Below are 288358 nucleotides of genomic sequence, written 5' to 3'. Positions count from 1 at the left end.
TTCAGGTCGTGCGTTGTTGATGCGCAGAAGCACGAGGACATCTCCACAAAGAAGCACTAGTAACGATCACATTGCCAAAGGCACACAAGGTTGCTGGTGCGGTTTCCCCCGTGGCCCATCACGTAGTCTTAGTGTACAATATAAACGGGGCATATGAAAACATGCTAGGTAACGCTTACTGACTTACTCGTAGAAAATACTCCGGTTGGGTAGGCCACGATGCTCATTTTACAGAAACTAAACCTCAACAGGAAGCACTTACAAATATAAACGTAGCAGGTGCCCCAGTTGAAGCTCAGCTTCTGGAAAGGACAAGCCTCCCTAACTCTTGGGCTTGGCAAAGATAAAGCAAGGCTGTGCGCTCAGAGATTCCATAGCAGCAAAAGATCTAGAATCCTTCCTGGAGGTGAATTGATGATGTACTGGAGCGTAATCTGTATCTGACTATGACGCGCGGGTTCTATCTTCCTCTCCTGCAGACACAGAGTAGAAGGTTCTCCCTTTATGAATCACCTGTAAGCTCCGCCCACTGAGCCACGCCCCGTCCACCCTCGTAGTAGGCAAAGGAATTCCCGCCTTTTACCAGGATGATGGACAGCTTTCCAAAACGACACCACTGCGTTTACCGCCGATTCAGGTCGTGCGTTGTTGATGTGCAGAAGCACGAGGACATCTCCACAAAGAAGCACTAGTAACAATCACATTGCCAAAGGCACACAAGGTTGCTGGAAACGTTTCCCCCGAGGCCCATCACGTAGTCTTAGTGTACAATATAAACGGGGCATATGAAAACATGCTAGGTAACGCTTACTGACTTACTCGTAGAAAATTCTCCGGTTGGGTAGGCCATGATGCTCATTTTACAGAAACTAAACCTCAACAGGAAACTCTTACAAATATAAACGTAGCAGGTGCCCCAGTTGAAGCTCAGCTTCTGGAAAGGACAAGCCTCCCTAACTCTTGGGCGTGGGAAAGATAAAGCAAGGCTGTGCGCTCATAGATTCCATAGCAGAAAAACATCTAGAATCCTTCCTGGAGGTGAATTGATGATGTACTGGAGCGTAATCTGTATCTGACTGTGACGCGCGGGTTCTATCTTCCTCTCCTGGAGACACAGAGTAGAAGGTTCTCCCTTTATGAATCACCTGTAAGCTCCGCCCACTGAGCCACGCCCCGTCCACCCTCGTAGTAGGCAAAGGAATTCCCGCCTTTTACCAGGATGATGGACAGCTTTCCAAAACGACACCACTGCGTTTACCGCTGATTCAGGTCGTGCGTTGTTGATGCGCAGAAGCACGAGGACATCTCCACAAAGAAGCACTAGTAACAATCACATTGCCAAAGGCACACAAGGTTGCTGGAAACGTTTCCCCCGAGGCCCATCACGTAGTATTAGTGTACAATATAAACGGGGCATATAAAACTTGCAGGTAACGCTTACTGACTTACTCGTCGAAAATACTCCGGTTGGGTAGGCCACGATGCTCATTTTACAGAAACTAAACCTCAACAGGAAGCACTTACAAATATAAACGTAGCAGGTGCCCCAGTTGAAGGTCAGCTTCTGGAAAGGACAAGCCACCCGAACTCTTGGGCTTGGCAAAGATAAAGCAAGGCTGTGCGCTCAGAGATTCCAAAGCAGCAAAAGATCTAGAATCCTTCCTGGAGGTGAATTGATGATGTACTGGAGCGTAATCTGTATCTGACTGTGACGCGCGGGTTCTATCTTCCTCTCCTGCAGACACAGAGTAGAAGGTTCTCCCTTTATGAATCACCTGTAAGCTCCGCCCGCTGAGCCACGTCCCGTCCACCCTCGTAGTAGGCAAAGGAATTCCCGCCTTTTACCAGGATGATGGACAGCTTTCCAAAACGACACCACTGCGTTTACCGCTGATTCAGGTTGTGCGTTGTTGATGCGCAGAAGCACGAGGACATCTCCACAAAGAAGCACTAGTAACAATCACATTGCCAAAGGCACACAAGGTTGCTGGATAAGTTTCCCCGTGGCCCATCACGTAGTCTTAGTGTACAATATAAACGGGGCATTTGAAAACATGCTAGGTAACGCTTACTGACTTACTCGTAGAAAATTCTCCGGTTGGGTAGGCCATGATGCTCATTTTACAGAAACTAAACCTCAACAGGAAGCACTTACAAATATAAACGTAGCAGGTGCCCCAGTTGAAGCTCAGCTTCTGGAAAGGACAAGCCTCCCTAACTCTTGGGCGTGGGAAAGATAAAGCAAGGCTGTGCGCTCATAGATTCCATAGCAGAAAAAGATCTAGAATCCTTCCTGGAGGTGAATTGATGATGTACTGGAGCGTAATCTGTATCTGACTGTGACGCGCGGGTTCTATCTTCCTCTCCTGGAGACACAGAGTAGAAGGTTCTCCCTTTATGGATCACCTGTAAGCTCCGCCCGCTGAGCCACGCCCCGTCCACCCTCGTAGTAGGCAAAGGAATTCCCGCCTTTTACCAGGATGATGGACAGCTTTCCAAAACGACACCACTGCGTTTACCGCCGATTCAGGTCGTGCGTTGTTGATGCGCAGAAGCACGAGGACATCTCCACAAAGACGCACTAGTAACAATCACATTGCCAAAGGCACACAAGGTTGCTGGATAAGTTTCCCCTGTGGTCCATCACGTAGTCTTAGTGTACAATATAAACGGGGCATATGAAAACATGCTAGGTAACGATTACTGACTTACTCGTAGAAAATTCTCCGGTTGGGTAGGCCATGATGCTCATTTTACAGAAACTAAACCTCAACAGGAAGCACTTACAAATATAAACGTAGCAGGTGCCCCAGTTGAAGCTCAGCTTCTGGAAAGGACAAGCCTCCCTAACTCTTGGGCGTGGGAAAGATAAAGCAAGGCTGTGCGCTCATAGATTCCATAGCAGAAAAAGATCTAGAATCCTTCCTGGAGGTGAATTGATGATGTACTGGAGCGTAATCTGTATCTGACTGTGACGCGCGGGTTCTATCTTCCTCTCCTGCAGACACAGAGTAGAAGGTTCTCCCTTTATGAATCACCTGTAAGCTCCGCCCACTGAGCCACGCCCCGTCCACCCTCGTAGTAGGCAAAGGAATTCCCGCCTTTTACCAGGATGATGGACAGCTTTCCAAAATGACACCACTGCGTTTACCGCCGATTCAGGTCGTGCGTTGTTGATGCGCAGAAGCACGAGGACATCTCCACAAAGAAGCACTAGTAACAATCACATTGCCAAAGGCACACAAGGTTGCTGGAAACGTTTCCCCCGAGGCCCATCACGTAGTCTTAGTGTACAATATAAACGGGGCATATGAAAACATGCTAGGTAACGCTTACTGACTTACTCGTAGAAAATTCTCCGGTTGGGTAGGCCATGATGCTCATTTTACAGAAACTAAACCTCAACAGGAAGCACTTACAAATATAAACGTAGCAGGTGCCCCAGTTGAAGCTCAGCTTCTGGAAAGGACAAGCCTCCCTAACTCTTGGGCGTGGGAAAGATAAAGCAAGGCTGTGCGCTCATAGATTCCATAGCAGAAAAAGATCTAGAATCCTTCCTGGAGGTGAATTGATGATGTACTGGAGCGTAATCTGTATCTGACTGTGACGCGCGGGTTCTATCTTCCTCTCCTGGAGACACAGAGTAGAAGGTTCTCCCTTTATGAATCACCTGTAAGCTCCGCCCGCTGAGCCACGCCCCGTCCACCCTCGTAGTAGGCAAAGGAATTCCCGCCTTTTACCAGGATGATGGACAGCTTTCCAAAACGACAACACTGCGTTTACCGCTGATTCAGGTCGTGCGTTGTTGATGCGCAGAAGCACGAGGACATCTCCACAAAGAAGCACTAGTAACAATCACATTGCCAAAGGCACACAAGGTTGCTGGAAACGTTTCCCCCGAGGCCCATCACGTAGTCTTAGTGTACAATATAAACGGGGCATATAAAACATGCAGGTAACGCTTACTGACTTACTCGTAGAAAATACTCCGGTTGGGTAGGCCACGATGCTCATTTTACAGAAACTAAACCTCAACAGGAAGCACTTACAAATATAAACGTAGCAGGTGCCCCAGTTGAAGCTCAGCTTCTGGAAAGGACAAGCCTCCCTAACTCTTGGGCTTGGCAAAGATAAAGCAAGGCTGTGCGCTCAGAGATTCCATAGCAGCAAAAGATCTAGAATCCTTCCTGGAGGTGAATTGATGATGTACTGGAACGTAATCTGTATCTGACTGTGACGCGCGGGTTCTATCTTCCTCTCCTGCAGACACAGAGTAGAAGGTTCTCCCTTTATGAATCACCTGTAAGCTCCGCCCGCTGAGCCACGCCCCGTCCACCCTCGTAGTAGGCAAAGGAATTCCCGCCTTTTACCAGGATGATGGACAGCTTTCCAAAACGACACCACTGCGTTTACCGCTGATTCAGGTTGTGCGTTGTTGATGCGCAGAAGCACGAGGACATCTCCACAAAGAAGCACTAGTAACAATCACATTGCCAAAGGCACACAAGGTTGCTGGATAAGTTTCCCCCGTGGCCCATCACGTAGTCTTAGTGTACAATATAAACGGGGCATTTGAAAACATGCTAGGTAACGCTTACTGACTTACTCGTAGAAAATTCTCCGGTTGGGTAGGCCATGATGCTCATTTTACAGAAACTAAACCTCAACAGGAAGCACTTACAAATATAAACGTAGCAGGTGCCCCAGTTGAAGCTCAGCTTCTGGAAAGGACAAGCCTCCCTAACTCTTGGGCGTGGGAAAGATAAAGCAAGGCTGTGCGCTCATAGATTCCATAGCAGAAAAAGATCTAGAATCCTTCCTGGAGGTGAATTGATCATGTACTGGAGCGTAATCTGTATCTGACTGTGACGCGCGGGTTCTATCTTCCTCTCCTGGAGACACAGAGTAGAAGGTTCTCCCTTTATGGATCACCTGTAAGCTCCGCCCACTGAGCCACGCCCCGTCCACCCTCGTAGTAGGCAAAGGAATTCCCGCCTTTTACCAGGATGATGGACAGCTTTCCAAAATGACACCACTGCGTTTACCGCCGATTCAGGTCGTGCGTTGTTGATGCGCAGAAGCACGAGGACATCTCCACAAAGAAGCACTAGTAACGATCACATTGCCAAAGGCACACAAGGTTGCTGGTGAGGTTTCCCCCGTGGCACATCACGTAGTCTTAGTGTACAATATAAACGGGGCATATGAAAACATGCTAGGTAACGCTTACTGACTTACTCGTAGAAAATACTCCGGTTGGGTAGGCCACGATGCTCATTTTACAGAAACTAAACCTCAACAGGAAGCACTTACAAATATAAACGTAGCAGGTGCCCCAGTTGAAGCTCATCTTTTGGAAAGGACAAGCCACCCGAACTCTTGGGCTTGGCAAAGATAAAGCAAGGCTGTGCGCTCAGAGATTCCATAGCAGCAAAAGATCTAGAATCCTTCCTGGAGGTGAATTGATGATGTACTGGAGCGTAATCTGTATCTGACTGTGACGCGCGGGTTCTATCTTCCTCTCCTGCAGACACAGAGTAGAAGGTTCTTCTTTATGAATCACCTGTAAGCTCCGCCCACTGAGCCACGCCCCGTCCACCCTCGTAGTAGGCAAAGGAATTCCCGCCTTTTACCAGGATGATGGACAGCTTTCCAAAACGACACCACTGCGTTTACCGCCGATTCAGGTCGTGCGTTGTTGATGCGCAGAAGCACGAGGACATCTCCACAAAGAAGCACTAGTAACAATCACATTGCCAAAGGCACACAAGGTTGCTGGAAACGTTTCCCGTCACCAGGCCCATCACGTAGTCTTAGTGTACAATATAAACGGGGCATATGAAAACATGCTAGGTAACGCTTACTGACTTACTCGTAGAAAATTCTCCGGTTGGGTAGGCCATGATGCTCATTTTACAGAAACTAAACCTCAACAGGAAGCACTTACAAATATAAACGTAGCAGGTGCCCCAGTTGAAGCTCAGCTTCTGGAAAGGACAAGCCTCCCTAACTCTTGGGCGTGGGAAAGATAAAGCAAGGCTGTGCGCTCATAGATTCCATAGCAGAAAAAGATCTAGAATCCTTCCTGGAGGTGAATTGATGATGTACTGGAGCGTAATCTGTATCTGACTGTGACGCGCGGGTTCTATCTTCCTCTCCTGGAGACACAGAGTAGAAGGTTCTCCCTTTATGAATCACCTGTAAGCTCCGCCCGCTGAGCCACGCCCCGTCCACCCTCGTAGTAGGCAAAGGAATTCCCGCCTTTTACCAGGATGATGGACAGCTTTCCAAAACGACAACACTGCGTTTACCGCTGATTCAGGTCGTGCGTTGTTGATGCGCAGAAGCACGAGGACATCTCCACAAAGAAGCACTAGTAACAATCACATTGCCAAAGGCACACAAGGTTGCTGGAAACGTTTCCCCCGAGGCCCATCACGTAGTCTTAGTGTACAATATAAACGGGGCATATAAAACATGCAGGTAACGCTTACTGACTTACTCGTAGAAAATACTCCGGTTGGGTAGGCCACGATGCTCATTTTACAGAAACTAAACCTCAACAGGAAGCACTTACAAATATAAACGTAGCAGGTGCCCCAGTTGAAGCTCAGCTTCTGGAAAGGACAAGCCTCCCTAACTCTTGGGCTTGGCAAAGATAAAGCAAGGCTGTGCGCTCAGAGATTCCATAGCAGCAAAAGATCTAGAATCCTTCCTGGAGGTGAATTGATGATGTACTGGAACGTAATCTGTATCTGACTGTGACGCGCGGGTTCTATCTTCCTCTCCTGCAGACACAGAGTAGAAGGTTCTCCCTTTATGAATCACCTGTAAGCTCCGCCCGCTGAGCCACGCCCCGTCCACCCTCGTAGTAGGCAAAGGAATTCCCGCCTTTTACCAGGATGATGGACAGCTTTCCAAAACGACACCACTGCGTTTACCGCTGATTCAGGTTGTGCGTTGTTGATGCGCAGAAGCACGAGGACATCTCCACAAAGAAGCACTAGTAACAATCACATTGCCAAAGGCACACAAGGTTGCTGGATAAGTTTCCCCCGTGGCCCATCACGTAGTCTTAGTGTACAATATAAACGGGGCATTTGAAAACATGCTAGGTAACGCTTACTGACTTACTCGTAGAAAATTCTCCGGTTGGGTAGGCCATGATGCTCATTTTACAGAAACTAAACCTCAACAGGAAGCACTTACAAATATAAACGTAGCAGGTGCCCCAGTTGAAGCTCAGCTTCTGGAAAGGACAAGCCTCCCTAACTCTTGGGCGTGGGAAAGATAAAGCAAGGCTGTGCGCTCATAGATTCCATAGCAGAAAAAGATCTAGAATCCTTCCTGGAGGTGAATTGATCATGTACTGGAGCGTAATCTGTATCTGACTGTGACGCGCGGGTTCTATCTTCCTCTCCTGGAGACACAGAGTAGAAGGTTCTCCCTTTATGGATCACCTGTAAGCTCCGCCCACTGAGCCACGCCCCGTCCACCCTCGTAGTAGGCAAAGGAATTCCCGCCTTTTACCAGGATGATGGACAGCTTTCCAAAATGACACCACTGCGTTTACCGCCGATTCAGGTCGTGCGTTGTTGATGCGCAGAAGCACGAGGACATCTCCACAAAGAAGCACTAGTAACGATCACATTGCCAAAGGCACACAAGGTTGCTGGTGAGGTTTCCCCCGTGGCACATCACGTAGTCTTAGTGTACAATATAAACGGGGCATATGAAAACATGCTAGGTAACGCTTACTGACTTACTCGTAGAAAATACTCCGGTTGGGTAGGCCACGATGCTCATTTTACAGAAACTAAACCTCAACAGGAAGCACTTACAAATATAAACGTAGCAGGTGCCCCAGTTGAAGCTCATCTTTTGGAAAGGACAAGCCACCCGAACTCTTGGGCTTGGCAAAGATAAAGCAAGGCTGTGCGCTCAGAGATTCCATAGCAGCAAAAGATCTAGAATCCTTCCTGGAGGTGAATTGATGATGTACTGGAGCGTAATCTGTATCTGACTGTGACGCGCGGGTTCTATCTTCCTCTCCTGCAGACACAGAGTAGAAGGTTCTTCTTTATGAATCACCTGTAAGCTCCGCCCACTGAGCCACGCCCCGTCCACCCTCGTAGTAGGCAAAGGAATTCCCGCCTTTTACCAGGATGATGGACAGCTTTCCAAAACGACACCACTGCGTTTACCGCCGATTCAGGTCGTGCGTTGTTGATGCGCAGAAGCACGAGGACATCTCCACAAAGAAGCACTAGTAACAATCACATTGCCAAAGGCACACAAGGTTGCTGGAAACGTTTCCCGTCACCAGGCCCATCACGTAGTCTTAGTGTACAATATAAACGGGGCATATGAAAACATGCTAGGTAACGCTTACTGACTTACTCGTAGAAAATTCTCCGGTTGGGTAGGCCATGATGCTCATTTTACAGAAACTAAACCTCAACAGGAAGCACTTACAAATATAAACGTAGCAGGTGCCCCAGTTGAAGCTCAGCTTCTGGAAAGGACAAGCCTCCCTAACTCTTGGGCGTGGGAAAGATAAAGCAAGGCTGTGCGCTCATAGATTCCATAGCAGAAAAAGATCTAGAATCCTTCCTGGAGGTGAATTGATGATGTACTGGAGCGTAATCTGTATCTGACTGTGACGCGCGGGTTCTATCTTCCTCTCCTGGAGACACAGAGTAGAAGGTTCTCCCTTTATGAATCACCTGTAAGCTCCGCCCGCTGAGCCACGCCCCGTCCACCCTCGTAGTAGGCAAAGGAATTCCCGCCTTTTACCAGGATGATGGACAGCTTTCCAAAACGACAACACTGCGTTTACCGCTGATTCAGGTCGTGCGTTGTTGATGCGCAGAAGCACGAGGACATCTCCACAAAGAAGCACTAGTAACAATCACATTGCCAAAGGCACACAAGGTTGCTGGAAACGTTTCCCCCGAGGCCCATCACGTAGTCTTAGTGTACAATATAAACGGGGCATATAAAACATGCAGGTAATGCTTACTGACTTACTCGTAGAAAATACTCCGGTTGGGTAGGCCACGATGCTCATTTTACAGAAACTAAACCTCAACAGGAAGCACTTACAAATATAAACGTAGCAGGTGCCCCAGTTGAAGCTCAGCTTCTGGAAAGGACAAGCCACCCGAACTCTTGGGCTTGGCAAAGATAAAGCAAGGCTGTGCGCTCAGAGATTCCAAAGCAGCAAAAGATCTAGAATCCTTCCTGGAGGTGAATTGATGATGTACTGGAGCGTAATCTGTATCTGACTGTGACGCGCGGGTTCTATCTTCCTCTCCTGCAGACACAGAGTAGAAGGTTCTCCCTTTATGAATCACCTGTAAGCTCCGCCCGCTGAGCCACGCCCCGTCCACCCTCGTAGTAGGCAAAGGAATTCCCGCCTTTTACCAGGATGATGGACAGCTTTCCAAAACGACACCACTGCGTTTACCGCTGATTCAGGTTGTGCGTTGTTGATGCGCAGAAGCACGAGGACATCTCCACAAAGAAGCACTAGTAACAATCACATTGCCAAAGGCACACAAGGTTGCTGGATAAGTTTCCCCCGTGGCCCATCACGTAGTCTTAGTGTACAATATAAACGGGGCATTTGAAAACATGCTAGGTAACGCTTACTGACTTACTCGTAGAAAATTCTCCGGTTGGGTAGGCCATGATGCTCATTTTACAGAAACTAAACCTCAACAGGAAGCACTTACAAATATAAACGTAGCAGGTGCCCCAGTTGAAGCTCAGCTTCTGGAAAGGACAAGCCTCCCTAACTCTTGGGCGTGGGAAAGATAAAGCAAGGCTGTGCGCTCATAGATTCCATAGCAGAAAAAGATCTAGAATCCTTCCTGGAGGTGAATTGATGATGTACTGGAGCGTAATCTGTATCTGACTGTGACGCGCGGGTTCTATCTTCCTCTCCTGGAGACACAGATTAGAAGGTTCTCCCTTTATGAATCACCTGTAAGCTCCGCCCGCTGAGCCACGCCCCGTCCACCCTCGTAGTAGGCAAAGGAATTCCCGCCTTTTACCAGGATGATGGACAGCTTTCCAAAACGACAACACTGCGTTTACCGCTGATTCAGGTCGTGCGTTGTTGATGCGCAGAAGCACGAGGACATCTCCACAAAGAAGCACTAGTAACAATCACATTGCCAAAGGCACACAAGGTTGCTGGAAACGTTTCCCCCGAGGCCCATCACGTAGTCTTAGTGTACAATATAAATGGGGCATATAAAACATGCAGGTAACGCTTACTGACTTACTCGTAGAAAATACTCCGGTTGGGTAGGCCACGATGCTCATTTTACAGAAACTAAACCTCAACAGGAAGCACTTACAAATATAAACGTAGCAGGTGCCCCAGTTGAAGCTCAGCTTCTGGAAAGGACAAGCCTCCCTAACTCTTGGGCTTGGCAAAGATAAAGCAAAGCTGTGCGCTCAGAGATTCCATAGCAGCAAAAGACCTAGAATCCTTCCTGGAGGTGAATTGATGATGTACTGGAGCGTAATCTGTATCTGACTGTGACGCGCGGGTTCTATCTTCCTCTCCTGCAGACACAGAGTAGAAGGTTCTCCCTTTATGAATCACCTGTAAGCTCCGCCCGCTGAGCCACGCCCCGTCCACCCTCGTAGTAGGCAAAGGAATTCCCGCCTTTTACCAGGATGATGGACAACTTTCCAAAACGACACCACTGCGTTTACCGCTGATTCAGGTTGTGCGTTGTTGATGCGCAGAAGCACGAGGACATCTCCACAAAGAAGCACTAGTAACAATCACATTGCCAAAGGCACACAAGGTTGCTGGATAAGTTTCCCCCGTGGCCCATCACGTAGTCTTAGTGTACAATATAAACGGGGCATTTGAAAACATGCTAGGTAACGCTTACTGACTTACTCGTAGAAAATTCTCCGGTTGGGTAGGCCATGATGCTCATTTTACAGAAACTAAACCTCAACAGGAAGCACTTACAAATATAAACGTAGCAGGTGCCCCAGTTGAAGCTCAGCTTCTGGAAAGGACAAGCCTCCCTAACTCTTGGGCATGGGAAAGATAAAGCAAGGCTGTGCGCTCATAGATTCCATAGCAGAAAAAGATCTAGAATCCTTCCTGGAGGTGAATTGATGATGTACTGGAGCATAATCTGTATCTGACTGTGACGCGCGGGTTCTATCTTCCTCTCCTGGAGACACAGAGTAGAAGGTTCTCCCTTTATGGATCACCTGTAAGCTCCGCCCACTGAGCCACGCTCCGTCCACCCTCGTAGTAGGCAAAGGAATTCCCGCCTTTTACCAGGATGATGGACAGCTTTCCAAAACGACACCACTGCGTTTACCGCCGATTCAGGTCGTGCGTTGTTGATGCGCAGAAGCACGAGGACATCTCCACAAAGAAGCACTAGTAACGATCACATTGCCAAAGGCACACAAGGTTGCTGGTGCGGTTTCCCCCGTGGCCCATCACGTAGTCTTAGTGTACAATATAAACGGGGCATATGAAAACATGCTAGGTAACGCTTACTGACTTACTCGTAGAAAATACTCCGGTTGGGTAGGCCACGATGCTCATTTTACAGAAACTAAACCTCAACAGGAAGCACTTACAAATATAAACGTAGCAGGTGCCCCAGTTGAAGCTCATCTTCTGGAAAGGACAAGCCACCCGAACTCTTGGGCTTGGCAAAGATAAAGCAAGGCTGTGCGCTCAGAGATTCCATAGCAGCAAAAGATCTAGAATCCTTCCTGGAGGTGAATTGATGATGTACTGGAGCGTAATCTGTATCTGACTGTGACGCGCGGGTTCTATCTTCCTCTCCTGCAGACACAGAGTAGAAGGTTCTCCCTTTATGAATCACCTGTAAGCTCCGCCCGCTGAGCCACGCCCCGTCCACCCTCGTAGTAGGCAAAGGAATTCCCGCCTTTTACCAGGATGATGGACAGCTTTCCAAAACGACACCACTGCGTTTACCGCTGATTCAGGTTGTGCGTTGTTGATGCGCAGAAGCACGAGGACATCTCCACAAAGAAGCACTAGTAACAATCACATTGCCAAAGGCACACAAGGTTGCTGGATAAGTTTCCCCCGTGGCCCATCACGTAGTCTTAGTGTACCATATAAACGGGGCATTTGAAAACATGCTAGGTAACGCTTACTGACTTACTCGTAGAAAATTCTCCGGTTGGGTAGGCCATGATGCTCATTTTACAGAAACTAAACCTCAACAGGAAGCACTTACAAATATAAACGTAGCAGGTGCCCCAGTTGAAGCTCAGCTTCTGGAAAGGACAAGCCTCCCTAACTCTTGGGCGTGGGAAAGATAAAGCAAGGCTGTGCGCTCATAGATTCCATAGCAGAAAAAGATCTAGAATCCTTCCTGGAGGTGAATTGATGATGTACTGGAGCATAATCTGTATCTGACTGTGACGCGCGGGTTCTATCTTCCTCTCCTGGAGACACAGAGTAGAAGGTTCTCCCTTTATGGATCACCTGTAAGCTCCGCCCACTGAGCCACGCCCCGTCCACCCTCGTAGTAGGCAAAGGAATTCCCGCCTTTTACCAGGATGATGGACAGCTTTCCAAAACGACACCACTGCGTTTACCGCCGATTCAGGTCGTGCGTTGTTGATGCGCAGAAGCACGAGGACATCTCCACAAAGAAGCACTAGTAACGATCACATTGCCAAAGGCACACAAGGTTGCTGGTGTGGTTTCCCCCGTGGCCCATCACGTAGTCTTAGTGTACAATATAAACGGGGCATATGAAAACATGCTAGGTAACGCTTACTGACTTACTCGTAGAAAATACTCCGGTTGGGTAGGCCACGATGCTCATTTTACAGAAACTAAACCTCAACAGGAAGCACTTACAAATATAAACGTAGCAGGTGCCCCAGTTGAAGCTCATCTTCTGGAAAGGACAAGCCACTCGAACTCTTGGGCTTGGCAAAGATAAAGCAAGGCTGTGCGCTCAGAGATTCCATAGCAGCAAAAGATCTAGAATCCTTCCTGGAGGTGAATTGATGATGTACTGGAGCGTAATCTGTATCTGACTGTGACGCGCGGGTTCTATCTTCCTCTCCTGCAGACACAGAGTAGAAGGTTCTTCTTTATGAATCACCTGTAAGCTCCGCCCACTGAGCCACGCCCCGTCCACCCTCATAGTAGGCAAAGGAATTCCCGCCTTTTACCAGGATGATGGACAGCTTTCCAAAACGACACCACTGCGTTTACCGCCGATTCAGGTCGTGCGTTGTTGATGCGCAGAAGCACGAGGACATCTCCACAAAGAAGCACTAGTAACAATCACATTGCCAAAGGCACACAAGGTTGCTGGAAACGTTTCCCGTCACCAGGCCCATCACGTAGTCTTAGTGTACAATATAAACGGGGCATATGAAAACATGCTAGGTAACGCTTACTGACTTACTCGTAGAAAATTCTCCGGTTGGGTAGGCCATGATGCTCATTTTACAGAAACTAAACCTCAACAGGAAGCACTTACAAATATAAACGTAGCAGGTGCCCCATTTGAAGCTCAGCTTCTGGAAAGGACAAGCCTCCCTAACTCTTGGGCGTGGGAAAGATAAAGCAAGGCTGTGCGCTCATAGATTCCATAGCAGAAAAAGATCTAGAATCCTTCCTGGAGGTGAATTGATGATGTACTGGAGCGTAATCTGTATCTGACTGTGACGCGCGGGTTCTATCTTCCTCTCCTGGAGACACAGAGTAGAAGGTTCTCCCTTTATGAATCACCTGTAAGCTCCGCCCGCTGAGCCACGCCCCGTCCACCCTCGTAGTAGGCAAAGGAATTCCCGCCTTTTACCAGGATGATGGACAGCTTTCCAAAACGACAACACTGCGTTTACCGCTGATTCAGGTCGTGCGTTGTTGATGCGCAGAAGCACGAGGACATCTCCACAAAGAAGCACTAGTAACAATCACATTGCCAAAGGCACACAAGGTTGCTGGAAACGTTTCCCCCGAGGCCCATCACGTAGTCTTAGTGTACAATATAAACGGGGCATATAAAACATGCAGGTAACGCTTACTGACTTACTCGTAGAAAATACTCCGGTTGGGTAGGCCACGATGCTCATTTTACAGAAACTAAACCTCAACAGGAAGCACTTACAAATATAAACGTAGCAGGTGCCCCAGTTGAAGCTCAGCTTCTGGAAAGGACAAGCCTCCCTAACTCTTGGGCGTGGGAAAGATAAAGCAAGGCTGTGCGCTCATAGATTCCATAGCAGAAAAAGATCTAGAATCCTTCCTGGAGGTGAATTGATGATGTACTGGAGCGTAATCTGTATCTGACTGTGACGCGCGGGTTCTATCTTCCTCTCCTAGAGACACAGAGTAGAAGGTTCTCCCTTTATGGATCACCTGTAAGCTCCGCCCGCTGAGCCACGCCCCGTCCACCCTCGTAGTAGGCAAAGGAATTCCCGCCTTTTACCAGGATGATGGACAGCTTTCCAAAACGACACCACTGCGTTTACCGCCGATTCAGGTCGTGCGTTGTTGATGCGCAGAAGCACGAGGACATCTCCACAAAGACGCACTAGTAACAATCACATTGCCAAAGGCACACAAGGTTGCTGGATAAGTTTCCCCAGTGGCCCATCACGTAGTCTTAGTGTACAATATAAACGGGGCATATGAAAACATGCTAGGTAACGCTTACTGACTTACTCGTAGAAAATTCTCCGGTTGGGTAGGCCATGATGCTCATTTTACAGAAACTAAAGCTCAACAGGAAGCACTTACAAATATAAACGTAGCAGGTGCCCCAGTTGAAGCTCAGCTTCTGGAAAGGACAAGCCTCCCTAACTCTTGGGCGTGGGAAAGATAAAGCAAGGCTGTGCGCTCATAGATTCCATAGCAGAAAAAGATCTAGAATCCTTCCTGGAGGTGAATTGATGATGTACTGGAGCGTAATCTGTATCTGACTGTGACGCGCGGGTTCTATCTTCCTCTCCTGGAGACACAGAGTAGAAGGTTCTCCCTTTATGAATCACCTGTAAGCTCCGCCCGCTGAGCCACGCCCTGTCCACCCTCGTAGTAGGCAAAGGAATTCCCGCCTTTTACCAGGATGATGGACAGCTTTCCAAAACGACAACACTGCGTTTACCGCTGATTCAGGTCGTGCGTTGTTGATGCGCAGAAGCACGAGGACATCTCCACAAAGAAGCACTAGTAACAATCACATTGCCAAAGGCACACAAGGTTGCTGGAAACGTTTCCCCCGAGGCCCATCACGTAGTCTTAGTGTACAATATAAACGGGGCATATAAAACATGCAGGTAACGCTTACTGACTTACTCGTAGAAAATACTCCGGTTGGGTAGGCCACGATGCTCATTTTACAGAAACTAAACCTCAACAGGAAGCACTTACAAATATAAACGTAGCAGGTGCCCCAGTTGAAGCTCAGCTTCTGGAAAGGACAAGCCTCCCTAACTCTTGGGCTTGGCAAAGATAAAGCAAGGCTGTGCGCTCAGAGATTCCATAGCAGCAAAAGATCTAGAATCCTTCCTGGAGGTGAATTGATGATGTACTGGAGCGTAATCTGTATCTGACTGTGACGCGCGGGTTCTATCTTCCTCTCCTGCAGACACAGAGTAGAAGGTTCTCCCTTTATGAATCACCTGTAAGCTCCGCCCGCTGAGCCACGCCCCGTCCACCCTCGTAGTAGGCAAAGGAATTCCCGCCTTTTACCAGGATGATGGACAGCTTTCCAAAACGACACCACTGCGTTTACCGCTGATTCAGGTTGTGCGTTGTTGATGCGCATAAGCACGAGGACATCTCCACAAAGAAGCACTAGTAACAATCACATTGCCAAAGGCACACAAGGTTGCTGGATAAGTTTCCCCCGTGGCCCATCACGTAGTCTTAGTGTACAATATAAACGGGGCATTTGAAAACATGCTAGGTAACGCTTACTGACATACTCGTAGAAAATTCTCCGGTTGGGTAGGCCATGATGCTCATTTTACAGAAACTAAACCTCAACAGGAAGCACTTACAAATATAAACGTAGCAGGTGCCCCAGTTGAAGCTCAGCTTCTGGAAAGGACAAGCCTCCCTAACTCTTGGGCGTGGGAAAGATAAAGCAAGGCTGTGCGCTCATAGATTCCATAGCAGAAAAAGATCTAGAATCCTTCCTGGAGGTGAATTGATGATGTACTGGAGCGTAATCTGTATCTGACTGTGACGCGCGGGTTCTATCTTCCTCTCCTGGAGACACAGAGTAGAAGGTTCTCCCTTTATGGATCACCTGTAAGCTCCGCCCGCTGAGCCACGCCCCGTCCACCCTCGTGGTAGGCAAAGGAATTCCCGCCTTTTACCAGGATGATGGACAGCTTTCCAAAACGACACCACTGCGTTTACCGCCGATTCAGATCGTGCGTTGTTGATGCGCAGAAGCACGAGGACATCTCCACAAAGACGCACTAGTAACAATCACATAGCCAAAGGCACACAAGGTTGCTGGATACGTTTCCCCTGTGGCCCATCACGTAGTCTTAGTGTACAATATAAACGGGCATATGAAAACATGCTAGGTAACGCTTACTGACTTACTCGTAGAAAATTCTCCGGTTGGGTAGGCCATGATGCTCATTTTACAGAAACTAAACCTCAACAGGAAGCACTTACAAATATAAACGTAGCAGGTGCCCCAGTTGAAGCTCAGCTTCTGGAAAGGACAAGCCTCCCTAACTCTTGGGCGTGGGAAAGATAAAGCAAGGCTTGCGCTCATAGATTCCATAGCAGAAAAAGATCTAGAATCCTTCCTGGAGGTGAATTGATGATGTACTGGAGCGTAATCTGTATCTGACTGTGACGCGCGGGTTCTATCTTCCTCTCCTGGAGACACAGAGTAGAAGGTTCTCCCTTTATGAATCACCTGTAAGCTCCGCCCGCTGAGCCACGCCCCGTCCACCCTCGTAGTAGGCAAAGGAATTCCCGCCTTTTACCAGGATGATGGACAGCTTTCCAAAACGACACCACTGCGTTTACCGCTGATTCAGGTCGTGCGTTGTTGATGTGCAGAAGCACGATGACATCTCCACAAAGAAGCACTAGTAACAATCACATTGCCAAAGGCACACAAGGTTGCTGGAAACGTTTCCCCCGAGGCCCATCACGTAGTCTTAGTGTACAATATAAACGGGGCATATAAAACATGCAGGTAACGCTTACTGACTTACTCGTAGAAAATACTCCGGTTGGGTAGGCCACGATGCTCATTTTACAGAAACTAAACCTCAACAGGAAGCACTTACAAATATAAACGTAGCAGGTGCCCCAGTTGAAGCTCAGCTTCTGGAAAGGACAAGCCTCCCTAACTCTTGGGCTTGGCAAAGATAAAGCAAGGCTGTGCGCTCAGAGATTCCATAGCAGCAAAAGATCTAGAATCCTTCCTGGAGGTGAATTGATGATGTACTGGAGCGTAATCTGTATCTGACTGTGACGCGCGGGTTCTATCTTCCTCTCCTGCAGACACAGAGTAGAAGGTTCTCCCTTTATGAATCACCTGTAAGCTCCGCCCGCTGAGCCACGCCCCGTCCACCCTCGTAGTAGGCAAAGGAATTCCCGCCTTTTACCAGGATGATGGACAGCTTTCCAAAACGACACCACTGCGTTTACCGCTGATTCAGGTTGTGCGTTGTTGATGCGCAGAAGCACGAGGACATCTCCACAAAGAAGCACTAGTAACAATCACATTGCCAAAGGCACACAAGGTTGCTGGATAAGTTTCCCCCGTGGCCCATCACGTAGTCTTAGTGTACAATATAAACGGGGCATTTGAAAACATGCTAGGTAACGCTTACTGACTTACTCGTAGAAAATTCTCCGGTTGGGTAGGCCATGATGCTCATTTTACAGAAACTAAACGCGTAATCTGTATCTGACTGTGACGCGCGGGTTCTATCTTCCTCTCCTGGAGACACAGAGTAGAAGGTTCTCCCTTTATGAATCACCTGTAAGCTCCGCCCGCTGAGCCACGCCCCGTCCACCCTCGTAGTAGGCAAAGGAATTCCCGCCTTTTACCAGGATGATGGACAGCTTTCCAAAACGACACCACTGCGTTTACCGCTGATTCAGGTCGTGCGTTGTTGATGCGCAGAAGCACGAGGACATCTCCACAAAGAAGCACTAGTAACAATCACATTGCCAAAGGCACACAAGGTTGCTGGAAACGTTTCCCCCGAGGCCCATCACGTGGTCTTAGTGTACAATATAAACGGAGCATATAAAACATGCAGGTAACGCTTACTGACTTACTCGTAGAAAATACTCCGGTTGGGTAGGCCACGATGCTCATTTTACAGAAACTAAACCTCAACAGGAAGCACTTACAAATATAAACGTAGCAGGTGCCCCAGTTGAAGCTCAGCTTCTGGAAAGGACAAGCCTCCCTAACTCTTGGGCTTGGCAAAGATAAAGCAAGGCTGTGCGCTCAGAGATTCCATAGCAGCAAAAGATCTAGAATCCTTCCTGGAGGTGAATTGATGATGTACTGGAGCGTAATCTGTATCTGACTGACGCGCGGGTTCTATCTTCCTTTCCTGCAGACACAGAGTAGATGGTTCTCCCTTTATGAATCACCTGTAAGCTCCGCCCGCTGAGCCACGCCCCGTCCACCCTCGTAGTAGGCAAAGGAATTCCCGCCTTTTACCAGGATGATGGACAGCTTTCCAAAACGACACCACTGCGTTTACCGCTGATTCAGGTTGTGCGTTGTTGATGCGCAGAAGCACGAGGACATCTCCACAAAGAAGCACTAGTAACAATCACATTGCCAAAGGCACACAAGGTTGCTGGATAAGTTTCCCCGTGGCCCATCACGTAGTCTTAGTGTACAATATAAACCGGGCATTTGAAAACATGCTAGGTAACGCTTACTGACTTACTCGTAGAAAATTCTCCGGTTGGGTAGGCCATGATGCTCATTTTACAGAAACTAAACCTCAACAGGAAGCACTTACAAATATAAACGTAGCAGGTGCCCCAGTTGAAGGTCAGCTTCTGGAAAGGACAAGCCTCCCTAACTCTTGGGCGTGGGAAAGATAAAGCAAGGCTGTGCGCTCATAGATTCCATAGCAGAAAAAGATCTAGAATCCTTCCTGGAGGTGAATTGATGATGTACTGGAGCGTAATCTGTATCTGACTGTGACGTGCGGGTTCTATCTTCCTCTCCTGGAGACACAGAGTAGAAGGTTCTCCCTTTATGAATCACCTGTAAGCTCCGCCCGCTGAGCCACGCCCCGTCCACCCTCGTAGTAGGCAAAGGAATTCCCGCCTTTTACCAGGATGATGGACAGCTTTCCAAAACGACACCACTGCGTTTACCGCCGATTCAGGTCGTGCGTTGTTGATGCGCAGAAGCACGAGGACATCTCCACAAAGAAGCACTAGTAACGATCACATTGCCAAAGGCACACAAGGTTGCTGGTGAGGGTTCCCCCGTGGCCCATCACGTAGTCTTAGTGTACAATATAAACGGGGCATATGAAAACATGCTAGGTAACGCTTACTGACTTACTCGTAGAAAATACTCCGGTTGGGTAGGCCACAATGCTCATTTTACAGAAACTAAACCTCAACAGGAAGCACTTACAAATATAAACGTAGCAGGTGCCCCAGTTGAAGCTCAGCTTCTGGAAAGGACAAGCCACCCGAACTCTTGGGCTTGGCAAAGATAAAGCAAGGCTGTGCGCTCAGAGATTCCATAGCAGCAAAAGATCTAGAATCCTTCCTGGAGGTGAATTGATGATGTACTGGAGCGTAATCTGTATCTGACTGTGACGCGCAGGTTCTATCTTCCTCTCCTGCAGACACAGAGTAGAAGGTTCTCCCTTTATGAATCACCTGTAAGCTCCGCCCACTGAGCCACGCCCCGTCCACCCTCGTAGTAGGCAAAGGAATTCCCGCCTTTTACCAGGATGATGGACAGCTTTCCAAAACGACACCACTGCGTTTACCGCCGATTCAGGTCGTGCGTTGTTGATGCGCAGAAGCACGAGGACATCTCCACAAAGAAGCACTAGTAACAATCACATTGCCAAAGGCACACAAGGTTGCTGGAAACGTTTCCCCCGAGGCCCATCACGTAGTCTTAGTGTACAATATAAACGGGGTATATGAAAACATGCTAGGTAACGCTTACTGACTTACTCGTAGAAAATTCTCCGGTTGGGTAGGCCATGATGCTCATTTTACAGAAACTAAACCTCAACAGGAAGCACTTACAAATATAAACGTAGCAGGTGCCCCAGTTGAAGCTCAGCTTCTGGAAAGGACAAGCCTCCCTAACTCTTGGGCGTGGGAAAGATAAAGCAAGGCTGTGCGCTCATAGATTCCATAGCAGAAAAAGATCTAGAATCCTTCCTGGAGGTGAATTGATGATGTACTGGAGCGTAATCTGTATCTGACTGTGACGCGCGGGTTCTATCTTCCTCTCCTGGAGACACAGAGTAGAAGGTTCTCCCTTTATGAATCACCTGTAAGCTCCGCCCGCTGAGCCACGCCCCGTCCACCCTCGTAGTAGGCAAAGGAATTCCCGCCTTTTACCAGGATGATGGACAGCTTTCCAAAACGACACCACTGCGTTTACCGCTGATTCAGGTCGTGCGTTGTTGATGCGCAGAACCACGAGGACATCTCCACAAAGAAGCACTAGTAACAATCACATTGCCAAAGGCACACAAGGTTGCTGGAAACGTTTCCCCCGAGGCCCATCACGTAGTCTTAGTGTACAATATAAACGGGGCATATAAAACATGCAGGTAACGCTTACTGACTTACTCGTAGAAAATACTCCGGTTGGGTAGGCCACGATGCTCATTTTACAGAAACTAAACCTCAACAGGAAGCACTTACAAATATAAACGTAGCAGGTGCCCCAGTTGAAGCTCAGCTTCTGGAAAGGACAAGCCTCCCTAACTCTTGGGCTTGGCAAAGATAAAGCAAGGCTGTGCGCTCAGAGATTCCATAGCAGCAAAAGATCTAGAATCCTTCCTGGAGGTGAATTTGATGATGTACTGGAGCGTAATCTGTATCTGACTGTGACGCGCGGGTTCTATCTTCCTCTCCTGCAGACACAGAGTAGAAGGTTCTCCCTTTATGAATCACCTGTAAGCTCCGCCCGCTGAGCCACGCCCCGTCCACCCTCGTAGTAGGCAAAGGAATTCCCGCCTTTTACCAGGATGATGGACAGCTTTCCAAAACGACACCACTGCGTTTACCGCTGATTCAGGTTGTGCGTTGTTGATGCGCATAAGCACGAGGACATCTCCACAAAGAAGCACTAGTAACAATCACATTGCCAAAGGCACACAAGGTTGCTGGATAAGTTTCCCCCATGGCCCATCACGTAGTCTTAGTGTACAATATAAACGGGGCATTTGAAAACATGCTAGGTAACGCTTACTGACTTACTCGTAGAAAATTCTCCGGTTGGGTAGGCCATGATGCTCATTTTACAGAAACTAAACGCGTAATCTGTATCTGACTGTGACGCGCGGGTTCTATCTTCCTCTCCTGGAGACACAGAGTAGAAGGTTCTCCCTTTATGAATCACCTGTAAGCTCCGCCCGCTGAGCCACGCCCCGTCCACCCTCGTAGTAGGCAAAGGAATTCCCGCCTTTTACCAGGATGATGGACAGCTTTCCAAAACGACACCACTGCGTTTACCGCTGATTCAGGTCGTGCGTTGTTGATGCGCAGAAGCACGAGGACATCTCCACAAAGAAGCACTAGTAACAATCACATTGCCAAAGGCACACAAGGTTGCTGGAAACGTTTCCCCCGAGGCCCATCACGTAGTCTTAGTGTACAATATAAACGGGGCATATAAAACATGCAGGTAACGCTTACTGACTTACTCGTAGAAAATACTCCGGTTGGGTAGGCCACGATGCTCATTTTACAGAAACTAAACCTCAACAGGAAGCACTTACAAATATAAACGTAGCAGGTGCCCCAGTTGAAGCTCAGCTTCTGGAAAGGACAAGCCTCCCTAACTCTTGGGCTTGGCAAAGATAAAGCAAGGCTGTGCGCTCAGAGATTCCATAGCAGCAAAAGATCTAGAATCCTTCCTGGAGGTGAATTGATGATGTACTGGAGCGTAATCTGTATCTGACTGTGACGCGCGGGTTCTATCTTCCTCTGCTGCAGACACAGAGTAGAAAGTTCTCCCTTTATGAATCACCTGTAAGCTCCGCCCGCTGAGCCACGCCCCGTCCACCCTCGTAGTAGGCAAAGGAATTCCCGCCTTTTACCAGGATGATGGACAGCTTTCCAAAACGACACCACTGCGTTTACCGCTGATTCAGGTTGTGCGTTGTTGATGCGCAGAAGCACGAGGACATCTCCACAAAGAAGCACTAGTAACAATCACATTGCCAAAGGCACACAAGGTTGCTGGATAAGTTTCCCCCGTGGCCCATCACGTAGTCTTAGTGTACAATATAAACGGGGCATTTGAAAACATGCTAGGTAACGCTTACTGACTTACTCGTAGAAAATTCTCCGGTTGGGTAGGCCATGATGCTCATTTTACAGAAACTAAACCTCAACAGGAAGCACTTACAAATATAAACGTAGCAGGTGCCCCAGTTGAAGCTCAGCTTCTGGAAAGGACAAGCCTCCCTAACTCTTGGGCGTGGGAAAGATAAAGCAAGGCTGTGCGCTCATAGATTCCATAGCAGAAAAAGATCTAGAATCCTTCCTGGAGGTGAATTGATGATGTACTGGAGCGTAATCTGTATCTGACTGTGACGCGCGGGTTCTATCTTCCTCTCCTGGAGACACAGAGTAGAAGGTTCTCCCTTTATGAATCACCTGTAAGCTCCGCCCGCTGAGCCACGCCCCGTTCACCCTCGTAGTAGGCAAAGGAATTCCCGCCTTTTACCAGGATGATGGACAGCTTTCCAAAACGACACCACTGCGTTTACCGCCGATTCAGGTCGTGCGTTGTTGATGCGTAGAAGCACGAGGACATCTCCACAAAGAAGCACTAGTAACGATCACATTGCCAACGGCACACAAGGTTGCTGGTGAGGTTTCCCCCGTGGCCCATCACGTAGTCTTAGTGTACAATATAAACGGGGCATATGAAAACATGCTAGGTAACGCTTACTGACTTACTCGTAGAAAATACTCCGGTTGGGTAGGCCACGATGCTCATTTTACAGAAACTAAACCTCAACAGGAAGCACTTACAAATATAAACGTAGCAGGTGCCCCAGTTGAAGCTCAGCTTCTGGAAAGGACAAGCCACCCGAACTCTTGGGCTTGGCAAAGATAAAGCAAGGCTGTGCGCTCATAGATTCCATAGCAGCAAAAGATCTAGAATCCTTCCTGGAGGTGAATTGATGATGTACTGGAGCGTAATCTGTATCTGACTGTGACGCGCAGGTTCTATCTTCCTCTCCTGCAGACACAGAGTAGAAGGTTCTCCCTTTATGAATCACCTGTAAGCTCCGCCCACTGAGCCACGCCCCGTCCACCCTCGTAGTAGGCAAAGGAATTCCCGCCTTTTACCAGGATGATGGACAGCTTTCCAAAACGACACCACTGCGTTTACCGCTGATTCAGGTCGTGCGTTGTTGATGCGCAGAAGCACGAGGACATCTCCACAAAGAAGCACTAGTAACAATCACATTGCCAAAGGCACACAAGGTTGCTGGAAACGTTTCCCCCGAGGCCCATCACGTAGTCTTAGTGTACAATATAAACGGGGCATATGAAAACATGCTAGGTAACGCTTACTGACTTACTCGTAGAAAATTCTCCGGTTGGGTAGGCCATGATGCTCATTTTACAGAAACTAAACCTCAACAGGAAGCACTTACAAATATAAACGTAGCAGGTACCCCAGTTGAAGCTCAGCTTCTGGAAAGGACAAGCCTCCCTAACTCTTGGGCGTGGGAAAGATAAAGCAAGGCTGTGCGCTCATAGATTCCATAGCAGAAAAAGATCTAGAATCCTTCCTGGAGGTGAATTGATGATGTACTGGAGCGTAATCTGTATCTGACTGTGACGCGCGGGTTCTATCTACCTCTCCTGGAGACACAGAGTAGAAGGTTCTCCCTTTATGAATCACCTGTAAGCTCCGCCCGCTGAGCCACGCCCCGTCCACCCTTGTAGTAGGCAAAGGAATTCCCGCCTTTTACCAGGATGATGGACAGCTTTCCAAAACGACACCACTGCGTTTACCGCTGATTCAGGTCGTGCGTTGTTGATGCGCAGAAGCACGAGGACATCTCCACAAAGAAGCACTAGTAACAATCACATTGCCAAAGGCACACAAGGTTGCTGGAAACGTTTCCCCCGAGGCCCATCACGTAGTCTTAGTGTACAATATAAATGGGGCATATAAAACATGCAGGTAACGCTTACTGACTTACTCGTAGAAAATACTCCGGTTGGGTAGGCCACGATGCTCATTTTACAGAAACTAAACCTCAACAGGAAGCACTTACAAATATAAACGTAGCAGGTGCCCCAGTTGAAGCTCAGCTTCTGGAAAGGACAAGCCTCCCTAACTCTTGGGCTTGGCAAAGATAAAGCAAGGCTGTGCGCTCAGAGATTCCATAGCAGCAAAAGATCTAGAATCCTTCCTGGAGGTGAATTGATGATGTACTGGAGCGTAATCTGTATCTGACTGTGACGCGCGGGTTCTATCTTCCTCTCCTGCAGACACAGAGTAGAAGGTTCTCCCTTTATGAATCACCTGTAAGCTCCGCCCGCTGAGCCACGCCCCGTCCACCCTCGTAGTAGGCAAAGGAATTCCCGCCTTTTACCAGGATGATGGACAGCTTTCCAAAACGACAACACTGCGTTTACCGCTGATTCAGGTTGTGCGTTGTTGATGCGCAGAAGCACGAGGACATCTCCACAAAGAAGCACTAGTACCAATCACATTGCCAAAGGCACACAAGGTTGCTGGATAAGTTTCCCCCGTGGCCCATCACGTAGTCTTAGTGTACAATATAAACGGGGCATTTGAAAACATGCTAGGTAACGCTTACTGACTTACTCGTAGAAAATTCTCCGGTTGGGTAGGCCATGATGCTCATTTAACAGAAACTAAACCTCAACAGGAAGCACTTACAAATATAAACGTAGCAGGTGCCCCAGTTGAAGCTCAGCTTCTGGAAAGGACAAGCCTCCCTAACTCTTGGGCGTGGGAAAGATAAAGCAAGGCTGTGCGCTCATAGATTCCATAGCAGAAAAAGATCTAGAATCCTTCCTGGAGGTGAATTGATGATGTACTGGAGCGTAATCTGTATCTGACTGTGACGCGCGGGTTCTATCTTCCTCTCCTGGAGACACAGAGTAGAAGGTTCTCCCTTTATGGATCACCTGTAAGCTCCGCCCGCTGAGCCACGCCCCGTCCACCCTCGTAGTAGGCAAAGGAATTCCCGCCTTTTACCAGGATGATGGACAGTTTTCCAAAACGACACCACTGCGTTTACCGCTGATTCAGGTTGTGCGTTGTTGATGCGCAGAAGCACGAGGACATCTCCACAAAGAAGCACTAGTAACAATCACATTGCCAAAGGCACACAAGGTTGCTGGATAAGTTTCCCCCGTGGCCCATCACGTAGTCTTAGTGTACAATATAAACGGGGCATTTGAAAACATGCTAGGTAACGCTTACTGACTTACTCGTAGAAAATTCTCCGGTTGGGTAGGCCATGATGCTCATTTTACAGAAACTAAACGCGTAATCTGTATCTGACTGTGACGCGCGGGTTCTATCTTCCTCTCCTGGAGACACAGAGTAGAAGGTTCTCCCTTTATGAATCACCTGTAAGCTCCGCCCGCTGAGCCACGCCCCGTCCACCCTCGTAGTAGGCAAAGGAATTCCCGCCTTTTACCAGGATGATGGACAGCTTTCCAAAATGACACCACTGCGTTTACCGCTGATTCAGGTCGTGCGTTGTTGATGCGCAGAAGCACGAGGACATCTCCACAAAGAAGCACTAGTAACAATCACATTGCCAAAGGCACACAAGGTTGCTGGAAACGTTTCCCCCGAGGCCCATCACGTAGTCTTAGTGTACAATATAAACGGGGCATATAAAACATGCAGGTAACGCTTACTGACTTACTCGTAGAAAATACTCCGGTTGGGTAGGCCACGATGCTCATTTTACAGAAACTAAACCTCAACAGGAAGCACTTACAAATATAAACGTAGCAGGTGCCCCAGTTGAAGCTCAGCTTCTGGAAAGGACAAGCCTCCCTAACTCTTGGGCTTGGCAAAGATAAAGCAAGGCTGTGCGCTCAGAGATTCCATAGCAGCAAAAGATCTAGAATCCTTCCTGGAGGTGAATTGATGATGTACTGGAGCGTAATCTGTATCTGACTGTGACGCGCGGGTTCTATCTTCCTCTCCTGCAGACACAGAGTAGAAGGTTCTCCCTTTATGAATCACCTGTAAGCTCCGCCCGCTGAGCCACGCCCCGTCCACCCTCGTAGTAGGCAAAGGAATTCCCGCCTTTTACCAGGATGATGGACAGCTTTCCAAAACGACACCACTGCGTTTACCGCTGATTCAGGTTGTGCGTTGTTGATGCGCAGAAGCACGAGGACATCTCCACAAAGAAGCACTAGTAACAATCACATTGCCAAAGGCACACAAGGTTGCTGGATAAGTTTCCCCCGTGGCCCATCACGTAGTCTTAGTGTACAATATAAACGGGGCATTTGAAAACATGCTAGGTAACGCTTACTGACTTACTCGTAGAAAATTCTCCGGTTGGGTAGGCCATGATGCTCATTTTACAGAAACTAAACCTCAACAGGAAGCACTTACAAATATAAACGTAGCAGGTGCCCCAGTTGAAGCTCAGCTTCTGGAAAGGACAAGCCACCCGAACTCTTGGGCTTGGCAAAGATAAAGCAAGGCTGTGCGCTCATAGATTCCATAGCAGCAAAAGATCTAGAATCCTTCCTGGAGGTGAATTGATGATGTACTGGAGCGTAATCTGTATCTGACTGTGACGCGCGGGTTCTATCTTCCTCTCCTGCAGACACAGAGTAGAAGGTTCTCCCTTTATGAATCACCTGTAAGCTCCGCCCGCTGAGCCACGCCCCGTCCACCCTCGTAGTAGGCAAAGGAATTCCCGCCTTTTACCAGGATGATGGACAGCTTTCCAAAACGACACCACTGCGTTTACCGCTGATTCAGGTTGTGCGTTGTTGATGCGCAGAAGCACGAGGACATCTCCACAAAGACGCACTAGTAACAATCACATTGCCAAAGGCACACAAGGTTGCTGGATACGTTTCCCCCGTGGCCCATCACGTAGTCTTAGTGTACAATATAAACGGGGCATATGAAAACATGCTAGGTAACGCTTACTGACTTACTCGTAGAAAATTCTCCGGTTGGGTAGGCCATGATGCTCATTTTACAGAAACTAAACCTCAACAGGAAGCACTTACAAATATAAACGTAGCAGGTGCCCCAGTTGAAGCTCAGCTTCTGGAAAGGACAAGCCTCCCTAACTCTTGGGCGTGGGAAAGATAAAGCAAGGCTGTGCGCTCATAGATTCCATAGCAGAAAAAGATCTACAATCCTTCCTGGAGGTGAATTGATGATGTACTGGAGCGTAATCTGTATCTGACTGTGACGCACGGGTTCTATCTTCCTATCCTGCAGACACAGAGTAGAAGGTTCTCCCTTTATGAATCACCTGTAAGCTCCGCCCGCTGAGCCACGCCCCGTCCACCCTCGTAGTAGGCAAAGGAATTCCCGCCTTTTACCAGGATGATGGACAGCTTTCCAAAACGACACCACTGCGTTTACCGCTGATTCAGGTTGTGCGTTGTTGATGCGCAGAAGCACGAGGACATCTCCACAAAGAAGCACTAGTAACAATCACATTGCCAAAGGCACACAAGGTTGCTGGATAAGTTTCCCCCGTGGCCCATCACGTAGTCTTAGTGTACAATATAAACGGGGCATTTGAAAACATGCTAGGTAACGCTTACTGACTTACTCGTAGAAAATTCTCCGGTTGGGTAGGCCATGATGCTCATTTTACAGAAACTAAACCTCAACAGGAAGCACTTACAAATATAAACGTAGCAGGTGCCCCAGTTGAAGCTCAGCTTCTGGAAAGGACAAGCCTCCCTAACTCTTGGGCGTGGGAAAGATAAAGCAAGGCTGTGCGCTCATAGATTCCATAGCAGAAAAAGATCTAGAATCCTTCCTGGAGGTGAATTGAAGATGTACTGGAGCGTAATCTGTATCTGACTGTGACGCGCGGGTTCTATCTTCCTCTCCTGGAGACACAGAGTAGAAGGTTCTCCCTTTATGAATCACCTGTAAGCTCCACCCGCTGAGCCACGCCCCGTCCACCCTCGTAGTAGGCAAAGGAATTCCCGCCTTTTACCAGGATGATGGACAGCTTTCCAAAACGACACCACTGCGTTTACCGCTGATTCAGGTCGTGCGTTGTTGATGCGCAGAAGCACGAGGACATCTCCACAAAGAAGCACTAGTAACAATCACATTGCCAAAGGCACACAAGGTTGCTGGAAACGTTTCCCCTGAGGCCCATCACGTAGTCTTAGTGTACAATATAAACGGAGCATATGAAAACATGCTAGGTAACGCTTACTGACTTACTGGTAGAAAATACTCGGGTTGGGTAAGCCACGATGCTCATTTTACAGAAACTAAACCTCAACAGGAAGCACTTTGCTTCTGGAAAGGACAAGCCACCCGAACTCTTGGGATTGGCAAAGATAAAGCAAGGCTGTGCGCTCAGAGATTCCAAAGCAGAAAAAAATCTAGAATCCTTCCTGGAGGTGAATTGATGATGTACTGGAGCGTAATCTGTATCTGACTGTGACGCGCGGGTTCTATCTTCCTCTCCTGGAGACACAGAGTAGAAGGTTCTCCCTTTATGAATCACCTGTAAGCTCCGCCCGCTGAGCCACGCCCCGTCCACCCTCGTAGTAGGCAAAGGAATTCCCGCCTTTTACCAGGATGATGGACAGCTTTCCAAAAACGACACCACTGCGTTTACCGCTGATTCAGGTCGTGCGTTGTTGATGCGCAGAAGCACGATGACATCTCCACAAAGAAGCACTAGTAACAATCACATTGCCAAAGGCACACAAGGTTGCTGGAAACGTTTCCCCCGAGGCCCATCACGTAGTCTTAGTGTACAATATAAACGGGGCATATGAAAACATGCTAGGTAACGCTTACTGACTTACTCGTAGAAAATTCTCCGGTTGGGTAGGCCATGATGCTCATTTTACAGAAACTAAACCTCAACAGGAAGCACTTACAAATATAAACGTAGCAGGTGCCCCAGTTGAAGCTCAGCTTCTGGAAAGGACAAGCCTCCCTAACTCTTGGGCGTGGGAAAGATAAAGCAAGGCTGTGCGCTCATAGATTCCATAGCAGAAAAAGATCTAGAATCCTTCCTGGAGGTGAATTGATGATGTACTGGAGCGTAATTTGTATCTGACTGTGACGCGCGGGTTCTATCTTCCTCTCCTGGAGACACAGAGTAGAAGGTTCTCCCTTTATGGATCACCTGTAAGCTCCGCCCGCTGAGCCACGCCCCGTCCACCCTCGTAGTAGGCAAAGGAATTCCCGCCTTTTACCAGGATGATGGACAGCTTTCCAAAACGACACCACTGCGTTTACCGCCGATTCAGATCGTGCGTTGTTGATGCGCAGAAGCACGAGGACATCTCCACAAAGTCGCACTAGTAACAATCACATTGCCAAAGGCACACAAGGTTGCTGGATACGTTTCCCCCGTGGCCCATCACGTAGTCTTAGTGTACAATATAAACGGGGCATATGAAAACATGCTAGGTAACGCTTACTGACTTACTCGTAGAAAATTCTCCGGTTGGGTAGGCCATGATGCTCATTTTACAGAAACTAAACCTCAACAGGAAGCACTTACAAATATAAACGTAGCAGGTGCCCCAGTTGAAGCTCAGCTTCTGGAAAGGACAAGCCTCCCTAACTCTTGGGCGTGGGAAAGATAAAGCAAGGCTGTGCGCTCATAGATTCCATAGCAGAAAAAGATCTAGAATCCTTCCTGGAGGTGAATTGATGATGTACTGGAGCGTAATCTGTATCTGACTGTGACGCGCGGATTCTACCTTCCTCTCCTGGAGACACAGAGAAGAAGGTTCTCCCTTTATGAATCACCTGTAAGCTCCGCCCGCTGAGCCACGCCCCGTCCACCCTCGTAGTAGGCAAAGGAATTCCCGCCTTTTACCAGGATGATGGACAGCTTTCCAAAACGACACCACTGCGTTTACCGCTGATTCAGGTCGTGCGTTGTTGATGCGCAGAAGCACAAGGACATCTCCACAAAGAAGCACTAGTAACAATCACATTGCCAAAGGCACACAAGGTTGCTGGAAACGTTTCCCCCGAGGCCCATCACGTAGTCTTAGTGTACAATATAAACGGGGCATATAAAACATGCAGGTAACGCTTACTGACTTACTCGTAGAAAATACTCCGGTTGGGTAGGCCACGATGCTCATTTTACAGAAACTAAACCTCAACAGGAAGCACTTACAAATATAAACGTAGCAGGTGCCCCAGTTGAAGGTCAGCTTCTGGAAAGGACAAGCCACCCGAACTCTTGGGCTTGGCAAAGATAAAGCAAGGCTGTGCGCTCAGAGATTCCAAAGCAGCAAAAGATCTAGAATCCTTCCTGGAGGTGAATTGATGATGTACTGGAGCGTAATCTGTATCTGACTGTGACGCGTGGGTTCTATCTTCCTCTCCTGCAGACACAGAGTAGAAGGTTCTCCCTTTATGAATCACCTGTAAGCTCCGCCCGCTGAGCCACGCCCCGTCCACCCTCGTAGTAGGCAAAGGAATTCCCGCCTTTTACCAGGATGATGGACAGCTTTCCAAAACGACACCACTGCGTTTACCGCTGATTCAGGTTGTGCGTTGTTGATGCGCAGAAGCACGAGGACATCTCCACAAAGAAGCACTAGTAACAATCACATTGCCAAAGGCACACAAGGTTGCTGGATACGTTTCCCCCGTGGCCCATCACGTAGTCTTAGTGTACAATATAAACGGGGCATATGAAAACATGCTAGGTAACGCTTACTGACTTACTCGTAGAAAATTCTCCGGTTGGGTAGGCCATGATGCTCATTTTACAGAAACTAAACCTCAACAGGAAGCACTTACAAATATAAACGTAGCAGGTGCCCCAGTTGAAGCTCAGCTTCTGGAAAGGACAAGCCTCCCTAACTCTTGGGCGTGGGAAAGATAAAGCAAGGCTGTGCGCTCATAGATTCCATAGCAGAAAAAGATCTAGAATCCTTCCTGGAGGTGAATTGATGATGTACTGGAGCGTAATCTGTATCTGACTGTGACGCGCGGGTTCTATCTTCCTCTCCTGGAGGCACAGAGTAGAAGGTTCTCCCTTTATGAATCACCTGTAAGCTCCGCCCGCTGAGCCACGCCCCGTCCACCCTCGTAGTAGGCAAAGGAATTCCCGCCTTTTACCAGGATGATGGACAGCTTTCCAAAACGACACCACTGCGTTTACCGCTGATTCAGGTCGTGCGTTGTTGATGCGCAGAAGCACGAGGACATCTCCACAAAGAAGCACTAGTAACAATCACATTGCCAAAGGCACACAAGGTTGCTGGAAACGTTTCCCCCGAGGCCCATCACGTAGTCTTAGTGTACAATATAAACGGGGCATATAAAACATGCAGGTAACGCTTACTGACTTACTCGTAGAAAATACTCCGGTTGGGTAGGCCACGATGCTCATTTTACAGAAACTAAACCTCAACAGGAAGCACTTACAAATATAAACGTAGCAGGTGCCCCAGTTGAAGGTCAGCTTCTGGAAAGGACAAGCCACCCGAACTCTTGGGCTTGGCAAAGATAAAGCAACGCTGTGCGCTCAGAGATTCCAAAGCAGCAAAAGATCTAGAATCCTTCCTGGAGGTGAATTGATGATGTACTGGAGCGTAATCTGTATCTGACTGTGACGCGTGGGTTCTATCTTCCTCTCCTGCAGACACAGAGTAGAAGGTTCTCCCTTTATGAATCACCTGTAAGCTCCGCCCGCTGAGCCACGCCCCGTCCACCCTCGTAGTAGGCAAAGGAATTCCCGCCTTTTACCAGGATGATGGACAGCTTTCCAAAACGACACCACTGCGTTTACCGCTGATTCAGGTTGTGCGTTGTTGATGCGCAGAAGCACGAGGACATCTCCACAAAGAAGCACTAGTAACAATCACATTGCCAAAGGCACACAAGGTTGCTGGATAAGTTTCCCCCGTGGCCCATCACGTAGTCTTAGTGTACAATATAAACGGGGCATTTGAAAACATGCTAGGTAACGCTTACTGACTTACTCGTAGAAAATTCTCCGGTTGGGTAGGCCATGATGCTCATTTTACAGAAACTAAACCTCAACAGGAAGCACTTACAAATATAAACGTAGCAGGTGCCCCAGTTGAAGCTCAGCTTCTGGAAAGGACAAGCCTCCCTAACTCTTGGGCGTGGGAAAGATAAAGCAAGGCTGTGCGCTCATAGATTCCATAGCAGAAAAAGATCTAGAATCCTTCCTGGAGGTGAATTGATGATGTACTGGAGCGTAATCTGTATCTGACTGTGACGCGCGGGTTCTATCTTCCTCTCCTGGAGACACAGAGTAGAACGTTCTCCCTTTATGAATCACCTGTAAGCTCCGCCCACTGAGCCACGCACCGTCCACCCTCGTAGTAGGCAAAGGAATTCCCGCCTTTTACCAGGATGATGGACAGCTTTCCAAAACGACACCACTGCGTTTACCGCCGATTCAGGTCGTGCGTTGTTGATGCGCAGAAGCACGAGGACATCTCCACAAAGACGCACTAGTAACAATCACTTTGCCAAAGGCACACAAGGTTGCTGGATACGTTTCCCCCGTGGCCCATTGTGAGAAGGTAGCCTCTTTCTAGCCTTGTTACCCCCACTTTTGGCCTGTTTGTGAGTGTATGTCAGGGTGTTTGTCACTGTTTTCACTGTCTCACTGGGATCCTGATAGCCAGGCCTCAGTGCTCATAGTGAAAACACTATGTTTTCAGTATGTTTGTTATGTGTCACTGGGATCCTGCTTGTCAGGACCCCAGTGCTCATAGGTTTGTGGCCTATATGTATGTGTCACTGGGACCCTGTCACACAGGGCCCCAGTGCTCATAGGCGTGCATGTATATGTTCCCTGTGTGGTGCCTAACTGTCTCACTGAGGCTCTGCTAACCAGAACCTCAGTGGTTATGCTCTCTCATTACTTTCAAATTGTCACTAACAGGCTAGTGACCAATTTTACCAATTTACATTGGCTTACTGGAACACCCTTATAATTCCCTAGTATATGGTACTGAGGTACCCAGGGTATTGGGGTTCCAGGAGATCCCTATGGGCTGCAGCATTTCTTTTGCCACCCATAGGGAGCTCTGACAATTCTTACACAAGCCTGCCACTGCAGCCTGAGTGAAATAACGTCCACGTTATTTCACAGCCATTTTACACTGCACTTAAGTAACTTATAAGTCACCTATATGTCTAACCTTTACCTGGTAAAGGTTAGGTGCAAAGTTACTTAGTGTGTGGGCACCCTGGCACTAGCCAAGGTGCCCCCACATTGTTCAGAGCCAATTCACTGAACTTTGTGAGTGCGGGGACACCATTACACGCGTGCACTACATATAGGTCACTACCTATATGTAGCTTCACCATGGTAACTCCAAATATGGCCATGTAACATGTCTATGATCATGGAATTGCCCCCTCTATGCCATCCTGGCATTGTTGGTACAATTCCATAATCCCAGTGGTCTGTAGCACAGACCCTGGTACTGCCAGACTGCCCTTCCTGGGGTTTCTCTGCAGCTGCTGCTGCTGCCAACCCCTCAGACAGGCAGCTGCCCTCCTGGGGTCCAGCCAGGCCTGGCCCAGGATGGCAGAACAAAGAACTTCCTCTGAGAGAGGGTGTGACACCCTCTCCCTTTGGAAAATGGTGTGAAGGCAGGGGAGGAGTAGCCTCCCCCAGCCTCTGGAAATGCTTTGTTGGGCACAGATGTGCCCAATTCTGCATAAGCCAGTCTACACCGGTTCAGGGACCCCTTAGCCCCTGCTCTGGCGCGAAACTGGACAAAGGAAAGGGGAGTGACCACTCCCCTGACCTGCACCTCCCCTGGGAGGTGTCCAGAGCTCCTCCAGTGTGCTCCAGACCTCTGCCATCTTGGAAACAGAGGTGCTGCTGGCACACTGGACTGCTCTGAGTGGCCAGTGCCACCAGGTGACGTCAGAGACTCCTTGTGATAGGCTCCTTCAGGTGTTAGTAGCCTTTTCTCTCTCCTAGGTAGCCAAACCCTCTTTTCTGGCTATTTAGGGTCTCTGTCTCTGGGGAAACTTTAGATAACGAATGCATGAGCTCAGCCGAGTTCCTCTGCATCTCCCTCTTCACCTTCTGATAAGGAATCGACCGCTGACCGCGCTGGAAGCCTGCAAACCTGCAACATAGTAGCAAAGACGACTACTGCAACTCTGTAACGCTGATCCTGCCGCCTTCTCGACTGTTTTCCTGCTTGTGCATGCTGTGGGGGTAGTCTGCCTCCTCTCTGCACCAGAAGCTCCGAAGAAATCTCCCGTGGGTCGACGGAATCTTCCCCCTGCAACCGCAGGCACCAAAAAGCTGCATTGCTGGGAACCGCGACTTTGCAAGCTACTCCGGCCCCTGTGCACTTCCGGCGGAAATCCTTCGTACACAGCCAAGCCTGGGTCCACGGCACTCTAACCTGCATTGCACGACTTTCTAAGTTGGTCTCCGGCGACGTGGGACTCCTTTGTGCAACTTCGGCGAGCACTGTTTCACGCATCCTCGTAGTGCCTGTTTCTGGCACTTCTCCGGATGCTACCTGCTTCAGTGAGGGCTCTTTGTCTTGCTCGACGTCCCCTCTCTCTGCAGGTCCAATTTGCGACCTCCTGGTCCCTCCTGGGCCCCAGCAGCGTCCAAAAACGCCAAACGCACGATTTGCGTGTAGCAAGGCTTGTTGGCGTCCATCCGGCGGGAAAACACTTCTGCACGACTCTCCAAGGCGTGGGGGATCCATCCTCCAAAGGGGAAGTCTCTAGCCCTTGTCGTTCCTGCAGTATTCACAGTTCTTCAGCCTAGTAAGAGCTTCTTTGCACCAACCGCTGGCATTTCTTGGGCATCTGCCGATCTCCGAGCTGCTTGTGACTTTTGGACTTGGTCCCCTTGTTCCACAGGTACCCTCAGACAGGAATCCATCGTTGTTGCATTGCTGATTTGTGTTTTCCTTGCATTCTCCCTCTAACACGACTATTTTGTCCTTAGGGGAACTTTAGTGCACTTTGCACTCACTTTTCAGGGTCTTGGGGAGGGTTATTTTTCTAACTCTCACTATTTTCTAATAGTCCCAGCGACCCTCTACAAGGTCACATAGGTTTGGGGTCCATTCGTGGTTCGCATTCCACTTCTGGAGTATATGGTTTGTGTTGCCCCTATCCCTATGTTTCCCCATTGCATCCTATTGTAACTATACATTGTTTGCACTGTTTTCTAAGACTATACTGCATATTTTTGCTATTGTGTATATATATCTTGTGTATATTTCCTATCCTCTCACTGAGGGTACACTCTAAGATACTTTGGCATATTGTCATAAAAATAAAGTACCTTTATTTTTAGTATAACTGTGTATTGTGTTTTCTTATGATATTGTGTATATGACACTAAGTGGTACTGTAGTAGCTTCACACGTCTCCTAGTTCAGCCTGAGCTGCTTTGCTAAGCTACCATTATCTATCAGCCTAAGCTGCTAGACACCCTATACACTAATAAGGGATAACTGGGCCTGGTGCAAGGTGCAAGTACCCCTTGGTACTCACTACAAGCCAGTCCAGCCTCCTACATTGGTTGTGCAGCGGTGGGATAAGTGCTTGAGACTACTTACCACTCTTGTCATTGTACTTTTCATAAGAGAAAAATATACAAAACAAGGTCAGTGTATATACACATAGCCAAAAAGTTTTGCATTTCCTCTTTTCACTCTTTTCTAAGTGCTGAAAAGTACTCCTAAACTTTCAAAAAGTTCTTAAAAGTTTAAAAAAGTTTTTTCTGTCTTTCCAAAAAGTTCTGAAAACTTTTTTCTCTTTTTCTATCACTTTAACTCTCTCTAAAAAATGTCTGGCACAGGCAAAAATGTTGAACTGTCCAAACTTGCATATGATCACCTTAGCTGGAAAGGAGCAAGGAGTCTCTGCATAGAGAGAGGTTTGAGTGTAGGGAAGAATCCTTCCTTAGAACTGTTAATTAATATGCTTAGAGTACAGGATAAGGCCATAAGTGCCCAATCTGTAGAAAAAGTAGCTAATGGTTCTCAATCTGATCCAGGGACTCCCCCAGGAAAAGGTTCAGGAAAGAAACTTCTCAGCCTGCCCATTACTAGACAGTCTAGCATAGTTGGTACAGAGGTTGAATCACATCATACTGATGATGTGCTCTCACATTATGCTGGTAGCCAAGCTGTTAGGGTGCCCTTGGTAAGGGACAGGTCTCCTTCTGTTCATTCCCATCATACCTCTGTATCTAGAAATGTCCCTCCCACCCACCCTGATGACAGATTGTTAGAAAGGGAGCTCAATAGATTGAGAGTGGAACAAACCAGACTGAAGCTCAAGAAGCAACAGCTGGATTTGGATAGACAGTCTTTAGAAATAGAGAGGGAAAGACAGAAGTTGGGTTTAGATACCCATGGTGGCAGCAGCAGTATTCCCCATAGTCATCCTGCAAAAGAGCATGATTCCAGGAATCTGCACAAGATAGTTCCCCCTTATAAGGAGGGGGATGACATTAACAAGTGGTTTGCTGCACTTGAGAGGGCCTGTGTTGTACAGGATGTCCCTCAAAGGCAGTGGGCTGCTATCCTATGGCTATCATTTAGTGGAAAAGGTAGGGATAGGCTCCTTACTGTGAAAGAAAATGATGCCAATAATTTTACAGTTCTTAAGAATGCACTCCTGGATGGTTATGGCTTAACCACTGAACAGTACAGGATAAAGTTCAGAGAGACCAAAAAGGAGTCTTCACAAGACTGGGTTGATTTCATTGACCATTCAGTGAAGGCCTTGGAGGGGTGGTTACATGGCAGTAAAGTTACTGATTATGAAAGCCTGTATAACACAATCCTGAGAGAGCATATACTTAATAATTGTGTGTCTGATTTGTTGCACCAGTACCTGGTAGACTCTGATCTGACCTCTCCCCAAGAATTGGGAAAGAAGGCAGACAAATGGGTCAGAACAAGGGTGAACAGAAAAGTTCATACAGGGGGTGACAAAGATGGCAATAAGAAGAAAGATGGTGAAAAATCTCAAGATAAGCATGGGGATAAGGGTAAAACCAAAGATCCCACTTCAAATCTTAAACACTCTTCAGAGGGTGGGGATAAAACAAATTCTTCCTCTTCTTCCCAACCTGCACACATTAAAAAGCCTTGGTGCTTTGTGTGTAAAAACAGAGGCCATAGGCCAGGGGATAAGTCCTGTCCAGGTAAACCCCCTGAGCCTACCACCACTAATACATCAAGCTCTAGTGCCCCTAGCAGTAGTGGTACTAGTGGTGGGACTGCTGGCAACAGTCAAGCAAAGGGTGTAGTTGGGTTCACTTATGGGTCCATAGTGGAAACTGATGTAATCAGTCCCAAGACAGTTTCTGTCACACCTAGTGGCACTGGCCTTGCCACACTGGCTGCTTGTCCCCTTACAATGGATAAGTACAGGCAGACAGTTTCAATAAATGGTGTTGAGGCCTTGGCCTACAGGGACACAGGTGCCAGTTTCACTTTGGTGACTGAAAACCTAGTGCCTCCTGAACAACACATCATTGGACAACAGTATAAGATTATTGATGTCCATAACTCCACTAAGTTTCTTCCCTTAGCTATAATTCAGTTTAGTTGGGGTGGAGTTACTGGCCCTAAGCAGGTGGTGGTATCACCTAGCTTACCTGTAGACTGTCTCTTAGGTAATGACCTAGAGGCCTCAGGTTGGGCTGATGTAGAGTTTTATGCCCATGCAGCCATGCTGGGCATCCCTGAGGAATTGTTCCCTCTCATTTCTACTGAAATGAAAAAGCAAAGGAGAGAAGGCCTGAAAACTCAGGATCCCTCTCCATCAACAGGTAAAAAGGGTATCACAGTATCCCCTAACCACCCTACCATTCAGGATACCATTCCTGTGGTGGGAGAAACCTCTCCTGGGGTGGCACCTGTTCCAAGGGAATCATCAGCTGGCATAGCTGGACTCCCTGAGGTAGAAGTACCTCTCTGTGGGATAACTAACATTGGTGACAAAAAGAGCACCATTTTAGTTAACATGGAGCATCCCTCCAACCCTCCCAGAGAAACTTTAGTGCAGAAACCCTGTACTGCCTCACAACACTTAGGACAGCATCCCTGCCCTAGTGTGGAGCTCATAGGACAGCATCCCTGCCCTGCTCCAACTCAAGAGAAACAGCATCCCTGTTCCCTCTTCCAGCCAAATGGACAAAGTTTTTGCCCAGCTATGGCTTTACTGAGACAGCATCCCTGTCTGGCATTTCCATCATTACAAATAGGTTCAGTGGATAATTCCCACTGCTCTAAACTAAAACTTACTGATAGAAACTCTGAAAATACATCTTCACATTGTTGGTTAGCTAAAAAACTTCAAACAGGGTGGTTTACATCCCCACAGGGAAGTAACCATATAGTGGATGATAAAGGGAGTAACCAGTCTATTGCAGAGCTACTCTCTACTTATCACCACTTAGACAATAAAGTCTCAACTGGCCAAGGTTAGCCTTATTGTCCTTCGTTTGGGGGGGGGTTGTGTGAGAAGGTAGCCTCTTTCTAGCCTTGTTACCCCCACTTTTGGCCTGTTTGTGAGTGTATGTCAGGGTGTTTGTCACTGTTTTCACTGTCTCACTGGGATCCTGATAGCCAGGCCTCAGTGCTCATAGTGAAAACACTATGTTTTCAGTATGTTTGTTATGTGTCACTGGGATCCTGCTTGTCAGGACCCCAGTGCTCATAGGTTTGTGGCCTATATGTATGTGTCACTGGGACCCTGTCACACAGGGCCCCAGTGCTCATAGGCGTGCATGTATATGTTCCCTGTGTGGTGCCTAACTGTCTCACTGAGGCTCTGCTAACCAGAACCTCAGTGGTTATGCTCTCTCATTACTTTCAAATTGTCACTAACAGGCTAGTGACCAATTTTACCAATTTACATTGGCTTACTGGAACACCCTTATAATTCCCTAGTATATGGTACTGAGGTACCCAGGGTATTGGGGTTCCAGGAGATCCCTATGGGCTGCAGCATTTCTTTTGCCACCCATAGGGAGCTCTGACAATTCTTACACAGGCCTGCCACTGCAGCCTGAGTGAAATAACGTCCACGTTATTTCACAGCCATTTTACACTGCACTTAAGTAACTTATAAGTCACCTATATGTCTAACCTTTACCTGGTAAAGGTTAGGTGCAAAGTTACTTAGTGTGTGGGCACCCTGGCACTAGCCAAGGTGCCCCCACATTGTTCAGAGCCAATTCACTGAACTTTGTGAGTGCGGGGACACCATTACACGCGTGCACTACATATAGGTCACTACCTATATGTAGCTTCACCATGGTAACTCCAAATATGGCCATGTAACATGTCTATGATCATGGAATTGCCCCCTCTATGCCATCCTGGCATTGTTGGTACAATTCCATAATCCCAGTGGTCTGTAGCACAGACCCTGGTACTGCCAGACTGCCCTTCCTGGGGTTTCTCTGCAGCTGCTGCTGCTGCCAACCCCTCAGACAGGCAGCTGCCCTCCTGGGGTCCAGCCAGGCCTGGCCCAGGATGGCAGAACAAAGAACGTCCTCTGAGAGAGGGTGTGACACCCTCTCCCTTTGGAAAATGGTGTGAAGGCAGGGGAGGAGTAGCCTCCCCCAGCCTCTGGAAATGCTTTGTTGGGCACAGATGTGCCCAATTCTGCATAAGCCAGTCTACACCGGTTCAGGGACCCCTTAGCCCCTGCTCTGGCGCGAAACTGGACAAAGGAAAGGGGAGTGACCACTCCCCTGACCTGCACCTCCCCTGGGAGGTGTCCAGAGCTCCTCCAGTGTGCTCCAGACCTCTGCCATCTTGGAAACAGAGGTGCTGCTGGCACACTGGACTGCTCTGAGTGGCCAGTGCCACCAGGTGACGTCAGAGACTCCTTGTGATAGGCTCCTTCAGGTGTTAGTAGCCTTTTCTCTCTCCTAGGTAGCCAAACCCTCTTTTCTGGCTATTTAGGGTCTCTGTCTCTGGGGAAACTTTAGATAACGAATGCATGAGCTCAGCCGAGTTCCTCTGCATCTCCCTCTTCACCTTCTGATAAGGAATCGACCGCTGACCGCGCTGGAAGCCTGCAAACCTGCAACATAGTAGCAAAGACGACTACTGCAACTCTGTAACGCTGATCCTGCCGCCTTCTCGACTGTTTTCCTGCTTGTGCATGCTGTGGGGGTAGTCTGCCTCCTCTCTGCACCAGAAGCTCCGAAGAAATCTCCCGTGGGTCGACGGAATCTTCCCCCTGCAACCGCAGGCACCAAAAAGCTGCATTGCTGGCAACCGCGACTTTGCAAGCTACTCCGGCCCCTGTGCACTTCCGGCGGAAATCCTTCGTACACAGCCAAGCCTGGGTCCACGGCACTCTAACCTGCATTGCACGATTTTCCAAGTTGGTCTCCGGCGACGTGGGACTCCTTTGTGCAACTTCGGCGAGCACCGTTTCACGCATCCTCGTAGTGCCTGTTTCTGGCACTTCTCCGGGTGCTACCTGCTTCAGTGAGGGCTCTTTGTCTTGCTCGACGTCCCCTCTCTCTGCAGGTTCAATTTGCGACCTCCTGGGCCCTCCTGGGCCCCAGCAGCGTCCAAAAACGCCAAACGCACGATTTGCGTGTAGCAAGGCTTGTTGGCATCCATCCGGCGGGAAAACACTTCTGCACGACTCTCCAAGGCGTGGGGGATCCATCCTCCAAAGGGGAAGTCTCTAGCCCTTGTCGTTCCTGCAGTATTCACAGTTCTTCAGCCTAGTAAGAGCTTCTTTGCACCAACCGCTGGCATTTATTGGGCATCTGCCCATCTCCGAGCTGCTTGTGACTTTTGGACTTGGTCCCCTTGTTCCACAGGTACCCTCAGACAGGAATCCATCGTTGTTGCATTGCTGATTTGTGTTTTCCTTGCATTCTCCCTCTAACACGACTATTTTGTCCTTAGGGGAACTTTAGTGCACTTTGCACTCACTTTTCAGGGTCTTGGGGAGGGTTATTTTTCTAACTCTCACTATTTTCTAATAGTCCCAGCGACCCTCTACAAGGTCACATAGGTTTGGGGTCCATTCGTGGTTCGCATTCCACTTCTGGAGTATATGGTTTGTGTTGCCCCTATCCCTATGTTTCCCCATTGCATCCTATTGTAACTATACATTGTTTGCACTGTTTTCTAAGACTATACTGCATATTTTTGCTATTGTGTATATATATCTTGTGTATATTTCCTATCCTCTCACTGAGGGTACACTCTAAGATACTTTGGCATATTGTCATAAAAATAAAGTACCTTTATTTTTAGTATAACTGTGTATTGTGTTTTCTTATGATATTGTGTATATGACACTAAGTGGTACTGTAGTAGCTTCACACGTCTCCTAGTTCAGCCTGAGCTGCTTTGCTAAGCTACCATTATCTATCAGCCTAAGCTGCTAGACACCCTATACACTAATAAGGGATAACTGGGCCTGGTGCAAGGTGCAAGTACCCCTTGGTACTCACTACAAGCCAGTCCAGCCTCCTACACCCATCACGTAGTCTTAGTGTACAATATAAACGGGGCATATGAAAACATGCTAGGTAACGCTTACTGACTTACTCGTAGAAAATTCTCCGGTTGGGTAGGCCATGATGCTCATTTTACAGAAACTAAACCTCAACAGGAAGCACTTACAAATATAAACGTAGCAGGTGCCCCAGTTGAAGCTCAGCTTCTGGAAAGGACAAGCCTCCCTAACTCTTGGGCGTGGGAAAGATAAAGCAAGGCTGTGCGCTCATAGATTCCATAGCAGAAAAAGATCTAGAATCCTTCCTGGAGGTGAATTGATGATGTACTGGAGCGTAATCTGTATCTGACTGTGACGCGCGGGTTCTATCTTCCTCTCCTGGAGACACAGAGTAGAAGGTTCTCCCTTTATGAATCACCTGTAAGCTCCGCCCGCTGAGCCACGCCCCGTCCACCCTCGTAGTAGGCAATGGAATTCCCGCCTTTTACCAGGATGATGGAGAGCTTTCCAAAACGACACCACTGCGTTTACCGCTGATTCAGGTCGTGCGTTGTTGATGCGCAGAAGCACGAGGACATCTCCACAAAGAAGCACTAGTAACAATCACATTGCCAAAGGCACACAAGGTTGCTGGAAACGTTTCCCCTGAGGCCCATCACGTAGTCTTAGTGTACAATATAAACGGTGCATATGAAAACATGCTAGGTAACGCTTACTGACTTACTCGTAGAAAATACTCGGGTTGGGTAGGCCACGATGCTCATTTTATAGAAACTAAACCTCAACAGGAAGCACTTACAAATATAAACGTAGCAGGTGCCCCAGTTGAAGCTCAGCTTCTGGAAAGGACAAGCCACCCGAACTCTTGGGCTTGGCAAAGATAAAGCAAGGCTGTGCGCTCATAGATTCCAAAGCAGAAAAAAATCTAGAATCCTTCCTGGATGTGAATTGATGATGTACTGGAGCGTAATCTGTATCTGACTGTGACGCGCGGGTTCTATCTTCCTCTCCTGGAGACACAGAGTAGAAGGTTCTCCCTTTATGAATCACCTGTAAGCTGCGCCCGCTGAGCCACGCCCCGTCCACCCTCGTAGTAGGCAAAGGAATTCCCGCCTTTTACCAGGATGATGGACAGCTTTCCAACACGACACCACTGCGTTTACCGCTGATTCAGGTCGTGCGTTGTTGATGCGCAGAAGCACGATGACATCTCCACAAAGAAGCACTAGTAACAATCACATTGCCAAAGGCACACAAGGTTGCTGGAAACGTTTCCCCCGAGGCCCATCACCTAGTCTTAGTGTACAATATAAACGGGGCATATGAAAACATGCTAGGTAACGCTTACTGACTTACTCGTAGAAAATTCTCCGGTTGGGTAGGCCATGATGCTCATTTTACAGAAACTAAACCTCAACAGGAAGCACTTACAAATATAAACGTAGCAGGTGCCCCAGTTGAAGCTCAGCTTCTGGAAAGGACAAGCCTCCCTAACTCTTGGGCGTGGGAAAGATAAAGCAAGGCTGTGCGCTCATAGATTCCATAGCAGAAAAAGATCTAGAATCCTTCCTGGAGGTGAATTGATGATGTACTGGAGCGTAATCTGTATCTGACTGTGACGCGCGGGTTCTATCTTCCTCTCCTGGAGACACAGAGTAGAAGGTTCTCCCTTTATGAATCACCTGTAAGCTCCGCCCGCTGAGCCATGCCCCGTCCACCCTCGTAGTAGGCAAAGGAATTCCCGCCTTTTACCAGGATGATGGACAGCTTTCCAAAACGACACCACTGCGTTTACCGCTGATTCAGGTCGTGCGTTGTTGATGCTCAGAAGCACGAGGACATCTCCACAAAGAAGCACTAGTAACAATCACATTGCCAAAGGCACACAAGGTTGCTGGAAACGTTTCCCCCGAGGCCCATCACGTAGTCTTAGTGTACAATATAAACGGGGCATATAAAACATGCAGGTAACGCTTACTGACTTACTTGTAGAAAATACTCCGGTTGGGTAGGCCACGATGCTCATTTTACAGAAACTAAACCTCAACAGGAAGCACTTACAAATATAAACGTAGCAGGTGCCCCAGTTGAAGCTCAGCTTCTGGAAAGGACAAGCCTCCCTAACTCTTGGGCTTGGCAAAGATAAAGCAAGGCTGTGCGCTCAGAGATTCCATAGCAGAAAAAGATCTAGAATCCTTCCTGGAGGTGAATTGATGATGTACTGGAGCGTAATCTGTATCTGACTGTGACTCGCGGGTTCTATCTTCCTCTCCTGGAGACACAGAGTAGAAGGTTCTCCCTTTATGAATCACCTGTAAGCTCCGCCCGCTGAGCCACGCCCCGTCCACCCTCGTAGTAGGCAAAGGAATTCCCGCCTTTTACCAGGATGATGGACAGTTTTCCAAAACGACACCACTGCGTTTACCGCTGATTCAGGTCGTGCGTTGTTGATGCGCAGAAGCACGAGGACATCTCCACAAAGAAGCACTAGTAACAATCACATTGCCAAAGGCACACAAGGTTGCTGGAAACGTTTCCCCCGAGGCCCATCACTTAGTCTTAGTGTACAATATAAACGGGGCATATAAAACATGCAGGTAACGCTTACTGACTTACTCGTAGAAAATACTCCGGTTGGGTAGGCCACGATGCTCATTTTACAGAAACTAAACCTCAACAGGAAGCACTTACAAATATAAACGTAGCAGGTGCCCCAGTTGAAGCTCAGCTTCTGGAAAGGACAAGCCTCCCTAACTCTTGGGCTTGGCAAAGATAAAGCAAGGCTGTGCGCTCAGAGATTCCATAGCAGCAAAAGATCTAGAATCCTTCCTGGAGGTGAATTGATGATGTACTGGAGCGTAATCTGTATCTGACTGTGACGCGCGGGTTCTATCTTCCTCTCCTGCAGACACAGAGTAGAAGGTTTTCCCTTTATGAATCACCTGTAAGCTCCGCCCGCTGAGCCACGCCCCGTCCACCCTCGTAGTAGGCAAAGGAATTCCCGCCTTTTACCAGGATGATGGACAGCTTTCCAAAACGACACCACTGCGTTTACCGCCGATTTAGGTGGTGCGTTGTTGATGCGCAGAAGCACGAGGACATCTCCACAAAGAAGCACTAGTAACAATCACATTGCCAAAGGCACACAAGGTTGCTGGATAAGTTTCCCCCGTGGCCCATCACGTAGTCTTAGTGTACAATATAAACGGGGCATTTGAAAACATGCTAGGTAACGCTTACTGACTTACTCGTAGAAAATTCTCCGGTTGGGTAGGCCATGATGCTCATTTTACAGAAACTAAACGCGTAATCTGTATCTGACTGTGACGCGCGGGTACTATCTTCCTCTCCTGGAGACACAGAGTAGAAGGTTCTCCCTTTATGAATCCCCTGTAAGCTCCGCCCGCTGAGCCACGCCCCGTCCACCCTCGTAGTAGGCAAAGGAATTCCCGCCTTTTACCAGGATGATGGACAGCTTTCCAAAACGACACCACTGCGTTTACCGCTGATTCAGGTCGTGCGTTGTTGATGCGCAGAAGCACGAGGACATCTCCACAAAGAAGCACTAGTAACAATCACATTGCCAAAGGCACACAAGGTTGTTGGAAACGTTTCCCCCGAGGCCCATCACGTAGTCTTAGTGTACAATATAAACGGGGCATATAAAACATGCAGGTAACGCTTACTGACTTACTCGTAGAAAATACTCCGGTTGGGTAGGCCACGATGCTCATTTGACAGAAACTAAACCTCAACAGGAAGCACTTACAAATATAAACGTAGCAGGTGCCCCAGTTGAAGCTCAGCTTCTGGAAAGGACAAGCCTCCCTAACTCTTGGGCTTGGCAAAGATAAAGCAAGGCTGTGCGCTCAGAGATTCCATAGCAGCAAAAGATCTAGAATCCTTCCTGGAGGTGAATTGATGATGTACTGGAGCGTAATCTGTATCTGACTGTGACGCGCGGGTTCTATCTTCCTCTCCTGCAGACACAGAGTAGAAGGTTCTCCCTTTATGAATCACCTGTAAGCTCCGCCCGCTGAGCCACGCCCCGTCCACCCTCGTAGTAGGCAAAGGAATTCCCGCCTTTTACCAGGATGATGGACAGCTTTCAAAAACGACACCACTGCGTTTACCGCTGATTCAGGTTGTGCGTTGTTGATGCGCAGAAGCATGAGGACATCTCCACAAAGAAGCACTAGTAACAATCACATTGCCAAAGGCACACAAGGTTGCTGGATAAGTTTCCCCCGTGGCCCATCACGTAGTCTTAGTGTACAATATAAACGGGGCATTTGAAAACATGCTAGGTAACGCTTACTGACTTACTCGTAGAAAATTCTCCGGTTGGGTAGGCCATGATGCTCATTTTACAGAAACTAAACCTCAACAGGAAGCACTTACAAATATAAACGTAGCAGGTGCCCCAGTTGAAGCTCAGCTTCTGGAAAGGACAAGCCTCCCTAACTCTTGGGCGTGGGAAAGGTAAAGCAAGGCTGTGCGCTCATAGATTCCATAGCAGAAAAAGATCTAGAATCCTTCCTGGAGGTGAATTGATGATGTACTGGAGCGTAATCTGTATCTGACTGTGACGCGCGGGTTCTATCTTCCTCTCCTGGAGACACAGAGTAGAAGGTTCTCCCTTTATGAATCACCTGTAAGCTCCGCCCGCTGAGCCACGCCCCGTCCACCTTCGTAGTAGGCAAAGGAATTCCCGCCTTTTACCAGGATGATGGACAGCTTTCCAAAACGACACCACTGCGTTTACCGCCGATTCAGGTCGTGCGTTGTTGATGCGCAGAAGCACGAGGACATCTCCACAAAGAAGCACTAGTAACGATCACATTGCCAAAGGCACACAAGGTTGCTGGTGAGGTTTCCCCCGTGGCCCATCACGTAGTCTTAGTGTACAATATAAACGGGGCATATGAAAACATGCTAGGTAACGCTTACTGACTTACTCGTAGAAAATACTCCGGTTGGGTAGGCCACGATGCTCATTTTACAGAAACTAAACCTCAACAGGAAGCACTTACAAATATAAACGTAGCAGGTGCCCCAGTTGAAGCTCAGCTTCTGGAAAGGACAAGCCACCCGAACTCTTGGGCTTGGCAAAGATAAAGCAAGGCTGTGCGCTCAGAGATTCCAAAGCAGCAAAAGATCTAGAATCCTTCCTGGAGGTGAATTGATGATGTACTGGAGCGTAATCTGTATCTGACTGTGACGCGCGGGTTCTATCTTCCTCTCCTGGAGACACAGAGTAGAAGGTTCTCCCTTTATGAATCACCTGTAAGCTCCGCCCACTGAGCCACGCCCCGTCCACCCTCGTAGTAGGCAAAGGAATTCCCGCCTTTTACCAGGATGATGGACAGCTTTCCAAAACGACACCACTGCGTTTACCGCTGATTCAGGTCGTGCGTTGTTGATGCGCAGAAGCACGATGACATCTCCTCAAAGAAGCACTAGTAACAATCACATTGCCAAAGGCACACAAGGTTGCTGGAAACGTTTCCCCCGAGGCCCATCACGTAGTCTTAGTGTACAATATAAACGGGGCATATGAAAACATGCTAGGTAACGCTTACTGACTTACTCGTAGAAAATTCTCCGGTTGGGTAGGCCATGATGCTCATTTTACAGAAACTAAACCTCAACAGGAAGCACTTACAAATATAAACGTAGCAGGTGCCCCAGTTGAAGCTCAGCTTCTGGAAAGGACAAAACTCCCTAACTCTTGGGCGTGGGAAAGATAAAGCAAGGCTGTGCGCTCATAGATTCCATAGCAGAAAAAGATCTAGAATCCTTCCTGGAGGTGAATTGATGATGTACTGGAGCGTAATCTGTATCTGACTGTGACGCGCGGGTTCTATCTTCCTCTCCTGGAGACACAGAGTAGAAGGTTCTCCCTTTATGAATCACCTGTAAGGTCCGCCCGCTGAGCCACGCCCCGTCCACCCTCGTAGTAGGCAAAGGAATTCCCGCCTTTTACCAGGATGATGGACAGCTTTCCAAAACGACACCACTGCGTTTACCGCTGATTCAGGTCGTGCGTTGTTGATGCGCAGAAGCACGAGGATATCTCCACAAAGAAGCACTAGTAACAATCACATTGCCAAAGGCACACAAGGTTGCTGGTGAGGTTTCCCCCGAGGCCCATCACGTAGACTTAGGCCCTCATTCTGACCTTGGCGGTCGGCGGAGAGGCGGCGGTCGGACCGCGAACAGACCGGCGGTATTAAAAATGGCATTCTGACCGCGGCGGTCACCGCCGCGACCGACCGCCACTTCCCCACTCCGACAGCCACGGCGGTCATGACCGACGGGCTGGAGTCTGCGCACTCCGGTCCGGCGGTCGACCCAAGACCGCCAACGCTATCATGACCCTGCTTACCGCCGCGGTTTCTTGCGTTCGGGAACCGCCATGCGAACCATGGCGGTAGGCACTATCGGGGCCAGGGAATTCCTTCCCTGGCACTGATAGGGGTCTCCCCCACCCCCCACTGCCCCCCCGAGTCCTCCCCCCACACCCTCCACCCCCCTGCCACCCCCCAGAGGTGGTACGAACCCCCTCCCCACCCCCACCCCGACATGCACATACATGCACCCCGACATGCACACACCCCCAACATGCACATATACACACCCCCTACACACACACATACACAACGGGGACACATACCCGCACACATACATGCCGACATGCGCACCCGCCGAACTACACACATTGCCCATAGGCACAGCAGCACTCCCCGCCCGCATGCACGCACTCACACACTCCCTCTACACACTCCCACGCACACCCCCATGCACGCTCACATCACACAACACCCCCCCACCCCCTCCCCTCACGGACGATCAACTTACCTTGTGCGTTGGTCCTCCGGGAGGCGACGGGAGCCATAGGGACGTGACCGCCAACAGAAGACCGCCAACAGAAGACCGCCACACAGAAATGTGGGTCGTAATTCTGGGGGCGGTGTTCTGCTGGCGTGGCGGTTGACCAGTCTCCACTTTCCCGCCGACCGCCAGTGTGGCTGCTGGCGGTATTCCGGCGGAACGCTCCTAGCGGTCGGAATACGCGCAGCGGCATACCGCCGCGGTCGGCGGTCTTTACCGCGGCGGTAACTCGGCGGTCTTGCGAAAAGACCGCCAAGGTCAGAATGAGGGCCTTAGTGTACAATATAAACGGGGCATATAAAACATGCAGGTAACGCTTACTGACTTACTCGTAGAAAATACTCCGGTTGGGTAGGCCACGATGCTCATTTTACAGAAACTAAACCTCAACAGGAAGCACTTACAAATATAAACGTAGCAGGTGCCCCAGTTGAAGCTCAGCTTCTGGAAAGGACAAGCCTCCCTAACTCTTGGGCTTGGCAAAGATAAAGCAAGGCTGTGCGCTCAGAGATTCCATAGCAGCAAAAGATCTAGAATCCTTCCTGGAGGTGAATTGATGATGTACTGGAGCGTAATCTGTATCTGACTGTGACGCGCGGGTTCTATCTTCCTCTCCTGCAGACACAGAGTAGAAGGTTCTCCCTTTATGAATCACCTGTAAGCTCCGCCCGCTGAGCCACGCCCCGTCCACCCTCGTAGTAGGCAAAGGAATTCCCGCCTTTTACCAGGATGATGGACAGCTTTCCAAAACGACACCACTGCGTTTACCGCTGATTCAGGTTGTGCGTTGTTGATGCGCAGAAGCACGAGGACATCTCCACAAAGAAGCACTAGTAACAATCACATTGCCAAAGGCACACAAGGTTGCTGGATAAGTTTCCCCCGTGGCCCATCACGTAGTCTTAGTGTACAATATAAACGGGGCATTTGAAAACATGCTAGGTAACGCTTACTGACTTACTCGTAGAAAATTCTCCGGTTGGGTAGGCCATGATGCTCATTTTACAGAAACTAAACCTCAACAGGAAGCACTTACAAATATAAACGTAGCAGGTGCCCCAGTTGAAGCTCAGCTTCTGGAAAGGACAAGCCTCCCTAACTCTTGGGCGTGGGTCCCTAACTCTTGGGCGTGGGAAAGATAAAGCAAGGCTGTGCGCTCATAGATTCCATAGCAGAAAAAGATCTAGAATCCTTCCTGGAGGTGAATTGATGATGTACTGGAGCGTAATCTGTATCTGACTGTGACGCGCGGGTTCTATCTTCCTCTCCTGGAGACACAGAGTAGAAGGTTCTCCCTTTATGGATCACCTGTAAGCTCCGCCCGCTGAGCCACGCCCCGTCCACCCTCGTAGTAGGCAAAGGAATTCCCGCCTTTTACCAGGATGATGGACAGCTTTCCAAAACGACACCACTGCGTTTACCGCTGATTCAGGTCGTGCGTTGTTGATGCGCAGAAGAACGATGACATCTCCACAAAGAAGCACTAGTAACAATCACATTGCCAAAGGCACACAAGGTTGCTGGAAACGTTTCCCCCGAGGCCCATCACGTAGTCTTAGTGTACAATATAAACGGGGCATATGAAAACATGCTAGGTAACGCTTACTGACTTACTCGTAGAAAATTCTCCGGTTGGGTAGGCCATGATGCTAATTTTACAGAAACTAAACCTCAACAGGAAGCACTTACAAATATAAACGTAGCAGGTGCCCCAGTTGAAGCTCAGCTTCTGGAAAGGACAAGCCTCCCTAACTCTTGGGCATGGGAAAGATAAAGCAAGGCTGTGCGCTCATAGATTCCATAGCAGAAAAAGATCTAGAATCCTTCCTGGAGGTGAATTGATGATGTACTGGAGCGTAATCTGTATTTGACTGTGACGCGCGGGTTCTATCTTCCTCTCCTGGAGACACAGAGTAGAAGGTTCTCCCTTTATGAATCACCTGTAAGCTCCGCCCGCTGAGCCACGCCCCGTCCACCCTCGTAGTAGGCAAAGGAATTCCCGCCTTTTACCAGGATGATGGACAGCTTTCCAAAACGACACCACTGCGTTTACCGCTGATTCAGGTCGTGCGTTGTTGATGCGCAGAAGCACGAGGACATCTCCACAAAGAAGCACTAGTAACAATCACATTGCCAAAGGCACACAAGGTTGCTGGAAACGTTTCCCCCGAGGCCCATCACGTAGTCTTAGTGTACAATATAAACGGTGCATATGAAAACATGCTAGGTAACGCTTACTGACTTACTCGTAGAAAATACTCGGGTTGGGTAGGCCACGATGCTCATTTTACAGAAACTAAACCTCAACAGGAAGCACTTACAAATATAAACGTAGCAGGTGCCCCAGTTGAAGCTCAGCTTCTGGAAAGGACAAGCCACCCGAACTCTTGGGCTTGGCAAAGATAAAGCAAGGCTGTGCGCTCAGAGATTCCAAAGCAGAAAAAAATCTAGAATCCTTCCTGGAGGTGAATTGATGATGTACTGGAGCGTAATCTGTATCAGACTGTGACGCGCGGGTTCTATCTTCCTCTCCTGGAGACACAGAGTAGAAGGTTCTCCCTTTATGAATCACCTGTAAGCTCCGCCCGCTGAGCCACGCCCCGTCCACCCTCATAGTAGGCAAAGGAATTCCCGCCTTTTACCAGGATGATGGACAGCTTTCCAAAACGACACCACTGCGTTTACCGCCGATTTAGGTGGTGCGTTGTTGATGCGCAGAAGCACGAGGACATCTCCACAAAGAAGCACTAGTAACAATCACATTGCCAAAGGCACACAAGGTTGCTGGATAAGTTTCCCCCGTGGCCCATCACGTAGTCTTAGTGTACAATATAAACGGGGCATTTGAAAACATGCTAGGTAACGCTTACTGACTTACTCGTAGAAAATTCTCCGGTTGGGTAGGCCATGATGCTCATTTTACAGAAACTAAACGCGTAATCTGTATCTGACTGTGACGCGCGGGTTCTATCTTCCTCTCCTGGAGACACAGAGTAGAAGGTTCTCCCTTTATGAATCACCTGTAAGCTCCGCCCGCTGAGCCACGCCCCGTCCACCCTCGTAGTAGGCAAAGGAATTCCCGCCTTTTACCAGGATGATGGACAGCTTTCCAAAACGACACCACTGCGTTTACCGCTGATTCAGGTCGTGCGTTGTTGATGCGCAGAAGCACGAGGACATCTCCACAAAGAAGCACTAGTAACAATCACATTGCCAAAGGCACACAAGGTTGCTGGAAACGTTTCCCCCGAGGCCCATCACGCAGTCTTAGTATACAATATAAACGGGGCATATAAAACATGCAGGTAACGCTTACTGACTTACTCGTAGAAAATACTCCGGTTGGGTAGGCCACGATGCTCATTTTACAGAAACTAAACCTCAACAGGAAGCACTTACAAATATAAACGTAGCAGGTGCCCCAGTTGAAGCTCAGCTTCTGGAAAGGACAAGCCTCCCTAACTCTTGGGCTTGGCAAAGATAAAGCAAGGCTGTGCGCTCAGAGATTCCATAGCAGCAAAAGATCTAGAATCCTTCCTGGAGGTGAATTGATGATGTACTGGAGCGTAATCTGTATCTGACTGTGACGCGCGGGTTCTATCTTCCTCTCCTGCAGACACAGAGTAGAAGGTTCTCCCTTTATGAATCACCTGTAAGCTCCGCCCGCTGAGCCACGCCCCGTCCACCCTCGTAGTAGGCAAAGGAATTCCCGCCTTTTACCAGGATGATGGACAGCTTTCCAAAACGACACCACTGCGTTTACCGCTGATTCAGGTTGTGCGTTGTTGATGCGCAGAAGCACGAGGACATCTCCACAAAGAAGCACTAGTAACAATCACATTGCCAAAGGCACACAAGGTTGCTGGATAAGTTTCCCCCGTGGCCCATCACGTAGTCTTAGTGTACAATATAAACGGGGCATTTGAAAACATGCTAGGTAACGCTTACTGACTTACTCGTAGAAAATTCTCCGGTTGGGTAGGCCATGATGCTCATTTTACAGAAACTAAACCTCAACAGGAAGCACTTACAAATATAAACGTAGCAGGTGCCCCAGTTGAAGCTCAGCTTCTGGAAAGGACAAGCCTCCCTAACTCTTGGGCGTGGGAAAGATAAAGCAAGGCTGTGCGCTCATAGATTCCATAGCAGAAAAAGATCTAGAATCCTTCCTGGAGGTGAATTGATGATGTACTGGAGCGTAATCTGTATCTGACTGTGACGCGCGGGTTCTATCTTCCTCTCCTGGAGACACAGAGTAGAAGGTTCTCCCTTTATGAATCACCTGTAAGCTCCGCCCGCTGAGCCACGCCCCGTCCACCCTCGTAGTAGGCAAAGGAATTCCCGCCTTTTACCAGGATGATGGACAGCTTTCCAAAATGACACCACTGCGTTTACCGCCGATTCAGGTCGTGCGTTGTTGATGCGCAGAAGCACGAGGACATCTCCACAAAGAAGCACTAGTAACGATCACATTGCCAAAGGCACACAAGGTTGCTGGTGAGGTTTCTCCCGTGGCCCATCACGTAGTCTTAGTGTAGAATATAAACGGGGCATATGAAAACATGCTAGGTAACGCTTACTGACTTACTCGTAGAAAATACTCCGGTTGGGTAGGCCACGATGCTCATTTTACAGAAACTAAACCTCAACAGGAAGCACTTACAAATATAAACGTAGCAGGTGCCCCAGTTGAAGCTCAGCTTCTGGAAAGGACAAGCCACCCGAACTCTTGGGCTTGGCAAAGATAAAGCAAGGCTGTGCGCTCAGAGATTCCATAGCAGCAAAAGATCTAGAATCCTTCCTGGAGGTGAATTGATGATGTACTGGAGCGTAATCTGTATCTGACTGTGACGCGCAGGTTCTATCTTCCTCTCCTGCAGACACAGAGTAGAAGGTTCTCCCTTTATGAATCACCTGTAAGCTCCGCCCACTGAGCCACGCCCCGTCCACCCTCGTAGTAGGCAAAGGAATTCCCGCCTTTTACCAGGATGATGGACAGCTTTCCAAAACGACACCACTGCGTTTACCGCCGATTCAGGTCGTGCGTTGTTGATGCGCAGAAGCACGAGGACATCTCCACAAAGAAGCACTAGTAACAATCACATTGCCAAAGGCACACAAGGTTGCTGGAAACGTTTCCCCCGAGGCCCATCACGTAGTCTTAGTGTACAATATAAACGGGGCATATGAAAACATGCTAGGTAACGCTTACTGACTTACTCGTAGAAAATTCTCCGGTTGGGTAGGCCATGATGCTCATTTTACAGAAACTAAACCTCAACAGGAAGCACTTACAAATATAAACGTAGCAGGTGCCCCAGTTGAAGCTCAGCTTCTGGAAAGGACAAGCCTCCCTAACTCTTGGGCGTGGGAAAGATAAAGCAAGGCTGTGCGCTCATAGATTCCATAGCAGAAAAAGATCTAGAATCCTTCCTGGAGGTGAATTGATGATGTACTGGAGCGTAATCTGTATCTGACTGTGACGCGCGGGTTCTATCTTCCTCTCCTGGAGACACAGAGTAGAAGGTTCTCCCTTTATGAATCACCTGTAAGCTCCGCCCGCTGAGCCACGCCCCGTCCACCCTCGTAGTAGGCAAAGGAATTCCCGCCTTTTACCAGGATGATGGACAGCTTTCCAAAACGACACCACTGCGTTTACCGCTGATTCAGGTCGTGCGTTGTTGATGCGCAGAAGCACGAGGACATCTCCACAAAGAAGCACTAGTAACAATCACATTGGCAAAGGCAGACAAGGTTGCTGGTGAGGTTTCCCCCGAGGCCCATCACGTAGACTTAGTGTACAATATAAACGGGGCATATAAAACATGCAGGTAACGCTTACTGACTTACTCGTAGAAAATACTCCGGTTGGGTAGGCCACGATGCTCATTTTACAGAAATAAACCTCAACAGGAAGCACTTACAAATATAAACGTAGCAGGTGCCCCAGTTGAAGCTCAGCTTCTGGAAAGGACAAGCCTCCCTAACTCTTGGGCTTGGCAAAGATAAAGCAAGGCTGTGCGCTCAGAGATTCCATAGCAGCAAAAGATCTAGAATCCTTCCTGGAGGTGAATTGATGATGTACTGGAGCGTAATCTGTATCTGACTGTGACGCGCGGGTTCTATCTTCCTCTCCTGCAGACACAGAGTAGAAGGTTCTCCCTTTATGAATCACCTGTAAGCTCCGCCCGCTGAGCCACGCCCCGTCCACCCTCGTAGTAGGCAAAGGAATTCCTGCCTTTTACCAGGATGATGGACAGCTTTCCAAAACGACACCACTGCGTTTACCGCTGATTCAGGTTGTGCGTTGTTGATGCGCAGAAGCACGAGGACATCTCCACAAAGAAGCACTAGTAACAATCACATTGCCAAAGGCACACAAGGTTGCTGGATAAGTTTCCCCCGTGGCCCATCACGTAGTCTTAGTGTACAATATAAACGGGGCATTTGAAAACATGCTAGGTAACGCTTACTGACTTACTCGTAGAAAATTCTCCGGTTGGGTAGGCCATGATGCTCATTTTACAGAAACTAAACCTCAACAGGAATCACTTACAAATATAAACGTAGCAGGTGCCCCAGTTGAAGCTCAGCTTCTGGAAAGGACAAGCCTCCCTAACTCTTGGGCGTGGGAAAGATAAAGCAAGGCTGTGCGCTCATAGATTCCATAGCAGAAAAAGATCTAGAATCCTTCCTGGAGGTGAATTGATGATGTACTGGAGCGTAATCTGTATCTGACTGTGACGTGCAGGTTCTATCTTCCTCTCCTGGAGACACAGAGTAGAAGGTTCTCCCTTTATGGATCACCTGTAAGCTCCGCCCGCTGAGCCACGCCCCGTCCACCCTCGTAGTAGGCAAAGGAATTCCCGCCTTTTACCAGGATGATGGACAGCTTTCCAAAACGACACCACTGCGTTTACCGCCGATTCAGGTCGTGCGTTGTTGATGCACAGAAGCACGAGGACATCTCCACAAAGACGCACTAGTAACAATCACATTGCCAAAGGCACACAAGGTTGCTGGATACGTTTCCCCCGTGGCCCATCACGTAGTCTTAGTGTACAATATAAACGGGGCATATGAAAACATGCTAGGTAACGCTTACTGACTTACTCGTAGAAAATTCTCCGGTTGAGTAGGCCATGATGCTCATTTTACAGAAACTAAACCTCAACAGGAAGCACTTACAAATATAAACGTAGCAGGTGCCCCAGTTGAAGCTCAGCTTCTGGAAAGGACAAGCCTCCCTAACTCTTGGGCGTGGGAAAGATAAAGCAAGGCTGTGCGCTCATAGATTCCATAGCAGAAAAAGATCTAGAATCCTTCCTGGAGGTGAATTGATGATGTACTGGAGCGTAATCTGTATCTGACTGTGACGCGCGGGTTCTATCTTCCTCTCCTGGAGACACAGAGTAGAAGGTTCTCCCTTTATGAATCACCTGTAAGCTCCGCCCGCTGAGCCACGCCCCGTCCACCCTCGTAGTAGGCAAAGGAATTCCCGCCTTTTACCAGGATGATGGACAGCTTTCCAAAACGACACCACTGCGTTTACCGCTGATTCAGGTCGTGCGTTGTTGATGCGCAGAAGCACGAGGACATCTCCACAAAGAAGCACTAGTAACAATCACATTGCCAAAGGCACACAAGGTTGCTGGTGAGGTTTCCCCCGGGGCCCATCACGTAGACTTAGTGTACAATATAAACGGGGCATATAAAACATGCAGGTAACGCTTACTGACTTACTCGTAGAAAATACTCCGGTTGGGTAGGCCACGATGCTCATTTTACAGAAACTAAACCTCAACAGGAAGCACTTACAAATATAAACGTAGCAGGTGCCCCAGTTGAAGCTCAGCTTCTGGAAAGGACAAGCCTCCCTAACTCTTGGGCTTGGCAAAGATAAAGCAAGGCTGTGCGCTCAGAGATTCCATAGCAGCAAAAGATCTAGAATCCTTCCTGGAGGTGAATTGATGATGTACTGGAGCGTAATCTGTATCTGACTGTGACACGCGGGTTCTATCTTCCTCTCCTGCAGACACAGAGTAGAAGGTTCTCCCTTTATGAATCACCTGTAAGCTCCGCCCGCTGAGCCACGCCCCGTCCACCCTCGTAGTAGGCAAAGGAATTCCCGCCTTTTACCAGGATGATGGACAGCTTTCCAAAACGACACCACTGCGTTTACCGCTGATTCAGGTTGTGCGTTGTTGATGCGCAGAAGCACGAGGACATCTCCACAAAGAAGCACTAGTAACAATCACATTGCCAAAGGCACACAAGGTTGCTGGATAAGTTTCCCCCGTGGCCCATCACGTAGTCTTAGTGTACAATATAAACGGGGCATTTGAAAACATGCTAGGTAACGCTTACTGACTTACTCGTAGAAAATTCTCCGGTTGGGTACGCCATGATGCTCATTTTACAGAAACTAAACCTCAACAGGAAGCACTTACAAATATAAACGTAGCAGGTGCCCCAGTTGAAGCTCAGCTTCTGGAAAGGACAAGCCTCCCTAACTCTTGGGCGTGGGAAAGATAAAGCAAGGCTGTGCGCTCATAGATTCCATAGCAGAAAAAGATCTAGAATCCTTCCTGGAGGTGAATTGATGATGTACTGGAGCGTAATCTGTATCTGACTGTGACGCGCGGGTTCTATCTTCCTCTCCTGGAGACACAGAGTAGAAGGTTCTCCCTTTATGGATCACCTGTAAGCTCCGCCCGCTGAGCCACGCCCCGTCCACCCTCGTAGTAGGCAAAGGAATTCCTGCCTTTTACCAGGATGATGGACAGCTTTCCAAAACGACACCACTGCGTTTACCGCCGATTCAGGTCGTGCGTTGTTGATGCGCAGAAGCACGAGGACATCTCCACAAAGACGCACTAGTAACAATCACATTGCCAAAGGCACACAAGGTTGCTGGATACGTTTCCCCCGTGGCCCATCACGTAGTCTTAGTGTACAATATAAACGGGGCATATGAAAACATGCTAGGTAACGCTTACTGACTTACTCGTAGAAAATTCTCCGGTTGGGTAGGCCATGATGCTCATTTTACAGAAACTAAACCTCAACAGGAAGCACTTACAAATATAAACGTAGCAGGTGCCCCAGTTGAAGCTCAGCTTCTGGAAAGGACAAGCCTCCCTAACTCTTGGGCGTGGGAAAGATAAAGCAAGGCTGTGCGCTCATAGATTCCATAGCAGAAAAAGATCTAGAATCCTTCCTGGAGGTGAATTGATGATGTACTGGAGCGTAATCTGTATCTGACTGTGACGCGCGGGTTCTATCTTCCTCTCCTGGAGACACAGAGTAGAAGGTTCTCCCTTTATGAATCACCTGTAAGCTCCGCCCGCTGAGCCACGCCCCGTCCACCCTCGTAGTAGGCAAAGGAATTCCCGCCTTTTACCAGGATGATGGACAGCTTTCCAAAACGACACCACTGCGTTTACCGCTGATTCAGGTCGTGCGTTGTTGATGCGCAGAAGCACGAGGAAATCTCCACAAAGAAGCACTAGTAACAATCACATTGCCAAAGGCACACAAGGTTGCTGGAAACGTTTCCCCTGAGGCCCATCACGTAGTCTTAGTGTACAATATAAACGGTGCATATGAAAACATGCTAGGTAACGCTTACTGACTTACTCGTAGAAAATACTCGGGTTGGGTAGGCCACGATGCTCATTTTACAGAAACTAAACCTCAACAGGAAGCACTTACAAATATAAACGTAGCAGGTGCCCCAGTTGAAGCTCAGCTTCTGGAAAGGACAAGCCACCCGAACTCTTGGGCTTGGCAAAGATAAAGCAAGGCTGTGCGCTCAGAGATTCCAAAGCAGAAAAAAATCTAGAATCCTTCCTGGAGGTGAATTGATGATGTACTGGAGCGTAATCTGTATCAGACTGTGATGCGCGGGTTCTATCTTCCTCTCCTGGAGACACAGAGTAGAAGGTTCTCCCTTTATGAATCACCTGTAAGCTCCGCCCGCTGAGCCACGCCCCGTCCACCCTCGTAGTAGGCAAAGGAATTCCCGCCTTTTACCAGGATGATGGACAGCTTTCCAAAACGACACCACTGCGTTTACCGCTGATTCAGGTTGTGCGTTGTTGATGCGCAGAAGCACGAGGACATCTCCACAAAGAAGCACTAGTAACAATCACATTGCCAAAGGCACACAAGGTTGCTGGATAAGTTTCCCCCGTGGCCCATCACGTAGTCTTAGTGTACAATATAAACGGGGCATTTGAAAACATGCTAGGTAACGCTTACTGACTTACTCGTAGAAAATTCTCCGGTTGGGTACGCCATGATGCTCATTTTACAGAAACTAAACCTCAACAGGAAGCACTTACAAATATAAACGTAGCAGGTGCCCCAGTTGAAGCTCAGCTTCTGGAAAGGACAAGCCTCCCTAACTCTTGGGCGTGGGAAAGATAAAGCAAGGCTGTGCGCTCATAGATTCCATAGCAGAAAAAGATCTAGAATCCTTCCTGGAGGTGAATTGATGATGTACTGGAGCGTAATCTGTATCTGACTGTGACGCGCGGGTTCTATCTTCCTCTCCTGGAGACACAGAGTAGAAGGTTCTCCCTTTATGGATCACCTGTAAGCTCCGCCCGCTGAGCCACGCCCCGTCCACCCTCGTAGTAGGCAAAGGAATTCCTGCCTTTTACCAGGATGATGGACAGCTTTCCAAAACGACACCACTGCGTTTACCGCCGATTCAGGTCGTGCGTTGTTGATGCGCAGAAGCACGAGGACATCTCCACAAAGACGCACTAGTAACAATCACATTGCCAAAGGCACACAAGCTTGCTGGATACGTTTCCCCCGTGGCCCATCACGTAGTCTTAGTGTACAATATAAACAGGGCATATGAAAACATGCTAGGTAACGCTTACTGACTTACTCGTAGAAAATTCTCCGGTTGGGTAGGCCATGATGCTCATTTTACAGAAACTAAACCTCAACAGGAAGCACTTACAAATATAAACGTAGCAGGTGCCCCAGTTGAAGCTCAGCTTCTGGAAAGGACAAGCCTCCCTAACTCTTGGGCGTGGGAAAGATAAAGCAAGGCTGTGCGCTCATAGATTCCATAGCAGAAAAAGATCTAGAATCCTTCCTGGAGGTGAATTGATGATGTACTGGAGCGTAATCTGTATCTGACTGTGACGCGCGGGTTCTATCTTCCTCTCCTGGAGACACAGAGTAGAAGGTTCTCCCTTTATGAATCACCTGTAAGGTCCGCCCGCTGAGCCACGCCCCGTCCACCCTCGTAGTAGGCAAAGGAATTCCCGCCTTTTACCAGGATGATGGACAGCTTTCCAAAAACGACACCACTGCGTTTACCGCTGATTCAGGTCGTGCGTTGTTGATGCGCAGAAGCACGATGACATCTCCACAAAGAAGCACTAGTAACAATCACATTGCCAAAGGCACACAAGGTTGCTGGAAACGTTTCCCCCGAGGCCCATCACGTAGTCTTAGTGTACAATATAAACGGGGCATATGAAAACATGCTAGGTAACGCTTACTGACTTACTCGTAGAAAATTCTCCGGTTGGGTAGGCCATGATGCTCATTTTACAGAAACTAAACCTCAACAGGAAGCACTTACAAATATAAACGTAGCAGGTGCCCCAGTTGAAGCTCAGCTTCTGGAAAGGACAAGTCTCCCTAACTCTTGGGCGTGGGAAAGATAAAGCAAGGCTGTGCGCTCATAGATTCCATAGCAGAAAAAGATCTAGAATCCTTCCTGGAGGTGAATTGATGATGTACTGGAGCGTAATCTGTATCTGACTGTGACGCGCGGGTTCTATCTTCCTCTCCTGGAGACACAGAGTAGAAGGTTCTCCCTTTATGAATCACCTGTAAGCTCCGCCCGCTGAGCCACGCCCCGTCCACCCTCGTAGTAGGCAAAGGAATTCCCGCCTTTTACCAGGATGATGGACAGCTTTCCAAAACGACACCACTGCGTTTACCGCTGATTCAGGTCGTGCGTTGTTGATGCGCAGAAGCACGATGACATCTCCACAAAGAAGCACTAGTAACAATCACATTGCCAAAGGCACACAAGGTTGCTGGAAACGTTTCCCCCGAGGCCCATCACGTAGTCTTAGTGTACAATATAAACGGGGCATATGAAAACATGCTAGGTAACGCTTACTGACTTACTCGTAGAAAATTCTCCGGTTGGGTAGGGCATGATGCTCATTTTACAGAAACTAAACCTCAACAGGAAGCACTTACAAATATAAACGTAGCAGGTGCCCCAGTTGAAGCTCAGCTTCTGGAAAGGACAAGCCTCCCTTACTCTTGGGCGTGGGAAAGATAAAGCAAGGCTGTGCGCTCATAGATTCCATAGCAGAAAAAGATCTAGAATCCTTCCTGGAGGTGAATTGATGATGTACTGGAGCGTAATCTGTATCTGACTGTGACGCGCGGGTTCTATCTTCCTTTCCTGCAGACACAGAGTAAATGGTTCTCCCTTTATGAATCCCCTGTAAGCTCCGCCTGCTGAGCCACGCCCCGTCCACCCTCGTAGTAGGCAAAGGAATTCCCGCCTTTTACCAGGATGATGGACAGCTTTCCAAAACGACACCACTGCGTTTACCGCTGATTCAGGTCGTGCGTTGTTGATGCGCAGAAGCACGAGGACATCTCCACAAAGAAGCACTAGTAACAATCACATTGCCAAAGGCACACAAGGTTGCTGGATAAGTTTCCCCCGTGGCCCATCACGTAGTCTTAGTGTACAATATAAACGGGGCATATGAAAACATGCTAGGTAACGCTTACTGACTTACTCGTAGAAAATTCTCCGGTTGGGTAGGCCATGATGCTCATTTTACAGAAACTAAACCTCAACAGGAAGCACTTACAAATATAAACGTAGCAGGTGCCCCAGTTGAAGCTCAGCTTCTGGAAAGGACAAGCCTCCCTAACTCTTGGGCGTGGGAAAGATAAAGCAAGGCTGTGCGCTCATAGATTCCATAGCAGAAAAAGATCTAGAATCCTTCCTGGAGGTGAATTGATGATGTACTGGAGCGTAATCTGTATCTGACTGTGACGCGCGGGTTCTATCTTCCTCTCCTGGAGACACAGAGTAGAAGGTTCTCCCTTTATGAATCACCTGTAAGGTCCGCCCGCTGAGCCACGCCCCGTCCACCCTCGTAGTAGGCAAAGGAATTCCCGCCTTTTACCAGGATGATGGACAGCTTTCCAAAAACGACACCACTGCGTTTACCGCTGATTCAGGTCGTGCGTTGTTGATGCGCAGAAGCACGATGACATCTCCACAAAGAAGCACTAGTAACAATCACATTGCCAAAGGCACACAAGGTTGCTGGAAACGTTTCCCCCGAGGCCCATCACGTAGTCTTAGTGTACAATATAAACGGGGCATATGAAAACATGCTAGGTAACGCTTACTGACTTACTCGTAGAAAATTCTCCGGTTGGGTAGGCCATGATGCTCATTTTACAGAAACTAAACCTCAACAGGAAGCACTTACAAATATAAACGTAGCAGGTGCCCCAGTTGAAGCTCAGCTTCTGGAAAGGACAAGTCTCCCTAACTCTTGGGCGTGGGAAAGATAAAGCAAGGCTGTGCGCTCATAGATTCCATAGCAGAAAAAGATCTAGAATCCTTCCTGGAGGTGAATTGATGATGTACTGGAGCGTAATCTGTATCTGACTGTGACGCGCGGGTTCTATCTTCCTCTCCTGGAGACACAGAGTAGAAGGTTCTCCCTTTATGAATCACCTGTAAGCTCCGCCCGCTGAGCCACGCCCCGTCCACCCTCGTAGTAGGCAAAGGAATTCCCGCCTTTTACCAGGATGATGGACAGCTTTCCAAAACGACACCACTGCGTTTACCGCTGATTCAGGTCGTGCGTTGTTGATGCGCAGAAGCACGATGACATCTCCACAAAGAAGCACTAGTAACAATCACATTGCCAAAGGCACACAAGGTTGCTGGAAACGTTTCCCCCGAGGCCCATCACGTAGTCTTAGTGTACAATATAAACGGGGCATATGAAAACATGCTAGGTAACGCTTACTGACTTACTCGTAGAAAATTCTCCGGTTGGGTAGGGCATGATGCTCATTTTACAGAAACTAAACCTCAACAGGAAGCACTTACAAATATAAACGTAGCAGGTGCCCCAGTTGAAGCTCAGCTTCTGGAAAGGACAAGCCTCCCTTACTCTTGGGCGTGGGAAAGATAAAGCAAGGCTGTGCGCTCATAGATTCCATAGCAGAAAAAGATCTAGAATCCTTCCTGGAGGTGAATTGATGATGTACTGGAGCGTAATCTGTATCTGACTGTGACGCGCGGGTTCTATCTTCCTTTCCTGCAGACACAGAGTAAATGGTTCTCCCTTTATGAATCCCCTGTAAGCTCCGCCTGCTGAGCCACGCCCCGTCCACCCTCGTAGTAGGCAAAGGAATTCCCGCCTTTTACCAGGATGATGGACAGCTTTCCAAAACGACACCACTGCGTTTACCGCTGATTCAGGTCGTGCGTTGTTGATGCGCAGAAGCACGAGGACATCTCCACAAAGAAGCACTAGTAACAATCACATTGCCAAAGGCACACAAGGTTGCTGGAAACGTTTCCCCCGAGGCCCATCACGTAGTCTTAGTGTACAATATAAACGGTGCATATGAAAACATGCTAGGTAACGCTTACTGACTTACTCGTAGAAAATTCTCTGGTTGGGTAGGCCATGATGCTCATTTTACAGAAACTAAACCTTAACAGGAAGCACTTACAAATATAAACGTAGCAGGTGCCCCAGTTGAAGCTCAGCTTCTGGAAAGGACAAGCCTCCCTAACTCTTGGGCTTGGCAAAGATAAAGCAAGGCTGTGCGCTCAGAGATTCCATAGCAGCAAAAGATCTAGAATCCTTCCTGGAGGTGAATTGATGATATACTGGAGCATAATCTGTATCTGACTGTGACGCGCGGGTTCTATCTTCCTCTCCTGCAGACACAGAGTAGAAGGTTCTCCCTTTATGAATCACCTGTAAGCTCCGCCCACTGAGCCACGCCCCGTCCACCCTCGTAGTAGGCAAAGGAATTCCCGCCTTTTACCAGGATGATGGACAGCTTTCCAAAACGACACCACTGGGTTTACCGCCGATTCAGGTCGTGCGTTGTTGATGCGCAGAAGCACGAGGACATCTCCACAAAGAAGCACTAGTAACGATCACATTGCCAAAGGCACACAAGGTTGCTGGTGAGGTTTCCCCCGTGGCCCATCACGTAGTCTTAGTGTACAATATAAATGGGGCATATGAAAACATGCTAGGTAACGCTTACTGACTTACTCGTAGAAAATACTCCGGTTGGGTAGGCCACGATGCTCATTTTACAGAAACTAAACCTCAACAGGAAGCACTTACAAATATAAACGTAGCAGGTGCCCCAGTTGAAGCTCAGCTTCTGGAAAGGACAAGCCACCCGAACTCTTGGGCTTGGCAAAGATAAAGCAAGGCTGTGCGCTCAGAGATTCCATAGCAGCAAAAGATCTAGAATCCTTCCTGGAGGTGAATTGATGATGTACTGGAGCGTAATCTGTATCTGACTGTGACGCGCAGGTTCTATCCTCCTCTCCTGCAGACACAGAGTAGAAGGTTCTCCCTTTATGAATCACCTGTAAGCACCGCCCACTGAGCCACGCCCCGTCCACCCTCGTAATAGGCAAAGGAATTCCCGCCTTTTACCAGGATGATGGACAGCTTTCCAAAACGACACCACTGCGTTTACCGCCGATTCAGGTCGTGCGTTGTTGATGCGCAGAAGCACGAGGACATCTCCACAAAGAAGCACTAGTAACAATCACATTGCCAAAGGCACACAAGGTTGCTGGAAACGTTTCCCCCGAGGCCCATCACGTAGTCTTAGTGTACAATATAAACGGGGCATATGAAAACATGCTAGGTAACGCTTACTGACTTACTCGTAGAAAATTCTCCGGTTGGGTAGGCCATGATGCTCATTTTACAGAAACTAAACCTCAACAGGAAGCACTTACAAATATAAACGTAGCAGGTGCCCCAGTTGAAGCTCAGCTTCTGGAAAGGACAAGCCTCCCTAACTCTTGGGCGTGGGAAAGATAAAGCAAGGCTGTGCGCTGATAGATTCCATAGCAGAAAAAGATCTAGAATCCTTCCTGGAGGTGAATTGATGATGTACTGGAGCGTAATCTGTATCTGACTGTGACGCGCGGGTTCTATCTTCCTCTCCTGGAGACACAGAGTAGAAGGTTCTCCCTTTATGAATCACCTGTAAGCTCCGCCCGCTGAGCCACGCCCCGCCACCCTCGTAGTAGGCAAAGGAATTCCCGCCTTTTACCAGGATGATGGACAGCTTTCCAAAACGACACCACTGCGTTTACCGCTGATTCAGGTCGTGCGTTGTTGATGCGCAGAAGCACGAGGACATCTCCACAAAGAAGCACTAGTAACAATCACATTGCCAAAGGCACACAAGGTTGCTGGAAACGTTTCCCCCGAGGCCCATCACGTAGTCTTAGTGTACAATATAAACGGGGCATATAAAACATGCAGGTAACGCTTACTGACTTACTCGTAGAAAATACTCCGGTTGGGTAGGCCACGATGCTCATTTTACAGAAACTAAACCTCAACAGGAAGCACTTACAAATATAAACGTAGCAGGTGCCCCAGTTGAAGCTCAGCTTCTGGAAAGGACAAGCCTCCCTAACTCTTGGGCTTGGCAAAGATAAAGCAAGGCTGTGCGCTCAGAGATTCCATAGCAGCAAAAGATCTAGAATCCTTCCTGGAGGTGAATTGATGATGTACTGGAGCGTAATCTGTATCTGACTGTGACGCGCGGGTTCTATCTTCCTCTCCTGGAGACACAGAGTAGAAGGTTCTCCCTTTATGAATCACCTGTAAGCTCCGCCCGCTGAGCCACGCCCCGTCCACCCTCGTAGTAGGCAAAGGAATTCCCGCCTTTTACCAGGATGATGGACAGCTTTCCAAAACGACACCACTGCGTTTACCGCTGATTCAGGTTGTGCGTTGTTGATGCGCAGAAGCACGAGGACATCTCCACAAAGAAGCACTAGTAACAATCACATTGCCAAAGGCACACAAGGTTGCTGGATAAGTTTCCCCCGTGGCCCATCACGTAGTCTTAGTGTACAATATAAACGGGGCATTTGAAAACATGCTAGGTAACGCTTACTGACTTACTCGTAGAAAATTCTCCGGTTGGGTAGGCCATGATGCTCATTTTACAGAAACTAAACCTCAACAGGAAGCACTTACAAATATAAACGTAGCAGGTGCCCCAGTTGAAGCTCAGCTTCTGGAAAGGACAAGCCTCCCTAACTCTTGGGCGTGGGAAAGATAAAGCAAGGCTGTGCGCTCATAGATTCCATAGCAGAAAAAGATCTAGAATCCTTCCTGGAGGTGAATTGATGATGTACTGGAGCGTAATCTGTATCTGACTGTGACGCGCGGGTTCTATCTTCCTCTCCTGGAGACACAGAGTAGAAGGTTCTCCCTTTATGAATCACCTGTAAGCTCCGCCCGCTGAGCCACGCCCCGTCCACCCTCGTAGTAGGCAAAGGAATTCCCGCCTTTTACCAGGATGATGGACAGCTTTCCAAAACGACACCACTGCGTTTACCGCTGATTCAGGTCGTGCGTTGTTGATGCGCAGAAGCACGAGGACATCTCCACAAAGAAGCACTAGTAACAATCACATTGCCAAAGGCACACAAGGTTGCTGGAAACGTTTCCCCCGAGGCCCATCACGTAGTCTTAGTGTACAATATAAACGGGGCATATGAAAACATGCTAGGTAACGCTTACTGACTTACTCGTAGAAAATTCTCCGGTTGGGTAGGCCATGATGCTCATTTTACAGAAACTAAACCTCAACAGGAAGCACTTACAAATATAAACGTAGCAGGTGCCCCAGTTGAAGCTCAGCTTCTGGAAAGGACAAGCCTCCCTAACTCTTGGGCGTGGGAAAGATAATGCAAGGCTGTGCGCTCAAAGATTCCATAGCAGAAAAAGATCTAGAATCCTTCCTGGAGGTGAATTGATGATGTACTGGAGCGTAATCTGTATCTGACTGTGACGCGCGGGTTCTATCTTCCTCTCCTGGAGACACAGAGTAGAAGGTTCTCCCTTTATGAATCACCTGTAAGCTCCGCCCGCTGAGCCACGCCCCGTCCACCCTCGTAGTAGGCAAAGGAATTCCCGCCTTTTACCAGGATGATGGACAGCTTTCCAAAACGACACCACTGCGTTTACCGCTGATTCAGGTCGTGCGTTGTTGATGCGCAGAAGCACGAGGACATCTCCACAAAGAAGCACTAGTAACAATCACATTGCCAAAGGCACACAAGGTTGCTGGAAACGTTTCCCCCGAGGCCCATCACGTAGTCCTAGTGTACAATATAAACGGGGCATATAAAACATGCAGGTAACGCTTACTGACTTACTCGTAGAAAATACTCCGGTTGGGTAGGCCACGATGCTCATTTTACAGAAACTAAACCTCAACAGGAAGCACTTACAAATATAAACGTAGCAGGTGCCCCAGTTGAAGCTCAGCTTCTGGAAAGGACAAGTCTCCCTAACTCTTGGGCTTGGCAAAGATAAAGCAAGGCTGTGCGCTCAGAGATTCCATAGCAGCAAAAGATCTAGAATCCTTCCTGGAGGTGAATTGATGATGTACTGGAGCGTAATCTGTATCTGACTGTGACGCGCGGGTTCTATCTTCCACTCCTGCAGACACAGAGTAGAAGGTTCTCCCTTTATGAATCACCTGTAAGCTCCGCCCGCTGAGCCACGCCCCGTCCACCCTCGTAGTAGGCAAAGGAATTCCCGCCTTTTACCAGGATGATGGACAGCTTTCCAAAACGACACCACTGCGTTTACCGCTGATTCAGGATGTGCGTTGTTGATGCGCAGAAGCACGAGGACATCTCCACAAAGAAGCACTAGTAACAATCACATTGCCAAAGGCACACAAGGTTGCTGGATAAGTTTCCCCCGTGGCCCATCACGTAGTCTTAGTGTACAATATAAACGGGGCATTTGAAAACATGCTAGGTAACGCTTACTGACTTACTCGTAGAAAATTCTCCGGTTGGGTAGGCCATGATGCTCATTTTACAGAAACTAAACCTCAACAGGAAGCACTTACAAATATAAACGTAGCAGGTGCCCCAGTTGAAGCTCAGCTTCTGGAAAGGACAAGCCTCCCTAACTCTTGGGCGTGGGAAAGATAAAGCAAGGCTGTGCGCTCATAGATTCCATAGCAGAAAAAGATCTAGAATCCTTCCTGGAGGTGAATTGATGATGTACTGGAGCGTAATCTGTATCTGACTGTGACGCGCGGGTTCTATCTTCCTCTCCTGGAGACACAGAGTAGAAGGTTCTCCCTTTATGAATCACCTGTAAGCTCCGCCCGCTGAGCCACACCCCCTCCACCCTCGTAGTAGGCAAAGGAATTCCCGCCTTTTACCAGGATGATGGACAGCTTTCCAAAACGACACCACTGCGTTTACCGCTGATTCAGGTCGTGCGTTGTTGATGCGCAGAAGCACGAGGACATTTCCACAAAGAAGCACTAGTAACAATCACATTGCCAAAGGCACACAAGGTTGCTGGAAACGTTTCCCCCGAGGCCCATCACGTAGTCTTAGTGTACAATATAAACGGGGCATATAAAACATGCAGGTAACGCTTACTGACTTACTCGTAGAAAATACTCCGGTTGGGTAGGCCACGATGTTCATTTTACAGAAACTAAACCTCAACAGGAAGCACTTACAAATATAAACGTAGCAGGTGCCCCAGTTGAAGCTCAGCTTCTGGAAAGGACAAGCCTCCCTAACTCTTGGCCTTGGCAAAGATAAAGCAAGGCTGTGCGCTCAGAGATTCCAAAGCAGCAAAAGATCTAGAATCCTTCCTGGAGGTGAATTGATGATGTACTGGAGCGTAATCTGTATCTGACTGTGACGTGCGGGTTCTATCTTCCTCTCCTGCAGACACAGAGTAGAAGGTTCTCCCTTTATGAATCACCTGTAAGCTCCGCCCGCTGAGCCACGCCCCGTCCACCCTCGTAGTAGGCAAAGGAATTCCCGCCTTTTACCAGGATGATGGACAGCTTTCCAAAACGACACCACTGCGTTTATCGCTGATTCAGGTTGTGCGTTGTTGATGCGCAGAAGCACGAGGACATCTCCACAAAGAAGCACTAGTAACAATCATATTGCCAAAGGCACACAAGGTTGCTGGATAAGTTTCCCCCGTGGCCCATCACGTAGTCTTAGTGTACAATATAAACGGGGCATTTGAAAACATGCTAGGTAACGCTTACTGACTTACTCGTAGAAAATTCTCTGGTTGGGTAGGCCATGATGCTCATTTTACAGAAACTAAACCTCAACAGGAAGCACTTACAAATATAAACGTAGCAGGTGCCCCAGTTGAAGCTCAGCTTCTGGAAAGGACAAGCCTCCCTAACTCTTGGGCTTGGCAAAGATAAAGCAAGGCTGTGCGCTCATAGATTCCATAGCAGCAAAAGATCTAGAATCCTTCCTGGAGGTGAATTGATGATGTACTGGAGCGTAATCTGTATCTGACTGTGACGCGCGGGTTCTATCTTCCTCTCCTGGAGACACAGAGTAGAAGGTTCTCCCTTTATGAATCACCTGTAAGCTCCGCCCGCTGAGCCACGCCCCGTCCACCCTCGTAGTAGGCAAAGGAATTCCCGCCTTTTACCAGGATGATGGACAGCTTTCCAAAACGACACCACTGCGTTTACCGCTGATTCAGGTTGTGCGTTGCTGATGCGCAGAAGCACGAGGACATCTCCACAAAGAAGCACTAGTAACAATCACATTGCCAAAGGCAAACAAGGTTGCTGGATAAGTTTCCCCCGTGGCCCATCACGTAGTCTTAGTGTACAATATAAACGGGGCATTTGAAAACATGCTAGGTAACGCTTACTGACTTACTCGTAGAAAATTCTCCGGTTGGGTAGGCCATGATGCTCATTTTACAGAAACTAAACCTCAACAGGAAGCACTTACAAATATAAACGTAGCAGGTGCCCCAGTTGAAGCTCAGCTTCTGGAAAGGACAAGCCTCCCTAACTCTTGGGCGTGGGAAAGATAAAGCAAGGCTGTGCGCTCATAGATTCCATAGCAGAAAAAGATCTAGAATCCTTCCTGGAGGTGAATTGATGATGTACTGGAGCGTAATCTGTATCTGACTGTGACGCGCGGGTTCTATCTTCCTCTCCTGGAGACACAGAGTAGAAGGTTCTCCCTTTATGAATCACCTGTAAGCTCCGCCCGCTGAGCCACGCCCCGTCCACCCTCGTAGTAGGCAAAGGAATTCCCGCCTTTTACCAGGATGATGGACAGCTTTCCAAAACGACACCACTGCGTTTACCGCTGATTCAGGTCGTGCGTTGTTGATGCGCAGAAGCACGAGGACATCTCCACAAAGAAGCACTAGTAACAATCACATTGCCAAAGGCACACAAGGTTGCTGGAAACGTTTCCCCCGAGGCCCATCACGTAGTCTTAGTGTACAATATAAACGGGGCATATAAAACATGCAGGTAACGCTTACTGACTTACTCGTAGAAAATACTCCGGTTGGGTAGGCCACGATGCTCATTTTACAGAAACTCAACCTCAACAGGAAGCACTTACAAATATAAACGTAGCAGGTGCCCCAGTTGAAGCTCAGCTTCTGGAAAGGACAAGCCTCCCTAACTCTTGGGCTTGGCAAAGATAAAGCAAGGCTGTGCGCTCAGAGATTCCATAGCAGCAAAAGATCTAGAATCCTTCCTGGAGGTGAATTGATGATGTACTGGAGCGTAATCTGTATCTGACTGTGACGCGCGGGTTCTATCTTCCTCTCCTGCAGACACAGAGTAGAAGGTTCTCCCTTTATGAATCACCAGTAAGCTCCGCCCGCTGAGCCACGCCCGTCCACCCTCGTAGTAGGCAAAGGAATTCCCGCCTTTTACCAGGATGATGGACAGCTTTCAAAAACGACACCACTGCGTTTACCGCTGATTCAGGTTGTGCGTTGTTGATGCGCAGAAGCACGAGGACATCTCCACAAAGAAGCACTAGTAACAATCACATTGCCAAAGGCACACAAGGTTGCTGGATAAGTTTCCCCCGTGGCCCATCACGTAGTCTTAGTGTACAATATAAACGGGGCATTTGAAAACATGCTAGGTAACGCTTACTGACTTACTCGTAGAAAATTCTCCGGTTGGGTAGGCCATGATGCTCATTTTACAGAAACTAAACCTCAACAGGAAGCACTTACAAATATAAACGTAGCAGGTGCCCCAGTTGAAGCTCAGCTTCTGGAAAGGACAAGCCTCCCTAACTCTTGGGCTTGGCAAAGATAAAGCAAGGCTGTGCGCTCATAGATTCCATAGCAGCAAAAGATCTAGAATCCTTCCTGGAGGTGAATTGATGATGTACTGGAGCGTAATCTGTATCTGACTGTGACGCGCAGGTTCTATCTTCCTCTCCTGGAGACACAGAGTAGAAGGTTCTCCCTTTATGAATCACCTGTAAGCTCCGCCCGCTGAGCCACGCCCCGTCCACCCTCGTAGTAGGCAAAGGAATTCCCGCCTTTTACCAGGATGATGGACAGCTTTCCAAAACGACACCACTGCGTTTACCGCTGATTCAGGTTGTGCGTTGCTGATGCGCAGAAGCACGAGGACATCTCCACAAAGAAGCACTAGTAACAATCACATTGCCAAAGGCACACAAGGTTGCTGGATAAGTTTCCCCCGTGGCCCATCACGTAGTCTTAGTGTACAATATAAACGGGGCATTTGAAAACATGCTAGGTAACGCTTACTGACTTACTCGTAGAAAATTCTCCGGTTGGGTAGGCCATGATGCTCATTTTACAGAAACTAAACCTCAACAGGAAGCACTTACAAATATAAACGTAGCAGGTGCCCCAGTTGAAGCTCAGCTTCTGGAAAGGACAAGCCTCCCTAACTCTTGGGCGTGGGAAAGATAAAGCAAGGCTGTGCGCTCATAGATTCCATAGCAGAAAAAGATCTAGAATCCTTCCTGGAGGTGAATTGATGATGTACTGGAGCGTAATCTGTATCTGACTGTGACGCGCGGGTTCTATCTTCCTCTCCTGGAGACACAGAGTAGAAGGTTCTCCCTTTATGAATCACCTGTAAGCTCCGCCCGCTGAGCCACGCCCTGTCCACCCTCGTAGTAGGCAAAGGAATTCCCGCCTTTTACCAGGATGATGGACAGCTTTCCAAAACGACACCACTGCGTTTACCGCTGATTCAGGTCGTGCGTTGTTGATGCGCAGAAGCACGAGGACATCTCCACAAAGAAGCACTAGTAACAATCACATTGCCAAAGGCACACAAGGTTGCTGGAAACGTTTCCCCCGAGGCCCATCACGTAGGCTTAGTGTACAATATAAACGGGGCATATAAAACATGCAGGTAACGCTTACTGACTTACTCATAGAAAATACTCCGGTTGGGTAGGCCACGATGCTCATTTTACAGAAACTAAACCTAAACAGGAAGCACTTACAAATATAAACGTAGCAGGTGCCCCAGTTGAAGCTCAGCTTCTGGAAAGGACAAGCCTCCCTAACTCTTGGGCTTGGCAAAGATAAAGCAAGGCTGTGCGCTCAGAGATTCCATAGCAGCAAAAGATCTAGAATCCTTCCTGGAGGTGAATTGATGATGTACTGGAGCGTAATCTGTATCTGACTGTGACGCGCAGGTTCTATCTTCCTCTCCTGCAGACACAGAGTAGAAGGTTCTCCCTTTATGAATCACCTGTAAGCTCCGCCCGCTGAGCCACGCCCCGTCCACCCTCGTAGTAGGCAAAGGAATTTCCGCCTTTTACCAGGATGATGGACAGCTTTCCAAAACGACACCACTGCGTTTACCGCTGATTCAGGTTGTGCGTTGTTGATGCGCAGAAGCACGAGGACATCTCCACAAAGAAGCACTAGTAACAATCACATTGCCAAAGGCACACAAGGTTGCTGGATAAGTTTCCCCGTGGCCCATCACGTAGTCTTAGTGTACAATATAAACGGGGCATTTGAAAACATGCTAGGTAACGCTTACTGACTTACTCGTAGAAAATTCTCCGGTTGGGTAGGCCATGATGCTCATTTTACAGAAACTAAACCTCAACAGGAAGCACTTACAAATATAAACGTAGCAGGTGCCCCAGTTGAAGCTCAGCTTCTGGAAAGGACAAGCCTCCCTAACTCTTGGGCGTGGGAAAGATAAAGCAAGGCTGTGCGCTCATAGATTCCATAGCAGAAAAAGATCTAGAATCCTTCCTGGAGGTGAATTGATGATGTACTGGAGCGTAATCTGTATCTGACTGTGACGCGCGGGTGCTATCTTCCTCTCCTGGAGACACAGAGTAGAAGGTTCTCCCTTTATGGATCACCTGTAAGCTCCGCCCACTGAGCCACGCCCCGTCCACCCTCGTAGTAGGCAAAGGAATTCCCGCCTTTTACCAGGATGATGGACAGCTTTCCAAAACGACACCACTGCGTTTACCGCCGATTCAGGTCGTGCGTTGTTGATGCGCAGAAGCACGAGGACATCTCCACAAAGAAGCACTAGTAACGATCACATTGCCAAAGGCACACAAGGTTGCTGGTGAGGTTTCCCCCGTGGCCCATCACGTAGTCTTAGTGTACAATATAAACGGGGCATATGAAAACATGCTAGGTAACGCTTACTGACTTACTCGTAGAAAATACTCCGGTTGGGTAGGCCACGATGCTCATTTTACAGAAACTAAACCTCAACAGGAAGCACTTACAAATATAAACGTAGCAGGTGCCCCAGTTGAAGCTCAGCTTCTGGAAAGGACAAGCCACCCGAACTCTTGGGCTTGGCAAAGATAAAGCAAGGCTGTGCGGTCAGAGATTCCATAGCAGCAAAACATCTAGAATCCTTCCTGGAGGTGAATTGATGATGTACTGGAGCGTAATCTGTATCTGACTGTGACGCGCAGGTTCTATCTTCCTCTCCTGCAGACACAGAGTAGAAGGTTCTCCCTTTATGAATCACCTGTAAGCTCCGCCCACTGAGCCACGCCCCGTCCACCCTCGTAGTAGGCAAAGGAATTCCCGCCTTTTACCAGGATGATGGACAGCTTTCCAAAACGACACCACTGCGTTTACCGCCGATTCAGGTCATGCGTTGTTGATGCGCAGAAGCACGAGGACATCTCCACAAAGAAGCACTAGTAACAATCACATTGCCAAAGGCACACAAGGTTGCTGGAAACGTTTCCCCCGAGGCCCATCACGTAGTCTTAGTGTACAATATAAACGGGGCATATGAAAACATGCTAGGTAACGCTTACTGACTTACTCGTAGAAAATTCTCCGGTTGGGTAGGCCATGATGCTCATTTTACAGAAACTAAACCTCAACAGGAAGCACTTACAAATATAAACGTAGCAGGTGCCCCAGTTGAAGCTCAGCTTCTGGAAAGGACAAGCCTCCCTAACTCTTGCGCGTGGGAAAGATAAAGCAAGGCTGTGCGCTCATAGATTCCATAGCAGAAAAAGATCTAGAATCCTTCCTGGAGGTGAATTGATGATGTACTGGAGCGTAATCTGTATCTGACTGTGACGCGCGGGTTCTATCTTCCTCTCCTGGAGACACAGAGTAGAAGGTTCTCCCTTTATGAATCACCTGTAAGCTCCGCCCGCTGAGCCACGCCCCGTCCACCCTCGTAGTAGGCAAAGGAATTCCCGCCTTTTACCAGGATGATGGACAGCTTTCCAAAACGACACCACTGCGTTTACCGCTGATTCAGGTCGTGCGTTGTTGATGCGCAGAAGCACGAGGACATCTCCACAAAGAAGCACTAGTAACAATCACATTGCCAAAGGCACACAAGGTTGCTGGAAACGTTTCCCCCGAGGCCCATCACGTAGTCTTAGTGTACAATATAAACGGGGCATATAAAACATGCAGGTAACGCTTACTGACTTACTCGTAGAAAATACTCCGGTTGGGTAGGCCACGATGCTCATTTTACAGAAACTAAACCTCAACAGGAAGCACTTACAAATATAAACGTAGCAGGTGCCCCAGTTGAAGGTCAGCTTCTGGAAAGGACAAGCCACCCGAACTCTTGGGCTTGGCAAAGATAAAGCAAGGCTGTGCGCTCAGAGATTCCAAAGCAGCAAAAGATCTAGAATCCTTCCTGGAGGTGAATTGATGATGTACTGGAGCGTAATCTGTATCTGACTGTGACGCGCGGGTTCTATCTTCCTCTCCTGCAGACACAGAGTAGAAGGTTCTCCCTTTATGAATCACCTGTAAGCTCCGCCCGCTGAGCCACGCCCCGTCCACCCTCGTAGTAGGCAAAGGAATTCCCGCCTTTTACCAGGATGATGGACAGCTTTCCAAAACGACACCACTGCGTTTACCGCTGATTCAGGTTGTGCGTTGTTGATGCGCAGAAGCACGAGGACATCTCCACAAAGAAGCACTAGTAACAATCACATTGCCAAAGGCACACAAGGTTGCTGGATAAGTTTCCCCCGTGGCCCATCACGTAGTCTTAGTGTACAATATAAACGGGGCATTTGAAAACATGCTAGGTAACGCTTACTGACTTACTCGTAGAAAATTCTCCGGTTGGGTAGGCCATGATGCTCATTTTACAGAAACTAAACCTCAACAGGAAGCACTTACAAATATAAACGTAGCAGGTGCCCCAGTTGAAGCTCAGCTTCTGGAAAGGACAAGCCTCCCTAACTCTTGGGCGTGGGAAAGATATAGCAAGGCTGTGCGCTCATAGATTCCATAGCAGAAAAAGATCTAGAATCCTTCCTGGAGGTGAATTGATGATGTACTGGAGCGTAATCTGTATCTGACTGTGACGCGCGGGTTCTATCTTCCTCTCCTGGAGACACAGAGTAGAAGCTTCTCCCTTTATGGATCACCTGTAAGCTCTGCCCGCTGAGCCACGCCCCGTCCACCCTCGTAGTAGGCAAGGGAATTCCCGCCTTTTACCAGGATGATGGACAGCTTTCCAAAACGACACCACTGCGTTTACCGCCGATTCAGGTCGTGCGTTGTTGATGCGCAGAAGCACGAGGACATCTCCACAAAGACGCACTAGTAACAATCACATTGCCAAAGGCACACAAGGTTGCTGGTGAGGTTTCCCCCGTGGCCCATCATGTAGTCTTAGTGTACAATATAAACGGGGCATATGAAAACATGCTAGGTAACGCTTACTGACTTACTCGTAGAAAATTCTCCGGTTGGGTAGGCCATGATGCTCATTTTACAGAAACTAAACCTCAACAGGAAGCACTTACAAATATAAACGTAGCAGGTGCCCCAGTTGAAGCTCAGCTTCTGGAAAGGACAAGCCTCCCTAACTCTTGGGCGTGGGAAAGATAAAGCAAGGCTGTGCGCTCAGAGATTCCATAGCAGCAAAAGATCTAGAATCCTTCCTGGAGGTGAATTGATGATGTACTGGAGCGTAATCTGTATCTGACTGTGACGGGCGGGTTCTATCTTCCTCTCCTGCAGACACAGAGTAGAAGGTTCTCCCTTTATGAATCACCTGTAAGCTCCGCCCGCTGAGCCACGCCCCGTCCACCCTCGTAGTAGGCAAAGGAATTCCCGCCTTTTACCAGGATGATGGACAGCTTTCCAAAACGACACCACTGCGTTTACCGCTGATTCAGGTTGTGCGTTGTTGATGCGCAGAAGCACGAGGACATCTCCACAAAGAAGCACTAGTAACAATCACATTGCCAAAGGCACACAAGGTTGCTGGATAAGTTTCCCCCGTGGCCCATCACGTAGTCTTAGTGTACAATATAAACGGGGCATTTGAAAACATGCTAGGTAACGCTTACTGACTTACTCGTAGAAAATTCTCCGGTTGGGTAGGCCATGATGCTCATTTTACAGAAACTAAACCTCAACAGGAAGCACTTACAAATATAAACGTAGCAGGTGCCCCAGTTGAAGCTCAGCTTCTGGAAAGGACAAGCCTCCCTAACTCTCGGGGGCGTGGGAAAGATAAAGCAAGGCTGTGCGCTCATAGATTCCATAGCAGAAAAAGATCTAGAATCCTTCCTGGAGGTGAATTGATGATGTACTGGAGCGTAATCTGTATCTGACTGTGACGCGCGGGTTCTATCTTCCTCTCCTGGAGACACAGAGTAGAAGGTTCTCCCTTTATGAATCACCTGTAAGCTCCGCCCGCTGAGCCACGCCCTGTCCACCCTCGTAGTAGGCAAAGGAATTCCCGCCTTTTACCAGGATGATGGACAGCTTTCCAAAACGACACCACTGCGTTTACCGCTGATTCAGGTCGTGCGTTGTTGATGCGCAGAAGCACGAGGACATCTCCACAAAGAAGCACTAGTAACAATCACATTGCCAAAGGCACACAAGGTTGCTGGAAACGTTTCCCCCGAGGCCCATCACGTAGGCTTAGTGTACAATATAAACGGGGCATATAAAACATGCAGGTAACGCTTACTGACTTACTCGTAGAAAATACTCCGGTTGGGTAGGCCACGATGCTCATTTTACAGAAACTAAACCTAAACAGGAAGCACTTCCAAATATAAACGTAGCAGGTGCCCCAGTTGAAGCTCAGCTTCTGGAAAGGACAAGCCTCCCTAACACTTGGGCTTGGCAAAGATAAAGCAAGGCTGTGCGCTCAGAGATTCCATAGCAGCAAAAGATCTAGAATCCTTCCTGGAGGTGAATTGATGATGTACTGGAGCGTAATCTGTATCTGACTGTGACGCGCGGGTTCTATCTTCCTCTCCTGCAGACACAGAGTAGAAGGTTCTCCCTTTATGAATCACCTGTAAGCTCCGCCCGCTGAGCCACGCCCCGTCCACCCTCGTAGTAGGCAAAGGAATTTCCGCCTTTTACCAGGATGATGGACAGCTTTCCAAAACGACACCACTGCGTTTACCGCTGATTCAGGTTGTGCGTTGTTGATGCGCAGAAGCACGAGGACATCTCCACAAAGAAGCACTAGTAACAATCACATTGCCAAAGGCACACAAGGTTGCTGGATAAGTTTCCCCGTGGCCCATCACGTAGTCTTAGTGTACAATATAAACGGGGCATTTGAAAACATGCTAGGTAACGCTTACTGACTTACTCGTAGAAAATTCTCCGGTTGGGTAGGCCATGATGCTCATTTTACAGAAACTAAACCTCAACAGGAAGCACTTACAAATATAAACGTAGCAGGTGCCCCAGTTGAAGCTCAGCTTCTGGAAAGGACAAGCCTCCCTAACTCTTGGGCGTGGGAAAGATAAAGCAAGGCTGTGCGCTCATAGATTCCATAGCAGAAAAAGATCTTGAATCCTTCCTGGAGGTGAATTGATGATGTACTGGAGCGTAATCTGTATCTGACTGTGACGCGCGGGTGCTATCTTCCTCTCCTGGAGACACAGAGTAGAAGGTTCTCCCTTTATGGATCACCTGTAAGCTCCGCCCACTGAGCCACGCCCCGTCCACCCTCGTAGTAGGCAAAGGAATTCCCGCCTTTTACCAGGATGATGGACAGCTTTCCAAAACGACACCACTGCGTTTACCGCCGATTCAGGTCGTGCGTTGTTGATGCGCAGAAGCACGAGGACATCTCCACAAAGAAGCACTAGTAACGATCACATTGCCAAAGGCACACAAGGTTGCTGGTGAGGTTTCCCCCGTGGCCCATCACGTAGTCTTAGTGTACAATATAAACGGGGCATATGAAAACATGCTAGGTAACGCTTACTGACTTACTCGTAGAAAATACTCCGGTTGGGTAGGCCACGATGCTCATTTTACAGAAACTAAACCTCAACAGGAAGCACTTACAAATATAAACGTAGCAGGTGCCCCAGTTGAAGCTCAGCTTCTGGAAAGGACAAGCCACCCGAACTCTTGGGCTTGGCAAAGATAAAGCAAGGCTGTGCGCTCAGAGATTCCATAGCAGCAAAACATCTAGAATCCTTCCTGGAGGTGAATTGATGATGTACTGGAGCGTAATCTGTATCTGACTGTGACGCGCAGGTTCTATCTTCCTCTCCTGCAGACACAGAGTAGAAGGTTCTCCCTTTATGAATCACCTGTAAGCTCCGCCCACTGAGCCACGCCCCGTCCACCCTCGTAGTAGGCAAAGGAATTCCCGCCTTTTACCAGGATGATGGACAGCTTTCCAAAACGACACCACTGCGTTTACCGCCGATTCAGGTCATGCGTTGTTGATGCGCAGAAGCACGAGGACATCTCCACAAAGAAGCACTAGTAACAATCACATTGCCAAAGGCACACAAGGTTGCTGGAAACGTTTCCCCCGAGGCCCATCACGTAGTCTTAGTGTACAATATAAACGGGGCATATGAAAACATGCTAGGTAACGCTTACTGACTTACTCGTAGAAAATTCTCCGGTTGGGTAGGCCATGATGCTCATTTTACAGAAACTAAACCTCAACAGGAAGCACTTACAAATATAAACGTAGCAGGTGCCCCAGTTGAAGCTCAGCTTCTGGAAAGGACAAGCCTCCCTAACTCTTGCGCGTGGGAAAGATAAAGCAAGGCTGTGCGCTCATAGATTCCATAGCAGAAAAAGATCTAGAATCGTTCCTGGAGGTGAATTGATGATGTACTGGAGCGTAATCTGTATCTGACTGTGACGCGCGGGTTCTATCTTCCTCTCCTGGAGACCTAGAGTAGAAGGTTCTCCCTTTATGAATCACCTGTAAGCTCCGCCCGCTGAGCCACGCCCCGTCCACCCTCGTAGTAGGCAAAGGAATTCCCGCCTTTTACCAGGATGATGGACAGCTTTCCAAAACGACACCACTGCGTTTACCGCTGATTCAGGTCGTGCGTTGTTGATGCGCAGAAGCACGAGGACATCTCCACAAAGAAGCACTAGTAACAATCACATTGCCAAAGGCACACAAGGTTGCTGGAAACGTTTCCCCCGAGGCCCATCACGTAGTCTTAGTGTACAATATAAACGGGGCATATAAAACATGCAGGTAACGCTTACTGACTTACTCGTAGAAAATACTCCGGTTGGGTAGGCCACGATGCTCATTTTACAGAAACTAAACCTCAACAGGAAGCACTTACAAATATAAACGTAGCAGGTGCCCCAGTTGAAGGTCAGCTTCTGGAAAGGACAAGCCACCCGAACTCTTGGGCTTGGCAAAGATAAAGCAAGGCTGTGCGCTCAGAGATTCCAAAGCAGCAAAAGATCTAGAATCCTTCCTGGAGGTGAATTGATGATGTACTGGAGCGTAATCTGTATCTGACTGTGACGCGCGGGTTCTATCTTCCTCTCCTGCAGACACAGAGTAGAAGGTTCTCCCTTTATGAATCACCTGTAAGCTCCGCCCGCTGAGCCACGCCCCGTCCACCCTCGTAGTAGGCAAAGGAATTCCCGCCTTTTACCAGGATGATGGACAGCTTTCCAAAACGACACCACTGCGTTTACCGCTGATTCAGGTTGTGCGTTGTTGATGCGCAGAAGCACGAGGACATCTCCACAAAGAAGCACTAGTAACAATCACATTGCCAAAGGCACACAAGGTTGCTGGATAAGTTTCCCCCGTGGCCCATCACGTAGTCTTAGTGTACAATATAAACGGGGCATTTGAAAACATGCTAGGTAACGCTTACTGACTTACTCGTAGAAAATTCTCCGGTTGGGTAGGCCATGATGCTCATTTTACAGAAACTAAACCTCAACAGGAAGCACTTACAAATATAAACGTAGCAGGTGCCCCAGTTGAAGCTCAGCTTCTGGAAAGGACAAGCCTCCCTAACTCTTGGGCGTGGGAAAGATAAAGCAAGGCTGTGCGCTCATAGATTCCATAGCAGAAAAAGATCTAGAATCCTTCCTGGAGGTGAATTGATGATGTACTGGAGCGTAATCTGTATCTGACTGTGACGCGCGGGTTCTATCTTCCTCTCCTGGAGACACAGAGTAGAAGCTTCTCCCTTTATGGATCACCTGTAAGCTCCGCCCGCTGAGCCACGCCCCGTCCACCCTCGTAGTAGGCAAGGGAATTCCCGCCTTTTACCAGGATGATGGACAGCTTTCCAAAACGACACCACTGCGTTTACCGCCGATTCAGGTCGTGCGTTGTTGATGCGCAGAAGCACGAGGACATCTCCACAAAGACGCACTAGTAACAATCACATTGCCAAAGGCACACAAGGTTGCTGGTGAGGTTTCCCCCGTGGCCCATCACGTAGTCTTAGTGTACAATATAAACGGGGCATATGAAAACATGCTAGGTAACGCTTACTGACTTACTCGTAGAAAATTCTCCGGTTGGGTAGGCCATGATGCTCATTTTACAGAAACTAAACCTCAACAGGAAGCACTTACAAATATAAACGTAGCAGGTGCCCCAGTTGAAGCTCAGCTTCTGGAAAGGACAAGCCTCCCTAACTCTTGGGCGTGGGAAAGATAAAGCAAGGCTGTGCGCTCATAGATTCCATAGCAGAAAAAGATCTAGAATCCTTCCTGGAGGTGAATTGATGATGTACTGGAGCGTAATCTGTATCTGACTGTGACGCGCGGGTTCTATCTTCCTCTCCTGGAGACACAGAGTAGAAGGTTCTCCCTTTATGAATCACCTGTAAGCTCCGCCCGCTGAGCCACGCCCCGTCCAACCTCGTAGTAGGCAAAGGAATTCCCGCCTTTTACCAGGATGATGGACAGCTTTCCAAAACGACACCACTGCGTTTACCGCTGATTCAGGTCGTGCGTTGTTGATGCGCAGAAGCACGAGGACATCTCCACAAAGAAGCACTAGTAACAATCACATTGCCAAAGGCACACAAGGTTGCTGGAAACGTTTCCCCCGAGGCCCATCACGTAGTCTTAGTGTACAATATAAACGGGGCATATGAAAACATGCTAGGTAACGCTTACTGACTTACTCGTAGAAAATACTCCGGTTGGGTAGGCCACGATGCTCATTTAACAGAAACTAAACCTCAACAGGAAGCACTTACAAATATAAACGTAGCAGGTGCCCCAGTTGAAGCTCAGCTTCTGGAAAGGACAAGCCACCCGAACTCTTGGGCTTGGCAAAGATAAAGCAAGGCTGTGCGCTCAGAGATTCCATAGCAGCAAAACATCTAGAATCCTTCCTGGAGGTGAATTGATGATGTACTGGAGCGTAATCTGTATCTGACTGTGACGCGCAGGTTCTATCTTCCTCTCCTGCAGACACAGAGTAGAAGGTTCTCCCTTTATGAATCACCTGTAAGCTCCGCCCACTGAGCCACGCCCCGTCCACCCTCGTAGTAGGCAAAGGAATTCCCGCCTTTTACCAGGATGATGGACAGCTTTCCAAAACGACACCACTGCGTTTACCGCCGATTCAGGTCGTGCGTTGTTGATGCGCAGAAGCACGAGGACATCTCCACAAAGAAGCACTAGTAACAATCACATTGCCAAAGGCACACAAGGTTGCTGGAAACGCTTCCCCCGAGGCCCATCACGTAGTCTTAGTGTACAATATAAACGGGGCATATGAAAACATGCTAGGTAACGCTTACTGACTTACTCGTAGAAAATTCTCCGGTTGGGTAGGCCATGATGCTCATTTTACAGAAACTAAACCTCAACAGGAAGCACTTACAAATATAAACGTAGCAGGTGCCCCAGTTGAAGCTCAGCTTCTGGAAAGGACAAGCCTCCCTAACTCTTGCGCGTGGGAAAGATAAAGCAAGGCTGTGCGCTCATAGATTCCATAGCAGAAAAAGATCTAGAATCCTTCCTGGAGGTGAATTGATGATGTACTGGAGCGTAATCTGTATCTGACTGTGACGCGCGGGTTCTATCTTCCTCTCCTGGAGACACAGAGTAGAAGGTTCTCCCTTTATGAATCACCTGTAAGCTCCGCCCGCTGAGCCACGCCCCGTCCACCCTCGTAGTAGGCAAAGGAATTCCCGCCTTTTACCAGGATGATGGACAGCTTTCCAAAACGACACCACTGCGTTTACCGCTGATACAGGTCGTGCGTTGTTGATGCGCAGAAGCACGAGGACATCTCCACAAAGAAGCACTAGTAACAATCACATTGCCAAAGGCACACAAGGTTGCTGGAAACGTTTCCCCCGAGGCCCATCACGTAGTCTTAGTGTACAATATAAACGGGGCATATAAAACATGCAGGTAACGCTTACTGACTTACTCGTAGAAAATACTCCGGTTGGGTAGGCCACGATGCTCATTTTACAGAAACTAAACCTCAACAGGAAGCACTTACAAATATAAACGTAGCAGGTGCCCCAGTTGAAGGTCAGCTTCTGGAAAGGACAAGCCACCCGAACTCTTGGGCTTGGCAAAGATAAAGCAAGGCTGTGCGCTCAGAGATTCCAAAGCAGCAAAAGATCTAGAATCCTTCCTGGAGGTGAATTGATGATGTACTGGAGCGTAATCTGTATCTGACTGTGACGCGCGGGTTCTATCTTCCTCTCATGCAGACACAGAGTAGAAGGTTCTCCCTTTATGAATCACCTGTAAGCTCCGCCCGCTGAGCCACGCCCCGTCCACCCTCGTAGTAGGCAAAGGAATTCCCGCCTTTTACCAGGATGATGGACAGCTTTCAAAAACGACACCACTGCGTTTACCGCTGATTCAGGTTGTGCGTTGTTGATGCGCAGAAGCACGAGGACATCTCCACAAAGAAGCACTAGTAACAATCACATTGCCAAAGGCACACAAGGTTGCTGGATAAGTTTCCCCCGTGGCCCATCACGTAGTCTTAGTGTACAATATAAACGGGGCATTTGAAAACATGCTAGGTAACTCTTACTGACTTACTCGTAGAAAATTCTCCGGTTGGGTAGGCCATGATGCTCATTTTACAGAAACTAAACCTCAACAGGAAGCACTTACAAATATAAACGTAGCAGGTGCCCCAGTTGAAGCTCAGCTTCTGGAAAGGACAAGCCTCCCTAACTCTTGGGCGTGGGAAAGATAAAGCAAGGCTGTGCGCTCATAGATTCCATAGCAGAAAAAGATCTAGAATCCTTCCTGGAGGTGAATTGATGATGTACTGGAGCGTAATCTGTATCTGACTGTGACGCGCGGGTTCTATCTTCCTCTCCTGGAGACACAGAGTAGAAGCTTCTCCCTTTATGGATCACCTGTAAGCTCCGCCCGCTGAGCCACGCCCCGTCCACCCTCGTAGTAGGCAAGGGAATTCCCGCCTTTTACCAGGATGATGGACAGCTTTCCAAAACGACACCACTGCGTTTACCGCCGATTCAGGTCGTGCGTTGTTGATGCGCAGAAGCACGAGGACATCTCCACAAAGACGCACTAGTAACAATCACATTGCCAAAGGCACACAAGGTTGCTGGTGAGGTTTCCCCCGTGGCCCATCACGTAGTCTTAGTGTACAATATAAACGGGGCATATGAAAACATGCTAGGTAACGCTTACTGACTTACTCGTAGAAAATTCTCCGGTTGGGTAGGCCATGATGCTCATTTTACAGAAACTAAACCTCAACAGGAAGCACTTACAAATATAAACGTAGCAGGTGCCCCAGTTGAAGCTCAGCTTCTGGAAAGGACAAGCCTCCCTAACTCTTGGGCGTGGGAAAGATAAAGCAAGGCTGTGCGCTCATAGATTCCATAGCAGAAAAAGATCTAGAATCCTTCCTGGAGGTGAATTGATGATGTACTGGAGCGTAATCTGTATCTGACTGTGACGCGCGGGTTCTATCTTCCTCTCCTGGAGACACAGAGTAGAAGGTTCTCCCTTTATGAATCACCTGTAAGCTCCGCCCGCTGAGCCACGCCCCGTCCAACCTCGTAGTAGGCAAAGGAATTCCCGCCTTTTACCAGGATGATGGACAGCTTTCCAAAACGACACCACTGCGTTTACCGCTGATTCAGGTCGTGCGTTGTTGATGCGCAGAAGCACGAGGACATCTCCACAAAGAAGCACTAGTAACAATCACATTGCCAAAGGCACACAAGGTTGCTGGAAACGTTTCCCCCGAGGCCCATCACGTAGTCTTAGTGTACAATATAAACGGGGCATATAAAACATGCAGGTAACGCTTACTGACTTACTCGTAGAAAATACTCCGGTTGGGTAGGCCACGATGCTCATTTTACAGAAACTAAACCTCAACAGGAAGCACTTACAAATATAAACGTAGCAGGTGCCCCAGTTGAAGCTCAGCTTCTGGAAAGGACAAGCCTCCCTAACTCTTGGGCATGGGAAAGATAAAGCAAGGCTGTGCGCTCATAGATTCCATAGCAGAAAAAGATCTAGAATCCTTCCTGGAGGTGAATTGATGATGTACTGGAGCGTAATCTGTATCTGACTGTGACGCGCGGGTTCTATCTTCCTCTCCTGGAGACACAGAGTAGAAGGTTCTCCCTTTATGAATCACCTGTAAGCTCCGCCCGCTGAGCCACGCCCCGTCCACCCTCGTAGTAGGCAAAGGAATTCCCGCCTTTTACCAGGATGATGGACAGCTTTCCAAAACGACACCACTGCGTTTACCGCTGATTCAGGTCGTGCGTTGTTGATGCGCAGAAGCACGAGGACATCTCCACAAAGAAGCACTAGTAACAATCACATTGCCAAAGGCACACAAGGTTGCTGGAAACGTTTCCCCCGAGGCCCATCACGTAGTCTTAGTGTACAATATAAACGGGGCATATAAAACATGCAGGTAACGCTTACTGACTTACTCGTAGAAAATACTCCGGTTGGGTAGGCCACGATGCTCATTTTACAGAAACTAAACCTCAACAGGAAGCACTTACAAATATAAACGTAGCAGGTGCCCCAGTTGAAGCTCAGCTTCTGGAAAGGACAAGCCTCCCTAACTCTTGGGCTTGGCAAAGATAAAGCAAGGCTGTGCGCTCAGAGATTCCATAGCAGCAAAAGATCTAGAATCCTTCCTGGAGGTGAATTGATGATGTACTGGAGCGTAATCTGTATCTGACTGTGACGCGCGGGTTCTATCTTCCTCTCCTGCAGACACAGAGTAGAAGGTTCTCCCTTTATGAATCACCTGTAAGCTCCGCCCGCTGAGCCACGCCCCGTCCACCCTCGTAGTAGGCAAAGGAATTCCCGCCTTTTACCAGGATGATGGACAGCTTTCAAAAACGACACCACTGCGTTTACCGCTGATTCAGGTTGTGCGTTGTTGATGCGCAGAAGCACGAGGACATCTCCACAAAGAAGCACTAGTAACAATCACATTGCCATAGGCACACAAGGTTGCTGGATAAGTTTCCCCCGTGGCCCATCACGTAGTCTTAGTGTAGAATATAAACGGGGCATTTGAAAACATGCTAGGTAATGCTTACTGACTTACTCGTAGAAAATTCTCCGGTTGGGTAGGCCATGATGCTCATTTTACAGAAACTAAACCTCAACAGGAAGCACTTACAAATATAAACGTAGCAGGTGCCCCAGTTGAAGCTCAGCTTCTGGAAAGGACAAGCCTCCCTAACTCTTGGGCTTGGCAAAGATAAAGCAAGGCTGTGCGCTCAGAGATTCCATAGCAGCAAAAGATCTAGAATCCTTCCTGGAGGTGAATTGATGATGTACTGGAGCGTAATCTGTATCTGACTGTGATGCGCGGGTTCTATCTTCCTCTCCTGCAGACACAGAGTAGAAGGTTCTCCCTTTATGAATCACCTGTAAGCTCCGCCCGCTGAGCCACGCCCCGTCCACCCTCGTAGTAGGCAAAGGAATTCCCGCCTTTTACCAGGATGATGGACAGCTTTCCAAAACGACACCACTGCGTTTACCGCTGATTCAGGTTGTGCGTTGTTGATGCGCAGAAGCACGAGGACATCTCCACAAAGAAGCACTAGTAACAATCACATTGCCAAAGGCACACAAGGTTGCTGGATAAGTTTCCCCCGTGGCCCATCACGTAGTCTTAGTGTACAATATAAACGGGGCATTTGAAAACATGCTAGGTAACGCTTACTGACTTACTCGTAGAAAATTCTCCGGTTGGGTAGGCCATGATGCTCATTTTACAGAAACTAAACCTCAACAGGAAGCATTTACAAATATAAACGTAGCAGGTGCCCCAGTTGAAGCTCAGCTTCTGGAAAGGACAAGCCTCCCTAACTCTTGGGCGTGGGAAAGATAAAGCAAGGCTGTGCGCTCATAGATTCCATAGCAGAAAAAGATCTAGAATCCTTCCTGGAGGTGAATTGATGATGTACTGGAGCGTAATCTGTATCTGACTGTGACGCGCGGGTTCTATCTTCCTCTCCTGGAGACACAGAGTAGAAGGTTCTCCCTTTATGAATCACCTGTAAGCTCCGCCCGCTGAGCCACGCCCCGTCCACCCTCGTAGTAGGCAAAGGAATTCCCGCCTTTTACCAGGATGATGGACAGCTTTCCAAAACGACACCACTGCGTTTACCGCTGATTCAGGTCGTGCGTTGTTGATGCGCAGAAGCACGAGGACATCTCCACAAAGAAGCACTAGTAACAATCACATTGCCAAAGGCACACAAGGTTGCTGGAAACGTTTCCCCCGAGGCCCATCACGTAGTCTTAGTGTACAATATAAACGGGGCATATAAAACATGCAGGTAACGCTTACTGACTTACTCGTAGAAAATACTCCGGTTGGGTAGGCCACAATGCTCATTTTACAGAAACTAAACCTCAACAGGAAGCACTTACAAATATAAACGTAGCAGGTGCCCCAGTTGAAGGTCAGCTTCCGGAAAGGACAAGCCACCCGAACTCTTGGGCTTGGCAAAGATAAAGCAAGGCTGTGCGCTCAGAGATTCCAAAGCAGCAAAAGATCTAGAATCCTTCCTGGAGGTGAATTGATGATGTACTGGAGCGTAATCTGTATCTGACTGTGACGCGCGGGTTCTATCTTCCTCTCCTGCAGACACAGAGTAGAAGGTTCTCCCTTTATGAATCACCTGTAAGCTCCGCCCGCTGAGCCACGCCCCGTCCACCCTCGTAGTAGGCAAAGGAATTCCCGCCTTTTACCAGGATGATGGACAGCTTTCCAAAACGACACCACTGCGTTTACCGCTGATTCAGGTTGTGCGTTGTTGATGCGCAGAAGCACGAGGACATCTCCACAAAGAAGCACTAGTAACAATCACATTGCCAAAGGCACACAAGGTTGCTGGATAAGTTTCCCCCGTGGCCCATCACGTAGTCTTAGTGTACAATATAAACGGGGCATTTGAAAACATGCTAGGTAACGCTTACTGACTTACTCGTAGAAAATTCTCCGGTTGGGTAGGCCATGATGCTCATTTTACAGAAACTAAACCTCAACAGGAAGCACCTACAAATATAAACGTAGCAGGTGCCCCAGTTGAAGCTCAGCTTCTGGAAAGGACAAGCCTCCCTAACTCTTGGGCGTGGGAAAGATAAAGCAAGGCTGTGCGCTCATAGATTCCATAGCAGAAAAAGATCTAGAATCCTTCCTGGAGGTGAATTGATGATGTACTGGAGCGTAATCTGTATCTGACTGTGACGCGCGGGTTCTATCTTCCTCTCCTGGAGACACAGAGTAGAAGCTTCTCCCTTTATGGATCACCTGTAAGCTCCGCCCGCTGAGCCACGCCCCGTCCACCCTCGTAGTAGGCAAGGGAATTCCCGCCTTTTACCAGGATGATGGACAGCTTTCCAAAACGACACCACTGCGTTTACCGCCGATTCAGGTCGTGCGTTGTTGATGCGCAGAAGCACGAGGACATCTCCACAAAGACGCACTAGTAACAATCACATTGCCAAAGGCACACAAGGTTGCTGGTGAGGTTTCCCCCGTGGCCCATCACGTAGTCTTAGTGTACAATATAAACGGGGCATATGAAAACATGCTAGGTAACGCTTACTGACTTACTCGTAGAAAATTCTCCGGTTGGGTAGGCCATGATGCTCATTTTACAGAAACTAAACCTCAACAGGAAGCACTTACAAATATAAACGTAGCAGGTGCCCCAGTTGAAGCTCAGCTTCTGGAAAGGACAAGCCTCCCTAACTCTTGGGCGTGGGAAAGATAAAGCAAGGCTGTGCGCTCATAGATTCCATAGCAGAAAAAGATCTAGAATCCTTCCTGGAGGTGAATTGATGATGTACTGGAGCGTAATCTGTATCTGACTGTGACGCGCGGGTTCTATCTTCCTCTCCTGGAGACACAGAGTAGAAGGTTCTCCCTTTATGAATCACCTGTAAGCTCCGCCCGCTGAGCCACGCCCCGTCCACCCTCGTAGTAGGCAAAGGAATTCCCGCCTTTTACCAGGATGATGGACAGCTTTCCAAAACGACACCACTGCGTTTACCGCCGATTCAGGTCGTGCGTTGTTGATGCGCAGAAGCACGAGGACATCTCCACAAAGAAGCACTAGTAACGATCACATTGCCAAAGGCACACAAGGTTGCTGGTGAGGTTTCTCCCGTGGCCCATCACGTAGTCTTAGTGTACAATATAAACGGGGCATATGAAAACATGCTAGGTAACGCTTACTGACTTACTCGTAGAAAATACTCCGGTTGGGTAGGCCATGATGCTCATTTTACAGAAACTAAACCTCAACAGGAAGCACTTACAAATATAAACGTAGCAGGTGCCCCAGTTGAAGCTCAGCTTCTGGAAAGGACAAGCCTCCCTAACTCTTGGGCGTGGGAAAGATAAAGCAAGGCTGTGCGCTCATAGATTCCATAGCAGAAAAAGATCTAGAATCCTTCCTGGAGGTGAATTGATGATGTACTGGAGCGTAATCTGTATCTGACTGTGACGCGCGGGTTCTATCTTCCTCTCCTGGAGACACAGAGTAGAAGGTTCTCCCTTTATGAATCACCTGTAAGCTCCGCCCGCTGAGCCACGCCCCGTCCACCCTCGTAGTAGGCAAAGGAATTCCCGCCTTTTACCAGGATGATGGACAGCTTTCCAAAACGACACCACTGCGTTTACCGCTGATTCAGGTCGTGCGTTGTTGATGCGCAGAAGCACGAGGACATCTCCACAAAGAAGCACTAGTAACAATCACATTGGCAAAGGCAGACAAGGTTGCTGGTGAGGTTTCCCCCGAGGCCCATCACGTAGACTTAGTGTACAATATAAACGGGGCATATAAAACATGCAGGTAACGCTTACTGACTTACTCGTAGAAAATACTCCGGTTGGGTAGGCCACGATGCTCATTTTACAGAAACTAAACCTCAACAGGAAGCACTTACAAATATAAACGTAGCAGGTGCCCCAGTTGAAGCTCAGCTTCTGGAAAGGACAAGCCTCCCTAACTCTTGGGCTTGGCAAAGATAAAGCAAGGCTGTGCGCTCAGAGATTCCATAGCAGCAAAAGATCTAGAATCCTTCCTGGAGGTGAATTGATGATGTACTGGAGCGTAATCTGTATCTGACTGTGACGCGCGGGTTCTATCTTCCTCTCCTGCAGACACAGAGTAGAAGGTTCTCCCTTTATGAATCACCTGTAAGCTCCGCCCGCTGAGCCACGCCCCGTCCACCCTCGTAGTAGGCAAAGGAATTCCCGCCTTTTACCAGGATGATGGACAGCTTTCCAAAACGACACCACTGCGTTTACCGCTGATTCAGGTTGTGCGTTGTTGATGCGCAGAAGCACGAGGACATCTCCACAAAGAAGCACTAGTAACAATCACATTGCCAAAGGCACACAAGGTTGCTGGATAAGTTTCCCCCGTGGCCCATCACGTAGTCTTAGTGTACAATATAAACGGGGCATTTGAAAACATGCTAGGTAACGCTTACTGACTTACTCGTAGAAAATTCTCCGGTTGGGTAGGCCATGATGCTCATTTTACAGAAACTAAACCTCAACAGGAAGCACTTACAAATATAAACGTAGCAGGTGCCCCAGTTGAAGCTCAGCTTCTGGAAAGGACAAGCCTCCCTAACTCTTGGGCGTGGGTCCCTAACTCTTGGGCGTGGGAAAGATAAAGCAAGGCTGTGCGCTCATAGATTCCATAGCAGAAAAAGATCTAGAATCCTTCCTGGAGGTGAATTGATGATGTACTGGAGCGTAATCTGTATCTGACTGTGACGCGCGGGTTCTATCTTCCTCTCCTGGAGACACAGAGTAGAAGGTTCTCCCTTTATGGATCACCTGTAAGCTCCGCCCGCTGAGCCACGCCCCGTCCACCCTCGTAGTAGGCAAAGGAATTCCCGCCTTTTACCAGGATGATGGACAGCTTTCCAAAACGACACCACTGCGTTTACCGCTGATTCAGGTCGTGCGTTGTTGATGCGCAGAAGAACGATGACATCTCCACAAAGAAGCACTAGTAACAATCACATTGCCAAAGGCACACAAGGTTGCTGGAAACGTTTCCCCCGAGGCCCATCACGTAGTCTTAGTGTACAATATAAACGGGGCATATGAAAACATGCTAGGTAACGCTTACTGATTTACTCGTAGAAAATTCTCCGGTTGGGTAGGCCATGATGCTAATTTTACAGAAACTAAACCTCAACAGGAAGCACTTACAAATATAAACGTAGCAGGTGCCCCAGTTGAAGCTCAGCTTCTGGAAAGGACAAGCCTCCCTAACTCTTAGGCATGGGAAAGATAAAGCAAGGCTGTGCGCTCATAGATTCTATAGCAGAAAAAGATCTAGAATCCTTCCTGGAGGTGAATTGATGATGTACTGGAGCGTAATCTGTATTTGACTGTGACGCGCGGGTTCTATCTTCCTCTCCTGGAGACACAGAGTAGAAGGTTCTCCCTTTATGAATCACCTGTAAGCTCCGCCCGCTGAGCCACGCCCCGTCCACCCTCGTAGTAGGCAAAGGAATTCCCGCCTTTTACCAGGATGATGGACAGCTTTCCAAAACGACACCACTGCGTTTACCGCTGATTCAGGTCGTGCGTTGTTGATGCGCAGAAGCACGAGGACATCTCCACAAAGAAGCACTAGTAACAATCACATTGCCAAAGGCACACAAGGTTGCTGGAAACGTTTCCCCCGAGGCCCATCACGTATTCTTAGTGTACAATATAAACGGTGCATATGAAAACATGCTAGGTAACGCTTACTGACTTACTCGTAGAAAATACTCGGGTTGGGTAGGCCACGATGCTCATTTTACAGAAACTAAACCTCAACAGGAAGCACTTACAAATATAAACGTAGCAGGTGCCCCAGTTGAAGCTCAGCTTCTGGAAAGGACAAGCCACCCGAATTCTTGGGCTTGGCAAAGATAAAGCAAGGCTGTGCGCTCAGAGATTCCAAAGCAGAAAAAAATCTAGAATCCTTCCTGGAGGTGAATTGATGATGTACTGGAGCGTAATCTGTATCAGACTGTGACGCGCGGGTTCTATCTTCCTCTCCTGGAGACACAGAGTAGAAGGTTCTCCCTTTATGAATCACCTGTAAGCTCCGCCCGCTGAGCCACGCCCCGTCCACCCTCGTAGTAGGCAAAGGAATTCCCGCCTTTTACCAGGATGATGGACAGCTTTCCAAAACGACACCACTGCGTTGACCGCCGATTTAGGTGGTGCGATGTTGATGCGCAGAAGCACGAGGACATCTCCACAAAGAATCACTAGTAACAATCACATTGCCAAAGGCACACAAGGTTGCTGGATAAGTTTCCCCCGTGGCCCATCACGTAGTCTTAGTGTACAATATAAACGGGGCATTTGAAAACATGCTAGGTAACGCTTACTGACTTACTCGTAGAAAATTCTCCGGTTGGGTAGGCCATGATGCTCATTTTACAGAAACTAAACGCGTAATCTGTATCTGACTGTGACGCGCGGGTTCTATCTTCCTCTCCTGGAGACACAGAGTAGAAGGTTCTCCCTTTATGAATCACCTGTAAGCTCCGCCCGCTGAGCCACGCCCCGTCCACCCTCGTAGTAGGCAAAGGAATTCCCGCCTTTTACCAGGATGATGGACAGCTTTCCAAAACGACACCACTGCGTTTACCGCTGATTCAGGTCGTGCGTTGTTGATGCGCAGAAGCACGAGGACATCTCCACAAAGAAGCACTAGTAACAATCACATTGCCAAAGGCACACAAGGTTGCTGGAAACGTTTCCCCCGAGGCCCATCACGCAGTCTTAGTGTACAATATAAACGGGGCATATAAAACATGCAGGTAACGCTTACTGACTTACTCGTAGAAAATACTCCGGTTGGGTAGGCCACGATGCTCATTTTACAGAAACTAAACCTCAACAGGAAGCACTTACAAATATAAACGTAGCAGGTGCCCCAGTTGAAGCTCAGCTTCTGGAAAGGACAAGCCTCCCTAACTCTTGGGCTTGGCAAAGATAAAGCAAGGCTGTGCGCTCAGAGATTCCATAGCAGCAAAAGATCTAGAATCCTTCCTGGAGGTGAATTGATGATGTACTGGAGCGTAATCTGTATCTGACTGTGACGCGCGGGTTCTATCTTCCTCTCCTGCAGACACAGAGTAGAAGGTTCTCCCTTTATGAATCACCTGTAAGCTCCGCCCGCTGAGCCACGCCCCGTCCACCCTCGTAGTAGGCAAAGGAATTCCCACCTTTTACCAGGATGATGGACAGCTTTCCAAAACGACACCACTGCGTTTACCGCTGATTCAGGTTGTGCGTTGTTGATGCGCAGAAGCACGAGGACATCTCCACAAAGAAGCACTAGTAACAATCACATTGCCAAAGGCACACAAGGTTGCTGGATAAGTTTCCCCCGTGGCCCATCACGTAGTCTTAGTGTACAATATAAACGGGGCATTTGAAAACATGCTAGGTAACGCTTACTGACTTACTCGTAGAAAATTCTCCGGTTGGGTAGGCCATGATGCTCATTTTACAGAAACTAAACCTCAACAGGAAGCACTTACAAATATAAACGTAGCAGGTGCCCCAGTTGAAGCTCAGCTTCTGGAAAGGACAAGCCTCCCTAACTCTTGGGCGTGGGAAAGATAAAGCAAGGCTGTGCGCTCATAGATTCCATAGCAGAAAAAGATCTAGAATCCTTCCTGGAGGTGAATTGATGATGTACTGGAGCGTAATCTGTATCTGACTGTGACGCGCGGGTTCTATCTTCCTCTCCTGGAGACACAGAGTAGAAGGTTCTCCCTTTATGAATCACCTGTAAGCTCCGCCCGCTGAGCCACGCCCCGTCCACCCTCGTAGTAGGCAAAGGAATTCCCGCCTTTTACCAGGATGATGGACAGCTTTCCAAAACGACACCACTGCGTTTACCGCCGATTCAGGTCGTGCGTTGTTGATGCGCAGAAGCACGAGGACATCTCCACAAAGAAGCACTAGTAACGATCACATTGCCAAAGGCACACAAGGTTGCTGGTGAGGTTTCTCCCGTGGCCCATCACGTAGTCTTAGTGTACAATATAAACGGGGCATATGAAAACATGCTAGGTAACGCTTACTGACTTACTCGTAGAAAATACTCCGGTTGGGTAGGCCACGATGCTCATTTTACAGAAACTAAACCTCAACAGGAAGCACTTACAAATATAAACGTAGCAGGTGCCCCAGTTGAAGCTCAGCTTCTGGAAAGGACAAGCCACCCGAACTCTTGGGCTTGGCAAAGATAAAGCAAGGCTGTGCGCTCAGAGATTCCATAGCAGCAAAAGATCTAGAATCCTTCCTGGAGGTGAATTGATGATGTACTGGAGCGTAATCTGTATCTGACTGTGACGCGCAGGTTCTATCTTCCTCTCCTGCAGACACAGAATAGAAGGTTCTCCCTTTATGAATCACCTGTAAGCTCCGCCCACTGAGCCACGCCCCGTCCACCCTCGTAGTAGGCAAAGGAATTCCCGCCTTTTACCAGGATGATGGACAGCTTTCCAAAACGACACCACTGCGTTTACCGCCGATTCAGGTCGTGCGTTGTTGATGCGCAGAAGCACGAGGACATCTCCACAAAGAAGCACTAGTAACAATCACATTGCCAAAGGCACACAAGGTTGCTGGAAACGTTTCCCCCGAGGCCCATCACGTAGTCTTAGTGTACAATATAAACGGGGCATATGAAAACATGCTAGGTAACGCTTACTGACTTACTCGTAGAAAATTCTCCGGTTGGGTAGGCCATGATGCTCATTTTACAGAAACTAAACCTCAACAGGAAGCACTTACAAATATAAACGTAGCAGGTGCCCCAGTTGAAGCTCAGCTTCTGGAAAGGACAAGCCTCCCTAACTCTTGGGCGTGGGAAAGATAAAGCAAGGCTGTGCGCTCATAGATTCCATAGCAGAAAAAGATCTAGAATCCTTCCTGGAGGTGAATTGATGATGTACTGGAGCGTATTCTGTATCTGACTGTGACGCGCGGGTTCTATCTTCCTCTCCTGGAGACACAGAGTAGAAGGTTCTCCCTTTATGAATCACCTGTAAGCTCCGCCCGATGAGCCACGCCCCGTCCACCCTCGTAGTAGGCAAAGGAATTCCCGCCTTTTACCAGGATGATGGACAGCTTTCCAAAACGACACCACTGCGTTTACCGCTGATTCAGGTCGTGCGTTGTTGATGCGCAGAAGCACGAGGACATCTCCACAAAGAAGCACTAGTAACAATCACATTGGCAAAGGCAGACAAGGTTGCTGGTGAGGTTTCCCCCGAGGCCCATCACGTAGACTTAGTGTACAATATAAACGGGGCATATAAAACATGCAGGTAACGCTTACTGACTTACTCGTAGAAAATACTCCGGTTGGGTAGGCCACGATGCTCATTTTACAGAAACTAAACCTCAACAGGAAGCACTTACAAATATAAACGTAGCAGGTGCCCCAGTTGAAGCTCAGCTTCTGGAAAGGACAAGCCTCCCTAACTCTTGGGCTTGGCAAAGATAAAGCAAGGCTGTGCGCTCAGAGATTCCATAGCAGCAAAAGATCTAGAATCCTTCCTGGAGGTGAATTGATGATGTACTGGAGCGTAATCTGTATCTGACTGTGACGCGCGGGTTCTATCTTCCTCTCCTGCAGACACAGAGTAGAAGGTTCTCCCTTTATGAATCACCTGTAAGCTCCGCCCGCTGAGCCATGCCCCGTCCACCCTCGTAGTAGGCAAAGGAATTCCCGCCTTTTACCAGGATGATGGACAGCTTTCCAAAACGACACCACTGCGTTTACCGCTGATTCAGGTTGTGCGTTGTTGATGCGCAGAAGCACGAGGACATCTCCACAAAGAAGCACTAGTAACAATCACATTGCCAAAGGCACACAAGGTTGCTGGATAAGTTTCCCCCGTGGCCCATCACGTAGTCTTAGTGTACAATATAAACGGGGCATTTGAAAACATGCTAGGTAACGCTTACTGACTTACTCGTAGAAAATTCTCCGGTTGGGTAGGCCATGATGCTCATTTTACAGAAACTAAACCTCAACAGGAAGCACTTACAAATATAAACGTAGCAGGTGCCCCAGTTGAAGCTCAGCTTCTGGAAAGGACAAGCCTCCCTAACTCTTGGGCGTGGGAAAGATAAAGCAAGGCTGTGCGCTCATAGATTCCATAGCAGAAAAAGATCTAGAATCCTTCCTGGAGGTGAATTGATGATGTACTGGAGCGTAATCTGTATCTGACTGTGACGTGCGGGTTCTATCTTCCTCTCCTGGAGACACAGAGTAGAAGGTTCTCCCTTTATGGATCACCTGTAAGCTCCGCCCGCTGAGCCACGCCCCGTCCACCCTCGTAGTAGGCAAAGGAATTCCCGCCTTTTACCAGGATGATGGACAGCTTTCCAAAACGACACCACTGCGTTTACCGCCGATTCAGGTCGTGCGTTGTTGATGCGCAGAAGCACGAGGACATCTCCACAAAGACGCACTAGTAACAATCACATTGCCAAAGGCACACAAGGTTGCTGGATATGTTTCCCCCGTGGCCCATCACGTAGTCTTAGTGTACAATATAAACGGGGCATATGAAAACATGCTAGGTAACGCTTACTGACTTACTCGTAGAAAATTCTCCGGTTGAGTAGGCCATGATGCTCATTTTACAGAAACTAAACCTCAACAGGAAGCACTTACAAATATAAACGTAGCAGGTGCCCCAGTTGAAGCTCAGCTTCTGGAAAGGACAAGCCTCCCTAACTCTTGGGCGTGGGAAAGATAAAGCAAGGCTGTGCGCTCATAGATTCCATAGCAGAAAAAGATCTAGAATCCTTCCTGGAGGTGAATTGATGATGTACTGGAGAGTAATCTGTATCTGACTGTGACGCGCGGGTTCTATCTTCCTCTCCTGGAGACACAGAGTAGAAGGTTCTCCCTTTATGAATCACCTGTAAGCTCCGCCCGCTGAGCCACGCCCCGTCCACCCTCGTAGTAGGCAAAGGAATTCCCGCCTTTTACCAGGATGATGGACAGCTTTCCAAAACGACACCACTGCGTTTACCGCTGATTCAGGTCGTGCGTTGTTGATGCGCAGAAGCACGAGGACATCTCCACAAAGAAGCACTAGTAACAATCACATTGCCAAAGGCACACAAGGTTGCTGGTGAGGTTTCCCCCGAGGCCCATCACGTAGACTTAGTGTACAATATAAACGGGGCATATAAAACATGCAGGTAACGCTTACTGACTTACTCGTAGAAAATACTCCGGTTGGGTAGGCCACGATGCTCATTTTACAGAAACTAAACCTCAACAGGAAGCACTTACAAATATAAACGTAGCAGGTGCCCCAGTTGAAGCTCAGCTTCTGGAAAGGACAAGCCTCCCTAACTCTTGGGCTTGGCAAAGATAAAGCAAGGCTGTGCGCTCAGAGATTCCATAGCAGCAAAAGATCTAGAATCCTTCCTGGAGGTGAATTGATGATGTACTGGAGCGTAATCTGTATCTGACTGTGACACGCGGGTTCTATCTTCCTCTCCTGCAGACACAGAGTAGAAGGTTCTCCCTTTATGAATCACCTGTAAGCTCCGCCCGCTGAGCCACGCCCCGTCCACCCTCGTAGTAGGCAAAGGAATTCCCGCCTTTTACCAGGATGATGGACAGCTTTCCAAAACGACACCACTGCGTTTACCGCTGATTCAGGTTGTGCGTTGTTGATGCGCAGAAGCACGAGGACATCTCCACAAAGAAGCACTAGTAACAATCACATTGCCAAAGGCACACAAGGTTGCTGGATAAGTTTCCCCCGTGGCCCATCACGTAGTCTTAGTGTACAATATAAACGGGGCATTTGAAAACATGCTAGGTAACGCTTACTGACTTACTCGTAGAAAATTCTCCGGTTGGGTAGGCCATGATGCTCATTTTACAGAAACTAAACCTCAACAGGAAGCACTTACAAATATAAACGTAGCAGGTGCCCCAGTTGAAGCTCAGCTTCTGGAAAGGACAAGCCTCCCTAACTCTTGGGCGTGGGAAAGATAAAGCAAGGCTGTGCGCTCATAGATTCCATAGCAGAAAAAGATCTAGAATCCTTCCTGGAGGTGAATTGATGATGTACTGGAGCGTAATCTGTATCTGACTGTGACGTGCGGGTTCTATCTTCCTCTCCTGGAGACACAGAGTAGAAGGTTCTCCCTTTATGGATCACCTGTAAGCTCCGCCCGCTGAGCCACGCCCCGTCCACCCTCGTAGTAGGCAAAGGAATTCCCGCCTTTTACCAGGATGATGGACAGCTTTCCAAAACGACACCACTGCGTTTACCGCCGATTCAGGTCGTGCGTTGTTGATGAGCAGAAGCACGAGGACATCTCCACAAAGACGCACTAGTAACAATCACATTGCCAAAGGCACACAAGGTTGCTGGATACGTTTCCCCCGTGGCCCATCACGTAGTCTTAGTGTACAATATAAACGGGGCATATGAAAACATGCTAGGTAACGCTTACTGACTTACTCGTAGAAAATTCTCCGGTTGAGTAGGCCATGATGCTCATTTTACAGAAACTAAACCTCAACAGGAAGCACTTACAAATATAAACGTAGCAGGTGCCCCAGTTGAAGCTCAGCTTCTGGAAAGGACAAGCCTCCCTAACTCTTGGGCGTGGGAAAGATAAAGCAAGGCTGTGCGCTCATAGATTCCATAGCAGAAAAAGATCTAGAATCCTTCCTGGAGGTGAATTGATGATGTACTGGAGCGTAATCTGTATCTGACTGTGACGCGCGGGTTCTATCTTCCTCTCCTGGAGACACAGAGTAGAAGGTTCTCCCTTTATGAATCACCTGTAAGCTCCGCCCGCTGAGCCACGCCCCGTCCACCCTCGTAGTAGGCAAAGGAATTCCCGCCTTTTACCAGGATGATGGACAGCTTTCCAAAACGACACCACTGCGTTTACCGCTGATTCAGGTCGTGCGTTGTTGATGCGCAGAAGCACGAGGACATCTCCACAAAGAAGCACTAGTAACAATCACATTGGCAAAGGCAGACAAGGTTGCTGGTGAGGTTTCCCCCGAGGCCCATCACGTAGACTTAGTGTACAATATAAACGGGGCATATAAAACATGCAGGTAACGCTTACTGACTTACTCGTAGAAAATACTCCGGTTGGGTAGGCCACGATGCTCATTTTACAGAAACTAAACCTCAACAGGAAGCACTTACAAATATAAACGTAGCAGGTGCCCCAGTTGAAGCTCAGCTTCTGGAAAGGACAAGCCTCCCTAACTCTTGGGCTTGGCAAAGATAAAGCAAGGCTGTGCGCTCAGAGATTCCATAGCAGCAAAAGATCTAGAATCCTTCCTGGAGGTGAATTGATGATGTACTGGAGCGTAATCTGTATCTGACTGTGACACGCGGGTTCTATCTTCCTCTCCTGCAGACACAGAGTAGAAGGTTCTCCCTTTATGAATCACCTGTAAGCTCCGCCCGCTGAGCCACGCCCCGTCCACCCTCGTAGTAGGCAAAGGAATTCCCGCCTTTTACCAGGATGATGGACAGCTTTCCAAAACGACACCACTGCGTTTACCGCTGATTCAGGTTGTGCGTTGTTGATGCGCAGAAGCACGAGGACATCTCCACAAAGAAGCACTAGTAACAATCACATTGGCAAAGGCAGACAAGGTTGCTGGTGAGGTTTCCCCCGAGGCCCATCACGTAGACTTAGTGTACAATATAAACGGGGCATATAAAACATGCAGGTAACGCTTACTGACTTACTCGTAGAAAATACTCCGGTTGGGTAGGCCACGATGCTCATTTTACAGAAACTAAACCTCAACAGGAAGCACTTACAAATATAAACGTAGCAGGTGCCCCAGTTGAAGCTCAGCTTCTGGAAAGGACAAGCCTCCCTAACTCTTGGGCTTGGCAAAGATAAAGCAAGGCTGTGCGCTCAGAGATTCCATAGCAGCAAAAGATCTAGAATCCTTCCTGGAGGTGAATTGATGATGTACTGGAGCGTAATCTGTATCTGACTGTGACACGCGGGTTCTATCTTCCTCTCCTGCAGACACAGAGTAGAAGGTTCTCCCTTTATGAATCACCTGTAAGCTCCGCCCGCTGAGCCACGCCCCGTCCACCCTCGTAGTAGGCAAAGGAATTCCCGCCTTTTACCAGGATGATGGACAGCTTTCCAAAACGACACCACTGCGTTTACCGCTGATTCAGGTTGTGCGTTGTTGATGCGCAGAAGCACGAGGACATCTCCACAAAGAAGCACTAGTAACAATCACATTGCCAAAGGCACACAAGGTTGCTGGTGAGGTTTCCCCCGAGGCCCATCACGTAGACTTAGTGTACAATATAAACGGGGCATATAAAACATGCAGGTAACGCTTACTGACTTACTCGTAGAAAATACTCCGGTTGGGTAGGCCACGATGCTCATTTTACAGAAACTAAACCTCAACAGGAAGCACTTACAAATATAAACGTAGCAGGTGCCCCAGTTGAAGCTCAGCTTCTGGAAAGGACAAGCCTCCCTAACTCTTGGGCTTGGCAAAGATAAAGCAAGGCTGTGCGCTCAGAGATTCCATAGCAGCAAAAGATCTAGAATCCTTCCTGGAGGTGAATTGATGATGTACTGGAGCGTAATCTGTATCTGACTGTGACACGCGGGTTCTATCTTCCTCTCCTGCAGACACAGAGTAGAAGGTTCTCCCTTTATGAATCACCTGTAAGCTCCGCCCGCTGAGCCACGCCCCGTCCACCCTCGTAGTAGGCAAAGGAATTCCCGCCTTTTACCAGGATGATGGACAGCTTTCCAAAACGACACCACTGCGTTTACCGCTGATTCAGGTTGTGCGTTGTTGATGCGCAGAAGCACGAGGACATCTCCACAAAGAAGCACTAGTAACAATCACATTGCCAAAGGCACACAAGGTTGCTGGATAAGTTTCCCCCGTGGCCCATCACGTAGTCTTAGTGTACAATATAAACGGGGCATTTGAAAACATGCTAGGTAACGCTTACTGACTTACTCGTAGAAAATTCTCCGGTTGGGTAGGCCATGATGCTCATTTTACAGAAACTAAACCTCAACAGGAAGCACTTACAAATATAAACGTAGCAGGTGCCCCAGTTGAAGCTCAGCTTCTGGAAAGGACAAGCCTCCCTAACTCTTGGGCGTGGGAAAGATAAAGCAAGGCTGTGCGCTCATAGATTCCATAGCAGAAAAAGATCTAGAATCCTTCCTGGAGGTGAATTGATGATGTACTGGAGCGTAATCTGTATCTGACTGTGACGTGCGGGTTCTATCTTCCTCTCCTGGAGACACAGAGTAGAAGGTTCTCCCTTTATGGATCACCTGTAAGCTCCGCCCGCTGAGCCACGCCCCGTCCACCCTCGTAGTAGGCAAAGGAATTCCCGCCTTTTACCAGGATGATGGACAGCTTTCCAAAACGACACCACTGCGTTTACCGCCGATTCAGGTCGTGCGTTGTTGATGCGCAGAAGCACGAGGACATCTCCACAAAGACGCACTAGTAACAATCACATTGCCAAAGGCACACAAGGTTGCTGGATACGTTTCCCCCGTGGCCCATCACGTAGTCTTAGTGTACAATATAAACGGGGCATATGAAAACATGCTAGGTAACGCTTACTGACTTACTCGTAGAAAATTCTCCGGTTGAGTAGGCCATGATGCTCATTTTACAGAAACTAAACCTCAACAGGAAGCACTTACAAATATAAACGTAGCAGGTGCCCCAGTTGAAGCTCAGCTTCTGGAAAGGACAAGCCTCCCTAACTCTTGGGCGTGGGAAAGATAAAGCAAGGCTGTGCGCTCATAGATTCCATAGCAGAAAAAGATCTAGAATCCTTCCTGGAGGTGAATTGATGATGTACTGGAGCGTAATCTGTATCTGACTGTGACGCGCGGGTTCTATCTTCCTCTCCTGGAGACACAGAGTAGAAGGTTCTCCCTTTATGAATCACCTGTAAGCTCCGCCCGCTGAGCCACGCCCCGTCCACCCTCGTAGTAGGCAAAGGAATTCCCGCCTTTTACCAGGATGATGGACAGCTTTCCAAAACGACACCACTGCGTTTACCGCTGATTCAGGTCGTGCGTTGTTGATGCGCAGAAGCACGAGGACATCTCCACAAAGAAGCACTAGTAACAATCACATTGGCAAAGGCAGACAAGGTTGCTGGTGAGGTTTCCCCCGAGGCCCATCACGTAGACTTAGTGTACAATATAAACGGGGCATATAAAACATGCAGGTAACGCTTACTGACTTACTCGTAGAAAATACTCCGGTTGGGTAGGCCACGATGCTCATTTTACAGAAACTAAACCTCAACAGGAAGCACTTACAAATATAAACGTAGCAGGTGCCCCAGTTGAAGCTCAGCTTCTGGAAAGGACAAGCCTCCCTAACTCTTGGGCTTGGCAAAGATAAAGCAAGGCTGTGCGCTCAGAGATTCCATAGCAGCAAAAGATCTAGAATCCTTCCTGGAGGTGAATTGATGATGTACTGGAGCGTAATCTGTATCTGACTGTGACACGCGGGTTCTATCTTCCTCTCCTGCAGACACAGAGTAGAAGGTTCTCCCTTTATGAATCACCTGTAAGCTCCGCCCGCTGAGCCACGCCCCGTCCACCCTCGTAGTAGGCAAAGGAATTCCCGCCTTTTACCAGGATGATGGACAGCTTTCCAAAACGACACCACTGCGTTTACCGCTGATTCAGGTTGTGCGTTGTTGATGCGCAGAAGCACGAGGACATCTCCACAAAGAAGCACTAGTAACAATCACATTGCCAAAGGCACACAAGGTTGCTGGATAAGTTTCCCCCGTGGCCCATCACGTAGTCTTAGTGTACAATATAAACGGGGCATTTGAAAACATGCTAGGTAACGCTTACTGACTTACTCGTAGAAAATTCTCCGGTTGGGTACGCCATGATGCTCATTTTACAATAACTAAACCTCAACAGGAAGCACTTACAAATATAAACGTAGCAGGTGCCCCAGTTGAAGCTCAGCTTCTGGAAAGGACAAGCCTCCCTAACTCTTGGGCGTGGGAAAGATAAAGCAAGGCTGTGCGCTCATAGATTCCATAGCAGAAAAAGATCTAGAATCCTTCCTGGAGGTGAATTGATGATGTACTGGAGCGTAATCTGTATCTGACTGTGACGCGCGGGTTCTATCTTCCTCTCCTGGAGACAGAGAGTAGAAGGTTCTCCCTTTATGGATCACCTGTAAGCTCCGCCCGCTGAGCCACGCCCCGTCCACCCTCGTAGTAGGCAAAGGAATTCCTGCCTTTTACCAGGATGATGGACAGCTTTCCAAAACGACACCACTGCGTTTACCGCCGATTCAGGTCGTGCGTTGTTGATGCGCAGAAGCACGAGGACATCTCCACAAAGACGCACTAGTAACAATCACATTGCCAAAGGCACACAAGGTTGCTGGATACGTTTCCCCCGTGGCCCATCACGTAGTCTTAGTGTACAATATAAACGGGGCATATGAAAACATGCTAGGTAACGCTTACTGACTTACTCGTAGAAAATTCTCCGGTTGGGTAGGCCATGATGCTCATTTTACAGAAACTAAACCTCAACAGGAAGCACTTACAAATATAAACGTAGCAGGTGCCCCAGTTGAAGCTCAGCTTCTGGAAAGGACAAGCCTCCCTAACTCTTGGGCGTGGGAAAGATAAAGCAAGGCTGTGCGCTCATAGATTCCATAGCAGAAAAAGATCTAGAATCCTTCCTGTAGGTGAATTGATGATGTACTGGAGCGTAATCTGTATCTGACTGTGACGCGCGGGTTCTATCTTCCTCTCCTGGAGACACAGAGTAGAAGGTTCTCCCTTTATGAATCACCTGTAAGCTCCGCCCGCTGAGCCACGCCCCGTCCACCCTCGTAGTAGGCAAAGGAATTCCCGCCTTTTACCAGGATGATGGACAGCTTTCCAAAACGACACCACTGCGTTTACCGCTGATTCAGGTCGTGCGTTGTTGATGCGCAGAAGCACGAGGAAATCTCCACAAAGAAGCACTAGTAACAATCACATTGCCAAAGGCACACAAGGTTGCTGGAAACGTTTCCCCTGAGGCCCATCACGTAGTCTTAGTGTACAATATAAACGGTGCATATGAAAACATGCTAGGTAACGCTTACTGACTTACTCGTAGAAAATACTCGGGTTGGGTAGGCCACGATGCTCATTTTACAGAAACTAAACCTCAACAGGAAGCACTTACAAATATAAACGTAGCAGGTGCCCCAGTTGAAGCTCAGCTTCTGGAAAGGACAAGCCACCCGAACTCTTGGGCTTGGCAAAGATAAAGCAAGGCTGTGCGCTCAGAGATTCCAAAGCAGAAAAAAATCTAGAATCCTTCCTGGAGGTGAATTGATGATGTACTGGAGCGTAATCTGTATCAGACTGTGAGGCGCGGGTTCTATCTTCCTCTCCTGGAGACACAGACTAGAAGGTTCTCCCTTTATGAATCACCTGTAAGCTCCGCCCGCTGAGCCACGCCCCGTCCACCCTCGTAGTAGGCAAAGGAATTCCCGCCTTTTACCAGGATGATGGACAGCTTTCCAAAAACGACACCACTGCGTTTACCGCTGATTCAGGTCGTGCGTTGTTGATGCGCAGAAGCACGATGACATCTCCACAAAGAAGCACTAGTAACAATCACATTGCCAAAGGCACACAAGGTTGCTGGAAACGTTTCCCCCGAGGCCCATCACGTAGTCTTAGTGTACAATATAAACGGGGCATATGAAAACATGCTAGGTAACGCTTACTGACTTACTCGTAGAAAATTCTCCGGTTGGGTAGGCCATGATGCTCATTTTACAGAAACTAAACCTCAACAGGAAGCACTTACAAATATAAACGTAGCAGGTGCCCCAGTTGAAGCTCAGCTTCTGGAAAGGACAAGCCTCCCTAACTCTTGGGCGTGGGAAAGATAAAGCAAGGCTGTGCGCTCATAGATTCCATAGCAGAAAAAGATCTAGAATCCTTCCTGGAGGTGAATTGATGATGTACTGGAGCGTAATCTGTATCTGACTGTGACGCGCGGGTTCTATCTTCCTCTCCTGCAGACACAGAGTAGAAGGTTCTCCCTTTATGAATCACCTGTAAGCTCCGCCCGCTGAGCCACGCCCCGTCCACCCTCGTAGTAGGCAAAGGAATTCCCGCCTTTTACCAGGATGATGGACAGCTTTCCAAAACGACACCACTGCGTTTACCGCTGATTCAGGTTGTGCGTTGTTGATGCGCAGAAGCACGAGGACATCTCCACAAAGAAGCACTAGTAACAATCACATTGCCAAAGGCACACAAGGTTGCTGGATAAGTTTCCCCCGTGGCCCATCACGTAGTCTTAGTGTACAATATAAACGGGGCATTTGAAAACATGCTAGGTAACGCTTACTGACTTACTCGTAGAAAATTCTCCGGTTGGGTAGGCCATGATGCTCATTTTACAGAAACTAAACCTCAACAGGAAGCATTTACAAATATAAACGTAGCAGGTGCCCCAGTTGAAGCTCAGCTTCTGGAAAGGACAAGCCTCCCTAACTCTTGGGCGTGGGAAAGATAAAGCAAGGCTGTGCGCTCATAGATTCCATAGCAGAAAAAGATCTAGAATCCTTCCTGGAGGTGAATTGATGATGTACTGGAGCGTAATCTGTATCTGACTGTGACGTGCGGGTTCTATCTTCCTCTCCTGGAGACACAGAGTAGAAGGTTCTCCCTTTATGAATCACCTGTAAGCTCCGCCCGCTGAGCCACGCCCCGTCCACCCTCGTAGTAGGCAAAGGAATTCCCGCCTTTTACCAGGATGATGGACAGCTTTCCAAAACGACACCACTGCGTTTACCGCTGATTCAGGTCGTGCGTTGTTGATGCGCAGAAGCACGAGGACATCTCCACAAAGAAGCACTAGTAACAATCACATTGCCAAAGGCACACAAGGTTGCTGGAAACGTTTCCCCCGAGGCCCATCACGTAGTCTTAGTGTACAATATAAACGGGGCATATAAAACATGCAGGTAACGCTTACTGACTTACTCGTAGAAAATACTCCGGTTGGGTAGGCCACAATGCTCATTTTACAGAAACTAAACCTCAACAGGAAGCACTTACAAATATAAACGTAGCAGGTGCCCCAGTTGAAGGTCAGCTTCTGGAAAGGACAAGCCACCCGAACTCTTGGGCTTGGCAAAGATAAAGCAAGGCTGTGCGCTCAGAGATTCCAAAGCAGCAAAAGATCTAGAATCATTCCTGGAGGTGAATTGATGATGTACTGGAGCGTAATCTGTATCTGACTGTGACGCGCGGGTTCTATCTTCCTCTCCTGCAGACACAGAGTAGAAGGTTCTCCCTTTATGAATCACCTGTAAGCTCCGCCCGCTGAGCCACGCCCCGTCCACCCTCGTAGTAGGCAAAGGAATTCCCGCCTTTTACCAGGATGATGGACAGCTTTCCAAAACGACACCACTGCGTTTACCGCTGATTCAGGTTGTGCGTTGTTGATGCGCAGAAGCACGAGGACATCTCCACAAAGAAGCACTAGTAACAATCACATTGCCAAAGGCACACAAGGTTGCTGGATAAGTTTCCCCCGTGGCCCATCACGTAGTCTTAGTGTACAATATAAACGGGGCATTTGAAAACATGCTAGGTAACGCTTACTGACTTACTCGTAGAAAATTCTCCGGTTGGGTAGGCCATGATGCTCATTTTACAGAAACTAAACCTCAACAGGAAGCACCTACAAATATAAACGTAGCAGGTGCCCCAGTTGAAGCTCAGCTTCTGGAAAGGATAAGCCTCCCTAACTCTTGGGCGTGGGAAAGATAAAGCAAGGCTGTGCGCTCATAGATTCCATAGCAGAAAAAGATCTAGAATCCTTCCTGGAGGTGAATTGATGATGTACTGGAGCGTAATCTGTATCTGACTGTGACGCGCGGGTTCTATCTTCCTCTCCTGGAGACACAGAGTAGAAGCTTCTCCCTTTATGGATCACCTGTAAGCTCCGCCCGCTGAGCCACGCCCCGTCCACCCTCGTAGTAGGCAAGGGAATTCCCGCCTTTTACCAGGATGATGGACAGCTTTCCAAAACGACACCACTGCGTTTACCGCCGATTCAGGTCGTGCGTTGTTGATGCGCAGAAGCACGAGGACATCTCCACAAAGACGCACTAGTAACAATCACATTGCCAAAGGCACACAAGGTTGCTGGTGAGGTTTCCCCCGTGGCCCATCACGTAGTCTTAGTGTACAATATAAACGGGGCATATGAAAACATGCTAGGTAACGCTTACTGACTTACTCGTAGAAAATTCTCCGGTTGGGTAGGCCATGATGCTCATTTTACAGAAACTAAACCTCAACAGGAAGCACTTACAAATATAAACGTAGCAGGTGCCCCAGTTGAAGCTCAGCTTCTGGAAAGGACAAGCCTCCCTAACTCTTGGGCGTGGGAAAGATAAAGCAAGGCTGTGCGCTCATAGATTCCATAGCAGAAAAAGATCTAGAATCCTTCCTGGAGGTGAATTGATGATGTACTGGAGCGTAATCTGTATCTGACTGTGACGCGCGGGTTCTATCTTCCTCTCCTGGAGACACAGAGTAGAAGGTTCTCCCTTTATGAATCACCTGTAAGCTCCGCCCGCTGAGCCACGCCCCGTCCACCCTCGTAGTAGGCAAAGGAATTCCCGCCTTTTACCAGGATGATGGACAGCTTTCCAAAACGACACCACTGCGTTTACCGCTGATTCAGGTCGTGCGTTGTTGATGCGCAGAAGCACGAGGACATCTCCACAAAGAAGCACTAGTAACGACCACATTGCCAAAGGCACACAAGGTTGCTGGTGAGGTTTCTCCCGTGGCCCATCACGTAGTCTTAGTGTACAATATAAACGGGGCATATGAAAACATGCTAGGTAACGCTTACTGACTTACTCGTAGAAAATACTCCGGTTGGGTAGGCCACGATGCTCATTTTACAGAAACTAAACCTCAACAGGAAGCACTTACAAATATAAACGTAGCAGGTGCCCCAGTTGAAGCTCAGCTTCTGGAAAGGACAAGCCACCCGAACTCTTGGGCTTGGCAAAGATAAAGCAAGGCTGTGCGCTCAGAGATTCCATAGCAGCAAAAGATCTAGAATCCTTCCTGGAGGTGAATTGATGATGTACTGGAGCGTAATCTGTATCTGACTGTGACGCGCAGGTTCTATCTTCCTCTCCTGCAGACACAGAGTAGAAGGTTCTCCCTTTATGAATCACCTGTAAGCTCCGCCCACTGAGCCACGCCCCGTCCACCCTCGTAGTAGGCAAAGGAATTCCCGCCTTTTACCAGGATGATGGACAGCTTTCCAAAACGACACCACTGCGTTTACCGCCGATTCAGGTCGTGCGTTGTTGATGCGCAGAAGCACGAGGACATCTCCACAAAGAAGCACTAGTAACAATCACATTGCCAAAGGCACACAAGGTTGCTGGAAACGTTTCCCCCGAGGCCCATCACGTAGTCTTAGTGTACAATATAAACGGGGCATATGAAAACATGCTAAGTAACGCTTACTGACTTACTCGTAGAAAATTCTCCGGTTGGGTAGGCCATGATGCTCATTTTACAGAAACTAAACCTCAACAGGAAGCACTTACAAATATAAACGTAGCAGGTGCCCCAGTTGAAGCTCAGCTTCTGGAAAGGACAAGCATCCCTAACTCTTGGGCGTGGGAAAGATAAAGCAAGGCTGTGCGCTCATAGATTCCATAGCAGAAAAAGATCTAGAATCCTTCCTGGAGGTGAATTGATGATGTACTGGATCGTAATCTGTATCTGACTGTGACGCGCGGGTTCTATCTTCCTCTCCTGGAGACACAGAGTAGAAGGTTCTCCCTTTATGAATCACCTGTAAGCTCCGCCCGCTGAGCCACGCCCCGTCCACCCTCGTAGTAGGCAAAGGAATTCCCGCCTTTTACCAGGATGATGGACAGCTTTCCAAAACGACACCACTGCGTTTACCGCTGATTCAGGTCGTGCGTTGTTGATGCGCAGAAGCACGAGGACATCTCCACAAAGAAGCACTAGTAACAATCACATTGGCAAAGGCAGACAAGGTTGCTGGTGAGGTTTCCCCCGAGGCCCATCACGTAGACTTAGTGTACAATATAAACGGGGCATATAAAACATGCAGGTAACGCTTACTGACTTACTCGTAGAAAATTCTCCGGTTGGGTAGGCCACGATGCTCATTTTACAGAAACTAAACCTCAACAGGAAGCACTTACAAATATAAACGTAGCAGGTGCCCCAGTTGAAGCTCAGCTTCTGGAAAGGACAAGCCTCCCTAACTCTTGGGCTTGGCAAAGATAAAGCAAGGCTGTGCGCTCAGAGATTCCATAGCAGCAAAAGATCTAGAATCCTTCCTGGAGGTGAATTGATGATGTACTGGAGCGTAATCTGTATCTGACTGTGACGCGCGGGTTCTATCTTCCTCTCCTGCAGACACAGAGTAGAAGGTTCATCCCTTTATGAATCAACTGTAAGCTCCGCCCGCTGAGCCACGCCCCGTCCACCCTCGTAGTAGGCAAAGGAATTCCCGCCTTTTACCAGGATGATGGACAGCTTTCCAAAACGACACCACTGCGTTTACCGCTGATTCAGGTTGTGCGTTGTTGATGCGCAGAAGCACGAGGACATCTCCACAAAGAAGCACTAGTAACAATCACATTGCCAAAGGCACACAAGGTTGCTGGATAAGTTTCCCCCGTGGCCCATCACGTAGTCTTAGTGTACAATATAAACGGGGCATTTGAAAACATGCTAGGTAACGCTTACTGACTTACTCGTAGAAAATTCTCCGGTTGGGTAGGCCATGATGCTCATTTTACAGAAACTAAACCTCAACAGGAAGCACTTACAAATATAAACGTAGCAGGTGCCCCAGTTGAAGCTCAGCTTCTGGAAAGGACAAGCCTCCCTAACTCTTGGGCGTGGGTCCCTAACTCTTGGGCGTGGGAAAGATAAAGCAAGGCTGTGCGCTCATAGATTCCATAGCAGAAAAAGATCTAGAATCCTTCCTGGAGGTGAATTGATGATGTACTGGAGCGTAATCTGTATCTGACTGTGACGCGCGGGTTCTATCTTCCTCTCCTGGAGACACAGAGTAGAAGGTTCTCCCTTTATGGATCACCTGTAAGCTCCGCCCGCTGAGCCACGCCCCGTCCACCCTCGTAGTAGGCAAAGGAATTCCCGCCTTTTACCAGGATGATGGACAGCTTTCCAAAACGACACCACTGCGTTTACCGCTGATTCAGGTCGTGCGTTGTTGATGCGCAGAAGAACGATGACATCTCCACAAAGAAGCACTAGTAACAATCACATTGCCAAAGGCACACAAGGTTGCTGGAAACGTTTCCCCCGAGGCCCATCACGTAGTCTTAGTGTACAATATAAACGGGGCATATGAAAACATGCTAGGTAACGCTTACTGACTTACTCGTAGAAAATTCTCCGGTTGGGTAGGCCATGATGCTAATTTTACAGAAACTAAACCTCAACAGGAAGCACTTACAAATATAAACGTAGCAGGTGCCCCAGTTGAAGCTCAGCTTCTGGAAAGGACAAGCCTCCCTAACTCTTGGGCATGGGAAAGATAAAGCAAGGCTGTGCGCTCATAGATTCCATAGCAGAAAAAGATCTAGAATCCTTCCTGGAGGTGAATTGATGATGTACTGGAGCGTAATCTGTATTTGACTGTGACGCGCGGGTTCTATCTTCCTCTCCTGGAGACACAGAGTAGAAGGTTCTCCCTTTATGAATCACCTGTAAGCTCCGCCCGCTGAGCCACGCCCCGTCCACCCTCGTAGTAGGCAAAGGAATTCCCGCCTTTTACCAGGATGATGGACAGCTTTCCAAAACGACACCACTGCGTTTACCGCTGATTCAGGTCGTGCGTTGTTGATGCGCAGAAGCACGAGGACATCTCCACAAAGAAGCACTAGTAACAATCACATTGCCAAAGGCACACAAGGTTGCTGGAAACGTTTCCCCCGAGGCCCATCACGTATTCTTAGTGTACAATATAAACGGTGCATATGAAAACATGCTAGGTAACGCTTACTGACTTACTCGTAGAAAATACTCGGGTTGGGTAGGCCACGATGCTCATTTTACAGAAACTAAACCTCAACAGGAAGCACTTACAAATATAAACGTAGCAGGTGCCCCAGTTGAAGCTCAGCTTCTGGAAAGGACAAGCCACCCGAACTCTTGGGCTTGGCAAAGATAAAGCAAGGCTGTGCGCTCAGAGATTCCAAAGCAGAAAAAAATCTAGAATCCTTCCTGGAGGTGAATTGATGATGTACTGGAGCGTAATCTGTATCAGACTGTGACGCGCGGGTTCTATCTTCCTCTCCTGGAGACACAGAGTAGAAGGTTCTCCCTTTATGAATCACCTGTAAGCTCCGCCCGCTGAGCCACGCCCCGTCCACCCTCGTAGTAGGCAAAGGAATTCCCGCCTTTTACCAGGATGATGGACAGCTTTCCAAAACGACACCACTGCGTTTACCGCCGATTTAGGTGGTGCGTTGTTGATGCGCAGAAGCACGAGGACATCTCCACAAAGAAGCACTAGTAACAATCACATTGCCAAAGGCACACAAGGTTGCTGGATAAGTTTCCCCCGTGGCCCATCACGTAGTCTTAGTGTACAATATAAACGGGGCATTTGAAAACATGCTAGGTAACGCTTACTGACTTACTCGTAGAAAATTCTCCGGTTGGGTAGGCCATGATGCTCATTTTACAGAAACTAAACGCGTAATCTGTATCTGACTGTGACGCGCGGGTTCTATCTTCCTCTCCTGGAGACACAGAGTAGAAGGTTCTCCCTTTATGAATCACCTGTAAGCTCCGCCCGCTGAGCCACGCCCCGTCCACCCTCGTAGTAGGCAAAGGAATTCCCGCCTTTTACCAGGATGATGGACAGCTTTCCAAAACGACACCACTGCGTTTACCGCTGATTCAGGTCGTGCGTTGTTGATGCGCAGAAGCACGAGGACATCTCCACAAAGAAGCACTAGTAACAATCACATTGCCAAAGGCACACAAGGTTGCTGGAAACGTTTCCCCCGAGGCCCATCACGCAGTCTTAGTGTACAATATAAACGGGGCATATAAAACATGCAGGTAACGCTTACTGACTTACTCGTAGAAAATACTCCGGTTGGGTAGGCCACGATGCTCATTTTACAGAAACTAAACCTCAACAGGAAGCACTTACAAATATAAACGTAGCAGGTGCCCCAGTTGAAGCTCAGCTTCTGGAAAGGACAAGCCTCCCTAACTCTTGGGCTTGGCAAAGATAAAGCAAGGCTGTGCGCTCAGAGATTCCATAGCAGCAAAAGATCTAGAATCCTTCCTGGAGGTGAATTGATGATGTACTGGAGCGTAATCTGTATCTGACTGTGACGCGCGGGTTCTATCTTCCTCTCCTGCAGACACAGAGTAGAAGGTTCTCCCTTTATGAATCACCTGTAAGCTCCGCCCGCTGAGCCACGCCCCGTCCACCCTCGTAGTAGGCAAAGGAATTCCCGCCTTTTACCAGGATGATGGACAGCTTTCCAAAACGACACCACTGCGTTTACCGCTGATTCAGGTTGTGCGTTGTTGATGCGCAGAAGCACGAGGACATCTCCACAAAGAAGCACTAGTAACAATCACATTGCCAAAGGCACACAAGGTTGCTGGATAAGTTTCCCCCGTGGCCCATCACGTAGTCTTAGTGTACAATATAAACGGGGCATTTGAAAACATGCTAGGTAACGCTTACTGACTTACTCGTAGAAAATTCTCCGGTTGGGTAGGCCATGATGCTCATTTTACAGAAACTAAACCTCAACAGGAAGCACTTACAAATATAAACGTAGCAGGTGCCCCAGTTGAAGCTCAGCTTCTGGAAAGGACAAGCCTCCCTAACTCTTGGGCGTGGGAAAGATAAAGCAAGGCTGTGCGCTCATAGATTCCATAGCAGAAAAAGATCTAGAATCCTTCCTGGAGGTGAATTGATGATGTACTGGAGCGTAATCTGTATCTGACTGTGACGCGCGGGTTGTATCTTCCTCTCCTGGAGACACAGAGTAGAAGGTTCTCCCTTTATGAATCACCTGTAAGCTCCGCCCGCTGAGCCACGCCCCGTCCACCCTCGTAGTAGGCAAAGGAATTCCCGCCTTTTACCAGGATGATGGACAGCTTTCCAAAACGACACCACTGCGTTTACCGCCGATTCAGGTCGTGCGTTGTTGATGCGCAGAAGCACGAGGACATCTCCACAAAGAAGCACTAGTAACGATCACATTGCCAAAGGCACACAAGGTTGCTGGTGAGGTTTCTCCCGTGGCCCATCACGTAGTCTTAGTGTACAATATAAACGGGGCATATGAAAACATGCTAGGTAACGCTTACTGACTTACTCGTAGAAAATACTCCGGTTGGGTAGGCCACGATGCTCATTTTACAGAAACTAAACCTCAACAGGAAGCACTTACAAATATAAACGTAGCAGGTGCCCCAGTTGAAGCTCAGCTTCTGGAAAGGACAAGCCACCCGAACTCTTGGGCTTGGCAAAGATAAAGCAAGGCTGTGCGCTCAGAGATTCCATAGCAGCAAAAGATCTAGAATCCTTCCTGGAGGTGAATTGATGATGTACTGGAGCGTAATCTGTATCTGACTGTGACGCGCAGGTTCTATCTTCCTCTCCTGCAGACACAGAGTAGAAGGTTCTCCCTTTATGAATCACCTGTAAGCTCCGCCCACTGAGCCACGCCCCGTCCACCCTCGTAGTAGGCAAAGGAATTCCCGCCTTTTACCAGGATGATGGACAGCTTTCCAAAACGACACCACTGCGTTTACCGCCGATTCAGGTCGTGCGTTGTTGATGCGCAGAAGCACGAGGACATCTCCACAAAGAAGCACTAGTAACAATCACATTGCCAAAGGCACACAAGGTTGCTGGAAACGTTTCCCCCGAGGCCCATCACGTATTCTTAGTGTACAATATAAACGGTGCATATGAAAACATGCTAGGTAACGCTTACTGACTTACTCGTAGAAAATACTCGGGTTGGGTAGGCCACGATGCTCATTTTACAGAAACTAAACCTCAACAGGAAGCACTTACAAATATAAACGTAGCAGGTGCCCCAGTTGAAGCTCAGCTTCTGGAAAGGACAAGCCACCCGAACTCTTGGGCTTGGCAAAGATAAAGCAAGGCTGTGCGCTCAGAGATTCCATAGCAGCAAAAGATCTAGAATCCTTCCTGGAGGTGAATTGATGATGTACTGGAGCGTAATCTGTATCTGACTGTGACGCGCGGGTTCTATCTTCCTCTCCTGCAGACACAGAGTAGAAGGTTCATCCCTTTATGAATCAACTGTAAGCTCCGCCCGCTGAGCCACGCCCCGTCCACCCTCGTAGTAGGCAAAGGAATTCCCGCCTTTTACCAGGATGATGGACAGCTTTCCAAAACGACACCACTGCGTTTACCGCTGATTCAGGTTGTGCGTTGTTGATGCGCAGAAGCACGAGGACATCTCCACAAAGAAGCACTAGTAACAATCACATTGCCAAAGGCACACAAGGTTGCTGGAAACGTTTCCCCCGAGGCCCATCACGTAGTCTTAGTGTACAATATAAACGGGGCATATGAAAACATGCTAGGTAACGCTTACTGACTTACTCGTAGAAAATTCTCCGGTTGGGTAGGCCATGATGCTAATTTTACAGAAACTAAACCTCAACAGGAAGCACTTACAAATATAAACGTAGCAGGTGCCCCAGTTGAAGCTCAGCTTCTGGAAAGGACAAGCCTCCCTAACTCTTGGGCATGGGAAAGATAAAGCAAGGCTGTGCGCTCATAGATTCCATAGCAGAAAAAGATCTAGAATCCTTCCTGGAGGTGAATTGATGATGTACTGGAGCGTAATCTGTATTTGACTGTGACGCGCGGGTTCTATCTTCCTCTCCTGGAGACACAGAGTAGAAGGTTCTCCCTTTATGAATCACCTGTAAGCTCCGCCCGCTGAGCCACGCCCCGTCCACCCTCGTAGTAGGCAAAGGAATTCCCGCCTTTTACCAGGATGATGGACAGCTTTCCAAAACGACACCACTGCGTTTACCGCTGATTCAGGTCGTGCGTTGTTGATGCGCAGAAGCACGAGGACATCTCCACAAAGAAGCACTAGTAACAATCACATTGCCAAAGGCACACAAGGTTGCTGGAAACGTTTCCCCCGAGGCCCATCACGTATTCTTAGTGTACAATATAAACGGTGCATATGAAAACATGCTAGGTAACGCTTACTGACTTACTCGTAGAAAATACTCGGGTTGGGTAGGCCACGATGCTCATTTTACAGAAACTAAACCTCAACAGGAAGCACTTACAAATATAAACGTAGCAGGTGCCCCAGTTGAAGCTCAGCTTCTGGAAAGGACAAGCCACCCGAACTCTTGGGCTTGGCAAAGATAAAGCAAGGCTGTGCGCTCAGAGATTCCAAAGCAGAAAAAAATCTAGAATCCTTCCTGGAGGTGAATTGATGATGTACTGGAGCGTAATCTGTATCAGACTGTGACGCGCGGGTTCTATCTTCCTCTCCTGGAGACACAGAGTAGAAGGTTCTCCCTTTATGAATCACCTGTAAGCTCCGCCCGCTGAGCCACGCCCCGTCCACCCTCGTAGTAGGCAAAGGAATTCCCGCCTTTTACCAGGATGATGGACAGCTTTCCAAAACGACACCACTGCGTTTACCGCCGATTTAGGTGGTGCGTTGTTGATGCGCAGAAGCACGAGGACATCTCCACAAAGAAGCACTAGTAACAATCACATTGCCAAAGGCACACAAGGTTGCTGGATAAGTTTCCCCCGTGGCCCATCACGTAGTCTTAGTGTACAATATAAACGGGGCATTTGAAAACATGCTAGGTAACGCTTACTGACTTACTCGTAGAAAATTCTCCGGTTGGGTAGGCCATGATGCTCATTTTACAGAAACTAAACGCGTAATCTGTATCTGACTGTGACGCGCGGGTTCTATCTTCCTCTCCTGGAGACACAGAGTAGAAGGTTCTCCCTTTATGAATCACCTGTAAGCTCCGCCCGCTGAGCCACGCCCCGTCCACCCTCGTAGTAGGCAAAGGAATTCCCGCCTTTTACCAGGATGATGGACAGCTTTCCAAAACGACACCACTGCGTTTACCGCTGATTCAGGTCGTGCGTTGTTGATGCGCAGAAGCACGAGGACATCTCCACAAAGAAGCACTAGTAACAATCACATTGCCAAAGGCACACAAGGTTGCTGGAAACGTTTCCCCCGAGGCCCATCACGCAGTCTTAGTGTACAATATAAACGGGGCATATAAAACATGCAGGTAACGCTTACTGACTTACTCGTAGAAAATACTCCGGTTGGGTAGGCCACGATGCTCATTTTACAGAAACTAAACCTCAACAGGAAGCACTTACAAATATAAACGTAGCAGGTGCCCCAGTTGAAGCTCAGCTTCTGGAAAGGACAAGCCTCCCTAACTCTTGGGCTTGGCAAAGATAAAGCAAGGCTGTGCGCTCAGAGATTCCATAGCAGCAAAAGATCTAGAATCCTTCCTGGAGGTGAATTGATGATGTACTGGAGCGTAATCTGTATCTGACTGTGACGCGCGGGTTCTATCTTCCTCTCCTGCAGACACAGAGTAGAAGGTTCTCCCTTTATGAATCACCTGTAAGCTCCGCCCGCTGAGCCACGCCCCGTCCACCCTCGTAGTAGGCAAAGGAATTCCCGCCTTTTACCAGGATGATGGACAGCTTTCCAAAACGACACCACTGCGTTTACCGCTGATTCAGGTTGTGCGTTGTTGATGCGCAGAAGCACGAGGACATCTCCACAAAGAAGCACTAGTAACAATCACATTGCCAAAGGCACACAAGGTTGCTGGATAAGTTTCCCCCGTGGCCCATCACGTAGTCTTAGTGTACAATATAAACGGGGCATTTGAAAACATGCTAGGTAACGCTTACTGACTTACTCGTAGAAAATTCTCCGGTTGGGTAGGCCATGATGCTCATTTTACAGAAACTAAACCTCAACAGGAAGCACTTACAAATATAAACGTAGCAGGTGCCCCAGTTGAAGCTCAGCTTCTGGAAAGGACAAGCCTCCCTAACTCTTGGGCGTGGGAAAGATAAAGCAAGGCTGTGCGCTCATAGATTCCATAGCAGAAAAAGATCTAGAATCCTTCCTGGAGGTGAATTGATGATGTACTGGAGCGTAATCTGTATCTGACTGTGACGCGCGGGTTGTATCTTCCTCTCCTGGAGACACAGAGTAGAAGGTTCTCCCTTTATGAATCACCTGTAAGCTCCGCCCGCTGAGCCACGCCCCGTCCACCCTCGTAGTAGGCAAAGGAATTCCCGCCTTTTACCAGGATGATGGACAGCTTTCCAAAACGACACCACTGCGTTTACCGCCGATTCAGGTCGTGCGTTGTTGATGCGCAGAAGCACGAGGACATCTCCACAAAGAAGCACTAGTAACGATCACATTGCCAAAGGCACACAAGGTTGCTGGTGAGGTTTCTCCCGTGGCCCATCACGTAGTCTTAGTGTACAATATAAACGGGGCATATGAAAACATGCTAGGTAACGCTTACTGACTTACTCGTAGAAAATACTCCGGTTGGGTAGGCCACGATGCTCATTTTACAGAAACTAAACCTCAACAGGAAGCACTTACAAATATAAACGTAGCAGGTGCCCCAGTTGAAGCTCAGCTTCTGGAAAGGACAAGCCACCCGAACTCTTGGGCTTGGCAAAGATAAAGCAAGGCTGTGCGCTCAGAGATTCCATAGCAGCAAAAGATCTAGAATCCTTCCTGGAGGTGAATTGATGATGTACTGGAGCGTAATCTGTATCTGACTGTGACGCGCAGGTTCTATCTTCCTCTCCTGCAGACACAGAGTAGAAGGTTCTCCCTTTATGAATCACCTGTAAGCTCCGCCCACTGAGCCACGCCCCGTCCACCCTCGTAGTAGGCAAAGGAATTCCCGCCTTTTACCAGGATGATGGACAGCTTTCCAAAACGACACCACTGCGTTTACCGCCGATTCAGGTCGTGCGTTGTTGATGCGCAGAAGCACGAGGACATCTCCACAAAGAAGCACTAGTAACAATCACATTGCCAAAGGCACACAAGGTTGCTTGAAACGTTTCCCCCGAGGCCCATCACGTAGTCTTAGTGTACAATATAAACGGGGCATATGAAAACATGCTAGGTAACGCTTACTGACTTACTCGTAGAAAATTCTCCGGTTGGGTAGGCCATGATGCTCATTTTACAGAAACTAAACCTCAACAGGAAGCACTTACAAATATAAACGTAGCAGGTGCCCCAGTTGAAGCTCAGCTTCTGGAAAGGACAAGCCTCCCTAACTCTTGGGCGTGGGAAAGATAAAGCAAGGCTGTGCGCTCATAGATTCCATAGCAGAAAAAGATCTAGAATCCTTCCTGGAGGTGAATTGATGATGTACTGGAGCGTAATCTGTATCTGACTGTGACGCGCGGGTTCTATCTTCCTCTCCTGGAGACACAGAGTAGAAGGTTCTCCCTTTATGAATCACCTGTAAGCTCCGCCCGCTGAGCCACGCCCCGTCCACCCTCGTAGTAGGCAAAGGAATTCCCGCCTTTTACCAGGATGATGGACAGCTTTCCAAAACGACACCACTGCGTTTACCGCTGATTCAGGTCGTGCGTTGTTGATGCGCAGAAGCACGAGGACATCTCCACAAAGAAGCACTAGTAACAATCACATTGGCAAAGGCAGACAAGGTTGCTGGTGAGGTTTCCCCCGAGGCCCATCACGTAGACTTAGTGTACAATATAAACGGGGCATATAAAACATGCAGGTAACGCTTACTGACTTACTCGTAGAAAATACTCCGGTTGGGTAGGCCACGATGCTCATTTTACAGAAACTAAACCTCAACAGGAAGCACTTACAAATTTAAACGTAGCAGGTGCCCCAGTTGAAGCTCAGCTTCTGGAAAGGACAAGCCTCCCTAACTCTTGGGCTTGGCAAAGATAAAGCAAGGCTGTGCGCTCAGAGATTCCATAGCAGCAAAAGATCTAGAATCCTTCCTGGAGGTGAATTGATGATGTACTGGAGCGTAATCTGTATCTGACTGTGACGCGCGGGTTCTATCTTCCTCTCCTGCAGACACAGAGTAGAAGGTTCTCCCTTTATGAATCACCTGTAAGCTCCGCCCGCTGAGCCACGCCCCGTCCACCCTCGTAGTAGGCAAAGGATTTCCCGCCTTTTACCAGGATGATGGACAGCTTTCCAAAACGACACCACTGCGTTTACCGCTGATTCAGGTTGTGCGTTGTTGATGCGCAGAAGCACGAGGACATCTCCACAAAGAAGCACTAGTAACAATCACATTGCCAAAGGCACACAAGGTTGCTGGATAAGTTTCCCCCGTGGCCCATCACGTAGTCTTAGTGTACAATATAAACGGGGCATTTGAAAACATGCTAGGTAACGCTTACTGACTTACTCGTAGAAAATTCTCCGGTTGGGTAGGCCATGATGCTCATTTTACAGAAACTAAACCTCAACAGGAAGCACTTACAAATATAAACGTAGCAGGTGCCCCAGTTGAAGCTCAGCTTCTGGAAAGGACAAGCCTCCCTAACTCTTGGGCGTGGGAAAGATAAAGCAAGGCTGTGCGCTCATAGATTCCATAGCAGAAAAAGATCTAGAATCCTTCCTGGAGGTGAATTGATGATGTACTGGAGCGTAATCTGTATCTGACTGTGACGTGCGGGTTCTATCTTCCTCTCCTGGAGACACAGAGTAGAAGGTTCTCCCTTTATGGATCACCTGTAAGCTCCGCCCGCTGAGCCACGCCCCGTCCACCCTCGTAGTAGGCAAAGGAATTCCCGCCTTTTACCAGGATGATGGACAGCTTTCCAAAACGACACCACTGCGTTTACCGCCGATTCAGGTCGTGCGTTGTTGATGCGCAGAAGCACGAGGACATCTCCACAAAGACGCACTAGTAACAATCACATTGCCAAAGGCACACAAGGTTGCTGGATACGTTTCCCCCGTGGCCCATCACGTAGTCTTAGTGTACAATATAAACGGGGCATATGAAAACATGCTAGGTAACGCTTACTGACTTACTCGTAGAAAATTCTCCGGTTGAGTAGGCCATGATGCTCATTTTACAGAAACTAAACCTCAACAGGAAGCACTTACAAATATAAACGTAGCAGGTGCCCCAGTTGAAGCTCAGCTTCTGGAAAGGACAAGCCTCCCTAACTCTTGGGCGTGGGAAAGATAAAGCAAGGCTGTGCGCTCATAGATTCCATAGCAGAAAAAGATCTAGAATCCTTCCTGGAGGTGAATTGATGATGTACTGGAGCGTAATCTGTATCTGACTGTGACGCGCGGGTTCTATCTTCCTCTCCTGGAGACACAGAGTAGAAGGTTCTCCCTTTATGAATCACCTGTAAGCTCCGCCCGCTGAGCCACGCCCCGTCCACCCTCGTAGTAGGCAAAGGAATTCCCGCCTTTTACCAGGATGATGGACAGCTTTCCAAAACGACACCTCTGCGTTTACTGCTGATTCAGGTCGTGCGTTGTTGATGCGCAGAAGCACGAGGACATCTCCACAAAGAAGCACTAGTAACAATCACATTGCCAAAGGCACACAAGGTTGCTGGTGAGGTTCCCCCGAGGCCCATCACGTAGACTTAGTGTACAATATAAACGGGGCATATAAAACATGCAGGTAACGCTTACTGACTTACTCGTAGAAAATACTCCGGTTGGGTAGGCCACGATGCTCATTTTACAGAAACTAAACCTCAACAGGAAGCACTTACAAATATAAACGTAGCAGGTGCCCCAGTTGAAGCTCAGCTTCTGGAAAGGACAAGCCTCCCTAACTCTTGGGCTTGGCAAAGATAAAGCAAGGCTGTGCGCTCAGAGATTCCATAGCAGCAAAAGATCTAGAATCCTTCCTGGAGGTGAATTGATGATGTACTGGAGCGTAATCTGTATCTGACTGTGACACGCGGGTTCTATCTTCCTCTCCTGCAGACACAGAGTAGAAGGTTCTCCCTTTATGAATCACCTGTAAGCTCCGCCCGCTGAGCCACGCCCCGTCCACCCTCGTAGTAGGCAAAGGAATTCCCGCCTTTTACCAGGATGATGGACAGCTTTCCAAAACGACACCACTGCGTTTACCGCTGATTCAGGTTGTGCGTTGTTGATGCGCAGAAGCACGAGGACATCTCCACAAAGAAGCACTAGTAACAATCACATTGCCAAAGGCACACAAGGTTGCTGGATAAGTTTCCCCCGTGGCCCATCACGTAGTCTTAGTGTACAATATAAACGGGGCATTTGAAAACATGCTAGGTAACGCTTACTGACTTACTCGTAGAAAATTCTCCGGTTGGGTAGGCCATGATGCTCATTTTACAGAAACTAAACCTCAACAGGAAGCACTTACAAATATAAACGTAGCAGGTGCCCCAGTTGAAGCTCAGCTTCTGGAAAGGACAAGCCTCCCTAACTCTTGGGCGTGGGAAAGATAAAGCAAGGCTGTGCGCTCATAGATTCCATAGCAGAAAAAGATCTAGAATCCTTCCTGGAGGTGAATTGATGATGTACTGGAGCGTAATCTGTATCTGACTGTGACGTGCGGGTTCTATCTTCCTCTCCTGGAGACACAGAGTAGAAGGTTCTCCCTTTATGGATCACCTGTAAGCTCCGCCCGCTGAGCCACGCCCCGTCCACCCTCGTAGTAGGCAAAGGAATTCCCGCCTTTTACCAGGATGATGGACAGCTTTCCAAAACGACACCACTGCGTTTACCGCCGATTCAGGTCGTGCGTTGTTGATGCGCAGAAGCACGAGGACATCTCCACAAAGACGCACTAGTAACAATCACATTGCCAAAGGCACACAAGGTTGCTGGATACGTTTCCCCCGTGGCCCATCACGTAGTCTTAGTGTACAATATAAACGGGGCATATGAAAACATGCTAGGTAACGCTTACTGACTTACTCGTAGAAAATTCTCCGGTTGAGTAGGCCATGATGCTCATTTTACAGAAACTAAACCTCAACAGGAAGCACTTACAAATATAAACGTAGCAGGTGCCCCAGTTGAAGCTCAGCTTCTGGAAAGGACAAGCCTCCCTAACTCTTGGGCGTGGGAAAGATAAAGCAAGGCTGTGCGCTCATAGATTCCATAGCAGAAAAAGATCTAGAATCCTTCCTGGAGGTGAATTGATGATGTATTGGAGCGTAATCTGTATCTGACTGTGACGCGCGGGTTCTATCTTCCTCTCCTGGAGACACAGAGTAGAAGGTTCTCCCTTTATGAATCACCTGTAAGCTCCGCCCGCTGAGCCACGCCCCGTCCACCCTCGTAGTAGGCAAAGGAATTCCCGCCTTTTACCAGGATGATGGACAGCTTTCCAAAACGAAACCACTGCGTTTACCGCTGATTCAGGTCGTGCGTTGTTGATGCGCAGAAGCACGAGGACATCTCCACAAAGAAGCACTAGTAACAATCACATTGCCAAAGGCACACAAGGTTGCTGGTGAGGTTTCCCCCGAGGCCCATCACGTAGACTTAGTGTACAATATAAACGGGGCATATAAAACATGCAGGTAACGCTTACTGACTTACTCGTAGAAAATACTCCGGTTGGGTAGGCCACGATGCTCATTTTACAGAAACTAAACCTCAACAGGAAGCACTTACAAATATAAACGTAGCAGGTGCCCCAGTTGAAGCTCAGCTTCTGGAAAGGACAAGCCTCCCTAACTCTTGGGCTTGGCAAAGATAAAGCAAGGCTGTGCGCTCAGAGATTCCATAGCAGCAAAAGATCTAGAATCCTTCCTGGAGGTGAATTGATGATGTACTGGAGCGTAATCTGTATCTGACTGTGACACGCGGGTTCTATCTTCCTCTCCTGCAGACACAGAGTAGAAGGTTCTCCCTTTATGAATCACCTGTAAGCTCCGCCCGCTGAGCCACGCCCCGTCCACCCTCGTAGTAGGCAAAGGAATTCCCGCCTTTTACCAGGATGATGGACAGCTTTCCAAAACGACACCACTGCGTTTACCGCTGATTCAGGTTGTGCGTTGTTGATGCGCAGAAGCACGAGGACATCTCCACAAAGAAGCACTAGTAACAATCACATTGCCAAAGGCACACAAGGTTGCTGGATAAGTTTCCCCCGTGGCCCATCACGTAGTCTTAGTGTACAATATAAACGGGGCATTTGAAAACATGCTAGATAACGCTTACTGACTTACTCGTAGAAAATTCTCCGGTTGGGTACGCCATGATGCTCATTTTACAGAAACTAAACCTCAACAGGAAGCACTTACAAATATAAACGTAGCAGGTGCCCCAGTTGAAGCTCAGCTTCTGGAAAGGACAAGCCTCCCTAACTCTTGGGCGTGGGAAAGATAAAGCAAGGCTGTGCGCTCATAGATTCCATAGCAGAAAAAGATCTAGAATCCTTGCTGGAGGTGAATTGATGATGTACTGGAGCGTAATCTGTATCTGACTGTGACGCGCGGGTTCTATCTTCCTCTCCTGGAGACACAGAGTAGAAGGTTCTCCCTTTATGGATCACCTGTAAGCTCCGCCCGCTGAGCCACGCCCCGTCCACCCTCGTAGTAGGCAAAGGAATTCCTGCCTTTTACCAGGATGATGGACAGCTTTCCAAAACGACACCACTGCGTTTACCGCCGATTCAGGTCGTGCGTTGTTGATGCGCAGAAGCACGAGGACATCTCCACAAAGACGCACTAGTAACAATCACATTGCCAAAGGCACACAAGGTTGCTGGATACGTTTCCCCCGTGGCCCATCACGTAGTCTTAGTGTACAATATAAACGGGGCATATGAAAACATGCTAGGTAACGCTTACTGACTTACTCGTAGAAAATTCTCCGGTTGGGTAGGCCATGATGCTCATTTTACAGAAACTAAACCTCAACAGGAAGCACTTACAAATATAAACGTAGCAGGTGCCCCAGTTGAAGCTCAGCTTCTGGAAAGGACAAGCCTCCCTAACTCTTGGGCGTGGGAAAGATAAAGCAAGGCTGTGCGCTCATAGATTCCATAGCAGAAAAAGATCTAGAATCCTTCCTGTAGGTGAATTGATGATGTACTGGAGCGTAATCTGTATCTGACTGTGACGCGCGGGTTCTATCTTCCTCTCCTGGAGACACAGAGTAGAAGGTTCTCCCTTTATGAATCACCTGTAAGCTCCGCCCGCTGAGCCACGCCCCGTCCACCCTCGTAGTAGGCAAAGGAATTCCCGCCTTTTACCAGGATGATGGACAGCTTTCCAAAACGACACCACTGCGTTTACCGCTGATTCAGGTCGTGCGTTGTTGATGCGCAGAAGCACGAGGAAATCTCCACAAAGAAGCACTAGTAACAATCACATTGCCAAAGGCACACAAGGTTGCTGGAAACGTTTCCCCTGAGGCCCATCACGTAGTCTTAGTGTACAATATAAACGGTGCATATGAAAACATGCTAGGTAACGCTTACTGACTTACTCGTAGAAAATACTCGGGTTGGGTAGGCCACGATGCTCATTTTACAGAAACTAAACCTCAACAGGAAGCACTTACAAATATAAACGTAGCAGGTGCCCCAGTTGAAGCTCAGCTTCTGGAAAGGACAAGCCACCCGAACTCTTGGGCTTGGCAAAGATAAAGCAAGGCTGTGCGCTCAGAGATTCCAAAGCAGAAAAAAATCTAGAATCCTTCCTGGAGGTGAATTGATGATGTACTGGAGCGTAATCTGTATCAGACTGTGAGGCGCGGGTTCTATCTTCCTCTCCTGGAGACACAGAGTAGAAGGTTCTCCCTTTATGAATCACCTGTAAGCTCCGCCCGCTGAGCCACGCCCCGTCCACCCTCGTAGTAGGCAAAGGAATTCCCGCCTTTTACCAGGATGATGGACAGCTTTCCAAAAACGACACCACTGCGTTTACCGCTGATTCAGGTCGTGCGTTGTTGATGCGCAGAAGCACGATGACATCTCCACAAAGAAGCACTAGTAACAATCACATTGCCAAAGGCACACAAGGTTGCTGGAAACGTTTCCCCCGAGGCCCATCACGTAGTCTTAGTGTACAATATAAACGGGGCATATGAAAACATGCTAGGTAACGCTTACTGACTTACTCGTAGAAAATTCTCCGGTTGGGTAGGCCATGATGCTCATTTTACAGAAACTAAACCTCAACAGGAAGCACTTACAAATATAAACGTAGCAGGTGCCCCAGTTGAAGCTCAGCTTCTGGAAAGGACAAGCCTCCCTAACTCTTGGGCGTGGGAAAGATAAAGCAAGGCTGTGCGCTCATAGATTCCATAGCAGAAAAAGATCTAGAATCCTTCCTGGAGGTGAATTGATGATGTACTGGAGCGTAATCTGTATCTGACTGTGACGCGCGGGTTCTATCTTCCTCTCCTGGAGACACAGAGTAGAAGGTTCTCCCTTTATGAATCACCTGTAAGCTCCGCCCGCTGAGCCACGCCCCATCCACCCTCGTAGTAGGCAAAGGAATTCCCGCCTTTTACCAGGATGATGGACAGCTTTCCAAAACGACACCACTGCGTTTACCGCTGATTCAGGTCGTGCGTTGTTGATGCGCAGAAGCACGATGACATCTCCACAAAGAAGCACTAGTAACAATCACATTGCCAAAGGCACACAAGGTTGCTGGATAAGTTTCCCCCGTGGCCCATCACGTAGTCTTAGTGTACAATATAAACGGGGCATTTGAAAACATGCTAGGTAACGCTTACTGACTTACTCGTAGAAAATTCTCCGGTTGGGTAGGGCATGATGCTCATTTTACAGAAACTAAACCTCAACAGGAAGCACTTACAAATATAAACGTAGCAGGTGCCCCAGTTGAAGCTCAGCTTCTGGAAAGGACAAGCCTCCCTAACTCTTGGGCGTGGGAAAGATAAAGCAAGGCTGTGCGCTCATAGATTCCATAGCAGAAAAAGATCTAGAATCCTTCCTGGAGGTGAATTGATGATGTACTGGAGCGTAATCTGTATCTGACTGTGACGCGCGGGTTCTATCTTCCTTTCCTGCAGACACAGAGTAAATGGTTCTCCCTTTATGAATCACCTGTAAGCTCCGCCCGCTGAGCCACGCCCCGTCCACCCTCGTAGTAGGCAAAGGAATTCCCGCCTTTTACCAGGATGATGGACAGCTTTCCAAAACGACACCACTGCGTTTACCGCCGATTCAGGTCGTGCGTTGTTGATGCGCAGAAGCACGAGGACATCTCCACAAAGACGCACTAGTAACAATCACATTGCCAAAGGCACACAAGGTTGCTGGATACGTTTCCCCCGTGGCCCGTCACGTAGTCTTAGTGTACAATATAAACGGGGCATATGAAAACATGCTAGGTAACGCTTACTGACTTACTCGTAGAAAATTCTCCGGTTGGGTAGGCCATGATGCTCATTTTACAGAAACTAAACCTCAACAGGAAGCACTTACAAATATAAACGTAGCAGGTGCCCCAGTTGAAGCTCAGCTTCTGGAAAGGACAAGCCTCCCTAACTCTTGGGCGTGGGAAAGATAAAGCAAGGCTGTGCGCTCATAGATTCCATAGAAGAAAAAGATCTAGAATCCTTCCTGGAGGTGAATTGATGATGTACTGGAGCGTAATCTGTATCTGACTGTGACGCGCGGGTTCTATCTTCCTCTCCTGGAGACACAGAGTAGAAGGTTCTCCCTTTATGAATCACCTGTAAGCTCCGCCCGCTGAGCCACGCCCCGTCCACCCTCGTAGTAGGCAAAGGAATTCCCGCCTTTTACCAGGATGATGGACAGCTTTCCAAAACGACACCTCTGCGTTTACCGCTGATTCAGGTCGTGCGTTGTTGATGCGCAGAAGCACGAGGACATCTCCACAAAGAAGCACTAGTAACAATCACATTGCCAAAGGCACACAAGGTTGCTGGTGAGGTTTCCCCCGAGGCCCATCACGTAGACTTAGTGTACAATATAAACGGGGCATATAAAACATGCAGGTAACGCTTACTGACTTACTCGTAGAAAATACTCCGGTTGGGTAGGCCACAATGCTCATTTTACAGAAACTAAACCTCAACAGGAAGCACTTACAAATATAAACGTAGCAGGTGCCCCAGTTGAAGCTCAGCTTCTGGAAAGGACAAGCCTTCCTAACTCTTGGGCTTGGCAAAGATAAAGCAAGGCTGTGCGCTCAGAGATTCCATAGCAGCAAAAGATCTAGAATCCTTCCTGGAGGTGAATTGATGATGTACTGGAGCGTAATCTGTATCTGACTGTGACACGCGGGTTCTATGTTCCTCTCCTGCAGACACAGAGTAGAAGGTTCTCCCTTTATGAATCACCTGTAAGCTCCGCCCGCTGAGCCACGCCCCGTCCACCCTCGTAGTAGGCAAAGGAATTCCCGCCTTTTACCAGGATGATGGACAGCTTTCCAAAACGACACCACTGCGTTTACCGCTGATTCAGGTTGTGCGTTGTTGATGCGCAGAAGCACGAGGACATCTCCACAAAGAAGCACTAGTAACAATCACATTGCCAAAGGCACACAAGGTTGCTGGATAAGTTTCCCCCGTGGCCCATCACGTAGTCTTAGTGTACAATATAAACGGGGCATTTGAAAACATGCTAGGTAACGCTTACTGACTTACTCGTAGAAAATTCTCCGGTTGGGTACGCCATGATGCTCATTTTACAGAAACTAAACCTCAACAGGAAGCACTTACAAATATAAACGTAGCAGGTGCCCCAGTTGAAGCTCAGCTTCTGGAAAGGACAAGCCTCCCTAACTCTTGGGCGTGGGAAAGATAAAGCAAGGCTGTGCGCTCATAGATTCCATAGCAGAAAAAGATCTAGAATCCTTCCTGGAGGTGAATTGATGATGTACTGGAGCGTAATCTGTATCTGACTGTGACGCGCGGGTTCTATCTTCCTCTCCTGGAGACACAGAGTAGAAGGTTCTCCCTTTATGGATCACCTGTAAGCTCCGCCCGCTGAGCCACGCCCCGTCCACCCTCGTAGTAGGCAAAGGAATTCCTGCCTTTTACCAGGATGATGGACAGCTTTCCAAAACGACACCACTGCGTTTACCGCCGATTCAGGTCGTGCGTTGTTGATGCGCAGAAGCACGAGGACATCTCCACAAAGACGCACTAGTAACAATCACATTGCCAAAGGCACACAAGGTTGCTGGTGAGGTTTCCCCCGTGGCCCATCACGTAGTCTTAGTGTACAATATAAACGGGGCATATGAAAACATGCTAGGTAACGCTTACTGACTTACTCGTAGAAAATTCTCCGGTTGGGTAGGCCATGATGCTCATTTTACAGAAACTAAACCTCAACAGGAAGCACTTACAAATATAAACGTAGCAGGTGCCCCAGTTGAAGCTCAGCTTCTGGAAAGGACAAGCCTCCCTAACTCTTGGGCGTGGGAAAGATAAAGCAAGGCTGTGCGCTCATAGATTCCATAGCAGAAAAAGATCTAGAATCCTTCCTGGAGGTGAATTGATGATGTACTGGAGCGTAATCTGTATCTGACTGTGACGCGCGGGTTCTATCTTCCTCTCCTGGAGACACAGAGTAGAAGGTTCTCCCTTTATGAATCACCTGTAAGCTCCGCCCGCTGAGCCACGCCCCGTCCACCCTCGTAGTAGGCAAAGGAATTCCCGCCTTTTACCAGGATGATGGACAGCTTTCCAAAACGACACCACTGCGTTTACCGCTGATTCAGGTCGTGCGTTGTTGATGCGCAGAAGCACGAGGACATCTCCACAAAGAAGCACTAGTAACGATCACATTGCCAAAGGCACACAAGGTTGCTGGTGAGGTTTCTCCCGTGGCCCATCACGTAGTCTTAGTGTACAATATAAACGGGGCATATGAAAACATGCTAGGTAACGCTTACTGACTTACTCGTAGAAAATACTCCGGTTGGGTAGGCCACGATGCTCATTTTACAGAAACTAAACCTCAACAGGAAGCACTTACAAATATAAACGTAGCAGGTGCCCCAGTTGAAGCTCAGCTTCTGGAAAGGACAAGCCACCCGAACTCTTGGGCTTGGCAAAGATAAAGCAAGGCTGTGCGCTCAGAGATTCCATAGCAGCAAAAGATCTAGAATCCTTCCTGGAGGTGAATTGATGATGTACTGGAGCGTAATCTGTATCTGACTGTGACGCGCAGGTTCTATCTTCCTCTCCTGCAGACACAGAGTAGAAGGTTCTCCCTTTATGAATCACCTGTAAGCTCCGCCCACTGAGCCACGCCCCGTCCACCCTCGTAGTAGGCAAAGGAATTCCCGCCTTTTACCAGGATGATGGACAGCTTTCCAAAACGACACCACTGCGTTTACCGCCGATTCAGGTCGTGCGTTGTTGATGCGCAGAAGCACGAGGACATCTCCACAAAGAAGCACTAGTAACAATCACATTGCCAAAGGCACACAAGGTTGCTGGAAACGTTTCCCCCGAGGCCCATCACGTAGTCTTAGTGTACAATATAAACGGGGCATATGAAAACATGCTAAGTAACGCTTACTGACTTACTCGTAGAAAATTCTCCGGTTGGGTAGGCCATGATGCTCATTTTACAGAAACTAAACCTCAACAGGAAGCACTTACAAATATAAACGTAGCAGGTGCCCCAGTTGAAGCTCAGCTTCTGGAAAGGACAAGCCTCCCTAACTCTTGGGCGTGGGAAAGATAAAGCAAGGCTGTGCGCTCATAGATTCCATAGCAGAAAAAGATCTAGAATCCTTCCTGGAGGTGAATTGATGATGTACTGGATCGTAATCTGTATCTGACTGTGACGCGCGGGTTCTATCTTCCTCTCCTGGAGACACAGAGTAGAAGGTTCTCCCTTTATGAATCACCTGTAAGCTCCGCCCGCTGAGCCACGCCCCGTCCACCCTCGTAGTAGGCAAAGGAATTCCCGCCTTTTACCAGGATGATGGACAGCTTTCCAAAACGACACCACTGCGTTTACCGCTGATTCAGGTCGTGCGTTGTTGATGTGCAGAAGCACGAGGACATCTCCACAAAGAAGCACTAGTAACAATCACATTGGCAAAGGCAGACAAGGTTGCTGGTGAGGTTTCCCCCGAGGCCCATCACGTAGACTTAGTGTACAATATAAACGGGGCATATAAAACATGCAGGTAACGCTTACTGACTTACTCGTAGAAAATTCTCCGGTTGGGTAGGCCACGATGCTCATTTTACAGAAACTAAACCTCAACAGGAAGCACTTACAAATATAAACGTAGCAGGTGCCCCAGTTGAAGCTCAGCTTCTGGAAAGGACAAGCCTCCCTAACTCTTGGGCTTGGCAAAGATAAAGCAAGGCTGTGCGCTCAGAGATTCCATAGCAGCAAAAGATCTAGAATCCTTCCTGGAGGTGAATTGATGATGTACTGGAGCGTAATCTGTATCTGACTGTGACGCGCGGGTTCTATCTTCCTCTCCTGCAGACACAGAGTAGAAGGTTCATCCCTTTATGAATCAACTGTAAGCTCCGCCCGCTGAGCCACGCCCCGTCCACCCTCGTAGTAGGCAAAGGAATTCCCGCCTTTTACCAGGATGATGGACAGCTTTCCAAAACGACACCACTGCGTTTACCGCTGATTCAGGTTGTGCGTTGTTGATGCGCAGAAGCACGAGGACATCTCCACAAAGAAGCACTAGTAACAATCACATTGCCAAAGGCACACAAGGTTGCTGGATAAGTTTCCCCCGTGGCCCATCACGTAGTCTTAGTGTACAATATAAACGGGGCATTTGAAAACATGCTAGGTAACGCTTACTGACTTACTCGTAGAAAATTCTCCGGTTGGGTAGGCCATGATGCTCATTTTACAGAAACTAAACCTCAACAGGAAGCACTTACAAATATAAACGTAGCAGGTGCCCCAGTTGAAGCTCAGCTTCTGGAAAGGACAAGCCTCCCTAACTCTTGGGCGTGGGTCCCTAACTCTTGGGCGTGGGAAAGATAAAGCAAGGCTGTGCGCTCATAGATTCCATAGCAGAAAAAGATCTAGAATCCTTCCTGGAGGTGAATTGATGATGTACTGGAGCGTAATCTGTATCTGACTGTGACGCGCGGGTTCTATCTTCCTCTCCTGGAGACACAGAGTAGAAGGTTCTCCCTTTATGGATCACCTGTAAGCTCCGCCCGCTGAGCCACGCCCCGTCCACCCTCGTAGTAGGCAAAGGAATTCCCGCCTTTTACCAGGATGATGGACAGCTTTCCAAAACGACACCACTGCGTTTACCGCTGATTCAGGTCGTGCGTTGTTGATGCGCAGAAGAACGATGACATCTCCACAAAGAAGCACTAGTAACAATCACATTGCCAAAGGCACACAAGGTTGCTGGAAACGTTTCCCCCGAGGCCCATCACGTAGTCTTAGTGTACAATATAAACGGGGCATATGAAAACATGCTAGGTAACGCTTACTGACTTACTCGTAGAAAATTCTCCGGTTGGGTAGGCCATGATGCTAATTTTACAGAAACTAAACCTCAACAGGAAGCACTTACAAATATAAACGTAGCAGGTGCCCCAGTTGAAGCTCAGCTTCTGGAAAGGACAAGCCTCCCTAACTCTTGGGCATGGGAAAGATAAAGCAAGGCTGTGCGCTCATAGATTCCATAGCAGAAAAAGATCTAGAATCCTTCCTGGAGGTGAATTGATGATGTACTGGAGCGTAATCTGTATTTGACTGTGACGCGCGGGTTCTATCTTCCTCTCCTGGAGACACAGAGTAGAAGGTTCTCCCTTTATGAATCACCTGTAAGCTCCGCCCGCTGAGCCACGCCCCGTCCACCCTCGTAGTAGGCAAAGGAATTCCCGCCTTTTACCAGGATGATGGACAGCTTTCCAAAACGACACCACTGAGTTTACCGCTGATTCAGGTCGTGCGTTGTTGATGCGCAGAAGCACGAGGACATCTCCACAAAGAAGCACTAGTAACAATCACATTGCCAAAGGCACACAAGGTTGCTGGAAACGTTTCCCCCGAGGCCCATCACGTATTCTTAGTGTACAATATAAACGGTGCATATGAAAACATGCTAGGTAACGCTTACTGACTTACTCGTAGAAAATACTCGGGTTGGGTAGGCCACGATGCTCATTTTACAGAAACTAAACCTCAACAGGAAGCACTTACAAATATAAACGTAGCAGGTGCCCCAGTTGAAGCTCAGCTTCTGGAAAGGACAAGCCACCCGAACTCTTGGGCTTGGCAAAGATAAAGCAAGGCTGTGCGCTCAGAGATTCCAAAGCAGAAAAAAATCTAGAATCCTTCCTGGAGGTGAATTGATGATGTACTGGAGCGTAATCTGTATCAGACTGTGACGCGCGGGGTCTATCTTCCTCTCCTGGAGACACAGAGTAGAAGGTTCTCCCTTTATGAATCACCTGTAAGCTCCGCCCGCTGAGCCACGCCCCGTCCACCCTCGTAGTAGGCAAAGGAATTCCCGCCTTTTACCAGGATGATGGACAGCTTTCCAAAACGACACCACTGCGTTTACCGCCGATTTAGGTGGTGCGTTGTTGATGCGCAGAAGCACGAGGACATCTCCACAAAGAAGCACTAGTAACAATCACATTGCCAAAGGCACACAAGGTTGCTGGATAAGTTTCCCCCGTGGCCCATCACGTAGTCTTAGTGTACAATATAAACGGGGCATTTGAAAACATGCTAGGTAACGCTTACTGACTTACTCGTAGAAAATTCTCCGGTTGGGTAGGCCATGATGCTCATTTTACAGAAACTAAACGCGTAATCTGTATCTGACTGTGACGCGCGGGTTCTATCTTCCTCTCCTGGAGACACAGAGTAGAAGGTTCTCCCTTTATGAATCACCTGTAAGCTCCGCCCGCTGAGCCACGCCCCGTCCACCCTCGTAGTAGGCAAAGGAATTCCCGCCTTTTACCAGGATGATGGACAGCTTTCCAAAACGACACCACTGCGTTTACCGCTGATTCAGGTCGTGCGTTGTTGATGCGCAGAAGCACGAGGACATCTCCACAAAGAAGCACTAGTAACAATCACATTGCCAAAGGCACACAAGGTTGCTGGAAACGTTTCCCCCGAGGCCCATCACGCAGTCTTAGTGTACAATATAAACGGGGCATATAAAACATGCAGGTAACGCTTACTGACTTACTCGTAGAAAATACTCCGGTTGGGTAGGCCACGATGCTCATTTTACAGAAACTAAACCTCAACAGGAAGCACTTACAAATATAAACGTAGCAGGTGCCCCAGTTGAAGCTCAGCTTCTGGAAAGGACAAGCCTCCCTAACTCTTGGGCTTGGCAAAGATAAAGCAAGGCTGTGCGCTCAGAGATTCCATAGCAGCAAAAGATCTAGAATCCTTCCTGGAGGTGAATTGATGATGTACTGGAGCGTAATCTGTATCTGACTGTGACGCGCGGGTTCTATCTTCCTCTCCTGCAGACACAGAGTAGAAGGTTCTCCCTTTATGAATCACCTGTAAGCTCCGCCCGCTGAGCCACGCCCCGTCCACCCTCGTAGTAGGCAAAGGAATTCCCGCCTTTTACCAGGATGATGGACAGCTTTCCAAAACGACACCACTGCGTTTACCGCTGATTCAGGTTGTGCGTTGTTGATGCGCAGAAGCACGAGGACATCTCCACAAAGAAGCACTAGTAACAATCACATTGCCAAAGGCACACAAGGTTGCTGGATAAGTTTCCCCCGTGGCCCATCACGTAGTCTTAGTGTACAATATAAACGGGGCATTTGAAAACATGCTAGGTAACGCTTACTGACTTACTCGTAGAAAATTCTCCGGTTGGGTAGGCCATGATGCTCATTTTACAGAAACTAAACCTCAACAGGAAGCACTTACAAATATAAACGTAGCAGGTGCCCCAGTTGAAGCTCAGCTTCTGGAAAGGACAAGCCTCCCTAACTCTTGGGCGTGGGAAAGATAAAGCAAGGCTGTGCGCTCATAGATTCCATAGCAGAAAAAGATCTAGAATCCTTCCTGGAGGTGAATTGATGATGTACTGGAGCGTAATCTGTATCTGACTGTGACGCGCGGGTTGTATCTTCCTCTCCTGGAGACACAGAGTAGAAGGTTCTCCCTTTATGAATCACCTGTAAGCTCCGCCCGCTGAGCCACGCCCCGTCCACCCTCGTAGTAGGCAAAGGAATTCCCGCCTTTTACCAGGATGATGGACAGCTTTCCAAAACGACACCACTGCGTTTACCGCTGATTCAGGTCGTGCGTTGTTGATGCGCAGAAGCACGAGGACATCTCCACAAAGAAGCACTAGTAACAATCACATTGCCAAAGGCACACAAGGTTGCTGGAAACGTTTCCCCCGAGGCCCATCACGCAGTCTTAGTGTACAATATAAACGGGGCATATAAAACATGCAGGTAACGCTTACTGACTTACTCGTAGAAAATACTCCGGTTGGGTAGGGCACGATGCTCATTTTACAGAAACTAAACCTCAACAGGAAGCACTTACAAATATAAACGTAGCAGGTGCCCCAGTTGAAGCTCAGCTTCTGGAAAGGACAAGCCTCCCTAACTCTTGGGCTTGGCAAAGATAAAGCAAGGCTGTGCGCTCAGAGATTCCATAGCAGCAAAAGATCTAGAATCCTTCCTGGAGGTGAATTGATGATGTACTGGAGCGTAATCTGTATCTGACTGTGACGCGCGGGTTCTATCTTCCTCTCCTGCAGACACAGAGTAGAAGGTTCTCCCTTTATGAATCACCTGTAAGCTCCGCCCGCTGAGCCACGCCCCGTCCACCCTCGTAGTAGGCAAAGGAATTCCCGCCTTTTACCAGGATGATGGACAGCTTTCCAAAACGACACCACTGCGTTTACCGCTGATTCAGGTTGTGCGTTGTTGATGAGCAGAAGCACGAGGACATCTCCACAAAGAAGCACTAGTAACAATCACATTGCCAAAGGCACACAAGGTTGCTGGATAAGTTTCCCCCGTGGCCCATCACGTAGTCTTAGTGTACAATATAAACGGGGCATTTGAAAACATGCTAGGTAACGCTTACTGACTTACTCGTAGAAAATTCTCCGGTTGGGTAGGCCATGATGCTCATTTTACAGAAACTAAACCTCAACAGGAAGCACTTACAAATATAAACGTAGCAGGTGCCCCAGTTGAAGCTCAGCTTCTGGAAAGGACAAGCCTCCCTAACTCTTGGGCGTGGGAAAGATAAAGCAAGGCTGTGCGCTCATAGATTCCATAGCAGAAAAAGATCTAGAATCCTTCCTGGAGGTGAATTGATGATGTACTGGAGCGTAATCTGTATCTGACTGTGACGCGCGGGTTGTATCTTCCTCTCCTGGAGACACAGAGTAGAAGGTTCTCCCTTTATGAATCACCTGTAAGCTCCGCCCGCTGAGCCACGCCCCGTCCACCCTCGTAGTAGGCAAAGGAATTCCCGCCTTTTACCAGGATGATGGACAGCTTTCCAAAACGACACCACTGCGTTTACCGCCGATTCAGGTCGTGCGTTGTTGATGCGCAGAAGCACGAGGACATCTCCACAAAGAAGCACTAGTAACGATCACATTGCCAAAGGCACACAAGGTTGCTGGTGAGGTTTCTCCCGTGGCCCATCACGTAGTCTTAGTGTACAATATAAACGGGGCATATGAAAACATGCTAGGTAACGCTTACTGACTTACTCGTAGAAAATACTCCGGTTGGGTAGGCCACGATGCTCATTTTACAGAAACTAAACCTCAACAGGAAGCACTTACAAATATAAACGTAGCAGGTGCCCCAGTTGAAGCTCAGCTTCTGGAAAGGACAAGCCACCCGAACTCTTGGGCTTGGCAAAGATAAAGCAAGGCTGTGCGCTCAGAGATTCCATAGCAGCAAAAGATCTAGAATCCTTCCTGGAGGTGAATTGATGATGTACTGGAGCGTAATCTGTATCTGACTGTGACGCGCAGGTTCTATCTTCCTCTCCTGCAGACACAGAGTAGAAGGTTCTCCCTTTATGAATCACCTGTAAGCTCCGCCCACTGAGCCACGCCCCGTCCACCCTCGTAGTAGGCAAAGGAATTCCCGCCTTTTACCAGGATGATGGACAGCTTTCCAAAACGACACCACTGCGTTTACCGCCGATTCAGGTCGTGCGTTGTTGATGCGCAGAAGCACGAGGACATCTCCACAAAGAAGCACTAGTAACAATCACATTGCCAAAGGCACACAAGGTGGCTTGAAACGTTTCCCCCGAGGCCCATCACGTAGTCTTAGTGTACAATATAAACAGGGCATATGAAAACATGCTAGGTAACGCTTACTGACTTACTCGTAGAAAATTCTCCGGTTGGGTAGGCCATGATGCTCATTTTACAGAAACTAAACCTCAACAGGAAGCACTTACAAATATAAACGTAGCAGGTGCCCCAGTTGAAGCTCAGCTTCTGGAAAGGACAAGCCTCCCTAACTCTTGGGCGTGGGAAAGATAAAGCAAGGCTGTGCGCTCATAGATTCCATAGCAGAAAAAGATCTAGAATCCTTCCTGGAGGTGAATTGATGATGTACTGGAGCGTAATCTGTATCTGACTGTGACGCGCGGGTTCTATCTTCCTCTCCTGGAGACACAGAGTAGAAGGTTCTCCCTTTATGAATCACCTGTAAGCTCCGCCCGCTGAGCCACGCCCCGTCCACCCTCGTAGTAGGCAAAGGAATTCCCGCCTTTTACCAGGATGATGGACAGCTTTCCAAAACGACACCACTGCGTTTACCGCTGATTCAGGTCGTGCGTTGTTGATGCGCAGAAGCACGAGGACATCTCCACAAAGAAGCACTAGTAACAATCACATTGGCAAAGGCAGACAAGGTTGCTGGTGAGGTTTCCCCCGAGGCCCATCACGTAGACTTAGTGTACAATATAAACGGGGCATATAAAACATGCAGGTAACGCTTACTGACTTACTCGTAGAAAATACTCCGGTTGGGTAGGCCACGATGCTCATTTTACAGAAACTAAACCTCAACAGGAAGCACTTACAAATTTAAACGTAGCAGGTGCCCCAGTTGAAGCTCAGCTTCTGGAAAGGACAAGCCTCCCTAACTCTTGGGCTTGGCAAAGATAAAGCAAGGCTGTGCGCTCAGAGATTCCATAGCAGCAAAAGATCTAGAATCCTTCCTGGAGGTGAATTGATGATGTACTGGAGCGTAATCTGTATCTGACTGTGACGCGCGGGTTCTATCTTCCTCTCCTGCAGACACAGAGTAGAAGGTTCTCCCTTTATGAATCACCTGTAAGCTCCGCCCGCTGAGCCACGCCCCGTCCACCCTCGTAGTAGGCAAAGGATTTCCCGCCTTTTACCAGGATGATGGACAGCTTTCCAAAACGACACCACTGCGTTTACCGCTGATTCAGGTTGTGCGTTGTTGATGCGCAGAAGCACGAGGACATCTCCACAAAGAAGCACTAGTAACAATCACATTGCCAAAGGCACACAAGGTTGCTGGATAAGTTTCCCCCGTGGCCCATCACGTAGTCTTAGTGTACAATATAAACGGGGCATTTGAAAACATGCTAGGTAACGCTTACTGACTTACTCGTAGAAAATTCTCCGGTTGGGTAGGCCATGATGCTCATTTTACAGAAACTAAACCTCAACAGGAAGCACTTACAAATATAAACGTAGCAGGTGCCCCAGTTGAAGCTCAGCTTCTGGAAAGGACAAGCCTCCCTAACTCTTGGGCGTGGGAAAGATAAAGCAAGGCTGTGCGCTCATAGATTCCATAGCAGAAAAAGATCTAGAATCCTTCCTGGAGGTGAATTGATGATGTACTGGAGCGTAATCTGTATCTGACTGTGACGTGCGGGTTCTATCTTCCTCTCCTGGAGACACAGAGTAGAAGGTTCTCCCTTTATGGATCACCTGTAAGCTCCGCCCGCTGAGCCACGCCCCGTCCACCCTCGTAGTAGGCAAAGGAATTCCCGCCTTTTACCAGGATGATGGACAGCTTTCCAAAACGACACCACTGCGTTTACCGCCGATTCAGGTCGTGCGTTGTTGATGCGCAGAAGCACGAGGACATCTCCACAAAGACGCACTAGTAACAATCACATTGCCAAAGGCACACAAGGTTGCTGGATACGTTTCCCCCGTGGCCCATCACGTAGTCTTAGTGTACAATATAAACGGGGCATATGAAAACATGCTAGGTAACGCTTACTGACTTACTCGTAGAAAATTCTCCGGTTGAGTAGGCCATGATGCTCATTTTACAGAAACTAAACCTCAACAGGAAGCACTTACAAATATAAACGTAGCAGGTGCCCCAGTTGAAGCTCAGCTTCTGGAAAGGACAAGCCTCCCTAACTCTTGGGCGTGGGAAAGATAAAGCAAGGCTGTGCGCTCATAGATTCCATAGCAGAAAAAGATCTAGAATCCTTCCTGGAGGTGAATTGATGATGTACTGGAGCGTAATCTGTATCTGACTGTGACGCGCGGGTTCTATCTTCCTCTCCTGGAGACACAGAGTAGAAGGTTCTCCCTTTATGAATCACCTGTAAGCTCCGCCCGCTGAGCCACGCCCCGTCCACCCTCGTAGTAGGCAAAGGAATTCCCGCCTTTTACCAGGATGATGGACAGCTTTCCAAAACGACACCACTGCGTTTACCGCTGATTCAGGTTGTGCGTTGTTGATGCGCAGAAGCACGAGGACATCTCCACAAAGAAGCACTAGTAACAATCACATTGCCAAAGGCACACAAGGTTACTGGTGAGGTTTCCCCCGAGGCCCATCACGTAGACTTAGTGTACAATATAAACGGGGCATATAAAACATGCAGGTAACGCTTACTGACTTACTCGTAGAAAATACTCCGGTTGGGTAGGCCACGATGCTCATTTTACAGAAACTAAACCTCAACAGGAAGCACTTACAAATATAAACGTAGCAGGTGCCCCAGTTGAAGCTCAGCTTCTGGAAAGGACAAGCCTCCCTAACTCTTGGGCTTGGCAAAGATAAAGCAAGGCTGTGCGCTCAGAGATTCCATAGCAGCAAAAGATCTAGAATCCTTCCTGGAGGTGAATTGATGATGTACTGGAGCGTAATCTGTATCTGACTGTGACACGCGGGTTCTATCTTCCTCTCCTGCAGACACAGAGTAGAAGGTTCTCCCTTTATGAATCACCTGTAAGCTCCGCCCGCTGAGCCACGCCCCGTCCACCCTCGTAGTAGGCAAAGGAATTCCCGCCTTTTACCAGGATGATGGACAGCTTTCCAAAACGACACCACTGCGTTTACCGCTGATTCAGGTTGTGCGTTGTTGATGCGCAGAAGCACGAGGACATCTCCACAAAGAAGCACTAGTAACAATCACATTGCCAAAGGCACACAAGGTTGCTGGATAAGTTTCCCCCGTGGCCCATCACGTAGTCTTAGTGTACAATATAAACGGGGCATTTGAAAACATGCTAGATAACGCTTACTGACTTACTCGTAGAAAATTCTCCGGTTGGGTACGCCATGATGCTCATTTTACAGAAACTAAACCTCAACAGGAAGCACTTACAAATATAAACGTAGCAGGTGCCCCAGTTGAAGCTCAGCTTCTGGAAAGGACAAGCCTCCCTAACTCTTGGGCGTGGGAAAGATAAAGCAAGGCTGTGCGCTCATAGATTCCATAGCAGAAAAAGATCTAGAATCCTTCCTGGAGGTGAATTGATGATGTACTGGAGCGTAATCTGTATCTGACTGTGACGCGCGGGTTCTATCTTCCTCTCCTGGAGACACAGAGTAGAAGGTTCTCCCTTTATGGATCACCTGTAAGCTCCGCCCGCTGAGCCACGCCCCGTCCACCCTCGTAGTAGGCAAAGGAATTCCTGCCTTTTACCAGGATGATGGACAGCTTTCCAAAACGACACCACTGCGTTTACCGCCGATTCAGGTCGTGCGTTGTTGATGCGCAGAAGCACGAGGACATCTCCACAAAGACGCACTAGTAACAATCACATTGCCAAAGGCACACAAGGTTGCTGGATACGTTTCCCCCGTGGCCCATCACGTAGTCTTAGTGTACAATATAAACGGGGCATATGAAAACATGCTAGGTAACGCTTACTGACTTACTCGTAGAAAATTCTCCGGTTGGGTAGGCCATGATGCTCATTTTACAGAAACTAAACCTCAACAGGAAGCACTTACAAATATAAACGTAGCAGGTGCCCCAGTTGAAGCTCAGCTTCTGGAAAGGACAAGCCTCCCTAACTCTTGGGCGTGGGAAAGATAAAGCAAGGCTGTGCGCTCATAGATTCCATAGCAGAAAAAGATCTAGAATCCTTCCTGTAGGTGAATTGATGATGTACTGGAGCGTAATCTGTATCTGACTGTGACGCGCGGGTTCTATCTTCCTCTCCTGGAGACACAGAGTAGAAGGTTCTCCCTTTATGAATCACCTGTAAGCTCCGCCCGCTGAGCCACGCCCCGTCCACCCTCGTAGTAGGCAAAGGAATTCCCGCCTTTTACCAGGATGATGGACAGCTTTCCAAAACGACACCACTGCGTTTACCGCTGATTCAGGTCGTGCGTTGTTGATGCGCAGAAGCACGAGGAAATCTCCACAAAGAAGCACTAGTAACAATCACATTGCCAAAGGCACACAAGGTTGCTGGAAACGTTTCCCCTGAGGCCCATCACGTAGTCTTAGTGTACAATATAAACGGTGCATATGAAAACATGCTAGGTAACGCTTACTGACTTACTCGTAGAAAATACTCGGGTTGGGTAGGCCACGATGCTCATTTTACAGAAACTAAACCTCAACAGGAAGCACTTACAAATATAAACGTAGCAGGTGCCCCAGTTGAAGCTCAGCTTCTGGAAAGGACAAGCCACCCGAACTCTTGGGCTTGGCAAAGATAAAGCAAGGCTGTGCGCTCAGAGATTCCAAAGCAGAAAAAAATCTAGAATCCTTCCTGGAGGTGAATTGATGATGTACTGGAGCGTAATCTGTATCAGACTGTGAGGCGCGGGTTCTATCTTCCTCTCCTGGAGACACAGAGTAGAAGGTTCTCCCTTTATGAATCACCTGTAAGCTCCGCCCGCTGAGCCACGCCCCGTCCACCCTCGTAGTAGGCAAAGGAATTCCCGCCTTTTACCAGGATGATGGACAGCTTTCCAAAAACGACACCACTGCGTTTACCGCTGATTCAGGTCGTGCGTTGTTGATGCGCAGAAGCACGATGACATCTCCACAAAGAAGCACTAGTAACAATCACATTGCCAAAGGCACACAAGGTTGCTGGAAACGTTTCCCCCGAGGCCCATCACGTAGTCTTAGTGTACAATATAAACGGGGCATATGAAAACATGCTAGGTAACGCTTACTGACTTACTCGTAGAAAATTCTCCGGTTGGGTAGGCCATGATGCTCATTTTACAGAAACTAAACCTCAACAGGAAGCACTTACAAATATAAACGTAGCAGGTGCCCCAGTTGAAGCTCAGCTTCTGGAAAGGACAAGCCTCCCTAACTCTTGGGCGTGGGAAAGATAAAGCAAGGCTGTGCGCTCATAGATTCCATAGCAGAAAAAGATCTAGAATCCTTCCTGGAGGTGAATTGATGATGTACTGGAGCGTAATCTGTATCTGACTGTGACGCGCGGGTTCTATCTTCCTCTCCTGGAGACACAGAGTAGAAGGTTCTCCCTTTATGAATCACCTGTAAGCTCCGCCCGCTGAGCCACGCCCCATCCACCCTCGTAGTAGGCAAAGGAATTCCCGCCTTTTACCAGGATGATGGACAGCTTTCCAAAACGACACCACTGCGTTTACCGCTGATTCAGGTCGTGCGTTGTTGATGCGCAGAAGCACGATGACATCTCCACAAAGAAGCACTAGTAACAATCACATTGCCAAAGGCACACAAGGTTGCTGGATAAGTTTCCCCCGTGGCCCATCACGTAGTCTTAGTGTACAATATAAACGGGGCATTTGAAAACATGCTAGGTAACGCTTACTGACTTACTCGTAGAAAATTCTCCGGTTGGGTAGGGCATGATGCTCATTTTACAGAAACTAAACCTCAACAGGAAGCACTTACAAATATAAACGTAGCAGGTGCCCCAGTTGAAGCTCAGCTTCTGGAAAGGACAAGCCTCCCTAACTCTTGGGCGTGGGAAAGATAAAGCAAGGCTGTGCGCTCATAGATTCCATAGCAGAAAAACTTCCTGGAGGTGAATTGATGATGTACTGGAGCGTAATCTGTATCTGACTGTGACGCGCGGGTTCTATCTTCCTTTCCTGCAGACACAGAGTAAATGGTTCTCCCTTTATGAATCACCTGTAAGCTCCGCCCGCTGAGCCACGCCCCGTCCACCCTCGTAGTAGGCAAAGGAATTCCCGCCTTTTACCAGGATGATGGACAGCTTTCCAAAACGACACCACTGCGTTTACCGCCGATTCAGGTCGTGCGTTGTTGATGCGCAGAAGCACGAGGACATCTCCACAAAGACGCACTAGTAACAATCACATTGCCAAAGGCACACAAGGTTGCTGGATACGTTTCCCCCGTGGCCCGTCACGTAGTCTTAGTGTACAATATAAACGGGGCATATGAAAACATGCTAGGTAACGCTTACTGACTTACTCGTAGAAAATTCTCCGGTTGGGTAGGCCATGATGCTCATTTTACAGAAACTAAACCTCAACAGGAAGCACTTACAAATATAAACGTAGCAGGTGCCCCAGTTGAAGCTCAGCTTCTGGAAAGGACAAGCCTCCCTAACTCTTGGGCGTGGGAAAGATAAAGCAAGGCTGTGCGCTCATAGATTCCATAGAAGAAAAAGATCTAGAATCCTTCCTGGAGGTGAATTGATGATGTACTGGAGCGTAATCTGTATCTGACTGTGACGCGCGGGTTCTATCTTCCTCTCCTGGAGACACAGAGTAGAAGGTTCTCCCTTTATGAATCATCTGTAAGCTCCGCCCGCTGAGCCACGCCCCGTCCACCCTCGTAGTAGGCAAAGGAATTCCCGCCTTTTACCAGGATGATGGACAGCTTTCCAAAACGACACCACTGCGTTTACCGCTGATTCAGGTCGTGCGTTGTTGATGCGCAGAAGCACGAGGACATCTCCACAAAGAAGCACTAGTAACAATCACATTGCCAAAGGCACACAAGGTTGCTGGTGAGGTTTCCCCCGAGGCCCATCACGTAGACTTAGTGTACAATATAAACGGGGCATATAAAACATGCAGGTAACGCTTACTGACTTACTCGTAGAAAATACTCCGGTTGGGTAGGCCACAATGCTCATTTTACAGAAACTAAACCTCAACAGGAAGCACTTACAAATATAAACGTAGCAGGTGCCCCAGTTGAAGCTCAGCTTCTGGAAAGGACAAGCCTCCCTAACTCTTGGGCTTGGCAAAGATAAAGCAAGGCTGTGCGCTCAGAGATTCCATAGCAGCAAAAGATCTAGAATCCTTCCTGGAGGTGAATTGATGATGTACTGGAGCGTAATCTGTATCTGACTGTGACACGCGGGTTCTATCTTCCTCTCCTGCAGACACAGAGTAGAAGGTTCTCCCTTTATGAATCACCTGTAAGCTCCGCCCGCTGAGCCACGCCCCGTCCACCCTCGTAGTAGGCAAAGGAATTCCCGCCTTTTACCAGGATGATGGACAGCTTTCCAAAACGACACCACTGCGTTTACCGCTGATTCAGGTTGTGCGTTGTTGATGCGCAGAAGCACGAGGACATCTCCACAAAGAAGCACTAGTAACAATCACATTGCCAAAGGCACACAAGGTTGCTGGATAAGTTTCCCCCGTGGCCCATCACGTAGTCTTAGTGTACAATATAAACGGGGCATTTGAAAACATGCTAGGTAACGCTTACTGACTTACTCGTAGAAAATTCTCCGGTTGGGTACCCCATGATGCTCATTTTACAGAAACTAAACCTCAACAGGAAGCACTTACAAATATAAACGTAGCAGGTGCCCCAGTTGAAGCTCAGCTTCTGGAAAGGACAAGCCTCCCTAACTCTTGGGCGTGGGAAAGATAAAGCAAGGCTGTGCGCTCATAGATTCCATAGCAGAAAAAGATCTAGAATCCTTCCTGGAGGTGAATTGATGATGTACTGGAGCGTAATCTGTATCTGACTGTGACGCGCGGGTTCTATCTTCCTCTCCTGGAGACACAGAGTAGAAGGTTCTCCCTTTATGGATCACCTGTAAGCTCCGCCCGCTGAGCCACGCCCCGTCCACCCTCGTAGTAGGCAAAGGAATTCCTGCCTTTTACCAGGATGATGGACAGCTTTCCAAAACGACACCACTGCGTTTACCGCCGATTCAGGTCGTGCGTTGTTGATGCGCAGAAGCACGAGGACATCTCCACAAAGACGCACTAGTAACAATCACATTGCCAAAGGCACACAAGCTTGCTGGATACGTTTCCCCCGTGGCCCATCACGTAGTCTTAGTGTACAATATAAACAGGGCATATGAAAACATGCTAGGTAACGCTTACTGACTTACTCGTAGAAAATTCTCCGGTTGGGTAGGGCATGATGCTCATTTTACAGAAACTAAACCTCAACAGGAAGCACTTACAAATATAAACGTAGCAGGTGCCCCAGTTGAAGCTCAGCTTCTGGAAAGGACAAGCCTCCCTAACTCTTGGGCGTGGGAAAGATAAAGCAAGGCTGTGCGCTCATAGATTCCATAGCAGAAAAAGATCTAGAATCCTTCCTGGAGGTGAATTGATGATGTACTGGAGCGTAATCTGTATCTGACTGTGACGCGCGGGTTCTATCTTCCTCTCCTGGAGACACAGAGTAGAAGGTTCTCCCTTTATGAATCACCTGTAAGCTCCGCCCGCTGAGCCACGCCCCGTCCACCCTCGTAGTAGGCAAAGGAATTCCCGCCTTTTACCAGGATGATGGACAGCTTTCCAAAACGACACCACTGCGTTTACCGCTGATTCAGGTCGTGCGTTGTTGATGCGCAGAAGCACGAGGACATCTCCACAAAGAAGCACTAGTAACAATCACATTGCCAAAGGCACACAAGGTTGCTGGAAACGTTTCCCCTGAGGCCCATCACGTAGTCTTAGTGTACAATATAAACGGTGCATATGAAAACATGCTAGGTAACGCTTACTGACTTACTCGTAGAAAATACTCGGGTTGGGTAGGCCACGATGCTCATTTTACAGAAACTAAACCTCAACAGGAAGCACTTACAAATATAAACGTAGCAGGTGCCCCAGTTGAAGCTCAGCTTCTGGAAAGGACAAGCCACCCGAACTCTTGGGCTTGGCAAAGATAAAGCAAGGCTGTGCGCTCAGAGATTCCAAAGCAGAAAAAAATCTAGAATCCTTCCTGGAGGTGAATTGATGATGTACTGGAGCGTAATCTGTATCAGACTGTGATGCGCGGGTTCTATCTTCCTCTCCTGGAGACACAGAGTAGAAGGTTCTCCCTTTATGAATCACCTGTAAGCTCCGCCCGCTGAGCCACGCCCCGTCCACCCTCGTAGTAGGCAAAGGAATTCCCGCCTTTTACCAGGATGATGGACAGCTTTCCAAAAACGACACCACTGCGTTTACCGCTGATTCAGGTCGTGCGTTGTTGATGCGCAGAAGCACGATGACATCTCCACAAAGAAGCACTAGTAACAATCACATTGCCAAAGGCACACAAGGTTGCTGGAAACGTTTCCCCCGAGGCCCATCACGTAGTCTTAGTGTACAATATAAACGGGGCATATTAAAACATGCTAGGTAACGCTTACTGACTTACTCGTAGAAAATTCTCCGGTTGGGTAGGCCATGATGCTCATTTTACAGAAACTAAACCTCAACAAGACGCACTTACAAATATAAACGTAGCAGGTGCCCCAGTTGAAGCTCAGCTTCTGGAAAGGACAAGCCTCCCTAACTCTTGGGCGTGGGAAAGATAAAGCAAGGCTGTGCGCTCATAGATTCCATAGCAGAAAAAGATCTAGAATCCTTCCTGGAGGTGAATTGATGATGTACTGGAGCGTAATCTGTATCTGACTGTGACGCGCGGGTTCTATCTTCCTCTCCTGGAGACACAGAGTAGAAGGTTCTCCCTTTATGAATCACCTGTAAGCTCCGCCCGCTGAGCCACGCCCCGTCCACCCTCGTAGTAGGCAAAGGAATTCCCGCCTTTTACCAGGATGATGGACAGCTTTCCAAAACGACACCACTGCGTTTACCGCTGATTCAGGTCGTGCGTTGTTGATGCGCAGAAGCACGATGACATCTCCACAAAGAAGCACTAGTAACAATCACATTGCCAAAGGCACACAAGGTTGCTGGAAACGTTTCCCCCGAGGCCCATCACGTAGTCTTAGTGTACAATATAAACGGGGCATATGAAAACATGCTAGGTAACGCTTACTGACTTACTCGTAGAAAATTCTCCGGTTGGGTAGGGCATGATGCTCATTTTACAGAAACTAAACCTCAACAGGAAGCACTTACAAATATAAACGTAGCAGGTGCCCCAGTTGAAGCTCAGCTTCTGGAAAGGACAAGCCTCCCTAACTCTTGGGCGTGGGAAAGATAAAGCAAGGCTGTGCGCTCATAGATTCCATAGCAGAAAAAGATCTAGAATCCTTCCTGGAGGTGAATTGATGATGTACTGGAGCGTAATCTGTATCTGACTGTGACGCGCGGGTTCTATCTTCCTTTCCTGCAGACACAGAGTAAATGGTTCTCCCTTTATGAATCACCTGTAAGCTCCGCCTGCTGAGCCACGCCCCGTCCACCCTCGTAGTAGGCAAAGGAATTCCCGCCTTTTACCAGGATGATGGACAGCTTTCCAAAACGACACCACTGCGTTTACCGCTGATTCAGGTCGTGCGTTGTTGATGCGCAGAAGCACGAGGACATCTCCACAAAGAAGCACTAGTAACAATCACATTGCCAAAGGCACACAAGGTTGCTGGAAACGTTTCCCCCGAGGCCCATCACGTAGTCTTAGTGTACAATATAAACGGTGCATATGAAAACATGCTAGGTAACGCTTACTGACTTACTCGTAGAAAATTCTCTGGTTGGGTAGGCCATGATGCTCATTTTACAGAAACTAAACCTTAACAGGAAGCACTTACAAATATAAACGTAGCAGGTGCCCCAGTTGAAGCTCAGCTTCTGGAAAGGACAAGCCTCCCTAACTCTTGGGCTTGGCAAAGATAAAGCAAGGCTGTGCGCTCAGAGATTCCATAGCAGCAAAAGATCTAGAATCCTTCCTGGAGGTGAATTGATGATATACTGGAGCATAATCTGTATCTGACTGTGACGCGCGGGTTCTATCTTCCTCTCCTGCAGACACAGAGTAGAAGGTTCTCCCTTTATGAATCACCTGTAAGCTCCGCCCACTGAGCCACGCCCCGTCCACCCTCGTAGTAGGCAAAGGAATTCCCGCCTTTTACCAGGATGATGGACAGCTTTCCAAAACGACACCACTGGGTTTACCGCCGATTCAGGTCGTGCGTTGTTGATGCGCAGAAGCACGAGGACATCTCCACAAAGAAGCACTAGTAACGATCACATTGCCAAAGGCACACAAGGTTGCTGGTGAGGTTTCCCCCGTGGCCCATCACGTAGTCTTAGTGTACAATATAAACGGGGCATATGAAAACATGCTAGGTAACGCTTACTGACTTACTCGTAGAAAATACTCCGGTTGGGTAGGCCACGATGCTCATTTTACAGAAACTAAACCTCAACAGGAAGCACTTACAAATATAAACGTAGCAGGTGCCCCAGTTGAAGCTCAGCTTCTGGAAAGGACAAGCCACCCGAACTCTTGGGCTTGGCAAAGATAAAGCAAGGCTGTGCGCTCAGAGATTCCATAGCAGCAAAAGATCTAGAATCCTTCCTGGAGGTGAATTGATGATGTACTGGAGCGTAATCTGTATCTGACTGTGACGCGCAGGTTCTATCTTCCTCTCCTGCAGACACAGAGTAGAAGGTTCTCCCTTTATGAATCACCTGTAAGCACCGCCCACTGAGCCACGCCCCGTCCACCCTCGTAGTAGGCAAAGGAATTCCCGCCTTTTACCAGGATGATGGACAGCTTTCCAAAACGACACCACTGCGTTTACCGCCGATTCAGGTCGTGCGTTGTTGATGCGCAGAAGCACGAGGACATCTCCACAAAGAAGCACTAGTAACAATCACATTGCCAAAGGCACACAAGGTTGCTGGAAACGTTTCCCCCGAGGCCCATCACGTAGTCTTAGTGTACAATATAAACGGGGCATATGAAAACATGCTAGGTAACGCTTACTGACTTACTCGTAGAAAATTCTCCGGTTGGGTAGGCCATGATGCTCATTTTACAGAAACTAAACCTCAACAGGAAGCACTTACAAATATAAACGTAGCAGGTGCCCCAGTTGAAGCTCAGCTTCTGGAAAGGACAAGCCTCCCTAACTCTTGGGCGTGGGAAAGATAAAGCAAGGCTGTGCGCTCATAGATTCCATAGCAGAAAAAGATCTAGAATCCTTCCTGGAGGTGAATTGATGATGTACTGGAGCGTAATCTGTATCTGACTGTGACGCGCGGGTTCTATCTTCCTCTCCTGGAGACACAGAGTAGAAGGTTCTCCCTTTATGAATCACCTGTAAGCTCCGCCCGCTGAGCCACGCCCCGTCCACCCTCGTAGTAGGCAAAGGAATTCCCGCCTTTTACCAGGATGATGGACAGCTTTCCAAAACGACACCACTGCGTTTACCGCTGATTCAGGTCGTGCGTTGTTGATGCGCAGAAGAACGAGGACATCTCCACAAAGAAGCACTAGTAACAATCACATTGCCAAAGGCACACAAGGTTGCTGGAAACGTTTCCCCCGAGGCCCATCACGTAGTCTTAGTGTACAATATAAACGGGGCATATAAAACATGCAGGTAACGCTTACTGACTTACTCGTAGAAAATACTCCGGTTGGGTAGGCCACGATGCTCATTTTACAGAAACTCAACCTCAACAGGAAGCACTTACAAATATAAACGTAGCAGGTGCCCCAGTTGAAGCTCAGCTTCTGGAAAGGACAAGCCTCCCTAACTCTTGGGCTTGGGAAAGATAAAGCAAGGCTGTGCGCTCAGAGATTCCATAGCAGCAAAAGATCTAGAATCCTTCCTGGAGGTGAATTGATGATGTACTGGAGCGTAATCTGTATCTGACTGTGACGCGCGGGTTCTATCTTCCTCTCCTGCAGACACAGAGTAGAAGGTTCTCCCTTTATGAATCACCAGTAAGCTCCGCCCGCTGAGCCACGCCCGTCCACCCTCGTAGTAGGCAAAGGAATTCCCGCCTTTTACCAGGATGATGGACAGCTTTCAAAAACGACACCACTGCGTTTACCGCTGATTCAGGTTGTGCGTTGTTGATGCGCAGAAGCACGAGGACATCTCCACAAAGAAGCACTAGTAACAATCACATTGCCAAAGGCACACAAGGTTGCTGGATAAGTTTCCCCCGTGGCCCATCACGTAGTCTTAGTGTACAATATAAACGGGGCATTTGAAAACATGCTAGGTAACGCTTACTGACTTACTCGTAGAAAATTCTCCAGTTGGGTAGGCCATGATGCTCATTTTACAGAAACTAAACCTCAACAGGAAGTACTTACAAATATAAATGTAGCAGGTGCCCCAGTTGAAGCTCAGCTTCTGGAAAGGACAAGCCTCCCTAACTCTTGGGCTTGGCAAAGATAAAGCAAGGCTGTGCGCTCATAGATTCCATAGCAGCAAAAGATCTAGAATCCTTCCTGGAGGTGAATTGATGATGTACTGGAGCGTAATCTGTATCTGACTGTGACGCGCGGGTTCTATCTTCCTCTCCTGGAGACACAGAGTAGAAGGTTCTCCCTTTATGAATCACCTGTAAGCTCCGCCCGCTGAGCCACGCCCCGTCCACCCTCGTAGTAGGCAAAGGAATTCCCGCCTTTTACCAGGATGATGGACAGCTTTCCAAAACGACACCACTGCGTTTACCGCTGATTCAGGTTGTGCGTTGCTGATGCGCAGAAGCACGAGGACATCTCCACAAAGAAGCACTAGTAACAATCACATTGCCAAAGGCACACAAGGTTGCTGGATAAGTTTCCCCCGTGGCCCATCACGTAGTCTTAGTGTACAATATAAACGGGGCATTTGAAAACATGCTAGGTAACGCTTACTGACTTACTCGTAGAAAATTCTCCGGTTGGGTAGGCCATGATGCTCATTTTACAGAAACTAAACCTCAACAGGAAGCACTTACAAATATAAACGTAGCAGGTGCCCCAGTTGAAGCTCAGCTTCTGGAAAGGACAAGCCTCCCTAACTCTTGGGCGTGGGAAAGATAAAGCAAGGCTGTGCGCTCATAGATTCCATAGCAGAAAAAGATCTAGAATCCTTCCTGGAGGTGAATTGATGATGTACTGGAGCGTAATCTGTATCTGACTGTGACGTGCGGGTTCTATCTTCCTCTCCTGGAGACACAGAGTAGAAGGTTCTCCCTTTATGGATCACCTGTAAGCTCCGCCCGCTGAGCCACGCCCCGTCCACCCTCGTAGTAGGCAAAGGAATTCCCGCCTTTTACCAGGATGATGGACAGCTTTCCAAAACGACACCACTGCGTTTACCGCCGATTCAGGTCGTGCGTTGTTGATGCGCAGAAGCACGAGGACATCTCCACAAAGACGCACTAGTAACAATCACATTGCCAAAGGCACACAAGGTTGCTGGATACGTTTCTCCCGTGGCCCATCACGTAGTCTTAGTGTACAATATAAACGGGGCATATGAAAACATGCTAGGTAACGCTTACTGACTTACTCGTAGAAAATTCTCCGGTTGAGTAGGCCATGATGCTCATTTTACAGAAACTAAACCTCAACAGGAAGCACTTACAAATATAAACGTAGCAGGTGCCCCAGTTGAAGCTCAGCTTCTGGAAAGGACAAGCCTCCCTAACTCTTGGGCGTGGGAAAGATAAAGCAAGGCTGTGCGCTCATAGATTCCATAGCAGAAAAAGATCTAGAATCCTTCCTGGAGGTGAATTGATGATGTACTGGAGCGTAATCTGTATCTGACTGTGACGCGCGGGTTCTATCTTCCTCTCCTGGAGACACAGAGTAGAAGGTTCTCCCTTTATGAATCACCTGTAAGCTCCGCCCGCTGAGCCACGCCCCGTCCACCCTCGTAGTAGGCAAAGGAATTCCCGCCTTTTACCAGGATGATGGACAGCTTTCCAAAACGACACCACTGCGTTTACCGCTGATTCAGGTTGTGCGTTGTTGATGCGCAGAAGCACGAGGACATCTCCACAAAGAAGCACTAGTAACAATCACATTGCCAAAGGCACACAAGGTTGCTGGTGAGGTTTCCCCCGAGGCCCATCACGTAGACTTAGTGTACAATATAAACGGGGCATATAAAACATGCAGGTAACGCTTACTGACTTACTCGTAGAAAATACTCCGGTTGGGTAGGCCACGATGCTCATTTTACAGAAACTAAACCTCAACAGGAAGCACTTACAAATATAAACGTAGCAGGTGCCCCAGTTGAAGCTCAGCTTCTGGAAAGGACAAGCCTCCCTAACTCTTGGGCTTGGCAAAGATAAAGCAAGGCTGTGCGCTCAGAGATTCCATAGCAGCAAAAGATCTAGAATCCTTCCTGGAGGTGAATTGATGATGTACTGGAGCGTAATCTGTATCTGACTGTGACACGCGGGTTCTATCTTCCTCTCCTGCAGACACAGAGTAGAAGGTTCTCCCTTTATGAATCACCTGTAAGCTCCGCCCGCTGAGCCACGCCCCGTCCACCCTCGTAGTAGGCAAAGGAATTCCCGCCTTTTACCAGGATGATGGACAGCTTTCCAAAACGACACCACTGCGTTTACCGCTGATTCAGGTTGTGCGTTGTTGATGCGCAGAAGCACGAGGACATCTCCACAAAGAAGCACTAGTAACAATCACATTGCCAAAGGCACACAAGGTTGCTGGATAAGTTTCCCCCGTGGCCCATCACGTAGTCTTAGTGTACAATATAAACGGGGCATTTGAAAACATGCTAGATAACGCTTACTGACTTACTCGTAGAAAATTCTCCGGTTGGGTACGCCATGATGCTCATTTTACAGAAACTAAACCTCAACAGGAAGCACTTACAAATATAAACGTAGCAGGTGCCCCAGTTGAAGCTCAGCTTCTGGAAAGGACAAGCCTCCCTAACTCTTGGGCGTGGGAAAGATAAAGCAAGGCTGTGCGCTCATAGATTCCATAGCAGAAAAAGATCTAGAATCCTTCCTGGAGGTGAATTGATGATGTACTGGAGCGTAATCTGTATCTGACTGTGACGCGCGGGTTCTATCTTCCTCTCCTGGAGACACAGAGTAGAAGGTTCTCCCTTTATGGATCACCTGTAAGCTCCGCCCGCTGAGCCACGCCCCGTCCACCCTCGTAGTAGGCAAAGGAATTCCTGCCTTTTACCAGGATGATGGACAGCTTTCCAAAACGACACCACTGCGTTTACCGCCGATTCAGGTCGTGCGTTGTTGATGCGCAGAAGCACGAGGACATCTCCACAAAGACGCACTAGTAACAATCACATTGCCAAAGGCACACAAGGTTGCTGGATACGTTTCCCCCGTGGCCCATCACGTAGTCTTAGTGTACAATATAAACGGGGCATATGAAAACATGCTAGGTAACGCTTACTGACTTACTCGTAGAAAATTCTCCGGTTGGGTAGGCCATGATGCTCATTTTACAGAAACTAAACCTCAACAGGAAGCACTTACAAATATAAACGTAGCAGGTGCCCCAGTTGAAGCTCAGCTTCTGGAAAGGACAAGCCTCCCTAACTCTTGGGCGTGGGAAAGATAAAGCAAGGCTGTGCGCTCATAGATTCCATAGCAGAAAAAGATCTAGAATCCTTCCTGTAGGTGAATTGATGATGTACTGGAGCGTAATCTGTATCTGACTGTGACGCGCGGGTTCTATCTTCCTCTCCTGGAGACACAGAGTAGAAGGTTCTCCCTTTATGAATCACCTGTAAGCTCCGCCCGCTGAGCCACGCCCCGTCCACCCTCGTAGTAGGCAAAGGAATTCCCGCCTTTTACCAGGATGATGGACAGCTTTCCAAAACGACACCACTGCGTTTACCGCTGATTCAGGTCGTGCGTTGTTGATGCGCAGAAGCACGAGGAAATCTCCACAAAGAAGCACTAGTAACAATCACATTGCCAAAGGCACACAAGGTTGCTGGAAACGTTTCCCCTGAGGCCCATCACGTAGTCTTAGTGTACAATATAAACGGTGCATATGAAAACATGCTAGGTAACGCTTACTGACTTACTCGTAGAAAATACTCGGGTTGGGTAGGCCACGATGCTCATTTTACAGAAACTAAACCTCAACAGGAAGCACTTACAAATATAAACGTAGCAGGTGCCCCAGTTGAAGCTCAGCTTCTGGAAAGGACAAGCCACCCGAACTCTTGGGCTTGGCAAAGATAAAGCAAGGCTGTGCGCTCAGAGATTCCAAAGCAGAAAAAAATCTAGAATCCTTCCTGGAGGTGAATTGATGATGTACTGGAGCGTAATCTGTATCAGACTGTGAGGCGCGGGTTCTATCTTCCTCTCCTGGAGACACAGAGTAGAAGGTTCTCCCTTTATGAATCACCTGTAAGCTCCGCCCGCTGAGCCACGCCCCGTCCACCCTCGTAGTAGGCAAAGGAATTCCCGCCTTTTACCAGGATGATGGACAGCTTTCCAAAAACGACACCACTGCGTTTACCGCTGATTCAGGTCGTGCGTTGTTGATGCGCAGAAGCACGATGACATCTCCACAAAGAAGCACTAGTAACAATCACATTGCCAAAGGCACACAAGGTTGCTGGAAACGTTTCCCCCGAGGCCCATCACGTAGTCTTAGTGTACAATATAAACGGGGCATATGAAAACATGCTAGGTAACGCTTACTGACTTACTCGTAGAAAATTCTCCGGTTGGGTAGGCCATGATGCTCATTTTACAGAAACTAAACCTCAACAGGAAGCACTTACAAATATAAACGTAGCAGGTGCCCCAGTTGAAGCTCAGCTTCTGGAAAGGACAAGCCTCCCTAACTCTTGGGCGTGGGAAAGATAAAGCAAGGCTGTGCGCTCATAGATTCCATAGCAGAAAAAGATCTAGAATCCTTCCTGGAGGTGAATTGATGATGTACTGGAGCGTAATCTGTATCTGACTGTGACGCGCGGGTTCTATCTTCCTCTCCTGGAGACACAGAGTAGAAGGTTCTCCCTTTATGAATCACCTGTAAGCTCCGCCCGCTGAGCCACGCCCCATCCACCCTCGTAGTAGGCAAAGGAATTCCCGCCTTTTACCAGGATGATGGACAGCTTTCCAAAACGACACCACTGCGTTTACCGCTGATTCAGGTCGTGCGTTGTTGATGCGCAGAAGCACGATGACATCTCCACAAAGAAGCACTAGTAACAATCACATTGCCAAAGGCACACAAGGTTGCTGGATAAGTTTCCCCCGTGGCCCATCACGTAGTCTTAGTGTACAATATAAACGGGGCATTTGAAAACATGCTAGGTAACGCTTACTGACTTACTCGTAGAAAATTCTCCGGTTGGGTAGGGCATGATGCTCATTTTACAGAAACTAAACCTCAACAGGAAGCACTTACAAATATAAACGTAGCAGGTGCCCCAGTTGAAGCTCAGCTTCTGGAAAGGACAAGCCTCCCTAACTCTTGGGCGTGGGAAAGATAAAGCAAGGCTGTGCGCTCATAGATTCCATAGCAGAAAAACTTCCTGGAGGTGAATTGATGATGTACTGGAGCGTAATCTGTATCTGACTGTGACGCGCGGGTTCTATCTTCCTTTCCTGCAGACACAGAGTAAATGGTTCTCCCTTTATGAATCACCTGTAAGCTCCGCCCGCTGAGCCACGCCCCGTCCACCCTCGTAGTAGGCAAAGGAATTCCCGCCTTTTACCAGGATGATGGACAGCTTTCCAAAACGACACCACTGCGTTTACCGCCGATTCAGGTCGTGCGTTGTTGATGCGCAGAAGCACGAGGACATCTCCACAAAGACGCACTAGTAACAATCACATTGCCAAAGGCACACAAGGTTGCTGGATACGTTTCCCCCGTGGCCCGTCACGTAGTCTTAGTGTACAATATAAACGGGGCATATGAAAACATGCTAGGTAACGCTTACTGACTTACTCGTAGAAAATTCTCCGGTTGGGTAGGCCATGATGCTCATTTTACAGAAACTAAACCTCAACAGGAAGCACTTACAAATATAAACGTAGCAGGTGCCCCAGTTGAAGCTCAGCTTCTGGAAAGGACAAGCCTCCCTAACTCTTGGGCGTGGGAAAGATAAAGCAAGGCTGTGCGCTCATAGATTCCATAGAAGAAAAAGATCTAGAATCCTTCCTGGAGGTGAATTGATGATGTACTGGAGCGTAATCTGTATCTGACTGTGACGCGCGGGTTCTATCTTCCTCTCCTGGAGACACAGAGTAGAAGGTTCTCCCTTTATGAATCATCTGTAAGCTCCGCCCGCTGAGCCACGCCCCGTCCACCCTCGTAGTAGGCAAAGGAATTCCCGCCTTTTACCAGGATGATGGACAGCTTTCCAAAACGACACCACTGCGTTTACCGCTGATTCAGGTCGTGCGTTGTTGATGCGCAGAAGCACGAGGACATCTCCACAAAGAAGCACTAGTAACAATCACATTGCCAAAGGCACACAAGGTTGCTGGTGAGGTTTCCCCCGAGGCCCATCACGTAGACTTAGTGTACAATATAAACGGGGCATATAAAACATGCAGGTAACGCTTACTGACTTACTCGTAGAAAATACTCCGGTTGGGTAGGCCACAATGCTCATTTTACAGAAACTAAACCTCAACAGGAAGCACTTACAAATATAAACGTAGCAGGTGCCCCAGTTGAAGCTCAGCTTCTGGAAAGGACAAGCCTCCCTAACTCTTGGGCTTGGCAAAGATAAAGCAAGGCTGTGCGCTCAGAGATTCCATAGCAGCAAAAGATCTAGAATCCTTCCTGGAGGTGAATTGATGATGTACTGGAGCGTAATCTGTATCTGACTGTGACACGCGGGTTCTATCTTCCTCTCCTGCAGACACAGAGTAGAAGGTTCTCCCTTTATGAATCACCTGTAAGCTCCGCCCGCTGAGCCACGCCCCGTCCACCCTCGTAGTAGGCAAAGGAATTCCCGCCTTTTACCAGGATGATGGACAGCTTTCCAAAACGACACCACTGCGTTTACCGCTGATTCAGGTTGTGCGTTGTTGATGCGCAGAAGCACGAGGACATCTCCACAAAGAAGCACTAGTAACAATCACATTGCCAAAGGCACACAAGGTTGCTGGATAAGTTTCCCCCGTGGCCCATCACGTAGTCTTAGTGTACAATATAAACGGGGCATTTGAAAACATGCTAGGTAACGCTTACTGACTTACTCGTAGAAAATTCTCCGGTTGGGTACCCCATGATGCTCATTTTACAGAAACTAAACCTCAACAGGAAGCACTTACAAATATAAACGTAGCAGGTGCCCCAGTTGAAGCTCAGCTTCTGGAAAGGACAAGCCTCCCTAACTCTTGGGCGTGGGAAAGATAAAGCAAGGCTGTGCGCTCATAGATTCCATAGCAGAAAAAGATCTAGAATCCTTCCTGGAGGTGAATTGATGATGTACTGGAGCGTAATCTGTATCTGACTGTGACGCGCGGGTTCTATCTTCCTCTCCTGGAGACACAGAGTAGAAGGTTCTCCCTTTATGGATCACCTGTAAGCTCCGCCCGCTGAGCCACGCCCCGTCCACCCTCGTAGTAGGCAAAGGAATTCCTGCCTTTTACCAGGATGATGGACAGCTTTCCAAAACGACACCACTGCGTTTACCGCCGATTCAGGTCGTGCGTTGTTGATGCGCAGAAGCACGAGGACATCTCCACAAAGACGCACTAGTAACAATCACATTGCCAAAGGCACACAAGCTTGCTGGATACGTTTCCCCCGTGGCCCATCACGTAGTCTTAGTGTACAATATAAACAGGGCATATGAAAACATGCTAGGTAACGCTTACTGACTTACTCGTAGAAAATTCTCCGGTTGGGTAGGGCATGATGCTCATTTTACAGAAACTAAACCTCAACAGGAAGCACTTACAAATATAAACGTAGCAGGTGCCCCAGTTGAAGCTCAGCTTCTGGAAAGGACAAGCCTCCCTAACTCTTGGGCGTGGGAAAGATAAAGCAAGGCTGTGCGCTCATAGATTCCATAGCAGAAAAAGATCTAGAATCCTTCCTGGAGGTGAATTGATGATGTACTGGAGCGTAATCTGTATCTGACTGTGACGCGCGGGTTCTATCTTCCTCTCCTGGAGACACAGAGTAGAAGGTTCTCCCTTTATGAATCACCTGTAAGCTCCGCCCGCTGAGCCACGCCCCGTCCACCCTCGTAGTAGGCAAAGGAATTCCCGCCTTTTACCAGGATGATGGACAGCTTTCCAAAACGACACCACTGCGTTTACCGCTGATTCAGGTCGTGCGTTGTTGATGCGCAGAAGCACGAGGACATCTCCACAAAGAAGCACTAGTAACAATCACATTGCCAAAGGCACACAAGGTTGCTGGAAACGTTTCCCCTGAGGCCCATCACGTAGTCTTAGTGTACAATATAAACGGTGCATATGAAAACATGCTAGGTAACGCTTACTGACTTACTCGTAGAAAATACTCGGGTTGGGTAGGCCACGATGCTCATTTTACAGAAACTAAACCTCAACAGGAAGCACTTACAAATATAAACGTAGCAGGTGCCCCAGTTGAAGCTCAGCTTCTGGAAAGGACAAGCCACCCGAACTCTTGGGCTTGGCAAAGATAAAGCAAGGCTGTGCGCTCAGAGATTCCAAAGCAGAAAAAAATCTAGAATCCTTCCTGGAGGTGAATTGATGATGTACTGGAGCGTAATCTGTATCAGACTGTGATGCGCGGGTTCTATCTTCCTCTCCTGGAGACACAGAGTAGAAGGTTCTCCCTTTATGAATCACCTGTAAGCTCCGCCCGCTGAGCCACGCCCCGTCCACCCTCGTAGTAGGCAAAGGAATTCCCGCCTTTTACCAGGATGATGGACAGCTTTCCAAAAACGACACCACTGCGTTTACCGCTGATTCAGGTTGTGCGTTGTTGATGCGCAGAAGCACGATGACATCTCCACAAAGAAGCACTAGTAACAATCACATTGCCAAAGGCACACAAGGTTGCTGGAAACGTTTCCCCCGAGGCCCATCACGTAGTCTTAGTGTACAATATAAACGGGGCATATTAAAACATGCTAGGTAACGCTTACTGACTTACTCGTAGAAAATTCTCCGGTTGGGTAGGCCATGATGCTCATTTTACAGAAACTAAACCTCAACAAGACGCACTTACAAATATAAACGTAGCAGGTGCCCCAGTTGAAGCTCAGCTTCTGGAAAGGACAAGCCTCCCTAACTCTTGGGCGTGGGAAAGATAAAGCAAGGCTGTGCGCTCATAGATTCCATAGCAGAAAAAGATCTAGAATCCTTCCTGGAGGTGAATTGATGATGTACTGGAGCGTAATCTGTATCTGACTGTGACGCGCGGGTTCTATCTTCCTCTCCTGGAGACACAGAGTAGAAGGTTCTCCCTTTATGAATCACCTGTAAGCTCCGCCCGCTGAGCCACGCCCCGTCCACCCTCGTAGTAGGCAAAGGAATTCCCGCCTTTTACCAGGATGATGGACAGCTTTCCAAAACGACACCACTGCGTTTACCGCTGATTCAGGTCGTGCGTTGTTGATGCGCAGAAGCACGATGACATCTCCACAAAGAAGCACTAGTAACAATCACATTGCCAAAGGCACACAAGGTTGCTGGAAACGTTTCCCCCGAGGCCCATCACGTAGTCTTAGTGTACAATATAAACGGGGCATATGAAAACATGCTAGGTAACGCTTACTGACTTACTCGTAGAAAATTCTCCGGTTGGGTAGGGCATGATGCTCATTTTACAGAAACTAAACCTCAACAGGAAGCACTTACAAATATAAACGTAGCAGGTGCCCCAGTTGAAGCTCAGCTTCTGGAAAGGACAAGCCTCCCTAACTCTTGGGCGTGGGAAAGATAAAGCAAGGCTGTGCGCTCATAGATTCCATAGCAGAAAAAGATCTAGAATCCTTCCTGGAGGTGAATTGATGATGTACTGGAGCGTAATCTGTATCTGACTGTGACGCGCGGGTTCTATCTTCCTTTCCTGCAGACACAGAGTAAATGGTTCTCCCTTTATGAATCACCTGTAAGCTCCGCCTGCTGAGCCACGCCCCGTCCACCCTCGTAGTAGGCAAAGGAATTCCCGCCTTTTACCAGGATGATGGACAGCTTTCCAAAACGACACCACTGCGTTTACCGCTGATTCAGGTCGTGCGTTGTTGATGCGCAGAAGCACGAGGACATCTCCACAAAGAAGCACTAGTAACAATCACATTGCCAAAGGCACACAAGGTTGCTGGAAACGTTTCCCCCGAGGCCCATCACGTAGTCTTAGTGTACAATATAAACGGTGCATATGAAAACATGCTAGGTAACGCTTACTGACTTACTCGTAGAAAATTCTCTGGTTGGGTAGGCCATGATGCTCATTTTACAGAAACTAAACCTTAACAGGAAGCACTTACAAATATAAACGTAGCAGGTGCCCCAGTTGAAGCTCAGCTTCTGGAAAGGACAAGCCTCCCTAACTCTTGGGCTTGGCAAAGATAAAGCAAGGCTGTGCGCTCAGAGATTCCATAGCAGCAAAAGATCTAGAATCCTTCCTGGAGGTGAATTGATGATATACTGGAGCATAATCTGTATCTGACTGTGACGCGCGGGTTCTATCTTCCTCTCCTGCAGACACAGAGTAGAAGGTTCTCCCTTTATGAATCACCTGTAAGCTCCGCCCACTGAGCCACGCCCCGTCCACCCTCGTAGTAGGCAAAGGAATTCCCGCCTTTTACCAGGATGATGGACAGCTTTCCAAAACGACACCACTGGGTTTACCGCCGATTCAGGTCGTGCGTTGTTGATGCGCAGAAGCACGAGGACATCTCCACAAAGAAGCACTAGTAACGATCACATTGCCAAAGGCACACAAGGTTGCTGGTGAGGTTTCCCCCGTGGCCCATCACGTAGTCTTAGTGTACAATATAAACGGGGCATATGAAAACATGCTAGGTAACGCTTACTGACTTACTCGTAGAAAATACTCCGGTTGGGTAGGCCACGATGCTCATTTTACAGAAACTAAACCTCAACAGGAAGCACTTACAAATATAAACGTAGCAGGTGCCCCAGTTGAAGCTCAGCTTCTGGAAAGGACAAGCCACCCGAACTCTTGGGCTTGGCAAAGATAAAGCAAGGCTGTGCGCTCAGAGATTCCATAGCAGCAAAAGATCTAGAATCCTTCCTGGAGGTGAATTGATGATGTACTGGAGCGTAATCTGTATCTGACTGTGACGCGCAGGTTCTATCTTCCTCTCCTGCAGACACAGAGTAGAAGGTTCTCCCTTTATGAATCACCTGTAAGCACCGCCCACTGAGCCACGCCCCGTCCACCCTCGTAGTAGGCAAAGGAATTCCCGCCTTTTACCAGGATGATGGACAGCTTTCCAAAACGACACCACTGCGTTTACCGCCGATTCAGGTCGTGCGTTGTTGATGCGCAGAAGCACGAGGACATCTCCACAAAGAAGCACTAGTAACAATCACATTGCCAAAGGCACACAAGGTTGCTGGAAACGTTTCCCCCGAGGCCCATCACGTAGTCTTAGTGTACAATATAAACGGGGCATATGAAAACATGCTAGGTAACGCTTACTGACTTACTCGTAGAAAATTCTCCGGTTGGGTAGGCCATGATGCTCATTTTACAGAAACTAAACCTCAACAGGAAGCACTTACAAATATAAACGTAGCAGGTGCCCCAGTTGAAGCTCAGCTTCTGGAAAGGACAAGCCTCCCTAACTCTTGGGCGTGGGAAAGATAAAGCAAGGCTGTGCGCTCATAGATTCCATAGCAGAAAAAGATCTAGAATCCTTCCTGGAGGTGAATTGATGATGTACTGGAGCGTAATCTGTATCTGACTGTGACGCGCGGGTTCTATCTTCCTCTCCTGGAGACACAGAGTAGAAGGTTCTCCCTTTATGAATCACCTGTAAGCTCCGCCCGCTGAGCCACGCCCCGTCCACCCTCGTAGTAGGCAAAGGAATTCCCGCCTTTTACCAGGATGATGGACAGCTTTCCAAAACGACACCACTGCGTTTACCGCTGATTCAGGTCGTGCGTTGTTGATGCGCAGAAGCACGAGGACATCTCCACAAAGAAGCACTAGTAACAATCACATTGCCAAAGGCACACAAGGTTGCTGGAAACGTTTCCCCCGAGGCCCATCACGTAGTCTTAGTGTACAATATAAACGGGGCATATAAAACATGCAGGTAACGCTTACTGACTTACTCGTAGAAAATACTCCGGTTGGGTAGGCCACGATGCTCATTTTACAGAAACTCAACCTCAACAGGAAGCACTTACAAATATAAACGTAGCAGGTGCCCCAGTTGAAGCTCAGCTTCTGGAAAGGACAAGCCTCCCTAACTCTTGGGCTTGGGAAAGATAAAGCAAGGCTGTGCGCTCAGAGATTCCATAGCAGCAAAAGATCTAGAATCCTTCCTGGAGGTGAATTGATGATGTACTGGAGCGTAATCTGTATCTGACTGTGACGCGCGGGTTCTATCTTCCTCTCCTGCAGACACAGAGTAGAAGGTTCTCCCTTTATGAATCACCAGTAAGCTCCGCCCGCTGAGCCACGCCCGTCCACCCTCGTAGTAGGCAAAGGAATTCCCGCCTTTTACCAGGATGATGGACAGCTTTCAAAAACGACACCACTGCGTTTACCGCTGATTCAGGTTGTGCGTTGTTGATGCGCAGAAGCACGAGGACATCTCCACAAAGAAGCACTAGTAACAATCACATTGCCAAAGGCACACAAGGTTGCTGGATAAGTTTCCCCCGTGGCCCATCACGTAGTCTTAGTGTACAATATAAACGGGGCATTTGAAAACATGCTAGGTAACGCTTACTGACTTACTCGTAGAAAATTCTCCAGTTGGGTAGGCCATGATGCTCATTTTACAGAAACTAAACCTCAACAGGAAGTACTTACAAATATAAATGTAGCAGGTGCCCCAGTTGAAGCTCAGCTTCTGGAAAGGACAAGCCTCCCTAACTCTTGGGCTTGGCAAAGATAAAGCAAGGCTGTGCGCTCATAGATTCCATAGCAGCAAAAGATCTAGAATCCTTCCTGGAGGTGAATTGATGATGTACTGGAGCGTAATCTGTATCTGACTGTGACGCGCGGGTTCTATCTTCCTCTCCTGGAGACACAGAGTAGAAGGTTCTCCCTTTATGAATCACCTGTAAGCTCCGCCCGCTGAGCCACGCCCCGTCCACCCTCGTAGTAGGCAAAGGAATTCCCGCCTTTTACCAGGATGATGGACAGCTTTCCAAAACGACACCACTGCGTTTACCGCTGATTCAGGTTGTGCGTTGCTGATGCGCAGAAGCACGAGGACATCTCCACAAAGAAGCACTAGTAACAATCACATTGCCAAAGGCACACAAGGTTGCTGGATAAGTTTCCCCCGTGGCCCATCACGTAGTCTTAGTGTACAATATAAACGGGGCATTTGAAAACATGCTAGGTAACGCTTACTGACTTACTCGTAGAAAATTCTCCGGTTGGGTAGGCCATGATGCTCATTTTACAGAAACTAAACCTCAACAGGAAGCACTTACAAATATAAACGTAGCAGGTGCCCCAGTTGAAGCTCAGCTTCTGGAAAGGACAAGCCTCCCTAACTCTTGGGCGTGGGAAAGATAAAGCAAGGCTGTGCGCTCATAGATTCCATAGCAGAAAAAGATCTAGAATCCTTCCTGGAGGTGAATTGATGATGTACTGGAGCGTAATCTGTATCTGACTGTGACGCGCGGGTTCTATCTTCCTCTCCTGGAGACACAGAGTAGAAGGTTCTCCCTTTATGAATCACCTGTAAGCTCCGCCCGCTGAGCCACGCCCCGTCCACCCTCGTAGTAGGCAAAGGAATTCCCGCCTTTTACCAGGATGATGGACAGCTTTCCAAAACGACACCACTGCGTTTACCGCTGATTCAGGTCGTGCGTTGTTGATGCGCAGAAGCACGAGGACATCTCCACAAAGAAGCACTAGTAACAATCACATTGCCAAAGGCACACAAGGTTGCTGGAAACGTTTCCCCCGAGGCCCATCACGTAGTCTTAGTGTACAATATAAACGGGGCATATGAAAACATGCTAGGTAACGCTTACTGACTTACTCGTAGAAAATTCTCCGGTTGGGTAGGCCATGATGCTCATTTTACAGAAACTAAACCTCAACAGGAAGCACTTACAAATATAAACGTAGCAGGTGCCCCAGTTGAAGCTCAGCTTCTGGAAAGGACAAGCCTCCCTAACTCTTGGGCGTGGGAAAGATAAAGCAAGGCTGTGCGCTCAAAGATTCCATAGCAGAAAAAGATCTAGAATCCTTCCTGGAGGTGAATTGATGATGTACTGGAGCGTAATCTGTATCTGACTGTGACGCGCGGGTTCTATCTTCCTCTCCTGGAGACACAGAGTAGAAGGTTCTCCCTTTATGAATCACCTGTAAGCTCCGCCCGCTGAGCCACGCCCCGTCCACCCTCGTAGTAGGAAAAGGAATTTCCCGCTTTTTACCAGGATGATGGACAGCTTTCCAAAACGACACCACTGCGTTTACCGCTGATTCAGGTCGTGCGTTGTTGATGCGCAGAAGCATGAGGACATCTCCACAAAGAAGCACTAGTAACAATCACATTGCCAAAGGCACACAAGGTTGCTGGAAACGTTTCCCCCGAGGCCCATCACGTAGTCTTAGTGTACAATATAAACGGGGCATATAAAACATGCAGGTAACGCTTACTGACTTACTCGTAGAAAATACTCCGGTTGGGTAGGCCACGATGCTCATTTTACAGAAACTAAACCTCAACAGGAAGCACTTACAAATATAAACGTAGCAGGTGCCCCAGTTGAAGCTCAGCTTCTGGAAAGGACACGTCTCCCTAACTCTTGGGCTTGGCAAAGATAAAGCAAGGCTGTGCGCTCAGAGATTCCATAGCAGCAAAAGATCTAGAATCCTTCCTGGAGGTGAATTGATGATGTACTGGAGCGTAATCTGTATCTGACTGTGACGCGCAGGTTCTATCTTCCACTCCTGCAGACACAGAGTAGAAGGTTCTCCCTTTATGAATCACCTGTAAGCTCCGCCCGCTGAGCCACGCCCCGTCCACCCTCGTAGTAGGCAAAGGAATTCCCGCCTTTTACCAGGATGATGGACAGCTTTCCAAAACGACACCACTGCGTTTACCGCTGATTCAGGTTGTGCGTTGTTGATGCGCAGAAGCACGAGGACATCTCCACAAAGAAGCACTAGTAACAATCACATTGCCAAAGGCACACAAGGTTGCTGGATAAGTTTCCCCCGTGGCCCATCACGTAGTCTTAGTGTACAATATAAACGGGGCATTTGAAAACATGCTAGGTAACGCTTACTGACTTACTCGTAGAAAATTCTCCGGTTGGGTAGGCCATGATGCTCATTTTACAGAAACTAAACCTCAACAGGAAGCACTTACAAATATAAACGTAGCAGGTGCCCCAGTTGAAGCTCAGCTTCTGGAAAGGACAAGCCTCCCTAACTCTTGGGCGTGGGAAAGATAAAGCAAGGCTGTGCGCTCATAGATTCCATAGCAGAAAAAGATCTAGAATCCTACCTGGAGGTGAATTGATGATGTACTGGAGCGTAATCTGTATCTGACTGTGACGCGCGGGTTCTATCTTCCTCTCCTGGAGACACAGAGTAGAAGGTTCTCCCTTTATGAATCACCTGTAAGCTCCGCCCGCTGAGCCACGCCCCGTCCACCCTCGTAGTAGGCAAAGGAATTCCCGCCTTTTACCAGGATGATGGACAGCTTTCCAAAACGACACCACTGCGTTTACCGCTGATTCAGGTCGTGCGTTGTTGATGCGCAGAAGCACGAGGACATTTCCACAAAGAAGCACTAGTAACAATCACATTGCCAAAGGCACACAAGGTTGCTGGAAACGTTTCCCCCGAGGCCCATCACGTAGTCTTAGTGTACAATATAAACGGGGCATATAAAACATGCAGGTAACGCTTACTGACTTACTCGTAGAAAATACTCCGGTTGGGTAGGCCACGATGCTCATTTTACAGAAACTAAACCTCAACAGGAAGCACTTACAAATATAAACGTAGCAGGTGCCCCAGTTGAAGCTCAGCTTCTGGAAAGGACAAGCCTCCCTAACTCTTGGGCTTGGCAAAGATAAAGCAAGGCTGTGCGCTCAGAGATTCCAAAGCAGCAAAAGATCTAGAATCCTTCCTGGAGGTGAATTGATGATGTACTGGAGCGTAATCTGTATCTGACTGTGACGTGCGGGTTCTATCTTCCTCTCCTGCAGACACAGAGTAGAAGGTTCTCCCTTTATGAATCACCTGTAAGCTCCGCCCGCTGAGCCACGCCCCGTCCACCCTCGTAGTAGGCAAAGGAATTCCCGCCTTTTACCAGGATGATGGACAGCTTTCCAAAACGACACCACTGCGTTTACCGCTGATTCAGGTTGTGCGTTGTTGATGCGCAGAAGCACGAGGACATCTCCACAAAGAAGCACTAGTAACAATTACATTGCCAAAGGCACACAAGGTTGCTGGATAAGTTTCCCCCGTGGCCCATCACGTAGTCTTAGTGTACAATATAAACGGGGCATTTGAAAACATGCTAGGTAACGCTTACTGACTTACTCGTAGAAAATTCTCTGGTTGGGTAGGCCATGATGCTCATTTTACAGAAACTAAACCTCAACAGGAAGCACTTACAAATATAAACGTAGCAGGTGCCCCAGTTGAAGCTCAGCTTCTGGAAAGGACAAGCCTCCCTAACTCTTGGGCTTGGCAAAGATAAAGCAAGGCTGTGCGCTCATAGATTCCATAGCAGCAAAAGATCTAGAATCCTTCCTGGAGGTGAATTGATGATGTACTGGAGCGTAATCTGTATCTGACTGTGACGCGCGGGTTCTATCTTCCTCTCCTGGAGACACAGAGTAGAAGGTTCTCCCTTTATGAATCACCTGTAAGCTCCGCCCGCTGAGCCACGCCCCGTCCACCCTCGTAGTAGGCAAAGGAATTCCCGCCTTTTACCAGGATGATGGACAGCTTTCCAAAACGACACCACTGCGTTTACCGCTGATTCAGGTTGTGCGTTGCTGATGCGCAGAAGCACGAGGACATCTCCACAAAGACGCACTAGTAACAATCACATTGCCAAAGGCACACAAGGTTGCTGGATACGTTTCCCCCATGGCCCGTCACGTAGTCTTAGTGTACAATATAAACGGGGCATATGAAAACATGCTAGGTAACGCTTACTGACTTACTCGTAGAAAATTCTCCGGTTGGGTAGGCCATGATGCTCATTTTACAGAAACTAAACCTCAACAGGAAGCACTTACAAATATAAACGTAGCAGGTGCCCCAGTTGAAGCTCAGCTTCTGGAAAGGACAAGCCTCCCTAACTCTTGGGCGTGGGAAAGATAAAGCAAGGCTGTGCGCTCATAGATTCCATAGAAGAAAAAGATCTAGAATCCTTCCTGGAGGTGAATTGATGATGTACTGGAGCGTAATCTGTATCTGACTGTGACGCGCGGGTTCTATCTTCCTCTCCTGGAGACACAGAGTAGAAGGTTCTCCCTTTATGAATCACCTGTAAGCTCCACCCGCTGAGCCACGCCCCGTCCACCCTCGTAGTAGGCAAAGGAATTCCCGCCTTTTACCAGGATGATGGACAGCTTTCCAAAACGACACCACTGCGTTTACCGCTGATTCAGGTCGTGCGTTGTTGATGCGCAGAAGCACGAGGACATCTCCACAAAGAAGCACTAGTAACAATCACATTGCCAAAGGCACACAAGGTTGCTGGTGAGGTTTCCCCCGAGGCCCATCACGTAGACTTAGTGTACAATATAAACGGGGCATATAAAACATGCAGGTAACGCTTACTGACTTACTCGTAGAAAATACTCCGGTTGGGTAGGCCACGATGCTCATTTTACAGAAACTAAACCTCAACAGGAAGCACTTACAAATATAAACGTAGCAGGTGCCCCAGTTGAAGCTCAGCTTCTGGAAAGGACAAGCCTCCCTAACTCTTGGGCTTGGCAAAGATAAAGCAAGGCTGTGCGCTCAGAGATTCCATAGCAGCAAAAGATCTAGAATCCTTCCTGGAGGTGAATTGATGATGTACTGGAGCGTAATCTGTATCTGACTGTGACACGCGGGTTCTATCTTCCTCTCCTGCAGACACAGAGTAGAAGGTTCTCCCTTTATGAATCACCTGTAAGCTCCGCCCGCTGAGCCACGCCCCGTCCACCCTCGTAGTAGGCAAAGGAATTCCCGCCTTTTACCAGGATGATGGACAGCTTTCCAAAACGACACCACTGCGTTTACCGCTGATTCAGGTTGTGCGTTGTTGATGCGCAGAAGCACGAGGACATCTCCACAAAGAAGCACTAGTAACAATCACATTGCCAAAGGCACACAAGGTTGCTGGATAAGTTTCCCCCGTGGCCCATCACGTAGTCTTAGTGTACAATATAAACGGGGCATTTGAAAACATGCTAGGTAACGCTTACTGACTTACTCGTAGAAAATTCTCCGGTTGGGTACGCCATGATGCTCATTTTACAGAAACTAAACCTCAACAGGAAGCACTTACAAATATAAACGTAGCAGGTGCCCCAGTTGAAGCTCAGCTTCTGGAAAGGACAAGCCTCCCTAACTCTTGGGCGTGGGAAAGATAAAGCAAGGCTGTGCGCTCATAGATTCCATAGCAGAAAAAGATCTAGAATCCTTCCTGGAGGTGAATTGATGATGTACTGGAGCGTAATCTGTATCTGACTGTGACGCGCGGGTTCTATCTTCCTCTCCTGGAGACACAGAGTAGAAGGTTCTCCCTTTATGGATCACCTGTAAGCTCCGCCCGCTGAGCCACGCCCCGTCCACCCTCGTAGTAGGCAAAGGAATTCCTGCCTTTTACCAGGATGATGGACAGCTTTCCAAAACGACACCACTGCGTTTACCGCCGATTCAGGTCGTGCGTTGTTGATGCGCAGAAGCACGAGGACATCTCCACAAAGACGCACTAGTAACAATCACATTGCCAAAGGCACACAAGCTTGCTGGATACGTTTCCCCCGTGGCCCATCACGTAGTCTTAGTGTACAATATAAACAGGGCATATGAAAACATGCTAGGTAACGCTTACTGACTTACTCGTAGAAAATTCTCCGGTTGGGTAGGGCATGATGCTCATTTTACAGAAACTAAACCTCAACAGGAAGCACTTACAAATATAAACGTAGCAGGTGCCCCAGTTGAAGCTCAGCTTCTGGAAAGGACAAGCCTCCCTAACTCTTGGGCGTGGGAAAGATAAAGCAAGGCTGTGCGCTCATAGATTCCATAGCAGAAAAAGATCTAGAATCCTTCCTGGAGGTGAATTGATGATGTACTGGAGCGTAATCTGTATCTGACTGTGACGCGCGGGTTCTATCTTCCTCTCCTGGAGACACAGAGTAGAAGGTTCTCCCTTTATGAATCACCTGTAAGCTCCGCCCGCTGAGCCACGCCCCGTCCACCCTCGTAGTAGGCAAAGGAATTCCCGCCTTTTACCAGGATGATGGACAGCTTTCCAAAACGACACCACTGCGTTTACCGCTGATTCAGGTCGTGCGTTGTTGATGCGCAGAAGCACGAGGACATCTCCACAAAGAAGCACTAGTAACAATCACATTGCCAAAGGCACACAAGGTTGCTGGAAACGTTTCCCCTGAGGCCCATCACGTAGTCTTAGTGTACAATATAAACGGTGCATATGAAAACATGCTAGGTAACGCTTACTGACTTACTCGTAGAAAATACTCGGGTTGGGTAGGCCACGATGCTCATTTTACAGAAACTAAACCTCAACAGGAAGCACTTACAAATATAAACGTAGCAGGTGCCCCAGTTGAAGCTCAGCTTCTGGAAAGGACAAGCCACCCGAACTCTTGGGCTTGGCAAAGATAAAGCAAGGCTGTGCGCTCAGAGATTCCAAAGCAGAAAAAAATCTAGAATCCTTCCTGGAGGTGAATTGATGATGTACTGGAGCGTAATCTGTATCAGACTGTGATGCGCGGGTTCTATCTTCCTCTCCTGGAGACACAGAGTAGAAGGTTCTCCCTTTATGAATCACCTGTAAGCTCCGCCCGCTGAGCCACGCCCCGTCCACCCTCGTAGTAGGCAAAGGAATTCCCGCCTTTTACCAGGATGATGGACAGCTTTCCAAAAACGACACCAATGCGTTTACCGCTGATTCAGGTCGTGCGTTGTTGATGCGCAGAAGCACGATGACATCTCCACAAAGAAGCACTAGTAACAATCACATTGCCAAAGGCACACAAGGTTGCTGGAAACGTTTCCCCCGAGGCCCATCACGTAGTCTTAGTGTACAATATAAACGGGGCATATTAAAACATGCTAGGTAACGCTTACTGACTTACTCGTAGAAAATTCTCCGGTTGGGTAGGCCATGATGCTCATTTTACAGAAACTAAACCTCAACAAGACGCACTTACAAATATAAACGTAGCAGGTGCCCCAGTTGAAGCTCAGCTTCTGGAAAGGACAAGCCTCCCTAACTCTTGGGCGTGGGAAAGATAAAGCAAGGCTGTGCGCTCATAGATTCCATAGCAGAAAAAGATCTAGAATCCTTCCTGGAGGTGAATTGATGATGTACTGGAGCGTAATCTGTATCTGACTGTGACGCGCGGGTTCTATCTTCCTCTCCTGGAGACACAGAGTAGAAGGTTCTCCCTTTATGAATCACCTGTAAGCTCCGCCCGCTGAGCCACGCCCCGTCCACCCTCGTAGTAGGCAAAGGAATTCCCGCCTTTTACCAGGATGATGGACAGCTTTCCAAAACGACACCACTGCGTTTACCGCTGATTCAGGTCGTGCGTTGTTGATGCGCAGAAGCACGATGACATCTCCACAAAGAAGCACTAGTAACAATCACATTGCCAAAGGCACACAAGGTTGCTGGAAACGTTTCCCCCGAGGCCCATCACGTAGTCTTAGTGTACAATATAAACGGGGCATATGAAAACATGCTAGGTAACGCTTACTGACTTACTCGTAGAAAATTCTCCGGTTGGGTAGGGCATGATGCTCATTTTACAGAAAAAAAACCTCAACAGGAAGCACTTACAAATATAAACGTAGCAGGTGCCCCAGTTGAAGCTCAGCTTCTGGAAAGGACAAGCCTCCCTAACTCTTGGGCGTGGGAAAGATAAAGCAAGGCTGTGCGCTCATAGATTCCATAGCAGAAAAAGATCTAGAATCCTTCCTGGAGGTGAATTGATGATGTACTGGAGCGTAATCTGTATCTGACTGTGACGCGCGGGTTCTATCTTCCTTTCCTGCAGACACAGAGTAAATGGTTCTCCCTTTATGAATCACCTGTAAGCTCCGCCTGCTGAGCCACGCCCCGTCCACCCTCGTAGTAGGCAAAGGAATTCCCGCCTTTTACCAGGATGATGGACAGCTTTCCAAAACGACACCACTGGGTTTACCGCCGATTCAGGTCGTGCGTTGTTGATGCGCAGAAGCACGAGGACATCTCCACAAAGAAGCACTAGTAACGATCACATTGCCAAAGGCACACAAGGTTGCTGGTGAGGTTTCCCCCGTGGCCCATCACGTAGTCTTAGTGTACAATATAAAGGGGGCATATGAAAACATGCTAGGTAACGCTTACTGACTTACTCGTAGAAAATACTCCGGTTGGGTAGGCCACGATGCTCATTTTACAGAAACTAAACCTCAACAGGAAGCACTTACAAATATAAACGTAGCAGGTGCCCCAGTTGAAGCTCAGCTTCTGGAAAGGACAAGCCACCTGAACTCTTGGGCTTGGCAAAATAAAGCAAGGCTGTGCGCTCAGAGATTCCATAGCAGCAAAAGATCTAGAATCCTTCCTGGAGGTGAATTGATGATGTACTGGAGCGTAATCTGTATCTGACTGTGACGCGCGGGTTCTATCTTCCTCTCCTGGAGACACAGAGTAGAAGGTTCTCCCTTTATGAATCACCTGTAAGCTCCGCCCGCTGAGCCACGCCCCGTCCACCCTCGTAGTAGGCAAAGGAATTCCCGCCTTTTACCAGGATGATGGACAGCTTTCCAAAACGACACCACTGCGTTTACCGCTGATTCAGGTCGTGCGTTGTTGATGCGCAGAAGCACGAGGACATCTCCACAAAGAAGCACTAGTAACAATCACATTGCCAAAGGCACACAAGGTTGCTGGAAACGTTTCCCCCGAGGCCCATCACGTAGTCTTAGTGTACAATATAAACGGGGCATATAAAACATGCAGGTAACGCTTACTGACTTACTCGTAGAAAATACTCCGGTTGGGTAGGCCACGATGCTCATTTTACAGAAACTAAACCTCAACAGGAAGCACTTACAAATATAAACCTAGCAGGTGCCCCAGTTGAAGCTCAGCTTCTGGAAAGGACAAGCCTCCCTAACTCTTGGGCTTGGCAAAGATAAAGCAAGGCTGTGCGCTCAGAGATTCCATAGCAGCAAAAGATCTAGAATCCTTCCTGGAGGTGAATTGATGATGTACTGGAGCGTAATCTGTATCTGACTGTGACGCGCGGGTTCTATCTTCCTCTCCTGGAGACACAGAGTAGAAGGTTCTCCCTTTATGAATCACCTGTAAGCTCCGCCCGCTGAGCCACGCCCCGTCCACCCTCGTAGTAGGCAAAGGAATTCCCGCCTTTTACCAGGATGATGGACAGCTTTCCAAAACGACACCACTGCGTTTACCGCTGATTCAGGTTGTGCGTTGTTGATGCGCAGAAGCACGAGGACATCTCCACAAAGAAGCACTAGTAACAATCACATTGCCAAAGGCACACAAGGTTGCTGGATAAGTTTCCCCCGTGGCCCATCACGTAGTCTTAGTGTACAATATAAACGGGGCATTTGAAAACATGCTAGGTAACGCTTACTGACTTACTCGTAGAAAATTCTCCGGTTGGGTAGGCCATGATGCTCATTTTACAGAAACTAAACCTCAACAGGAAGCACTTACAAATATAAACGTAGCAGGTGCCCCAGTTGAAGCTCAGCTTCTGGAAAGGACAAGCCTCCCTAACTCTTGGGCGTGGGAAAGATAAAGCAAGGCTGTGCGCTCATAGATTCCATAGCAGAAAAAGATCTAGAATCCTTCCTGGAGGTGAATTGATGATGTACTGGAGCGTAATCTGTATCTGACTGTGACGCGCGGGTTCTATCTTCCTCTCCTGGAGACACAGAGTAGAAGGTTCTCCCTTTATGAATCACCTGTAAGCTCCGCCCGCTGAGCCACGCCCCGTCCACCCTCGTAGTAGGCAAAGGAATTCCCGCCTTTTACCAGGATGATGGACAGCTTTCCAAAACGACACCACTGCGTTTACCGCTGATTCAGGTCGTGCGTTGTTGATGCGCAGAAGCACGAGGACATCTCCACAAAGAAGCACTAGTAACAATCACATTGCCAAAGGCACACAAGGTTGCTGGAAACGTTTCCCCCGAGGCCCATCACGTAGTCTTAGTGTACAATATAAACGGGGCATATGAAAACATGCTAGGTAACGCTTACTGACTTACTCGTAGAAAATTCTCCGGTTGGGTAGGCCATGATGCTCATTTTACAGAAACTAAACCTCAACAGGAAGCACTTACAAATATAAACGTAGCAGGTGCCCCAGTTGAAGCTCAGCTTCTGGAAAGGACAAGCCTCCCTAACTCTTGGGCGTGGGAAAGATAAAGCAAGGCTGTGCGCTCAGAGATTCCATAGCAGCAAAAGATCTAGAATCCTTCCTGGAGGTGAATTGATGATGTACTGGAGCGTAATCTGTATCTGACTGTGACGCGCAGGTTCTATCTTCCTCTCCTGCAGACACAGAGTAGAAGGTTCTCCCTTTATGAATCACCTTAAGCACCGCCCACTGAGCCACGCCCCGTCCACCCTCGTAGTAGGCAAAGGAATTCCCGCCTTTTACCAGGATGATGGACAGCTTTCCAAAACGACACCACTGCGTTTACCGCCGATTCAGGTCGTGCGTTGTTGATGCGCAGAAGCACGAGGACATCTCCACAAAGAAGCACTAGTAACAATCACATTGCCAAAGGCACACAAGGTTGCTGGAAACGTTTCCCCCGAGGCCCATCACGTAGTCTTAGTGTACAATATAAACGGGGCATATGAAAACATGCTAGGTAACGCTTACTGACTTACTCGTAGAAAATTCTCCGGTTGGGTAGGCCATGATGCTCATTTTACAGAAACTAAACCTCAACAGGAAGCACTTACAAATATAAACGTAGCAGGTGCCCCAGTTGAAGCTCAGCTTCTGGAAAGGACAAGCCTCCCTAACTCTTGGGCGTGGGAAAGATAAAGCAAGGCTGTGCGCTCATAGATTCCATAGCAGAAAAAGATCTAGAATCCTTCCTGGAGGTGAATTGATGATGTACTGGAGCGTAATCTGTATCTGACTGTGACGCGCGGGTTCTATCTTCCTCTCCTGGAGACACAGAGTAGAAGGTTCTCCCTTTATGAATCACCTGTAAGCTCCGCCCGCTGAGCCACGCCCCGTCCACCCTCGTAGTAGGCAAAGGAATTCCCGCCTTTTACCAGGATGATGGACAGCTTTCCAAAACGACACCACTGCGTTTACCGCTGATTCAGGTCGTGCGTTGTTGATGCGCAGAAGCACGAGGACATCTCCACAAAGAAGCACTAGTAACAATCACATTGCCAAAGGCACACAAGGTTGCTGGAAACGTTTCCCCCGAGGCCCATCACGTAGTCTTAGTGTACAATATAAACGGGGCATATAAAACATGCAGGTAACGCTTACTGACTTACTCGTAGAAAATACTCCGGTTGGGTAGGCCACGATGCTCATTTTACAGAAACTAAACCTCAACAGGAAGCACTTACAAATATAAACGTAGCAGGTGCCCCAGTTGAAGCTCAGCTTCTGGAAAGGACAAGCCTCCCTAACTCTTGGGCTTGGCAAAGATAAAGCAAGGCTGTGCGCTCAGAGATTCCATAGCAGCAAAAGATCTAGAATCCTTCCTGGAGGTGAATTGATGATGTACTGGAGCGTAATCTGTATCTGACTGTGACGCGCGGGTTCTATCTTCCTCTCCTGGAGACACAGAGTAGAAGGTTCTCCCTTTATGAATCACCTGTAAGCTCCGCCCGCTGAGCCACGCCCCGTCCACCCTCGTAGTAGGCAAAGGAATTCCCGCCTTTTACCAGGATGATGGACAGCTTTCCAAAACGACACCACTGCGTTTACCGCTGATTCAGGTTGTGCGTTGTTGATGCGCAGAAGCACGAGGACATCTCCACAAAGAAGCACTAGTAACAATCACATTGCCAAAGGCACACAAGGTTGCTGGATAAGTTTCCCCCGTGGCCCATCACGTAGTCTTAGTGTACAATATAAACGGGGCATTTGAAAACATGCTAGGTAACGCTTACTGACTTACTCGTAGAAAATTCTCCGGTTGGGTAGGCCATGATGCTCATTTTACAGAAACTAAACCTCAACAGGAAGCACTTACAAATATAAACGTAGCAGGTGCCCCAGTTGAAGCTCAGCTTCTGGAAAGGACAAGCCTCCCTAACTCTTGGGCGTGGGAAAGATAAAGCAAGGCTGTGCGCTCATAGATTCCATAGCAGAAAAAGATCTAGAATCCTTCCTGGAGGTGAATTGATGATGTACTGGAGCGTAATCTGTATCTGACTGTGACGCGCGGGTTCTATCTTCCTCTCCTGGAGACACAGAGTAGAAGGTTCTCCCTTTATGAATCACCTGTAAGCTCCGCCCGCTGAGCCACGCCCCGTCCACCCTCGTAGTAGGCAAAGGAATTCCCGCCTTTTACCAGGATGATGGACAGCTTTCCAAAACGACACCACTGCGTTTACCGCTGATTCAGGTCGTGCGTTGTTGATGCGCAGAAGCACGAGGACATCTCCACAAAGAAGCACTAGTAACAATCACATTGCCAAAGGCACACAAGGTTGCTGGAAACGTTTCCCCCGAGGCCCATCACGTAGTCTTAGTGTACAATATAAACGGGGCATATGAAAACATGCTAGGTAACGCTTACTGACTTACTCGTAGAAAATTCTCCGGTTGGGTAGGCCATGATGCTCATTTTACAGAAACTAAACCTCAACAGGAAGCACTTACAAATATAAACGTAGCAGGTGCCCCAGTTGAAGCTCAGCTTCTGGAAAGGACAAGCCTCCCTAACTCTTGGGCGTGGGAAAGATAAAGCAAGGCTGTGCGCTCAAAGATTCCATAGCAGAAAAAGATCTAGAATCCTTCCTGGAGGTGAATTGATGATGTACTGGAGCGTAATCTGTATCTGACTGTGACGCGCGGGTTCTATCTTCCTCTCCTGGAGACACAGAGTAGAAGGTTCTCCCTTTATGAATCACCTGTAAGCTCCGCCCGCTGAGCCACGCCCCGTCCACCCTCGTAGTAGGCAAAGGAATTCCCGCCTTTTACCAGGATGATGGACAGCTTTCCAAAACGACACCACTGCGTTTACCGCTGATTCAGGTCGTGCGTTGTTGATGCGCAGAAGCACGAGGACATCTCCACAAAGAAGCACTAGTAACAATCACATTGCCAAAGGCACACAAGGTTGCTGGAAACGTTTCCCCCGAGGCCCATCACGTAGTCTTAGTGTACAATATAAACGGGGCATATAAAACATGCAGGTAACGCTTACTGACTTACTCGTAGAAAATACTCCGGTTGGGTAGGCCACGATGCTCATTTTACAGAAACTAAACCTCAACAGGAAGCACTTACAAATATAAACGTAGCAGGTGCCCCAGTTGAAGCTCAGCTTCTGGAAAGGACAAGTCTCCCTAACTCTTGGGCTTGGCAAAGATAAAGCAAGGCTGTGCGCTCAGAGATTCCATAGCAGCAAAAGATCTAGAATCCTTCCTGGAGGTGAATTGATGATGTACTGGAGCGTAATCTGTATCTGACTGTGACGCGCGGGTTCTATCTTCCACTCCTGCAGACACAGAGTAGAAGGTTCTCCCTTTATGAATCACCTGTAAGCTCCGCCCGCTGAGCCACGCCCCGTCCACCCTCGTAGTAGGCAAAGGAATTCCCGCCTTTTACCAGGATGATGGACAGCTTTCCAAAACGACACCACTGCGTTTACCGCTGATTCAGGTTGTGCGTTGTTGATGCGCAGAAGCACGAGGACATCTCCACAAAGAAGCACTAGTAACAATCACATTGCCAAAGGCACACAAGGTTGCTGGATAAGTTTCCCCCGTGGCCCATCACGTAGTCTTAGTGTACAATATAAAGGGGGCATTTGAAAACATGCTAGGTAACGCTTACTGACTTACTCGTAGAAAATTCTCCGGTTGGGTAGGCCATGATGCTCATTTTACAGAAACTAAACCTCAACAGGAAGCACTTACAAATATAAACGTAGCAGGTGCCCCAGTTGAAGCTCAGCTTCTGGAAAGGACAAGCCTCCCTAACTCTTGGGCGTGGGAAAGATAAAGCAAGGCTGTGCGCTCATAGATTCCATAGCAGAAAAAGATCTAGAATCCTACCTGGAGGTGAATTGATGATGTACTGGAGCGTAATCTGTATCTGACTGTGACGCGCGGGTTCTATCTTCCTCTCCTGGAGACACAGAGTAGAAGGTTCTCCCTTTATGAATCACCTGTAAGCTCCGCCCGCTGAGCCACGCCCCGTCCACCCTCGTAGTAGGCAAAGGAATTCCCGCCTTTTACCAGGATGATGGACAGCTTTCCAAAACGACACCACTGCGTTTACCGCTGATTCAGGTCGTGCGTTGTTGATGCGCAGAAGCACGAGGACATCTCCACAAAGAAGCACTAGTAACAATCACATTGCCAAAGGCACACAAGGTTGCTGGAAACGTTTCCCCCGAGGCCCATCACGTAGTCTTAGTGTACAATATAAACGGGGCATATAAAACATGCAGGTAACGCTTACTGACTTACTCGTAGAAAATACTCCGGTTGGGTAGGCCACGATGCTCATTTTACAGAAACTAAACCTCAACAGGAAGCACTTACAAATATAAACGTAGCAGGTGCCCCAGTTGAAGCTCAGCTTCTGGAAAGGACAAGCCTCCCTAACTCTTGGGCTTGGCAAAGATAAAGCAAGGCTGTGCGCTCAGAGATTCCATAGCAGCAAAAGATCTAGAATCCTTCCTGGAGGTGAATTGATGATGTACTGGAGCGTAATCTGTATCTGACTGTGACGCGCGGGTTCTATCTTCCTCTCCTGGAGACACAGAGTAGAAGGTTCTCCCTTTATGAATCACCTGTAAGCTCCGCCCGCTGAGCCACGCCCCGTCCACCCTCGTAGTAGGCAAAGGAATTCCCGCCTTTTACCAGGATGATGGACAGCTTTCCAAAACGACACCACTGCGTTTACCGCTGATTCAGGTTGTGCGTTGTTGATGCGCAGAAGCACGAGGACATCTCCACAAAGAAGCACTAGTAACAATCACATTGCCAAAGGCACACAAGGTTGCTGGATAAGTTTCCCCCGTGGCCCATCACGTAGTCTTAGTGTACAATATAAACGGGGCATTTGAAAACATGCTAGGTAACGCTTACTGACTTACTCGTAGAAAATTCTCCGGTTGGGTAGGCCATGATGCTCATTTTACAGAAACTAAACCTCAACAGGAAGCACTTACAAATATAAACGTAGCAGGTGCCCCAGTTGAAGCTCAGCTTCTGGAAAGGACAAGCCTCCCTAACTCTTGGGCGTGGGAAAGATAAAGCAAGGCTGTGCGCTCATAGATTCCATAGCAGAAAAAGATCTAGAATCCTTCCTGGAGGTGAATTGATGATGTACTGGAGCGTAATCTGTATCTGACTGTGACGCGCGGGTTCTATCTTCCTCTCCTGGAGACACAGAGTAGAAGGTTCTCCCTTTATGAATCACCTGTAAGCTCCGCCCGCTGAGCCACGCCCCGTCCACCCTCGTAGTAGGCAAAGGAATTCCCGCCTTTTACCAGGATGATGGACAGCTTTCCAAAACGACACCACTGCGTTTACCGCTGATTCAGGTCGTGCGTTGTTGATGCGCAGAAGCACGAGGACATCTCCACAAAGAAGCACTAGTAACAATCACATTGCCAAAGGCACACAAGGTTGCTGGAAACGTTTCCCCCGAGGCCCATCACGTAGTCTTAGTGTACAATATAAACGGGGCATATGAAAACATGCTAGGTAACGCTTACTGACTTACTCGTAGAAAATTCTCCGGTTGGGTAGGCCATGATGCTCATTTTACAGAAACTAAACCTCAACAGGAAGCACTTACAAATATAAACGTAGCAGGTGCCCCAGTTGAAGCTCAGCTTCTGGAAAGGACAAGCCTCCCTAACTCTTGGGCGTGGGAAAGATAAAGCAAGGCTGTGCGCTCAAAGATTCCATAGCAGAAAAAGATCTAGAATCCTTCCTGGAGGTGAATTGATGATGTACTGGAGCGTAATCTGTATCTGACTGTGACGCGCGGGTTCTATCTTCCTCTCCTGGAGACACAGAGTAGAAGGTTCTCCCTTTATGAATCACCTGTAAGCTCCGCCCGCTGAGCCACGCCCCGTCCACCCTCGTAGTAGGCAAAGGAATTCCCGCCTTTTACCAGGATGATGGACAGCTTTCCAAAACGACACCACTGCGTTTACCGCTGATTCAGGTCGTGCGTTGTTGATGCGCAGAAGCACGAGGACATCTCCACAAAGAAGCACTAGTAACAATCACATTGCCAAAGGCACACAAGGTTGCTGGAAACGTTTCCCCCGAGGCCCATCACGTAGTCTTAGTGTACAATATAAACGGGGCATATAAAACATGCAGGTAACGCTTACTGACTTACTCGTAGAAAATACTCCGGTTGGGTAGGCCAAGATGCTCATTTTACAGAAACTAAACCTCAACAGGAAGCACTTACAAATATAAACGTAGCAGGTGCCCCAGTTGAAGCTCAGCTTCTGGAAAGGACAAGTCTCCCTAACTCTTGGGCTTGGCAAAGATAAAGCAAGGCTGTGCGCTCAGAGATTCCATAGCAGCAAAAGATCTAGAATCCTTCCTGGAGGTGAATTGATGATGTACTGGAGCGTAATCTGTATCTGACTGTGACGCGCGGGTTCTATCTTCCACTCCTGCAGACACAGAGTAGAAGGTTCTCCCTTTATGAATCACCTGTAAGCTCCGCCCGCTGAGCCACGCCCCGTCCACCCTCGTAGTAGGCAAAGGAATTCCCGCCTTTTACCAGGATGATGGACAGCTTTCCAAAACGACACCACTGCGTTTACCGCTGATTCAGGTTGTGCGTTGTTGATGCGCAGAAGCACGAGGACATCTCCACAAAGAAGCACTAGTAACAATCACATTGCCAAAGGCACACAAGGTTGCTGGATAAGTTTCCCCCGTGGCCCATCACGTAGTCTTAGTGTACAATATAAACGGGGCATTTGAAAACATGCTAGGTAACGCTTACTGACTTACTCGTAGAAAATTCTCCGGTTGGGTAGGCCATGATGCTCATTTTACAGAAACTAAACCTCAACAGGAAGCACTTACAAATATAAACGTAGCAGGTGCCCCAGTTGAAGCTCAGCTTCTGGAAAGGACAAGCCTCCCTAACTCTTGGGCGTGGGAAAGATAAAGCAAGGCTGTGCGCTCATAGATTCCATAGCAGAAAAAGATCTAGAATCCTACCTGGAGGTGAATTGATGATGTACTGGAGCGTAATCTGTATCTGACTGTGACGCGCGGGTTCTATCTTCCTGTCCTGGAGACACAGAGTAGAAGGTTCTCCCTTTATGAATCACCTGTAAGCTCCGCCCGCTGAGCCACGCCCCGTCCACCCTCGTAGTAGGCAAAGGAATTCCCGCCTTTTACCAGGATGATGGACAGCTTTCCAAAACGACACCACTGCGTTTACCGCTGATTCAGGTCGTGCGTTGTTGATGCGCAGAAGCACGAGGACATTTCCACAAAGAAGCACTAGTAACAATCACATTGCCAAAGGCACACAAGGTTGCTGGAAACGTTTCCCCCGAGGCCCATCACGTAGTCTTAGTGTACAATATAAACGGGGCATATAAAACATGCAGGTAACGCTTACTGACTTACTCGTAGAAAATACTCCGGTTGGGTAGGCCACGATGCTCATTTTACAGAAACTAAACCTCAACAGGAAGCACTTACAAATATAAACGTAGCAGGTCCCCCAGTTGAAGCTCAGCTTCTGGAAAGGACAAGCCTCCCTAACTCTTGGGCTTGGCAAAGATAAAGCAAGGCTGTGCGCTCAGAGATTCCAAAGCAGCAAAAGATCTAGAATCCTTCCTGGAGGTGAATTGATGATGTACTGGAGCGTAATCTGTATCTGACTGTGACGTGCGGGTTCTATCTTCCTCTCCTGCAGACACAGAGTAGAAGGTTCTCCCTTTATGAATCACCTGTAAGCTCCGCCCGCTGAGCCACGCCCCGTCCACCCTCGTAGTAGGCAAAGGAATTCCCGCCTTTTACCAGGATGATGGACAGCTTTCCAAAACGACACCACTGCGTTTACCGCTGATTCAGGTTGTGCGTTGTTGATGCGCAGAAGCACGAGGACATCTCCACAAAGAAGCACTAGTAACAATCACATTGCCAAAGGCACACAAGGTTGCTGGATAAGTTTCCCCCGTGGCCCATCACGTAGTCTTAGTGTACAATATAAACGGGGCATTTGAAAACATGCTAGGTAACGCTTACTGACTTACTCGTAGAAAATTCTCTGGTTGGGTAGGCCATGATGCTCATTTTACAGAAACTAAACCTCAACAGGAAGCACTTACAAATATAAACGTAGCAGGTGCCCCAGTTGAAGCTCAGCTTCTGGAAAGGACAAGCCTCCCTAACTCTTGGGCTTGGCAAAGATAAAGCAAGGCTGTGCGCTCATAGATTCCATAGCAGCAAAAGATCTAGAATCCTTCCTGGAGGTGAATTGATGATGTACTGGAGCGTAATCTGTATCTGACTGTGACGCGCGGGTTCTATCTTCCTCTCCTGGAGACACAGAGTAGAAGGTTCTCCCTTTATGAATCACCTGTAAGCTCCGCCCGCTGAGCCACGCCCCGTCCACCCTCGTAGTAGGCAAAGGAATTCCCGCCTTTTACCAGGATGATGGACAGCTTTCCAAAACGACACCACTGCGTTTACCGCTGATTCAGGTTGTGCGTTGCTGATGCGCAGAAGCACGAGGACATCTCCACAAAGAAGCACTAGTAACAATCACATTGCCAAAGGCACACAAGGTTGCTGGATAAGTTTCCCCCGTGGCCCATCACGTAGTCTTAGTGTACAATATAAACGGGGCATTTGAAAACATGCTAGGTAACGCTTACTGACTTACTCGTAGAAAATTCTCCGGTTGGGTAGGCCATGATGCTCATTTTACAGAAACTAAACCTCAACAGGAAGCACTTACAAATATAAACGTAGCAGGTGCCCCAGTTGAAGCTCAGCTTCTGGAAAGGACAAGCCTCCCTAACTCTTGGGCGTGGGAAAGATAAAGCAAGGCTGTGCGCTCATAGATTCCATAGCAGAAAAAGATCTAGAATCCTTCCTGGAGGTGAATTGATGATGTACTGGAGCGTAATCTGTATCTGACTGTGACGCGCGGGTTCTATCTTCCTCTCCTGGAGACACAGAGTAGAAGGTTCTCCCTTTATGAATCACCTGTAAGCTCCGCCCGCTGAGCCACGCCCCGTCCACCCTCGTAGTAGGCAAAGGAATTCCCGCCTTTTACCAGGATGATGGACAGCTTTCCAAAACGACACCACTGCGTTTACCGCTGATTCAGGTCGTGCGTTGTTGATGCGCAGAAGCACGAGGACATCTCCACAAAGAAGCACTAGTAACAATCACATTGCCAAAGGCACACAAGGTTGCTGGAAACGTTTCCCCCGAGGCCCATCACGTAGTCTTAGTGTACAATATAAACGGGGCATATAAAACATGCAGGTAACGCTTACTGACTTACTCGTAGAAAATACTCCGGTTGGGTAGGCCACGATGCTCATTTTACAGAAACTCAACCTCAACAGGAAGCACTTACAAATATAAACGTAGCAGGTGCCCCAGTTGAAGCTCAGCTTCTGGAAAGGACAAGCCTCCCTAACTCTTGGGCTTGGGAAAGATAAAGCAAGGCTGTGCGCTCAGAGATTCCATAGCAGCAAAAGATCTAGAATCCTTCCTGGAGGTGAATTGATGATGTACTGGAGCGTAATCTGTATCTGACTGTGACGCGCGGGTTCTATCTTCCTCTCCTGCAGACACAGAGTAGAAGGTTCTCCCTTTATGAATCACCAGTAAGCTCCGCCCGCTGAGCCACGCCCGTCCACCCTCGTAGTAGGCAAAGGAATTCCCGCCTTTTACCAGGATGATGGACAGCTTTCAAAAACGACACCACTGCGTTTACCGCTGATTCAGGTTGTGCGTTGTTGATGCGCAGAAGCACGAGGACATCTCCACAAAGAAGCACTAGTAACAATCACATTGCCAAAGGCACACAAGGTTGCTGGATAAGTTTCCCCCGTGGCCCATCACGTAGTCTTAGTGTACAATATAAACGGGGCATTTGAAAACATGCTAGGTAACGCTTACTGACTTACTCGTAGAAAATTCTCCGGTTGGGTAGGCCATGATGCTCATTTTACAGAAACTAAACCTCAACAGGAAGCACTTACAAATATAAATGTAGCAGGTGCCCCAGTTGAAGCTCAGCTTCTGGAAAGGACAAGCCTCCCTAACTCTTGGGCTTGGCAAAGATAAAGCAAGGCTGTGCGCTCATAGATTCCATAGCAGCAAAAGATCTAGAATCCTTCCTGGAGGTGAATTGATGATGTACTGGAGCGTAATCTGTATCTGACTGTGACGCGCGGGTTCTATCTTCCTCTCCTGGAGACACAGAGTAGAAGGTTCTCCCTTTATGAATCACCTGTAAGCTCCGCCCGCTGAGCCACGCCCCGTCCACCCTCGTAGTAGGCAAAGGAATTCCCGCCTTTTACCAGGATGATGGACAGCTTTCCAAAACGACACCACTGCGTTTACCGCTGATTCAGGTTGTGCGTTGCTGATGCGCAGAAGCACGAGGACATCTCCACAAAGAAGCACTAGTAACAATCACATTGCCAAAGGCACACAAGGTTGCTGGATAAGTTTCCCCCGTGGCCCATCACGTAGTCTTAGTGTACAATATAAACGGGGCATTTGAAAACATGCTAGGTAACGCTTACTGACTTACTCGTAGAAAATTCTCCGGTTGGGTAGGCCATGATGCTCATTTTACAGAAACTAAACCTCAACAGGAAGCACTTACAAATATAAACGTAGCAGGTGCCCCAGTTGAAGCTCAGCTTCTGGAAAGGACAAGCCTCCCTAACTCTTGGGCGTGGGAAAGATAAAGCAAGGCTGTGCGCTCATAGATTCCATAGCAGAAAAAGATCTAGAATCCTTCCTGGAGGTGAATAGATGATGTACTGGAGCGTAATCTGTATCTGACTGTGACGCGCGGGTTCTATCTTCCTCTCCTGGAGACACAGAGTAGAAGGTTCTCCCTTTATGAATCACCTGTAAGCTCCGCCCGCTGAGCCACGCCCCGTCCACCCTCGTAGTAGGCAAAGGAATTCCCGCCTTTTACCAGGATGATGGACAGCTTTCCAAAACGACACCACTGCGTTTACCGCTGATTCAGGTCGTGCGTTGTTGATGCGCAGAAGCACGAGGACATCTCCACAAAGAAGCACTAGTAACAATCACATTGCCAAAGGCACACAAGGTTGCTGGAAACGTTTCCCCCGAGGCCCATCACGTAGTCTTAGTGTACAATATAAACGGGGCATATGAAAACATGCTAGGTAACGCTTACTGACTTACTCGTAGAAAATTCTCCGGTTGGGTAGGCCATGATGCTCATTTTACAGAAACTAAACCTCAACAGGAAGCACTTACAAATATAAACGTAGCAGGTGCCCCAGTTGAAGCTCAGCTTCTGGAAAGGACAAGCCTCCCTAACTCTTGGGCGTGGGAAAGATAAAGCAAGGCTGTGCGCTCAAAGATTCCATAGCAGAAAAAGATCTAGAATCCTTCCTGGAGGTGAATTGATGATGTACTGGAGCGTAATCTGTATCTGACTGTGACGCGCGGGTTCTATCTTCCTCTCCTGGAGACACAGAGTAGAAGGTTCTCCCTTTATGAATCACCTGTAAGCTCCGCCCGCTGAGCCACGCCCCGTCCACCCTCGTAGTAGGCAAAGGAATTCCCGCCTTTTACCAGGATGATGGACAGCTTTCCAAAACGACACCACTGCGTTTACCGCTGATTCAGGTCGTGCGTTGTTGATGCGCAGAAGCATGAGGACATCTCCACAAAGAAGCACTAGTAACAATCACATTGCCAAAGGCACACAAGGTTGCTGGAAACGTTTCCCCCGAGGCCCATCACGTAGTCTTAGTGTACAATATAAACGGGGCATATAAAACATGCAGGTAACGCTTACTGACTTACTCGTAGAAAATACTCCGGTTGGGTAGGCCACGATGCTCATTTTACAGAAACTAAACCTCAACAGGAAGCACTTACAAATATAAACGTAGCAGGTGCCCCAGTTGAAGCTCAGCTTCTGGAAAGGACAAGTCTCCCTAACTCTTGGGCTTGGCAAAGATAAAGCAAGGCTGTGCGCTCAGAGATTCCATAGCAGCAAAAGATCTAGAATCCTTCCTGGAGGTGAATTGATGATGTACTGGAGCGTAATCTGTATCTGACTGTGACGCGCGGGTTCTATCTTCCACTCCTGCAGACACAGAGTAGAAGGTTCTCCCTTTATGAATCACCTGTAAGCTCCGCCCGCTGAGCCACGCCCCGTCCACCCTCGTAGTAGGCAAAGGAATTCCCGCCTTTTACCAGGATGATGGACAGCTTTCCAAAACGACACCACTGCGTTTACCGCTGATTCAGGTTGTGCGTTGTTGATGCGCAGAAGCACGAGGACATCTCCACAAAGAAGCACTAGTAACAATCACATTGCCAAAGGCACACAAGGTTGCTGGATAAGTTTCCCCCGTGGCCCATCACGTAGTCTTAGTGTACAATATAAACGGGGCATTTGAAAACATGCTAGGTAACGCTTACTGACTTACTCGTAGAAAATTCTCCGGTTGGGTAGGCCATGATGCTCATTTTACAGAAACTAAACCTCAACAGGAAGCACTTACAAATATAAACGTAGCAGGTGCCCCAGTTGAAGCTCAGCTTCTGGAAAGGACAAGCCTCCCTAACTCTTGGGCGTGGGAAAGATAAAGCAAGGCTGTGCGCTCATAGATTCCATAGCAGAAAAAGATCTAGAATCCTACCTGGAGGTGAATTGATGATGTACTGGAGCGTAATCTGTATCTGACTGTGACGCGCGGGTTCTATCTTCCTCTCCTGGAGACACAGAGTAGAAGGTTCTCCCTTTATGAATCACCTGTAAGCTCCGCCCGCTGAGCCACGCCCCGTCCACCCTCGTAGTAGGCAAAGGAATTCCCGCCTTTTACCAGGATGATGGACAGCTTTCCAAAACGACACCACTGCGTTTACCGCTGATTCAGGTCGTGCGTTGTTGATGCGCAGAAGCACGAGGACATTTCCACAAAGAAGCACTAGTAACAATCACATTGCCAAAGGCACACAAGGTTGCTGGAAACGTTTCCCCCGAGGCCCATCACGTAGTCTTAGTGTACAATATAAACGGGGCATATAAAACATGCAGGTAACGCTTACTGACTTACTCGTAGAAAATACTCCGGTTGGGTAGGCCACGATGCTCATTTTACAGAAACTAAACCTCAACAGGAAGCAGTTACAAATATAAACGTAGCAGGTGCCCCAGTTGAAGCTCAGCTTCTGGAAAGGACAAGCCTCCCTAACTCTTGGGCTTGGCAAAGATAAAGCAAGGCTGTGCGCTCAGAGATTCCAAAGCAGCAAAAGATCTAGAATCCTTCCTGGAGGTGAATTGATGATGTACTGGAGCGTAATCTGTATCTGACTGTGACGTGCGGGTTCTATCTTCCTCTCCTGCAGACACAGAGTAGAAGGTTCTCCCTTTATGAATCACCTGTAAGCTCCGCCCGCTGAGCCACACCCCGTCCACCCTCGTAGTAGGCAAAGGAATTCCCGCCTTTTACCAGGATGATGGACAGCTTTCCAAAACGACACCACTGCGTTTACCGCTGATTCAGGTTGTGCGTTGTTGATGCGCAGAAGCACGAGGACATCTCCACAAAGAAGCACTAGTAACAATTACATTGCCAAAGGCACACAAGGTTGCTGGATAAGTTTCCCCCGTGGCCCATCACGTAGTCTTAGTGTACAATATAAACGGGGCATTTGAAAACATGCTAGGTAACGCTTACTGACTTACTCGTAGAAAATTCTCTGGTTGGGTAGGCCATGATGCTCATTTTACAGAAACTAAACCTCAACAGGAAGCACTTACAAATATAAACGTAGCAGGTGCCCCAGTTGAAGCTCAGCTTCTGGAAAGGACAAGCCTCCCTAACTCTTGGGCTTGGCAAAGATAAAGCAAGGCTGTGCGCTCATAGATTCCATAGCAGCAAAAGATCTAGAATCCTTCCTGGAGGTGAATTGATGATGTACTGGAGCGTAATCTGTATCTGACTGTGACGCGCGGGTTCTATCTTCCTCTCCTGGAGACACAGAGTAGAAGGTTCTCCCTTTATGAATCACCTGTAAGCTCCGCCCGCTGAGCCACGCCCCGTCCACCCTCGTAGTAGGCAAAGGAATTCCCGCCTTTTACCAGGATGATGGACAGCTTTCCAAAACGACACCACTGCGTTTACCGCTGATTCAGGTTGTGCGTTGCTGATGCGCAGAAGCACGAGGACATCTCCACAAAGAAGCACTAGTAACAATCACATTGCCAAAGGCACACAAGGTTGCTGGATAAGTTTCCCCCGTGGCCCATCACGTAGTCTTAGTGTACAATATAAACGGGGCATTTGAAAACATGCTAGGTAACGCTTACTGACTTACTCGTAGAAAATTCTCCGGTTGGGTAGGCCATGATGCTCATTTTACAGAAACTAAACCTCAACAGGAAGCACTTACAAATATAAACGTAGCAGGTGCCCCAGTTGAAGCTCAGCTTCTGGAAAGGACAAGCCTCCCTAACTCTTGGGCGTGGGAAAGATAAAGCAAGGCTGTGCGCTCATAGATTCCATAGCAGAAAAAGATCTAGATTCCTTCCTGGAGGTGAATTGATGATGTACTGGAGCGTAATCTGTATCTGACTGTGACGCGCGGGTTCTATCTTCCTCTCCTGGAGACACAGAGTAGAAGGTTCTCCCTTTATGAATCACCTGTAAGCTCCGCCCGCTGAGCCACGCCCCGTCCACCCTCGTAGTAGGCAAAGGAATTCCCGCCTTTTACCAGGATGATGGACAGCTTTCCAAAACGACACCACTGCGTTTACCGCTGATTCAGGTCGTGCGTTGTTGATGCGCAGAAGCACGAGGACATCTCCACAAAGAAGCACTAGTAACAATCACATTGCCAAAGGCACACAAGGTTGCTGGAAACGTTTCCCCCGAGGCCCATCACGTAGTCTTAGTGTACAATATAAACGGGGCATATAAAACATGCAGGTAACGCTTACTGACTTACTCGTAGAAAATACTCCGGTTGGGTAGGCCACGATGCTCATTTTACAGAAACTCAACCTCAACAGGAAGCACTTACAAATATAAACGTAGCAGGTGCCCCAGTTGAAGCTCAGCTTCTGGAAAGGACAAGCCTCCCTAACTCTTGGGCTTGGGAAAGATAAAGCAAGGCTGTGCGCTCAGAGATTCCATAGCAGCAAAAGATCTAGAATCCTTCCTGGAGGTGAATTGATGATGTACTGGAGCGTAATCTGTATCTGACTGTGACGCGCGGGTTCTATCTTCCTCTCCTGCAGACACAGAGTAGAAGGTTCTCCCTTTATGAATCACCAGTAAGCTCCGCCCGCTGAGCCACGCCCGTCCACCCTCGTAGTAGGCAAAGGAATTCCCGCCTTTTACCAGGATGATGGACAGCTTTCAAAAACGACACCACTGCGATTACCGCTGATTCAGGTTGTGCGTTGTTGATGCGCAGAAGCACGAGGACATCTCCACAAAGAAGCACTAGTAACAATCACATTGCCAAAGGCACACAAGGTTGCTGGATAAGTTTCCCCCGTGGCCCATCACGTAGTCTTAGTGTACAATATAAACGGGGCATTTGAAAACATGCTAGGTAACGCTTACTGACTTACTCGTAGAAAATTCTCCGGTTGGGTAGGCCATGATGCTCATTTTACAGAAACTAAACCTCAACAGGAAGCACTTACAAATATAAACGTAGCAGGTGCCCCAGTTGAAGCTCAGCTTCTGGAAAGGACAAGCCTCCCTAACTCTTGGGCTTGGCAAAGATAAAGCAAGGCTGTGCGCTCATAGATTCCATAGCAGCAAAAGATCTAGAATCCTTCCTGGAGGTGAATTGATGATGTACTGGAGCGTAATCTGTATCTGACTGTGACGCGCGGGTTCTATCTTCCTCTCCTGGAGACACAGAGTAGAAGGTTCTCCCTTTATGAATCACCTGTAAGCTCCGCCCGCTGAGCCACGCCCCGTCCACCCTCGTAGTAGGCAAAGGAATTCCCGCCTTTTACCAGGATGATGGACAGCTTTCCAAAACGACACCACTGCGTTTACCGCTGATTCAGGTTGTGCGTTGCTGATGCGCAGAAGCACGAGGACATCTCCACAAAGAAGCACTAGTAACAATCACATTGCCAAAGGCACACAAGGTTGCTGGATAAGTTTCCCCCGTGGCCCATCACGTAGTCTTAGTGTACAATATAAACGGGGCATTTGAAAACATGCTAGGTAACGCTTACTGACTTACTCGTAGAAAATTCTCCGGTTGGGTAGGCCATGATGCTCATTTTACAGAAACTAAACCTCAACAGGAAGCACTTACAAATATAAACGTAGCAGGTGCCCCAGTTGAAGCTCAGCTTCTGGAAAGGACAAGCCTCCCTAACTCTTGGGCGTGGGAAAGATAAAGCAAGGCTGTGCGCTCATAGATTCCATAGCAGAAAAAGATCTAGAATCCTTCCTGGAGGTGAATTGATGATGTACTGGAGCGTAATCTGTATCTGACTGTGACGCGCGGGTTCTATCTTCCTCTCCTGGAGACACAGAGTAGAAGGTTCTCCCTTTATGAATCACCTGTAAGCTCCGCCCGCTGAGCCACGCCCTGTCCACCCTCGTAGTAGGCAAAGGAATTCCCGCCTTTTACCAGGATGATGGACAGCTTTCCAAAACGACACCACTGCGTTTACCGCTGATTCAGGTCGTGCGTTGTTGATGCGCATAAGCACGAGGACATCTCCACAAAGAAGCACTAGTAACAATCACATTGCCAAAGGCACACAAGGTTGCTGGAAACGTTTCCCCCGAGGCCCATCACGTAGGCTTAGTGTACAATATAAACGGGGCATATAAAACATGCAGGTAACGCTTACTGACTTACTCGTAGAAAATACTCCGGTTGGGTAGGCCACGATGCTCATTTTACAGAAACTAAACCTAAACAGGAAGCACTTACAAATATAAACGTAGCAGGTGCCCCAGTTGAAGCTCAGCTTCTGGAAAGGACAAGCCTCCCTAACTCTTGGGCTTGGCAAAGATAAAGCAAGGCTGTGCGCTCAGAGATTCCATAGCAGCAAAAGATCTAGAATCCTTCCTGGAGGTGAATTGATGATGTACTGGAGCGTAATCTGTATCTGACTGTGACGCGCGGGTTCTATCTTCCTCTCCTGCAGACACAGAGTAGAAGGTTCTCCCTTTATGAATCACCTGTAAGCTCCGCCCGCTGAGCCACGCCCCGTCCACCCTCGTAGTAGGCAAAGGAATTTCCGCCTTTTACCAGGATGATGGACAGCTTTCCAAAACGACACCACTGCGTTTACCGCTGATTCAGGTTGTGCGTTGTTGATGCGCAGAAGCACGAGGACATCTCCACAAAGAAGCACTAGTAACAATCACATTGCCAAAGGCACACAAGGTTGCTGGATAAGTTTCCCCGTGGCCCATCACGTAGTCTTAGTGTACAATATAAACGGGGCATTTGAAAACATGCTAGGTAACGCTTACTGACTTACTCGTTGAAAATTCTCCGGTTGGGTAGGCCATGATGCTCATTTTACAGAAACTAAACCTCAACAGGAAGCACTTACAAATATAAACGTAGCAGGTGCCCCAGTTGAAGCTCAGCTTCTGGAAAGGACAAGCCTCCCTAACTCTTGGGCGTGGGAAAGATAAAGCAAGGCTGTGCGCTCATAGATTCCATAGCAGAAAAAGATCTAGAATCCTTCCTGGAGGTGAATTGATGATGTACTGGAGCGTAATCTGTATCTGACTGTGACGCGCGGGTGCTATCTTCCTCTCCTGGAGACACAGAGTAGAAGGTTCTCCCTTTATGGATCACCTGTAAGCTCCGCCCACTGAGCCACGCCCCGTCCACCCTCGTAGTAGGCAAAGGAATTCCCGCCTTTTACCAGGATGATGGACAGCTTTCCAAAACGACACCACTGCGTTTACCGCCGATTCAGGTCGTGCGTTGTTGATGCGCAGAAGCACGAGGTCATCTCCACAAAGAAGCACTAGTAACGATCACATTGCCAAAGGCACACAAGGTTGCTGGTGAGGTTTCCCCCGTGGCCCATCACGTAGTCTTAGTGTACAATATAAACGGGGCATATGAAAACATGCTAGGTAACGCTTACTGACTTACTCGTAGAAAATACTCCGGTTGGGTAGGCCACGATGCTCATTTTACAGAAACTAAACCTCAACAGGAAGCACTTACAAATATAAACGTAGCAGGTGCCCCAGTTGAAGCTCAGCTTCTGGAAAGGACAAGCCACCCGAACTCTTGGGCTTGGCAAAGATAAAGCAAGGCTGTGCGCTCAGAGATTCCATAGCAGCAAAACATCTAGAATCCTTCCTGGAGGTGAATTGATGATGTACTGGAGCGTAATCTGTATCTGACTGTGACGCGCAGGTTCTATCTTCCTCTCCTGCAGACACAGAGTAGAAGGTTCTCCCTTTATGAATCACCTGTAAGCTCCGCCCACTGAGCCACGCCCCGTCCACCCTCGTAGTAGGCAAAGGAATTCCCGCCTTTTACCAGGATGATGGACAGCTTTCCAAAACGACACCACTGCGTTTACCGCCGATTCAGGTCATGCGTTGTTGATGCGCAGAAGCACGAGGACATCTCCACAAAGAAGCACTAGTAACAATCACATTGCCAAAGGCACACAAGGTTGCTGGAAACGTTTCCCCCGAGGCCAATCACGTAGTCTTAGTGTACAATATAAACGGGGCATATGAAAACATGCTAGGTAACGCTTACTGACTTACTCGTAGAAAATTCTCCGGTTGGGTAGGCCATGATGCTCATTTTACAGAAACTAAACCTCAACAGGAAGCACTTACAAATATAAACGTAGCAGGTGCCCCAGTTGAAGCTCAGCTTCTGGAAAGGACAAGCCTCCCTAACTCTTGCGCGTGGGAAAGATAAAGCAAGGCTGTGCGCTCATAGATTCCATAGCAGAAAAAGATCTAGAATCCTTCCTGGAGGTGAATTGATGATGTACTGGAGCGTAATCTGTATCTGACTGTGACGCGCGGTTTCTATCTTCCTCTCCTGGAGACACAGAGTAGAAGGTTCTCCCTTTATGAATCACCTGTAAGCTCCGCCCGCTGAGCCACGCCCCGTCCACCCTCGTAGTACGCAAAGGAATTCCCGCCTTTTACCAGGATGATGGACAGCTTTCCAAAACGACACCACTGCGTTTACCGCTGATTCAGGTCGTGCGTTGTTGATGCGCAGAAGCACGAGGACATCTCCACAAAGAAGCACTAGTAACAATCACATTGCCAAAGGCACACAAGGTTGCTGGAAACGTTTCCCCCGAGGCCCATCACGTAGTCTTAGTGTACAATATAAACGGGGCATATAAAACATGCAGGTAACGCTTACTGACTTACTCGTAGAAAATACTCCGGTTGGGTAGGCCACGATGCTCATTTTACAGAAACTAAACCTCAACAGGAAGCACTTACAAATATAAACGTAGCAGGTGCCCCAGTTGAAGGTCAGCTTCTGGAAAGGACAAGCCACCCGAACTCTTGGGCTTGGCAAAGATAAAGCAAGGCTGTGCGCTCAGAGATTCCAAAGCAGCAAAAGATCTAGAATCCTTCCTGGAGGTGAATTGATGATGTACTGGAGCGTAATCTGTATCTGACTGTGACGCGCGGGTTCTATCTTCCTCTCCTGCAGACACAGAGTAGAAGGTTCTCCCTTTATGAATCACCTGTAAGCTCCGCCCGCTGAGCCACGCCCCGTCCACCCTCGTAGTAGGCAAAGGAATTCCCGCCTTTTACCAGGATGATGGACAGCTTTCCAAAACGACACCACTGCGTTTACCGCTGATTCAGGTTGTGCGTTGTTGATGCGCAGAAGCACGAGGACATCTCCACAAAGAAGCACTAGTAACAATCACATTGCCAAAGGCACACAAGGTTGCTGGATAAGTTTCCCCCGTGGCCCATCACGTAGTCTTAGTGTACAATATAAACGGGGCATTTGAAAACATGCTAGGTAACGCTTACTGACTTACTCGTAGAAAATTCTCCGGTTGGGTAGGCCATGATGCTCATTTTACAGAAACTAAACCTCAACAGGAAGCACTTACAAATATAAACGTAGCAGGTGCCCCAGTTGAAGCTCAGCTTCTGGAAAGGACAAGCCTCCCTAACTCTTGGGCGTGGGAAAGATAAAGCAAGGCTGTGCGCTCATAGATTCCATAGCAGAAAAAGATCTAGAATCCTTCCTGGAGGTGAATTGATGATGTACTGGAGCGTAATCTGTATCTGACTGTGACGCGCGGGTTCTATCTTCCTCTCCTGGAGACACAGAGTAGAAGCTTCTCCCTTTATGGATCACCTGTAAGCTCCGCCCGCTGAGCCACGCCCCGTCCACCCTCGTAGTAGGCAAGGGAATTCCCGCCTTTTACCAGGATGATGGACAGCTTTCCAAAACGACACCACTGCGTTTACCGCCGATTCAGGTCGTGCGTTGTTGATGCGCAGAAGCACGAGGACATCTCCACAAAGACGCACTAGTAACAATCACATTGCCAAAGGCACACAAGGTTGCTGGTGAGGTTTCCCCCGTGGCCCATCACGTAGTCTTAGTGTACAATATAAACGGGGCATATGAAAACATGCTAGGTAACGCTTACTGACTTACTCGTAGAAAATTCTCCGGTTGGGTAGGCCATGATGCTCATTTTACAGAAACTAAACCTCAACAGGAAGCACTTACAAATATAAACGTAGCAGGTGCCCCAGTTGAAGCTCAGCTTCTGGAAAGGACAAGCCTCCCTAACTCTTGGGCGTGGGAAAGATAAAGCAAGGCTGTGCGCTGAGGAAATTCGATTTTTAATACGATCGTATCGACCCGCCATTTTGTGGCCCGCCGCCATTTTATGTTGCCTTCACTCAGGCAGCACAGCGAACGAAGTCCATTCTGCCTTTTCTGCTTATTCTGCAACATGGTGTTCAAAACAGCCTTCTGCCTCTATCTTTACAAGGCTGGTATTAAGGTCTGACCGAGTACACTAATCCCTGTCTGGTTTTCTAATCCTTGTTTCAACTATCTGTAGGCTCACACTATTCTCCACCGATCTTATCTTATCGTCTGGCCTTCGCTGTCCTTTGCTAGTATTCTCTCATTTCACAACTGTCTTCCAAACGCACACAAACTTATCGCACCACATGCAACTTCGTTGTGGATCAGTTAATGAATTAGTTCAAGGGAGGGGTGACAAACACAGCTGGAGGGGAGGCAACCTTAAGTCACTTGATACTTTGTTCTGTCTTGTTTTCCGACATTTCTATTGACTCTGTTCTATCTTTACATCATTCTTACTGGCTCCTTTCTATGTGTTCTGGGAGTGTATGTAGTTAATAAATGTTTTTATACGGTATATAAGATTGTGCGCCACAAAGTAGAGTGGCAGTCTCCTGAGAACATACCTTGTGTACTTCTTGGACAACTGTACTAGCTGCAGCTAATAAAATCTGATCTTTTACGCCTGACAGAGTGTCCCGTGTCTCTGTTAGTTGAGGCAGGTGAATCCAAGGAGATTTCAGGCGTACCCTGCGCCGCCAGGCCCATAAGGTTCTGGTTCTTCAACTGGCGCCCAACGTGGGGCGGCTTCAGCGGTACCGGTTCTGCCTGAAGGTCGTGAGGAACCCCGCAAGAAAATTCTGGAGGAATCGCGAGCCACGTCAAGCGACCCCTGTATGTCGAAGTGGTCCGAAGGTCTTTTTCAGCGCGGTTACTCCTTCCTGACGGCTACTGACGACTGCTGCCCTGACTGCCGCCCTGCCTTGGCCCTTTCTTTGATGATGTATGGTAAAGCGAGACGATAGACGGGCCTCTGTTGGTGTAAGAAGACATCCTTAGTTAAGTATTTGGTGGGTCGCGCCCACAAATTTTGGTCTTTGTTTTGTCCTTAGGTCCTTAGATTTGGCCATTGCAGTGGCCAAAGCCGAGGGGTAAGTGCATTTGTGCTGTGTAAACTGAAAGTTTTACCCCCTTGATGTTTGTGAACAGCCAGTAAAAATCGTGAGATGTCTGGTGTGACTAAGTTTGGAAAACTTTGTTGCTTTGGTTGTAATAGGGACTCCCAGCTTGAGGACTCCTGTCCGATTCCTTCGGTTGGAACTCCCACATATGAGCTCTATTCTAAACATGGTGTTGGTCCTATTGCCTTTAATAAGACATGGACCCGATATACAAAGAAAGATGGTGTTTTAAAATGGCCAGAAAATGGTAGTTTCGAAACTGATGTGCTAGATAATTTAGAAGCAACGTTATTTAAAAGAAAAGCCCGGCCGGCAATGTTTGACTCTTTTCGCCTTTGGCGTAAGGAAGCCAAACAGAGAGAAATTAAACAAGCGAAACGAGATAGGAAAACACAGGGAATGACGATTTTACAGGCTGCTCAGCAATTCAAAGATGATGAAATAGATAATGCAATGGAAATTTCAGACAGACGGCATCGAATGGCAATAGATAAGTGCTATCCGACGTTGCCTATCTCTTCCCTTGATAAAAGAAAAGATTTTGAGGAAGATTCCTTAATGTCCCACTTATTGAAATTGCCTCCGCCCTATGTACAAGGTGCTAATGCACCCCCGATGTTACAGCCTGTTCAGCCGCCAGTTGTGCTTCCGCCTGCTCCAGCTTTTCCACATTTGCCTCCTCAAGCATTGCCTATGCCAGCTTTGCCTTTAACTCCTTTGCCTTCTGCTCCTTTGGCAATTCCTAATGCTCCTTTAGTTAATTCACCTAATACCTTGTCCCCTATCCTTATGTCAAATTCTCCATCTACGCGTAAGCGATTTACCGATACTGTCTCTGGTCTCTTATCACCTTTCTTTGAAGCTTTAAACGTGTCTTCAGCTTTTTCTCGAAGACAGTCTCGTAGTCAATTCCCAGACTCCAAAGAGCGAGAAAAATTGGACTCACTTGCTTGTAGATGGATCAAGAAGGGTCCCCAATATAGAACGTCTGATATTATGTCCACCTTTCTGCAATGGAATGCACCTACGCAGAGATATGTTTTTAAAGTTATGTGCGATACTCTCGCTAAAGAATGGGAGGATATGAATTTGGGTTCGGTCCCACAGGATCTGTTAGATGTTCAGGCTGACTTTGACAAAGGACTTATTGTGGGTCCTAAGGTTGAAAACGCTGTCAGAACACTTATTTCTTTCAGATCCCTATTGTTCTCACAGACTTTTCCCGATTCTGATCCTTCAGTTAGGACAGCACTGAAAAACTATCCCATGAGAGAGGTTTCTCCAATATGGAAGGAAGAAGTTGCAGCAGCATGTGCTAATCCAGCTATTCCTGCGCATTTTCAGCGCATATGGATACATGTCCCCTGGAAAAGGTCTGAAGTTTTAGCACTTAAACAGTCACTACCAGATCCACGCAAAAATCCTGCTGGTTACTATAAAGAGTTGTCGCAAACAGTTGATGCATGTACTATGAATCTAGCAGATATTGACATGTTGATGGGAAATGTAGTTCCACAGACAATATGGGCTAAAATTCGTAGAGAGGATCACGCTCAAGAATTAGGCGGCGATTGGAACGCTATTATTGCCGCAGATAGAGGTCAAGTAGGTGGTGCAAAGCCCGACGCTTTGATCTCAGAACTCCCTGGTAGGATTATTACATTAATGAAAACAATGATGCCTGCTTTGAGAGTTAATTGGGATAAGCTAGCAGTATGTAAACAAAAGAAAGATGAAAGTGTTTCCGATTTCTTTACCCGATTCGAGGAGACATTCATTGATCACAGTGGTCAAGATATGGCTACAGAAGGGGGACAGCGATTATTTGTGGATAAGTTCGTATATAACTTGCTTCCTGAACTATCACACAAGCTAAAAGACTCCGAGAGTTCATGGGCAGTTTCTTCTTCCGCCCAGATATTGGCTACTGCACAATATTATGAAAATAGAGACAAAGAAGAAAGGGAAAAACAAGAGAAAAATACGAAAGAATTACTACTTGCATGACCTTACAACTAAATTGCGTGTTCTTCATCAACAGGTTCAGAGTGCTCTACCAGAGGCTTCCACAGACCCAGGTCATTCCATCCGACCAGGTGACTGGGTCTGCACGAAAAATTTCCAACGACAGAGAAATTTGGAGCCCAGATGGAGAGAGCCACGCCTGGTTCTTTTGACCACAAGAACAGCAGTTAAAGTCGAAGGAAAGAAAAACTGGGTGCATGCCGTGCACTGCAAGAAAGTGCCTTTGCCCTTGCCTTTCGATCAGTGGGTCCGTAGAGGCATCAGTGACTCTGAAAGTGAGAAAGTTCCGCAATTTGTACCATTCAGTGATGAGCGTCTAATTGGAACACTTTCTGAGAAAGAGGACGACGACATCCTTCAAGAAGCAATACCATCGCATCGTCGCTTGAACACGACAAATCCAGGAACATTGTTTCAAAACCAGACTGCCTATGGACAAGAACGCTATAATTTGAGACCAAGACCAAAGAACTTGTAAATTTCTCTCCTATGTAGTACTCTATCCCGGTTGCAGGGTCACGGTAGGAGTCTTAGTTACGACCTGAGTAAGTGGCAATAGGCCTGCAGGACCTCACAGTGTCATAGGACGGTAGATAATCGTGACTACAGTGATTGAGGAAGATTGCCGTGAGCATCCACTTAGAAAGATGGAGGCTACATTAGATAAAAGAGAAAGTAAAAATGTAAAGAATAATTGTAAAGAAATATATAGTCGTTGTAGTATTGCTCTATGCGTCATTATATTGTCGTGTATTCTTTTGGCATCTGTAAACTGGATCATTATTACTCTGCAGCAAAAAGTTGTCTCTTCTCCTACCTCTACATCTTCTTCTACTATCTCTCCGCACCTATTTCACACTCTTCCCCAGCATGAACTCATCAGAAGAACTGAATACTTTAACAATTCCTTCGTCCAGTTGTTACATCAACATCAGTTAGTGATCAATACAACTGACTGTTGGGTGTGTGGACTCATACCACATACGGTAGAAAAAGGAATGCCATATTTAGTTCTTCCATTCTCCTATGAAGGTTCCGCTTGGGCTTATTTTGTCATTTTCAATAATGCATATCAAAGTAAAATTAAACAACCTGTCAGTTCACATAATGTTGGTTCAGATTTCAGTCATAGTTTATTGATAAAGGGAATGGTAGCTATGGCTAAAATCATGGAAAAAAGTGAAGCTTCCATAGATGAAAGAAAAGCATATACCAATTGGAACATAACTAATTACATTTCCAGCCTCAATGATAAGGTTAAGCAAGGAAAATCTCCTCCGATACGGGTCATACCCCAACAAGGAAATTTCTGTCTGCAAATAAATGGTAGAACTCCAAACACCGGACAAAGAGAAAGTTTATGTTCCCATACATATGTTTATTCAGCCCTGAATTCACCGCCGTTAGTACCATCTCAAGGTACATACTTCGTTTGCTACGATAGGGCTTATACATGGTTGCCAGCTGATTTCTCTGGTACTTGTTATATAGCCTTTCTTCTTCCCACTACATACACCGCTCCTGCGAACCATCATAAAAATAGATATGGCAGAGGGATTGTGGATTCGAAAGACACAGCAGGACAAGAGGGAGGAGATTTCCTCAAAGGATTTCTTCCCTTCTGGGGTCCAATGGCCAACAGCAGAAATATAAGGCAATTGGTTCGTGTCGTAGAAACCACCATAGACATCACTGTAGGAGCTTTAAGTAACATTACAGTTGAACTACAGGCTGATCGTCTTATGACCTTGCAGAACCGTGTTGCCTTAGACTTTGTTCTTGCGGACCGTGGTGGAGTATGCAAATTGATCGGATCAAGTTGCTGTATTTTCATACCTAATGACGCTCCGACAGTATACCAAGCTATCTCTAAGTTACACATAATCTCCGAATCGATTCATCAGGACGAAGGAGATTGGTCCTTTTCAGAGTGGTTTTGGGGATTACTGTCCAAATGGGGTTGGAAGGTATTGACATTCTTTGGAGTAATTTTAGCTTTTATATTCTCTTGTTGTCTTTGTATGCACTGCGGTCCTGCCATCTGTAACCTATGTGCTACTGCATGTATTCCCAAACCCAAGTCACAAAGAGCAGAGAATATCAAAATGATGGTACAGCAACAGCTTGATGACCTCATGGCCATAGACATCGACTCAGATTAACATGAGTTTGTGTATCTTGCCTGAGTTCTGGCAAAAGGAGGGTCTGAGGAAATTCGATTTTTAATACGATCGTATCGACCCGCCATTTTGTGGCCCGCCGCCATTTTATGTTGCCTTCACTCAGGCAGCACAGCGAACGAAGTCCATTCTGCCTTTTCTGCTTATTCTGCAACATGGTGTTCAAAACAGCCTTCTGCCTCTATCTTTACAAGGCTGGTATTAAGGTCTGACCGAGTACACTAATCCCTGTCTGGTTTTCTAATCCTTGTTTCAACTATCTGTAGGCTCACACTATTCTCCACCGATCTTATCTTATCGTCTGGCCTTCGCTGTCCTTTGCTAGTATTCTCTCATTTCACAACTGTCTTCCAAACGCACACAAACTTATCGCACCACATGCAACTTCGTTGTGGATCAGTTAATGAATTAGTTCAAGGGAGGGGTGACAAACACAGCTGGAGGGGAGGCAACCTTAAGTCACTTGATACTTTGTTCTGTCTTGTTTTCCGACATTTCTATTGACTCTGTTCTATCTTTACATCATTCTTACTGGCTCCTTTCTATGTGTTCTGGGAGTGTATGTAGTTAATAAATGTTTTTATACGGTATATAAGATTGTGCGCCACAAAGTAGAGTGGCAGTCTCCTGAGAACATACCTTGTGTACTTCTTGGACAACTGTACTAGCTGCAGCTAATAAAATCTGATCTTTTACGCCTGACAGAGTGTCCCGTGTCTCTGTTAGTTGAGGCAGGTGAATCCAAGGAGATTTCAGGCGTACCCTGCGCCGCCAGGCCCATAAGGTTCTGGTTCTTCAGCGCTCATAGATTCCATAGCAGAAAAAGATCTAGAATCCTTCCTGGAGGTGATTTGATCATGTACTGGAGCGTAATCTGTATCTGACTGTGACGCGCGGGTTCTATCTTCCTCTCCTGGAGACACAGAGTAGAAGGTTCTCCCTTTATGAATCACCTGTAAGCTCCGCCCGCTGAGCCACGCCCCGTCCAACCTCGTAGTAGGCAAAGGAATTCCCGCCTTTTACCAGGATGATGGACAGCTTTCCAAAACGACACCACTGCGTTTACCGCTGATTCAGGTCGTGCGTTGTTGATGCGCAGAAGCACGAGGACATCTCCACAAAGAAGCACTAGTAACAATCACATTGCCAAAGGCACACAAGGTTGCTGGAAACGTTTCCCCCGAGGCCCATCACGTAGTCTTAGTGTACAATATAAACGGGGCATATAAAACATGCAGGTAACGCTTACTGACTTACTCGTAGAAAATACTCCGGTTGGGTAGGCCACGATGCTCATTTTACAGAAACTAAACCTCAACAGGAAGCACTTACAAATATAAACGTAGCAGGTGCCCCAGTTGAAGCTCAGCTTCTGGAAAGGACAAGCCTCCCTAACTCTTGGGCATGGGAAAGATAAAGCAAGGCTGTGCGCTCATAGATTCCATAGCAGAAAAAGATCTAGAATCCTTCCTGGAGGTGAATTGATGATGTACTGGAGCGTAATCTGTATCTGACTGTGACGCGCGGGTGCTATCTTCCTCTCCTGGAGACACAGAGTAGAAGGTTCTCCCTTTATGGATCACCTGTAAGCTCCGCCCACTGAGCCACGCCCCGTCCACCCTCGTAGTAGGCAAAGGAATTCCCGCCTTTTACCAGGATGATGGACAGCTTTCCAAAACGACACCACTGCGTTTACCGCCGATTCAGGTCGTGCGTTGTTGATGCGCAGAAGCACGAGGACATCTCCACAAAGAAGCACTAGTAACGATCACATTGCCAAAGGCACACAAGGTTGCTGGTGACGTTTCCCCCGTGGCCCATCACGTAGTCTTAGTGTACAATATAAACGGGGCATATGAAAACATGCTAGGTAACGCTTACTGACTTACTCGTAGAAAATACTCCGGTTGGGTAGGCCACGATGCTCATTTTACAGAAACTAAACCTCAACAGGAAGCACTTACAAATATAAACGTAGCAGGTGCCCCAGTTGAAGCTCAGCTTCTGGAAAGGACAAGCCACCCGAACTCTTGGGCTTGGCAAAGATAAAGCAAGGCTGTGCGCTCAGAGATTCCATAGCAGCAAAACATCTAGAATCCTTCCTGGAGGTGAATTGATGATGTACTGGAGCGTAATCTGTATCTGACTGTGACGCGCAGGTTCTATCTTCCTCTCCTGCAGACACAGAGTAGAAGGTTCTCCCTTTATGAATCACCTGTAAGCTCCGCCCACTGAGCCACGCCCCGTCCACCCTCGTAGTAGGCAAAGGAATTCCCGCCTTTTACCAGGATGATGGACAGCTTTCCAAAACGACACCACTGCGTTTACTGCCGATTCAGGTCGTGCGTTGTTGATGCGCAGAAGCACGAGGACATCTCCACAAAGAAGCACTAGTAACAATCACATTGCCAAAGGCACACAAGGTTGCTGGAAACGTTTCCCCCGAGGCCCATCACGTAGTCTTAGTGTACAATAAAAACGGGCCATATGAAAACATGCTAGGTAACGCTTACTGACTTACTCGTAGAAAATTCTCCGGTTGGGTAGGCCATGATGCTCATTTTACAGAAACTAAACCTCAACAGGAAGCACTTACAAATATAAACGTAGCAGGTGCCCCAGTTGAAGCTCAGCTTCTGGAAAGGACAAGCCTCCCTAACTCTTGCGCGTGGGAAAGATAAAGCAAGGCTGTGCGCTCATAGATTCCATAGCAGAAAAAGATCTAGAATCCTTCCTGGAGGTGAATTGATGATGTACTGGAGCGTAATCTGTATCTGACTGTGACGCGCGGGTTCTATCTTCCTCTCCTGGAGACACAGAGTAGAAGGTTCTCCCTTTATGAATCACCTGTAAGCTCCGCCCGCTGAGCCACGCCCCGTCCACCCTCGTAGTAGGCAAAGGAATTCCCGCCTTTTACCAGGATGATGGACAGCTTTCCAAAACGACACCACTGCGTTTACCGCTGATTCAGGTCGTGCGTTGTTGATGCGCAGAAGCACGAGGACATCTCCACAAAGAAGCCCTAGTAACAATCACATTGCCAAAGGCACACAAGGTTGCTGGAAACGTTTCCCCCGAGGCCCATCACGTAGTCTTAGTGTACAATATAAACGGGGCATATAAAACATGCAGGTAACGCTTACTGACTTACTCGTAGAAAATACTCCGGTTGGGTAGGCCACGATGCTCATTTTACAGAAACTAAACCTCAACAGGAAGCACTTACAAATATAAACGTAGCAGGTGCCCCAGTTGAAGGTCAGCTTCTGGAAAGGACAAGCCACCCGAACTCTTGGGCTTGGCAAAGATAAAGCAAGGCTGTGCGCTCAGAGATTCCAAAGCAGCAAAAGATCTAGAATCCTTCCTGGAGGTGAATTGATGATGTACTGGAGCGTAATCTGTATCTGACTGTGACGCGCGGGTTCTATCTTCCTCTCCTGCAGACACAGAGTAGAAGGTTCTCCCTTTATGAATCACCTGTAAGCTCCGCCCGCTGAGCCACGCCCCGTCCACCCTCGTAGTAGGCAAAGGAATTCCCGCCTTTTACCAGGATGATGGACAGCTTTCCAAAACGACACCACTGCGTTTACCGCTGATTCAGGTTGTGCGTTGTTGATGCGCAGAAGCACGAGGACATCTCCACAAAGAAGCACTAGTAACAATCACATTGCCAAAGGCACACAAGGTTGCTGGATAAGTTTCCGCCGTGGCCCATCACGTAGTCTTAGTGTACAATATAAACGGGGCATTTGAAAACATGCTAGGTAACTCTTACTGACTTACTCGTAGAAAATTCTCCGGTTGGGTAGGCCATGATGCTCATTTTACAGAAACTAAACCTCAACAGGAAGCACTTACAAATATAAACGTAGCAGGTGCCCCAGTTGAAGCTCAGCTTCTGGAAAGGACAAGCCTCCCTAACTCTTGGGCGTGGGAAAGATAAAGCAAGGCTGTGCGCTCATAGATTCCATAGCAGAAAAAGATCTAGAATCCTTCCTGGAGGTGAATTGATGATGTACTGGAGCGTAATCTGTATCTGACTGTGACGCGCGGGTTCTATCTTCCTCTCCTGGAGACACAGAGTAGAAGCTTCTCCCTTTATGGATCACCTGTAAGCTCCGCCCGCTGAGCCACGCCCCGTCCACCCTCGTAGTAGGCAAGGGAATTCCCGCCTTTTACCAGGATGATGGACAGCTTTCCAAAACGACACCACTGCGTTTACCGCCGATTCAGGTCGTGCGTTGTTGATGCGCAGAAGCACGAGGACATCTTCACAAAGACGCACTAGTAACAATCACATTGCCAAAGGCACACAAGGTTGCTGGTGAGGTTTCCCCCGTGGCCCATCACGTAGTCTTAGTGTACAATATAAACGGGGCATATGAAAACATGCTAGGTAACGCTTACTGACTTACTCGTAGAAAATTCTCCTGTTGGGTAGGCCATGATGCTCATTTTACAGAAACTAAACCTCAACAGGAAGCACTTACAAATATAAACGTAGCAGGTGCCCCAGTTGAAGCTCAGCTTCTGGAAAGGACAAGCCTCCCTAACTCTTGGGCGTGGGAAAGATAAAGCAAGGCTGTGCGCTCATAGATTCCATAGCAGAAAAAGATCTAGAATCCTTCCTGGAGGTGAATTGATGATGTACTGGAGCGTAATCTGTATCTGACTGTGACGCGCGGGTTCTATCTTCCTCTCCTGGAGACACAGAGTAGAAGGTTCTCCCTTTATGAATCACCTGTAAGCTCCGCCCGCTGAGCCACGCCCCGTCCAACCTCGTAGTAGGCAAAGGAATTCCCGCCTTTTACCAGGATGATGGACAGCTTTCCAAAACGACACCACTGCGTTTACCGCTGATTCAGGTCGTGCGTTGTTGATGCGCAGAAGCACGAGGACATCTCCACAAAGAAGCACTAGTAACAATCACATTGCCAAAGGCACACAAGGTTGCTGGAAACGTTTCCCCCGAGGCCCATCACGTAGTCTTAGTGTACAATATAAACGGGGCATATAAAACATGCAGGTAACGCTTACTGACTTACTCGTAGAAAATACTCCGGTTGGGTAGGCCACGATGCTCATTTTACAGAAACTAAACCTCAACAGGAAGCACTTACAAATATAAACGTAGCAGGTGCCCCAGTTGAAGCTCAGCTTCTGGAAAGGACAAGCCTCCCTAACTCTTGGGCATGGGAAAGATAAAGCAAGGCTGTGCGCTCATAGATTCCATAGCAGAAAAAGATCTAGAATCCTTCCTGGAGGTGAATTGATGATGTACTGGAGCGTAATCTGTATCTGACTGTGACGCGCGGGTTCTATCTTCCTCTCCTGGAGACACAGAGTAGAAGGTTCTCCCTTTATGAATCACCTGTAAGCTCCGCCCGCTGAGCCACGCCCCGTCCACCCTCGTAGTAGGCAAAGGAATTCCCGCCTTTTACCAGGATGATGGACAGCTTTCCAAAACGACACCACTGCGTTTACCGCTGATTCAGGTCGTGCGTTGTTGATGCGCAGAAGCACGAGGACATCTCCACAAAGAAGCACTAGTAACAATCACATTGCCAAAGGCACACAAGGTTGCTGGAAACGTTTCCCCCGAGGCCCATCACGTAGTCTTAGTGTACAATATAAACGGGGCATATAAAACATGCAGGTAACGCTTACTGACTTACTCGTAGAAAATACTCCGGTTGGGTAGGCCACGATGCTCATTTTACAGAAACTAAACCTCAACAGGAAGCACTTACAAATATAAACGTAGCAGGTGCCCCAGTTGAAGCTCAGCTTCTGGAAAGGACAAGCCTCCCTAACTCTTGGGCTTGGCAAAGATAAAGCAAGGCTGTGCGCTCAGAGATTCCATAGCAGCAAAAGATCTAGAATCCTTCCTGGAGGTGAATTGATGATGTACTGGAGCGTAATCTGTATCTGACTGTGACGCGCGGGTTCTATCTTCCTCTCCTGCAGACACAGAGTAGAAGGTTCTCCCTTTATGAATCACCTGTAAGCTCCGCCCGCTGAGCCACGCCCCGTCCACCCTCGTAGTAGGCAAAGGAATTCCCGCCTTTTACCAGGATGATGGACAGCTTTCAAAAACGACACCACTGCGTTTACCGCTGATTCAGGTTGTGCGTTGTTGATGCGCAGAAGCACGAGGACATCTCCACAAAGAAGCACTAGTAACAATCACATTGCCAAAGGCACACAAGGTTGCTGGATAAGTTTCCCCCGTGGCCCATCACGTAGTCTTAGTGTACAATATAAACGGGGCATTTGAAAACATGCTAGGTAATGCTTACTGACTTACTCGTAGAAAATTCTCCGGTTGGGTAGGCCATGATGCTCATTTTACAGAAACTAAACCTCAACAGGAAGCACTTACAAATATAAACGTAGCAGGTGCCCCAGTTGAAGCTCAGCTTCTGGAAAGGACAAGCCTCCCTAACTCTTGGGCTTGGCAAAGATAAAGCAAGGCTGTGCGCTCAGAGATTCCATAGCAGCAAAAGATCTAGAATCCTTCCTGGAGGTGAATTGATGATGTACTGGAGCGTAATCTGTATCTGACTGTGATGCGCGGGTTCTATCTTCCTCTCCTGCAGACACAGAGTAGAAGGTTCTCCCTTTATGAATCACCTGTAAGCTCCGCCCGCTGAGCCACGCCCCGTCCACCCTCGTAGTAGGCAAAGGAATTCCCGCCTTTTACCAGGATGATGGACAGCTTTCCAAAACGACACCACTGCGTTTACCGCTGATTCAGGTTGTGCGTTGTTGATGCGCAGAAGCACAAGGACATCTCCACAAAGAAGCACTAGTAACAATCACATTGCCAAAGGCACACAAGGTTGCTGGATAAGTTTCCCCCGTGGCCCATCACGTAGTCTTAGTGTACAATATAAACGGGGCATTTGAAAACATGCTAGGTAACGCTTACTGACTTACTCGTAGAAAATTCTCCGGTTGGGTAGGCCATGATGCTCATTTTACAGAAACTAAACCTCAACAGGAAGCATTTACAAATATAAACGTAGCAGGTGCCCCAGTTGAAGCTCAGCTTCTGGAAAGGACAAGCCTCCCTAACTCTTGGGCGTGGGAAAGATAAAGCAAGGCTGTGCGCTCATAGATTCCATAGCAGAAAAAGATCTAGAATCCTTCCTGGAGGTGAATTGATGATGTACTGGAGCGTAATCTGTATCTGACTGTGACGCGCGGGTTCTATCTTCCTCTCCTGGAGACACAGAGTAGAAGGTTCTCCCTTTATGAATCACCTGTAAGCTCCGCCCGCTGAGCCACGCCCCGTCCACCCTCGTAGTAGGCAAAGGAATTCCCGCCTTTTACCAGGATGATGGACAGCTTTCCAAAACGACACCACTGCGTTTACCGCTGATTCAGGTCGTGCGTTGTTGATGCGCAGAAGCACGAGGACATCTCCACAAAGAAGCACTAGTAACAATCACATTGCCAAAGGCACACAAGGTTGCTGGAAACGTTTCCCCCGAGGCCCATCATGTAGTCTTAGTGTACAATATAAACGGGGCATATAAAACATGCAGGTAACGCTTACTGACTTACTCGTAGAAAATACTCCGGTTGGGTAGGCCACAATGCTCATTTTACAGAAACTAAACCTCAACAGGAAGCACTTACAAATATAAACGTAGCAGGTGCCCCAGTTGAAGGTCAGCTTCTGGAAAGGACAAGCCACCCGAACTCTTGGGCTTGGCAAAGATAAAGCAAGGCTGTGCGCTCAGAGATTCCAAAGCAGCAAAAGATCTAGAATCCTTCCTGGAGGTGAATTGATGATGTACTGGAGCGTAATCTGTATCTGACTGTGACGCGCGGGTTCTATCTTCCTCTCCTGCAGACACAGAGTAGAAGGTTCTCCCTTTATGAATCACCTGTAAGCTCCGCCCGCTGAGCCACGCCCCGTCCACCCTCGTAGTAGGCAAAGGAATTCCCGCCTTTTACCAGGATGATGGACAGCTTTCCAAAACGACACCACTGCGTTTAGCGCTGATTCAGGTTGTGCGTTGTTGATGCGCAGAAGCACGAGGACATCTCCACAAAGAAGCACTAGTAACAATCACATTGCCAAAGGCACACAAGGTTGCTGGATAAGTTTCCCCCGTGGCCCATCACGTAGTCTTAGTGTACAATATAAACGGGGCATTTGAAAACATGCTAGGTAACGCTTACTGACTTACTCGTAGAAAATTCTCCGGTTGGGTAGGCCATGATGCTCATTTTACAGAAACTAAACCTCAACAGGAAGCACTTACAAATATAAACGTAGCAGGTGCCCCAGTTGAAGCTCAGCTTCTGGAAAGGACAAGCCTCCCTAACTCTTGGGCGTGGGAAAGATAAAGCAAGGCTGTGCGCTCATAGATTCCATAGCAGAAAAAGATCTAGAATCCTTCCTGGAGGTGAATTGATGATGTACTGGAGCGTAATCTGTATCTGACTGTGACGCGCGGGTTCTATCTTCCTCTCCTGGAGACACAGAGTAGAAGCTTCTCCCTTTATGGATCACCTGTAAGCTCCGCCCGCTGAGCCACGCCCCGTCCACCCTCGTAGTAGGCAAGGGAATTCCCGCCTTTTACCAGGATGATGGACAGCTTTCCAAAACGACACCACTGCGTTTACCGCCGATTCAGGTCGTGCGTTGTTGATGCGCAGAAGCACGAGGACATCTCCACAAAGAAGCACTAGTAACAATCACATTGCCAAAGGCACACAAGGTTGCTGGATAAGTTTCCCCCGTGGCCCATCACGTAGTCTTAGTGTACAATATAAGCGGGGCATTTGAAAACATGCTAGGTAACGCTTACTGACTTACTCGTAGAAAATTCTCCGGTTGGGTAGGCCATGATGCTCATTTTACAGAAACTAAACCTCAACAGGAAGCACTTACAAATATAAACGTAGCAGGTGCCCCAGTTGAAGCTCAGCTTCTGGAAAGGACAAGCCTCCCTAACTCTTGGGCTTGGCAAAGATAAAGCAAGGCTGTGCGCTCATAGATTCCATAGCAGAAAAAGATCTAGAATCCTTCCTGGAGGTGAATTGATGATGTACTGGAGCGTAATCTGTATCTGACTGTGACGCGCGGGTGCTATCTTCCTCTCCTGGAGACACAGAGTAGAAGGTTCTCCCTTTATGGATCACCTGTAAGCTCCGCCCACTGAGCCACGCCCCGTCCACCCTCGTAGTAGGCAAAGGAATTCCCGCCTTTTACCAGGATGATGGACAGCTTTCCAAAACGACACCACTGCGTTTACCGCCGATTCAGGTTGTGCGTTGTTGATGCGCAGAAGCACGAGGACATCTCCACAAAGAAGCACTAGTAACGATCACATTGCCAAAGGCACACAAGGTTGCTGGTGAGGTTTCCCCCGTGGCCCATCACGTAGTCTTAGTGTACAATATAAACGGGGCATATGAAAACATGCTAGGTAACGCTTACTGACTTACTCGTAGAAAATACTCCGGTTGGGTAGGCCACGATGCTCATTTTACAGAAACTAAACCTCAACAGGAAGCACTTACAAATATAAACGTAGCAGGTGCCCCAGTTGAAGCTCAGCTTCTGGAAAGGACAAGCCACCCGAACTCTTGGGCTTGGCAAAGATAAAGCAAGGCTGTGCGCTCAGAGATTCCATAGCAGCAAAAGATCTAGAATCCTTCCTGGAGGTGAATTGATGATGTACTGGAGCGTAATCTGTATCTGACTGTGACGCGCAGGTTCTATCTTCCTCTCCTGCAGACACAGAGTAGAAGGTTCTCCCTTTATGAATCACCTGTAAGCTCCGCCCACTGAGCCACGCCCCGTCCACCCTCGTAGTAGGCAAAGGAATTCCCGCCTTTTACCAGGATGATGGACAGCTTTCCAAAACGACACCACTGCGTTTACCGCCGATTCAGGTCGTGCGTTGTTGATGCGCAGAAGCACGAGGACATCTCCACAAAGAAGCACTAGTAACAATCACATTGCCAAAGGCACACAAGGTTGCTGGAAACGTTTCCCCCGAGGCCCATCACGTAGTCTTAGTGTACAATACAAACGGGGCATATGAAAACATGCTAGGTAACGCTTACTGACTTACTCGTAGAAAATTCTCCGGTTGGGTAGGCCATGATGCTCATTTTACAGAAACTAAACCTCAACAGGAAGCACTTACAAATATAAACGTAGCAGGTGCCCCAGTTGAAGCTCAGCTTCTGGAAAGGACAAGCCTCCCTAACTCTTGGGCGTGGGAAAGATAAAGCAAGGCTGTGCGCTCATAGATTCCATAGCAGAAAAAGATCTAGAATCCTTCCTGGATGTGAATTGATGATGTACTGGAGCGTAATCTGTATCTGACTGTGACGCGCGGGTTCTATCTTCCTCTCCTGGAGACACAGAGTAGAAGGTTCTCCCTTTATGAATCACCTGTAAGCTCCGCCCGCTGAGCCACGCCCCGTCCACCCTCGTAGTAGGCAAAGGAATTCCCGCCTTTTACCAGGATGATGGACAGCTTTCCAAAACGACACCACTGCGTTTACCGCTGATTCAGGTCGTGCGTTGTTGATGCGCAGAAGCACGAGGACATCTCCACAAAGAAGCACTAGTAACAATCACATTGCCAAAGGCACACAAGGTTGCTGGAAACGTTTCCCCCGAGGCCCATCACGTAGTCTTAGTGTACAATATAAACGGGGCATATAAAACATGCAGGTAACGCTTACTGACTTACTCGTAGAAAATACTCCGGTTGGGTAGGCCACGATGCTCATTTTACAGAAACTAAACCTCAACAGGAAGCACTTACAAATATAAACGTAGCAGGTGCCCCAGTTGAAGGTCAGCTTCTGGAAAGGACAAGCCACCCGAACTCTTGGGCTTGGCAAAGATAAAGCAAGGCTGTGCGCTCAGAGATTCCAAAGCAGCAAAAGATCTAGAATCCTTCCTGGAGGTGAATTGATGATGTACTGGAGCGTAATCTGTATCTGACTGTGACGCGCGGGTTCTATCTTCCTCTCCTGCAGACACAGAGTAGAAGGTTCTCCCTTTATGAATCACCTGTAAGCTCCGCCCGCTGAGCCACGCCCCGTCCACCCTCGTAGTAGGCAAAGGAATTCCCGCCTTTTACCAGGATGATGGACAGCTTTCCAAAACGACACCACTGCGTTTACCGCTGATTCAGGTTGTGCGTTGTTGATGCGCAGAAGCACGAGGACATCTCCACAAAGAAGCACTAGTAACAATCACATTGCCAAAGGCACACAAGGTTGCTGGATAAGTTTCCCCCGTGGCCCATCACGTAGTCTTAGTGTACAATATAAACGGGGCATTTGAAAACATGCTAGGTAACGCTTACTGACTTACTCGTAGAAAATTCTCCGGTTGGGTAGGCCATGATGCTCATTTTACAGAAACTAAACCTCAACAGGAAGCACTTACAAATATAAACGTAGCAGGTGCCCCAGTTGAAGCTCAGCTTCTGGAAAGGACAAGCCTCCCTAACTCTTGGGCGTGGGAAAGATAAAGCAAGGCTGTGCGCTCATAGATTCCATAGCAGAAAAAGATCTAGAATCCTTCCTGGAGGTGAATTGATGATGTACTGGAGCGTAATCTGTATCTGACTGTGACGCGCGGGTTCTATCTTCCTCTCCTGGAGACACAGAGTAGAAGGTTCTCCCTTTATGGTTCAAATGTAAGCTCCGCCCGCTGAGCCACGCCCCGTCCACCCTCGTAGTAGGCAAGGGAATTCCCGCCTTTTACCAGGATGATGGACAGCTTTCCAAAATGACACCACTGCGTTTACCGCCGATTCAGGTCGTGCGTTGTTGATGCGCAGAAGCACGAGGACATCTCCACAAAGACGCACTAGTAACAATCACATTGCCAAAGGCACACAAGGTTGCTGGTGAGGTTTCCCCCGTGGCCCATCACGTAGTCTTAGTGTACAATATAAACGGGGCATTTGAAAACATGCTAGGTAACGCTTACTGACTTACTCGTAGAAAATTCTCCGGTTGGGTAGGCCATGATGCTCATTTTACAGAAACTAAACCTCAACAGGAAGCACTTACAAATATAAACGTAGCAGGTGCCCCAGTTGAAGCTCAGCTTCTGGAAAGGACAAGCCTCCCTAACTCTTGGGCGTGGGAAAGATAAAGCAAGGCTGTGCGCTCATAGATTCCATAGCAGAAAAAGATCTAGAATCCTTCCTGGAGGTGAATTGATGATGTACTGGAGCGTAATCTGTATCTGACTGTGACGCGCGGGTTCTATCTTCCTCTCCTGGAGACACAGAGTAGAAGGTTCTCCCTTTATGAATCACCTGTAAGCTCCGCCCGCTGAGCCACGCCCCGTCCACCCTCGTAGTAGGCAAAGGAATTCCCGCCTTTTACCAGGATGATGGACAGCTTTCCAAAACGACACCACTGCGTTTACCGCTGATTCAGGTCGTGCGTTGTTGATGCGCAGAAGCACGAGGACATCTCCACAAAGAAGCACTAGTAACAATCACATTGCCAAAGGCACACAAGGTTGCTGGAAACGTTTCCCCCGAGGCCCATCACGTAGTCTTAGTGTACAATATAAACGGGGCATATAAAACATGCAGGTAACGCTTACTGACTTACTCGTAGAAAATACTCCGGTTGGGTAGGCCACGATGCTCATTTTACAGAAACTAAACCTCAACAGGAAGCACTTACAAATATAAACGTAGCAGGTGCCCCAGTTGAAGCTCAGCTTCTGGAAAGGACAAGCCTCCCTAACTCTTGGGCTTGGCAAAGATAAAGCAAGGCTGTGCGCTCAGAGATTCCATAGCAGCAAAAGATCTAGAATCCTTCCTGGAGGTGAATTGATGATGTACTGGAGCGTAATCTGTATCTGACTGTGACGCGCGGGTTCTATCTTCCTCTCCTGCAGACACAGAGTAGAAGGTTCTCCCTTTATGAATCACCTGTAAGCTCCGCCCGCTGAGCCACGCCCCGTCCACCCTCGTAGTAGGCAAAGGAATTCCCGCCTTTTACCAGGATGATGGACAGCTTTCAAAAACGACACCACTGCGTTTACCGCTGATTCAGGTTGTGCGTTGTTGATGCGCAGAAGCACGAGGACATCTCCACAAAGAAGCATTAGTAACAATCACATTGCCAAAGGCACACAAGGTTGCTGGATAAGTTTCCCCCGTGGCCCATCACGTAGTCTTAGTGTACAATATAAACGGGGCATTTGAAAACATGCTAGGTAACGCTTACTGACTTACTCGTAGAAAATTCTCCGGTTGGGTAGGCCATGATGCTCATTTTACAGAAACTAAACCTCAACAGGAAGCACTTACAAATATAAACGTAGCAGGTGCCCCAGTTGAAGCTCAGCTTCGGGAAAGGACAAGCCTCCCTAACTCTTGGGCTTGGCAAAGATAAAGCAAGGCTGTGCGCTCATAGATTCCATAGCAGCAAAAGATCTAGAATCCTTCCTGGAGGTGAATTGATGATGTACTGGAGCGTAATCTGTATCTGACTGTGACGCGCGGGTTCTATCTTCCTCTCCTGCAGACACAGAGTAGAAGGTTCTCCCTTTATGAATCACCTGTAAGCTCCGCCCGCTGAGCCACGCCCCGTCCACCCTCGTAGTAGGCAAAGGAATTCCCGCCTTTTACCAGGATGATGGACAGCTTTCAAAAACGACACCACTGCGTTTACCGCTGATTCAGGATGTGCGTTGTTGATGCGCAGAAGCACGAGGACATCTCCACAAAGAAGCACTAGTACAATCACATTGCCAAAGGCACACAAGGTTGCTGGAAACGTTTCCCCCGAGGCCCATCACGTAGTCTTAGTGTACAATATAAACGGGGCATTTGAAAACATGCCAGGTAACGCTTACTGACTTACTCGTAGAAAATACTCCGGTTGGGTAGGCCACGATGCTCATTTTACAGAAACTAAACCTCAACAGGAAGCACTTACAAATATAAACGTAGCAGGTGCCCCAGTTGAAGGTCAGCTTCTGGAAAGGACAAGCCTCCCTAACTCTTGGGCTTGGCAAAGATAAAGCAAGGCTGTGCGCTCAGAGATTCCAAAGCAGCAAAAGATCTAGAATCCTTCCTGGAGGTGAATTGATGATGTACTGGAGCGTAATCTGTATCTGACTGTGACGCGCGGGTTCTATCTTCCTCTCCTGCAGACACAGAGTAGAAGGTTCTCCCTTTATGAATCACCTGTAAGCTCCGCCCGCTGAGCCACGCCCCGTCCACCCTCGTAGTAGGCAAAGGAATTCCCGCCTTTTACCAGGATGATGGACAGCTTTCCAAAACGACACCACTGCGTTTACCGCTGATTCAGGTTGTGCGTTGTTGATGCGCAGAAGCACGAGGACATCTCCACAAAGAAGCACTAGTAACAATCACATTGCCAAAGGCACACAAGGTTGCTGGATAAGTTTCCCCCGTGGCCCATCACGTAGTCTTAGTGTACAATATAAACGGGGCATTTGAAAACATGCTAGGTAACGCTTACTGACTTACTAGTAGAAAATTCTCTGGTTGGGTAGGCCATGATGCTCATTTTACAGAAACTAAACCTCAACAGGAAGCACTTACAAATATAAACGTAGCAGGTGCCCCACTTAAAGCTCAGCTTCTGGAAAGGACAAGCCTCCCTAACTCTTGGGCGTGGGAAAGATAAAGCAAGGCTGTGCGCTCATAGATTCCATAGCAGAAAAAGATCTAGAATCCTTCCTGGAGGTGAATTGATGATGTACTGGAGCGTAATCTGTATCTGACTGTGACGCGCGGGTTCTATCTTCCTCTCCTGGAGACACAGAGTAGAAGGTTCTCCCTTTATGAATCACCTGTAAGCTCCGCCCGCTGAGCCACGCCCCGTCCACCCTCGTAGTAGGCAAAGGAATTCCCGCCTTTTACCAGGATGATGGACAGCTTTCCAAAACGACACCACTGCGTTTACCGCTGATTCAGGTCGTGCGTTGTTGATGCGCAGAAGCACGAGGACATCTCCACAAAGAAGCACTAGTAACAATCACATTGCCAAAGGCACACAAGGTTGCTGGAAACGTTTCCCCCGAGGCCCATCATGTAGTCTTAGTGTACAATATAAACGGGGCATGTGAAAACATGCTAGGTAACGCTTACTGACTTACTCGTAGAAAATTCTCCGGTTGGGTAGGCCATGATGCTCATTTTACAGAAACTAAACCTCAACAGGAAGCACTTACAAATATAAACGTAGCAGGTGCCCCAGTTGAAGCTCAGCTTCTGGAAAGGACAAGCCTCCCTAACTCTTGGGCGTGGGAAAGATAAAGCAAGGCTGTGCGCTCATAGATTCCATAGCAGAAAAAGATCTAGAATCCTTCCTGGAGGTGAATTGATGATGTACTGGAGCGTAATCTGTATCTGACTGTGACGCGCGGGTTCTATCTTCCTCTCCTGGAGACACAGAGTAGAAGGTTCTCCCTTTATGAATCACCTGTAAGCTCCGCCCGCTGAGCCACGCCCCGTCCACCCTCGTAGTAGGCAAAGGAATTCCCGCCTTTTACCAGGATGATGGACAGCTTTCCAAAACGACACCACTGCGTTTACCGCTGATTCAGGTCGTGCGTTGTTGATGCGCAGAAGCACGAGGACATCTCCACAAAGAAGCACTAGTAACAATCACATTGCCAAAGGCACACAAGGTTGCTGGAAACGTTTCCCCCGAGGCCCATCACGTAGTCTTAGTGTACAATATAAACGGGGCATATAAAACATGCAGGTAACGCTTACTGACTTACTCGTAGAAAATACTCCGGTTGGGTAGGCCACGATGCTCATTTTACAGAAACTAAACCTCAACAGGAAGCACTTACAAATATAAACGTAGCAGGTGCCCCAGTTGAAGCTCAGCTTCTGGAAAGGACAAGCCTCCCTAACTCTTGGGCTTGGCAAAGATAAAGCAAGGCTGTGCGCTCAGAGATTCCATAGCAGCAAAAGATCTAGAATCCTTCCTGGAGGTGAATTGATGATGTACTGGAGCGTAATCTGTATCTGACTGTGACGCGCGGGTTCTATCTTCCTCTCCTGCAGACACAGAGTAGAAGGTTCTCCCTTTATGAATCACCTGTAAGCTCCGCCCGCTGAGCCACGCCCCGTCCACCCTCGTAGTAGGCAAAGGAATTCCCGCCTTTTACCAGGATGATGGACAGCTTTCAAAAACGACACCACTGCGTTTACCGCTGATTCAGGTTGTGCGTTGTTGATGCGCAGAAGCACGAGGACATCTCCACAAAGAAGCATTAGTAACAATCACATTGCCAAAGGCACACAAGGTTGCTGGATAAGTTTCCCCCGTGGCCCATCACGTAGTCTTAGTGTACAATATAAACGGGGCATTTGAAAACATGCTAGGTAACGCTTACTGACTTACTCGTAGAAAATTCTCCGGTTGGGTAGGCCATGATGCTCATTTTACAGAAACTAAACCTCAACAGGAAGCACTTACAAATATAAACGTAGCAGGTGCCCCAGTTGAAGCTCAGCTTCTGGAAAGGACAAGCCTCCCTAACTCTTGGGCTTGGCAAAGATAAAGCAAGGCTGTGCGCTCATAGATTCCATAGCAGCAAAAGATCTAGAATCCTTCCTGGAGGTGAATTGATGATGTACTGGAGCGTAATCTGTATCTGACTGTGACGCGCGGGTTCTATCTTCCTCTCCTGCAGACACAGAGTAGAAGGTTCTCCCTTTATGAATCACCTGTAAGCTCCGCCCGCTGAGCCACGCCCCGTCCACCCTCGTAGTAGGCAAAGGAATTCCCGCCTTTTACCAGGATGATGGACAGCTTTCAAAAACGACACCACTGCGTTTACCGCTGATTCAGGATGTGCGTTGTTGATGCGCAGAAGCACGAGGACATCTCCACAAAGAAGCACTAGTACAATCACATTGCCAAAGGCACACAAGGTTGCTGGAAACGTTTCCCCCGAGGCCCATCACGTAGTCTTAGTGTACAATATAAACGGGGCATTTGAAAACATGCCAGGTAACGCTTACTGACTTACTCGTAGAAAATTCTCCGGTTGGGTAGGCCATGATGCTCATTTTACAGAAACTAAACCTCAACAGGAAGCACTTACAAATATAAACGTAGCAGGTGCCCCAGTTGAAGCTCAGCTTCTGGAAAGGACAAGCCTCCCTAACTCTTGGGCTTGGCAAAGATAAAGCAAGGCTGTGCGCTCAGAGATTCCATAGCAGCAAAAGATCTAGAATCCTTCCTGGAGGTGAATTGATGATGTACTGGAGCGTAATCTGTATCTGACTGTGACGCGCGGGTTCTATCTTCCTCTCCTGCAGACACAGAGTAGAAGGTTCTCCCTTTATGAATCACCTGTAAGCTCCGCCCACTGAGCCACGCCCCGTCCACCCTCGTAGTAGGCAAAGGAATTCCCGCCTTTTACCAGGATGATGGACAGCTTTCCAAAATGACACCACTGCGTTTACCGCCGATTCAGGTCGTGCGTTGTTGATGCGCAGAAGCACGAGGACATCTCCACAAAGAAGCACTAGTAACGATCACATTGCCAAAGGCACACAAGGTTGCTGGATAAGTTTCCCCCGTGGCCCATCACGTAGTCTTAGTGTACAATATAAACGGGGCATTTGAAAACATGCTAGGTAACGCTTACTGACTTACTCGTAGAAAATTCTCCGGTTGGGTAGGCCATGATGCTCATTTTACAGAAACTAAACCTCAACAGGAAGCACTTACAAATATAAACGTAGCAGGTGCCCCAGTTGAAGCTCAGCTTCTGGAAAGGACAAGCCTCCCCAACTCTTGGGAGTGGGAAAGATAAAGCAAGGCTGTGCGCTCATAGATTCCATAGCAGAAAAAGATCTAGAATCCTTCCTGGAGGTGAATTGATGATGTACTGGAGCGTAATCTGTATCTGACTGTGACGCGCGGGTTCTATCTTCCTCTCCTGGAGACACAGAGTAGAAGGTTCTCCCTTTATGAATCACCTGTAAGCTCCGCCCGCTGAGCCACGCCCCGTCCACCCTCGTAGTAGGCAAAGGAATTCCCGCCTTTTACCAGGATGATGGACAGCTTTCCAAAACGACACCACTGCGTTTACCGCTGATTCAGGTCGTGCGTTGTTGATGCGCAGAAGTACGAGGACATCTCCACAAAGAAGCACTAGTAACAATCACATTGCCAAAGGCACACAAGGTTGCTGGAAACGTTTCCCCCGAGGCCCATCACGTAGTCTTAGTGTACAATATAAACGGGGCATATAAAACATGCAGGTAATGCTTACTGACTTACTCGTAGAAAATACTCCGGTTGGGTAGGCCACGATGCTCATTTTACAGAAACTAAACCTCAACAGGAAGCACTTACAAATATAAACGTAGCAGGTGCCCCAGTTGAAGCTCAGCTTCTGGAAAGGACAAGCCTCCCTAACTCTTGGGCTTGGCAAAGATAAAGCAAGGCTGTGCGCTCAGAGATTCCATAGCAGCAAAAGATCTAGAATCCTTCCTGGAGGTGAATTGATGATGTACTGGAGCGTAATCTGTATCTGACTGTGACGCGCGGGTTCTATCTTCCTCTCCTGCAGACACAGAGTAGAAGGTTCTCCCTTTATGAATCACCTGTAAGCTCCGCCCGCTGAGCCACGCCCCGTCCACCCTCGTAGTAGGCAAAGGAATTCCCGCCTTTTACCAGGATGATGGACAGCTTTCAAAAACGACACCACTGCGTTTACCGCTGATTCAGGTTGTGCGTTGTTGATGCGCAGAAGCACGAGGACATCTCCACAAAGAAGCACTAGTAACAATCACATTGCCAAAGGCACACAAGGTTGCTGGATAAGTTTCCCCCGTGGCCCATCACGTAGTCTTAGTGTACAATATAAACGGGGCATTTGAAAACATGCTAGGTAACGCTTACTGACTTACTCGTAGAAAATTCTCTGGTTGGGTAGGCCATGATGCTCATTTTACAGAAACTAAACCTCAACAGGAAGCACTTACAAATATAAACGTAGCAGGTGCCCCAGTTGAAGCTCAGCTTCTGGAAAGGACAAGCCTCCCTAACTCTTGGGCGTGGGAAAGATAAAGCAAGGCTGTGCGCTCATAGATTCCATAGCAGAAAAAGATCTAGAATCCTTCCTGGAGGTGAATTGATGATGTACTGGAGCGTAATCTGTATCTGACTGTGACGCGCGGGTTCTATCTTCCTCTCCTGGAGACACAGAGTAGAAGGTTCTCCCTTTATGAATCACCTGTAAGCTCCGCCCGCTGAGCCACGCCCCGTCCACCCTCGTAGTAGGCAAAGGAATTCCCGCCTTTTACCAGGATGATGGACAGCTTTCAAAAACGACACCACTGCGTTTACCGCTGATTCAGGATGTGCGTTGTTGATGCGCAGAAGCACGAGGACATCTCCACAAAGAAGCACTAGTACAATCACATTGCCAAAGGCACACAAGGTTGCTGGAAACGTTTCCCCCGAGGCCCATCACGTAGTCTTAGTGTACAATATAAACGGGGCATTTGAAAACATGCCAGGTAACGCTTACTGACTTACTCGTAGAAAATTCTCCGGTTGGGTAGGCCATGATGCTCATTTTACAGAAACTAAACCTCAACAGGAAGCACTTACAAATATAAACGTAGCAGGTGCCCCAGTTGAAGCTCAGCTTCTGGAAAGGACAAGCCTCCCTAACTCTTGGGCTTGGCAAAGATAAAGCAAGGCTGTGCGCTCAGAGATTCCATAGCAGCAAAAGATCTAGAATCCTTCCTGGAGGTGAATTGATGATGTACTGGAGCGTAATCTGTATCTGACTGTGACGCGCGGGTTCTATCTTCCTCTCCTGCAGACACAGAGTAGAAGGTTCTCCCTTTATGAATCACCTGTAAGCTCCGCCCACTGAGCCACGCCCCGTCCACCCTCGTAGTAGGCAAAGGAATTCCCGCCTTTTACCAGGATGATGGACAGCTTTCCAAAATGACACCACTGCGTTTACCGCCGATTCAGGTCGTGCGTTGTTGATGCGCAGAAGCACGAGGACATCTCCACAAAGAAGCACTAGTAACGATCACATTGCCAAAGGCACACAAGGTTGCTGGATAAGTTTCCCCCGTGGCCCATCACGTAGTCTTAGTGTACAATATAAACGGGGCATTTGAAAACATGCTAGGTAACGCTTACTGACTTACTCGTAGAAAATTCTCCGGTTGGGTAGGCCATGATGCTCATTTTACAGAAACTAAACCTCAACAGGAAGCACTTACAAATATAAACGTAGCAGGTGCCCCAGTTGAAGCTCAGCTTCTGGAAAGGACAAGCCTCCCCAACTCTTGGGAGTGGGAAAGATAAAGCAAGGCTGTGCGCTCATAGATTCCATAGCAGAAAAAGATCTAGAATCCTTCCTGGAGGTGAATTGATGATGTACTGGAGCGTAATCTGTATCTGACTGTGACGCGCGGGTTCTATCTTCCTCTCCTGGAGACACAGAGTAGAAGGTTCTCCCTTTATGAATCACCTGTAAGCTCCGCCCGCTGAGCCACGCCCCGTCCACCCTCGTAGTAGGCAAAGGAATTCCCGCCTTTTACCAGGATGATGGACAGCTTTCCAAAACGACACCACTGCGTTTACCGCTGATTCAGGTCGTGCGTTGTTGATGCGCAGAAGTACGAGGACATCTCCACAAAGAAGCACTAGTAACAATCACATTGCCAAAGGCACACAAGGTTGCTGGAAACGTTTCCCCCGAGGCCCATCACGTAGTCTTAGTGTACAATATAAACGGGGCATATAAAACATGCAGGTAATGCTTACTGACTTACTCGTAGAAAATACTCCGGTTGGGTAGGCCACGATGCTCATTTTACAGAAACTAAACCTCAACAGGAAGCACTTACAAATATAAACGTAGCAGGTGCCCCAGTTGAAGCTCAGCTTCTGGAAAGGACAAGCCTCCCTAACTCTTGGGCTTGGCAAAGATAAAGCAAGGCTGTGCGCTCAGAGATTCCATAGCAGCAAAAGATCTAGAATCCTTCCTGGAGGTGAATTGATGATGTACTGGAGCGTAATCTGTATCTGACTGTGACGCGCGGGTTCTATCTTCCTCTCCTGCAGACACAGAGTAGAAGGTTCTCCCTTTATGAATCACCTGTAAGCTCCGCCCGCTGAGCCACGCCCCGTCCACCCTCGTAGTAGGCAAAGGAATTCCCGCCTTTTACCAGGATGATGGACAGCTTTCAAAAACGACACCACTGCGTTTACCGCTGATTCAGGTTGTGCGTTGTTGATGCGCAGAAGCACGAGGACATCTCCACAAAGAAGCACTAGTAACAATCACATTGCCAAAGGCACACAAGGTTGCTGGATAAGTTTCCCCCGTGGCCCATCACGTAGTCTTAGTGTACAATATAAACGGGGCATTTGAAAACATGCTAGGTAACGCTTACTGACTTACTCGTAGAAAATTCTCTGGTTGGGTAGGCCATGATGCTCATTTTACAGAAACTAAACCTCAACAGGAAGCACTTACAAATATAAACGTAGCAGGTGCCCCAGTTGAAGCTCAGCTTCTGGAAAGGACAAGCCTCCCTAACTCTTGGGCGTGGGAAAGATAAAGCAAGGCTGTGCGCTCATAGATTCCATAGCAGAAAAAGATCTAGAATCCTTCCTGGAGGTGAATTGATGATGTACTGGAGCGTAATCTGTATCTGACTGTGACGCGCGGGTTCTATCTTCCTCTCCTGGAGACACAGAGTAGAAGGTTCTCCCTTTATGAATCACCTGTAAGCTCCGCCCGCTGAGCCACGCCCCGTCCACCCTCGTAGTAGGCAAAGGAATTCCCGCCTTTTACCAGGATGATGGACAGCTTTCCAAAACGACACCACTGCGTTTACCGCTGATTCAGGTCGTGCGTTGTTGATGCGCAGAAGCACGAGGACATCTCCACAAAGAAGCACTAGTAACAATCACATTGCCAAAGGCACACAAGGTTGCTGGAAACGTTTCCCCCGAGGCCCATCACGTAGTCTTAGTGTACAATATAAACGGGGCATATGAAAACATGCTAGGTAACGCTTACTGACTTACTCGTAGAAAATTCTCCGGTTGGGTAGGCCATGATGCTCATTTTACAGAAACTAAACCTCAACAGGAAGCACTTACAAATATAAACGTAGCAGGTGCCCCAGTTGAAGCTCAGCTTCTGGAAAGGACAAGCCTCCCTAACTCTTGGGCTTGGCAAAGATAAAGCAAGGCTGTGCGCTCATAGATTCCATAGCAGCAAAAGATCTAGAATCCTTCCTGGAGGTGAATTGATGATGTACTGGAGCGTAATCTGTATCTGACTGTGACGCGCGGGTTCTATCTTCCTCTCCTGGAGACACAGAGTAGAAGGTTCTCCCTTTATGAATCACCTGTAAGCTCCGCCCGCTGACCCACGCCCCGTCCACCCTCGTAGTAGGCAAAGGAATTCCCGCCTTTTACCAGGATGATGGACAGCTTTCCAAAACGACACCACTGCGTTTACCGCTGATTCAGGTCGTGCGTTGTTGATGCGCAGAAGCACGAGGACATCTCCACAAAGAAGCACTAGTAACAATCACATTGCCAAAGGCACACAAGGTTGCTGGAAACGTTTCCCCCGAGGCCCATCACGTAGTCTTAGTGTACAATATAAACGGGGCATATAAAACATGCAGGTAACGCTTACTGACTTACTCGTAGAAAATACTCCGGTTGGGTAGGCCACGATGCTCATTTTACAGAAACTAAACCTCAACAGGAAGCACTTACAAATATAAACGTAGCAGGTGCCCCAGTTGAAGCTCAGCTTCTGGAAAGGACAAGCCTCCCTAACTCTTGGGCTTGGCAAAGATAAAGCAAGGCTGTGCGCTCAGAGATTCCATGGCAGCAAAAGATCTAGAATCCTTCCTGGAGGTGAATTGATGATGTACTGGAGCGTAATCTGTATCTGACTGTGACGCGCGGGTTCTATCTTCCTCTCCTGCAGACACAGAGCAGAAGGTTCTCCCTTTATGAATCACCTGTAAGCTCCGCCCGCTGAGCCACGCCCCGTCCACCCTCGTAGTAGGCAAAGGAATTCCCGCCTTTTACCAGGATGATGGACAGCTTTCCAAAACGACACCACTGCGTTTACCGCTGATTCAGGTTGTGCGTTGTTGATGCGCAGAAGCACGAGGACATCTCCACAAAGAAGCACTAGTAACAATCACATTGCCAAAGGTACACAAGGTTGCTGGATAAGTTTCCCCCGTGGCCCATCACGTAGTCTTAGTGTACAATATAAACGGGGCATTTGAAAACATGCTAGGTAACGCTTACTGACTTACTCGTAGAAAATTCTCCGGTTGGGTAGGCCATGATGCTCATTTTACAGAAACTAAACCTCAACAGGAAGCACTTACAAATATAAACGTAGCAGGTGCCCCAGTTGAAGCTCAGCTTCTGGAAAGGACAAGCCTCCCTAACTCTTGGGAGTGGGAAAGATAAAGCAAGGCTGTGCTCTCATAGATTCCATAGCAGAAAAAGATCTAGAATCCTTCCTGGAGGTGAATTGATGATGTAATGGAGCGTAATCTGTATCTGACTGTGACGCGCGGGTTCTATCTTCCTCTCCTGGAGACACAGAGTAGAAGGTTCTCCCTTTATGAATCACCTGTAAGCTCCGCCCGCTGAGCCACGCCCCGTCCACCCTCGTAGTAGGCAAAGGAATTCCCGCCTTTTACCAGGATGATGGACAGCTTTCCAAAACGACACCACTGCGTTTACCGCTGATTCAGGTCGTGCGTTGTTGATGCGCAGAAGTACGAGGACATCTCCACAAAGAAGCACTAGTAACAATCACATTGCCAAAGGCACACAAGGTTGCTGGAAACGTTTCCCCCGAGGCCCATCACGTAGTCTTAGTGTACAATATAAACGGGGCATATAAAACATGCAGGTAATGCTTACTGACTTACTCGTAGAAAATACTCCGGTTGGGTAGGCCACGATGCTCATTTTACAGAAACTAAACCTCAACAGGAAGCACTTACAAATATAAACGTAGCAGGTGCCCCAGTTGAAGCTCAGCTTCTGGAAAGGACAAGCCTCCCTAACTCTTGGGCTTGGCAAAGATAAAGCAAGGCTGTGCGCTCAGAGATTCCATAGCAGCAAAAGATCTAGAATCCTTCCTGGAGGTGAATTGATGATGTACTGGAGCGTAATCTGTATCTGACTGTGACGCGCGGGTTCTATCTTCCTCTCCTGCAGACACAGAGTAGAAGGTTCTCCCTTTATGAATCACCTGTAAGCTCCGCCCGCTGAGCCACGCCCCGTCCACCCTCGTAGTAGGCAAAGGAATTCCCGCCTTTTACCAGGATGATGGACAGCTTTCCAAAACGACACCACTGCGTTTACCGCTGATTCAGGTTGTGCGTTGTTGATGCGCAGAAGCACGAGGACATCTCCACAAAGAAGCACTAGTAACAATCACATTGCCAAAGGCACACAAGGTTGCTGGATAAGTTTCCCCCGTGGCCCATCACGTAGTCTTAGTGTACAATATAAACGGGGCATTTGAAAACATGCTAGGTAACGCTTACTGACTTACTCGTAGAAAATTCTCCGGTTGGGTAGGCCATGATGCTCATTTTACAGAAACTAAACCTCAACAGGAAGCACTTACAAATATAAACGTAGCAGGTGCCCCAGTTGAAGCTCAGCTTCTGGAAAGGACAAGCCTCCCTAACTCTTGGGCTTGGCAAAGATAAAGCAAGGCTGTGCGCTCATAGATTCCATAGCAGCAAAAGATCTAGAATCCTTCCTGGAGGTGAATTGATGATGTACTGGAGCGTAATCTGTATCTGACTGTGACGCGCGGGTTCTATCTTCCTCTCCTGGAGACACAGAGTAGAAGGTTCTCCCTTTATGAATCACCTGTAAGCTCCGCCCGCTGAGCCACGCCCCGTCCACCCTCGTAGTAGGCAAAGGAATTCCCGCCTTTTACCAGGATGATGGACAGCTTTCCAAAACGACACCACTGCGTTTACCGCTGATTCAGGTTGTGCGTTGTTGATGCGCAGAAGCACGAGGACATCTCCACAAAGAAGCACTAGTAACAATCACATTGCCAAAGGCACACAAGGTTGCTGGATAAGTTTCCCCCGTGGCCCATCACGTAGTCTTAGTGTACAATATAAACGGGGCATTTGAAAACATGCTAGGTAACGCTTACTGACTTACTCGTAGAAAATTCTCCGGTTGGGTAGGCCATGATGCTCATTTTACAGAAACTAAACCTCAACAGGAAGCACTTACAAATATAAACGTAGCAGGTGCCCCAGTTGAAGCTCAGCTTCTGGAAAGGACAAGCCTCCCTAACTCTTGGGCGTGGGAAAGATAAAGCAAGGCTGTGCGCTCATAGATTCCATAGCAGAAAAAGATCTAGAATCCTTCCTGGAGGTGAATTGATGATGTACTGGAGCGTAATCTGTATCTGACTGTGACGCGCGGGTTCTATCTTCCTCTCCTGGAGACACAGAGTAGAAGGTTCTCCCTTTATGAATCACCTGTAAGCTCCGCCCGCTGAGCCACGCCCCGTCCACCCTCGTAGTAGGCAAAGGAATTCCCGCCTTTTACCAGGATGATGGACAGCTTTCCAAAACGACACCACTGCGTTTACCGCTGATTCAGGTCGTGCGTTGTTGATGCGCAGAAGCACGAGGACATCTCCACAAAGAAGCACTAGTAACAATCACATTGCCAAAGGCACACAAGGTTGCTGGAAACGTTTCCCCCGAGGCCCATCACGTAGTCTTAGTGTACAATATAAACGGGGCATATAAAACATGCAGGTAACGCTTACTGACTTACTCGTAGAAAATACTCTGGTTGGGTTTGCCACGATGCTCATTTTACAGAAACTAAACCTCAACAGGAAGCACTTACAAATATAAACGTAGCAGATGCCCCAGTTGAAGCTCAGCTTCTGGAAAGGACAAGCCTCCCTAACTCTTGGGCTTGGCAAAGATAAAGCAAGGCTGTGCGCTCAGAGATTCCATAGCAGCAAAAGATCTAGAATCCTTCCTGGAGGTGAATTGATGATGTACTGGAGCGTAATCTGTATCTGACTGTGACGCGCGGGTTCTATCTTCCTCTCCTGCAGACACAGAGTAGAAGGTTCTCCCTTTATGAATCACCTGTAAGCTCCGCCCGCTGAGTCACGCCCCGTCCACCCTCGTAGTAGGCAAAGGAATTCCCGCCTTTTACCAGGATGATGGACAGCTTTCAAAAACGACACCACTGCGTTTACCGCTGATTCAGGTTGTGCGTTGTTGATGCGCAGAAGCACGAGGACATCTCCACAAAGAAGCACTAGTAACAATCACATTGCCAAAGGCACACAAGGTTGCTGGATAAGTTTCCCCCGTGGCCCATCACGTAGTCTTAGTGTACAATATAAACGGGGCATTTGAAAACATGCTAGGTAACGCTTACTGACTTACTCGTAGAAAATTCTCCGGTTGGGTAGGCCATGATGCTCATTTTACAGAAACTAAACCTCAACAGGAAGCACTTACAAATATAAACGTAGCAGGTGCCCCAGTTGAAGCTCAGCTTCTGGAAAGGACAAGCCTCCCTAACTCTTGGGCTTGGCAAAGATAAAGCAAGGCTGTGCGCTCAGAGATTCCATAGCAGCAAAAGATCTAGAATCCTTCCTGGAGGTGAATTGATGATGTACTGGAGCGTAATCTGTATCTGACTGTGACGCGCGGGTTCTATCTTCCTCTCCTGCAGACACAGAGTAGAAGGTTCTCCCTTTATAAATCACCTGTAAGCTCCGCCCGCTGAGCCACGCCCCGTCCACCCTCGTAGTAGGCAAAGGAATTCCCGCCTTTTACCAGGATGATGGACAGCTTTCCAAAACGACACCACTGCGTTTACCGCTGATTCAGGTTGTGCGTTGTTGATGCGCAGAAGCACGAGGACATCTCCACAAAGAAGCACTAGTAACAATCACATTGCCAAAGGCACACAAGGTTGCTGGATAAGTTTCCCCCGTGGCCCATCACATAGTCTTAGTGTACAATATAAACGGGGCATTTGAAAACATGCTAGGTAACGCTTACTGACTTACTCGTAGAAAATTCTCCGGTTGGGTAGGCCATGATGCTCATTTTACAGAAACTAAACCTCAACAGGAAGCACTTACAAATATAAACATAGCAGGTGCCCCAGTTGAAGCTCAGCTTCTGGAAAGGACAAGCCTCCCTAACTCTTGGGCGTGGGAAAGATAAAGCAAGGCTGTGCGCTCATAGATTCCATAGCAGAAAAAGATCTAGAATCCTTCCTGGAGGTGAATTGATGATGTACTGGAGCGTAATCTGTATCTGACTGTGACGCGCGGGTTCTATCTTCCTCTCCTGGAGACACAGAGTAGAAGGTTCTCCCTTTATGAATCACCTGTAAGCTCCGCCCGCTGAGCCACGCCCCGTCCACCCTCGTAGTAGGCAAAGGAATTCCCGCCTTTTACCAGGATGATGGACAGCTTTCCAAAACGACACCACTGCGTTTACCGCTGATTCAGGTCGTGCGTTGTTGATGCGCAGAAGTACGAGGACATCTCCACAAGGAAGCACTAGTAACAATCACATTGCCAAAGGCACACAAGGTTGCTGGAAACGTTTCCCCCGAGGCCCATCACGTAGTCTTAGTGTACAATATAAACGGGGCATATAAAACATGCAGGTAATGCTTACTGACTTACTCGTAGAAAATACTCCGGTTGGGTAGGCCACGATGCTCATTTTACAGAAACTAAACCTCAACAGGAAGCACTTACAAATATAAACGTAGCAGGTGCCCCAGTTGAAGCTCAGCTTTTGGAAAGGACAAGCCTCCCTAACTCTTGGGCTTGGCAAAGATAAAGCAAGGCTGTGCGCTCAGAGATTCCATAGCAGCAAAAGATCTAGAATCCTTCCTGGAGGTGAATTGATGATGTACTGGAGCGTAATCTGTATCTGACTGTGACGCGCGGGTTCTATCTTCCTCTCCTGCAGACACAGAGTAGAAGGTTCTCCCTTTATGAATCACCTGTAAGCTCCGCCCGCTGAGCCACGCCCCGTCCACCCTCGTAGTAGGCAAAGGAATTCCCGCCTTTTACCAGGATGATGGACAGCTTTCCAAAACGACACCACTGCGTTTACCGCTGATTCAGGTTGTGCGTTGTTGATGCGCAGAAGCACGAGGACATCTCCACAAAGAAGCACTAGTAACAATCACATTGCCAAAGGCACACAAGGTTGCTGGATAAGTTTCCCCCGTGGCCCATCACGTAGTCTTAGTGTACAATATAAACGGGGCATTTGAAAACATGCTAGGTAACGCTTACTGACTTACTCGTAGAAAATTCTCCGGTTGGGTAGGCCATGATGCTCATTTTACAGAAACTAAACCTCAACAGGAAGCACTTACAAATATAAACGTAGCAGGTGCCCCAGTTGAAGCTCAGCTTCTGGAAAGGACAAGCCTCCCTAACTCTTGGGCTTGGCAAAGATAAAGCAAGGCTGTGCGCTCATAGATTCCATAGCAGCAAAAGATCTAGAATCCTTCCTGGAGGTGAATTGATGATGTACTGGAGCGTAATCTGTATCTGACTGTGACGCGCGGGTTCTATCTTCCTCTCCTGGAGACACAGAGTAGAAGGTTCTCCCTTTATGAATCACCTGTAAGCTCCGCCCGCTGAGCCACGCCCCGTCCACCCTCGTAGTAGGCAAAGGAATTCCCGCCTTTTACCAGGATGATGGACAGCTTTCCAAAACGACACCACTGCGTTTACCGCTGATTCAGGTTGTGCGTTGTTGATGCGCAGAAGCACGAGGACATCTCCACAAAGAAGCACTAGTAACAATCACATTGCCAAAGGCACACAAGGTTGCTGGATAAGTTTCCCCCGTGGCCCATCACGTAGTCTTAGTGTACAATATAAACGGGGCATTTGAAAACATGCTAGGTAACGCTTAATGACTTACTCGTAGAAAATTCTCCGGTTGGGTAGGCCATGATGCTCATTTTACAGAAACTAAACCTCAACAGGAAGCACTTACAAATATAAACGTAGCAGGTGCCCCAGTTGAAGCTCAGCTTCTGGAAAGGACAAGCCTCCCTAACTCTTGGGCGTTGGAAAGATAAAGCAAGGCTGTGCGCTCATAGATTCCATAGCAGAAAAAGATCTAGAATCCTTCCTGGAGGTGAATTGATGATGTACTGGAGCGTAATCTGTATCTGACTGTGACGCGCGGGTTCTATCTTCCTCTCCTGGAGACACAGAGTAGAAGGTTCTCCCTTTATGAATCACCTGTAAGCTCCGCCCGCTGAGCCACGCCCCGTCCACCCTCGTAGTAGGCAAAGGAATTCCCGCCTTTTACCAGGATGATGGACAGCTTTCCAAAACGACACCACTGCGTTTACCGCTGATTCAGGTCGTGCGTTGTTGATGCGCAGAAGCACGAGGACATCTCCACAAAGAAGCACTAGTAACAATCACATTGCCAAAGGCACACAAGGTTGCTGGAAACGTTTCCCCCGAGGCCCATCACGTAGTCTTAGTGTACAATATAAACGGGGCATATAAAACATGCAGGTAACGCTTACTGACTTACTCGTAGAAAATACTCTGGTTGGGTTTGCCACGATGCTCATTTTACAGAAACTAAACCTCAACAGGAAGCACTTACAAATATAAACGTAGCAGATGCCCCAGTTGAAGCTCAGCTTCTGGAAAGGACAAGCCTCCCTAACTCTTGGGCTTGGCAAAGATAAAGCAAGGCTGTGCGCTCAGAGATTCCATAGCAGCAAAAGATCTAGAATCCTTCCTGGAGGTGAATTGATGATGTACTGGAGCGTAATCTGTATCTGACTGTGACGCGCGGGTTCTATCTTCCGATCCTGCAGACACAGAGTAGAAGGTTCTCCCTTTATGAATCACCTGTAAGCTCCGCCCGCTGAGTCACGCCCCGTCCACCCTCGTAGTAGGCAAAGGAATTCCCGCCTTTTACCAGGATGATGGACAGCTTTCAAAAACGACACCACTGCGTTTACCGCTGATTCAGGTTGTGCGTTGTTGATGCGCAGAAGCACGAGGACATCTCCACAAAGAAGCACTAGTAACAATCACATTGCCAAAGGCACACAAGGTTGCTGGATAAGTTTCCCCCGTGGCCCATCACGTAGTCTTAGTGTACAATATAAACGGGGCATTTGAAAACATGCTAGGTAACGCTTACTGACTTACTCGTAGAAAATTCTCCGGTTGGGCAGGCCATGATGCTCATTTTACAGAAACTAAACCTCAACAGGAAGCACTTACAAATATAAACGTAGCAGGTGCCCCAGTTGAAGCTCAGCTTCTGGAAAGGACAAGCCTCCCTAACTCTTGGGCTTGGCAAAGATAAAGCAAGGCTGTGCGCTCAGAGATTCCATAGCAGCAAAAGATCTAGAATCCTTCCTGGAGGTGAATTGATGATGTACTGGAGCGTAATCTGTATCTGACTGTGACGCGCGGGTTCTATCTTCCTCTCCTGCAGACACAGAGTAGAAGGTTCTCCCTTTATAAATCACCTGTAAGCTCCGCCCGCTGAGCCACGCCCCGTCCACCCTCGTAGTAGGCAAAGGAATTCCCGCCTTTTACCAGGATGATGGACAGCTTTCCAAAACGACACCACTGCGTTTACCGCTGATTCAGGTTGTGCGTTGTTGATGCGCAGAAGCACGAGGACATCTCCACAAAGAAGCACTAGTAACAATCACATTGCCAAAGGCACACAAGGTTGCTGGATAAGTTTCCCCCGTGGCCCATCACATAGTCTTAGTGTACAATATAAACGGGGCATTTGAAAACATGCTAGGTAACGCTTACTGACTTACTCGTAGAAAATTCTCCGGTTGGGTAGGCCATGATGCTCATTTTACAGAAACTAAACCTCAACAGGAAGCACTTACAAATATAAACGTAGCAGGTGCCCCAGTTGAAGCTCAGCTTCTGGAAAGGACAAGCCTCCCTAACTCTTGGGCGTGGGAAAGATAAAGCAAGGCTGTGCGCTCATAGATTCCATAGCAGAAAAAGATCTAGAATCCTTCCTGGAGGTGAATTGATGATGTACTGGAGCGTAATCTGTATCTGACTGTGACGCGCGGGTTCTATCTTCCTCTCCTGGAGACACAGAGTAGAAGGTTCTCCCTTTATGAATCACCTGTAAGCTCCGCCCGCTGAGCCACGCCCCGTCCACCCTCGTAGTAGGCAAAGGAATTCCCGCCTTTTACCAGGATGATGGACAGCTTTCCAAAACGACACCACTGCGTTTACCGCTGATTCAGGTCGTGCGTTGTTGATGCGCAGAAGCACGAGGACATCTCCACAAAGAAGCACTAGTAACAATCACATTGCCAAAGGCACACAAGGTTGCTGGAAACGTTTCCCCCGAGGCCCATCACGTAGTCTTAGTGTACAATATAAACGGGGCATATAAAACATGCAGGTAACGCTTACTGACTTACTCGTAGAAAATACTCCGGTTGGGTAGGCCACGATGCTCATTTTACAGAAACTAAACCTCAACAGGAAGCACTTACAAATATAAACGTAGCAGGTGCCCCAGTTGAAGCTCAGCTTCTGGAAAGGACAAGCCTCCCTAACTCTTGGGCTTGGCAAAGATACAGCAAGGCTGTGCGCTCAGAGATTCCATAGCAGCAAAAGATCTAGAATCCTTCCTGGAGGTGAATTGATGATGTACTGGAGCGTAATCTGTATCTGACTGTGACGCGCGGGTTCTATCTTCCTCTCCTGCAGACACAGAGTAGAAGGTTCTCCCTTTATGAATCACCTGTAAGCTCCGCCCGCTGAGCCACGCCCCGTCCACCCTCGTAGTAGGCAAAGGAATTCCCGCCTTTTACCAGGATGATGGACAGCTTTCCAAAACGACACCACTGCGTTTACCGCTGATTCAGGTTGTGCGTTGTTGATGCGCAGAAGCACGAGGACATCTCCACAAAGAAGCACTAGTAACAATCACATTGCCAAAGGCACACAAGGTTGCTGGAAACGTTTCCCCCGAGGCCCATCACGTAGTCTTAGTGTACAATATAAACGGGGCATATAAAACATGCAGGTAACGCTTACTGACTTACTCGTAGAAAATACTCCGGTTGGGTAGGCCACGATGCTCATTTTACAGAAACTAAACCTCAACAGGAAGCACTTACAAATATAAAAGTAGCAGGTGCCCCAGTTGAAGCTCAGCTTCTGGAAAGGACAAGCCTCCCTAACTCTTGGGCTTGGCAAAGATAAAGCAAGGCTGTGCGCTCAGAGATTCCATAGCAGCAAAAGATCTAGAATCCTTCCTGGAGGTGAATTGATGATGTACTGGAGCGTAATCTGTATCTGACTGTGACGCGCGGGTTCTATCTTCCTCTCCTGCAGACACAGAGTAGAAGGTTCTCCCTTTATGAATCACCTGTAAGCTCCGCCCGCTGAGCCACGCCCCGTCCACCCTCGTAGTAGGCAAAGGAATTCCCGCCTTTTACCAGGATGATGGACAGCTTTCAAAAACGACACCACTGCGTTTACCGCTGATTCAGGTTGTGCGTTGTTGATGCGCAGAAGCACGAGGACATCTCCACAAAGAAGCACTAGTAACAATCACATTGCCAAAGGCACACAAGGTTGCTGGATAAGTTTCCCCCGTGGCCCATCACGTAGTCTTAGTGTACAATATAAACGGGGCATTTGAAAACATGCTAGGTAACGCTTACTGACTTACTCGTAGAAAATTCTCCGGTTGGGTAGGCCATGATGCTCATTTTACAGAAACTAAACCTCAACAGGAAGCACTTACAAATATAAATGTAGCAGGTGCCCCAGTTGAAGCTCAGCTTCTGGAAAGGACAAGCCTCCCTAACTCTTGGGCTTGGCAAAGATAAAGCAAGGCTGTGCGCTCATAGATTCCATAGCAGCAAAAGATCTAGAATCCTTCCTGGAGGTGAATTGATGATGTACTGGAGCGTAATCTGTATCTGACTGTGACGCGCGGGTTCTATCTTCCTCTCCTGCAGACACAGAGTAGAAGGTTCTCCCTTTATGAATCACCGGTAAGCTCTGCCCGCTGAGCCACGCCCCGTCCACCCTCGTAGTAGGCAAAGGAATTCCCGCCTTTTACCAGGATGATGGACAGCTTTCAAAAACGACACCACTGCGTTTACCGCTGATTCAGGTTGTGCGTTGTTGATGCGCAGAAGCACGAGGACATCTCCACAAAGAAGCACTAGTAACAATCACATTGCCAAAGGCACACAAGGTTGCTGGAAACGTTTCCCCCGAGGCCCATCACGTAGTCTTAGTGTACAATATAAACGGGGCATTTGAAAACATGCCAGGTAACGCTTACTGACTTACTCGTAGAAAATACTCCGGTTGGGTAGGCCACGATGCTCATTTTACAGAAACTAAACCTCAACAGGAAGCACTTACAAATATAAACGTAGCAGGTGCCCCAGTTGAAGGTCAGCTTCTGGAAAGGACAAGCCTCCCTAACTCTTGGGCTTGGCAAAGATAAAGCAAGGCTGTGCGCTCAGAGATTCCAAAGCAGCAAAAGATCTAGAATCCTTCCTGGAGGTGAATTGATGATGTACTGGAGCGTAATCTGTATCTGACTGTGACGCGCGGGTTCTATCTTCCTCTCCTGCAGACACAGAGTAGAAGGTTCTCCCTTTATGAATCACCTGTAAGCTCCGCCCGCTGAGCCACGCCCCGTCCACCCTCGTAGTAGGCAAAGGAATTCCCGCCTTTTACCAGGATGATGGACAGCTTTCCAAAACGACACCACTGCGTTTACCGCTGATTCAGGTTGTGCGTTGTTGATGCGCAGAAGCACGAGGACATCTCCACAAAGAAGCACTAGTAACAATCACATTGCCAAAGGCACACAAGGTTGCTGGATAAGTTTCCCCCGTGGCCCATCACGTAGTCTTAGTGTACAATATAAACGGGGCATTTGAAAACATGATAGGTAACGCTTACTGACTTACTCGTAGAAAATTCTCCGGTTGGGTAGGCCATGATGCTCATTTTACAGAAACTAAACCTCAACAGGAAGCACTTACAAATATAAACGTAGCAGGTGCCCCAGTTGAAGCTCAGCTTCTGGAAAGGACAAGCCTCCCTAACTCTTGGGCTTGGCAAAGATAAAGCAAGGCTGTGCGCTCATAGATTCCATAGCAGCAAAAGATCTAGAATCCTTCCTGGAGGTGAATTGATGATGTACTGGAGCGTAATCTGTATCTGACTGTGACGCGCGGGTTCTATCTTCCTCTCCTGGAGACACAGAGTAGAAGGTTCTCCCTTTATGAATCACCTGTAAGCTCCGCCCGCTGAGCCACGCCCCGTCCACCCTCGTAGTAGGCAAAGGAATTCCCGCCTTTTACCAGGATGATGGACAGCTTTCCAAAACGACACCACTGCGTTTACCGCTGATTCAGGTCGTGCGTTGTTGATGCGCAGAAGCACGAGGACATCTCCACAAAGAAGCACTAGTAACAATCACATTGCCAAAGGCACACAAGGTTGCTGGAAACGTTTCCCCCGAGGCCCATCACGTAGTCTTAGTGTACAATATAAACGGGGCATATAAAACATGCAGGTAACGCTTACTGACTTACTCGTAGAAAATACTCCGGTTGGGTAGGCCACGATGCTCATTTTACAGAAACTAAAACTCAACAGGAAGCACTTACAAATATAAACGTAGCAGGTGCCCCAGTTGAAGGTCAGCTTCTGGAAAGGACAAGCCACCCGAACTCTTGGGCTTGGCAAAGATAAAGCAAGGCTGTGCGCTCAGAGATTCCAAAGCAGCAAAAGATCTAGAATCCTTCCTGGAGGTGAATTGATGATGTACTGGAGCGTAATCTGTATCTGACTGTGATGCGCGGGTTCTATCTTCCTCTCCTGCAGACACAGAGTAGAAGGTTCTCCCTTTATGAATCACCTGTAAGCTCCGCCCGCTGAGCCACGCCCCGTCCACCCTCGTAGTAGGCAAAGGAATTCCCGCCTTTTACCAGGATGATGGACAGCTTTCCAAAACGACACCACTGCGTTTACCGCCGATTCAGATCGTGCGTTGTTGATGCGCAGAAGCACGAGGACATCTCCACAAAGACGCACTAGTAATAATCACATTGCCAAAGGCACACAAGGTTGCTGGTGAGGTTTCCCCCGTGGCCCATCACGTAGTCTTAGTGTACAATATGAACGGGGCATATGAAAACATGCTAGGTAACGCTTACTGACTTACTCGTTGAAAATTCTCCGGTTGGGTAGGCCATGATGCTCATTTTACAGAAACTAAACCTCAACAGGAAGCACTTACAAATATAAACGTAGCAGGTGCCCCAGTTGAAGCTCAGCTTCTGGAAAGGACAAGCCTCCCTAACTCTTGGGCGTGGGAAAGATAAAGCAAGGCTGTGCGCTCATAGATTCCATAGCAGAAAAAGATCTAGAATCCTTCCTGGAGGTGAATTGATGATGTACTGGAGCGTAATCTGTATCTGACTGTGACGCGCGGGTTCTATCTTCCTCTCCTGGAGACACAGAGTAGAAGGTTCTCCCTTTATGAATCACCTGTAAGCTCCGCCCGCTGAGCCACGCCCCGTCCACCCTCGTAGTAGGCAAAGGAATTCCCGCCTTTTACCAGGATGATGGACAGCTTTCCAAAACGACACCACTGCGTTTACCGCTGATTCAGGTCGTGCGTTGTTGATGCGCAGAAGCACGAGGACATCTCCACAAAGAAGCACTAGTAACAATCACATTGCCAAAGGCACACAAGGGTGCTGGAAACGTTCCCCCGATGCCCTTCACGTAGTCTTAGTGTACAATATAAACGGGGCATATAAAACATGCAGGTAACGCTTACTGACTTACTCGTAGAAAATACTCCGGTTGGGTAGGCCACGATGCTCATTTTACAGAAACTAAACCTCAACATGAAGCACTTACAAATATAAACGTAGCAGGTGCCCCAGTTGAAGCTCAGCTTCTGGAAAGGACAAGCCTCCCTAACTCTTGGGCTTGGCAAAGATAAAGCAAGGCTGTGCGCTCAGAGATTCCATAGCAGCAAAAGATCTAGAATCCTTCCTGGAGGTGAATTGATGATGTACTGGAGCGTAATCTGTATCTGACTGTGACGCGCGGGTTCTATCTTCCTCTCCTGCAGACACAGAGTAGAAGGTTCTCCCTTTATGAATCACCTATAATCTCCGCCCGCTGAGCCACGCCCCGTCCACCCTCGTAGTAGGCAAAGGAATTCCCGCCTTTTACCAGGATGATGGACAGCTTTCAAAAACGACACCACTGCGTTTACCGCTGATTCAGGTTGTGCGTTGTTGATGCGCAGAAGCACGAGGACATCTCCACAAAGAAGCACTAGTAACAATCACATTGCCAAAGGCACACAAGGTTGCTGGATAAGTTTCCCCTGTGGCCCATCACGTAGTCTTAGTGTACAATATAAACGGGGCATTTGAAAACATGCTAGGTAACGCTTACTGACTTACTCGTAGAAAATTCTCCGGTTGGGTAGGCCATGATGCTCATTTTACAGAAACTAAACCTCAACAGGAAGCACTTACAAATATAAACGTAGCAGGTGCCCCAGTTGAAGCTCAGCTTCTGGAAAGGACAAGCCTCCCTAACTCTTGGGCTTGGCAAAGATAAAGCAAGGCTGTGCGCTCATAGATTCCATAGCAGCAAAAGATCTAGAATCCTTCCTGGAGGTGAATTGATGATGTACTGGAGCGTAATCTGTATCTGACTGTGACGCGCGGGTTCTATCTTCCTCTCCTGCAGACACAGAGTAGAAGGTTCTCCCTTTATGAATCACCTGTAAGCTCCGCCCGCTGAGCCACGCCCCGTCCACCCTCGTAGTAGGCAAAGGAATTCCCGCCTTTTACCAGGATGATGGACAGCTTTCAAAAACGACACCACTGCGTTTACCGCTGATTCAGGTTGTGCGTTGTTGATGCGCAGAAGCACGAGGACATCTCCACAAAGAAGCACTAGTAACAATCACATTGCCAAAGGCACACAAGGTTGCTGGAAACGTTTCCCCCGAGGCCCATCACGTAGTTTTAGTGTACAATATAAACGGGGCATTTGAAAACATGCCAGGTAACGCTTACTGACTTACTCGTAGAAAATACTCCGGTTGGGTAGGCCACGATGCTCATTTTACAGAAACTAAACCTCAACAGTAAGCACTTACAAATATAAACGTAGCAGGTGCCCCAGTTGAAGGTCAGCTTCTGGAAAGGACAAGCCTCCCTAACTCTTGGGCTTGGCAAAGATAAAGCAAGGCTGTGCGCTCAGAGATTCCAAAGCAGCAAAAGATCTAGAATCCTTCCTGGAGGTGAATTGATGATGTACTGGAGTGTAATCTGTATCTGACTGTGACGCGCGGGTTCTATCTTCCTCTCCAGCAGACACAGAGTAGAAGGTTCTCCCTTTATGAATCACCTGTAAGCTCCGCCCGCTGAGCCACGCCCCGTCCACCCTCGTAGTAGGCAAAGGAATTCCCGCCTTTTACCAGGATGATGGACAGCTTTCCAAAACGACACCACTGCGTTTCCGCTGATTCAGGTTGTGCGTTGTTGATGCGCAGAAGCACGAGGACATCTCCACAAAGAAGCACTAGTAACAATCACATTGCCAAAGGCACACAAGGTTGCTGGATAAGTTTCCCCCGTGGCCCATCACGTAGTCTTAGTGTACAATATAAACGGGGCATTTGAAAACATGCTAGGTAACGCTTAATGACTTACTCGTAGAAAATTCTCCGGTTGGGTAGGCCATGATGCTCATTTTACAGAAACTAAACCTCAACAGGAAGCACTTACAAATATAAACGTAGCAGGTGCCCCAGTTGAAGCTCAGCTTCTGGAAAGGACAAGCCTCCCTAACTCTTGGGCTTGGCAAAGATAAAGCAAGGCTGTGCGCTCATAGATTCCATAGCAGCAAAAGATCTAGAATCCTTCCTGGAGGTGAATTGATGATGTACTGGAGCGTAATCTGTATCTGACTGTGACGCGCGGGTTCTATCTTCCTCTCCTGGAGACACAGAGTAGAAGGTTCTCCCTTTATGAATCACCTGTAAGCTCCGCCCGCTGAGCCACGCCCCGTCCGCCCTCGTAGTAGGCAAAGGAATTCCCGCCTTTTACCAGGATGATGGACAGCTTTCCAAAACGACACCACTGCGTTTACCGCTGATTCAGGTCGTGCGTTGTTGATGCGCAGAAGCATGAGGACATCTCCACAAAGAAGCACTAGTAACAATCACATTGCCAAAGGCACACAAGGTTGCTGGAAACGTTTCCCCCGAGGCCCATCACGTAGTCTTAGTGTACAATATAAACGGGGCATTTGAAAACATGCTAGGTAACGCTTACTGACTTACTCGTAGAAAATTCTCCGGTTGGGTAGGCCATGATGCTCATTTTACAGAAACTAAACCTCAACAGGAAGCACTTACAAATATAAACGTAGCAGGTGCCCCAGTTGAAGCTCAGCTTCTGGAAAGGACAAGCCTCCCTAACTCTTGGGCGTGGGAAAGATAAAGCAAGGCTGTGCGCTCATAGATTCCATAGCAGAAAAAGATCTAGAATCCTTCCTGGAGGTGAATTGATGATGTACTGGAGCGTAATCTGTATCTGACTGTGACGCGCGGGTTCTATCTTCCTCTCCTGGAGACACAGAGTAGAAGGTTCTCCCTTTATGAATCACCTGTAAGCTCCGCCCGCTGAGCCACGCCCCGTCCACCCTCGTAGTAGGCAAAGGAATTCCCGCCTTTTACCAGGATGATGGACAGCTTTCCAAAACGACACCACTGCGTTTACCGCTGATTCAGGTCGTGCGTTGTTGATGCGCAGAAGCACGAGGACATCTCCACAAAGAAGCACTAGTAACAATCACATTGCCAAAGGCACACAAGGTTGCTGGAAACGTTTCCCCCGAGGCCCTTCACGTAGTCTTAGTGTACAATATAAACGGGGCATATAAAACATGCAGGTAACGCTTACTGACTTACTCGTAGAAAATACTCCGGTTGGGTAGGCCACGATGCTCATTTTACAGAAACTAAACCTCAACATGAAGCACTTACAAATATAAACGTAGCAGGTGCCCCAGTTGAAGCTCAGCTTCTGGAAAGGACAAGCCTCCCTAACTCTTGGGCTTGGCAAAGATAAAGCAAGGCTGTGCGCTCAGAGATTCCATAGCAGCAAAAGATCTAGAATCCTTCCTGGAGGTGAATTGATGATGTACTGGAGCGTAATCTGTATCTGACTGTGACGCGCGGGTTCTATCTTCCTCTCCTGCAGACACAGAGTAGAAGGTTCTCCCTTTATGAATCACCTGTAAGCTCCGCCCGCTGAGCCACGCCCCGTCCACCCTCGTAGTAGGCAAAGGAATTCCCGCCTTTTACCAGGATGATGGACAGCTTTCAAAAACGACACCACTGCGTTTACCGCTGATTCAGGTTGTGCGTTGTTGATGCGCAGAAGCACGAGGACATCTCCACAAAGAAGCACTAGTAACAATCACATTGCCAAAGGCACACAAGGTTGCTGGATAAGTTTCCCCTGTGGCCCATCACGTAGTCTTAGTGTACAATATAAACGGGGCATTTGAAAACATGCTAGGTAACGCTTACTGACTTACTCGTAGAAAATTCTCCGGTTGGGTAGGCCATGATGCTCATTTTACAGAAACTAAACCTCAACAGGAAGCACTTACAAATATAAACGTAGCAGGTGCCCCAGTTGAAGCTCAGCTTCTGGAAAGGACAAGCCTCCCTAACTCTTGGGCTTGGCAAAGATAAAGCAAGGCTGTGCGCTCATAGATTCCATGCAGCAAAAGATCTAGAATCCTTCCTGGAGGTGAATTGATGATGTACTGGAGCGTAATCTGTATCTGACTGTGACGCGCGGGTTCTATCTTCCTCTCCTGCAGACACAGAGTAGAAGGTTCTCCCTTTATGAATCACCTGTAAGCTCCGCCCGCTGAGCCACGCCCCGTCCACCCTCGTAGTAGGCAAAGGAATTCCCGCCTTTTACCAGGATGATGGACAGCTTTCAAAAACGACACCACTGCGTTTACCGCTGATTCAGGTTGTGCGTTGTTGATGCGCAGAAGCACGAGGACATCTCCACAAAGAAGCACTAGTAACAATCACATTGCCAAAGGCACACAAGGTTGCTGGAAACGTTTCCCCCGAGGCCCATCACGTAGTTTTAGTGTACAATATAAACGGGGCATTTGAAAACATGCCAGGTAACGCTTACTGACTTACTCGTAGAAAATACTCCGGTTGGGTAGGCCACGATGCTCATTTTACAGAAACTAAACCTCAACAGGAAGCACTTACAAATATAAACGTAGCAGGTGCCCCAGTTGAAGGTCAGCTTCTGGAAAGGACAAGCCTCCCTAACTCTTGGGCTTGGCAAAGATAAAGCAAGGCTGTGCGCTCAGAGATTCCAAAGCAGCAAAAGATCTAGAATCCTTCCTGGAGGTGAATTGATGATGTACTGGAGTGTAATCTGTATCTGACTGTGACGCGCGGGTTCTATCTTCCTCTCCAGCAGACACAGAGTAGAAGGTTCTCCCTTTATGAATCACCTGTAAGCTCCGCCCGCTGAGCCACGCCCCGTCCACCCTCGTAGTAGGCAAAGGAATTCCCGCCTTTTACCAGGATGATGGACAGCTTTCCAAAACGACACCACTGCGTTTCCGCTGATTCAGGTTGTGCGTTGTTGATGCGCAGAAGCACGAGGACATCTCCACAAAGAAGCACTAGTAACAATCACATTGCCAAAGGCACACAAGGTTGCTGGATAAGTTTCCCCCGTGGCCCATCACGTAGTCTTAGTGTACAATATAAACGGGGCATTTGAAAACATGCTAGGTAACGCTTAATGACTTACTCGTAGAAAATTCTCCGGTTGGGTAGGCCATGATGCTCATTTTACAGAAACTAAACCTCAACAGGAAGCACTTACAAATATAAACGTAGCAGGTGCCCCAGTTGAAGCTCAGCTTCTGGAAAGGACAAGCCTCCCTAACTCTTGGGCTTGGCAAAGATAAAGCAAGGCTGTGCGCTCATAGATTCCATAGCAGCAAAGATCTAGAATCCTTCCTGGAGGTGAATTGATGATGTACTGGAGCGTAATCTGAATCTGACTGTGACGCGCGGGTTCTATCTTCCTCTCCTGGAGACACAGAGTAGAAGGTTCTCCCTTTATGAATCACCTGTAAGCTCCGCCCGCTGAGCCACGCCCGGCCACCCTCGAAGTAGGCAAAGGAATTCCCGCCTTTTACCAGGATGATGGACAGCTTTCCAAAACGACACCACTGCGTTTACCGCTGATTCAGGTCGTGCGTTGTTGATGCGCAGAAGCATGAGGACATCTCCACAAAGAAGCACTAGTAACAATCACATTGCCAAAGGCACACAAGGTTGCTGGAAACGTTTCCCCCGAGGCCCATCACGTAGTCTTAGTGTACAATATAAACGGGGCATATAAAACATGCAGGTAACGCTTACTGACTTACTCGTAGAAAATACTCCGGTTGGGTAGGCCACGATGCTCATTTTACAGAAACTAAACCTCAACAGGAAGCACTTACAAATATAAACGTAGCAGGTGCCCCAGTTGAAGGTCAGCTTCTGGAAAGGACAAGCCACCCGAACTCTTGGGCTTGGCAAAGATAAAGCAAGGCTGTGCGCTCAGAGATTCCAAAGCAGCAAAAGATCTAGAATCCTTCCTGGAGGTGAATTGATGATGTACTGGAGCGTAATCTGTATCTGACTGTGACGCGCGGGTTCTATCTTCCTCTCCTGCAGACACAGAGTAGAAGGTTCTCCCTTTATGAATCACCTGTAAGCTCCGCCCACTGAGCCACGCCCCGTCCACCCTCGTAGTAGGCAAAGGAATTCCCGCCTTTTACCAGGATGATGGACAGCTTTCCAAAACGACACCACTGCGTTTACCGCCGATTCAGGTCGTGCGTTGTTGATGCGCAGAAGCACGAGGACATCTCCACAAAGACGCACTAGTAACAATCACATTGCCAAAGGCACACAAGGTTGCTGGTGAGGTTTCCCCCGTGGCCCATCACGTAGTCTTAGTGTACAATATAAACGGGGCATATAAAACATGCTAGGTAACGCTTACTGACTTACTCGTAGAAAATTCTCCGGTTGGGTAGGCCATGATGCTCATTTTACAGAAACTAAACCTCAACAGGAAGCACTTACAAATATAAACGTAGCAGGTGCCCCAGTTGAAGCTCAGCTTCTGGAAAGGACAAGCCTCCCTAACTCTTGGGCTTGGGAAAGATAAAGCAAGGCTGTGCGCTCATAGATTCCATAGCAGAAAAAGATCTAGAATCCTTCCTGGAGGTGAATTGATGATGTACTGGAGCGTAATCTGTATCTGACTGTGACGCGCGGGTTCTATCTTCCTCTCCTGGAGACACAGAGTAGAAGGTTCTCCCTTTATGAATCACCTGTAAGCTCCGCCCGCTGAGCCACGCCCCGTCCACCCTCGTAGTAGGCAAAGGAATTCCCGCCTTTTACCAGGATGATGGACAGCTTTCCAAAACGACACCACTGCGTTTACCGCTGATTCAGGTCGTGCGTTGTTGATGCGCAGAAGCACGAGGACATCTCCACAAAGAAGCACTAGTAACAATCACATTGCCAAAGGCACACAAGGTTGCTGGAAACGTTTCCCCCGAGGCCCATCACGTAGTCTTAGTGTACAATATAAACAGGGCATATAAAACATGCAGGTAACGCTTACTGACTTACTCGTAGAAAATACTCCGGTTGGGTAGGCCACGATGCTCATTTTACAGAAACTAAACCTCAACAGGAAGCACTTACAAATATAAACGTAGCAGGTGCCCCAGTTGAAGCTCAGCTTCTGGAAAGGACAAGCCTCCCTAACTCTTGGGCTTGGCAAAGATAAAGCAAGGCTGTGCGCTCAGAGATTCCATAGCAGCAAAAGATCTAGAATCCTTCCTGGAGGTGAATTGATGATGTACTGGAGCGTAATCTGTATCTGACTGTGACGCGCGGGTTCTATCTTCCTCTCCTGCAGACACAGAGTAGAAGGTTCTCCCTTTATGAATCACCTGTAAGCTCCGCCCGCTGAGCCACGCCCCGTCCACCCTCGTAGTAGGCAAAGGAATTCCCGCCTTTTACCAGGATGATGGACAGCTTTCAAAAACGACACCACTGCGTTTACCGCTGATTCAGGTTGTGCGTTGTTGATGCGCAGAAGCACGAGGACATCTCCACAAAGAAGCACTAGTAACAATCACATTGCCAAAGGCACACAAGGTTGCTGGATAAGTTTCCCCCGTGGCCCATCACGTAGTCTTAGTGTACAATATAAACGGGGCATTTGAAAACATGCTAGGTAACGCTTACTGACTTACTCGTAGAAAATTCTCCGGTTGGGTAGGCCATGATGCTCATTTTACAGAAACTAAACCTCAACAGGAAGCACTTACAAATATAAACGTAGCAGGTGCCCCAGTTGAAGCTCAGCTTCTGGAAAGGACAAGCCTCCCTAACTCTTGGGCTTGGCAAAGATAAAGCAAGGCTGTGCGCTCAGAGATTCCATAGCAGCAAAAGATCTAGAATCCTTCCTGGAGGTGAATTGATGATGTACTGGAGCGTAATCTGTATCTGACTGTGACGCGCGGGTTCTATCTTCCTCTCCTGCAGACACAGAGTAGAAGGTTCTCCCTTTATGAATCACCTGTAAGCTCCGCCCGCTAAGCCACGCCCCGTCCACCCTCGTAGTAGGCAAAGGAATTCCCGCCTTTTACCAGGATGATGGACAGCTTTCAAAAACAACACCACTGCGTTTACCGCTGATTCAGGTTGTGCGTTGTTGATGCGCAGAAGCACGAGGACATCTCCACAAAGAAGCACTAGTAACAATCACATTGCCAAAGGCACACAAGGTTGCTGGATAAGTTTCCCCCGTGGCCCATCACGTAGTCTTAGTGTACAATATAAACGGGGCATTTGAAAACATGCTAGGTAACGCTTACTGACTTACTCGTAGAAAATTCTCCGGTTGGGTAGGCCATGATGCTCATTTTACAGAAACTAAACCTCAACAGGAAGCACTTACAAATATAAACGTAGCAGGTGCCCCAGTTGAAGCTCAGCTTCTGGAAAGGACAAGCCTCCCTAACTCTTGGGCTTGGCAAAGATAAAGCAAGGCTGTGCGCTCATAGATTCCATAGCAGCAAAAGATCTAGAATCCTTCCTGGAGGTGAATTGATGATGTACTGGAGCGTAATCTGTATCTGACTGTGACGCGCGGGGTCTATCTTCCTCTCCTGCAGACACAGAGTAGAAGGTTCTCCCTTTATGAATCACCTGTAAGCTCCGCCCGCTGAGCCACGCCCCGTCCACCCTCGTAGTAGGCAAAGGAATTCCCGCCTTTAACCAGGATGATGGACACCTTTCAAAAACGACACCACTGCGTTTACCGCTGATTCAGGTTGTGCGTTGTTGATGCGCAGAAGCACGAGGACATCTCCACAAAGAAGCACTAGTAACAATCACATTGCCAAAGGCACACAAGGTTGCTGGAAACGTTTCCCCCGAGGCCCATCACGTAGTCTTAGTGTACAATATAAACGGGGCATTTGAAAACATGCCAGGTAACGCTTACTGACTTACTCGTAGAAAATACTCCGGTTGGGTAGGCCACGATGCTCATTTTACAGAAACTAAACCTCAACAGGAAGCACTTACAAATATAAACGTAGCAGGTGCCACAGTTGAAGGTCAGCTTCTGGAAAGGACAAGCCTCCCTAACTCTTGGGCTTGGCAAAGATAAAGCAAGGCTGTGCGCTCAGAGATTCCAAAGCAGCAAAAGATCTAGAATCCTTCCTAGAGGTGAATTGATGATGTACTGGAGCGTAATCTGTATCTGACTGTGACGCGCGGGTTCTATCTTCCTCTCCTGCAGACACAGAGTAGAAGGTTCTCCCTTTATGAATCACCTGTAAGCTCCGCCCGCTGAGCCACGCCCCGTCCACCCTCGTAGTAGGCAAAGGAATTCCCGCCTTTTACCAGGATGATGGACAGCTTTCCAAAACGACACCACTGCGTTTACCGCTGATTCAGGTTGTGCGTTGTTGATGCGCAGAAGCACGAGGACATCTCCACAAAGAAGCACTAGTAACAATCACATTGCCAAAGGCACACAAGGTTGCTGGATAAGTTTCCCCCGTGGCCCATCACGTAGTCTTAGTGTACAATATAAACGGGGCATTTGAAAACATGCTAGGTAACGCTTACTGACTTACTCGTAGAAAATTCTCCGGTTGGGTAGGCCATGATGCTCATTTTACAGAAACTAAACCTCAACAGGAAGCACTTACAAATATAAACGTAGCAGGTGCCCCAGTTGAAGCTCAGCTTCTGGAAAGGACAAGCCTCCCTAACTCTTGGGTGTGGGAAAGATAAAGCAAGGCTGTGCGCTCATAGATTCCATAGCAGAAAAAGATCTAGAATCCTTCCTGGAGGTGAATTGATGATGTACTGGAGCGTAATCTGTATCTGACTGTGACGCGCGGGTGCTATCTTCCTCTCCTGGAGACACAGAGTAGAAGGTTCTCCCTTTATGGATCACCTGTAAGCTCCGCCCACTGAGCCACGCCCCGTCCACCCTCGTAGTAGGCAAAGGAATTCCCGCCTTTTACCAGGATGATGGACAGCTTTCCAAAACGACACCACTGCGTTTACCGCCGATTCAGGTCGTGCGTTGTTGATGCGCAGAAGCACGAGGACATCTCCACAAAGAAGCACTAGTAACGATCACATTGCCAAAGGCACACAAGGTTGCTGGTGAGGTTTCCCCCGTGGCCCATCACGTAGTCTTAGTGTACAATATAAACGGGGCATATGAAAACATGCTAGGTAACGCTTACTGACTTACTCGTAGAAAATACTCCGGTTGGGTAGGCCACGATGCTCATTTTACAGAAACTAAACCTCAACAGGAAGCACTTACAAATATAAACGTAGCAGGTGCCCCAGTTGAAGGTCAGCTTCTGGAAAGGACAAGCCACCCGAACTCTTGGGCTTGGCAAAGATAAAGCAAGGCTGTGCGCTCAGAGATTCCAAAGCAGCAAAAGATCTAGAATCCTTCCTGGAGGTGAATTGATGATGTACTGGAGCGTAATCTGTATCTGACTGTGACGCGCGGGTTCTATCTTCCTCTCCTGCAGACACAGAGTAGAAGGTTCTCCCTTTATGAATCACCTGTAAGCTCCGCCCGCTGAGCCACGCCCCGTCCACCCTCGTAGTAGGCAAAGGAATTCCCGCCTTTTACCAGGATGATGGACAGCTTTCCAAAACGACACCACTGCGTTTACCGCTGATTCAGGTTGTGCGTTGTTGATGCGCAGAAGCACGAGGACATCTCCACAAAGAAGCACTAGTAACAATCACATTGCCAAAGGCACACAAGGTTGCTGGATAAGTTTCCCCCGTGGCCCATCACGTAGTCTTAGTGTACAATATAAACGGGGCATTTGAAAACATGCTAGGTAACGCTTACTGACTTACTCGTAGAAAATTCTCCGGTTGGGTAGGCCATGATGCTCATTTTACAGAAACTAAACCTCAACAGGAAGCACTTACAAATATAAACGTAGCAGGTGCCCCAGTTGAAGCTCAGCTTCTGGAAAGGACAAGCCTCCCTAACTCTTGGGCGTGGGAAAGTTAAAGCAAGGCTGTGCGCTCATAGATTCCATAGCAGAAAAAGATCTAGAATCCTTCCTGGAGGTGAATTGATGATGTACTGGAGCGTAATCTGTATCTGACTGTGACGCGCGGGTTCTATCTTCCTCTCCTGGAGACACAGAGTAGAAGGTTCTCCCTTTATGAATCACCTGTAAGCTCCGCCCGCTGAGCCACGCCCCGTCCACCCTCGTAGTAGGCAAAGGAATTCCCGCCTTTTACCAGGATGATGGACAGCTTTCCAAAACGACACCACTGCGTTTACCGCTGATTCAGGTCGTGCGTTGTTGATGCGCAGAAGCACGAGGACATCTCCACAAAGAAGCACTAGTAACAATCACATTGCCAAAGGCACACAAGGTTGCTGGAAACGTTTCCCCCGAGGCCCATCACGTAGTCTTAGTGTACAATATAAACGGGGCATATAAAACATGCAGGTAACGCTTACTGACTTACTCGTAGAAAATACTCCGGTTGGGTAGGCCACGATGCTCATTTTACAGAAACTAAACCTCAACAGGAAGCACTTACAAATATAAACGTAGCAGGTGCCCCAGTTGAAGCTCAGCTTCTGGAAAGGACAAGCCTCCCTAACTCTTGGGCTTGGCAAAGATAAAGCAAGGCTGTGCGCTCAGAGATTCCATAGCAGCAAAAGATCTAGAATCCTTCCTGGAGGTGAATTGATGATGTACTGGAGCGTAATCTGTATCTGACTGTGACGCGCGGGTTCTATCTTCCTCTCCTGCAGACACAGAGTAGAAGGTTCTCCCTTTATGAATCACCTGTAAGCTCCGCCCGCTGAGCCACGCCCCGTCCACCCTCGTAGTAGGCAAAGGAATTCCCGCCTTTTACCAGGATGATGGACAGCTTTCAAAAACGACACCACTGCGTTTACCGCTGATTCAGGTTGTGCGTTGTTGATGCGCAGAAGCACGAGGACATCTCCACAAAGAAGCACTAGTAACAATCACATTGCCAAAGGCACACAAGGTTGCTGGATAAGTTTCCCCCGTGGCCCATCACGTAGTCTTAGTGTACAATATAAACGGGGCATTTGAAAACATGCTAGGTAACGCTTACTGACTTACTCGTAGAAAATTCTCCGGTTGGGTAGGCCATGATGCTCATTTTACAGAAACTAAACCTCAACAGGAAGCACTTACAAATATAAACGTAGCAGGTGCCCCAGTTGAAGCTCAGCTTCTGGAAAGGACAAGCCTCCCTAACTCTTGGGCTTGGCAAAGATAAAGCAAGGCTGTGCGCTCAGAGATTTCATAGCAGCAAAAGATCTAGAATCCTTCCTGGAGGTGAATTGATGATGTACTGGAGCGTAATCTGTATCTGACTGTGACGCGCGGGTTCTATCTTCCTCTCCTGCAGACACAGAGTAGAAGGTTCTCCCTTTATGAATCACCTGTAAGCTCCGCCCGCTGAGCCACGCCCCGTCCACCCTCGTAGTAGGCAAAGGAATTCCCGCCTTTTACCAGGATGATGGACAGCTTTCAAAAACGACACCACTGCGTTTACCGCTGATTCAGGTTGTGCGTTGTTGATGCGCAGAAGCACGAGGACATCTCCACAAAGAAGCACTAGTAACAATCACATTGCCAAAGGCACACAAGGTTGCTGGATAAGTTTCCCCCGTGGCCCATCACGTACTCTTAGTGTACAATATAAACGGGGCATTTGAAAACATGCTAGGTAACGCTTACTGACTTACTCGTAGAAAATTCTCCGTTTGGGTAGGCCATGATGCTCATTTTACAGAAACTAAACCTCAACAGGAAGCACTTACAAATATAAACGTAGCAGGTGCCCCAGTTGAAGCTCAGCTTCTGGAAAGGACAAGCCTCCCTAACTCTTGGGCTTGGCAAAGATAAAGCAAGGCTGTGCGCTCATAGATTCCATAGCAGCAAAAGATCTAGAATCCTTCCTGGAGGTGAATTGATGATGTACTGGAGCGTAATCTGTATCTGACTGTGACGCGCGGGTTCTATCTTCCTCTCCTGCAGACACAGAGTAGAAGGTTCTCCCTTTATGAATCACCTGTAAGCTCCGCCCGCTGAGCCACGCCCCGTCCACCCTCGTAGTAGGCAAAGGAATTCCCGCCTTTAACCAGGATGATGGACAGCTTTCAAAAACGACACCACTGCGTTTACCGCTGATTCAGGTCGTGCGTTGTTGATGCGCAGAAGCACGAGGACATCTCCACAAAGAAGCACTAGTAACAATCACATTGCCAAAGGCACACAAGGTTGCTGGAAACGTTTCCCCCGAGGCCCATCACGTAGTCTTAGTGTACAATATAAACGGGGCATTTGAAAACATGCCAGGTAACGCTTACTGACTTACTCGTAGAAAATACTCCGGTTGGGTAGGCCACGATGCTCATTTTACAGAAACTAAACCTCAACAGGAAGCACTTACAAATATAAACGTAGCAGGTGCCCCAGTTGAAGGTCAGCTTCTGGAAAGGACAAGCCTCCCTAACTCTTGGGCTTGGCAAAGATAAAGCAAGGCTGTGCGCTCAGAGATTCCAAAGCAGCAAAAGATCTAGAATCCTTCCTGGAGGTGAATTGATGATGTACTGGAGCGTAATCTGTATCTGACTGTGACGCGCGGGTTCTATCTTCCTCTCCTGCAGACACAGAGTAGAAGTTTCTCCCTTTATGAATCACCTGTAAGCTCCGCCCGCTGAGCCACGCCCCGTCCACCCTCGTAGTAGGCAAAGGAATTCCCGCCTTTTACCAGGATGATGGACAGCTTTCCAAAACGACACCACTGCGTTTACCGCTGATTCAGGTTGTGCGTTGTTAATGCGCAGAAGCACGAGGACATCTCCACAAAGAAGCACTAGTAACAATCACATTGCCAAAGGCACACAAGGTTGCTGGATAAGTTTCCACCGTGGCCCATCACGTAGTCTTAGTGTACAATATAAACGGGGCATTTGAAAACATGCTAGGTAACGCTTACTGACTTACTCGTAGAAAATTCTCCGGTTGGGTAGGCCATGATGCTCATTTTACTGAAACTAAACCTCAACAGGAAGCACTTACAAATATAAACGTAGCAGGTGCCCCAGTTGAAGCTCAGCTTCTGGAAAGGACAAGCCTCCCTAACTCTTGGGCGTGGGAAAGATAAAGCAAGGCTGTGCGCTCATAGATTCCATAGCAGAAAAAGATCTAGAATCCTTCCTGGAGGTGAATTGATGATGTACTGGAGCGTAATCTGTATCTGACTGTGACGCGCGGGTGCTATCTTCCTCTCCTGGAGACACAGAGTAGAAGGTTCTCCCTTTATGAATCACCTGTAAGCTCCGCCCACTGAGCCACACCCCGTCCACCCTCGTAGTAGGCAAAGGAATTCCCGCCTTTTACCAGGATGATGGACAGCTTTCCAAAACGACACCACTGCGTTTACCGCTGATTCAGGTCGTGCGTTGTTGATGCGCAGAAGCACGAGGACATCTCCACAAAGAAGCACTAGTAACAATCACATTGCCAAAGGCACACAAGGTTGCTGGAAACGTTTCCCCCGAGGCCCATCACGTAGTCTTAGTGTACAATATAAACGGGGCATATAAAACATGCAGGTAACGCTTACTGACTTACTGGTAGAAAATACTCCGGTTGGGTAGGCCACGATGCTCATTTTACAGAAACTAAACCTCAACAGGAAGCACTTACAAATATAAACGTAGCAGGTGCCCCAGTTGAAGCTCAGCTTCTGGAAAGGACAAGCCTCCCTAACTCTTGGGCTTGGCAAAGATAAAGCAAGGCTGTGCGCTCAGAGATTCCATAGCAGCAAAAGATCTAGAATCCTTCCTGGAGGTGAATTGATGATGTACTGGAGCGTAATCTGTATCTGACTGTGACGCGCGGGTTCTATCTTCCTCTCCTGCAGACACAGAGTAGAAGGTTCTCCCTTTATGAATCACCTGTAAGCTCCGCCCGCTGAGCCACGCCCCGTCCACCCTCGTAGTAGGCAAAGGAATTCCCGCCTTTTACCAGGATGATTGACAGCTTTCAAAAACGACACCACTGCGTTTACCGCTGATTCAGGTTGTGCGTTGTTGATGCGCAGAAGCACGAGGACATCTCCACAAAGAAGCACTAGTAACAATCACATTGCCAAAGGCACACAAGGTTGCTGGAAACGTTTCCCCCGAGGCCCTTCACGTAGTCTTAGTGTACAATATAAACGGGGCATATAAAACATGCAGGTAACGCTTACTGACTTACTCGTAGAAAATACTGCGGTTGGGTAGGCCACGATGCTCATTTTACAGAAACTAAACCTCAACAGGAAGCACTTACAAAATTAAACGTAGCAGGTGCCCCAGTTGAAGCTCAGCTTCTGGAAAGGACAAGCCTCCCTAACTCTTGGGCTTGGCAAAGATAAAGCAAGGCTGTGCGCTCAGAGATTCCATAGCAGCAAAAGATCTAGAATCCTTCCTGGAGGTGAATTGATGATGTACTGGAGCGTAATCTGTATCTGACTGTGACGCGCGGGTTCTATCTTCTTCTCCTGCAGACACAGAGTAGAAGGTTCTCCCTTTATGAATCACCTGTAAGCTCCGCCCGCTGAGCCACGCCCCGTCCACCCTCGTAGTAGGCAAAGGAATTCCCGCCTTTTACCAGGATGATGGACAGCTTTCAAAAACGACACCACTGCGTTTACCGCTGATTCAGGTTGTGCGTTGTTGATGCGCAGAAGCACGAGGACATCTCCACAAAGAAGCACTAGTAACAATCACATTGCCAAAGGCACACAAGGTTGCTGGATAAGTTTCCCCCGTGGCCCATCACGTAGTCTTAGTGTACAATATAAACGGGGCATTTGAAAACATGCTAGGTAACGCTTACTGACTTACTCGTAGAAAATTCTCCGGTTGGGTAGGCCATGATGCTCATTTTACAGAAACTAAACCTCAACAGGAAGCACTTACAAATATAAACGTAGCAGGTGCCCCAGTTGAAGCTCAGCTTCTGGAAAGGACAAGCCTCCCTAACTCTTGGGCTTGGCAAAGATAAAGCAAGGCTGTGCGCTCATAGATTCCATGCAGCAAAAGATCTAGAATCCTTCCTGGAGGTGAATTGATGATGTACTGGAGCGTAATCTGTATCTGACTGTGACGCGCGGGTTCTATCTTCCTCTCCTGCAGACACAGAGTAGAAGGTTCTCCCTTTATGAATCACCTGTAAGCTCCGCCCGCTGAGCCATGCCCCGTCCACCCTCGTAGTAGGCAAAGGAATTCCCGCCTTTTACCAGGATGATGGACAGCTTTCAAAAACGACACCACTGCGTTTACCGCTGATTCAGGTTGTGCGTTGTTGATGCGCAGAAGCACGAGGACATCTCCACAAAGAAGCACTAGTAACAATCACATTGCCAAAGGCACACAAGGTTGCTGGATAAGTTTCCCCCGTGGCCCATCAAGTAGTCTTAGTGTACAATATAAACGGGGCATTTGAAAACATGCTAGGTAACGCTTACTGACTTACTCGTAGAAAATTCTCCGGTTGGGTAGGCCATGATGCTCATTTTACAGAAACTAAACCTCAACAGGAAGCACTTACAAATATAAACGTAGCAGGTGCCCCAGTTGAAGCTCAGCTTCAGGAAAGGACAAGCCTCCCTAACTCTTGGGCTTGGCAAAGATAAAGCAAGGCTGTGCGCTCAGAGATTCCATAGCAGCAAAAGATCTAGAATCCTTCCTGGAGGTGAATTGATGATGTACTGGAGCGTAATCTGTATCTGACTGTGACGCGCGGGTTCTATCTTCCTCTCCTGCAGACACAGAGTAGAAGGTTCTCCCTTTATGAATCACCTGTAAGCTCCGCCCGCTGAGCCACGCCCCGTCCACCCTCGTAGTAGGCAAAGGAATTCCCGCCTTTTACCAGGATGATGGACAGCTTTAAAAAACGACACAACTGCGTTTACCGCTGATTCAGGTTGTGCGTTGTTGATGCGCAGAAGCACGAGGACATCTCCACAAAGAAGCACTAGTAACAATCACATTGCCAAAGGCACACAAGGTTGCTAGATAAGTTTCCCCCGTGGCCCATCACGTAGTCTTAGTGTACAATATAAACGGGGCATTTGAAAACATGCTAGGTAACGCTTACTGACTTACTCGTAGAAAATTCTCCGGTTGGGTAGGCCATGATGCTAATTTTACAGAAACTAAACCTCAACAGGAAGCACTTACAAATATAAACGTAGCAGGTGCCCCAGTTGAAGCTCAGCTTCTGGAAAGGACAAGCCTCCCTAACTCTTGGGCTTGGCAAAGATAAAGCAAGGCTGTGCGCTCATAGATTCCATAGCAGCAAAAGATCTAGAATCCTTCCTGGAGGTGAATTGATGATGTACTGGAGCGTAATCTGTATCTGACTGTGACGCGCGGGTTCTATCTTCCTCTCCTGCAGACACAGAGTAGAAGGTTCTCCCTTTATGAATCACCTGTAAGCTCCGCCCGCTGAGCCACGCCCCGTCCACCCTCGTAGTAGGCAAAGGAATTCCCGCCTTTTACCAGGATGATGGACAGCTTTCAAAAACGACACCACTGCGTTTACCGCTGATTCAGGTTGTGCGTTGTTGATGCGCAGAAGCACGAGGACATCTCCACAAAGAAGCACTAGTAACAATCACATTGCCAAAGGCACACAAGGTTGCTGGATAAGTTTCCCCCGTGGCCCATCACGTAGTCTTAGTGAACAATATAAACGGGGCATTTGAAAACATGCTAGGTAACGCTTACTGACTTACTCGTAGAAAATTCTCCGGTTGGGTAGGCCATGATGCTCATTTTACAGAAACTAAACCTCAACAGGAAGCACTTACAAATATAAACGTAGCAGGTGCCCCAGTTGAAGCTCAGCTTCTGGAAAGGACAAGCCTCCCTAACTCTTGGGCTTGGCAAAGATAAAGCAAGGCTGTGCGCTCATAGATTCCATAGCAGCAAAAGATCTAGAATCCTTCCTGGAGGTGAATTGATGATGTACTGGAGCGTAATCTGTATCTGACTTTGACGCGCGGGTTCTATCTTCCTCTCCTGCAGACACAGAGTAGAAGGTTCTCCCTTTATGAATCACCTGTAAGCTCCGCCCGCTGAGCCACGCCCCGTCCACCCTCATAGTAGGCAAAGGAATTCCCGCCTTTTACCAGGATGATGGACAGCTTTCAAAAACGACACCACTGCGTTTACCGCTGATTCAGGTTGTGCGTTGTTGATGCGCAGAAGCACGAGGACATCTCCACAAAGAAGCACTAGTAACAATCATATTGCCAAAGGCACACAAGGTTGCTGGAAATGTTTCCCCCGAGGCACATCACGTAGTCTTAGTGTACAATATAAACGGGGCATTTGAAAACATGCCAGGTAACGCTTACTGACTTACTCGTAGAAAATACTCCGGTTGGGTAGGCCACGATGCTCATTTTACAGAAACTAAACCTCAACAGGAAGCACTTACAAATATAAACATAGCAGGTGCCCCAGTTGAAGGTCAGCTTCTGGAAAGGACAAGCCTCCCTAACTCTTGGGCTTGGCAAAGATAAAGCAAGGCTGTGCGCTCAGAGATTCCAAAGCAGCAAAAGATCTAGAATCCTTCCTGGAGGTGAATTGATGATGTACTGGAGCGTAATCTGTATCTGACTGTGACGCGCGGGTTCTATCTTCCTCTCCTGCAGACACAGAGTAGAAGGTTCTCCCTTTATGAATCACCTGTAAGCTCCGCCCGCTGAGCCACGCCCCGTCCACCCTCGTAGTAGGCAAAGGAATTCCCGCCTTTTACCAGGATGATGGACAGCTTTCCAAAACGACACCACTGCGTTTACCGCTGATTCAGGTCGTGCGTTGTTGATGCGCAGAAGCACGAGGACATCTCCACAAAGAAGCACTAGTAACAATCACATTGCCAAAGGCACACAAGGTTGCTGGAAACGTTTCCCCCGAGGCCCTTCACGTAGTCTTAGTGTACAATATAAACGGGGCATATAAAACATGCAGGTAACGCTTACTGACTTACTCGTAGAAAATACTGCGGTTGGGTAGGCCACGATGCTCATTTTACAGAAACTAAACCTCAACAGGAAGCACTTACAAAATTAAACGTAGCAGGTGCCCCAGTTGAAGCTCAGCTTCTGGAAAGGACAAGCCTCCCTAACTCTTGGGCTTGGCAAAGATAAAGCAAGGCTGTGCGCTCAGAGATTCCATAGCAGCAAAAGATCTAGAATCCTTCCTGGAGGTGAATTGATGATGTACTGGAGCGTAATCTGTATCTGACTGTGACGCGCGGGTTCTATCTTCTTCTCCTGCAGACACAGAGTAGAAGGTTCTCCCTTTATGAATCACCTGTAAGCTCCGCCCGCTGAGCCACGCCCCGTCCACCCTCGTAGTAGGCAAAGGAATTCCCGCCTTTTACCAGGATGATGGACAGCTTTCAAAAACGACACCACTGCGTTTACCGCTGATTCAGGTTGTGCGTTGTTGATGCGCAGAAGCACGAGGACATCTCCACAAAGAAGCACTTGTAACAATCACATTGCCAAAGGCACACAAGGTTGCTGGATAAGTTTCCCCCGTGGCCCATCACGTAGTCTTAGTGTACAATATAAACGGGGCATTTGAAAACATGCTAGGTAACGCTTACTGACTTACTCGTAGAAAATTCTCCGGTTGGGTAGGCCATGATGCTCATTTTACAGAAACTAAACCTCAACAGGAAGCACTTACAAATATAAACGTAGCAGGTGCCCCAGTTGAAGCTCAGCTTCTGGAAAGGACAAGCCTCCCTAACTCTTGGGCTTGGCAAAGATAAAGCAAGGCTGTGCGCTCATAGATTCCATGCAGCAAAAGATCTAGAATCCTTCCTGGAGGTGAATTGATGATGTACTGGAGCGTAATCTGTATCTGACTGTGACGCGCGGGTTCTATCTTCCTCTCCTGCAGACACAGAGTAGAAGGTTCTCCCTTTATGAATCACCTGTAAGCTCCGCCCGCTGAGCCATGCCCCGTCCACCCTCGTAGTAGGCAAAGGAATTCCCGCCTTTTACCAGGATGATGGACAGCTTTCAAAAACGACACCACTGCGTTTACCGCTGATTCAGGTTGTGCGTTGTTGATGCGCAGAAGCACGAGGACATCTCCACAAAGAAGCACTAGTAACAATCACATTGCCAAAGGCACACAAGGTTGCTGGAAACGTTTCCCCCGAGGCCCATCACGTAGTTTTAGTGTACAATATAAACGGGGCATTTGAAAACATGCCAGGTAACGCTTACTGACTTACTCGTAGAAAATACTCCGGTTGGGTAGGCCACGATGCTCATTTTACAGAAACTAAACCTCAACAGGAAGCACTTACAAATATAAACGTAGCAGGTGCCCCAGTTGAAGGTCAGCTTCTGGAAAGGACAAGCCTCCCTAACTCTTGGGCTTGGCAAAGATAAAGCAAGGCTGTGCGCTCAGAGATTCCAAAGCAGCAAAAGATCTAGAATCCTTCCTGGAGGTGAATTGATGATGTACTGGAGCGTAATCTGTATCTGACTGTGACGCGCGGGTTCTATCTTCCTCTCCTGCAGACACAGAGTAGAAGGTTCTCCCTTTATGAATCACCTGTAAGCTCCGCCCGCTGAGCCACGCCCCGTCCACCCTCGTAGTAGGCAAAGGAATTCTCGCCTTTTACCAGGATGATGGACAGCTTTCCAAAACGACACCACTGCGTTTCCGCTGATTCAGGTTGTGCGTTGTTGATGCGCAGAAGCACGAGGACATCTCCACAAAGAAGCACTAGTAACAATCACATTGCCAAAGGCACACAAGGTTGCTGGATAAGTTTCCCCCGTGGCCCATCACGTAGTCTTAGTGTACAATATAAACGGGGCATTTGAAAACATGCTAGGTAACGCTTACTGACTTACTCGTAGAAAATTCTCCGGTTGGGTAGGCCATGATGCTCATTTTACAGAAACTAAACCTCAACAGGAAGCACTTACAAATATAAACGTAGCAGGTGCCCCAGTTGAAGCTCAGCTTCTGGAAAGGACAAGCCTCCCTAACTCTTGGGCGTGGGAAAGATAAAGCAAGGCTGTGCGCTCATAGATTCCATAGCAGAAAAAGATCTAGAATCCTTCCTGGAGGTGAATTGATGATGTACTGGAGCGTAATCTGTATCTGACTGTGACGCGCGGGTTCTATCTTCCTCTCCTGGAGACACAGAGTAGAAGGTTCTCCCTTTATGAATCACCTGTAAGCTCCGCCCGCTGAGCCACGCCCCGTCCACCCTCGTAGTAGGCAAAGGAATTCCCGCCTTTTACCAGGATGATGGACAGCTTTCCAAAACGACACCACTGCGTTTACCGCTGATTCAGGTCGTGCGTTGTTGATGCGCAGAAGCACGAGGACATCTCCACAAAGAAGCACTAGTAACAATCACATTGCCAAAGGCACACAAGGTTGCTGGAAACGTTTCCCCAGAGGCCCATCACGTAGTCTTAGTGTACAATATAAACGGGGCATATAAAACATGCAGGTAACGCTTACTGACTTACTCGTAGAAAATACTCCGGTTGGGTAGGCCACGATGCTCATTTTACAGAAACTAAACCTCAACAGGAAGCACTTACAAATATAAACGTAGCAGGTGCCCCAGTTGAAGGTCAGCTTCTGGAAAGGACAAGCCTCCCTAACTCTTGGGCTTGGCAAAGATAAAGCAAGGCTGTGCGCTCAGAGATTCCAAAGCAGCAAAAGATCTAGAATCCTTCCTGGAGGTGAATTGATGATGTACTGGAGTGTAATCTGTATCTGACTGTGACGCGCGGGTTCTATCTTCCTCTCCAGCAGACACAGAGTAGAAGGTTCTCCCTTTATGAATCACCTGTAAGCTCCGCCCGCTGAGCCACGCCCCGTCCACCCTCGTAGTAGGCAAAGGAATTCCCGCCTTTTACCAGGATGATGGACAGCTTTCCAAAACGACACCACTGCGTTTCCGCTGATTCAGGTTGTGCGTTGTTGATGCGCAGAAGCACGAGGACATCTCCACAAAGAAGCACTAGTAACAATCACATTGCCAAAGGCACACAAGGTTGCTGGATAAGTTTCCCCCGTGGCCCATCACGTAGTCTTAGTGTACAATATAAACGGGGCATTTGAAAACATGCTAGGTAACGCTTAATGACTTACTCGTAGAAAATTCTCCGGTTGGGTAGGCCATGATGCTCATTTTACAGAAACTAAACCTCAACAGGAAGCACTTACAAATATAAACGTAGCAGGTGCCCCAGTTGAAGCTCAGCTTCTGGAAAGGACAAGCCTCCCTAACTCTTGGGCTTGGCAAAGATAAAGCAAGGCTGTGCGCTCATAGATTCCATAGCAGCAAAGATCTAGAATCCTTCCTGGAGGTGAATTGATGATGTACTGGAGCGTAATCTGAATCTGACTGTGACGCGCGGGTTCTATCTTCCTCTCCTGGAGACACAGAGTAGAAGGTTCTCCCTTTATGAATCACCTGTAAGCTCCGCCCGCTGAGCCACGCCCGGCCACCCTCGAAGTAGGCAAAGGAATTCCCGCCTTTTACCAGGATGATGGACAGCTTTCCAAAACGACACCACTGCGTTTACCGCTGATTCAGGTCGTGCGTTGTTGATGCGCAGAAGCATGAGGACATCTCCACAAAGAAGCACTAGTAACAATCACATTGCCAAAGGCACACAAGGTTGCTGGAAACGTTTCCCCCGAGGCCCATCACGTAGTCTTAGTGTACAATATAAACGGGGCATATAAAACATGCAGGTAACGCTTACTGACTTACTCGTAGAAAATACTCCGGTTGGGTAGGCCACGATGCTCATTTTACAGAAACTAAACCTCAACAGGAAGCACTTACAAATATAAACGTAGCAGGTGCCCCAGTTGAAGGTCAGCTTCTGGAAAGGACAAGCCACCCGAACTCTTGGGCTTGGCAAAGATAAAGCAAGGCTGTGCGCTCAGAGATTCCAAAGCAGCAAAAGATCTAGAATCCTTCCTGGAGGTGAATTGATGATGTACTGGAGCGTAATCTGTATCTGACTGTGACGCGCGGGTTCTATCTTCCTCTCCTGCAGACACAGAGTAGAAGGTTCTCCCTTTATGAATCACCTGTAAGCTCCGCCCACTGAGCCACGCCCCGTCCACCCTCGTAGTAGGCAAAGGAATTCCCGCCTTTTACCAGGATGATGGACAGCTTTCCAAAACGACACCACTGCGTTTACCGCCGATTCAGGTCGTGCGTTGTTGATGCGCAGAAGCACGAGGACATCTCCACAAAGAAGCACTAGTAACAATCACATTGCCAAAGGCACACAAGGTTGCTGGATAAGTTTCCCCCGTGGCCCATCACGTAGTCTTAGTGTACAATATAAACGGGGCATTTGAAAACATGCTAGGTAACGCTTACTGACTTACTCGTAGAAAATTCTCCGGTTGGGTAGGCCATGATGCTCATTTTACAGAAACTAAACCTCAACAGGAAGCACTTACAAATATAAACGTAGCAGGTGCCCCAGTTGAAGCTCAGCTTCTGGAAAGGACAAGCCTCCCTAACTCTTGGGCTTGGCAAAGATAAAGCAAGGCTGTGCGCTCAGAGATTCCATAGCAGCAAAAGATCTAGAATCCTTCCTGGAGGTGAATTGATGATGTACTGGAGCGTAATCTGTATCTGACTGTGACGCGCGGGTTCTATCTTCCTCTCCTGCAGACACAGAGTAGAAGGTTCTCCCTTTATGAATCACCTGTAAGCTCCGCCCGCTAAGCCACGCCCCGTCCACCCTCGTAGTAGGCAAAGGAATTCCCGCCTTTTACCAGGATGATGGACAGCTTTCAAAAACAACACCACTGCGTTTACCGCTGATTCAGGTTGTGCGTTGTTGATGCGCAGAAGCACGAGGACATCTCCACAAAGAAGCACTAGTAACAATCACATTGCCAAAGGCACACAAGGTTGCTGGATAAGTTTCCCCCGTGGCCCATCACGTAGTCTTAGTGTACAATATAAACGGGGCATTTGAAAACATGCTAGGTAACGCTTACTGACTTACTCGTAGAAAATTCTCCGGTTGGGTAGGCCATGATGCTCATTTTACAGAAACTAAACCTCAACAGGAAGCACTTACAAATATAAACGTAGCAGGTGCCCCAGTTGAAGCTCAGCTTCTGGAAAGGACAAGCCTCCCTAACTCTTGGGCTTGGCAAAGATAAAGCAAGGCTGTGCGCTCATAGATTCCATAGCAGCAAAAGATCTAGAATCCTTCCTGGAGGTGAATTGATGATGTACTGGAGCGTAATCTGTATCTGACTGTGACGCGCGGGGTCTATCTTCCTCTCCTGCAGACACAGAGTAGAAGGTTCTCCCTTTATGAATCACCTGTAAGCTCCGCCCGCTGAGCCACGCCCCGTCCACCCTCGTAGTAGGCAAAGGAATTCCCGCCTTTAACCAGGATGATGGACAGCTTTCAAAAACGTCACCACTGCGTTTACCGCTGATTCAGGTTGTGCGTTGTTGATGCGCAGAAGCACGAGGACATCTCCACAAAGAAGCACTAGTAACAATCACATTGCCAAAGGCACACAAGGTTGCTGGAAACGTTTCCCCCGAGGCCCATCACGTAGTCTTAGTGTACAATATAAACGGGGCATTTGAAAACATGCCAGGTAACGCTTACTGACTTACTCGTAGAAAATACTCCGGTTGGGTAGGCCACGATGCTTATTTTACAGAAACTAAACCTCAAGAGGAAGCACTTACAAATATAAACGTAGCAGGTGCCACAGTTGAAGGTCAGCTTCTGGAAAGGACAAGCCTCCCTAACTCTTGGGCTTGGCAAAGATAAAGCAAGGCTGTGCGCTCAGAGATTCCAAAGCAGCAAAAGATCTAGAATCCTTCCTGGAGGTGAATTGATGATGTACTGGAGCGTAATCTGTATCTGACTGTGACGCGCGGGTTCTATCTTCCTCTCCTGCAGACACAGAGTAGAAGGTTCTCCCTTTATGAATCACCTGTAAGCTCCGCCCGCTGAGCCACGCCCCGTCCACCCTCGTAGGAGGCAAAGGAATTCCCGCCTTTTACCAGGATGATGGACAGCTTTCCAAAACGACACCACTGCGTTTACCGCTGATTCAGGTTGTGCGTTGTTGATGCGCAGAAGCACGAGGACATCTCCACAAAGAAGCACTAGTAACAATCACATTGCCAAAGGCACACAAGGTTGCTGGATAAGTTTCCCCCGTGGCCCATCACGTAGTCTTAGTGTACAATATAAACGGGGCATTTGAAAACATGCTAGGTAACGCTTACTGACTTACTCGTAGAATATTCTCCGGTTGGGTAGGCCATGATGCTCATTTTACAGAAACTAAACCTCAACAGGAAGCACTTACAAATATAAACGTAGCAGGTGCCCCAGTTGAAGCTCAGCTTCTGGAAAGGACAAGCCTCCCTAACTCTTGGGTGTGGGAAAGATAAAGCAAGGCTGTGCGCTCATAGATTCCATAGCAGAAAAAGATCTAGAATCCTTCCTGGAGGTGAATTGATGATGTACTGGAGCGTAATCTGTATCTGACTGTGACGCGCGGGTGCTATCTTCCTCTCCTGGAGACACAGAGTAGAAGGTTCTCCCTTTATGGATCACCTGTAAGCTCCGCCCACTGAGCCACGCCCCGTCAACCCTCGTAGTAGGCAAAGGAATTCCCGCCTTTTACCAGGATGATGGACAGCTTTCCAAAACGACACCACTGCGTTTACCGCCGATTCAGGTCGTGCGTTGTTGATGCGCAGAAGCACGAGGACATCTCCACAAAGAAGCACTAGTAACGATCACATTGCCAAAGGCACACAAGGTTGCTGGTGAGGTTTCCCCCGTGGCCCATCACGTAGTCTTAGTGTACAATATAAACGGGGCATATGAAAACATGCTAGGTAACGCTTACTGACTTACTCGTAGAAAATACTCCGGTTGGGTAGGCCACGATGCTCATTTTACAGAAACTAAACCTCAACAGGAAGCACTTACAAATATAAACGTAGCAGGTGCCCCAGTTGAAGGTCAGCTTCTGGAAAGGACAAGCCACCCGAACTCTTGGGCTTGGCAAAGATAAAGCAAGGCTGTGCGCTCAGAGATTCCAAAGCAGCAAAAGATCTAGAATCCTTCCTGGAGGTGAATTGATGATGTACTGGAGCGTAATCTGTATCTGACTGTGACGCGCGGGTTCTATCTTCCTCTCCTGCAGACACAGAGTAGAAGGTTCTCCCTTTATGAATCACCTGTAAGCTCCGCCCGCTGAGCCACGCCCCGTCCACCCTCGTAGTAGGCAAAGGAATTCCCGCCTTTTACCAGGATGATGGACAGCTTTCCAAAACGACACCACTGCGTTTACCGCTGATTCAGGTTGTGCGTTGTTGATGCGCAGAAGCACGAGGACATCTCCACAAAGAAGCACTAGTAACAATCACATTGCCAAAGGCACACAAGGTTGCTGGATAAGTTTCCCCCGTGGCCCATCACGTAGTCTTAGTGTACAATATAAATGGGGCATTTGAAAACATGCTAGGTAACGCTTACTGACTTACTCGTAGAAAATTCTCCGGTTGGGTAGGCCATGATGCTCATTTTACAGAAACTAAACCTCAACAGGAAGCACTTACAAATATAAACGTAGCAGGTGCCCCAGTTGAAGCTCAGCTTCTGGAAAGGACAAGCCTCCCTAACTCTTGGGCGTGGGAAAGTTAAAGCAAGGCTGTGCGCTCATAGATTCCATAGCAGAAAAAGATCTAGAATCCTTCCTGGAGGTGAATTGATGATGTACTGGAGCGTAATCTGTATCTGACTGTGACGCGCGGGTTCTATCTTCCTCTCCTGGAGACACAGAGTAGAAGATTCTCCCTTTATGAATCACCTGTAAGCTCCGCCCGCTGAGCCACGCCCCGTCCACCCTCGTAGTAGGCAAAGGAATTCCCGCCTTTTACCAGGATGATGGACAGCTTTCCAAAACGACACCACTGCGTTTACCGCTGATTCAGGTCGTGCGTTGTTGATGCGCAGAAGCACGAGGACATCTCCACAAAGAAGCACTAGTAACAATCACATTGCCAAAGGCACACAAGGTTGCTGGAAACGTTTCCCCCGAGGCCCATCACGTAGTCTTAGTGTACAATATAAACGGGGCATATAAAACATGCAGGTAACGCTTACTGACTTACTCGTAGAAAATACTCCGGTTGGGTAGGCCACGATGCTCATTTTACAGAAACTAAACCTCAACAGGAAGCACTTACAAATATAAACGTAGCAGGTGCCCCAGTTGAAGCTCAGCTTCTGGAAAGGACAAGCCTCCCTAACTCTTGGGCTTGGCAAAGATAAAGCAAGGCTGTGCGCTCAGAGATTCCATAGCAGCAAAAGATCTAGAATCCTTCCTGGAGGTGAATTGATGATGTACTGGAGCGTAATCTGTATCTGACTGTGACGCGCGGGTTCTATCTTCCTCTCCTGCAGACACAGAGTAGAAGGTTCTCCCTTTATGAATCACCTGTAAGCTCCGCCCGCTGAGCCACGCCCCGTCCACCCTCGTAGTAGGCAAAGGAATTCCCGCCTTTTACCAGGATGATGGACAGCTTTCAAAAACGACACCACTGCGTTTACCGCTGATTCAGGTTGTGCGTTGTTGATGCGCAGAAGCACGAGGACATCTCCACAAAGAAGCACTAGTAACAATCACATTGCCAAAGGCACACAAGGTTGCTGGATAAGTTTCCCCCGTGGCCCATCACGTAGTCTTAGTGTACAATATAAACGGGGCATTTGAAAACATGCTAGGTAACGCTTACTGACTTACTCGTAGAAAATTCTCCGGTTGGGTAGGCCATGATGCTCATTTTACAGAAACTAAACCTCAACAGGAAGCACTTACAAATATAAACGTAGCAGGTGCCCCAGTTGAAGCTCAGCTTCTGGAAAGGACAAGCCTCCCTAACTCTTGGGCTTGGCAAAGATAAAGCAAGGCTGTGCGCTCAGAGATTCCATAGCAGCAAAAGATCTAGAATCCTTCCTGGAGGTGAATTGATGATGTACTGGAGCGTAATCTGTATCTGATTGTGACGCGCGGGTTCTATCTTCCTCTCCTGCAGACACAGAGTAGAAGGTTCTCCCTTTATGAATCACCTGTAAGCTCCGCCCGCTGAGCCACGCCCCGTCCACCCTCGTAGTAGGCAAAGGAATTCCCGCCTTTTACCAGGATGATGGACAGCTTTCAAAAACGACACCACTGCGTTTACCGCTGATTCAGGTTGTGCGTTGTTGATGCGCAGAAGCACGAGGACATCTCCACAAAGAAGCACTAGTAACAATCACATTGCCAAAGGCACACAAGGTTGCTGGATAAGTTTCCCCCGTGGCCCATCACGTACTCTTAGTGTACAATATAAACGGGGCATTTGAAAACATGCTAGGTAACGCTTACTGACTTACTCGTAGAAAATTCTCCGGTTGGGTAGGCCATGATGCTCATTTTACAGAAACTAAACCTCAACAGGAAGCACTTACAAATATAAACGTAGCAGGTGCCCCAGTTGAAGCTCAGCTTCTGGAAAGGACAAGCCTCCCTAACTCTTGGGCTTGGCAAAGATAAAGCAAGGCTGTGCGCTCATAGATTCCATAGCAGCAAAAGATCTAGAATCCTTCCTGGAGGTGAATTGATGATGTACTGGAGCGTAATCTGTATCTGACTGTGACGCGCGGGTTCTATCTTCCTCTCCTGCAGACACAGAGTAGAAGGTTCTCCCTTTATGAATCACCTGTAAGCTCCGCCCGCTGAGCCACGCCCCGTCCACCCTCGTAGTAGACAAAGGAATTCCCGCCTTTAACCAGGATGATGGACAGCTTTCAAAAACGACACCACTGCGTTTACCGCTGATTCAGGTTGTGCGTTGTTGATGCGCAGAAGCACGAGGACATCTCCACAAAGAAGCACTAGTAACAATCACATTGCCAAAGGCACACAAGGTTGCTGGAAACGTTTCCCCCGAGGCCCATCACGTAGTCTTAGTGTACAATATAAACGGGGCATTTGAAAACATGCCAGGTAACGCTTACTGACTTACTCGTAGAAAATACTCCGGTTGGGTAGGCCACGATGCTCATTTTACAGAAACTAAACCTCAACAGGAAGCACTTACAAATATAAACGTAGCAGGTGCCCCAGTTGAAGGTCAGCTTCTGGAAAGGACAAGCCTCCCTAACTCTTGGGCTTGGCAAAGATAAAGCAAGGCTGTGCGCTCAGAGATTCCAAAGCAGCAAAAGATCTAGAATCCTTCCTGGAGGTGAATTGATGATGTACTGGAGCGTAATCTGTATCTGACTGTGACGCGCGGGTTCTATCTTCCTCTCCTGCAGACACAGAGTAGAAGGTTCTCCCTTTATGAATCACCTGTAAGCTCCGCCCGCTGAGCCACGCCCCGTCCACCCTCGTAGTAGGCAAAGGAATTCCCGCCTTTTACCAGGATGATGGACAGCTTTCCAAAACGACACCACTGCGTTTACCGCTGATTCAGGTTGTGCGTTGTTAATGCGCAGAAGCACGAGGACATCTCCACAAAGAAGCACTAGTAACAATCACATTGCCAAAGGCACACAAGGTTGCTGGATAAGTTTCCCCCGTGGCCCATCACGTAGTCTTAGTGTACAATATAAACGGGGCATTTGAAAACATGCTAGGTAACGCTTACTGACTTACTCGTAGAAAATTCTCCGGTTGGGTAGGCCATGATGCTCATTTTACAGAAACTAAACCTCAACAGGAAGCACTTACAAATATAAACGTAGCAGGTGCCCCAGTTGAAGCTCAGCTTCTGGAAAGGACAAGCCTCCCTAACTCTTGGGCGTGGGAAAGATAAAGCAAGGCTGTGCGCTCATAGATTCCATAGCAGAAAAAGATCTAGAATCCTTCCTGGAGGTGAATTGATGATGTACTGGAGCGTAATCTGTATCTGACTGTGACGCGCGGGTGCTATCTTCCTCTCCTGGAGACACAGAGTAGAAGGTTCTCCCTTTATGAATCACCTGTAAGCTCCGCCCACTGAGCCACGCCCCGTCCACCCTCGTAGTAGGCAAAGGAATTCCCGCCTTTTACCAGGATGATGGACAGCTTTCCAAAACGACACCACTGCGTTTACCGCCGATTCAGGTCGTGCGTTGTTGATGCGCAGAAGCACGAGGACATCTCCACAAAGAAGCACTAGTAACGATCACATTGCCAAAGGCACACAAGGTTGCTGGTGAGGTTTCCCCCGTGGCCCATCACGTAGTCTTAGTGTACAATATAAACGGGGCATATGAAAACATGCTAGGTAACGCTTACTGACTTACTCGTAGAAAATACTCCGGTTGGGTAGGCCACGATGCTCATTTTACAGAAACTAAACCTCAACAAGAAGCACTTACAAATATAAACGTAGCAGGTGCCCCAGTTGAAGGTCAGCTTCTGGAAAGGACAAGCCACCCGAACTCTTGGGCTTGGCAAAGATAAAGCAAGGCTGTGCGCTCAGAGATTCCAAAGCAGCAAAAGATCTAGAATCCTTCCTGGAGGTGAATTGATGATGTACTGGAGCGTAATCTGTATCTGACTGTGACGCGCGGGTTCTATCTTCCTCTCCTGCAGACACAGAGTAGAAGGTTCTCCCTTTATGAATCACCTGTAAGCTCCGCCCGCTGAGCCACGCCCCATCCACCCTCGTAGTAGGCAAAGGAATTCCCGCCTTTTACCAGGATGATGGACAGCTTTCCAAAACGACACCACTGCGTTTACCGCTGATTCAGGTTGTGCGTTGTTGATGAGCAGAAGCACGAGGACATCTCCACAAAGAAGCACTAGTAACAATCACATTGCCAAAGGCACACAAGGTTGCTGGATAAGTTTCCCCCGTGGCCCATCACGTAGTCTTAGTGTACAATATAAACGGGGCATTTGAAAACATGCTAGGTAACGCTTACTGACTTACTCGTAGAAAATTCTCCGGTTGGGTAGGCCATGATGCTCATTTTACAGAAACTAAACCTCAACAGGAAGCACTTACAAATATAAACGTAGCAGGTGCCCCAGTTGAAGCTCAGCTTCTGGAAAGGACAAGCCTCCCTAACTCTTGGGCGTGGGAAAGATAAAGCAAGGCTGTGCGCTCATAGATTCCATAGCAGAAAAAGATCTAGAATCCTTCCTGGAGGTGAATTGATGATGTACTGGAGCGTAATCTGTATCTGACTGTGACGCGCGGGTTCTATCTTCCTCTCCTGGAGACACAGAGTAGAAGGTTCTCCCTTTATGAATCACCTGTAAGCTCCGCCCGCTGAGCCACGCCCCGTCCACCCTCGTAGTAGGCAAAGGAATTCCCGCCTTTTACCAGGATGATGGACAGCTTTCCAAAACGACACCACTGCGTTTACCGCTGATTCAGGTCGTGCGTTGTTGATGCGCAGAAGCACGAGGACATCTCCACAAAGAAGCACTAGTAACAATCACATTGCCAAAGGCACACAAGGTTGCTGGAAACGTTTCCCCCGAGGCCCATCACGTAGTCTTAGTGTACAATATAAACGGGGCATATAAAACATGCAGGTAACGCTTACTGACTTACTGGTAGAAAATACTCCGGTTGGGTAGGCCACGATGCTCATTTTACAGAAACTAAACCTCAACAGGAAGCACTTACAAATATAAACGTAGCAGGTGCCCCAGTTGAAGCTCAGCTTCTGGAAAGGACAAGCCTCCCTAACTCTTGGGCTTGGCAAAGATAAAGCAAGGCTGTGCGCTCAGAGATTCCATAGCAGCAAAAGATCTAGAATCCTTCCTGGAGGTGAATTGATGATGTACTGGAGCGTAATCTGTATCTGACTGTGACGCGCGGGTTCTATCTTCCTCTCCTGCAGACACAGAGTAGAAGGTTCTCCCTTTATGAATCACCTGTAAGCTCCGCCCGCTGAGCCACGCCCCGTCCACCCTCGTAGTAGGCAAAGGAAATCCCGCCTTTTACCAGGATGATGGACAGCTTTCAAAAACGACACCACTGCGTTTACCGCTGATTCAGGTTGTGCGTTGTTGATGCGCAGAAGCACGAGGACATCTCCACAAAGAAGCACTAGTAACAATCACATTGCCAAAGGCACACAAGGTTGCTGGATAAGTTTCCCCCGTGGCCCATCACGTAGTCTTAGTGTACAATATAAACGGGGCATTTGAAAACATGCTAGGTAACGCTTACTGACTTACTCGTAGAAAATTCTCCGGTTGGGTAGGCCATGATGCTCATTTTACAGAAACTAAACATCAACAGGAAGCACTTACAAATATAAACGTAGCAGGTGCCCCAGTTGAAGCTCAGCTTCTGGAAAGGACAAGCCTCCCTAACTCTTGGGCTTGGCAAAGATAAAGCAAGGCTGTGCGCTCAGAGATTCCATAGCAGCAAAAGATCTAGAATCCTTCCTGGAGGTGAATTGATGATGTACTGGAGCGTAATCTGTATCTGACTGTGACGCGCGGGTTCTATCTTCCTCTCCTGCAGACACAGAGTAGAAGGTTCTCCCTTTATGAATCACCTGTAAGCTCCGCCCGCTGAGCCACGCCCCGTCCACCCTCGTAGTAGGCAAAGGAATTCCCGCCTTTTACCAGGATGATGGACAGCTTTCAAAAACGACACCACTGCGTTTACCGCTGATTCAGGTTGTGCGTTGTTGATGCGCAGAAGCACGAGGACATCTCCACAAAGAAGCACTAGTAACAATCACATTGCCAAAGGCACACAAGGTTGCTGGATAAGTTTCCCCCGTGGCCCATCACGTAGTCTTAGTGAACAATATAAACGGGGCATTTGAAAACATGCTAGGTAACGCTTACTGACTTACTCGTAGAAAATTCTCCGGTTGGGTAGGCCATGATGCTCATTTTACAGAAACTAAACCTCAACAGGAAGCACTTACAAATATAAACGTAGCAGGTGCCCCAGTTGAAGCTCAGCTTCTGGAAAGGACAAGCCTCCCTAACTCTTGGGCTTGGCAAAGATAAAGCAAGGCTGTGCGCTCATAGATTCCATAGCAGCAAAAGATCTAGAATCCTTCCTGGAGGTGAATTGATGATGTACTGGAGCGTAATCTGTATCTGACTTTGACGCGCGGGTTCTATCTTCCTCTCCTGCAGACACAGAGTAGAAGGTTCTCCCTTTATGAATCACCTGTAAGCTCCGCCCGCTGAGCCACGCCCCGTCCACCCTCATAGTAGGCAAAGGAATTCCCGCCTTTTACCAGGATGATGGACAGCTTTCAAAAACGACACCACTGCGTTTACCGCTGATTCAGGTTGTGCGTTGTTGATGCGCAGAAGCACGAGGACATCTCCACAAAGAAGCACTAGTAACAATCACATTGCCAAAGGCACACAAGGTTGCTGGAAATGTTTCCCCCGAGGCCCATCACGTAGTCTTAGTGTACAATATAAACGGGGCATTTGAAAACATGCCAGGTAACGCTTACTGACTTACTCGTAGAAAATACTCCGGTTGGGTAGGCCACGATGCTCATTTTACAGAAACTAAACCTCAACAGGAAGCACTTACAAATATAAACATAGCAGGTGCCCCAGTTGAAGGTCAGCTTCTGGAAAGGACAAGCCTCCCTAACTCTTGGGCTTGGCAAAGATAAAGCAAGGCTGTGCGCTCAGAGATTCCAAAGCAGCAAAAGATCTAGAATCCTTCCTGGAGGTGAATTGATGATGTACTGGAGCGTAATCTGTATCTGACTGTGACGCGCGGGTTCTATCTTCCTCTCCTGCAGACACAGAGTAGAAGGTTCTCCCTTTATGAATCACCTGTAAGCTCCGCCCGCTGAGCCACGCCCCGTCCACCCTCGTAGTAGGCAAAGGAATTCCCGCCTTTTACCAGGATGATGGACAGCTTTCCAAAACGACACCACTGCGTTTACCGCTGATTCAGGTCGTGCGTTGTTGATGCGCAGAAGCACGAGGACATCTCCACAAAGAAGCACTAGTAACAATCACATTGCCAAAGGCACACAAGGTTGCTGGAAACGTTTCCCCCGAGGCCCTTCACGTAGTCTTAGTGTACAATATAAACGGGGCATATAAAACATGCAGGTAACGCTTACTGACTTACTCGTAGAAAATACTGCGGTTGGGTAGGCCACGATGCTCATTTTACAGAAACTAAACCTCAACAGGAAGCACTTACAAAATTAAACGTAGCAGGTGCCCCAGTTGAAGCTCAGCTTCTGGAAAGGACAAGCCTCCCTAACTCTTGGGCTTGGCAAAGATAAAGCAAGGCTGTGCGCTCAGAGATTCCATAGCAGCAAAAGATCTAGAATCCTTCCTGGAGGTGAATTGATGATGTACTGGAGCGTAATCTGTATCTGACTGTGACGCGCGGGTTCTATCTTCCTCTCCTGCAGACACAGAGTAGAAGGTTCTCCCTTTATGAATCACCTGTAAGCTCCGCCCGCTGAGCCACGCCCCGTCCACCCTCGTAGTAGGCAAAGGAATTCCCGCCTTTTACCAGGATGATGGACAGCTTTCAAAAACGACACCACTGCGTTTACCGCTGATTCAGGTTGTGCGTTGTTGATGCACAGAAGCACGAGGACATCTCCACAAAGAAGCACTAGTAACAATCACATTGCCAAAGGCACACAAGGTTGCTGGATAAGTTTCCCCCGTGGCCCATCACGTAGTCTTAGTGTACAATATAAACGGGGCATTTGAAAACATGCTAGGTAACGCTTACTGACTTACTCGTAGAAAATTCTCCGGTTGGGTAGGCCATGATGCTCATTTTACAGAAACTAAACCTCAACAGGAAGCACTTACAAATATAAACGTAGCAGGTGCCCCAGTTGAAGCTCAGCTTCTGGAAAGGACAAGCCTCCCTAACTCTTGGGCTTGGCAAAGATAAAGCAAGGCTGTGCGCTCATAGATTCCATGCAGCAAAAGATCTAGAATCCTTCCTGGAGGTGAATTGATGATGTACTGGAGCGTAATCTGTATCTGACTGTGACGCGCGGGTTCTATCTTCCTCTCCTGCAGACACAGAGTAGAAGGTTCTCCCTTTATGAATCACCTGTAAGCTCCGCCCGCTGAGCCATGCCCCGTCCACCCTCGTAGTAGGCAAAGGAATTCCCGCCTTTTACCAGGATGATGGACAGCTTTCAAAAACGACACCACTGCGTTTACCGCTGATTCAGGTTGTGCGTTGTTGATGCGCAGAAGCACGAGGACATCTCCACAAAGAAGCACTAGTAACAATCACATTGCCAAAGGCACACAAGGTTGCTGGAAACGTTTCCCCCGAGGCCCATCACGTAGTTTTAGTGTACAATATAAACGGGGCATTTGAAAACATGCCAGGTAACGCTTACTGACTTACTCGTAGAAAATACTCCGGTTGGGTAGGCCACGATGCTCATTTTACAGAAACTAAACCTCAACAGGAAGCACTTACAAATATAAACGTAGCAGGTGCCCCAGTTGAAGGTCAGCTTCTGGAAAGGACAAGCCTCCCTAACTCTTGGGCTTGGCAAAGATAAAGCAAGGCTGTGCGCTCAGAGATTCCAAAGCAGCAAAAGATCTAGAATCCTTCCTGGAGGTGAATTGATGATGTACTGGAGCGTAATCTGTATCTGACTGTGACGCGCGGGTTCTATCTTCCTCTCCTGCAGACACAGAGTAGAAGGTTCTCCCTTTATGAATCACCTGTAAGCTCCGCCCGCTGAGCCACGCCCCGTCCACCCTCGTAGTAGGCAAAGGAATTCTCGCCTTTTACCAGGATGATGGACAGCTTTCCAAAACGACACCACTGCGTTTCCGCTGATTCAGGTTGTGCGTTGTTGATGCGCAGAAGCACGAGGACATCTCCACAAAGAAGCACTAGTAACAATCACATTGCCAAAGGCACACAAGGTTGCTGGATAAGTTTCCCCCGTGGCCCATCACGTAGTCTTAGTGTACAATATAAACGGGGCATTTGAAAACATGCTAGGTAACGCTTACTGACTTACTCGTAGAAAATTCTCCGGTTGGGTAGGCCATGATGCTCATTTTACAGAAACTAAACCTCAACAGGAAGCACTTACAAATATAAACGTAGCAGGTGCCCCAGTTGAAGCTCAGCTTCTGGAAAGGACAAGCCTCCCTAACTCTTGGGCTTGGCAAAGATAAAGCAAGGCTGTGCGCTCATAGATTCCATAGCAGCAAAAGATCTAGAATCCTTCCTGGAGGTGAACTGATGATGTACTGGAGCGTAATCTGTATCTGACTGTGACGCGCGGGTTCTATCTTCCTCTCCTGGAGACACAGAGTAGAAGGTTCTCCCTTTATGAATCACCTGTAAGCTCCGCCCGCTGAGCCACGCCCCGTCCACCCTCGTAGTAGGCAAAGGAATTCCCGCCTTTTACCAGGATGATGGACAGCTTTCCAAAACGACACCACTGCGTTTACCGCTGATTCAGGTCGTGCGTTGTTGATGCGCAGAAGCACGAGGACATCTCCACAAAGAAGCACTAGTAACAATCACATTGCCAAAGGCACACAAGGTTGCTGGAAACGTTTCCCCCGAGGCCCATCACGTAGTCTTAGTGTACAATATAAACGGGGCATATAAAACATGCAGGTAACGCTTACTGACTTACTCGTAGAAAATACTCCGGTTGGGTAGGCCACGATGCTCATTTTACAGAAACTAAACCTCAACAGGAAGCACTTACAAATATAAACGTAGCAGGTGCCCCAGTTGAAGGTCAGCTTCTGGAAAGGACAAGCCACCCGAACTCTTGGGCTTGGCAAAGATAAAGCAAGGCTGTGCGCTCAGAGATTCCAAAGCAGCAAAAGATCTAGAATCCTTCCTGGAGGTGAATTGATGATGTACTGGAGCGTAATCTGTATCTGACTGTGACGCGCGGGTTCTATCTTCCTCTCCTGCAGACACAGAGTAGAAGGTTCTCACTTTATGAATCACCTGTAAGCTCCGCCCGCTGAGCCACGCCCCGTCCACCCTCGTAGTAGGCAAAGGAATTCCCGCCTTTTACCAGGATGATGGACAGCTTTCCAAAACGACACCACTGCGTTTACCGCCGATTCAGGTCGTGCGTTGTTGATGCGCAGAAGCACGAGGACATCTCCACAAAGACGCACTAGTAACAATCACATTGCCAAAGGCACACAAGGTTGCTGGTGAGGTTTCCCCCGTGGCCCATCACGTAGTCTTAGTGTACAATATAAACGGGGCATATAAAACATGCTAGGTAACGCTTACTGACTTACTCGTAGAAAATTCTCCGGTTGGGTAGGCCATGATGCTCATTTTACAGAAACTAAACCTCAACAGGAAGCACTTACAAATATAAACGTAGCAGGTGCCCCAGTTGAAGCTCAGCTTCTGGAAAGGACAAGCCTCCCTAACTCTTGGGCGTGGGAAAGATAAAGCAAGGCTGTGCGCTCATAGATTCCATAGCAGAAAAAGATCTAGAATCCTTCCTGGAGGTGAATTGATGATGTACTGGAGCGTAATCTGTATCTGACTGTGACGCGCGGGTTCTATCTTCCTCTCCTGGAGACACAGAGTAGAAGGTTCTCCCTTTATGAATCACCTGTAAGCTCCGCCCGCTGAGCCACGCCCCGTCCACCCTCGTAGTAGGCAAAGGAATTCCCGCCTTTTACCAGGATGATGGACAGCTTTCCAAAACGACACCACTGCGTTTACCGCTGATTCAGGTCGTGCGTTGTTGATGCGCAGAAGCACGAGGACATCTCCACAAAGAAGCACTAGTAACAATCACATTGCCAAAGGCACACAAGGTTGCTGGAAACGTTTCCCCCGAGGCCCATCACGTAGTCTTAGTGTACAATATAAACGGGGCATATAAAACATGCAGGTAACGCTTACTGACTTACTCGTAGAAAATACTCCGGTTGGGTAGGCCACGATGCTCATTTTACAGAAACTAAACCTCAACAGGAAGCACTTACAAATATAAACGTAGCAGGTGCCCCAGTTGAAGCTCAGCTTCTGGAAAGGACAAGCCTCCCTAACTCTTGGGCTTGGCAAAGATAAAGCAAGGCTGTGCGCTCAGAGATTCCATAGCAGCAAAAGATCTAGAATCCTTCCTGGAGGTGAATTGATGATGTACTGGAGCGTAATCTGTATCTGACTGTGACGCGCGGGTTCTATCTTCCTCTCCTGCAGACACAGAGTAGAAGGTTCTCCCTTTATGAATCACCTGTAAGCTCCGCCCGCTGAGCCACGCCCCGTCCACCCTCGTAGTAGGCAAAGGAATTCCCGCCTTTTACCAGGATGATGGACAGCTTTCAAAAACGACACCACTGCGTTTACCGCTGATTCAGGTTGTGCGTTGTTGATGCGCAGAAGCACGAGGACATCTCCACAAAGAAGCACTAGTAACAATCACATTGCCAAAGGCACACAAGGTTGCTGGATAAGTTTCCCCCGTGGCCCATCACGTAGTCTTAGTGTACAATATAAACGGGGCATTTGAAAACATGCTAGGTAACGCTTACTGACTTACTCGTAGAAAATTCTCCGGTTGGGTAGGCCATGATGCTCATTTTACAGAAACTAAACCTCAACAGGAAGCACTTACAAATATAAACGTAGCAGGTGCCCCAGTTGAAGCTCAGCTTCTGGAAAGGACAAGCCTCCCTAACTCTTGGGCTTGGCAAAGATAAAGCAAGGCTGTGCGCTCATAGATTCCATAGCAGCAAAAGATCTAGAATCCTTCCTGGAGGTGAATTGATGATGTACTGGAGCGTAATCTGTATCTGACTGTGACGCGCGGGTTCTATCTTCCTCTCCTGCAGACACAGAGTAGAAGGTTCTCCCTTTATGAATCACCTGTAAGCTCCGCCCGCTGAGCCACGCCCCATCCACCCTCGTAGTAGGCAAAGGAATTCCCGCCTTTTACCAGGATGATGGACAGCTTTCAAAAACGACACCACTGCGTTTACCGCTGATTCAGGTTGTGCGTTGTTGATGCGCAGAAGCACGAGGACATCTCCACAAAGAAGCACTAGTAACAATCACATTGCCAAAGGCACACAAGGTTGCTGGAAACGTTTCCCCCGAGGCCCATCACGTAGTCTTAGTGTACAATATAAACGGGGCATTTGAAAACATGCCAGGTAACGCTTACTGACTTACTCGTAGAAAATACTCCGGTTGGGTAGGCCACGATGCTCATTTTACAGAAACTAAACCTCAACAGGAAGCACTTACAAATATAAACGTAGCAGGTGCCCCAGTTGAAGGTCAGCTTCTGGAAAGGACAAGCCACCCGAACTCTTGGGCTTGGCAAAGATAAAGCAAGGCTGTGCTCTCCGAGATTCCAAAGCAGCAAAAGATCTAGAATCCTTCCTGGAGGTGAATTGATGATGTACTGGAGCGTAATCTGTATCTGACTGTGACGCGCGGGTTCTATCTTCCTCTCCTGCAGACACAGAGTAGAAGGTTCTCCCTTTATGAATCACCTGTAAGCTCCGCCCGCTGAGCCACGCCCCGTCCACCCTCGTAGTAGGCAAAGGAATTCCCGCCTTTTACCAGGATGATGGACAGCTTTCCAAAACGACACCACTGCGTTTACCGCCGATTCAGGTCGTGCGTTGTTGATGCGCAGAAGCACGAGGACATCTCCACAAAGACGCACTAGTAACAATCACATTGCCAAAGGCACACAAGGTTGCTGGAAACGTTTCCCCCGAGGCCCATCACGTAGTCTTAGTGTACAATATAAACGGGGCATATAAAACATGCTAGGTAACGCTTACTGACTTACTCGTAGAAAATTCTCCGGTTGGGTAGGCCATGATGCTCATTTTACAGAAACTAAACCTCAACAGGAAGCACTTACAAATATAAACGTAGCAGGTGCCCCAGTTGAAGCTCAGCTTCTGGAAAGGACAAGTCTCCCTAACTCTTGGGCGTGGGAAAGATAAAGCAAGGCTGTGCGCTCATAGATTCCATAGCAGAAAAAGATCTAGAATCCTTCCTGGAGGTGAATTGATGATGTACTGGAGCGTAATCTGTATCTGACTGTGACGCGCGGGTTCTATCTTCCTCTCCTGGAGACACAGAGTAGAAGGTTCTCCCTTTATGAATCACCTGTAAGCTCCGCCCGCTGAGCCACGCCCCGTCCACCCTCGTAGTAGGCAAAGGAATTCCCGCCTTTTACCAGGATGATGGACAGCTTTCCAAAACGACACCACTGCGTTTACCGCTGATTCAGGTCGTGCGTTGTTGATGCGCAGAAGCACGAGGACATCTCCACAAAGAAGCACTAGTAACAATCACATTGCCAAAGGCACACAAGGTTGCTGGAAACGTTTCCCCCGAGGCCCATCACGTAGTCTTAGTGTACAATATAAACGGGGCATATAAAACATGCAGGTAACGCTTACTGACTTACTCGTAGAAAATACTCCGGTTGGGTAGGCCACGATGCTCATTTTACAGAAACTAAACCTCAACAGGAAGCACTTACAAATATAAACGTAGCAGGTGCCCCAGTTGAAGCTCAGCTTCTGGAAAGGACAAGCCTCCCTAACTCTTGGGCTTGGCAAAGATAAAGCAAGGCTGTGCGCTCAGAGATTCCATAGCAGCAAAAGATCTAGAATCCTTCCTGGAGGTGAATTGATGATGTACTGGAGCGTAATCTGTATCTGACTGTGACGCGCGGGTTCTATCTTCCTCTCCTGCAGACACAGAGTAGAAGGTTCTCCCTTTATGAATCACCTGTAAGCTCCGCTCGCTGAGCCACGCCCCGTCCACCCTCGTAGTAGGCAAAGGAATTCCCGCCTTTTACCAGGATGATGGACAGCTTTCAAAAACGACACCACTGCGTTTACCGCTGATTCAGGTTGTGCGTTGTTGATGCGCAGAAGCACGAGGACATCTCCACAAAGAAGCACTAGTAACAATCACATTGCCAAAGGCACACAAGGTTGCTGGATAAGTTTCCCCCGTGGCCCATCACGTAGTCTTAGTGTACAATATAAACGGGGCATTTGAAAACATGCTAGGTAACGCTTACTGACTTACTCGTAGAAAATTCTCCGGTTGGGTAGGCCATGATGCTCATTTTACAGAAACTAAACCTCAACAGGAAGCACTTACAAATATAAACGTAGCAGGTGCCCCAGTTGAAGCTCAGCTTCTGGAAAGGACAAGCCTCCCTAACTCTTGGGCTTGGCAAAGATAAAGCAAGGCTGTGCGCTCATAGATTCCATAGCAGCAAAAGATCTAGAATCCTTCCTGGAGGTGAATTGATGATGTACTGGAGCGTAATCTGTATCTGACTGTGACGCGCGGGTTCTATCTTCCTCTCCTGCAGACACAGAGTAGAAGGTTCTCCCTTTATGAATCACCTGTAAGCTCCGCCCGCTGAGCCACGCCCCATCCACCCTCGTAGTAGGCAAAGGAATTCCCGCCTTTTACCAGGATGATGGACAGCTTTCAAAAACGACACCACTGCGTTTACCGCTGATTCAGGTTGTGCGTTGTTGATGCGCAGAAGCACGAGGACATCTCCACAAAGAAGCACTAGTAACAATCACATTGCCAAAGGCACACAAGGTTGCTGGAAACGTTTCCCCCGAGGCCCATCACGTAGTCTTAGTGTACAATATAAACGGGGCATATAAAACATGCAGGTAACGCTTACTGACTTACTCGTAGAAAATACTCCGGTTGGGTAGGCCACGATGCTCATTTTACAGAAACTAAACCTCAACAGGAAGCACTTACAAATATAAACGTAGCAGGTGCCCCAGTTGAAGGTCAGCTTCTGGAAAGGACAAGCCACCCGAACTCTTGGGCTTGGCAAAGATAAAGCAAGGCTGTGCGCTCAGAGATTCCAAAGCAGCAAAAGATCTAGAATCCTTCCTGGAGGTGAATTGATGATGTACTGGAGCGTAATCTGTATCTGACTGTGACGCGCGGGTTCTATCTTCCTCTCCTGCAGACACAGAGTAGAAGGTTCTCCCTTTATGAATCACCTGTAAGCTCCGCCCGCTGAGCCACGCCCCGTCTACCCTCGTAGTAGGCAAAGGAATTCCCGCCTTTTACCAGGATGATGGACAGCTTTCCAAAACGACACCACTGCGTTTACCGCTGATTCAGGTTGTGCGTTGTTGATGCGCAGAAGCACGACGACATCTCCACAAAGAAGCACTAGTAACAATCACATTGCCAAAGGCACACAAGGTTGCTGGATAAGTTTCCCCCGTGGCCCATCACGTAGTCTTAGTGTACAATATAAACGGGGCATTTGAAAACATGCTAGGTAACGCTTACTGACTTACTCGTAGAAAATTCTCCGGTTGGGTAGGCCATGATGCTCATTTTACAGAAACTAAACCTCAACAGGAAGCACTTACAAATATAAACGTAGCAGGTGCCCCAGTTGAAGCTCAGCTTCTGGAAAGGACAAGCCTCCCTAACTCTTGGGCGTGGGAAAGATAAAGCAAGGCTGTGCGCTCATAGATTCCATAGCAGAAAAAGATCTAGAATCCTTCCTGGAGGTGAATTGATGATGTACTGGAGCGTAATCTGTATCTGACTGTGACGCGCGGGTTCTATCTTCCTCTCCTGGAGACACAGAGTAGAAGGTTCTCCCTTTATGGATCACCTGTAAGCTCCGCCCGCTGAGCCACGCCCCGTCCACCCTCGTAGTAGGCAAAGGAATTCCCACCTTTTACCAGGATGATGGACAGCTTTCCAAAACGACACCACTGCGTTTACCGCCGATTCAGGTCGTGCGTTGTTGATGCGCAGAAGCACGAGGACATCTCCACAAAGACGCACTAGTAACAATCACATTGCCAAAGGCACACAAGGTTGCTGGTGAGGTTTCCCCCGTGGCCCATCACGTAGTCTTAGTGTACAATATAAACGGGGCATATGAAAACATGCTAGATAACGCTTACTGACTTACTCGTTGAAAATTCTCCGGTTGGGTAGGCCATGATGCTCATTTTACAGAAACTAAACCTCAACAGGAAGCACTTACAAATATAAACGTAGCAGGTGCCCCAGTTGAAGCTCAGCTTCTGGAAAGGACAAGCCTCCCTAACTCTTCGGCGTGGGAAAGATAAAGCAAGGCTGTGCGCTCAGAGATTCCATAGCAGCAAAAGATCTAGAATCCTTCCTGGAGGTGAATTGATGATGTACTGGAGCGTAATCTGTATCTGACTGTGACGCGCAGGTTCTATCTTCCTCTCCTGCAGACACAGAGTAGAAGGTTCTCCCTTTATGAATCACCTGTAAGCTCCGCCCACTGAGCCACGCCCCGTCCACCCTTGTAGTAGGCAAAGGAATTCCCGCCTTTTACCAGGATGATGGACAGCTTTCCAAAACGACACCACTGCGTTTACCGCCGATTCAGGTCGTGCGTTGTTGATGCGCAGAAGCACGAGGACATCTCCACAAAGAAGCACTAGTAACAATCACATTGCCAAAGGCACACAAGGTTGCTGGAAACGTTTCCCCCGAGGCCCATCACGTAGTCTTAGTGTACAATATAAACGGGGCATATAAAACATGCAGGTAACGCTTACTGACTTACTCGTAGAAAATACTCCGGTTGGGTAGGCCACGATGCTCATTTTACAGAAACTAAACCTCAACAGGAAGCACTTACAAATATAAACGTAGCAGGTGCCCCAGTTGAAGGTCAGCTTCTGGAAAGGACAAGCCACCCGAACTCTTGGGCTTGGCAAAGATAAAGCAAGGCTGTGCGCTCAGAGATTCCAAAGCAGCAAAAGATCTAGAATCCTTCCTGGAGGTGAATTGATGATGTACTGGAGCGTAATCTGTATCTGACTGTGACGCGCAGGTTCTATCTTCCTCTCCTGCAGACACAGAGTAGAAGGTTCTCCCTTTATGAATCACCTGTAAGCTCCGCCCGCTGAGCCACGCCCCGTCCACCCTCGTAGTAGGCAAAGGAATTCCCGCCTTTTACCAGGATGATGGACAGCTTTCCAAAACGACACCACTGCGTTTACCGCTGATTCAGGTTGTGCGTTGTTGATGCGCAGAAGCACGAGGACATCTCCACAAAGAAGCACTAGTAACAATCACATTGCGAAAGGCACACAAGGTTGCTGGATAAGTTTCCCCCGTGGCCCATCACGTAGTCTTAGTGTACAATATAAACGGGGCATTTGAAAACATGCTAGGTAACGCTTACTGACTTACTCGTAGAAAATTCTCCGGTTGGGTAGGCCATGATGCTCATTTTACAGAAACTAAACCTCAACAGGAAGCACTTACAAATATAAACGTAGCAGGTGCCCCAGTTGAAGCTCAGCTTCTGGAAAGGACAAGCCTCCCTAACTCTTGGGCGTGGGAAAGATAAAGCAAGGCTGTGCGCTCATAGATTCCATAGCAGAAAAAGATCTAGAATCCTTCCTGGAGGTGAATTGATGATTTACTGGAGCGTAATCTGTATCTGACTGTGACGCGCGGGTTCTATCTTCCTCTCCTGGAGACACAGAGTAGAAGGTTCTCCCTTTATGGATCACCTGTAAGCTCCGCCCGCTGAGCCACGCCCCGTCCACCCTCGTAGTAGGCAAAGGAATTCCCGCCTTTTACCAGGATGATGGACAGCTTTCCAAAACGACACCACTGCGTTTACCGCCGATTCAGGTCGTGCGTTGTTGATGCGCAGAAGCACGAGGACATCTCCACAAAGACGCACTAGTAACAATCACATTGCCAAAGGCACACAAGGTTGCTGGTGAGGTTTCCCCCGTGGCCCATCACGTAGTCTTAGTGTACAATATAAACGGGGCATATGAAAACATGCTAGATAACGCTTACTGACTTACTCGTAGAAAATTCTCCGGTTGGGTAGGCCATGATGCTCATTTTAAAGAAACTAAACCTCAACAGGAAGCACTTACAAATATAAACGTAGCAGGTGCCCCAGTTGAAGCTCAGCTTCTGGAAAGGACAAGCCTCCCTAACTCTTGGGCGTGGGAAAGATAAAGCAAGGCTGTGCGCTCATAGATTCCATAGCAGAAAAAGATCTAGAATCCTTCCTGGAGGTGAATTGATGATGTACTGGAGCGTAATCTGTATCTGACTGTGACGCGCGGGTTCTATCTTCCTCTCCTGGAGACACAGAGTAGAAGGTTCTCCCTTTATGAATCACCTGTAAGCTCCGCCCGCTGAGCCACGCCCCGTCCACCCTCGTAGTAGGCAAAGGAATTCCCGCCTTTTACTAGGATGATGGACAGCTTTCCAAAACTACACCACTGCGTTTACCGCTGATTCAGGTCGTGTGTTGTTGATGCGCAGAAGCACGAGGACATCTCCACAAAGAAGCACTAGTAACAATCACATTGCCAAAGGCACACAAGGTTGCTGGAAACGTTTCCCCCGAGGCCCATCACGTAGTCTTAGTGTACAATATAAACGGGGCATATAAAACATGCAGGTAACGCTTACTGACTTACTCGTAGAAAATACTCCGGTTGGGTAGGCCACGATGCTCATTTTACAGAAACTAAACCTCAACAGGAAGCACTTACAAATATAAACGTAGCAGGTGCCCCAGTTGAAGCTCAGCTTCTGGAAAGGACAAGCCTCCCTAACTCTTGGGCTTGGCAAAGATAAAGCAAGGCTGTGCGCTCAGAGATTCCATAGCAGCAAAAGATCTAGAATCCTTCCTGGAGGTGAATTGATGATGTACTGGAGCGTAATCTGTATCTGACTGTGACGCGCGGGTTCTATCTTCCTCTCCTGCAGACACAGAGTAGAAGGTTCTCCCTTTATGAATCACCTGTAAGCTCCGCCCGCTGAGCCACGCCCCGTCCACCCTCGTAGTAGGCAAAGGAATTCCCGCCTTTTACCAGGATGATGGACAGCTTTCCAAAACGACACCACTGCGTTTACCGCCGATTCAGGTCGTGCGTTGTTGATGCGCAGAAGCACGAGGACATCTCCACAAAGAAGCACTAGTAACAATCACATTGCCAAAGGCACACAAGGTTGCTGGAAACGTTTCCCCCGAGGCCCATCACGTAGTCTTAGTGTACAATATAAACGGGGCATATGAAAACATGCTAGGTAACGCTTACTGACTTACTCGTAGAAAATTCTCCGGTTGGGTAGGCCATGATTCTCATTTTACAGAAACTAAACCTCAACAGGAAGCACTTACAAATATAAACGTAGCAGGTGCCCCAGTTGAAGCTCAGCTTCTGGAAAGGACAAGCCTCCCTAACTCTTGGGCGTGGGAAAGATAAAGCAAGGCTGTGCGCTCATAGATTCCATAGCAGAAAAAGATCTAGAATCCTTCCTGGAGGTGAATTGATGATGTACTGGAGCGTAATCTGTATCTGACTGTGACGCGCGGGTTCTATCTTCCTCTCCTGGAGACACAGAGTAGAAGGTTCTCCCTTTATGAATCACCTGTAAGCTCCGCCCGCTGAGCCACGCCCCGTCCACCCTCGTAGTAGGCAAAGGAATTCCCGCCTTTTACCAGGATGATGGACAGCTTTCCAAAACGACACCACTGCGTTTACCGCTGATTCAGGTCGTGCGTTGTTGATGCGCAGAAGCACGAGGACATCTCCACAAAGAAGCACTAGTAACAATCACATTGCCAAAGGCACACAAGGTTGCTGGAAACGTTTCCCCCGAGGCCCATCACGTAGTCTTAGTGTACAATATAAACGGGGCATATAAAACATGCAGGTAACGCTTACTGACTTACTCGTAGAAAATACTCCGGTTGGGTAGGCCATGATGCTCATTTTACAGAAACTAAACCTCAACAGGAAGCACTTACAAATATAAACGTAGCAGGTGCCCCAGTTGAAGGTCAGCTTCTGGAAAGGACAAGCCACCCGAACTCTTGGGCTTGGCAAAGATAAAGCAAGGCTGTGCGCTCAGAGATTCCAAAGCAGCAAAAGATCTAGAATCCTTCCTGGAGGTGAATTGATGATGTACTGGAGCGTAATCTGTATCTGACTGTGACACGCGGGTTCTATCTTCCTCTCCTGCAGACACAGAGTAGAAGGTTCTCCCTTTATGAATCACCTGTAAGCTCCGCCCGCTGAGCCACGCCTCGTCCACCCTCGTAGTAGGCAAAGGAATTCCCGCCTTTTACCAGGATGATGGACAGCTTTCCAAAACGACACCACTGCGTTTACCGCTGATTCAGGTTGTGCGTTGTTGATGCGCAGAAGCACGAGGACATCTCCACAAAGAAGCACTAGTAACAATCACATTGCCAAAGGCACACAAGGTTGCTGGATAAGTTTCCCCCGTGGCCCATCACGTAGTCTTAGGGTACAATATAAACGGGGCATTTGAAAACATGCTAGGTAACGCTTACTGACTTACTCGTAGAAAATTCTCCGGTTGGGTAGGCCACGATGCTCATTTTACAGAAACTAAACCTCAACAGGAAGCACTTACAAATATAAACGTATCAGGTGCCCCAGTTGAAGCTCAGCTTCTGGAAAGGACAAGCCTCCCTAACTCTTGGGCGTGGGAAAGATAAAGCAAGGCTGTGCGCTCATAGATTCCATAGCAGAAAAAGATCTAGAATCCTTCCTGGAGGTGAATTGATGATGTACTGGAGCGTAATCTGTATCTGACTGTGACGCGCGGGTTCTATCTTCCTCTCCTGGAGACACAGAGTAGAAGGTTCTCCCTTTATGGATCACCTGTAAGCTCCGCCCGATGAGCCACGCCCCGTCCACCCTCGTAGTAGGCAAAGGAATTCCCGCCTTTTACCAGGATGATGGACAGCTTTCCAAAACGACACCACTGCGTTTACCGCCGATTCAGGTCGTGCGTTGTTGATGCGCAGAAGCACGAGGACATCTCCACAAAGACGCACTAGTAAAAATCACATTGCCAAAGGCACACAAGGTTGCTGATGAGGTTTCCCCCGTGGCCCATCACGTAGTCTTAGTGTACAATATAAACGGGGCATATGAAAACATGCTAGGTAACGCTTACTGACTTACTCGTAAAAAATTCTCCGGTTGGGTAGGCCATGATGCTCATTTTACAGAAACTAAACCTCAACAGGAAGCACTTACAAATATAAACGTAGCAGGTGCCCCAGTTGAAGCTCAGCTTCTGGAAAGGACAAGCCTCCCTAACTCTTGGGCGTGGGAAAGATAAAGCAAGGCTGTGCGCTCATAGATTCCATAGCAGAAAAAGATCTAGAATCCTTCCTGGAGGTGAATTGATGATGTACTGGAGCGTAATCTGTATCTGACTGTGACGCGCGGGTTCTATCTTCCTCTCCTGGAGACACAGAGTAGAAGGTTCTCCCTTTATGAATCACATGTAAGCTCCGCCCGCGGAGCCACGCCCCGTCCACCCTCGTAGTAGGCAAAGGAATTCCCGCCTTTTACCAGGATGATGGACAGCTTTCCAAAACGACACCACTGCGTTTACCGCTGATTCAGGTCGTGCGTTGTTGATGCGCAGAAGCACGAGTACATCTCCACAAAGAAGCACTAGTAACAATCACATTGCCAAAGGCACACAAGGTTGCTGGAAACGTTTCCCCCGAGGCCCATCACGTAGTCTTAGTGTACAATATAAACGGGGCATATAAAACATGCAGGTAACGCTTACTGACTTACTCGTAGAAAATACTCCGGTTGGGTAGGCCATGATGCTCATTTTACAGAAACTAAACCTCAACAGGAAGCACTTACAAATATAAACGTAGCAGGTGCCCCAGTTGAAGGTCAGCTTCTGGAAAGGACAAGCCACCCGAACTCTTGGGCTTGGCAAAGATAAAGCAAGGCTGTGCGCTCAGAGATTCCAAAGCAGCAAAAGATCTAGAATCCTTCCTGGAGGTGAATTGATGATGTACTGGAGCGTAATCTGTATCTGACTGTGACACGCGGGTTCTATCTTCCTCTCCTGCAGACACAGAGTAGAAGGTTCTCCCTTTATGAATCACCTGTAAGCTCCGCCCGCTGAGCCACGCCCCGTCCACCCTCGTAGTAGGCAAAGGAATTCCCGCCTTTTACCAGGATGATGGACAGCTTTCCAAAACGACACCACTGCGTTTACCGCTGATTCAGGTTGTGCGTTGTTGATGCGCAGAAGCACGAGGACATCTCCACAAAGAAGCACTAGTAACAATCACATTGCCAAAGGCACACAAGGTTGCTGGATAAGTTTCCCCCGTGGCCCATCACGTAGTCTTAGGGTACAATATAAACGGGGCATTTGAAAACATGCTAGGTAACGCTTACTGACTTACTCGTAGAAAATTCTCCGGTTGGGTAGGCCACGATGCTCATTTTACAGAAACTAAACCTCAACAGGAAGCACTTACAAATATAAACGTATCAGGTGCCCCAGTTGAAGCTCAGCTTCTGGAAAGGACAAGCCTCCCTAACTCTTGGGCGTGGGAAAGATAAAGCAAGGCTGTGCGCTCATAGATTCCATAGCAGAAAAAGATCTAGAATCCTTCCTGGAGGTGAATTGATGATGTACTGGAGCGTAATCTGTATCTGACTGTGACGCGCGGGTTCTATCTTCCTCTCCTGGAGACACAGAGTAGAAGGTTCTCCCTTTATGGATCACCTGTAAGCTCCGCCCGATGAGCCACGCCCCGTCCACCCTCGTAGTAGGCAAAGGAATTCCCGCCTTTTACCAGGATGATGGACAGCTTTCCAAAACGACACCACTGCGTTTACCGCCGATTCAGGTCGTGCGTTGTTGATGCGCAGAAGCACGAGGACATCTCCACAAAGACGCACTAGTAAAAATCACATTGCCAAAGGCACACAAGGTTGCTGATGAGGTTTCCCCCGTGGCCCATCACGTAGTCTTAGTGTACAATATAAACGGGGCATATGAAAACATGCTAGGTAACGCTTACTGACTTACTCGTAAAAAATTCTCCGGTTGGGTAGGCCATGATGCTCATTTTACAGAAACTAAACCTCAACAGGAAGCACTTACAAATATAAACGTAGCAGGTGCCCCAGTTGAAGCTCAGCTTCTGGAAAGGACAAGCCTCCCTAACTCTTGGGCGTGGGAAAGATAAAGCAAGGCTGTGCGCTCATAGATTCCATAGCAGAAAAAGATCTAGAATCCTTCCTGGAGGTGAATTGATGATGTACTGGAGCGTAATCTGTATCTGACTGTGACGCGCGGGTTCTATCTTCCTCTCCTGGAGACACAGAGTAGAAGGTTCTCCCTTTATGAATCACCTGTAAGCTCCGCCCGCTGAGCCACGCCCCGTCCACCCTCGTAGTAGGCAAAGGAATTCCCGCCTTTTACCAGGATGATGGACAGCTTTCCAAAACGACACCACTGCGTTTACCGCTGATTCAGGTCGTGCGTTGTTGATGCGCAGAAGCACGAGGACATCTCCACAAAGAAGCACTAGTAACAATCACATTGCCAAAGGCACACAAGGTTGCTGGAAACGTTTCCCCCGAGGCCCATCACGTAGTCTTAGTGTACAATATAAACGGGGCATATAAAACATGCAGGTAACGCTAACTGACTTACTCGTAGAAAATACTCCGGTTGGGTAGGCAACGATGCTCATTTTACAGAAACTAAACCTCAACAGGAAGCACTTACAAATATAAACGTAGCAGGTGCCCCAGTTGAAGCTCAGCTTCTGGAAAGGACAAGCCTCCCTAACTCTTGGGCTTGGCAAAGATAAAGCAAGGCTGTGCGCTCATAGATTCCATAGCAGAAAAAGATCTAGAATCCTTCCTGGAGGTGAATTGATGATGTACTGGAGCGTAATCTGTATCTGACTGTGACGCGCGGGTTCTATCTTCCTCTCCTGGAGACACAGAGTAGAAGGTTCTCCCTTTATGAATCACCTGTAAGCTCCGCCCGCTGAGCCACGCCCCGTCCACCCTCGTAGTAGGCAAAGGAATTCCCGCCTTTTACCAGGATGATGGACAGCTTTCCAAAACGACACCACTGCGTTTACCGCTGATTCAGGTCGTGCGTTGTTGATGCACAGAAGCACGATGACATCTCCCCAAAAAGCACTAGTAACAATCACATTGCCAAAGGCACACAAGGTTGCTGGAAACGTTTCCCCCGAGGCCCATCACGTAGTCTTAGTGTACAATATAAACGGGGCATATGAAAACATGCTAGGTAACGCTTACTGACTTACTCGTAGAAAATTCTCCGGTTGGGTAGGCCATGATGCTCATTTTACAGAAACTAAACCTCAACAGGAAGCACTTACAAATATAAACGTAGCAGGTGCCCCAGTTGAAGCTCAGCTTCTGGAAAGGACAAGCCTCCCTAACTCTTGGGCGTGGGAAAGATAAAGCAAGGCTGTGCGCTCATAGATTCCATAGCAGAAAAAGATCTAGAATCCTTCCTGGAGGTGAATTGATGATGTACTGGAGCGTAATCTGTATCTGACTGTGACACGCGGGTTCTATCTTCCTCTCCTGGAGACACAGAGTAGAAGGTTCTCCCTTTATGAATCACCTGTAAGCTCCGCCCGCTGAGCCACACCCCGTCCACCCTCGTAGTAGGCAAAGGAATTCCTGCCTTTTACCAGGATGATGGACAGCTTTCCAAAACGACACCACTGCGTTTACCGCTGATTCAGGTCGTGCGTTGTTGATGCGCAGAAGCACGAGGACATCTCCACAAAGAAGCACTAGTAACAATCACATTGCCAAAGGCACACAAGGTTGCTGGAAACGTTTCCCCTGAGGCCCATCACGTAGTCTTAGTGTACAATATAAACGGTGCATATGAAAACATGCTAGGTAACGCTTACTGACTTACTCGTAGAAAATTCTCTGGTTGGGTAGGCCATGATGCTCATTTTACAGAAACAAAACCTTAACAGGAAGCACTTACAAATATAAACGTAGCAGGTGCCCCAGTTGAAGCTCAGCTTCTGGAAAGGACAAGCCTCCCTAACTCTTGGGCTTGGCAAAGATAAAGCAAGGCTGTGCGCTCAGAGATTCCATAGCAGCAAAAGATCTAGAATCCTTCCTGGAGGTGAATTGATGATGTACTGGAGCATAATCTGTATCTGACTGTGACGCACGGGTTCTATCTTCCTCTCCTGCAGACACAGAGTAGAAGGTTCTCCCTTTATGAATCACCTGTAAGCTCCGCCCACTGAGCCACGCCCCGTCCACCCTCGTAGTAGGCAAAGGAATTCCCGCCTTTTACCAGGATGATGGACAGCTTTCCAAAACGACACCACTGCGTTTACCGCCGATTCAGGTTGTGCGTTGTTGATGCGCAGAAGCACGAGGACATCTCCACAAAGACGCACTAGTAACAATCACATTGCCAAAGGCACACAAAGTTGCTGGAGACGTTTTTTCCCTTGGTCCATCACGTAGTCTTAGTGTACAATATAAACGGGGCATATAAAACATGCAGGTAACGCTTACTGACTTACTCGTAGAAAATACTCCGGTTGGGTAGGCCACGATGCTCATTTTACAGAAACTAAACCTCAACAGGAAGCACTTACAAATATAAACATAGCAGGTGCCCCAGTTGAAGCTCAGCTTCTGGAAAGGACAAGCCACCCGAACTCTTGGGCTTGGCAAAGATAAAGCAAGGCTGTGCACTCAGAGATTCCATAGCAGAAAAAGATCTAGAATCCTACCTGGAGGTGAATTGATGATGTACTGGAGGTAATCTGTA

Source organism: Pleurodeles waltl, chromosome 1_1 (genome assembly GCF_031143425.1).
Source record: "Pleurodeles waltl isolate 20211129_DDA chromosome 1_1, aPleWal1.hap1.20221129, whole genome shotgun sequence".
Taxonomy (NCBI): domain Eukaryota; kingdom Metazoa; phylum Chordata; class Amphibia; order Caudata; family Salamandridae; genus Pleurodeles; species Pleurodeles waltl.
The sequence above is the reverse complement of the archived record's forward strand: the minus strand, read 5'-3'. Positions refer to the sequence as shown.